Raw genomic sequence first — 288,358 nt, 5'->3', positions numbered from 1 at the left:
AGCTTCTCCTCCTAGATTCCAACAGCTACTACTCCTCCATTCCAAAAGCTTCTACCCCTCCTAACTCTCTCCTGTCCTTTATACTAGTATAACTTGCTGAGTCATAGGCCATATTCTCCAAGCTTTGAAAACCAAGATGTTATCAATCTGAGACCATCTGAAGTAGCCAGTTTCATTGATCAAAGGTTCAGAATCAACAACTCAATTCCCTAGACAATGCTGATGGTATCACAGGATTAACAAGACTCAACAGATTCCTGGCCATACAATGTATATGGACAGAGCTCAAACAAACCTATACAAATGGAATTGTAGTAAAAGCAGGTAGCATTGTTCTGTATAAGTAAGACCAATATACATATGTTAGACCTCTATCTTATACAAAGAACTAACAAGTCACATACACATTTCACAGTTACAGCAAAGCTTCCTACACCAAACAGGTTTGAAGTCCACATGAATGTTCATAGCTATTTGTATGTAAAATACAGAATGGAGAATAAAAGAAAATACAAAATGGAGGATGAAGGACAAAATGGAGGGCTACAAATAGCCAATTATATTTGCACCACACTGGCGGTGGGCGGGGAAGCGGTTTCATGCTATCTTCCGCTGTGCTACAGCGAAAGATAGCGTGACTGACGGCTTCCATTGACTGCAATGGAAGCCGGACGCGCGTACAGCCGCGGCAAATAGAGCATGCCGCAGGTGAGGTTGGGTGATTTCACAGTGCGGAATTCCGCAATGGATTTCCGCACCATAAGCATTGTGCTATTAGGTTCAATAGAACCTAATAGCTGCAGGTAACGCAGCGGAAATCCGTCCGTGGGAAGGAGCCCTTAGTTTAATCCTGTATTACATGGTGGCTGGCACTGTACCAGTAAACAGGAGCCTGTTCTGTCCCCACAGCACTATAAACTAGGTTATGGTCGCGTTAGGAGATGTTGCAGAGAGACGGGTGAGGTATTTTTTATACTTGCCCACTCCCTGGTTCCTGTGGTGCCCACCACTGAAGATCGTGCACGCCACTGATAATCCGGCCATAGACTTTTATGGGAGAGCGCACATGGCAGTGTGAAAAGAGCTAGATATTGAGTGCCATGCATAGTCTTCAGCCACGGCCACAACAGGAACCAGTGAGACGGTGAATATAAAACAATAACTCACCCGGCTCCCTGTCGCATCCCCTAATGCCACCATAACTTGGTTTATGGTGCTGTGGGGACGTGACAGCTTCCCTTTAAAAACTTGCTGGTTGTACCTCCGAAGTGTCTCTATATTATGCAGCATGTGTCGGTATGTATCCCGACCGCTTCTTTAAATCTATGCAGTCCCTGATTTCTTCCTTTATATGGGGAAATTCCCGTCCCAAATTACGACTCTCTACGCTCCAGAGACCGAAGCAAGACACAGGTGCTGCCCTGCCAGATCTGTTCCTCTACTATGTGGCCAGCCAGCTAATACATCTGAGGAGCTGGTTGAGTGATAAGCCCCTACCCAATTTGGAGGCTCACTTGGCATATTATCTAAAAATCCCTAGATTGTGGCCCCTGATGGAATCTCCTTCTGCTCTAACAGGCAGAATGTTATCAATTCATAGGTTGGCCTCACAGGTCTGTGGCAGGCCAAGTCAATTAGCAGTTTCACAGACATAGTGGCTGACACTCCCATATGGCGTAACCCCGGACCTCTTGAATTGCTCCGACTGGAGGCTGCCTAGGTTTGGGAGGAATATGGTATCTGGACCTTGGCAGACCTCTATCCACAGAACACTCTGTCCTCATTTGAACAGTTACAGAACAAATATGACCTACCTCGAACCCACTTCTATAGATTCCTCCAGGTCAGACACACTTTGCAAGCACAGTTCCCACCGCCCAGACATGCTATTTCCCATTATCCCATAACAGGTATCCTTTGCTCCCAGGGCTCCCAAGGCCTCATTTCGGCACTGTACTCCCACCTCATCTCATTACGAGTTCTTCAGGATATACCCTCTGCCCTTTTAAAATGGAGGACACGGATACCGACACTAACCAAAGATACATTCCAGGAGCTCTTGGAATTTCCTCTATATGTATCTCCAGCAGCCAATAATAAAATGATCCAGCTGTATATAGTCTATCCTCACTCCAGCTAGGTTATAGAAAATGGGCAGAACACAGTCTATGAATTGCATTAGGTGTCCTTGTGAGTATTCAGATTTTTAGCACATGATGTGGGAGTGCCCTGTTGTTTAAAGTTTTTTGGGGGAGGTCTCCTCTCTGAACTTGTGGGGGTCCCTCTCCCCCCGAGCCCAGAGATTTGTCTTTTTGGAATATTGGATGAAGGTCACAGTGAGGGGTCACCATCACCGCTGGGGCCGCAGTGAGGGGTCACCATCACCGCTGGGGCCGCAGTGAGGGGTCACCATCACCCACCGCTGGGGCCGCAGTGAGGGGGCACCATCACCGCTGGGGCCGCAGTGAGGGGGCACCATCACCGCTGGGGCCGCAGTGAGGGGGCACCATCACCGCTGGGGCCGCAGTGAGGGGGCACCATCACCGCTGGGGCCGCAGTACGGGGGCACCATCACCGCTGGGGCCGCAGTACGGGGGCACCATCACCGCTGGGGCCGCAGTGAGGGGTCACCATCACCGCTGGGGCCGCAGTGAGGGGGCACCATCACCGCTGGGGCCGCAGTGAGGGGGCACCATCACCGCTGGGGCCGCAGTGAGGGGGCACCATCACCGCTGGGGCCGCAGTGAGGGGGCACCATCACCGCTGGGGCCGCAGTGAGGGGGCACCATCACCGCTGGGGCCGCAGTACGGGGGCACCATCACCGCTGGGGCCGCAGTACGGGGGCACCATCACCGCTGGGGCCGCAGTACGGGGGCACCATCACCGCTGGGGCCGCAGTACGGGGGCACCATCACCGCTGGGGCCGCAGTACGGGGGCACCATCACCGCTGGGGCCGCAGTACGGGGGCACCATCACCGCTGGGGCCGCAGTACGGGGGCACCATCACCGCTGGGGCCGCAGTAAGGGGTCACTATTACCGCTGGGGCCGCAGTAAGGGGTCACTATTACCGCTGGGGCCGCAGTAAGGGGTCACTATTACCGCTGGGGCCGCAGTAAGGGGTCACTATTACCGCTGGGGCCGCAGTAAGGGGTCACTATTACCGCTGGGGCCGCAGTAAGGGGTCACTATTACCGCTGGGGCCGCAGTAAGGGGTCACTATTACCGCTGGGGCCGCAGTAAGGGGTCACTATTACCGCTGGGGCCGCAGTAAGGGGTCACTATTACCGCTGGGGCCGCAGTAAGGGGTCACTATTACCGCTGGGGCCGCAGTAAGGGGTCACTATTACCGCTGGGGCCGCAGTAAGGGGTCACTATTACCGCTGGGGCCGCAGTAAGGGGTCACTATTACCGCTGGGGCCGCAGTAAGGGGTCACTATTACCGCTGGGGCCGCAGTAAGGGGTCACTATTACCGCTGGGGCCGCAGTAAGGGGTCACTATTACCGCTGGGGCCGCAGTAAGGGGTCACTATTACCGCTGGGGCCGCAGTAAGGGGTCACTATTACCGCTGGGGCCGCAGTAAGGGGTCACTATCACCGCTGGGGCCGCAGTGAGGGGTCACTATTACCGCTGGGGCCGCAGTGAGGGGTCACCATTACCGCTAGGGCCGCAGTGAGGGGTCACCATTACCGCTAGGGCCGCAGTGAGGGGTCACCATTACCGCTAGGGCCGCAGTGAGGGGTCACCATTACCGCTAGGGCCGCAGTGAGGGGTCACCATTACCGCTAGGGCCGCAGTGAGGGGTCACCATTACCGCTAGGGCCGCAGTGAGGGGTCACTTACCGCAACGGCCGCTGTGAGAGGTCACTATTAACGCAGGGGCCGCTGTGAGGGGTCAATATTAACACAGGGGCCGCTGTGAGGGTTCACTATTACTGCTGCGGGTAGGTTTACATGTGGCAGAAAAGCTGCAGTATGTCCTCAGCGGAAATTTCTGTGGCAAATTCCGCAGTATTTCCACATCCAAAAAGCAGTCAAAATCTGCACCCTGTCTATTTTGAAACAGCCCTGTCCTTTTTTTTAGAACGACGGTGGTCAAATCTTACGTCGTGATAAGCCCTGCCTCCTGACGTGTTGGCACTTTGCAATAAATAAGTGTGTTTTGGATTGCAGCTTGAGGACTCGGTCTCTAAAAGGTTCTCCATCAGTGCCCTAGTCTATACATGCAGAGTACTCCAGGTAGGTGCCAGTATTTTAGTCAAACTACTAATGACCACTTGTCTGTATGTATGTGTGTGCATGTTTCTCATGCTCCGCCCCTGTTGATGTCATTGCTCCGCCACCTGGTGACGCCATCAAAGTTCCTACAACATATATAAAACACATATTATGATCGACAGAAGAACAACACAGGGCTCTTGGAAGGGGAGGACAAAAATAACATACTGAGAATACAACTAAGCCATTATTATCTCAGAAGACACAACTCAGCAGTTCTGACAGAAGACAGCAAACTACCACCACCACAGAGATCCAGTGAGCTAAAGGACCTATGGTGATGTCACTGCTGTGGGAGGGGCCAAGCTGTGTGTGTGATGTGTGGGGTGTAGTAGAGCTGTGTGTGCATGTATTATGTAGCAGAGCTGTATGGCGCATTGTGCCACCAAAAACACTGGTACTATAATTTCCTACACAACGCAGCAGTCCTGACAGAACACACTGACCTACCACCACCACAGAGATCTGGTCGGCTAAAGGACCTGTGGTAATGTCCCTGCTGTGGGAGGAGCCAAGCTGTGTTTGTCTTTGCTACTGTGTGTGTAATTTGTTACCAGAAACACTGCTACTATAATGTCCTAATAATTACTAGTCTATTCATATAAGTGTCATGGCTTCAGTTTTTGCAATGCAGAGGAAAAGTCTGCATGTAGTCCTGGCAGCAAAATAGAAGTTAGACTGACTCCTTTTTTGTTTATTTTAAAGGGGTTTTCCAAAACTCGAAAATAGATTACGTATTCTCAGGACAGGTCACCTGATTGGTGGAGGGTCAGAAATTGATCAGCTGTTTGTAGAGCACACAGTGCTCAAGTGAGTAAAGCAGCCTCTTCTCAGACCTGTGATGCCACGTTTATTCATCAAGTGCATGGGACTGAGCTACTATACCAGGCACAGCTGGTAGAAAATGTATGGCACTGTGCCTAGTATGTAATGAAAAGCCACGGTGCTCACCCAAGCAATATATTCTTTTCAAACAGCTGATCGACAGCAGCCCATCAATCAGATACTGATGACTTATTCTAAGGATAGATCATCAATATTGGAGTCTTGAAACACCTCTTTAATATTATACTGTAGTGGCCCAGTACAACGGGGCCCCTCCTCACACGTGTGTATGCTTAGTGTTGTATTTGTCAGTGTCTTCTGTGTCCTGTGAGTGGAGTGTTTTGCATTTCTGCATCACTGAATGGGTTAAGTGTCTGTTGAGTGAGCTGACTGTCTGGAAATGTATTGTTTGATGTTGCAAGTTGGTGGTCACCTGACCATGCATTATATATGTGTGTGCGAGGGAGTTCTGAGGGCTGTTCTGCATCTTCAGGAGGTCCACACGGGCACCTTTAGCTCTGTGTGGTTCAGAATGGAGGGGGCCGAGAGAATAGCTTAGTGACTGTTGGGGACTACTACTCCCAGAAGTTCTGCAGAGTGTTCCCTTCGACCGCGAGCGTGAACCGGTAGAGACTGAGAGAGAGAAGGAAGAGTTGTACCGGGCCAGGATCTACAGATAACACTGACTGTGGCTTCTCCTGCATCCCCGTAAGTTCTCCCTGTCACACCACTTGTCAATATGCTGCTGAATTGTTATTGAAGACCAAGAATTCTGTTATGAAAGTTCAAGTAAAACGACCAGTTGCCCATCCATTTCCGGAGGCTGTGTCTTAAACAGTACCCGTGTGTGTGTCTGGATTCACTCCGCCAATTAAGAATTCCCCCCACGGAAGCTGCATGAGAGAGGATTTACTCCCACCAGCTAGGTATCCCCTGCTGCACAAGAAATGGTGGCGTCATGAGTGACACAAAGGACTCAGATAACTTGCCCCCAGCCCTTGGACATGTCACCGGTTACCCACCGGGTGTGAGATGGTAAAGCCACTGTGACAGGGCCCAAACTCTACCCCACCGTCTCTTAGATCATGGCCCGCTCTTCGGAAGCTGCAATACAGACTTCAGGAGACACATTTTAAAGGGAATCTGTTGCCATCTTTACAGCCCTCTCTGAGAGCAGCATAAGATAGTGACAGGCATTCTAATTACAGTGATACATCCACTGCGTGTGTATCTGTGCAGTAGTTTGGGGAAGCTGGACAGATACTTTTAAAGAAGCACAGGAAGATGATGTACTTGGTTTGCATCAACATACAATATATGTGGCATTCCGTTTAGCAGTGCCTCATTCTACACCACTTTTCCCAGTTACCATTCTGTCTCTGGAGTCGATTCATTAGGTGTGATTTGATAAATTGGTGATGCTGTGTATGCTTATATATCATGCTTACCGTTAGAAAATTCCTTCATGTTTATAATCACACATAGGCCCTTTTCTGGATAGTCCATTTTATATTTCAAGTTCTCATCACTGTGAAAAAAAATATTAAAAAACATTAGACATGCACAATCCCCAAGGAGAGAATGGTGACCAGATTAGGAGGCGCTATACAATCTCAAAATGCCAATAAAATAGAGTGATTGTAACAACCTGAACTCGGGGCTCCTTTACAGTCCCCATAGTAGCTATGTTTGCTGCCCTTATGTGCATACTTAATATCAAGAAATAATGTGGTCAGGATTAGTTTTTTTTTACAGGATCTAATAATGTAGCATGTTATGTCATTGTTCTGTAAATATCACTGAATCCCAAATACTGATTGAAAAATGGCTTGCAAAATGTGAACCTTTCATATCTGAATGGGGCACACTGTACCCCACTGGAAGGTCACAGACATTTTTTGGAGCACACAGTAATCATTATTTTCTCACACAGAGCCACAATACTCTTTGCGTTCAATGTCACTTTAAGTGAAACAGAAGCGTTATAGTTAGTCTTTGGAAGAGATGTAGAAAACTTAGTGGGGGTAACTCTCATACTGGGTGGACAGGGTTTCTTAAACGACAGAACAGCTGTAATCACCTTGAAAATTCTCATTTCCAAGATGGCTGCCTGCTTTTGGCTGAGCCTTATGTGTCGACATTGCTACAAAGGTGGCTAACCTGTATCGCAGCATGCCTCACATATTTAGTGTTTTGTGAGGTTGCACCACCCTCTTGTAAGTCAATCTCAGTCACCTCTACAGGTATTTGTTATAGCTAGTTCACTACCTAATGTGACCAGATGTCCTTATTTAGGGAGGACAGTCCTGCTTTGGGACCCTGTGTCCCGCTTTCCCCAGGGTTCCAAGCTGGACAGCCATTTGTCCTGCTTTCGGAACGTCTGTCCTGTTTTCGGAACGCAGGGTCACCATTGAAGTGATGGTCAGATGATGCTGGTCAGGTGAGGCCACTACTGGCTGCTGGGTATCGGAAGCCAGGGAGCGCTGATGGCAGGAAGCCTTCGGAGAAGGTGAGGAGGAGCACTGCATAGTATGAAATCAGCTGCAGATACAGGCCTGATTTCCAGTCAAAATCCGCATTTTTACAGTTTTTTTTTTAATGTAGAAATGCTGCAGAATTAGCTCCCTGTCTTTTTTGAAAAGGCCCTGTACTTCTTATAACGACGGAGATAAAACCATACATTGTGATAAGTCCCGGCCACACCACTCTGTCCCACTTTGACCCTGGGAAAATCTGGTCACCTTATTTTACCCATATACAGAACCAACTAGACCAACCCAATTGCAGGTTGGACAGAGAGCAGTCCTTTTAACTCAGTTTAAGTCCACAGTTTCTGGTTGGGATACCAACTCCTTAAAAATAACATTTTAACTTGTTCAACAGTAGAACTTGTCAATAAATTGCTTTATTCAACATTCTTTGTATTTCAAGCAACTTGCACTGTCTCTTAGGCCGGTGGCACACGAATGGGTCGGTGTTACATCTGTTTGATGCCACTAAAGTGCCGCTCCTCACAACGGACGCAGGATTGTGTCCTTATAAAACTGCAAACAATGACACAGCATTGCACAGAGCAATTGCACCTCTCAGGGCTTATCAGGGAAAGTGGGGAACCCCTGCCTAAAGGCGGGGTAACCGTCCTGTTAAGGTCGGCCCCACTGTCTTCATCTTGGACCTAGCTATCCCTGATTAGGAGCCTGGAGAGATGTAGTAGACACACACAGGACATGACACTGTTCACACACGCTGAATACAGAACAGTACTAGACATAGGGCACATGTCTGGCCACCTGCACAGACATACAACACAAGTATGTTGGTGTGAACAGTGACAACAGGTAGTGCATACAACATGAACCCCACCCAGAGCTCACATGCATACCAATGGTAAACCATAGCTAGTCCAAGTGTACTCACACCAGGGGAATAAGGAGTCAGATGCCGTGCTGACATAGGGAACAGTGTCAGGCATCACCCATCTTACACACAAATAGGACATCGGACATCTGGATGTTGCACCTGCCATGGGGTTGGGAATAACCTGCAGTCCGCCAGCACCTGTGTGGTCACCGTACCACACAATGCACGCACCCCAGAACGCAAGGAGGGGAGGGACAACAGGTGCCCAGACCATCTGCAGGGAAGGAGAAAGGAACACTGCAGACAAGCGTGCAAACACCAGCTCTGAGTTTGCTCAACACAGGGTACAACAGTAAAGCACTAAAATGACCAGCAATCTCTCCCAAGAGTTTGCTGGTATTTATCTGCTGCAGACCAGGGAAATTGGCTGGTGAAGAAACACCACACCCAGCCAGATCAATTAACCCCTACCTGTGAAGGTGTGCACACGGAAACCTGTAGAGCCACAGGTCCCAGAATGCACAACCTTAAGAATCAGATAACGCATGTGGGAGCCCACAGCAGAATCAGACTCTGACCCTGGCCAACGACCCTAGTACCTGTTGAATTCTGTATTGCGGATGACTGTGAACGCTCGCCGTCGGTCATGCACCGTACAATTTTTTTTAAAAATCTGTGTTTCTCCCACGCCGCAGTAGGCGATGACACAGATATCCACGACCTATCCGCAATTTCAATTGCCGATGGGCCGGGGGTCGGACATCTTCTGTTGAATTCAATGGAAGCCGTCCGTGCCTGCACGAAAATAGAACCTTCTATTTTCTTCTACTCGCGGAAATCGCAATTCATTTCTGCAAGTGTGTAGGAATAAGAGATTTTACATAGCATCTTCTGAACAGCATTTGGTGCGGACACCGACCGCAGATTCTGCAATGCAAATATGTTTGTGTGCCACCGGCCTTAATTGCAGAAGGAGGAATTCTACAGGCACTGATACTGTATCATTGATCAGTGGGGTGGTATGTGTATCGTCGCACATACGCAATGTATTGCATATGGACAATGTTGCATACGTTGCCCGTAGAAAAGTATAGGGCTCACGCTGCGTGTATGAAATAGACACCTCTTTGATCTCCGTTTCTGAGGATGACACATTTCTATCTAGCTAAAAAAAACTGAGAAGGGTGGAAACCACGTGAAATGGGGACTAAAATGGTCTCTGTCCCTCACATTAAAATCTTTGGTTCTGTCCCAGATGAAGGTTATCAGGGCTGTGGTTATATAGTGCTGACATTTACTGTATTTTACAAAGCATGTTGTATGATTTAATCACTCACTACAACTGAGGACCTTGATAAATACATGGGCTGACTACAAATAAGAAATTTAGCTGCCTGTCCAGTATTAGAAACCCAACAAATATTCAGACTTTTTTTTCTGAAGAAAATATATGTGCTGTTAAAAGTAATCACACGAAAGGCCCAGAAATATATTCCCCATAGTAAAATCACTATAATTCAGTAATTGTTGTTAGCTGTTTAGTCGTTCACAACCCTCGGTGACCCTAAGGGTGCATTCACACGAACGTATATCGGCTCGGTTTTTACGCCGAGCCGATATACGTCGTCCTCATCTGCGGGGGAGGGGGGGGTGGAAGAGCCAGGAGCAGGAACTGAGCTCCCGCCCCCTCTCTGCCTCCTCTCCACCCCCTCTCCGCCCCTCTGCACTATTTGCAATGAAAGGAGGCAGGACGGGGGGCGGCTAAGTTCTGAGAATTAGCCCCGCCCCCATCCCGCCTCTCCCCATTGCAAGTAGTGCAGAGGGGTGGAGAGGAGGCAGAGAGGAGGCAGGAGCTTAGTTCCTGCTCCTGGCTCTTCCATCCTCCCCCCCGTGCAGATGAGGATGACGTATATCGGCTCGGCGTGAAAACCAAGCCGATATACGTTCATGTGAATGCACCCTAAAGGCGAGCTCATTCCATGTTTTTTGGTTTTGCACGGCTTCTTTCAGTTGTCTAATATCCATGTCAGTATCAGCTTTAACAATATCAAGCTTCAGTAATTGCTTTACCTTTAATTAATATATACAGAAAGTATAATAACCCTTTTCAATCTAATTTTGGATTCAGGGTTTCCTAGGGGGCTTTCTCTTTCTGCCATTATACAATGGCGCCGTCTACTGGCTAGAGCCAGTACTGCAGTATGCGAAATGCCGGAGAGGCCCCCCGACAACAAAGCAGCCGGCAATATATAGTAAGAATACCCTGCCGGACGTCTTCCGACATCAGAGCTGCACAGGATTCAATCAGAATGTAGGAAGACATCAGACAGTAGATTGGAAAAGGTTAAAGGGGTTTTCCGATGACCTAAAATTGCTGGTCAACCACTCTGTATTTCCTGGTTGCTGCTAACCAGGACATGGGACTGCTGCAGCCAATCACTAGCTATAGAAGGTCACTATTTGTGATCAGTGATTGGCTGTAACAGTCACAGGGCCTGGACAGAGTGTATGTGAAATATTAGGTAGTAGGAACCCCCCTTTAAGGGTGCCTGCACACGAACGGAATTTCCAGCGCGTTATTTTAGGCACATTATCTGCCCCAGACTGCAGCCAATATACTCCTATGAGGATCCGCAGTTGTCCCCAGACGGACAGATTTGTATCGCGTTTTTTCACGCGCGTGAAAAAAATCTGTGACCTGTTCTAATTTGGGTCGGATTCTGCGCGTGAAGCCTCCAATACAAGTGAATGGGTGCGTTTTTTCACGCAGTACATCTGCAGTGCAGCTGCGGATGGAGTCACTGGTTGCTATGACTACAGGAAGTAGGCATGGTAGGAGGTGTCCCAACACACAGCACAGAGCTTCACAGGCAAATTTGTAGAGGGAGATAGGTAGTATTTCTTGCCAATGCAGGATGTAAGAATGCAAAATCTGTAGTAATGAATTCCTCTTGTGAATTTTTTTGCAGTGACTGAAATAAAGTCACGCTGGAGAAGCGCCTGAAAAAAGTTACATGGATCAACCATGCCCACAAAGACATCTGCTCACCGGGTGAAAGCATGTTGCCAGAATAATTTAACGGTGCTCGCACAAGCAAGAGGGACAAAACGGAGTCTGGGTGTTGGTTTTTAAGCTGTTTTCCAAGGAATGGGCAGTTCTCTAGGGGTCGGGTTTACAATAAGGGGTGTCTGCTGGTTTTTCTGCGCGTTTTTTTCCGCAACACATCCGCGTATATCCACGCGTGATTTTTCACGCATCCGCACCTATCCGCAAGCACATTTAGGTACCATACGCGCGTGAAAATCCGCTAGCGGAATCCGCAACGCTTGTGTGCACGCGGCCTCAGATAGGAAATACTCAAATATCAGAATGCAGCACTGTATTTCAGTCTAAACATGTATCCCTACTTAAACTACAGTATATCAAGATACGCCCAAAGCCATGGCCATACATTGTGCTGCACTTATAGAAAGGCAATGTGAGTATCTCCTAGACCAGAGTTTCTGAACCTTTTCAGCCTTCAGGGCACCCTTGGGAATTTTTTTTTTTACTGTGGGACACTCCTACCAATAAGGGGGTGTGACTAGAGCAGCAGGGCTCATCATGATCAATGATTTTACCTCCATTATTCCGGGCACCCGGTGACCTCTAGTGAGCGCAGTGCCACTGGCCACTTTTGCATCACCTGAGCAGCAGCGCTGCTCTCACTAGAGGCTACCAGGTGCCTGGTGAAGGAGGCGCTAAGAGCATAATGACTTCAGGGGTCAGAGGGAGAGTGCCATTTTCAGAAATCAGCTGCGGAAGCACAGCTAGTTTCCAGTAAAAATCCGCACTGATTGTGTATATTTTGACTGTGTCTTTTACAGAAATGCAGCGGATCTTGCCTCAGAATATGCCGCTATGGAAAACCCACAGCACTCCTGCTATGTAGATGTGGTTGTGTTTAGAATTAGCCTATTACATTTAAACTCATTTTAAGTAGTAGTCAGTAATGTAGTATTTTAGGCTGAATGAAGACAATGTCCATCTAGTTCAGGCTGTCCAGAGGAAGGCAAAAATAAAACCCCAAGCAGCCATTTAGCTCATTTGGAGGAAAAAGAACTCCTCCCGACTACATAATGGCAGCCAGAGTAATCCCTGGATCAACATTTGAGTATTCCGCTGCCATTATTTACAGGGATTCTAATTTTACCCCAAATAAAAATTCAGCTCTTCTAGTAGGAGTTTCCTAACATATTCGTAGTGTCATTTTTCAGCAAAAGCCATTTTCAGCAAAAGCCTGTAAAGGGATCCGATTGTTGAATTGAGAAGGGGACCAGAAAATTTCCAAGTCATTACATATACTATGGGACACAGTGAAGACGGTCATCAAGAAGTGGATTTAAATTTGGCACAACAATGACATTACCAAGAACTGGACGTCCCTCAAAAATTGATGAAAAGACTATGAGAAAATTGATCTGGGAGGCTGCCAAGAGGCCTACAGCAACATTAAAGGAGCTGCAGGAAGTACTGGTTGTGTAGTGCATGTGACAACCATGTAAAATGATCTTTGTCAGAGTTTTTAACATGATAATAACATGGCATTTTAATTGTGCAGACTTTTTATATCCACTGTACATCCAAGATTGTTTTGCGTGCACGGTTTTCAGTGGGTGTGGCCTAGAGCACGATGTAAGCAGGGGAGACACACTAGGAGAGCTCCCACCTATTATGCACCTTGGTACAGTGGTTTTCTTCCTGAGGCGGTGTTTCTAACTCCGCTATGCTGGCTGTCTTACTGGTCCCTGGACCTTTGGTTTTGCTGCACCATGTAGGGAGTGGAGAAGCGGAGGAGCAGCAATATCAAATGCTGGTCTGTTGTGAGACCTGTCATTGAACCGAGTTAAGATGACAAGGAGGAATGAAGCCAGGGGTGCATGTGCGCTTCATGATGGCACTCCGATATCTGCAAATGCTACTGTGAATACTTTGCGCCGTAAGGCTGCTCATACAACATTGGAGGTAAAATAGAATATTGAGCAGGAAGATCCCGCGGAATGCACAAAACGTTTTGACCATTTTAATTGCTTTATAGAAAAATGGTGCAATGCGGTGACCAGGTTGGTGGAATTTGCTCGTTCAACTCCTCCTGCAACCCCAGTAAGAAATGTTCATGAAACATCTACAGCTGTATTTGCCTCCTCCGATGGGACTTTTAATACGTTATCTCACTCTGTAATGGACAACGGTAAGCATGGCCGGTTTTATATACTTCATCTGCTTTTGCAAATACTATTATGCAGGCCATTTCAGCACAAGCTAGTTGTGTGGATAAGCAAAATGATATACAAAACGAACCTACTCTATGCTGTTTTTCTAGCTGTGTCTAAAAACAATACTGTTCTGGCTTCCCTCTCTGCTCAGGTTGATAGCCTGAAAGATGATGTTGGATTTATAAGACATAATTTCATAAAGTTACTGAGAGATTGTTTAAGCAGAGAAATGTATTAATGCCTTACGAACGCTTCCCCCCCCCCCTTCCCCATTTTCGTTCTTTTCTCCCCCCTTTTAAAAAATGTATGCATTGACATAGCTGTACGATGGCTTACTTTTTTGCGGGACAAGTTGTATTTTTCAATGGTACCATTAAATGTACCATATAATGTACTGAAAAACGTAACAAAAATTCCAAGTGGAGTAAAAGGAAAAAAAAAAAAAAAGACATTCCACCAACTTTCAGTGTGTCTTGCTTCTATGGCACACAAACTGCAAAAAAAAAAGATAACTTTATTCTACGGGAAGTAAGATTACTACGATACCAAACTTGTTTAGTTTTTTTTTACTACTTTTATTTTTTTTAAAGACATTAAATTTTTTAAAATTATTTTCTGCCATCTTCTGCGCACAAAAACCTAAATTTTTCCATTGACGTTGTTGGGCAATGGCTCATTTTTTGCAAGACGTCAGGTAGTTTGCAGTGGTACCATTTTGAAATACATACTTTTTGATCGCTTTTTATTGCATTTTTTCTGGGAGAAAGGGTGACCAAAAAAGTGCATTTCACGCGTGCTTTATTTTTTTTTTTTCGGGTGATGTTCACCGTGCGGTGTAAATAATGCACTACTTTGATAGATCAGAGTTTTTCAGACGTGGCGATACCAAATATGTATTTTTGTTTTATGAATTTAGATTTTTTTTATTATAAATATGGCAAAAGAGGGGTGATTAAACTTTAATTACCTTTTTTTTACTATTAGTAAAACTTTATTGATCTTATCTTTACTCTTTTTTTGGCAGTCCTAGGGGACTACGGCCGCCTGCAGACGAGCGGGTCGGATCCGGCAGCGAGAAATCTCGCCGCGCGATCCGACCCCAGAGCCTGCAGGGACGAGCGCGTACTCACCCGCGCCTGGCGGCCCCGGCTCTTTGGTGTGCCGGCTGCCGCGCAGCCGGCGCATGCGCAGACCGGAGCCGGCGGCCAGGTGAGTGCGTGCTCCGCACAAAATTAGAACATGCCGCGGTTTGTTTGCCGCGCGAGATTTCGCGCGGCCAAACCGCGGCCGTCTGCATAGGAGTGCGTATTGTAATGCACTCCTATGCAGACTTTCAGCGGCGGAAATCCCGCGGGAAATCCCGCGGCGGGATTTCCGCTCGTCTGCAGGCGGCCTACAGCATGCGATGCTTTGATCTCTACTGCAGTATGATGTAATGCCATAGCATTACATCATACTGTAATCTGACAGGCAGTCTATCAAGCCACCCCACAGGACGGCTTGATTGGCAGTCTGCAAAGACAGCCCTGGGGCCTTTCAGAAGGACCCCGGCAGCTGTGACACCCGCACAGCTCCCTGCAACCTCACCATGGAGAGGAAGGGGGTGCAATTAAAGGGTTAATAACTCTGATCAACCGCGTGGCTAATTGCAGCTATTGCCCGCGGGTGTCAGCTGTAATGAGCTGATACCCGCGCTTTATGAAGAGAGGTCACCCCGCGATCTTTTTTCATGCATATGCCGACGCTGCATGACGTAAATGTACGTCCTGGAGTCTTAAGGGGTTAAAGCACTGGAAGAAAAAAATGTTGCTATGCAGGATACAATTAGTAAATGCAAGCGGTTTATCCATATTTCGCAATATAAAACAGTTGATCTGGAAAAGAGACTACCAAAAACTGTCTGATCACTCTACACTATTTGTCGCTCATTATGAACGAATTTTTTCAAATCGAGTTTGGAGGTTAAATCCCTTTTGGTTGAACCTGTTTGATTGTAATGCTAGAACGGAGGAGGCTCTATTGGAATTATTTCTGATTAATATTGGCTTTTTCTCAGTGTCTATAGTAAGTGATGCTATGAAGGCATTATATGTGGTCATTATATACAGAAGATTAGCCTACATAAGTCTAAATCTCAGGATGTCCTTAGGGCCCTTCAGCGATGAGCTTTAGATGCAGAGCAAGCGCATACATACTCTCCCACTAATCAGGTGGAAATTAATTGGAAAGAGGCACAGTCTCAACTTGTGGATCTTCAGAGAGGTTTTGCAAAAAAAATAGTCTTTTTAATGAAGCAAAGGTCTTTGAGGAAGGGGAAGCATGGAATCATTTTTTTAGCTTCTATAACACTGATAAACAAAGATTTTCCAACTGACAGTAAAACAGGTTATTCATATTAAATCAAGGGCGCTGAATCCGACTCTGAAGTCAAAATTTGCCTAGCACATCTGGGATCTTAAAGGGTTTTTTTTTTTTTTTCAATAGCCCCCCCGTTCGGCGCGAGACAAACCCGATGCAGGGGTTTAAAAAAAAAAAGGGATAGTACTTACCCGAATCCCCGCGCTCCGGTGACTTCTTACTTACCTTGCGAAGATGGCCGCCGGGATCTTCACCCTCGGTGGACCGCAGGTCTTCTGTGCGGTCCATTGCCGATTCCAGCCTCCTGATTGGCTGGAATCGGCACACGTGACGGGGCGGAGCTACGAGGAGCAGCTCTCTGGCACAAGCGGCCCCATTCAGAAGGGAGAAGACCGGACTGCGCAAGCGCGTCTAATCGGGCGATTAGACGCTGAAAATTAGACGGCACCATGGAGACGAGGACGCTAGTAACGGAACAGGTAAGTGAATAACTTCTGTATGGCTCATAATTAATGCACAATGTACATTACAAAGTGCATTAATATGGCCATACAGAAGTGTATACCCCAACTTTGTTTCGCGGGACAACCCCTTTAAGTTATATGCCAACTACAGTTTGGCGACAGCTTGGTAGATTAGCCCACGTACAGATGCATGACAACATTATAATTGCTGCGCCATTGGGCCGTGGCCAAGCGGATGGCAGGATAAGCCGCACTTTCGGCGAGCTCCCGCGTCTCCTACCTTCCCTGCAGCCCTGAGGCACTGGCGAGCGGCAGAAAAGGAGTACCGCACAGTCCATGGGGAAGAGAAGACCCACCCGATCGCAGTCCTGCACTCCGGTCAGCAGAAGCGGCGGAATGGAGCGATATCTCGGCGGAGCAGGGGAGCCGGCTGTGAGGAGCAAGATGGCGCCGGCACCAGCAGAAGCACGGGAGGCAGATCATCTCCTGCACTCAGCAGCAGCTTGGCACTCAAGAGAAGGCGCCCTGCAGATGCCAGATAAGGGAAGACAAGCCGATGACAGAGCAGCAAGAGCAGCCAGCAGCACAGATCTCTCCCCACAAGGACGGCTGGAGCAGAGAGGAGGCAAACAGACCGAGGGTGCAGTGAGTACTCTGGGCAGCAGCCCCTGCACGCAGCACAGCACACCCTCCCCTACAGCACAGGCATACATGGCTGATAGGAGTGATAGCCCCTCATGGACATCCTCACATAGGCCCAATACCATGGCCAGTCTATCCCCTAGAGAGAACAGAGGCTCTCCACACGTCACAGGAGATGAGGAGTGGAAACGCCATATAATGGAGATTCCGACAAAGAGTGAGCTGACCGAACTATTCCACAAATTTGAGTCCTCCAACAAACAAGTATTAGATGGCATTCGCTCAGACATACAGCACTTAGGCCACAGAATAACGCAAATAGAAGACACCCAGGAGGGCACGGCAGCCATCTTAGAAACCCACAGGCAAGCTATACAAGCCCAAGCCGATCAGATTACAGGTCTCATTATGCATATTGACGACCTAGAAAATCGGAACCGCCGAAATAATATACGAATACGAGGTCTGCCGGAGGAAGTTGAGGGCCAGCAGCTAGAGGAGTGGGCACAGACCTTCTTCCAACAATTACTGAAACGGCCAACAGAGAGCCCAGTAGAGATAGACCGAATCCATAGAACCCTAGGGCCCAGGGCCATGGACCCCAACAGGCCAAGAGACATCATATGTAGAGTACACTTCTACAAAGATAAAGATGAGATCATCAGGAAAGCCAGAGAAAGAGGAGACTTGCAACACAGCGGAAAACCCGTCATACTCCTCCAAGACTTGGCGCGCCACACCTTGCGAATGAGAGGAGCCCTCAGACCCCCCCTAGCAGCCCTGAAAGCTCAGGGGACACCATATAGATGGGGATTCCCCTTCTCCCCCTCCGCCACAAAAGACGGGAAAACAGCTGTCTTCCGCAACTTAGGTGACCTCCCGAATTTTTTAGGAACTTTACAACTATCAATGGTCGCCCTCCCGGACTGGCCCATGGTCCCAACGGCCCTGGCACCTACAACACGAGAACAGTGGCAGACCATGCAACCAAAAGCACAAAGAGACAAACGAACCCGCACAGACAGGAACACCTGAATCTACGGGGACAAACCTAAAGAGGACGCACGGCCCTTCTTTTGGCCTCTCATAGCTCCAGTCCAGAACACTGACCCTACCGTCCGCACCTCGGTTGCCCCGCTAACAATAACAGAGATAAAATGAGCACACACCTCTGAAGCAGGGCTCCAGGGAAAAACGGAGCGAGAGGTCGCACACTGAAGCGGAAAAGACACGCGACTCTATGGACTGACTATATGTTAAAGAGACCAGAACCACAAGACGTTCTCCAAGTTAATAGTTATTAACCATGGTTACAAACAGTTCATCTCCTACCTTTTTTTCTTACTTACAAATGCTATGCCTCATCAATCTTAACCTCAAGTTCCTTCCCCACATTCAGACTCCTAAACACAGAACATCATCTTACACTCCCTGGTGCCTCGGGGAATATCCTCAAAGGCCTCAAATAGGGGTCGGCAGCAACTAACACATGTTGGTCCCATGGGTGGGGGACGCGGGGGTTCGGAAAACCTCCTTCCGATACCTCCTTGCTCCCCACACACAGGGTGGCCAATCGCACTATTGCGAACGCTGGCAAGCCCAAGCCAGCAATTCACCCAGCAAGCATGCGCGACTACTCAGCGCAGCGCAAGGCTTCAAAAACTGAGCCTTACTTATTTTTCTCTTTCCTCCACCTCTTCACATGCTCTTTCCTTGCTAATCCAACACTCCCCCCCCCCCCCCACCCACTCTATACTCACCTACCCACTCCCGACCTCAGCTGAGACACCTCATATTCCAACCAGATGGCTGATCTCACCTTTAGCACTTACAATGCCAGGGGGTTAAATAAACCGGCCAAAAGGGGGCAGATCTTGGACCACTTCCACCGCCAGGAGACAATGATAGTCTTCATACAGGAAACACACTTCCAGGAATCTAAGATACCGAAGTGTAAGCATCGTCACTATACAACGTGGCATCATAGCCCACACCCGACGAAAAAAGCAGGAGGCACTTCCATAGCAATCCATAAATATCTACCGCATTAACTGCTGGCCTCCGAAATAGACAAAAATGAGAGACATCTATTCTTAAAAATCCAAGTAAATGCTGAAATCATTACATTGGCTAATGCCTATTTTCCCAATCTAGGTCAGAAAAGTTTTGGAATCCGAACGCTGAAGGCTCTGGCGACCTTCGCGAACTGGTCCAATATCATCATGGGAGGCGACTTTAACCTTTGCATGGATCCGGTCCGTGACTCCTCGGTGGGTAAATCGGGGGTCTCCCCCACAACAACGCACAGACTCAAAACAGAATTAGCCAGCCTTAGATTGGTAGATCTATGGAGGACACTTCACCCTAGAGAGAGGGATTATAGCTTTCACTCACTAGCTCACAACAGTTACCATAGATTAGATTATCTCTACATATCACATGGCTTACTAGACAGAAAACCCTGCTCATCCATGGGCACCTTTGTGTGGTCGGACCATGCTCCAGTCTGGGGATCCCTAGGGATAGGACAGAGGAACAAATCGAGCCCCGAATGGCGCCTAAACGACAACTTATTAGATGACGCAGTATGCTTACAAGAAATACAGCTAGCAATAGACTCCTTCATAGCCAACCACGCCACAGACACAACCCCAGCCCCCGTGAAATGGGAAGCCCTCAAGTGCGTATTACGGGGAATATTCATATCACACGGATCCCGAATTAAAAAATTAAGGTCCACTAAATTAGAGACCCTTTTGACCCACTTAAACATACTAGAATCGACTAACAAAGCGGCACCCGCTGCAGACACCGCAGCGGAGATATCGGCGACTCGAACAAATATTCTCAATATATTGGAGCAAACCTCTCTCTGTCAACGTGACAGAATCAGAGGAAAGTTTTATGAATACGGGGACAAGTGCGGAAAGGGGCTGGCTAGAGCATTAAACCCCAGATCACCACAAACCTACGTCTTCACTATAGACAAGCCGGGAGAGGGACTGGTCCACGACAATGCTAGGATCCTTGAAAGCTTCCACGCATATTATCAGAAATTATATAATCTGGATAAAGAACAGAACATCACTGAAGTGGACCATAGGAAGGAGAGAGACGCATATATAGCAACCCATGCCCCTAAGAGTATACCCCACGAAGACATGATGGCATTAGAGACTGACTTTACAACACAAGACCTGGAGGAGGCAGCCGGGTCGCTGAAAATCGGTAAAAGCCCAGGCCCAGACGGGTTCACACCCCGCTTTTATAAGACCTGTATGGGTCGCCTGGTCCCCCTGATGTTAGAGGCATTCAATACAGTTTCCAGAGCATCCCCCTTCCCGGCACAGGCGCTGCAGGCGGTCATAACAGTCCTCCCAAAGCCTGGGAAAGATCCGACTAATTGTGGGAGTTACAGGCCAATATCGCTCCTAAATGTGGACACTAAATTATTTGCCAAAATGTTAGCGAGCCGCCTGCAGTGCCACATACCAGCCCTGATACACGGGGACCAGGTGGGGTTCGTCCCTGGAAGGGAGGCAGGGGACAGTACAGTCCGCACATTGGCACTCATATCAAGGGCCGCAAAGGAAGGTATCCCACTCTGCCTTCTCGCGGTCGACGCCGAAAAGGCTTTTGATAGAGTGGATTGGGGATTCCTGGAGGCAACGCTAAAACAGATAGGGCTGGGCTCAAGGTTCCTAGAATGGATAATGGCACTCTATAATAATCCGTCAGCAAAAATACGAGTAAACGGGAGGATGTCTAACCAGGTCCAGATTAGAAATGGCACAAGGCAGGGCTGTCCCCTATCTACCTTTCTTTATATCATAGTGATGGAGACCCTGGCCAATGCTCTCAGAACCAACTCCGACATCAGGGGAATGCAGGTGGCCACAAGCGATCAGAAGGTCGCCCTTTATGCCGACGACCTGCTGCTCTACATATCAAATCCAAGGATAGACCTGCCCAATATCTTGGAAGAGTTTCGGAGATTCGGCCGCCTCTCCAATTTCAAAGTAAACTTAAATAAATCAGAAATCTTAAATATTAACATACCCAACAACGAGGAAGGGGACCTGGAGAATGCCTTCCCATTCAAATGGAAAAAAAATGGGATCAAATACCTAGGCATAACAATCACACCGGACATAAAAGACCTATTCCAAACAAACTATAAACCACTCTTAGCTAAGACCGAAAAAGACCTAGAGGGATGGCGGACGGTGTCCCTCTCCTGGTTTGGTAGGATCAGTTCCATAAAAATGAATGTCCTTCCTAGGTTGCTATACGTCCTCCAAACCATCCCCATCAGACTCCCAGGGGCCTACTTAAATAAAATTAGGAAAATAATAATGAAATTTATCTGGGGCGACAAAAGACCGAGACGTAACTGGAGGGCCCTGACTGGCCCTAGGGAGGATGGGGGAATGGGGATACCCAATATCTCGCTCTACCACAAGGCTTCACTGACCAGAAGAGTACTGGAACTAGTATGGAGTAGATCTCAGAAACGCTGGGCGTCAGCAGAACAAGACTCAGCCCCCCATAGGGGATATGGCCTAATATGGATTCCAGGAAATGGGAAACATAAAAACACGGGACTTTCCCCATTCATAGAAGAGTTACTGACAGCATGGGTGGGACCTGCGACCAAGGGTAGGGTGTCAGAACTATATCAATTCTTGCTAGCAGAGAACAGTCAAGGAAATAGTGCTGTGCTGGAAAGAGAGTGGGAAAAGGAGCTCGGGTGCTCCCCCCCCGAGGAGTCATGGAGGAGAGCTTACATTCTAACACACAAAGCCACCATCTCGAGTAAATTACAGGAACTAAACTATAAGATCCTGACAAGGTGGTACAGAACCCCCACGGGGCTTGCCAGAGCCTTCCCACAATATCCAGATGTCTGCTCGAGATGCTTAAAAGAGAAGGGTACGTTCATTCATATTTGGTGGTCGTGCCCGATGATCTGCCCCCTTTGGCAAGAGGTGGGCGAGCTCTACTCATGGGCGAGTAAACAAAATATAAAACTGACCCCAGAAATAGCACTGCTGTCGATGTTCCCTGGTCCTTTGACACAAACCAAAAAATCACTACTACGATTTTTTGTCATAGCTGTTCGCCAAATAATTCCCAGGAAATGGAAATCCCCATCGCCCCCCACAAGGGTGATGTGGATCGAAGCACTAGATTATATCCAACATATGGAAGAAATATGTGCAAAAGATGAGAGAAGGCACAGCAACTACCTGACAACCTGGTCCACGTGGATCATGCTCCGTAACACACCAGAGTTGGCATCCTGGGTTACAAGTGGCATCATTCCCCAAAGACAAACTCAATCAGCCAGTCAAAATTAAGTCTTAAAACACTTGATGGTTACTTCAATGGTTAATAGGTTGGACTCCTCCCCCCCACACTCCTACCACCTCCCCCCTTCTTATCCTTCCCTCTCTTTTTTTCCCCTTTTTCCTATCCCCCCCTTTTTCTTCCCCAACTTTAAAGAAGAACTGCTGTGTTTTGTTGTTTTTTTGTTTTTTTTTTTGGGGGGGGGGGGTTGTTTTTCATGGATAGTTAAAACCAAGAAAACAATACCAAGATAAGTTTGTTCATTTATTTGGCTTAAGATCTTGGCATACAAAGTTGATATAAAATAGTAACGTGATACCATCTGGCAATATTTGATGACATTTAATGTTAAATGCATAATTTTCTATATAAATAAAAACACATTTTGAACCATAATTGCTGCGCCATTACCTGCATCCTGCCTTCCAGCCCCTCGTGTGCAACACATCCTGGCAGCAGCGGGTTCCAGCAGTATCTGGGCACATCTGAGCATGTTGGTAAGCTGATGTCAGTAGTTGCTAGGCTTCTAGTTGACAACACTGTTTTCTTATATAGCTAGTATGTCTGTTTTAGCCTAAACCTGTTTTACTCGGTTTAGTAAATCATACATGAAATACCCCAAGTAGCAGACAATTTTTTTTTTCTGTGATGAGTGTAATTAACCCTAACGACCACCGATACTCCTTTTGACAGCCTGTAGCGGCGGTCTATGTATTAACAGAGATCGTGGGGCGATCTCTCTTCATACATCCAGGGTGCTGGTTAGCGGCAACATCACCAACGATGGAGCGATCAAAGCATCGCAAATGGTTGTCCCTTGTCTGGGCTTAAAAAAAAAAAAAAGTAAAAATAAGAACAATAACGTTTTACTAATTATTAAAAAAAAGTAATAAAAGTAAAAAAAACAAAAAAAAAACAACCCCCTTTGCCATATTTGTAATAAAATAATCTAAATAATAAAACAAAAATATACATTTGGTATTGCTGCATCCATAAAAGTCCAGTCTATCAAAGTAACGCATAAATTTAGCCCACACGATGAAAATAGTCAGGAAAAAAATGAAGAACGCCAGAAATGCGTTTGGTCACCCTATTTCCAAGAAGAAAAGCAATACAAAGCGCTCAAAAAGCCCTCACACAACTAGGTCGACGGTAAAATAAAAAAGTTATTGCATGTAGAAGATGGTGGCAAAAAGTAACTTTAAAAAATGTACATTTTTTTTTTTAAGTACTACTTTCAAAAATAACAAAAGCAAAAAAAAACCTAAACGTTTAGGGGCCCAGTAATCCTACTGACTTGAAGAATAAAGTTATGTCATTTTTGTTGCAGTTTCTGCACCATAGAAAAAAAGATGCACCGAAAGATGGTGGAATTTCATTTTTTCCCCATTCCTCTCCACTTCTCTCACCCTGTTGCCAAGAAAAAAATCTAATAAAAAGCAATCAAAAAAGTCCTATGTATTTTAGAATGCTAACAACGAAAACTACAGGACGTACTGCACAACTATATCAACAGGAAAATAAAAAAGCTATTGTGCGCAGAAGATGGAGGCAGAAAATAATTTAAAAAAATTAAATATCTTAAAAAAAGATATATTAGTACAGCAAATTTAAAAAAAACTATACAAGTTTGGCATCGTAGTAATCGTACTGACCCATAGAATAAAGATATCATGTCATTTAGAAACAAGACGCACTGAAAGATGGCAGAATGTCATTTTTTTCCATTTCTCTCCACTTAGAATTTTTTAAAAGTTTTTCAGTACATTATTTTTTGTTTTTCCATTATTTAGTTTATAATTTGGATAATCTTATTGGGAGATATGAGAAATATCAGTTATACGATTAATTATCGGCAATGTGTTTAACTCAAGTCTCGAATGCAGATTTTTCCCAGACTGAATTATTCCATTGTAATGCTGTTGTTTGTTATTTGAAAAGGTTTATTAAAATGATTGAACATAAAAAAAGGGGAGGAAAAAACAAAAATGGAAAAAAGCTTGGTCACTAAGTCAGAGAAATCATCATCTTATGTTGCAGCATTGAGAAGACCTTTTAATTCTATGGTTATAAAAGGAGAATGAAATTTGCATGCTTCCAAGTTAAGTGTGAATTGTGAAGATCTTTATAAGTATTTGGCTCGTGTGCAATTGTCAACTCTCTAATCATCAAAGAGCAATATTGGAGGCTATTTTGGCACTTAATGAGTAGGGATGAGCGAGTATACTCGCTAAGGCACTACTCGCTCGAGTAATGTGCCTTAGCCAAGTATCTCCCCGCTCGTCCCGAAAGATTCGGGTGCCGCTGTGGGGGAGAGCAGGGAGAAACGGAGGGGAGATCTCTCTCTCCCTCTCTCCCGCCCGCTCTGCCCCGCTCCCCGCCGCAACTCACCTGTCAGCTGCGGCGGCCCTCGAATCTTTATGGACGAGCGGGGAGATACTCGGCTAAGGCACATTACTCGAGCGAGTAGTGCCTTAGCGAGTATACTCGCTCATCTCTATTAATGAGTTAAGGAGTGCAGTAGAAGCATTTTCAAATGAATACTCGAGTTCCATGGTCTCCCAAATTAATATTTTAAGCACTACCAGGATATGCTTCTGCCACATTTATTGATGGTATTTAACCCCTTAAGGACGGCCCCTTTTTAATTTTTGTTTTTTCCTTCTCACGCATACCTCTTATTCATCCATCAACAGAGCTGTCTCAGAGCTTGTTTTTTTGCAGGGGAAGTTGTCTTTCAATGGTACCATATAACGTTATGAAAAAAACTTTAAAAAAATTGTAATTGGATACCATCCACATACATAATGGAACAAGGCAGGGGTGTCCGTTGTCACCCTTCCTCTATATTTTAACGATGGAACCACTTGCCAACGCTATTAGGGAAAATGGGTCCATCAGAGGGGTCAAGATGGGACACACGGATCATAAACTATCCTTGTTCGCAGACGACCTCCTGGTCTACTTATCATGCCCAAATGTCGGAATCCCGGTTCTCCTGCAGGAGTTTAGCAGGTTCAGTAGAATAAGCAATTTCAAAATAAATCTGCAGAAGACTGAGATATTAAATGTAACCATACCTCAAGCTGAGGATGAGAGGGCATTTCCCATTTAAATGACAGAACAGGGCCATAAAATACCTGGGCATCCAGCTCCCGGCCGACCCCTCCTACACATTTGACCTAAATTATAAGCCATTCCTATCGAACTTAAAAAAAGACCTAGACAAGTGGAACCCCCTATTTCTATCATGGAGCGGCCGCATCAATACGGTCAAGATGGTATCGCTCCCAAGGTTTCTTTACCTCTGCCAGGCCTTTCCCATCAGACTAAACAGACACTATCTGATGCGTATAAGATCTCTAATTACCAAATTTGTCTGGCGAGGGCGTAGACCCAGATTAAAATATAGCACACTAGTCAGAGCCAAAGACCGAGGAGGTCTCAGCCTCCGGGACTTTTCCCTATACTACAAGGCTAATATAGCCAAATGCGTCCTTAACCTCCTGAAACACAGCGGGTCCAAACTGTGGGTCAAGATGGAAACTGACTTGGAGCCGGAGGTAGTGCAGGGGATTTTCTGGATCCCGGGGGGCCTGCTCAAAGATTGCTTCCGAGTGTCTCCCCTATTGAGGCAGCTGGCGGAGGCCTGGTCGAGTTTCGCTGGACGAAATGAGTTGGTCTCAATCCCGGGGCCCCTCACCCCAATCCTGGCCAATCCCCAATTTAAGGCCCTATAGCAAAACAAAACCTTCATACTAACGCCTGCAATAAGAACATCACGGGTGAGAGATGTACTAAATCAGTCGGAAATCAAACCCCTGGTGGAGTTTTTTACGGGGACACGGGTACTGCCGGGAGCTTGGATGATATACTTACAGCTGAGGGGCTCGCTGATCTCCCTGACACCCGGGTCGAGCTGGACTAAAGCCCTTACCCCCTTTGAGGAAGTATGCATGTCACCAAAATCCCCGGGACATCTAATTTCCCTACTATACAGGATAATGCTGGACCGTGAGATGGGGGACGAACCCCCGGAGTTCACACGAACCTGGGAGAGCGAGCTAGGTAAAGGTTTCTCGGTGGACCTGTGGCAAAGGTCTTTCATTCTAACCCACAAGGGTACAGTTCACTCCAGGCTGCAAGAGCTGAGCTATAAGGTCATGTCACACTGGTATACAACCCCGGAAAAGATGCACAAAATGTTCCCTCAATCTTCCACCCTGTGTTGGAGATGTTCCGGTGGAAGGGGTAACATGCTCCACATTTGGTGGGAATGCCCTCCGGTGGCGACACTATGGAGGGACGTGGAGGCGCTGTACAACACTCTGTGTGGGACAGGAGTAGTCCTTACACCCGAGATGGCACTGCTGTCTATGTTCCCGGGGCCTGTTACCCAGGTGAGAAAAGGTCTTTTACGATTCTTTATACTAGCAGTGAGATACACTATCCCAAAATTCTGGCGAGCCTCCTTGGGACCCACTAAGATCCATTGGGTGGAAGCTATTAACATGCTTGCAAAATTCGAAGAGATGAGGGCAGAGGAGGAGGCTACAGTGGTGGGGTTTTATGCAACGTGGCGGCCATGGTTAGATTTTAGATCATCCCCCAGAATGGGGGAGTTGATCTCGCAGACCACAAGAGCGTCGTAGGATCGCAATCCCCCGGAATTGCTCAGTGAGATAACTGAGGAGCGATACACCCTCCCCCTCCCCCCCCTCTCCAACGCAGAGGGGAGGAGGCATTGCTAAAAGGAAACCCGAACCTCCCCCCCCCCCCTGGGAAACACACCACACGCTGATGGGCTCAAGCAAAAAAAGGAAAAATAAACAGAATAGCTCTGAGATGTCATAACCTTGAACTCAAGGCACCCCCCCTCCCCCACACCCAACCCCCTCCTACTACCCGCTTAACGTTCCCTGTTTCCCCCCTCTCTTTTTTTCTTTGGGTTTGTTATACACCTCCTCCTAGACACCTACCCTGGGGTGGGCTAGGAAGGAGTTCCCCCCTTTATGAAAAATAGTAGTCAGAGAGAAACCTTCAGCAGGCTCCATAAAGGAAAAGAGCTGGAGCCAGATTAATGGATGCATCATAAGACGGTCATATGTTTTGTATGTTCTATAGAATGAAAAGCATTCAAGAATGTATTCTGTCATCACTCTCTGTCACAATAAAATCCGTTTGAACTAAAAAAAATTGTAATTGGAGTGAAATGGGAAAAAAAAGTGCAATTCTGCAATCTTTGGAAGGTATTGTTTCTATGGTGTACACACTGCAGCAAAAGTCACATGATAATGTTATTCTATTAGTATGATTACTCTAATACCTAATAAATTAAAAAATACATAAATTACTTATTTTTTTCTGCTGTACTACTTTTAAAAAATAAAATATATCTGGAAAAAAACAAAAATTATTTTCTGCCACATTTTCTTACAGCCATAACTTTTTAATTTTTTTCGGCAACATACAGTATTTGTGTGAGGGTTCTCTTTTTTGCAGGGTGTCCTATAGTTTCTATTGGTACTATGTTGGAGTACATATGACTTTAACGCTTTTTATTATATTTTTTCTTGGAGACCGTGTAGACAAAAAAGCGCAATTCTGACGTTTTGCTTTTTTTTTTTCTGACGACGTTCACTGTGAGGTAAATAATGCATTATTTTGATAAATCAGACTTTTATATCTGCAGCAATACCAAATAGGTATTGGGTAGGTTTATTTACATTTTTATATGGGAAAAGTTTTTTTTTTACTTTATTACCTTTTTAAAAAATAATAAAACTTTTTACAACTATGCAGCAATGCAATTTAATCGCTCAAGTATTTATTAAGGAATGCAACAATCACATTGCAACATTTTTTTGTTTCAATGATTTTTTATTATGCTTTTTCGATAAACAGTAAACAGTGTTACATTATATTGATCTGCAGTTACCATTCTATCTGGACGTATCCACGCTTATTCTCTTATATCATATATCGTGGTTTTTTTTTTTTTCCTGCAGAATACATTTATTTTGTAAAACAAAGAACTAAAAAATAATAAATTGAGAAAAAAATACAACTTTATGATGCATTAATAATGAAAGGCACATATCTGACTAGGGGGGTAGTAGGTAGGGGGGGTGTTGGGGTAGGGGGGCACGGGGAGGGTGAAGGTCTTGCTTGAGAGCTTTTTGGGCTTCCGGGAATCCTTAAAGGTCTATAGTACCTGTATTCAATCAGTTTTCAAAGGGTTTAGATGCTCTCATGGCGATCCACGGGCTCCAAAGATCATAGGACCTTTTGCGGGCTTTTTCCTCCTCTGCTCCCTCCATTTCGTATCTCATAAGAGTATTGAGATTTTCTGTCCATATAACCTTTGTGGGTGGAGCCGTGGAACGCCATAGACCCGGGACAGTCATCCTAACCGCCAGGATGGCCAATCTCAGGAGTTCGGCTTTGATCTTTGCCATGGACCCCGGAAGCATTAATAGTAGGGCCATTTTTGCTGTAAAGGACACCGTCGATCTGGTCATGTTATTGTAGAGGAGTTCTACACTTTTCCATAGTTCTGCAACATTTTTTTGTAATGAAAGAATACATTTTAACAATTTTGGAAAATGATTTCCAAATTTTGGAGGAAGGAGATTTACCGGGCATGCCACTAAACGGGTTAAAGTTGTTTTACATGGGTATTAGAATAAACTCATGCTGTACAAAATGTCACGTGGACGGTGCATATGGTCTGGGATTGTGTAAAACTGCATGAATTTTGGAATCGGGTACTAAAGACAATTAATAAATGTATCTTGTCAATATTAGTCTTAATCACAGATTTTGTATAGTGGGTACTGTTGATGGGCTTGATAGGATACTCCTTTGAGAATTCAGAGAGCATTGTATCACGCGCAAAAGTAAATTACTGCCCATTGGATGCAGCCTGCCCCCCAACAGTAAGGGCTTTTGTCACAAAAATAAGAGAGGCTATATCTTTGGAAAGGAGAATATATCATAAAAAGATGCTATTTTAAGTAAGTTTGAGAAAGTTTGGGGAAGATGGGCTGATATGTATAATAATAGTTAGTTCACATTGAGTGCTAGTTGCATTGAGGTATTGTAGAATAGCTCATGGGATTTGGAGGGGTTAGAGAGAGAGGTGAGAAGAGTTAGTTTTTTTTCCCTGTATGTGCCTAAATATTTTTTTTTTGTTAGGGACAGGGCTGGGGTTATGATTTGCTTAAATATGGTTATGATTGATTAAATTGTTTGGGGTAATGCTTAGAGATGAGCGAGTGTACTCTGTAAGGACAGATACTCGAGTGAGTATCGTCCTTACAGAGTACCTGCCTGCTCACCCGCAAAGATTCGGGTGCCGGTCGGGGGGGGACACAGTTTGAGTATGGGTATATAGCAACTGCTGGTTGGAGATAGACACAAAGTGAAAAACTAGTTGGCTCCTCCCATTTGCTATATACCACCTGCAGGCACTTCGCTTATCAGTTTTGTACACAAGCAGGAGTGCCCTCATAGGGTCTAAAGTAAACAAACTTAGGAAGGCGCCAGTGTGACAAAGAGTAACCCCAATCGGGGGAAAAACCAAGTCACAATGAAAAAGGACGCTTACTGGGTGGGTGCTGTGTCCCCCAATGAATGAAACAAGAAAGATTTTATGGGGAGTACAAAAAGAAAAAACAAACTTTCTCGTTCTGGTCACTGGGGAACACAGCTTGATTGAAGGCCATCCCAGAGCAGTCCCCTGCGGAGATAGAACTGTCTAAGACCTCTGAGAATGGTTCCTATCCGTTTGCAAAAATCGCCCGGCTGAGGGTAATGTCTGCAGACTCAAATGTCCAAACTCAGTAATATTTTTTTAAAAAGTGTGTAGCGATGACCATGTTGCAGCTTTACAAACCATGGCAGCAGAGGCCCCATTCCGCATTGCCCACGAGGCACTCAATGCCCAAGTGGAGTGTGACGTGATGTCAAAGGGCCGAGTTTCCCCTTAACCTGATATGTCTCTACTACCGCAGAGCATATGCAACAAGATATGGCCCCCTTGAATGCGGCAAGACCACCTTTCGGGCCATCCAGCACCACAAATAGAGACCCAGAGCGCCTCAGGGCAGCCGTCCTTGACAGATATATCCGCAGAGCCCGCACTAAATTTAACTTATGCAAGGCCTGCTCTGCTAGATGAACCACATCAGGAAAAAGCAACGGTAAAACAATATCCTGATTGAGGTGGAAGTCTGGGACCACCTTTGGCAAAAAAGATGAGTTTGTGGGTACCACCACCTTGTCCTGGTGAAACAACGTAAATGGAGGCTCTGTGGAGAGAGCTGCGCGTTCAGAAACCCAACGTAAAGAGGTGACTGCCACCAACAGGGTTACCTTGTGGGTCAGACGCATAGATATCAACTCTAAAGGTTCAAATGGATGTGATTGTAATACATCCAACACAAGATTAAGGTCCCACGGTGGAATGGGAGACCGAATGATTGAGGCAGTGTGTGCGACACCCTGTAAAAAGGTATGTACATTCGCTACGGATGCCAATGGATGTTGAAAAATGATGGGGTCGGACACTTGTCCCTTCAATGAGCTAAGGCTCAAGCCAAGGTCCACACCCTCCTATAAAAATGACAGGAGGGGAGACAAAGAAAAAATCAAAGGGGTGCAGGTTACGATAATAGACTCGGGAGAAAGAGCGTTTCTTAGCCTTTATCACTGTGTGGATTATTGGCTTGGAAAAACCATGGACTCAACCGTCAGGCTGTCAAATAAAGATGAGGTACATTGGGATGGAACAGGGGACCCTGTGAGAGTAGGTAGACTTGAGGTAGAAGGCACCAAGGTGTGTCATCCAGAAGCTCAATGAGATTTGAGTACCATGTGAGCTACCAGAATGACTGGGCGAACCTCCAGCTTGATCTTTTTAAGCAGACACGGAATTAGGGGAAAGGGCAGAAAGATGTAATGGAACCGAAAGTCTCTCCATGAAATTATGAAGGAATCTACATCCTGGGCATCTAGAGACCGAGTCATTAAGGCCGGAAGCTTGTGGTTGAACCTGGACACCATTAGGTCAACATCCGAGCTGTCCAACCTTCGACACATTCCCTGGAATATTTCCTCTTGGAACTCCCATTTCCCTGGGTCAAGAGTCTTCTGGCTGAGGAAGTCAGCCACTCAATTGTTGACCCCAGCAAATTGAACTGCCAAGAGCGCAAAAAAGTGAACCTTGGACCAAATGAGGATCTTCTGCCATGACCCCTGCACTGCATGTTCCTTCTTGATGGTTTACGTAAGCCTCCACTGTAGCATTGTCCAACTGGATCTGCACAGTCTGCCCTTCCAACTGAGGAGCAAAGTAATGGAGGGAACAAAGAATAGCTCGCAATTCCAAAATGTTTATGGGTAGCGAGGACTCCTGAGCGGTCCACGTTCCCTGAGCTGACCAACTTTGCCATGTCCCCCCCAACCCGAGAGGCTGGCATCAGTTGTCAGCACCTGCCACCGAAGACCCATGAGGGGTCGACCCAGCCGGGTCTGGGAGGTCCTCAATCACCATCAAAGAGAGCTTTGAACCCGAATAGGATCCGCCAGTTCAGGGAAGCTATGGTCCTGTTCAATTTGGACAGAATGAACCATTGTAACAGCCGTACATGAAATTAGCTGAAGGGCACTGCCTCAAATGCAGCGACTTTCAGTCCAAGCACGCTCATACAATGCCATAAAATTACGGAACTGGTTGTCAGTGACCTAAAGAAGATGCAACTTCATTGGCGAAAGACAAACTTGGGCCTGGCCGGGTGCCGGGTTCAGAGTTTGTGTGCACAATGGAAGAGATCACACAGAGGCAGACTGTCAGTGTAGAAAGTCTTCCTGGACTCTGTTTATTAGTAGGCGTATAGCATCTTATATAGCATTATGAGTTACTTGCCCTTTACGGGCATGCCGGAAGCAATACGGAATTGGAAATCAAAGCATGGGATTGGGCAGTCCAATTATGGTTTTTTCCATCCCGTCCTGCGTGAGCTTCTGTCGTCATGGATGTCCGACATCACGTGGTTTCAGATAAAAAACGGCGACATCTTAGATGTTCGATGGAGGGGGCAGGGGCGGGAATGAGCAATGCGTAGTCAAATGACGCCTGAGGGTTATGTGCGGGTAACAATGTGCCCCTGAGGTTATGAGCGTGTATTTCTATCAAGCTGCATATTCTGATAACTGGCTGGCACATTCCGTTCTGCTGGCTCAGATGGTGAAATAGACATTTTACCTTAAATATATATATCCTCCACACTTTTAAAAAGCGTATGCTGCAGAGGAGGGAGAGGGTAGAGGGGGCGAACTACTCACCACTCGCTTCACTTAATCACAGAGGGCAGAGGGAGCTGCCCGCAGGGACCAACACCGGGAAGAAAACCGGAGGGGCTGCATCCAGGGGTGAGAATACAGAAAAGTAGGTGAGGGGCTTTAACAACGCCGCGCATGCTCACCCTCCTTCATCCGGATTTCCTCCTTCCAGCAGGGTTCCACTGCCCCTTCTTCATGCCCCAAAGGAAGAGGAGGGGAGGCAACCTGGGGAACCTTAAGGCTTCTTAGGCAGAGTAGTCAATGGTCAGGAAATGCTGCCCGTTTTTCCCTCCTATGTTGGGTTAGATCATAGAGTAATCCAGCTCAGTCAATCCTTTACTTGAGTGGCCCTAGGAGGACCACATCTACTTGTCCATCTCCTACAGACACTAAGCTAAAAACTGATTAGCTAAGTGCCTGCAGGGGGTATATAGCAAATGGGAGGAGCCAACTTGTTTTTCACTTAGTGTCCATCTCCAACCAGCAGCTGCTATATACCCATGGTCAAGCTATGTCCCCCAATGACATGAACGAAAAAATATAATTTTAATAAAAATTATCAGATTAAAAAAAATATTAAAAACATCCAATGTATATTGAAAAATGACAGATTTGAATCGGGCAGAAAGCATCAGTTTTAAATGATCCTATCGTCCAGTTTGCCTGGAAGTCTACTGCCAGCTGGTTATTTGTTAGGCAATTGTACGCAAAATGTAAAACTGCTAAAGCCTGGTTCAAAAGCAACGATTCTTGCTCAAAAGTTGCTCAAAAGACATCTGTGTGCATTTACAGGGCAAGGTGATCGCTCAAAATTCACTCAAACGGCAGTTTGACAGTTTTGAGCTCGTCTTACTGTAAGCGCTGCGGAATATGTTGGCGCTATACAAATAAAGTTTATTATTGTTACTGTATACTCCACTCCTGCTGTCTTCATGGAGCACACAGCTGGTATATAGCTGTGCGCTCCGTGCAGGGTATGCAGAACACAGCTGGAGCGCTGTGTTCTTCATACTCAAGCTGGGTTCACAGAGCGCTCCGTGCGGAGTATGCAAAAGACAGCTGAACCACTGTCTTCTTCATCTGAGCGGGATACCAGCTAAAATAATAGTATCAGCCGTATTCTGCTGTGAACTCAGCGTGCAGCACTGAGAAGGCTCATCGTTCTCTTTCAGCTTGCTAAAAGAGAACTCTGATCGACTCGTTTATGAAAACTGCACAGTGTCAGTGCAGTTAGACCCAACGATTCTCACTCAAAAGACGGCTTTGAGCAATTTTTGAGCAAGAATCGGTGTGTCTAAATGGGCCTTAAGAAAAAAAACACAACAAATGGATGACCAGACATATCATGGAAGTCTCAAATGCAGAATCCATAAGCAAAACTTGTCAAGGCAGTTGGTAGGAATTAAATCCTTCTTGTTTACAGAATCAAAACTGTTCATGCTGAATTAAAGATTCTACTTTGGTGAATATGAAAAAAAAAGGATCGTTCATTCTAATAAATTCTCATATAATTAACACAAAGTATACAGCCTGGATGTGGCGAAAGAAACATTTACCTCTCAGCTTGAGGAGATGAGCTTCCGGCAGGGAAAAATTCCTTCACTCCAACGGTGTCCATTTTTTCACTGTAATGAAAAATAGTGGCAAGTAATTATCTGTTTTATAGTAAATCGTTTCAGTCTTGCATGCTTTCACTTTAGCGTTAGGCCAGTTTAAGCAATTGTGCGTGCCTCAGCGCAATGTATTTGTGCCCTGAACAAGCCTTTTTTGTGCATGTATTGGCATATTTTACTGTAGTTTTTCTGCCCATAAAACATATTCATCTGCATGTGGCAAACAAGCACACCAATTGAAATGGCTAATTAGTTCCAGATGTGTTTTTTTTCCCCAGTGTTTCACGCATCTCCTTGCCTTTTGTGCGCACATTTGTGCACCCCCATTGACTTCTATGGGGTACTTAATGCAGAAATATGCAGAAAGATAAAGTAGGTTCTATTTTTTTTTTCGCAAACAAATGCCTGAACAAAATATGAACATTAATGGATTCCGTTTAGAGATGAGCGAACGCGTTCGTCCGAGCTTGATATTCGTGCGAATATTAGGGTGTTCGGGATGTTCGTTATTCGTAACGAACACCATGCGGTGTTCTGGTTACTTTCACTTCCTTCCCTGAGACGTTAGCGCGCTTTTCTGGCCAATTGAAAGACAGGGAAGGCATTACAACTTCCCCCTGCAACGTTTAAGCCCTATACCACCCCCCTGCTGTGAGTGGCTGGCGAGATCAGGTGTTCGCCTAATATAAAAGTCGGCCCCTCCCGCGGCTCGCCTCAGATGCCTGGTGAGTTAGATGAGGGACAGTGCTGTTTATACCGGAGCTGCTGTAGGGAAAGAATTGGTAGTTAGTGTAGGCTTCAAGACCCCCCAAAGGTCCTTATTAGGGCCACTGATAGCTGTGTGTTGGCTGCTGTTAGCAGTGGCATTTTTTTTTTCTCAAAATCGCCTCTGCAGACCGTTGCACCTGGCATTAGGGACAGAAGTGCTGCATAGGCAGGGAGAGTGTTAGGAGTGAGTGTAGCCTTCAAGAACCTCAACGGTCCTTTCTAGGGCCATATTTATCCGTGTGCAGTACTGTCCAGGCTGCTGTTAGCTGTGCTGCATTTTTTTTGGGCTTCTCAAAATCGCCTCTGCAGAGCATTCCACCCTCCATTGATACTGCAGGGAAAGAATTGTATAGGCAGGGCCACAACACAGTTATTATTCATAGAATATACGCAGTGCTGCCTTTTGGTGGAAAAACAAGTGAAAACAAATCTATTTGTCCAGCCTCTGTCCGTCCTTACGGGCGGTGGACATGTGTGAGCTGCGTGAAAAACATTGCTAAATCATACGCACCCAGCTACGCTTTACTGCTGGCTTCGCCATTTGCTTTCCTTAATTGGGAAAAAAAATACCTGCTCTGCCAGAGTTATAATAACTCTGCTACCCTCACGTTCTGTGACACATTAGCAGGGACACAGCACAGTTATTAAACTTCTCATGTTCATTGAATATACGCAGTGCTGCCTTTTGGTGGAAAAACAAGTGAAAACAAATCTATTTGTCCAGCCTCTGTCCGTCCTTACGGGCGGTGGACACGTGTGAGCTGCGTGAAAAACATTGCTAAATCATACGCACCCAGCTACGCTTTACTGCTGGCTTCGCCATTTGCTTTCCTTAATTGGGAAAAAAAATACCTGCTCTGCCAGAGTTATAATAACTCTGCTACCCTCACGTTCTGTGACACATTAGCAGGGACACAGCACAGTTATTAAACTTCTCATGTTCATTGAATATACGCAGTGCTGCCTTTTGGTGGAAAAACAAGTGAAAACAAATCTATTTGTCCAGCCTCTGTCCGTCCTTACGGGCGGTGGACACGTGTGAGCTGCGTGAAAAACATTGCTAAATCATACGCACCCAGCTACGCTTTACTGCTGGCTTCGCCATTTGCTTTCCTTAATTGGGAAAAAAAATACCTGCTCTGCCAGAGTTATAATAACTCTGCTACCCTCACGTTCTGTGACACATTAGCAGGGACACAGCACAGTTATTAAACTTCTCATGTTCATTGAATATACGCAGTGCTGCCTTTTGGTGGAAAAACAAGTGGAAACAAATCTATTTGTCCAGCCTCTGTCCGTCCTTACGGGCGGTGGACACGTGTGAGCTGCGTGAAAAACATTGCTAAATCATACGCACCCAGCTACGCTTTACTGCTGGCTTCGCCATTTGCTTTCCTTAATTGGGAAAAAAAATACCTGCTCTGCCAGAGTTATAATAACTCTGCTACCCTCACGTTCTGTGACACATTAGCAGGGACACAGCACAGTTATTAAACTTAGATTATTCATTCACTAGAGGCAGTGGGGCCTTTCGTTTTCCAAAAAGGGAAAAAATTATATTTGGCCTGCAGTCTTGCGCCAATTTATTTCCTGCCTGTGAAATCAAATCACTGGTAATACAGCATGCTGAGGGGTAGGGGTAGGCCTAGAGGACGTGGACGTGGCCGAGGACGCGGAGGGCCAAGTCAGGGTGTGGGCACAGGCCGAGCTCCTGATCCCGGTGTGTCGCAGCCGACTGCTGCGCGATTAGGAGAGAGGCACGTTTCTGGCGTCCCCACATTCATCGCCCAATTAATGGGTCCACGCGGGAGACGGTTATTAGAAAATGAGCAGTGTGAGCAGGTCCTGTCCTGGATGGCAGAAAGTGCTTCGAGCAACCTATCATCAACACGCAGTTCTGCGCCGTCCACTGCTGCAAATCCGAATCCTCTGTCTGCTGCTCCTCCTTCCTCCCAGCCTCCTCACTCCACTACAATGACACCTGCTCAGGAGCGGGAACACTCCCAGGAACTGTTCTCGGGCCCCTGCTTAGATTGGGCAGCAGCGGTTCCTCTCCCACCAGAGGAGTTTATCGTCACTGATGCCCAACCATTCGAAAGTTCCCGGGGTCCGAGGGAAGAGGCTGGGGACTTCCGCCAACTGTCTCAACAACTTTCTGTGGGTGAGGAGGACGATGACGATCAGACACAGTTGTCTTGCAGTGAGGTAGTAGTAAGGGCAGTAAGTCCAAGGGAGCAGCGCACAGAGGATTCGGAGGAAGAGCAGCAGGATGATGAGGTGACTGACCCCACCTGGTGTGCAACGCTTACTCAGGAGGACAGGTCTTCAGAGGGGGAGTCAAGGGCATCAGCAGGGCAGGTTGCAAGAGGCAGTGCGGTGGCCAGGGCCAGGGGTAGAGGCAGGGCCAGACCGAATAATCCACCAAGTGTTTCCCAAAGCGCCCCCTCGCGCCATGCCACCCTGCAGAGGCCGAGGTGCTCTAAGGTCTGGCAGTTTTTCACAGAGACGCCTGACGACCGACGAACAGTGGTGTGCAACCTTTGTTGCGCAAAGCTCAGCCGGGGAGCCAACACCAACAGCCTCACCACCACCACCATGCGCAGACATATGATGGCCAAGCACCCCACAAGGTGGGACGAAGGCCGTTCACCGCCTCCAGTTTGCACCCCTGCCTCTCCCCCTGTGCCCCAACCTGCCACTGAGATGCAACCCCCCTCTCAGGACACAGGCACTACCGCCTCATGGCCTGCACCCACACCCTCATCTCCGCTGTCCTCGGCCCCATCCAGCAGTGTAGTTCAGCGCACCGTTCAGCCGTCGCTTGCGCAAGTGTTCGAGCGCAAGCGCAAGTACGCCGCCACGCACCCGCACGCTCAAACGTTAACCGTCCGCATAGCAAAATTCATCAGCCTTGAGATGCTGCCGTATAGGGTTGTGGAAACTGAGTCCTTCAAAAGTATCATGGAGGCGGTGGCCCCGCGCTACTCAGTTCCCAGTCGCCACTACTTTTCCCGATGTGCCGTCCCAGCCCTGCACGACCACGTCTCCCGCAACATTGTGCGCGCCCTCACCAACGCGGTTACTGCCACGGTCCACTTAACTACGGACACGTGGACAAGCACAGGCGGGCAGGGCCACTACATCTCCCTGACGGCACATTGGGTGAATTTAGTGGAGGCTGGGACAGAGTCAGAGCCTGGGACCGCTCACGTCCTACCCACCCCCAGAATTGCGGGCCCCAGCTCGGTGCTGGTATCTGCGGAGGTGTATGCTTCCTCCACTAAAGCACCCTCCTCCTCCTCCTCCTCCTCCTCTGTCTCGCAATCAAGATGTGTTAGCAGCAGCATGTCGCCAGCAGTCGGTGTCGCGCGGTGTGGCAGCACAGCGGTGGGCAAGCGTCAGCAGGCCGTGCTGAAACTACTCAGCTTAGGCGATAAGAGGCACACGGCCCACGAACTGCTGCAGGGTCTGACAGAGCAGACCGACCGCTGGCTTGCGCCGCTGAGCCTCCAACCGGGCATGGTCGTGTGTGACAACGGGCGTAACCTGGTGGCGGCTCTGCAGCTTGGCAGCCTCACGCACGTGCCATGCCTGGCCCACGTCTTTAATTTGGTGGTTCAGCGCTTTCTGAAAAGCTACCCACGCTTGTCAGACCTGCTCGTAAAGGCGCGCCGGCTCTGCGCACATTTCCGCAAGTCCCACACGGACGCTGCCACCCTGTGCACCCTGCAACATCACTTTAAGCTGCCAGTGCACCGACTGCTGTGCGACGTGCCCACACGGTGGAACTCTACGCTCCACATGTTGGCCAGGCTCTATGAACAACGTAGAGCTATAGTCGAATACCAACTCCAACATGGGCGGCGCAGTGGGAGTCAGCCTCCTCAATTCCTTTCAGAAGAGTGGGCCTGGTTGGCAGACATCTGCCATGTCCTTGGTAATTTTGAGGAGTCTACCCAGGTGGTGAGCGGCGATGCTACAATCATTAGCGTCACCATTCCTCTGCTATGCATCTTGAGAAATTCCCTGCAAACCATAAAGGCAGCTGCTTTGCGCTCGGAAACGGGGGCGGGGGAAGACAGTATGCCGCTGGATAGTCAGGGCACCCTCCTGTCTATTTCTCAGCGCGTACAGGAGGAGGAGGAGGAGCATGAGGAGGATGAGGAGGAGGGGGAAGAGACAGCTTGGGCCGCTGCTGACGGTACACCGGCTGATTGCCTGTCATCCTTTCAGCGTGTATGGCCTGAGGAGGAGGAGGAGGAGGATCCTGAAAGTGATCTTCCTAGTGAAGACAGCCATGTGTTGCGTACAGGTACCCTGGCACACATGGCTGACTTCATGTTAGGATGCCTTTCTCGTGACCCTCGCGTTGCACGCATTCTGGCCACTACGGATTACTGGGTGTACACACTGCTCGATCCACGGTATAAGGAGAACCTGCCCACTCTGATTCCCGAAGAGGAAAGGGGTTCGAGAGTGTTGCTATACCACAGGACCCTTGCGGACAAGCTGATGGTAAAATTCCCAGCCGACAGCGCTAGTGGCAGAAGGCGCAGTACCGAGGGCAAGGTAGCAGGGGATGTGCGTAGATCGAGCAGCATGTACATCCCAGGCAGTGCAACAGTCTTTAAGGGCCTGGCCAGCTTTATGGCTCCCCACCAAGACTGTGTCACCGCTCCCCAGTCACGGCTGAGTCGGCGGGAGCACTGTAAAAGGATGGTGAGGGAGTACGTAGCGGATCGCACGACCATCCTTGGTGACGCCTCTGCCCCCTACAACTACTGGGTGTCGAAGCTGGACATGTGGCCTGAACTAGCGCTGTATGCCCTGGAGGTGCTTGCTTGTCCTGCGGCTAGCGTGTTGTCGGAGAGGGTGTTTAGTGCGGCTGGGGGAATCATCACAGATAAGCGTAGCCGCTTGTCAACCGACAGTGCCGACAGGCTAACACTCATCAAGATGAACAAAGGCTGGATTTCCCCAGACTTCTGTTCTCCACCAGCGGACAGCAGCGATACGTAAGCAATACGTAGGCTGCACCCGCGGATGGAAGCTACGTTCTCTCTCACCATCCAAAACGGGGACATTTTTGCTTCATCAATCTGTGTCTAATATTCCTCCTCCTCCTCCTCCTGCTCCTCCTCCTGAAACCTCACGTAATCACGCTGAACGGGCAATTTTTCTTAGGGCCACAAGGCTCACTCAAATAATTTTTCAGAACAATTTTTATAAGTTTCAATGCGCTTAAAAGCATTGGAACTTTAACTTGAACCAATTTTTCGTTACACTGGGCTGCCTCCAGGCCTAGTTACCACTTAAGCCACATTAACCAAAGCGATTAATGGGTTTCACCTGCCCTCTTGGCTGGCCATGGCCAATTTTTGGGATGTACATTAGTACTGTTGATACAGCAATTTTTGTGGGCCCTCGCCTACAGTGTAATCAAATTAATTTTTAGCCCACCTGCATTACAGCTGACGTTACCTCAGCTGTGTTGGGCAATGCAATGGGATATTTTTATGTACCGCCGGTGGGTTCCAGGGAGCCACCCATGCTGTAGGTGAACACTGAGTTTTTAATACATCTGTACACTTCTAAAGAACCCGTCTGACTGGGGCATGCAGTGTGGGCCGAAGCCCACCTGTATTACGCACGACATTACTACCTCAGCTGTGTTGGGCAATGCAATGGGATATTTCTATGTACCGCCGGTGGCTTCCTGGCACCCACCCAGGCAGTGGGTCCACAGGGAGTTTAACCTACATGTGTCCACTTGTAAAGAACCCCAGTCTGACTGGGGCATGCAGTGTGGGCCGAAGCCCACCTGCATTAAGCACGACATTACTACCTCAGCTGTGTTGGGCAATGCAATGGGATATTTTTGTGTACCGCCGGTGGGTTCCAGGGAGCCACCCATGCTGTAGGTGCACACTGAGTTTTTAATACATCTGTACACTTCTAAAGAACCCGTCTGACTGGGGCATGCAGTGTGGGCCGAAGCCCACCTGTATTACGCACGACATTACTACCTCAGCTGTGTTGGGCAATGCAATGGGATATTTCTATGTACCGCCGGTGGCTTCCTGGCACCCACCCAGGCAGTGGGTCCACAGGGAGTTTAACCTACATGTGTCCACTTGTAAAGAACCCCAGTCTGACTGGGGCATGCAGTGTGGGCCGAAGCCCACCTGCATTAACCCTTTCCAGTCCACTGTGTGACCTGTGAAGACATTAGGGTTTAAGGCTGTACAGCTCCGTTGTTGGTAGACGTCCGTCGGGGTTCTCTTACTGTATATTGCCAGCCTCTCTGCTGTCGGAGCCTATCCTACGTGTCAGCTCATGCAGTACTGGCTTTAGCCAGCATATAGCGCCGTTGTATAACAGCAGAAAAAGAGTAAGCCCCCTAGGAAAACCATATACAAATTGGATTGGAAAGGGTTAAGCACAACATTACTACCTCAGCTGTGTTGGGCAATGCAATGGGATATTTCTATGTACCGCCGGTGGCTTCCTGGCACCCACCCATGCTGTAGGTGCACACGGAGTTTTTACTACATCTGTACACTTATAAAGAACCCCAGTCAGACTGGGGCATGCAGTGTGGGCCGAAGCCCACCTGCATTAAGCACGACATTACTACCTCAGCTGTGTTGGGCAATGCAATGGGATATTTCTGTGTACCGCCGGTGGGTTCCAGGGAGCCACCCATGCTGTGGGTCGACAGGGACTTCACAATAGGGAGTTGTACCTGCCTGTGTCTATGAATTAAAAAGCCCGGTCTGACTGGGGCATGCAGACACCTTGACAGAATGAATAGTGTGTGGCACATAGGTTCCCCATTGCTATGCCCACGTGTGCAGCTCCTGATGGCGGTGGCACAGGATTCTATTTCTCATTGCTTCTGTACAGCATTGTGGGCTATCGCTCCGCCACTTTTAAAGAGGGTCGCTGCCTAGCCGTGCCAACCTCTGCAGTGTGTGCCTGCGGTCCCTCGTCATGGCAGACGCAATTCTAAATAGACATGAGCGTGGTGTGGCATGAGGGCAGCTGAAGGCTGCCCAGGGACACTTTGATGTGCGCTGTGGGGGGGGAGGGGCAGCGGTTGGGCAGCATGTAACCCAGGAGAAGTGTCAGTGGAGTGTCATGCAGGCAGTGATTGTGCTTTGTTGGAGGTAGTGTGGTGCTTAGCAAAGGTATGCCATGCTAATGAGGGCTTTTCAGAAGTAAAAGTTGTTGGGAGGGGGGGGGGGGGCCCACTCTTGCCGGTATTGTGGCTTAATAGTGGGACCTGTGAACTTGAGATGCAGCCCAACACGTAGCCCCTCGCCTGCCCTATCCGTCACTGTGTCATTCCCATCACTTTCCTGAATTGCCCAGATTTTCACACATGAAAACCTTAGCGAGCATCGGCGAAATACAAAAATGTTCTGGTCGCCCATTGACTTCAATGGGGTTCGTTGTTCGAAACGAACCCTCGAGCATCACGGGAAGTTCGTTCCGAATAACGAACACCCGAACATTTTGGTGTTCGCTCATCTCTAATTCTGTTCTCTAAGCATTGTACACTAAAATACGTAGTGTGAAGCTGGCCTTAATATTTATTTTATCTTTACCTCATCAGATTTATGTGAAAAAAAGTATCTGGGGTTTGACATTTAAGTCCAGAGGTTGCATGTCTACCAAGGAGTCACAGTTGCTCCAATATCTTGGCAGTGTGCCCTAGGCCCGGACTATCTTTCCTGCTTGGCATAAAAGCTATGGAAAATACGCCAGTGTGATCTGATGAATTGGAATCCACTGCATCAGATGGGAACGTATATCAGCCGGACGTGAAAACGGCGACCGATATACACTCGTGTTAATAAGCACTCAGCCATACCTTAATTGATCTCACTGTGGCAGCCAACAATAAATAAGACCCAGAGGAGTTTGAATTCAGATGAACTCATGGGTTAGAGATATGGTTGTTTTAGATACCATCAAGCCATTCAATGCTGTAAAAATTCCATGTTGATATTAAAAATAAGATTTTGTGAAGAGTCTAAGACATGTAGTGACTGTATAGGATTTCGGTAGCAGAAATAAATTTAAATAAGGAATTATCTAATTAATTCAAGATCAAACATGAAGCTAGGTGAGCGAGTCTCCTCTCACTACTCTTCTTGGCTGACAGTGAAACCTTTGGAGGCCATTATTAGATAAGATAGCGATATCCGGGGTTCAGATATGCTCCAGTGGAAGAGAAGATCTCATACATCGATGACATACTTGGGTGATATGTTTCTGTTGATAATGTCATTGAAGTATGTAGACAGAATGGAGATTATGCAGGATAATTTAATTGTAGACTTAGACAAGAAAAAAGACAGTGCTCCTCTAAGGTACTACCGTGTTTCCCCGAAAGTAGGTCCTACCCCAGTTTTCGAGGGAGGCTTGAAATATAAGGCCTTCCTTGAAAATAAGACCTAGCTAACCTGCCCCCCCCCCCAAAAAAAATCAATACTCACCTGGTCCGCGGCGTCCGGATTCTGTCCAGTGGTGCTGCGGAAAACTGCAGAATCCTCCTAGTCTGCCATCTCAGCTTCTTTTGATGATGGGGCTTTGAATACCCCGCCTCCAGCAAAGCAAGCGCTGTGATTGACCAATCAAACGCCAGCAGCCAATCACTGCCGGCACACGATGAGCCAATCACAGCGATTCAGTGATGTCATTCACTGATGGGCTGTGATTGGCTCATCGAGCGTCGGCTATGATTGCGGCTGGCACTCGATTAGCCAGTCATAGCGTTCGCTTTGCTGAAGGCGGGGTATTCAAAAGCCCTATCACAAGAAGAAGCTAAAATGGCAGACAGTCGAAAATTCTGCAGTTTGCCGCAGCGCCGCTGGAGACCATCGGGACACTGCAGACCAGGTGAGTGTGCCCCCCCCCCCCCTCCCGAAAATAAGACACTGTGCCTCTTTTGGGCAAAAATTAATATAATTATACAGTGTCTTGTTTTTGGGGAAACACGGTATCATCTAGGATGAGGACAGGTTTGCCAGTCCATTACAGGTACCACTCAGCTCTGAACGTTTAAGCAAAAAGCTGTCAGATCCTTGCTAGCTGCTTTCCACTTGTTCCCCTGAGACTCAATATGGGGAATGAAAACCACGTTTTAAGAGGAAATAAATGCCTAAAAGGCTCGGTCCAGATCTTCACGCTACTCCCTGGAGCTCCACCGGGCATCCTACAGTCCTTGTTCGTCCACAGGAAATCACTTCCTGGTTGCTGGATTCATGAATCCCTCCTCCTGGAAGCGATGGCAGTGATTGGTTTATCTAGCGCTGCTCAGCTAATCAATGCTGCACTAGATGAACCAATCAAAGCCATCGCTTCCTGGAAGCGGAATTCATAAATTCAGCAACCAGAAAGTGATTTTCCGTGAGTGGCTGAGGACTGCAGGACGCCTGGCGGAGCTCGAGAGAGCAGTGGGAGGCCCCGGACTGATCCTTTTAGGAAAGTATTCTATTTTTTCTGGAGTGTAGCGAGGGCTTATTTTAGAATGTTAAAGTCGCATTGCACGAAAACCACAATTTCGTGTGTTGCCATACGACAAAAACAAAGACTCCATAGGGAAAAATTGGCTACAAAAAGCTGCGAATCGCGGCAATATAGAGCATGCCACAATTTTTTTTTCCTTGCAAGATAGCATTAGAGAAAACAGCGCTTATGTAAAGGAACCCATTGGAAAGCATTAGCTTCACATACATGGGTTCTTACGCTATCGCGTCCCGGCAAAAATCACTCGATTTTCTCGCCCGTGTGAAAGTGGCTTTAATACCATCCAATAGTGGAAATATGGAAATATGCAATCAGACAGGAGCAGATCTGGTTCTTGGCTGTCAGACACAGCCAAGAACCCAACACAGAAGAGTGAAGCAGTTTTTAACCAATTCTGCCTTCTCCTTTCCAGCCTACCTAGCCCTTAATGATCGCTATGCACTAAAAAGTTAGAGCGGAAGTGTTTATTGCGCTATGAGACCCGGCAATCACATGACCACAAGGTGCCCTCGGTCACAGCAGAGCTGCAGGGTCCTGACAGGCCCTGATCAGCTGTGTTAGTGACGGATGTAAATGGAGCTTTAATGGATACCCCAGCCAGAGTGGAGAAGTATGAAATAAATAAAAGACCATGTAAATGACCCCCAGAGGTCTTATATGACATCATGGGGAACAGAGATAGTAAGAAAAAAAAATAGTTACAAAGATAAGTTTAAAAAAATTTACATTATAAAATAAAAATATATGCATGAAGAAAAGAAAATGACCGACTGCCGATGTCAACCAAAACCATCAGCCTGTAATCCAAGACAATTATATATTAAAAAATCCAAACCAAAATGAGGAAGACATTCTTGTACTTTGTTTTAGCAAATATACTAATTTTAAAAACAAAACTATAAAAAAATATTTAAAAAACCCCTAAAAAAACAAAAAAAAACAACCACATTTATTAGCTTCTTACCCCTAATAAAAACTTTAAAAAAAAAAATCTGTGAAAAAAAAGATTAAAAAAAAAATAGCCCTACATGTCACAAAAAAAAAAAACGCAACACAAATAATTTGGGTAACTAAATTGAAAAAAGCCAGTAAAAATACCACATGGGTAAAATCACTAACAATGTCATCCTTAACCCCTTAATGACGTGGCCCCTTTTTCTTTTTCCATTTTCGTTTTTTCCTCCCCCCTTCAAAAAAATCGTAACTCCATTATTTTTCCATCGACGTCGCTGTATGAGGGCTTGTTTTTTGCGAGACAAGTTGTATTTTTCAATGGTGCTATTTAAAGTGCCATATAATGTACTGAAAAACTTTTTAAAAAATTCTAAGTGGAGTAAAATGAAAAAAAAACACGACATTTCGCCATCTTTTAGTGCGTCTTGTTTCTATGGCGCACAAACGGCAACAAAAGCGACATGATAACTTTATTCTATGTGTCGGTAAGATTACTACGATACCAAACTTGCATAGGTTTTTTCTTACTATACTACTCTTTTTTTTTTTCAAAGACATTTAATTTTTTTCAATTATTTTCTGCGGTCATTTTGTGCGGGCAATAACTTTTTTATTTTTCCGTCAACGTAGTTGAGCAAGGGCTCATTTTTTGTGGGATGTCCTGTAGTTTCCGTTAGTATCAATTTGGAGTACATACGACTTTTTGATCGCTTTTAATTGCGTTTTTTTCTGGGAGACAGGGTAACTAAAAAAAGTGCATTTCTGGCGTTCTTTATTTTTTTTTCGGACGTTCACCGTGCGGGAAAAATAACGTGCTACTTTGATAGATCGGACTTTTGAGCTGTTCTGTCACATGTAGTATTTCACTACCATTGTGCTGTTCACATCTTTCTCAGGAAGTGGTGCTTATTTTATGTGCGCACAGACTCTGGCTGGATTCGCATCCGACAAAAACCCGAGTGTCTATACAATGAGATTCTAACAGCCTTATACAGTGCGCGTAGGCTTATTAAAAGCTAACACTCATTGGTTCATCTTCTCTCTTATACTTGCTATGTACATACAGATATATAGATAAGAACAGTCAGACCAGGGGGGGGGGGGGGCAGAGTGGAGCGAAATTGCAATCGCTATCTGCTCATTTGAGCGGATATGCAAATGTTCTATTCTTTGAATAAATACAGAATACCAAGGATTGTCCATGCGAGTGACGATCACGGATTCCACAATTCAAACCCGGTCATTTGAGACCAGGACTAACAATTTAACCTTCTTTACCATTTCTGATACAAGCATATTGAACTTCTGGAAAGACAACTAGTACTGCTTCCCTTCCGTTTTATGGGAAGTAAGCACACATTAATTTTGTGGTTGTAGCAGGTTTGGCTTTACTGTTCATTATTTTTCTTTTTTTTTTTAATACAAATATGCAAAGGAAGAGACATCAAAAGTATTTTGTAAATTTTAGTAATCAGAACTTTTGAACTCTTTCCGTCCTTTATAGTTACATATACCCTTTTGTTTATTCCCACCCCTTTCCCCCCAAAAAAACCAGAACCCAAGATTCCCAACCTGGGAAATTGTACTAAAACATAAAAACAAAAAAAGTTTTACGCATGAGAGGAGTGTCATCACAACAAACATTCAGTATCCTTGTGCATGGTGCAGAATGGGAAAGGAAATTTCCCCCTGGCCAACAAGTTTGCCCCAATACCGCATCAGGCATATTTGACTGTCAACTAGAGATGAGCGAGCATACTCGCTAAGGACAAATACTCGAGTGAGTATTGTCCTTTTCAAGTACTTGCCCGCTCATGAGAAAAGATTCGGGTGCCGGCGGGGGTGAGCGGTGTGTTGCAGGAGTGAGTAGGAGGGAGTGGGGGGAAGAGAGAGAGAGATATCTCCCGTCCGCCGCCCCCTGAATCTTTTCTCACGAGCAGGCAAGTACTCGAAAAGGTCAATACTCGCTCGAGTATTTGTCCTTAGCGAGTATGAGCACTCATCTCTACTGTCAACTCATCACCCCATATCTTAGCAAATTTAGTGGGGCAGCCACAGGTTATATATGTTCATATAGAGGGAAGAACCCATTTACTTCACGCTGCCAAGCAGCCCTAGTAGTTTTTTTTGGGTGCTTCCAGTAAAGCAATATAACTTTTTTAGCATAAAAGAACAGCAATTATATAGCGTGCGTTATTGTGTCAACCGGAATGTCTTCACAAGGCTAAAAAGAGTTTTTCTTGTTTTTTATTCATTTTAAAAATGTTTTACTATGACTGCAGCTGAATCTAATCATATTACGGAAACGTCTATAGATATTTTTATTATATCCCTCCTGATCCAACCAAAAGCGCAAGCCGAACAATAAACGTGGATGAACAGACTCAATTTACTACCATGATCTTGTAGAGTCAATTATCTTAATTTCACATGTTAGATTTTGATGTAGGTTTTTGAAAAGTTTAATAAAAACATACAATACAAAAGTAACAAAAAAAAAACAGGATTAAATTATCAACAATTGAATATAACACTGATTAAAAGGAAATAGTTTAACCCCTTAGTGACGAAGCCTGTTTGCGCCTTAGTGACGGAGCCAAATTTTGAAAATCTGACGTGTCACTTAACATAGCATAACTGCGTAAAGGCTTTACATATCCAAGTGATTCTGACATTGTGAAAAAATAGACTGATAGAATTTATGAATATTTATTAAAAGTTCCAATACTGGGAAAATTTTGAAAAAATTGTCATTTTTTCACATTTTCAACTGTAATTACACAAATATGTGCAAACATACTGTACAAACTTTTGCTACGGTATATATTTCCATCAGTTTACTTTATTCCGGACGCACATTTGAAAAACTTTCGTTTTTTTTTTAACCATTTAGGAGAAGTACAAATTTAACATTACTTTTCAGTATTTTGAGAAACTTTGTTTTCCTGCACCAAGCCAAGATTGCAAAGGCTCCAAGGTGTCAGAATGATAGTTACCACCATAAATGACACCATTTTAAAAACTACACCCCTTAATGTATCCACAGAGGGGTGTCATGAGTATTTTGACTGCACAGTTTTTTTTCAGGAGTTAATGCAATTTAGAAGAGAAAAAATAAATTTTGCAAATATGTCATTTTAAAGACATATTTTTTTCTATAGTGCACATGAGAATAAGGATTGACACCCCAAAATGGATACCCGTTTGTCCTGTTTTTAGAAACATACCCATTGTGGCTCTATGTCTCGATGCACAACGGGGCCTAAAATGAAAGGAGTAGTCTGTGGCTTTCAGAGCAGAAATTTTCCTTGAAGGCCTTTTAGGCCCCATAGCACACTTGTAGAGCTCTTGAGCGGCCAAAACCATTGAGGACCCCCACAAATGACCCCATTTTGAAAACTAGACCCCTTAACAAATTTATCTAGGGGTGGACTGCATATTCTGAGCCCACGTTTTTTGAATGAATTCAAGCAGAGCAGAAGGAAAAAAAATCAGTTATAATTTCTTTGACAATTGTGTCCTTGTAATAGAAAGGTTTTTTTGTGCAGCGAACATATGAATGAAGACTTGCACCTCAAAATGGATACCCCTGTTTGTCCCGCGTTCAGAAACATACCCATTGTAGCCCCAATCTGCTAACTGGAGACATGGTGAAGCCTGTAATGGAGAGAACATCCATTGGTTTTCAGGGCACAACTGAATAAATTCCAGGCCTCATTGCTCACTTGTAGAATCATTAAACTGCCAAAAGCAAAGAGAACCTCCACAAATGACCCCATTTTGAAAACTAGACCCCTTAACGAATTCATCTAGGGGTGTACTGTGTATTTCGCCAAGCATGTCATTTTAATATTTTTTTGTGCAGCGAACGTATGAATGACGACTTGCACCTCAAAATGGATACCCCCGTTTGTTCCGTGTTCAGAAACATAGCCTAAGTGGCCCTAGTCTTATGTCTGGATACACAACGGGGCCCAAAATAAAAGGAGTAGTCTGTGGTTTTGAGAACAGAAATTTTACTTGATGGCTTTTTAGGCCCGATAGCACACTGGTAGCACCCTTGAGCGGCCAAAACCATAGAGGGACCCCACAAATGACCCCATTTTAAAAACTAGACCCCTTAACAAATTCATCTAGGTGTGTACTGAGTTTTGTGACCTCATTTTTTTGCAAAAATTATTATAAAGCAAGTGAAAAAAAAAAACAATTTCATTTTTTTTCATAAATTTGTCATTTTCATGACAGTTTTCTTTGTTTTTTTTTGCATAATTAGATTTTTATTAACAGTTTTTCATACAACATAAACATAATTGAAGGGCATGGAAAAAGGGGAAAAAGAAAAAAAGGGTGGGGGATTGGGGAAGAAAATTATATATAACAAACCAAACAAAACATCGGAGGTACAGTTCCATTTTCCATATACATCATTATCTTACACATGTTGCTTACAAGTCAAACGTTAGTGTGTGGAGAGTAGTGACCGGGGTTGTGTATTTGAGGGGGGATAGGCGACTATGTGTGTATGACTAGCTAGGAGATGGATGAATGGATGAGGAAGGGGTGTCTTGTTGCACCTAGGTTCGGATTACCTTGTCTGTCTGAAGGGCTCTTGCCACGCATCACCCCACCTCCAGGGTTTCGATCACAGAGGGTTGGATGTTGTGTAGTTCAACCAAGCCGCCCAAAAAGAAAAACTAGGGGGTTTGGTAGCAAATCTGCACATGTAAGCCTCCTCTTAATGGAAGGTGCGGTTCACTGAGTTTCTCACTTCCAGAATAGAGGGGGTCTCTTTTGATCTCCAACGTCTGGCGATTGTGAGACGTGACGCGAGGATGATGTGCGAGGTAAGAGCCGAGTGGAAGGGGAACAGATTGTTAGTGTTCAGGAAACAAAGGGCCAATACCTGGTCTGGGGATACAAACTGGTGTGTGACCGAATAAATAAAGTCAAATACAGTGTTCCAGAAAGACCATATGCCTGGGCACGAACACCACATGTGGAAGTAGGTGCCTTTCGCACCACAATCTCTCCAACATGTTTTCGAAACCTCTTTGTTCATTCTAGATAGTCTTGCTGGGGTCAGGTACCAGCGGAGGAAGATCTTTTGGGATGTTTCCCAGTGGGCGATACCGTGTGATATTTTTTTTAGTCCAAGCAAGTGCACGGGACCATTCCTCCAGGCAGAAATGTTGTTTAAGATCAGTTTCCCAAAGCGACATATGGACTGACTTGGATTGTGTTATCTGCAAAAATGAGTTCTCGTAGAAGGTCGATATGCCTCTGGGGGTACCCGCAGGGAGAGAGAAAAAAATGAAAGCCGCCTTGGGATACAATGGTTTATGGATGTCAAAGGACTGTAGTGCGTATCTTATTCTAAGATATGAAAAGCCCAATTTGCTGGGGAGGTTAAATATTTTACTTGTGTGTGGGGAAATCCATTATGGCTCCTTCGTCGCAGAGGTCTCCTATTTTCCTGACCCCACAAGACTCCCATCTTCCGTATTCGAAATCTGGGAGAATGGAGGAGAGGAATCTCAGGGGAAGGGCCGTAGCCGAGACCTTTTCAGAGGCCGAAGAGGTCAGTTGGTTCCAAATCTGGGCTGATACCTGGAGACTTGGGAGCGCGCATGTGACGGCAAAGGCGGTGGTCTGACTCCCAGCAGGGAGATCAAGGGAGCGCCCAAGCTTGCAGTTTCTATAGCCGCCCATTTTTTGTGGGATGGTGTAGTCCACCACTGTTTAATTTGGTCTAGTATGACTGCATCGAAATAACGTCTGATGTCAGGAGCTCTCATACCACCTAGTTCGAATGGCTTCGCTAAGGTGGAGAATTTGATTCTAGCATGTGATTCTCCCCAGATAAATCGGTTAATAAGGGCTTGGAGTTTAGACAAGTATTGTATGGTGATTGGGATTGTTACTGTTCTGAAGACATACACAATTCGCAGGAGGATCATCATTTTAACAGCTGCAATTCTACCCACCCAGGATATGAAGGGTTTACGGAAATTATTTAGTTACGTGGGATCCGATTAAGGAGTGGCAGGTAGTTTTTGGAGAAGGTGAGAGAGCTTGGGTACGTTATATTAATGCCTAGATATGGGATAGATTGTTCACACCAAGTGTAGGGGAAGGAGTTTGAAATAGCTTGTGTTGTTTTGGCATCCAGTCCAAGATTTAGCATTTGGGATTCTGTGTTATTTATCTTACAGTAGGAAACCTCTCCAAATTGGGTTAAAGTGGTTTGGGCGTGCGCCAGTGAAGTGGTAGGCTTGGTAATTGCTAGTATGACGTTGTCCGCATATAGCCTTATCTTATGTTCCTGCGCTGCTATTTTGATCCCCTGGATATCTTGGTTGCTCCTGATACGTTCCGCAAGCGGTTCCATCACCAGGGCAAATATTGAAGGCGAGAAAGGGGCACCCCTGTCTTGTGCCATTAGAAATGGCAAACGCGGGGGACAGACATCCCGAGGAGAGAACCCTCGCAGAGGGCGTAGAGTAAAGGGACATGATTGCTGTTTTGATGGGCCCTGAGAAACCGAACCCCTCCAGGATGGCTTCCAGGAACGCCCAATGTATTCGATCAAATGCTTTCTCAGCCAGAAGCATTGCAGGTATAACGTTCCTCTCCGCCACCCTGACGAGGTTCAAGAACCGCCGGGTACCGTCGGGGGCCTGTCTCTGAGGGACAAATCCTACCTGATCCGTTGCTACCAAGGACGGGAGGACCGAGAACAGTCTTACACTTAGGAGTTTTGCGTAGATTTTGACGTCAGTCTTCAACAGGGAGATGGGCCAAACGTTAGCCGGGTTCTGTTTTCCTTTCCTGGTTTGGGGATTGTAACAATCAGAGCCTCCAACATTTTGGATGGAAAGGAGCCACAATTCATCACCCCGTTGAACGCAGACGCCAGATGTGGGGCCAATAAGGGGGCAAACTTTTTATAGTAGCCGTTTGAGAAGCCGCCCGAGCCTGGTGTCTTGTGAGGTTTTAATAGTTTGATCGTCTCTGTAACTTCCTGTGGAGTAATTGGTGTGGAGAGCTCCGCTACTTGTTCGGGGGTTAGTCGGGGGAGAATCGTATTTTGTAAGAAATTTCGTATTTCTTTGTTTTGGGGGTGATGTATAATTGGGTTGTCTTTCAAATTGTATAAAAAAAAAAAAAAGAGTAGTATGTGGCGAATGCCTCTGCTATCTTTTGAGGGTGAAGAATTTTCCAACCTTGGGAGTCTAAAAGAAATCTGATTCTTTCTTTAGCTTTAAGCTCTTTAAGTTGTTTTGCTAGGAGTGTACCTGTTCTATTATCATGTGCATAAAACTGCATTTTAAGTTTCTGAAACGTGATATCATGTCTGGTGACTAGCAGGTTTTGGAATTTTGCCCGGAGTTTGAAGAGATCCGCTGTTTTCTGTGGGGATGGGTCGCTTTTATTTAGCGAGTCTAGGGATTTAATTTGATCCATTGGGCGGCTAAATTCCTCCTCACTTTTTCTTTTTGCTCTCGCTCCAAACTTTATAAACATGCCTCTCATAAAAGCTTTGTGTGTATTTCACACAGTGGATATGTTTGGAACCGAGCCTACATTGTTCTCAAAAAATCTCTCTAGCTCTTCCTTAAGTGGTTGTTCATATTCAGGATGATTAAGGATATGTTCGTTTAGTCTCCATGGGGAAGATGGGGAGAGCGTAAATTTCTCCTGGAGGAGTAAAGATATGGGGGCGTGGTCGGACCATGTGATAGTTCCGATCTCGGATCGTAGAACCCCAGCCAGACTCCTCCGCGACATCAGGAACACATCGATTCTGGAGTAGGAGGAATGTGGCAAGGAAAGGAATGTATAGTCCCTTTCCGATCCGTGTAGGCACCTCCAGACATCGTATAGTTCCTCTGTGTGTAGGATTGGAACGATAGGGATGGGCCTCTGTTTTTCGCTGAAGAATCCAGCGAGGGGTCCAGCGCTGAGTTAAAGTCTCCTCCAATTACTAAGTTTCCCTCTTGGATTTTAGTCACTTCTTCCAAAACGTGTCTAAGGAATTTAGTAGGTGGAGGTAGAGCTTCACAAGAAAAGATGTTCAATGAGCTCCTCCTGGAACTGGAGGAAGCTCAGCGTGCCCCCAGATGACTTATAAATAACGTGTGCGTTATAGGTAGCGATCTGTATTAGGTAGATCGCTACCTTCTTATACCAGGCTTGCGTCTTTCGTTTTACGAGATATGGCTGTAGAGCCTGGTCGGACAAATCGACCCCCCCATAAATTTGTTATAGTCCGTCACACAGATCGGTTTTATTTTCTGCGTTGCAGCCCCCCACTCTCTTACTGCAACGCAAGCGTCTGTGTGCATGGTGGACAACATATACACGTCTTTTTTGTTACACCACTTTATGACAAGCACGGGGTCGTTTGCCAGTGCGTAAGACGCTCCTTTGTCTATGCATCTGGACGCCAGGGATTGTGGGAATCCCACCCTATTTTTGCGCACCGTTCCACAGGCACCTGTGTCTGCGTCATGTAATGCCTTATAAAGGGGGATGCTCGTATAATAATTGTCTGTATAAATGTGGTACCCTTTATTTAAAAATGGGCCCACAAGCTCACACACGATTTTCCCACTTATGCCGATATTTTGATGGCAGTTGGAGGGATTTAGGTGGTGGTCTCTGCCCTCATAAATAAAAAAATCAGATGTATATCCGGTCGCACTCTCACAAATTTTATAAAGCTTAATGCCATATCTAGCGCGTTTGGAGGGAATAAATTGTCGAAAGGATAAAAGGCCTTTAAAACTCATGAGAGTTTTTGTCTGGGGTATAAATGTTTTTAAAAGATTCTTTGAATAAAATAATAAGGGGCCTCAACTTGCACAAGCGATCGTACTCGGGGTCATTTCTGGGGGGAATTTGCGTGTTATCAGCGAGGTGGAAAAAAAATCACATAGCGTTTTCAAACTGCTGACGGGGCATTACAGACGCAAACACAGGTGTCGCATGAACAGCGCTAGCGGACCAATAGGACAGTATAGAGGATTTTTTAACAAGTCCCATTAAAAGGACAATTCCCAGGAATTTTTGTACTCCTGGGATATTAATGGGGGTCCACGTCCTGGAATATACTGACGTGGGGTGCGCGGTAATGTACTGTCCAGCATAGGTGTTCGTCTGCCGGACAATAAGCTCCAGGATGGCATCAGTTATAAATAAATTTAAAAAATTAAATAGGGTGAAATTGGCGACGTCTGCATTGATGCCAGGCGTGGTGGTAAATGCGGGGATGCGGGGCAAAAATATATCTGTGAAATTCCACGCAGTGGCAGGCGCTGCAATACTTGGCCCTGCTGCCCCAACAACTTCCTCAACCTCCATAGCGCTAGAGGCTAAGTCGTCGCTATTAAAAAAACCCTCCTCTTCCGACTCACTGGTAGCATCTCTACCAGAACTTGAAGCGAAGAGCAGCGCGTACGCTTGCTCAGCGCTGTAGCGCCTACGATCCATTTTAAATTTTTTTTTAAATGGATGTAGAAAAAAAAAAAAAAAAAAAAAATGTAACCCCCGAAAAAAAACGGGGGTGGGTATACCGGGGTGCTTAGGGTATGAGAGGCGGCGAAGACAGGGTGATGAAATAGACAAAATTTTTAAAAAAATTTAATTTCCCCCCCAAAATTAAAAAAAAAAATGGACGTGGGTATAGCAGGGTAATAAGGGTACGAGGGGCGGTGATTATGGGATGACGGCAGGGTTTTTTTCTGTTTTTTTCACTCTCCATATCGGACATGGTTTTTCGCTGCCATCTCTCTCCTGTCACAAATCTCTCAGTGACAGGAGAGAGATACGCTGGACTAACCTTGTCCGATATTTACTAAACAAATGACATGGATGACTGTGATAGGTGTATCACAGCCACCCATGTCAGCAGGGACCAATCACTTTGGTCCCTGCAGGTTACTAAGCCAAAGGCAACCTTGGCTTAGACTCTACTGCGCATGCGCCGCCATTTTGGATATATTCCCAATAGCATTTTACAAACTAACAGCTCGAGCAAAAAATGATTATCCCTGTGCGGCTACAAAATATACTTCAATTTTCATATGCAGAACTACCAGAGACGGTTAAACATAACCAGTTGATACTCGCAGCTTCGAAGACATGGGACAGACTGTGCCGTGATAGCCATGCATCACTGCACATATCGCCACATCTATCATTTATTAGTAACCCTAATTTTCAGGACGGTAACCCTCACAAAATTTGGCGGGCCCAAGGCATTGATTTGATAGATAAACTGCTATATAAAAAGGAGAAACGCATACCCTAACTTACCGGTTCCGCCGTTTTCATATTTACAAACCAGGCATTATATTTTGGGACTTCTGCCACAGTTCTGGGAGCTGGACTGGGCACAGACAGGTGGCACATGGATTTCCATGTCAATGGGCATGCGAGGAATGATTTCTAGGTTATACAGAGCAATACGGAATATGCGAGAGCAGGAGGACATCGACCCAGGGGTTGGAAAGTGGTCTTTGAATGACCCAAATCTTACACCCATACTGATTATGGAGTCCATGTCATCGGCCCACAAATATCTACCCTCGGCTAGATTCCTGGAAATGAGGTTACAGGTTGTTGACAGGTCTTATTTAACCCCTGTAAGAGGATACTGCATGGGAATATATCCCACTTCAAACAGTTTTAAATGTAAGGCACCAAATGCTAACCTATACCACTGTTTATGGACTTGCCCTCTAATTCAGGCTTTCTGGTCCCGAGTCAGTGATTACACCAATAAACACCTGACTAATTCTTGTCCACAGGAGCCCTTATGGGCGATCTTTGGGTACCTTGACCCAAATACATATCGTTGTTTAAGAGGAGTTCGCAAGCTCTTGCACTTTGTGGCGGCGGCGGGACTAAAGGCTATTCTACAGGTGTGGATACAGCTGATGGGCCCTCCATTCAAATTATTTCTAGATAAATTAGCATTTTTATTCCAAATGGATGGGGCGGAAACATCGCTTTTCAAGGAATAAATGGTGCAGTCTTTTTTCGAGACCTGGGGGAGCTTTGTCCTGCAGCTGCCGCAGAGAATAAGAGAAAAACTGAGAAATTGTTTCTACTACACTTGTTGGTTCCAGGAACAAGTAGCATTGGGGGATCTTCCTGTCTAGGATGTATTATTAGTCGTGCCATTGCCATGGGGGGCCTCTACGCTTTCTAATAAGTCTCCAGCATATAGGTGGAAAGTCTGTTTTAGTCATATAGACGCAATGACAACAGTATCTGGAAACAGACGAACCCTGTCAGTATATTAACCCCTTGAGTGGCATGCCCGGAAATTTTCCGGGACGAGCTTCACTGCTCATAGCGACATAGCCCGGAAGATTTCCGGGCTATGTATCACTATGGGAGCTGCAGAGCACAATGCCACAAGCTGTGACATTGTGCTCTGCCTGCACAGACCCAGAGAGAACAAAGCAAGGGCTTTGAAAAACCAGCAGAAGATATTGCCGATATGCCGGCAATCTCCTGCTTTGTTTACAGGTTGCCATAGAGACCATCGGCTTGTCAGAAGCAAGCCGATGGTCTCTGTGGCAGGGAGAGCTGGGTGCTTGGCTGTGAGAGGACAGCTAGGTACCTGCTCTTACAGCAGAGATCAGAGAAAACCTCCGATCTCTGCTGTGTTAACCCTTTACATGCAGCAGTCTATGTGACTGCAGTATGTAAAGGGCTGTCACTGCAGCATGTAAAGGGCTGTCACCATCGGACCCCCGGAATGTGATCAGGGGGTCCTGATGGGTCCCCATGGAAGTGCCCTAAAGGGACAAAATAAATAAATAAATAAAAATTAAAAAAAAAAAAAAAAAAGGTAAAAAATTGTAAAAAAAAACCAAAAACACTTGTCTCCCTTTACTTTGTAAAAAATCAAAAATAAAATCACACATGTGGTATCCCTGCATCGTAATGACCCAGAGAAGGAAGTTAATACATTATTTAACCCCTTAAAGACATGGCCCCTTTTTTTCTTTTTTCCCCCATTTCTTTTTTTCCTCCCCCCTGTTTAAAAAAAATCACAACTTGTCCTGCAAAAAACAAGCCCTAATATGGACATGTCAATGGAAAAGTGAAAAAGTTATGGCTCTTGAGACACAACTGCAAAATTAGTTGAAATTCAATGATTAGACCATTTTAAAAAACTTGCCCTGGTGGGCACGACACGGTGGTAGGAAACCCGCCACTCAAGGGGTTAAACAAGGAAAGTTAAAAAAAATAAAGGAGTTGCTATATGACTCTAGATTTTTGTTTTTGTGTGTTTTTTCCTCCCCTTATCTTTTTTTTTCTTTTTGCTACTGTTATCTGGTTATAAGTTATATAACAAGAAAATTATAAGTTGAGATGATATTCATATGTCTATTTGCTAACAGACAGTCACAGATCGTTGTGTTATAATATATATCTCAGTTCAGATTTTGGACAGTGAAAACAATATCAAGGTCTGCGATATTACTGTATTGTTGGATATGTATCTCAATTTGATTAATAAAAACATATTATAAAAATGATCTTACTACCCTGTTTACTATACATTATAGCAAACAGCCTGAACTGGTTATCAGTAGAGATGAGTGAGCATACTCGCTAAGGACAATTGCTCGATCGAGCATTGTCCTTAGTGAGTATCTTCCCGCTTGGGAGAAAAAGTTTGGCTGCCGGCGCGGGTAACAGGCGAGTTGCGGCAGTCAGCAGGGGGGAGCGGGTGGAGAGAGGGAGAGAGAGATCTCCCCTCCGTTCCTCCCCGCTCTCCCCCGCCGCCGGCAACCGAATCTTTGCTCCCGAGCGGGCAGGTACTCGCTAAGGGCAATGCTCGATCGAGCAATTGCCCTTAGAGAGTATGCTCGCTCATCACTAGTTATCAGAAAAAAAAAAACTTTAAAAATTAATAAAGATTGTATACAGATCTTGTGAGCAGGCAAACAACCCCAGAGGAAAATCATTTCTTTTCATTACTCTATAAATTAAGAATAGCAGTTCCTAATATAGAACTGTACTATATGGCTTCTCAGATAGTATTGTGGTGTTGTAATCTGGATCAGGCAGACATATTACAATACTGTATGTATGGGAGTTTTAAAATGTAAAATTACTAATCCGGGAGGAGGCCCTGCCTACTCGTTGGACCGACCGCTCTGACAAGTGCGAGCCCGCACGCGTGCCTGGGCCACTGACAAGTCCCTATCAGGGAGCCCTAGCACAAACGAAAGTCAAAACAGAAAACCAAACAAAGCATAAAAGAACTTAGCTAGGAGCTACAGCCAAGGCGTGTTCCTCTATCGCTGTCCACGGGTAACTGAAGGATTGACCAGCACAGGAGATCATGCTGGCACTGTTTAGGTAGGAGCCAAGCTACTCAGCACCAGGTGCTGACATTACTCCTGCAACTACCACACCCCTCAGCTCCAGGAGAAGCAAGGGCACACCCAAAACCTGGTCTGGTCTGCAAGCAAAGCGCAGGCCTCAAAACGGCTGCAACAAATAGTTTACAAATCAAAGAATATTTGCAGTCTTAAAAAAATTAAAAAAAAATTGACCAGCACATTGCTAATCAAACACTCATTGTTAAAGGCAACTTCCAACAAATTGGGTGCACTAAGTTTCAGGTAATTATTGATTCTGTCAATTCTCTCTCTGACTTTTCAGATAGACATGTGATTTTGGAGCAGCACAACTTAGTTATGTCTATCTGCTTTAAAGCAAGAAGATAACCCACTCTTGAAGACTTTCTTGCACTCCCAATAATCACAGCAACACGTCCTTTTTTTTAATATCAATCTACTATATTTTTAACTCCATTGACTTACCTTATGTAGGAGGATGTATGGTAGCTGACCTTTTTCCAGTAAATCCCTGTATCATTTAATATAAAATCCTTACAGCACCCTTTTTGTTTGTTTTTCCAAAGAAGGCTGGCCTAAGGTGGTTGACAGATACTGTGATGAAAGAAAGCTGTGTTATTTCTGCCAACAAAGCAGTATAATACCTGGCTAATAGTCTTATATCCGTTTGAAAGCACAAAAGACACTTAACCCCTTAGGCCTCACATCCACTAGCTAAATGGAATTGCAGATTCCGCAGCGGATTTTGCCCATAGGGAATCATTGGCCATCCGCGGTCCATTAAATTGATTTTTGCACCCGCGGCATTTTAAAAGAATTGCGTTTTTCACACGTGGGAGAAAAAATGCGGCACGCTCCATTTTCCACGGATTCCGCGCGTATCGGCAACATTGCTATCACATTGATAGCAATGTGTGCGGATATCTGCTTGCAAAAAAAACAAACATTTAAAACAAATCCGAGGCAGATTCTGCGCGGATTGTATTTTTTGAGTGGACATGAGGCCTTAGTGACCAGCCCATAGTGTTTTGACATCCTGGCCTGCTGGGCTTTATTCTCTGAGGACGTAAAAACATGCATCCTCTAGGGATTAAAGCCCTGCAAGCTCTGGACATGACAGCTCCATGCTGTCAGTTACTGTAGGTAACAGACATCCTGGAGCTGTCATCCCAAACTGCGGGAATACCCCACCCCTCCCCCCCAGGGTCACGCGATCGCCAGTATCCACCGGACACCAGAAATCACATTAAATCAATAGGAAGGAAATAAAAATTAAAGTTTAAGCTCCCCTTACAGATTGGATCCATAAGGGGAGCTGAGGATACTCACCCCTGTCTTCTTCGATGTCCCCAGCGTTCTGATGCTGCAGGACCCAACGCAAACATCTGCGAGCCAAATGGCATTATGTCACGTTCAGAGGACCGGGAGGCCCGGGAAATTTAAAAACTCCCTGCTCCCGGCTAGTATAAGTAGCCGAGAGCAGGGAGCGGTCACCGGGAGCCGCTGCATGCGGTTCCCGGTCACATGATCACTGCTATTCAATGGATAACAGCAATCTTGTAAAAGTTAAAAAAAGGGAGCGATCAATTGCAATTCATAAGTTGCTGGTTAATTGGTGCCTCCCAAACCAATGACAAATTCAGCCGGATTGTTCACTCCTCCTGTCTCTGTAAGATTTTGCAGAGGATATAATCGTAGTAGGGGGGAGGGGAGGAGGGACATCGACTTCCCTGTTGATCAAACAGTGGATTGCTCAACCCTAAGAGAACGTCTCCCCGCTGCCCTGATCAGGTCTTTTAATAAGACCCTTCACCTACTCCAGCTAGTCAACATATCTTGCAACCACAAGCCACCATTCCTGACACTACACCCTAAGACCTCCATTAGCAATATGCTATGGTCTGACCATGTACCAATTTTCCTCTCACTAGAAGTCCCAGTGGTCCCTTTGGAAGCATGGACGCGGAGGCTTAACGACAACCTCCTTAAAGACTTTGTGTGCTGTGAAGACATCAAATGATCTCAGTCTTCCTACTACACCATACATAGGCCCTGACACCTCCTCAAATACAAAGGGAAGCCCTAAAATATGTAATAAGGAGGGTCCTCAGCAAACATGGGATATGGTTGAAGAGGGAAAACTCCTACATCATCTTAATATTACTTAAGAAAATTAACGAAACCACATACAAAAGCAATGGATCCCAATCAGTCCTGATTGAAATACTTAATGCCAGAAAGGTACTGCTAATCATATTAGATCAAAAAATACCTACGGCATTACATAGCACTAGGAGAGGCCACACGTTCATATCTTTAATAAATCGAGAAGTCTTGGTGGAAAACATACAACGCCATTAAAATAGCAGACACCTTCCAAGCTTATTACAAGGAGCTCTAGCAATTTAACGATCAATTACAACATGGCACCAGATGCTCTGCGTGCATGTTTCCAATCTTTCATGCAAGAAGCCACCCCCACACACCCCAATTCCTAGGGAAACTTGTGTTCTCTTGGAAAGAGGTATATCTAAAAAAGAGATAGAGGAAGTCATTAAAGGGTCACCAGCGGGTAAGTCTCCTGTCCCTGACGGATTTATGTCTTGGTTTTTCAAACTATTTTGGGAGCTGCTTTCTCCCTTCCTAACATCTTTCTTTAATCAAGTGTCCCTTACTTCTCCATTCCCGTGTCAGTTATTAATGGCCCATATTGGAATTATCCCCAAGCCAGGAAAGGACACACTAATATGTGGAAATTATCGTCTTACCTCAATAATTAATGTTGAAGTCAAACTCTTTTCCAAAATTATGTCAAACAGGTTAGGTCCTCTTCTGCCTTCGATCATCCACAATGATCAAGCGGGTTTCATCCCGAGCAGAGAGGCCAAAGATAACACAAATATAACCCTTCGGGCTTATTCACACGAGCATATATCGGTCGTCGTTTTCACGGCTGGCCGATATACGCTACCATCTGATGCATTGTATCACAATGCATCAGATCACACAGACGTTTTTCCATGGCATAAGTGCCCAGTCAAAATGGAGCTGGGCGCTTTTGCACTGGGAAGGAAAAATAGTCCTGGAATTATCTTTCTGCCCGGAATATATGTTGGCCGCTGCATAGACTCCTATGGGAACCAATGACAGCGGCCAGAGAAGGAAGGTGAGAGGGAGTTACTGCTAAACTCCTTCACCTTCGGCTGTTTGCAATGGGAGGAGGAGGCCAAGCTCTGCCCCCTCCCATTGCTGGCAGCAGACAAGGGGTGGGAGCTTAGCTCCGCCCCTTCCCATTACAAACAGCCAGAGGGGAGGAGAGAAGAGGTGAGCTGGCGAGGGGCAGGGAAGGGGGAGAAAGCTTAGCAGGACTAAGCCGTTTCTCCCTGCCCAACAGCATTGCGGCCTTGGTGTAGATGCGCCGGGCCTGGTCCATCTGAACGGGCCCACAAACATTAGATTTGTGCACCTGTTCACACGCTTTTCCGGTGCCGGCAGGCTCACATAAAAGCTTCTACGGCCATATAAAAGATGCCTTCCCTGAGAGTTTCAACCGTAGAGCATCAAAAGCTTCAATCCTAAAGAAACAGCTCTGCTTACTCTCCATTGATGCCGAAAAGGCATTTGATCGGGGGCACTGGGGTTTCCTATGCTCTGCCCTTGAACAAATTGGCTTAGGTCCCAGTTTTCTGGGTAAAGTGATGGCCCTATATTCTGACCTCATGGCCCAGAGGCCTCTTATCTGAACCATTTTCCATTAAAAATGGAACTCGACAAGGCTGTTCACTTTCCAAGACGCTATATGCAATTGTAATGGAACACCTAGCTATAGTTTTTCAAAATAACCCAGACATACGTGGCATCACCATTTTGGTCGGGAACAATACAAAAAGTGCTCTATGCTGACGATCTCCTTATGTATATTTCACAGCCTCTAACTTCTTTTCCGGTCATTCTGAAAGCATTTGCATGCTTTGTCCATCTCAGCAATTTTAAAGTCAACATGAACAAGACCGAAACTTTGAACATATCTCTCCCAGCAGAGGAGGTCGAAGAGCTAGCCAGTCACTTCCCCCTCAAGTGGAGATCCTCCTTCTTGAAGTACTTAGGTGTCCACATCTCGGCGGATTTGTCTCAGTTGTTTCAATTAAATTACACCCCATTGTTGCAGAAAATAACCTGAGAACTGAACACTTACTCCAGAAAGCACTTATCCTGGTTTGGGCGAAGCAATGTTCTTAAGATGGACATAGCACCCAGATTCCTCTACCTCTTCCAGAAGCTCCCTATTAAAGTTCTGGCCTAGTTTTTCAAGCAAACACAAGCAGTTTTCTGCAGATTCGTATGGGGACTTGGGGGAGGGAGTATAGGCTGAGCTACCACGCTATCTCGCCATAAGTAATGTGGAGGGGTGGGACTCTAAACCCCGGGCTCTAAGCTCTACTACTTCACAGCTATACTCCCTAGACTGGTGGAGGTAGAGAAGGCCATGATCAGACCTAATATTCAGGCCCTGCCTTGGCTGTCTCATGAGGACAGACCCCCCTCTACATGTCTGGGATGTGTTTGTTTATCGTTTGAACGTTCATGAGTGGATCCCTCTGAGGGTAGATTACTAAACTGTGTAGCGACAGAAATGCTAGAGACTCTAGGGCGGGACATATTATGTCCGGCGTCTGAGGAGACTTCTATAATAGCAACACGCTCCAGAAAAAGTGTGGAAGGGGTGGAGAGTCAAGTTATCATTGATTAATCAAGCAATCTTTTTGCGTGCTCAAAACGTCCTACCTGTCCTTTATATAAAGTTAGTGTGCTTGTCTGTTGTGTAGAGCTAATCCTGCTGAGTTGTTATATAGAAATAGTCTGTTTGTCTATCATATAGAATTAGTATCAGTCCTGCTCAACTGTAAGAAGGGATTGTCGGCAGTGAGAACGCATTGGCTGGGTTATAGCCAAGATTAATACACCGTACACAGCGGCGCGCTGTGGGTTTGGACTTTATAAGTTAGATTGCATTATTGGATCCCTTCTAGTAAGGCAGACTGCTAAACTGTGTTGCTGTTGAATTGTTAAATGTTAAAAGTATAGGCTTGTGCCCGTAAGTGAAAGTATAATTGTTTAGGGACAGAAAAAAAAAGGCTGCTAACTACATTTAAAAAGAGGAAGTGTGTAAGATTGAATAGAAGCTAAGCAAATTCATGTGCTGTAACAAATAACTACTGTTGGATGTTAAAACTACTACGGATGTCTTGTTATGTAATCTAATCTTTGTTATACGTCCGTCATATAAATGTAAAAAGTTATATGCCACTCACATCCTGAGGGGACTCTTAAGAATACAAACTGTAACAAACTGCGTAGCCCACCATGCCCACAAGAAAATACATCTATGTTTGCCAAGTCCCCAACTGGTGCTGATATTGCCAAGTCCCCAATTCAATTGTAACCACATAGGTGGTCACCGCTGTGAAAAGTTACAACATAATGTCAGTAAGAGGAAGAGAAGGTCGGCTGGAATGGCGTCAGTATCAACACATGCCAAGGACACCAGCGTTCAATATAACAGTTGAGTTGTATAACAGTTCACTAAATAGGGAGAATTGCAGTACATTACCAATCAGATGGAGATGCCCGTCATCTAAGACTGCATCTGCCCGGTCGCCGGAAGTCTGGGACAAAAACGGTTGTAAAAGTAAAAATTACTCACGTTCTCCCTTGTAATCCTGTCTCTGGGCTGTCACGGGAGGGAGAGATTTAAAAAGAGGAAGTTACTGGCTCTGTAGTCCCAGCACCAGTAAAGTACATTCGCAGACAATATAAAATAAATAAATAAACTACAGGGAGTAAGAGGTAGATCTAGGTTAAGCAGAAAAACCGAGGTTGCTGCAGAGAAGCCAAAGAATGGGAAACAAGCAGGTAACGATAAGGCCAGGTATCCACAGGAGGAACGGGGCAGATTGACCCATAATTTGTAAAATGTAAATTGTGTGATGCATAAGACTTTATCTTTATTTGGTTGTGATGTGTATCCGAGGACTGCCAACGTTGAATGAGAAAATATGGAAGTAAGTGATTAGCCTAATTCAGGGGGTGGAGCTAGATGATGCAAGAACACGTCTCTTATCCAAGGAGGGGGTAATAATCATAGATAGCCAGAAGAAAAAGTTTTGTTTTTTTCTCCCGTCCCAAACTCAGCTTTCCACGGTTCCTGACAAATTATGGGCCACCTACAAGACAGACGTAGGGAAATTGAATGTACCCACCATGATAATATATACGAGACCCAGATACACACCCCTGGGTCAAACAAAAAAAAGGGAAAGGGGTGAAGGGTCAGCCACACATGTTAGGTGCTGTGTGTTGATGCTTTGGAAAAACTGCCGACCGGCCACAATTTCACTGTTAATTTCCCTTGTAGAAGGCCTGGAGGCCTCCCAAGACTAACCAAGTTCTGCAAGAAAGGTTGTTCTCCTGGCCAGGCCATACCTGTACCTACACCCGTTGCCAAATTCCGCACCTTTCTGGGCCTTGTTTCATACTGCCGCCCATACGACAGTATTGACACAAAAGCACAGAGGACAACCACGGCCACTGGGATACTACTCCATGAGGTTGGATCCAGTGACTCGAGGAGCTCCCTCATCTGCTTGTGCGGTGGCAGCAGTACAGGCAATGGTTGACAAATCTTCTAAGTTGGTATTGGACTACCCCCTAGTGGTCCACACCCCAAATGACATCCAGAACATACTCATGCAAGTGCAACCCAAGCACTTATCTCTAGCCTATTAGATCCGGCTACAATGTGCTCTTTCCATGCCTCCCCCAATATTTCTTCCCAATGTTGTAATACCTTGAACCCGGCTACTCATGATTATGGCCCAATATGGAAGGCCAGACAGCTTGTTATCTCAGTAGGACAGCCAATAAAGAATGGTGCAGCAGTGCAGAGTCTCATGGAAACCCTACTACTACTACCTGGCAATGGAGAATTCACACCGATTTCTACAATGGAGAAGCGAGAGATGACACCCTCGCCAACAGCACAGCAAAGGCAGCGGCCCTCAAGCCGTAGAAGAAAGAAGAATAGATACTGACAGCATGAGTCAGTGGCAAAGACTTTGGACTTTGATAAAGACTTTGGACTTTGATAAAGACTTTGGACTTTGATATGTCAAGGACTTTACAGTTACAAGTCAACGAGGAAGGAAAGCAAATGGGCTAACAGACGGGAGCAACAGAACAGGACGGCGTATGGCGAACAATCAACAGAACTTGCCTACAGAGGTCCCTGTCCCCCATGATGGCCCAACTGGTACACAGAATCAAAAGCAGCAATGACGTCGACACTGAACAAGAATGGGTGACACCTAGGTTCTCTGTAGCTGCTGCATCATTTGTCCAGTTAACATGAATTTTGCCATATGCGAGTCAGGACAGAAGTAAGGTGGCCATATAACACTTGCCTGGACCACTCTACCCATTTCAGAGATTGCCAATTTGACCACATTCAGCTCACACCTGTTGGGGAGTATGAATATGTGCTTGTTGTTGCTCGAGTCTTTTTCAGGTTGGAGGCCCACCCTGATACTAAGGTAAATGAGCAGATAACCACACAGAAGCTCATGAATGAGGTAATCTGCAGATACAGGGTACCGGAAGTGAATGAGGTAAACGAAGGTACACACTTCATAGGTAAAATAATGTGACATCATGTCTGGAAAGTAATTGGACAGGGGAGTGTGCCTTAATAAAGCCCTTATGCTCCTCCACATCCTGTCAGACAGCATTGAAGATAATGAGGTTACCCCCATAGTTACTCTATCCTGATCCAACTCTGCTGTGTTCTGTAGTTATCCTGTCATGTTGGTCTACCCTTGTTTTCTGCATAGGTACGACGGCTCCTTCCAGTCTTGTCACTAGGTAGTGTAGGGTCAGGGTAGGCCGCCTGGACGTGTTCACCATCAGGACTATCTCCAGGAGGGACATTGGTGTGGGTGAAGATCAGGGAGTCCCACGCCGTGCGTACCTGTGCATACTACTAGTATTGTAACAGCACACTAGAGTGAGAAGAGAGGCTCCTGGTGATAGTTTTGACCTACACGTGTACGTTGACGTCATAAGACAGCCAAGGGAGGTACCTGACGAGTTTTTAAAAATTTTCCTGATCATTATGGTAAATAAAATGTTGACCAGATTAATTATGTTTATTATAATTAGAAGCGATTTATAAGTTATACTAGAGATGCCTTATAGGGACTAGTCGACCAATAGGACCTACCTCGACTATGACTTTTCAAAATAGAATGGCACTAGGTACGATTTTAGCCAAAAAAGGGAGTGTCTGTAAGATGATAGGGTTGACTTGTACCTACATTCCAGACAACACGTGACCCGCAGGTAAAGACGCAGTTGCCATTAAGAAGCTGACCGCACTAACTAAAAAGAGCTAACCTTAGTCTGTTTCCTCAGTTAGGCACATACCTAACAGCAGAATAGGAAAAATAAGTTTTAAAACATTGTGTATTTAGAACACTGTGATAGGTTTTCGCTAAGATTTTGCTTTATTTTATCTGCAGTGCACTCTGCTCATGCCACGCAACATGCCGGTGTTACAACGCCCCTGGTCCTGTTACCTTGCCGCGTCTGGAAAAGGGAAGTGGAAATAATCACCTTGTAGTTTTTTCCTTCCAGACTGATAGATACGATCATGCACTTACTAATGAGACAGGGGTTCAGTCATATTGATCAGTAATTAGATAGTTCTGATTTTGCACTCTTGTCGATGAATCAAGGTAGCGTCTACACAAGTTATGCAGTGTTTACATGAAATAGTAAAAGCCGCACCTCTCCTAACCTAATGTCTCGAGATCCCAGGTGATAGCCTAGACCTCCACATGTACCAAAGACCCGATTGCCATGAACCCACAACCTTTGAATTAGAACCCACACCTAGGTATCAGAGGGGCATTTGCAGCCTAGGCGACAGTTGTGAAAGACCGCCACTCTACTGAGTTTTCAAAACGTTCTACACAAGAGTTTATCCTGATAAGGAAGTTATTAATTATATTTGTCACCTTTATAGTCATCCTAATTTCTGTTTGTTGTTGCATACAGTGTATTCCGACCCTGATGACTACCTGGTCCACCTGTCTCACTATGATGTCTAACAAAAAGCCCACTGTCAGCGCAAACGTCGTCATCGTGGATCCAGAATATGATGCTGTCGAACCATCCTATACCCCCATGGCAGTGGTAGCCCCAGTCGTCTACAACACAATGCGAGTCTAGGGACAGCGGTGGGGGATTGGGGTGGGACGGAGTAGGGTGAGTTTAGTGAAACAGATAGTTCCATAATCAGGATCCCAATCAGTCCTGATTGAAATACTTAATGCCAGAGAGGTACTGCTAAGAATATTAGATCAAAAAATACCTCCGGCATTACATAGCACTAGGAGAGGCCACACGTTCATATCTTTCATAAATCGAGAAGTCTTGGTGGAAAACATACAACGCCATTAAAATAGCGGACACCTTCCAAGCTTATTACAAGGAGCTCTAGCAATTTAACGATCAATTACAACATGGCACCAGATGCTCTGCGTGCATGTTTCCAATCTTTCATGCAAGAAGCCACCCCCACACACCCCAATTCCTAGGGAAACTTGTGTTCTCTTGGAAAGAGGTATAGCTAAGAAAGAGATAGAGAAAGTCATTAAAGGGTCACCAGCGGGTAAGTCTCCTGTCCCTGACGGATTTATGTCTTGGTTTTTCAAATTATTTTGGGAGCTGCTTTCTCCCTTCCTAACATCTTTCTTTAATCAATTGTCCCTTACTTCTCCATTCCCGTGTCAGTTATTAATGGCCCATATTGGAATTATCCCCAAGCCAGGAAAGGACACACTAATATGTGGAAATTATCGTCTTACCTCAATAATTAATGTTGAAGTCAAACTCTTTTCCAAAATTATGTCAAACAGGTTAGGTCCTCTTCTGCCTTCGATCATCCACAATGATCAAGCGGGTTCCATCCCGAGCAGAGAGGCCAAAGAGAACACAAATATAACCCTTCGGGCTTATTCACACGAGCATATATCGGTCGTCGTTTTCACGGCTGGCCGATATACGCTACCATCTGATGCATTGTATCACAATGCATCAGATCACACAGACATTTTTCCATGGCATAAGTGCCCAGTCAAAATGGAGCTGGGCGCTTTTGCACTGGGAAGGAAAAATAGTCCTGGAATTATCTTTCTGCCCGGAATATATGTTGGCCGCTGCATAGACTCCTATGGGAACCAATGACAGCGGCCAGAGAAGGAAGGTGAGAGGGAGTTACTGCTAAACTCCTTCACCTTCGGCTGTTTGCAATGGGAGGAGGAGGCCAAGCTGTGCCCCCTCCCATTGCTGGCGGCGGACAAGGGGTGGGAGCTTAGCTCCGCCCCTTCCCATTACAAACAGCCAGAGGGGAGGAGAGAAGAGGTAAGCTGGCGAGGGGCAGGGAAGGGGGAGAAAGCTTAGCAGGACTAAGCCGTTTCTCCCTGCCCAACAGCATTGCGGCCTTGGTGTATATGCGCCGGGCCTGGTCCATCTGAACGGGCCCACAAACATTAGATTTGTGCACCTGTTCACACGCTTTTCCGGTGCCGGCAGGCTCACATAAAAGCTTCTACGGCCAAATAAAAGATGCCTTCCCTGAGAGTTTCAACCGTAGAGCGTCAAAAGCTTCAATCCTAAAGAAACAGCTCTGCTTACTCTCCATTGATGCCGAAAAGGCATTTGATCGGGGGCACTGGGGTTTCCTATGCTCTGCCCTTGAACAAATTGGCTTAGGTCCCAGTTTTCTGGGTAAAGTGATGGCCCTATATTCTGACCTCATGGCCCAGAGGCCTCTTATCTGAACCATTTTCCATTAAAAATGGAACTCGACAAGGCTGTTCACTTTCCAAGATGCTATATGCAATTGTAATGGAACACCTAGCTATAGTTTTTCAAAATAACCCAGACATACGTGGCATCACCATTTTGGTCGGGAACAATACAAAAAGTGCTCTATGCTGACGATCTCCTTATGTATATTTCACAGCCTCTAACTTCTTTTCCGGTCATTCTGAAAGCATTTGCACGCTTTGTCCATCTCAGCAATTTTAAAGTCAACATGAACAAGACCGAAACTTTGAACATATCTCTCCCGGCAGAGGAGGTCGAAGAGCTAGCCAGTCACTTCCCCTTCAAGTGGAGATCCTTCTTCTTGAAGTACTTAGGTGTCCACATCTCGGCGGATTTGTCTCAGTTGTTTCAATTAAATTACACCCCATTGTTGCAGAAAATAACCTGAGAACTGAACACCTACTCCAGAAAACACTTATCCTGGTTTGGGCGAAGCAATGTTCTTAAGATGGACATAGCACCCAGATTCCTCTACCTCTTCCAGAAGCTCCCTATTAAAGTTCTGGCCTAGTTTTTCAAGCAAACACAAGCAGTTTTCTGCAGATTCGTATGGGGACTTGGGGGAGGGAGTATAGGCTGAGCTACCACGCTATCTCGCCATAAGTAACGTGGAGGGGTGGGACTCTAAGCCCCGGGCTCTAAGCTCTACTACTTCGCAGCTATACTCCCTAGACTGGTGGAGGTAGAGAAGGCCATGATCAGACCTAATATTCAGGCCCTGCCTTGGCTGTCTCATGAGGACAGACCCCCCTCTACATGTCTGGGATGTGTTTGTGTCAAATAAGTCTCTCAATACACAAAGGAGCTTTGGCTGCTCTATTTCATAATCCTGCATTCCCTCCCAGACAACAAACAAATATATTCCTGTGCTAGAAAGCATCAGATAATGTAAGGATGATAGAGATGGCTCCAAATGGGGTTCTGCACTCACTGCCAACACTTCAGGCTAGTTACCCAGACAAGAAACTTTCATGGTTCGAAGCCAGGCAGCTATCAGCCTTTCTCAAATCCCAAAGGGTACACTTTCAGCTGAGAAGACGCCTCTACGGCAGTTGAAAATTTGTTTTTACAGGAATCCCTCCCCCATGGCATTTTGAGTATACACAGTATCTTACTGTGTAATACCACTTCAGAAGCCCCCTCTTTTGTCCTCGGTTGGGAAAGAGAGTTGGCCGTTCTGATACCAGGACCTAATTGGGACAGGGCATATTTGTTCTCACACAAACTGCCCGTGGCCTGTGCTGCCCAGGAAGAGAATTATAAGATTCTTTCTAGAGGGTATAGGTTTTCAGTTCTATCCACCATATATATCCATCAGTCTGAGACCAGTGCTGGCGATGTAACGCTGCGGTGAGGATGATGCTTCACATTTAGTGGGAATGCTGAAGCCCTTCTGGAATGATACATTTTCCATGTATGAAAAGGTAACACATGCAGTGGTCATTCAATCACCACAGCTGGCACTGCTCTCCAAAACTTTTGGGAGTTTGTCAGTGATAAAAAAGGGCCTCTTGTGTCACTTTCTTACAGCAACGAGACACATGATTCTTAGGCACTAGCGGAGTACTCACCCCCATACAATAGTTGAATTTGTCCAGGAATTGTGTTACCTAAGACCCAATTTTTTTGTGTCAGATGTTTGTTATGCTGACTGAAAGTCAGCAATAATGAAAAGTGAATGAATAGTAAAATGATTTTTTTGCATTTACAAAGGGACAATTATCGCTCATTTTGGTACGTTTGAATGAATTTGGAGCGATAATCTCTAGATTATCTAGTCTCTAAATTCATGTAGGTTCAGAGGCCTGGTGCCCCCCTCCCTATTTCAGCAATGCTATAACATCTGAAAAATCTGGGGCAGGGATAGTGGGGCACCACGATCGACTATAAGAATCCAAAATATCACCAATGATATCTGAAATCTCAAAAACAATTACCGAATAATGTTTGATATATTCAAATAGTGACACTATTGCGGGTTTTAATTCTTTTCATCCTACCAACGTGTTTTGCCTTACAAATCACAAGGGATCATCAGGGATCTGTGAGGGCACGTGTATATATTGCTATATGTTTTCTTTTTATATCTTTATACCTGCGTGCAAATTTTATGCAATGTTTTGTGACAAAAAAACTTAAATATTCAAATACGTAATATAATATGCATTCTTAAAAAATCATATCAGATATGACAAAGAGCTTTTGCAAGGCGAAGAAGACTGTCTTGGGAAAGTACAAAAAGGAACAAGTTACAACGGCGATTAGCTTGGCAGTTTAAGGAACTTGCAACATCTTCTCTGAAGAAAAAAAAAAGAGAAGTGTCTGCTGCAACTAGGGAACATGTGATTGATACAGCTGCCTGTCTAATTAATTTTTGCTATGGACAGTATTATGGACATATATGATGATGCTATATATCTGGATCAATGAGATGCTATATGCTTGGTGTTGCAACAGGAGGGGATAAAACCCTGTGTAAGCCAGTAAAGTCATTCGCCATTACTCCCGTAAAGGGAAGCATACCAGACCTGTGTGTGGTGTTTTTCCTTACCGTCGACCACGGGATCTTAGGGTGGGATTTGATTGATGCTGTACTGATTTATTACCCCATCAGATCAAAGATTATAGAGTTCACCAAAGAGAAATGTTAATAATTAAACAGTATCCAGGATCAATTATATCATTCCTACAAAAGTTATATACACAATGTTACAAACCGCATATATCAAAGCTCCATCACTCCATATTAATAAGATATCGTTCTTTACGTATCTACTCACTATACATATACAAGATCTGAGATAACTGTACATAAGCTGCACGAGAAATCTCCCTCGTGATATATCACCCTACCAAAATTACAAAATGAAATGCCTCCTAATATATTACATGGCATGTACAGGTGGAATGCCTCACTACTGATCTCTAGTGTGGCATAGACAACAGATAAATAGCGCTCAAACAACTATGGATACAGGTTTACTATAGGGATGTGCAGGTGAAATGCCTCACTGCTGATCTCAAGTAAGCCATAAACAGCAGGAAGATAGTGCTTAAGCAGTCATGGATATAAGTTCACAACATTTAACAAGAGACCACATGTATTCAAAAGCTCATGATAACCTCAAAGCATCTGAATAATGCAGTGAAACAGATATGACAAAGTGTGGCCAAACATGGATAACTCACATCCTTTTTTAGTTAAATCCACTGAGAAGATATCAGGAGCCCAAAACGGCAGCGCTTCTCCACTGATCACACAGTATTACTTCCTTATTGCAGCTCCTAGTAATCTACATGTAAAACCCACTAAGCCCTCTGCTATCTTCCCCTCCCAGCGTTATTTGCCACACCTTTAGGCCTCCTTCCCACGAACGGATTTACGCCGCGTAAATCCGCGGCAAAAATCTGTTGCGTTGCCCCCTGCTATTAGGTTCTATTGAACCTAATAGCACAATGCCCACGATGCGTAATTCCACCGTGGAATTACGCACCGTGAAATCTCCCGTTCTCACCCGCAGCATGTTCTATTTGCCGCGGGTGTACGCGCTGACGGCTTCCATTGCAGTCAATGGAAGCCATCCGTTCACGCTATCTCCCGCTGCAACCAGCGGAAGATAGCGTGAAAAAACGCTTCCCCGCCTACCGCTGCGCGTCATATGACGCGGCCGGCGCGTCACGTGACACGGCCGGCCGCGTGACGCGGTGGGCGTGTCACATGACGCGACGGCGGTGGGCGGGGAAGCGTCTTCACGCTATCTTCCGCTGGTAAGTATGGGGTCTCTGAGGGGCGCCGTGACGGGCTTCACCGCGGAATATTACGCGGCGGAGCCCGTCACGCTCGTGGGAAGGAGGCCTTAGAGTGCAAAGTAAATACAAATATTTGTCTAGCACACCTGATGAAATTAGTAAATGAAACCCTTCCTGACCTACAGGAAGTTAATCATCTTCCTTAAGGAGAGCACCTAGGTGGTGTGTGAGGAGACTTATAAGGCCATGCAAGCACCTCTGGGAAATATATGTAAATAAGGAGGATGGAATAATACCTCTAAATTGGACGACAGGATTCGTGCAAATCAATGTCAGACCCTTTATACAGGTCTATGCAACAATGATTGGGAATTGAAAATATTTTCCAGGGGAGCATATATGGCTTTATAAGTCTCCTCACTCACCTCCTAGGTGCTCTCCTTAAGGAGAGATTATACCCTTCATGAGCCACATCATAAACCTCTCACCAGCCAAGTCAGAAACCAACTGCACATTGATACGGGGCAAAAACCCTGAAACAGCTGTCTGTGTATGGATTCTGGCTCGGTTTTCAATTCCCAATCATTGTTCAAAAGACTGACATTAATTTGCAGGAATGTTGCCATCCAATAGGTAGTGCTGCAGAGGTATTGTTCAATCTTCCTCATTTGCATATAACTTCCTGTAGATATGCATGAATTTAAAAGTGGTGGATACAAATGTCAAACATTATTGCATGCGTGTGGGTTAAATAAAGATAATGGAGAAGACTAAAGGCCCATTTATCTATTTGAATAAAAAGTATTAAAGGGGTTGTCCCGCGAAACAAAGTGGGGGTATACACTTCTGTATGGCCATATTAATGCACTTTGTAATGTACATTGTGCATTAATTATGAGCCATACAGAAGTTATTCACTTACCTGTTCCGTTGCTGGCGTCCCCGTCTCCATGGTGCCGTCTAATTTTCAGCGTCTAATCACCCGATTAGACGCGCTTACGCAGTCCGGTCTTCTTCTTTTCTGAATGGGGCCGCTCGTGCCGGAGAGCGGCTCCTTGTAGCTCCGCCCCGTCACGTGTGCCGATTCCAGCCAATCAGGAGGCTGGAATCGGCAATGGACCGCACAGAAGACCTGCGGTCCACCGAGGGTGAAGATCCCGGCGGCCATCTTCGCAAGGTAAGTAAGAAGTCACCGGAGCGCGGGGATTCAGGTAAGCACTATCCGTTTGTTTTTTTTTAACCCCTGCATCGGGTTTGTCTTGCGCCGAACGGGGGGCTATTGAAAAAAAAAAACCTGTTTCGGCACGGGACAACCCCTTTAAGGGCCATTAACGCTTTATCATCTTCATTTACATGTAAAAGGGCCTCCAGGAGCTGTTTGCAGACTCCAGCATGTGATTAATCACACGCCCAGCTGTGCACACAGCTGCATTGTTCTGCTCAAGGCTGACAGCTGATAAATTTATTTGTTTTACCTCTCAACAGCTGAACAATGGATTTATTCTGCCGTCTTTTGATGGCACTGCATTAGAAGCCCAGCATGAGTCTTCCATGCCAGGAAGAGCGGGTGCTCAGCCATCGGTTGACAAGCTGGCACCTGCTCTAATAGCCTCCGGGTCTGCCAGCTAAGGTGGCCTATCAGGTTCAACCGGTGGCTGAGCTTCATAGGCTTTTTAAATACACTACTATACTGAAGTATAGTAGTGTATTAAAGGAATGATAACATATGAAGATAATCAAGTCCCTTAGGAGGGCAAAAATAAAAAGTAAAAAAAAAAAAAGTATTAACAGAAAACAATAAAAATATGTCAACCACACCTTTTCCCCATTTACAAGAATTTACAGAGGCAGTATTAGTCCAACTAACTAATCTCGAGAAATTTACTACATGGACCCCTCAAACTAATAATCATAAAATATAACTTATTACAAATAGCTAAAAAAGGAAGAACAAACACACATATACTGGATAGATAGAAGAAATTAAAGAACTAGACTGAATCAATGCCACTCTAATTAGCAGATAAAGACCAAGCACGCTGAATGAAAAAGGTCTATCCAGCTGTTGCATAACATTGGTCTTTAAGGTAACTCGTTAGTCTGAAATGTGTCGCGATTTGTTACGCAGGTGTCATTCTGGTGAGAAAACCATGACATGTGCGAACACTAAGCATATTACGTAACGACATTATTGTAGTGATGTACACACTGTTAATGATGCATATTTTGAGTTTTCTTTTGTAGATGGTATCAGGGTGAGGATTGATGACTCAGAACCAGATATGCAGAGGTCACACAACAAGATGTCCTAAACGCAGAAGCTCTGCCTCCGCATGTCTCAGGGCAAGAAGCGGAACTGGAGGCCCTCACTGAGGCGTGTGGAGTGGTAGAAGGTAAGACGGCAACTCTTTACACTGACTCCTGGAATGTATTTGGCATAGCTCATGATTATGGCCCAATATGGAAGGCCAGACAGCTTGTTATCTCAGTAGGACAGCCAATTAAGAATGGTGCAGCGGTGCAGAGTCTCATGGAAACCCTACTACTACTACATGGCAATGGAGAATTCACACCGATTTCTACAATGGAGAAGCGAGAGATGACACCCTCGCCAACAGCACAGCAAAGGCAGCGGCCCTCAAGCCGTAGAAGAAAGAAGAATAGATACTGACAGCATGAGTCAGTGGCAAAGACTTTGGACTTTGATAAAGACTTTGGACTTTGATAAAGACTTTGGACTTTGATATGTCAAGGACTTTACAGTTACAAGTCAACGAGGAAGGAAAGCAAATGGGCTAACAGACGGGAGCAACAGAACAGGACGGCGTATGGCGAACAATCAACAGAACTTGCCTACAGAGGTCCCTGTCCCCCATGATGGCCCAACTGGTACACAGAATCAAAAGCAGCAATGACGTCGACACTGAACAAGAATGGGTGACACCTAGGTTCTCTGTAGCTGCTGCATCATTTGTCCAGTTAACATGAATTTTGCCATATGCGAGTCAGGACAGAAGTAAGGTGGCCATATAACACTTGCCTGGACCACTCTACCCATTTCAGAGATTGCCAATTTGACCACATTCAGCTCACACCTGTTGGGGAGTATGAATATGTGCTTGTTGTTGCTCGAGTCTTTTTCAGGTTGGAGGCCCACCCTGATACTAAGGTAAATGAGCAGATAACCACACAGAAGCTCATGAATGAGGTAATCTGCAGATACAGGGTACCGGAAGTGAATGAGGTAAACGAAGGTACACACTTCATAGGTAAAATAATGTGACATCATGTCTGGAAAGTAATTGGACAGGGGAGTGTGCCTTAATAAAGCCCTTATGCTCCTCCACATCCTGTCAGACAGCATTGAAGATAATGAGGTTACCCCCATAGTTACTCTATCCTGATCCAACTCTGCTGTGTTCTGTAGTTATCCTGTCATGTTGGTCTACCCTTGTTTTCTGCATAGGTACGACGGCTCCTTCCAGTCTTGTCACTAGGTAGTGTAGGGTCAGGGTAGGCCGCCTGGACGTGTTCACCATCAGGACTATCTCCAGGAGGGACATTGGTGTGGGTGAAGATCAGGGAGTCCCACGCCGTGCGTACCTGTGCATACTACTAGTATTGTAACAGCACACTAGAGTGAGAAGAGAGGCTCCTGGTGATAGTTTTGACCTACACGTGTACGTTGACGTCATAAGACAGCCAAGGGAGGTACCTGACGAGTTTTTAAAAATTTTCCTGATCATTATGGTAAATAAAATGTTGACCAGATTAATTATGTTTATTATAATTAGAAGCGATTTATAAGTTATACTAGAGATGCCTTATAGGGACTAGTCGACCAATAGGACCTACCTCGACTATGACTTTTCAAAATAGAATGGCACTAGGTACGATTTTAGCCAAAAAAGGGAGTGTCTGTAAGATGATAGGGTTGACTTGTACCTACATTCCAGACAACACGTGACCCGCAGGTAAAGACGCAGTTGCCATTAAGAAGCTGACCGCACTAACTAAAAAGAGCTAACCTTAGTCTGTTTCCTCAGTTAGGCACATACCTAACAGCAGAATAGGAAAAATAAGTTTTAAAACATTGTGTATTTAGAACACTGTGATAGGTTTTCGCTAAGATTTTGCTTTATTTTATCTGCAGTGCACTCTGCTCATGCCACGCAACATGCCGGTGTTACAACGCCCCTGGTCCTGTTACCTTGCCGCGTCTGGAAAAGGGAAGTGGAAATAATCACCTTGTAGTTTTTTCCTTCCAGACTGATAGATACGATCATGCACTTACTAATGAGACAGGGGTTCAGTCATATTGATCAGTAATTAGATAGTTCTGATTTTGCACTCTTGTCGATGAATCAAGGTAGCGTCTACACAAGTTATGCAGTGTTTACATGAAATAGTAAAAGCCGCACCTCTCCTAACCTAATGTCTCGAGATCCCAGGTGATAGCCTAGACCTCCACATGTACCAAAGACCCGATTGCCATGAACCCACAACCTTTGAATTAGAACCCACACCTAGGTATCAGAGGGGCATTTGCAGCCTAGGCGACAGTTGTGAAAGACCGCCACTCTACTGAGTTTTCAAAACGTTCTACACAAGAGTTTATCCTGATAAGGAAGTTATTAATTATATTTGTCACCTTTATAGTCATCCTAATTTCTGTTTGTTGTTGCATACAGTGTATTCCGACCCTGATGACTACCTGGTCCACCTGTCTCACTATGATGTCTAACAAAAAGCCCACTGTCAGCGCAAACGTCGTCATCATGGATCCAGAATATGATGCTGTCGAACCATCCTATACCCCCATGGCAGTGGTAGCCCCAGTCGTCTACAACACAATGCGAGTCTAGGGACAGCGGTGGAGGATTGGGGTGGGACGGAGTAGGGTGAGTTTAGTGAAACAGATAGTTCCATAATCAGGATCCCAATCAGTCCTGATTGAAATACTTAATGCCAGAGAGGTACTGCTAAGAATATTAGATCAAAAAATACCTCCGGCATTACATAGCACTAGGAGAGGCCACACGTTCATATCTTTCATAAATCGAGAAGTCTTGGTGGAAAACATACAACGCCATTAAAATAGCGGACACCTTCCAAGCTTATTACAAGGAGCTCTAGCAATTTAACGATCAATTACAACATGGCACCAGATGCTCTGCGTGCATGTTTCCAATCTTTCATGCAAGAAGCCACCCCCACACACCCCAATTCCTAGGGAAACTTGTGTTCTCTTGGAAAGAGGTATAGCTAAGAAAGAGATAGAGAAAGTCATTAAAGGGTCACCAGCGGGTAAGTCTCCTGTCCCTGACGGATTTATGTCTTGGTTTTTCAAATTATTTTGGGAGCTGCTTTCTCCCTTCCTAACATCTTTCTTTAATCAATTGTCCCTTACTTCTCCATTCCCGTGTCAGTTATTAATGGCCCATATTGGAATTATCCCCAAGCCAGGAAAGGACACACTAATATGTGGAAATTATCGTCTTACCTCAATAATTAATGTTGAAGTCAAACTCTTTTCCAAAATTATGTCAAACAGGTTAGGTCCTCTTCTGCCTTCGATCATCCACAATGATCAAGCGGGTTCCATCCCGAGCAGAGAGGCCAAAGAGAACACAAATATAACCCTTCGGGCTTATTCACACGAGCATATATCGGTCGTCGTTTTCACGGCTGGCCGATATACGCTACCATCTGATGCATTGTATCACAATGCATCAGATCACACAGACATTTTTCCATGGCATAAGTGCCCAGTCAAAATGGAGCTGGGCGCTTTTGCACTGGGAAGGAAAAATAGTCCTGGAATTATCTTTCTGCCCGGAATATATGTTGGCCGCTGCATAGACTCCTATGGGAACCAATGACAGCGGCCAGAGAAGGAAGGTGAGAGGGAGTTACTGCTAAACTCCTTCACCTTCGGCTGTTTGCAATGGGAGGAGGAGGCCAAGCTGTGCCCCCTCCCATTGCTGGCGGCGGACAAGGGGTGGGAGCTTAGCTCCGCCCCTTCCCATTACAAACAGCCAGAGGGGAGGAGAGAAGAGGTAAGCTGGCGAGGGGCAGGGAAGGGGGAGAAAGCTTAGCAGGACTAAGCCGTTTCTCCCTGCCCAACAGCATTGCGGCCTTGGTGTATATGCGCCGGGCCTGGTCCATCTGAACGGGCCCACAAACATTAGATTTGTGCACCTGTTCACACGCTTTTCCGGTGCCGGCAGGCTCACATAAAAGCTTCTACGGCCAAATAAAAGATGCCTTCCCTGAGAGTTTCAACCGTAGAGCGTCAAAAGCTTCAATCCTAAAGAAACAGCTCTGCTTACTCTCCATTGATGCCGAAAAGGCATTTGATCGGGGGCACTGGGGTTTCCCATGCTCTGCCCTTGAACAAATTGGCTTAGGTCCCAGTTTTCTGGGTAAAGTGATGGCCCTATATTCTGACCTCATGGCCCAGAGGCCTCTTATCTGAACCATTTTCCATTAAAAATGGAACTCGACAAGGCTGTTCACTTTCCAAGATGCTATATGCAATTGTAATGGAACACCTAGCTATAGTTTTTCAAAATAACCCAGACATACGTGGCATCACCATTTTGGTCGGGAACAATACAAAAAGTGCTCTATGCTGACGATCTCCTTATGTATATTTCACAGCCTCTAACTTCTTTTCCGGTCATTCTGAAAGCATTTGCACGCTTTGTCCATCTCAGCAATTTTAAAGTCAACATGAACAAGACCGAAACTTTGAACATATCTCTCCCGGCAGAGGAGGTCGAAGAGCTAGCCAGTCACTTCCCCTTCAAGTGGAGATCCTTCTTCTTGAAGTACTTAGGTGTCCACATCTCGGCGGATTTGTCTCAGTTGTTTCAATTAAATTACACCCCATTGTTGCAGAAAATAACCTGAGAACTGAACACCTACTCCAGAAAACACTTATCCTGGTTTGGGCGAAGCAATGTTCTTAAGATGGACATAGCACCCAGATTCCTCTACCTCTTCCAGAAGCTCCCTATTAAAGTTCTGGCCTAGTTTTTCAAGCAAACACAAGCAGTTTTCTGCAGATTCGTATGGGGACTTGGGGGAGGGAGTATAGGCTGAGCTACCACGCTATCTCGCCATAAGTAACGTGGAGGGGTGGGACTCTAAGCCCCGGGCTCTAAGCTCTACTACTTCGCAGCTATACTCCCTAGACTGGTGGAGGTAGAGAAGGCCATGATCAGACCTAATATTCAGGCCCTGCCTTGGCTGTCTCATGAGGACAGACCCCCCTCTACATGTCTGGGATGTGTTTGTGTCAAATAAGTCTCTCAATACACAAAGGAGCTTTGGCTGCTCTATTTCATAATCCTGCATTCCCTCCCAGACAACAAACAAATATATTCCTGTGCTAGAAAGCATCAGATAATGTAAGGATGATAGAGATGGCTCCAAATGGGGTTCTGCACTCACTGCCAACACTTCAGGCTAGTTACCCAGACAAGAAACTTTCATGGTTCGAAGCCAGGCAGCTATCAGCCTTTCTCAAATCCCAAAGGGTACACTTTCAGCTGAGAAGACGCCTCTACGGCAGTTGAAAATTTGTTTTTACAGGAATCCCTCCCCCATGGCATTTTGAGTATACACAGTATCTTACTGTGTAATACCACTTCAGAAGCCCCCTCTTTTGTCCTCGGTTGGGAAAGAGAGTTGGCCGTTCTGATACCAGGACCTAATTGGGACAGGGCATATTTGTTCTCACACAAACTGCCCGTGGCCTGTGCTGCCCAGGAAGAGAATTATAAGATTCTTTCTAGAGGGTATAGGTTTTCAGTTCTATCCACCATATATATCCATCAGTCTGAGACCAGTGCTGGCGATGTAACGCTGCGGTGAGGATGATGCTTCACATTTAGTGGGAATGCTGAAGCCCTTCTGGAATGATACATTTTCCATGTATGAAAAGGTAACACATGCAGTGGTCATTCAATCACCACAGCTGGCACTGCTCTCCAAAACTTTTGGGAGTTTGTCAGTGATAAAAAAGGGCCTCTTGTGTCACTTTCTTACAGCAACGAGACACATGATTCTTAGGCACTAGCGGAGTACTCACCCCCATACAATAGTTGAATTTGTCCAGGAATTGTGTTACCTAAGACCCAATTTTTTTGTGTCAGATGTTTGTTATGCTGACTGAAAGTCAGCAATAATGAAAAGTGAATGAATAGTAAAATGATTTTTTTGCATTTACAAAGGGACAATTATCGCTCATTTTGGTACGTTTGAATGAATTTGGAGCGATAATCTCTAGATTATCTAGTCTCTAAATTCATGTAGGTTCAGAGGCCTGGTGCCCCCCTCCCTATTTCAGCAATGCTATAACATCTGAAAAATCTGGGGCAGGGATAGTGGGGCACCACGATCGACTATAAGAATCCAAAATATCACCAATGATATCTGAAATCTCAAAAACAATTACCGAATAATGTTTGATATATTCAAATAGTGACACTATTGCGGGTTTTAATTCTTTTCATCCTACCAACGTGTTTTGCCTTACAAATCACAAGGGATCATCAGGGATCTGTGAGGGCACGTGTATATATTGCTATATGTTTTCTTTTTATATCTTTATACCTGCGTGCAAATTTTATGCAATGTTTTGTGACAAAAAAACTTAAATATTCAAATACGTAATATAATATGCATTCTTAAAAAATCATATCAGATATGACAAAGAGCTTTTGCAAGGCGAAGAAGACTGTCTTGGGAAAGTACAAAAAGGAACAAGTTACAACGGCGATTAGCTTGGCAGTTTAAGGAACTTGCAACATCTTCTCTGAAGAAAAAAAAAAGAGAAGTGTCTGCTGCAACTAGGGAACATGTGATTGATACAGCTGCCTGTCTAATTAATTTTTGCTATGGACAGTATTATGGACATATATGATGATGCTATATATCTGGATCAATGAGATGCTATATGCTTGGTGTTGCAACAGGAGGGGATAAAACCCTGTGTAAGCCAGTAAAGTCATTCGCCATTACTCCCGTAAAGGGAAGCATACCAGACCTGTGTGTGGTGTTTTTCCTTACCGTCGACCACGGGATCTTAGGGTGGGATTTGATTGATGCTGTACTGATTTATTACCCCATCAGATCAAAGATTATAGAGTTCACCAAAGAGAAATGTTAATAATTAAACAGTATCCAGGATCAATTATATCATTCCTACAAAAGTTATATACACAATGTTACAAACCGCATATATCAAAGCTCCATCACTCCATATTAATAAGATATCGTTCTTTACGTATCTACTCACTATACATATACAAGATCTGAGATAACTGTACATAAGCTGCACGAGAAATCTCCCTCGTGATATATCACCCTACCAAAATTACAAAATGAAATGCCTCCTAATATATTACATGGCATGTACAGGTGGAATGCCTCACTACTGATCTCTAGTGTGGCATAGACAACAGATAAATAGTGCTCAAACAACTATGGATACAGGTTTACTATAGGGATGTGCAGGTGAAATGCCTCACTGCTGATCTCAAGTAAGCCATAAACAGCAGGAAGATAGTGCTTAAGCAGTCATGGATATAAGTTCACAACATTTAACAAGAGACCACATGTATTCAAAAGCTCATGATAACCTCAAAGCATCTGAATAATGCAGTGAAACAGATATGACAAAGTGTGGCCAAACATGGATAACTCACATCCTTTTTTAGTTAAATCCACTGAGAAGATATCAGGAGCCCAAAACGGCAGCGCTTCTCCACTGATCACACAGTATTACTTCCTTATTGCAGCTCCTAGTAATCTACATGTAAAACCCACTAAGCCCTCTGCTATCTTCCCCTCCCAGCGTTATTTGCCACACCTTTAGGCCTCCTTCCCACGAACGGATTTACGCCGCGTAAATCCGCGGCAAAAATCTGTTGCGTTGCCCCCTGCTATTAGGTTCTATTGAACCTAATAGCACAATGCCCACGATGCGTAATTCCACCGTGGAATTACGCACCGTGAAATCTCCCGTTCTCACCCGCAGCATGTTCTATTTGCTGCGGGTGTACGCGCTGACGGCTTCCATTGCAGTCAATGGAAGCCGTCCGTTTACGCTATCTCCCGCTGCAACCAGCGGAAGATAGCGTGAAAAAACGCTTCCCCCGCCTACCGCTGCGCGTCATATGACGCGGCCGGCGCGTCACGTGACACGGCCGGCCGCGTGACGCGGTGGGCGTGTCACATGACGCGACGGCGGTGGGCGGGGAAGCGTCTTCACGCTATCTTCCGCTGGTAAGTATGGGGTCTCTGAGGGGCGCCGTGACGGGCTTCACCGCGGAATATTACGCGGCGGAGCCCGTCACGCTCGTGGGAAGGAGGCCTTAGAGTGCAAAGTAAATACAAATATTTGTCTAGCACACCTGATGAAATTAGTAAATGAAACCCTTCCTGACCTACAGGAAGTTAATCATCTTCCTTAAGGAGAGCACCTAGGTGGTGTGTGAGGAGACTTATAAGGCCATGCAAGCACCTCTGGGAAATATATGTAAATAAGGAGGATGGAATAATACCTCTAAATTGGACGACAGGATTCGTGCAAATCAATGTCAGACCCTTTATACAGGTCTATGCAACAATGATTGGGAATTGAAAATATTTTCCAGGGGAGCATATATGGCTTTATAAGTCTCCTCACTCACCTCCTAGGTGCTCTCCTTAAGGAGAGATTATACCCTTCATGAGCCACATCATAAACCTCTCACCAGCCAAGTCAGAAACCAACTGCACATTGATACGGGGCAAAAACCCTGAAACAGCTGTCTGTGTATGGATTCTGGCTCGGTTTTCAATTCCCAATCATTGTTCAAAAGACTGACATTAATTTGCAGGAATGTTGCCATCCAATAGGTAGTGCTGCAGAGGTATTGTTCAATCTTCCTCATTTGCATATAACTTCCTGTAGATATGCATGAATTTAAAAGTGGTGGATACAAATGTCAAACATTATTGCATGCGTGTGGGTTAAATAAAGATAATGGAGAAGACTAAAGGCCCATTTATCTATTTGAATAAAAAGTATTAAAGGGGTTGTCCCGCGAAACAAAGTGGGGGTATACACTTCTGTATGGCCATATTAATGCACTTTGTAATGTACATTGTGCATTAATTATGAGCCATACAGAAGTTATTCACTTACCTGTTCCGTTGCTGGCGTCCCCGTCTCCATGGTGCCGTCTAATTTTCAGCGTCTAATCACCCGATTAGACGCGCTTACGCAGTCCGGTCTTCTTCTTTTCTGAATGGGGCCGCTCGTGCCGGAGAGCGGCTCCTTGTAGCTCCGCCCCGTCACGTGTGCCGATTCCAGCCAATCAGGAGGCTGGAATCGGCAATGGACCGCACAGAAGACCTGCGGTCCACCGAGGGTGAAGATCCCGGCGGCCATCTTCGCAAGGTAAGTAAGAAGTCACCGGAGCGCGGGGATTCAGGTAAGCACTATCCGTTTGTTTTTTTTTAACCCCTGCATCGGGTTTGTCTTGCGCCGAACGGGGGGCTATTGAAAAAAAAAAACCTGTTTCGGCACGGGACAACCCCTTTAAGGGCCATTAACGCTTTATCATCTTCATTTACATGTAAAAGGGCCTCCAGGAGCTGTTTGCAGACTCCAGCATGTGATTAATCACACGCCCAGCTGTGCACACAGCTGCATTGTTCTGCTCAAGGCTGACAGCTGATAAATTTATTTGTTTTACCTCTCAACAGCTGAACAATGGATTTATTCTGCCGTCTTTTGATGGCACTGCATTAGAAGCCCAGCATGAGTCTTCCATGCCAGGAAGAGCGGGTGCTCAGCCATCGGTTGACAAGCTGGCACCTGCTCTAATAGCCTCCGGGTCTGCCAGCTAAGGTGGCCTATCAGGTTCAACCGGTGGCTGAGCTTCATAGGCTTTTTAAATACACTACTATACTGAAGTATAGTAGTGTATTAAAGGAATGATAACATATGAAGATAATCAAGTCCCTTAGGAGGGCAAAAATAAAAAGTAAAAAAAAAAAAAGTATTAACAGAAAACAATAAAAATATGTCAACCACACCTTTTCCCCATTTACAAGAATTTACAGAGGCAGTATTAGTCCAACTAACTAATCTCGAGAAATTTACTACATGGACCCCTCAAACTAATAATCATAAAATATAACTTATTACAAATAGCTAAAAAAGGAAGAACAAACACACATATACTGGATAGATAGAAGAAATTAAAGAACTAGACTGAATCAATGCCACTCTAATTAGCAGATAAAGACCAAGCACGCTGAATGAAAAAGGTCTATCCAGCTGTTGCATAACATTGGTCTTTAAGGTAACTCGTTAGTCTGAAATGTGTCGCGATTTGTTACGCAGGTGTCATTCTGGTGAGAAAACCATGACATGTGCGAACACTAAGCATATTACGTAACGACATTATTGTAGTGATGTACACACTGTTAATGATGCATATTTTGAGTTTTCTTTTGTAGATGGTATCAGGGTGAGGATTGATGACTCAGAACCAGATATGCAGAGGTCACACAACAAGATGTCCTAAACGCAGAAGCTCTGCCTCCGCATGTCTCAGGGCAAGAAGCGGAACTGGAGGCCCTCACTGAGGCGTGTGGAGTGGTAGAAGGTAAGACGGCAACTCTTTACACTGACTCCTGGAATGTATTTGGCATAGCTCATGATTATGGCCCAATATGGAAGGCCAGACAGCTTGTTATCTCAGTAGGACAGCCAATTAAGAATGGTGCAGCGGTGCAGAGTCTCATGGAAACCCTACTACTACTACATGGCAATGGAGAATTCACACCGATTTCTACAATGGAGAAGCGAGAGATGACACCCTCGCCAACAGCACAGCAAAGGCAGCGGCCCTCAAGCCGTAGAAGAAAGAAGAATAGATACTGACAGCATGAGTCAGTGGCAAAGACTTTGGACTTTGATAAAGACTTTGGACTTTGATAAAGACTTTGGACTTTGATATGTCAAGGACTTTACAGTTACAAGTCAACGAGGAAGGAAAGCAAATGGGCTAACAGACGGGAGCAACAGAACAGGACGGCGTATGGCGAACAATCAACAGAACTTGCCTACAGAGGTCCCTGTCCCCCATGATGGCCCAACTGGTACACAGAATCAAAAGCAGCAATGACGTCGACACTGAACAAGAATGGGTGACACCTAGGTTCTCTGTAGCTGCTGCATCATTTGTCCAGTTAACATGAATTTTGCCATATGCGAGTCAGGACAGAAGTAAGGTGGCCATATAACACTTGCCTGGACCACTCTACCCATTTCAGAGATTGCCAATTTGACCACATTCAGCTCACACCTGTTGGGGAGTATGAATATGTGCTTGTTGTTGCTCAAGTCTTTTTCAGGTTGGAGGCCCACCCTGATACTAAGGTAAATGAGCAGATAACCACACAGAAGCTCATGAATGAGGTAATCTGCAGATACAGGGTACCGGAAGTGAATGAGGTAAACGAAGGTACACACTTCATAGGTAAAATAATGTGACATCATGTCTGGAAAGTAATTGGACAGGGGAGTGTGCCTTAATAAAGCCCTTATGCTCCTCCACATCCTGTCAGACAGCATTGAAGATAATGAGGTTACCCCCATAGTTACTCTATCCTGATCCAACTCTGCTGTGTTCTGTAGTTATCCTGTCATGTTGGTCTACCCTTGTTTTCTGCATAGGTACGACGGCTCCTTCCAGTCTTGTCACTAGGTAGTGTAGGGTCAGGGTAGGCCGCCTGGACGTGTTCACCATCAGGACTATCTCCAGGAGGGACATTGGTGTGGGTGAAGATCAGGGAGTCCCACGCCGTGCGTACCTGTGCATACTACTAGTATTGTAACAGCACACTAGAGTGAGAAGAGAGGCTCCTGGTGATAGTTTTGACCTACACGTGTACGTTGACGTCATAAGACAGCCAAGGGAGGTACCTGACGAGTTTTTAAAAATTTTCCTGATCATTATGGTAAATAAAATGTTGACCAGATTAATTATGTTTATTATAATTAGAAGCGATTTATAAGTTATACTAGAGATGCCTTATAGGGACTAGTCGACCAATAGGACCTACCTCGACTATGACTTTTCAAAATAGAATGGCACTAGGTACGATTTTAGCCAAAAAAGGGAGTGTCTGTAAGATGATAGGGTTGACTTGTACCTACATTCCAGACAACACGTGACCCGCAGGTAAAGACGCAGTTGCCATTAAGAAGCTGACCGCACTAACTAAAAAGAGCTAACCTTAGTCTGTTTCCTCAGTTAGGCACATACCTAACAGCAGAATAGGAAAAATAAGTTTTAAAACATTGTGTATTTAGAACACTGTGATAGGTTTTCGCTAAGATTTTGCTTTATTTTATCTGCAGTGCACTCTGCTCATGCCACGCAACATGCCGGTGTTACAACGCCCCTGGTCCTGTTACCTTGCCGCGTCTGGAAAAGGGAAGTGGAAATAATCACCTTGTAGTTTTTTCCTTCCAGACTGATAGATACGATCATGCACTTACTAATGAGACAGGGGTTCAGTCATATTGATCAGTAATTAGATAGTTCTGATTTTGCACTCTTGTCGATGAATCAAGGTAGCGTCTACACAAGTTATGCAGTGTTTACATGAAATAGTAAAAGCCGCACCTCTCCTAACCTAATGTCTCGAGATCCCAGGTGATAGCCTAGACCTCCACATGTACCAAAGACCCGATTGCCATGAACCCACAACCTTTGAATTAGAACCCACACCTAGGTATCAGAGGGGCATTTGCAGCCTAGGCGACAGTTGTGAAAGACCGCCACTCTACTGAGTTTTCAAAACGTTCTACACAAGAGTTTATCCTGATAAGGAAGTTATTAATTATATTTGTCACCTTTATAGTCATCCTAATTTCTGTTTGTTGTTGCATACAGTGTATTCCGACCCTGATGACTACCTGGTCCACCTGTCTCACTATGATGTCTAACAAAAAGCCCACTGTCAGCGCAAACGTCGTCATCATGGATCCAGAATATGATGCTGTCGAACCATCCTATACCCCCATGGCAGTGGTAGCCCCAGTCGTCTACAACACAATGCGAGTCTAGGGACAGCGGTGGAGGATTGGGGTGGGACGGAGTAGGGTGAGTTTAGTGAAACAGATAGTTCCATAATCAGGATCCCAATCAGTCCTGATTGAAATACTTAATGCCAGAGAGGTACTGCTAAGAATATTAGATCAAAAAATACCTCCGGCATTACATAGCACTAGGAGAGGCCACACGTTCATATCTTTCATAAATCGAGAAGTCTTGGTGGAAAACATACAACGCCATTAAAATAGCGGACACCTTCCAAGCTTATTACAAGGAGCTCTAGCAATTTAACGATCAATTACAACATGGCACCAGATGCTCTGCGTGCATGTTTCCAATCTTTCATGCAAGAAGCCACCCCCACACACCCCAATTCCTAGGGAAACTTGTGTTCTCTTGGAAAGAGGTATAGCTAAGAAAGAGATAGAGAAAGTCATTAAAGGGTCACCAGCGGGTAAGTCTCCTGTCCCTGACGGATTTATGTCTTGGTTTTTCAAATTATTTTGGGAGCTGCTTTCTCCCTTCCTAACATCTTTCTTTAATCAATTGTCCCTTACTTCTCCATTCCCGTGTCAGTTATTAATGGCCCATATTGGAATTATCCCCAAGCCAGGAAAGGACACACTAATATGTGGAAATTATCGTCTTACCTCAATAATTAATGTTGAAGTCAAACTCTTTTCCAAAATTATGTCAAACAGGTTAGGTCCTCTTCTGCCTTCGATCATCCACAATGATCAAGCGGGTTCCATCCCGAGCAGAGAGGCCAAAGAGAACACAAATATAACCCTTCGGGCTTATTCACACGAGCATATATCGGTCGTCGTTTTCACGGCTGGCCGATATACGCTACCATCTGATGCATTGTATCACAATGCATCAGATCACACAGACATTTTTCCATGGCATAAGTGCCCAGTCAAAATGGAGCTGGGCGCTTTTGCACTGGGAAGGAAAAATAGTCCTGGAATTATCTTTCTGCCCGGAATATATGTTGGCCGCTGCATAGACTCCTATGGGAACCAATGACAGCGGCCAGAGAAGGAAGGTGAGAGGGAGTTACTGCTAAACTCCTTCACCTTCGGCTGTTTGCAATGGGAGGAGGAGGCCAAGCTGTGCCCCCTCCCATTGCTGGCGGCGGACAAGGGGTGGGAGCTTAGCTCCGCCCCTTCCCATTACAAACAGCCAGAGGGGAGGAGAGAAGAGGTAAGCTGGCGAGGGGCAGGGAAGGGGGAGAAAGCTTAGCAGGACTAAGCCGTTTCTCCCTGCCCAACAGCATTGCGGCCTTGGTGTATATGCGCCGGGCCTGGTCCATCTGAACGGGCCCACAAACATTAGATTTGTGCACCTGTTCACACGCTTTTCCGGTGCCGGCAGGCTCACATAAAAGCTTCTACGGCCAAATAAAAGATGCCTTCCCTGAGAGTTTCAACCGTAGAGCGTCAAAAGCTTCAATCCTAAAGAAACAGCTCTGCTTACTCTCCATTGATGCCGAAAAGGCATTTGATCGGGGGCACTGGGGTTTCCTATGCTCTGCCCTTGAACAAATTGGCTTAGGTCCCAGTTTTCTGGGTAAAGTGATGGCCCTATATTCTGACCTCATGGCCCAGAGGCCTCTTATCTGAACCATTTTCCATTAAAAATGGAACTCGACAAGGCTGTTCACTTTCCAAGATGCTATATGCAATTGTAATGGAACACCTAGCTATAGTTTTTCAAAATAACCCAGACATACGTGGCATCACCATTTTGGTCGGGAACAATACAAAAAGTGCTCTATGCTGACGATCTCCTTATGTATATTTCACAGCCTCTAACTTCTTTTCCGGTCATTCTGAAAGCATTTGCACGCTTTGTCCATCTCAGCAATTTTAAAGTCAACATGAACAAGACCGAAACTTTGAACATATCTCTCCCGGCAGAGGAGGTCGAAGAGCTAGCCAGTCACTTCCCCTTCAAGTGGAGATCCTTCTTCTTGAAGTACTTAGGTGTCCACATCTCGGCGGATTTGTCTCAGTTGTTTCAATTAAATTACACCCCATTGTTGCAGAAAATAACCTGAGAACTGAACACCTACTCCAGAAAACACTTATCCTGGTTTGGGCGAAGCAATGTTCTTAAGATGGACATAGCACCCAGATTCCTCTACCTCTTCCAGAAGCTCCCTATTAAAGTTCTGGCCTAGTTTTTCAAGCAAACACAAGCAGTTTTCTGCAGATTCGTATGGGGACTTGGGGGAGGGAGTATAGGCTGAGCTACCACGCTATCTCGCCATAAGTAACGTGGAGGGGTGGGACTCTAAGCCCCGGGCTCTAAGCTCTACTACTTCGCAGCTATACTCCCTAGACTGGTGGAGGTAGAGAAGGCCATGATCAGACCTAATATTCAGGCCCTGCCTTGGCTGTCTCATGAGGACAGACCCCCCTCTACATGTCTGGGATGTGTTTGTGTCAAATAAGTCTCTCAATACACAAAGGAGCTTTGGCTGCTCTATTTCATAATCCTGCATTCCCTCCCAGACAACAAACAAATATATTCCTGTGCTAGAAAGCATCAGATAATGTAAGGATGATAGAGATGGCTCCAAATGGGGTTCTGCACTCACTGCCAACACTTCAGGCTAGTTACCCAGACAAGAAACTTTCATGGTTCGAAGCCAGGCAGCTATCAGCCTTTCTCAAATCCCAAAGGGTACACTTTCAGCTGAGAAGACGCCTCTACGGCAGTTGAAAATTTGTTTTTACAGGAATCCCTCCCCCATGGCATTTTGAGTATACACAGTATCTTACTGTGTAATACCACTTCAGAAGCCCCCTCTTTTGTCCTCGGTTGGGAAAGAGAGTTGGCCGTTCTGATACCAGGACCTAATTGGGACAGGGCATATTTGTTCTCACACAAACTGCCCGTGGCCTGTGCTGCCCAGGAAGAGAATTATAAGATTCTTTCTAGAGGGTATAGGTTTTCAGTTCTATCCACCATATATATCCATCAGTCTGAGACCAGTGCTGGCGATGTAACGCTGCGGTGAGGATGATGCTTCACATTTAGTGGGAATGCTGAAGCCCTTCTGGAATGATACATTTTCCATGTATGAAAAGGTAACACATGCAGTGGTCATTCAATCACCACAGCTGGCACTGCTCTCCAAAACTTTTGGGAGTTTGTCAGTGATAAAAAAGGGCCTCTTGTGTCACTTTCTTACAGCAACGAGACACATGATTCTTAGGCACTAGCGGAGTACTCACCCCCATACAATAGTTGAATTTGTCCAGGAATTGTGTTACCTAAGACCCAATTTTTTTGTGTCAGATGTTTGTTATGCTGACTGAAAGTCAGCAATAATGAAAAGTGAATGAATAGTAAAATGATTTTTTTGCATTTACAAAGGGACAATTATCGCTCATTTTGGTACGTTTGAATGAATTTGGAGCGATAATCTCTAGATTATCTAGTCTCTAAATTCATGTAGGTTCAGAGGCCTGGTGCCCCCCTCCCTATTTCAGCAATGCTATAACATCTGAAAAATCTGGGGCAGGGATAGTGGGGCACCACGATCGACTATAAGAATCCAAAATATCACCAATGATATCTGAAATCTCAAAAACAATTTCCGAATAATGTTTGATATATTCAAATAGTGACACTATTGCGGGTTTTAATTCTTTTCATCCTACCAACGTGTTTTGCCTTACAAATCACAAGGGATCATCAGGGATCTGTGAGGGCACGTGTATATATTGCTATATGTTTTCTTTTTATATCTTTATACCTGCGTGCAAATTTTATGCAATGTTTTGTGACAAAAAAACTTAAATATTCAAATACGTAATATAATATGCATTCTTAAAAAATCATATCAGATATGACAAAGAGCTTTTGCAAGGCGAAGAAGACTGTCTTGGGAAAGTACAAAAAGGAACAAGTTACAACGGCGATTAGCTTGGCAGTTTAAGGAACTTGCAACATCTTCTCTGAAGAAAAAAAAAAGAGAAGTGTCTGCTGCAACTAGGGAACATGTGATTGATACAGCTGCCTGTCTAATTAATTTTTGCTATGGACAGTATTATGGACATATATGATGATGCTATATATCTGGATCAATGAGATGCTATATGCTTGGTGTTGCAACAGGAGGGGATAAAACCCTGTGTAAGCCAGTAAAGTCATTCGCCATTACTCCCGTAAAGGGAAGCATACCAGACCTGTGTGTGGTGTTTTTCCTTACCGTCGACCACGGGATCTTAGGGTGGGATTTGATTGATGCTGTACTGATTTATTACCCCATCAGATCAAAGATTATAGAGTTCACCAAAGAGAAATGTTAATAATTAAACAGTATCCAGGATCAATTATATCATTCCTACAAAAGTTATATACACAATGTTACAAACCGCATATATCAAAGCTCCATCACTCCATATTAATAAGATATCGTTCTTTACGTATCTACTCACTATACATATACAAGATCTGAGATAACTGTACATAAGCTGCACGAGAAATCTCCCTCGTGATATGTCACCCTACCAAAATTACAAAATGAAATGCCTCCTAATATATTACATGGCATGTACAGGTGGAATGCCTCACTACTGATCTCTAGTGTGGCATAGACAACAGATAAATAGTGCTCAAACAACTATGGATACAGGTTTACTATAGGGATGTGCAGGTGAAATGCCTCACTGCTGATCTCAAGTAAGCCATAAACAGCAGGAAGATAGTGCTTAAGCAGTCATGGATATAAGTTCACAACATTTAACAAGAGACCACATGTATTCAAAAGCTCATGATAACCTCAAAGCATCTGAATAATGCAGTGAAACAGATATGACAAAGTGTGGCCAAACATGGATAACTCACATCCTTTTTTAGTTAAATCCACTGAGAAGATATCAGGAGCCCAAAACGGCAGCGCTTCTCCACTGATCACACAGTATTACTTCCTTATTGCAGCTCCTAGTAATCTACATGTAAAACCCACTAAGCCCTCTGCTATCTTCCCCTCCCAGCGTTATTTGCCACACCTTTAGGCCTCCTTCCCACGAATGGATTTACGCCGCGTAAATCCGCGGCAAAAATCTGTTGCGTTGCCCCCTGCTATTAGGTTCTATTGAACCTAATAGCACAATGCCCACGATGCGTAATTCCACCGTGGAATTACGCACCGTGAAATCTCCCGTTCTCACCCGCAGCATGTTCTATTTGCTGCGGGTGTACGCGCTGACGGCTTCCATTGCAGTCAATGGAAGCCGTCCGTTCACGCTATCTCCCGCTGCAACCAGCGGAAGATAGCGTGAAAAAACGCTTCCCCGCCTACCGCTGCGCGTCATATGACGCGGCCGGCGCGTCACGTGACACGGCCGGCCGCGTCGTGTGACGCGGTGGGCGTGTCACATGACGCGACGGCGGTGGGCGGGGAAGCGTCTTCACGCTATCTTCCGCTGGTAAGTATGGGGTCTCTGAGGGGCGCCGTGACGGGCTTCACCGCGGAATATTACGCGGCGGAGCCCGTCACGCTCGTGGGAAGGAGGCCTTAGAGTGCAAAGTAAATACAAATATTTGTCTAGCACACCTGATGAAATTAGTAAATGAAACCCTTCCTGACCTACAGGAAGTTAATCATCTTCCTTAAGGAGAGCACCTAGGTGGTGTGTGAGGAGACTTATAAGGCCATGCAAGCACCTCTGGGAAATATATGTAAATAAGGAGGATGGAATAATACCTCTAAATTGGACGACAGGATTCGTGCAAATCAATGTCAGACCCTTTATACAGGTCTATGCAACAATGATTGGGAATTGAAAATATTTTCCAGGGGAGCATATATGGCTTTATAAGTCTCCTCACTCACCTCCTAGGTGCTCTCCTTAAGGAGAGATTATACCCTTCATGAGCCACATCATAAACCTCTCACCAGCCAAGTCAGAAACCAACTGCACATTGATACGGGGCAAAAACCCTGAAACAGCTGTCTGTGTATGGATTCTGGCTCGGTTTTCAATTCCCAATCATTGTTCAAAAGACTGACATTAATTTGCAGGAATGTTGCCATCCAATAGGTAGTGCTGCAGAGGTATTGTTCAATCTTCCTCATTTGCATATAACTTCCTGTAGATATGCATGAATTTAAAAGTGGTGGATACAAATGTCAAACATTATTGCATGCGTGTGGGTTAAATAAAGATAATGGAGAAGACTAAAGGCCCATTTATCTATTTGAATAAAAAGTATTAAAGGGGTTGTCCCGCGAAACAAAGTGGGGGTATACACTTCTGTATGGCCATATTAATGCACTTTGTAATGTACATTGTGCATTAATTATGAGCCATACAGAAGTTATTCACTTACCTGTTCCGTTGCTGGCGTCCCCGTCTCCATGGTGCCGTCTAATTTTCAGCGTCTAATCACCCGATTAGACGCGCTTACGCAGTCCGGTCTTCTTCTTTTCTGAATGGGGCCGCTCGTGCCGGAGAGCGGCTCCTTGTAGCTCCGCCCCGTCACGTGTGCCGATTCCAGCCAATCAGGAGGCTGGAATCGGCAATGGACCGCACAGAAGACCTGCGGTCCACCGAGGGTGAAGATCCCGGCGGCCATCTTCGCAAGGTAAGTAAGAAGTCACCGGAGCGCGGGGATTCAGGTAAGCACTATCCGTTTGTTTTTTTTTAACCCCTGCATCGGGTTTGTCTTGCGCCGAACGGGGGGCTATTGAAAAAAAAAAACCTGTTTCGGCACGGGACAACCCCTTTAAGGGCCATTAACGCTTTATCATCTTCATTTACATGTAAAAGGGCCTCCAGGAGCTGTTTGCAGACTCCAGCATGTGATTAATCACACGCCCAGCTGTGCACACAGCTGCATTGTTCTGCTCAAGGCTGACAGCTGATAAATTTATTTGTTTTACCTCTCAACAGCTGAACAATGGATTTATTCTGCCGTCTTTTGATGGCACTGCATTAGAAGCCCAGCATGAGTCTTCCATGCCAGGAAGAGCGGGTGCTCAGCCATCGGTTGACAAGCTGGCACCTGCTCTAATAGCCTCCGGGTCTGCCAGCTAAGGTGGCCTATCAGGTTCAACCGGTGGCTGAGCTTCATAGGCTTTTTAAATACACTACTATACTGAAGTATAGTAGTGTATTAAAGGAATGATAACATATGAAGATAATCAAGTCCCTTAGGAGGGCAAAAATAAAAAGTAAAAAAAAAAAAAGTATTAACAGAAAACAATAAAAATATGTCAACCACACCTTTTCCCCATTTACAAGAATTTACAGAGGCAGTATTAGTCCAACTAACTAATCTCGAGAAATTTACTACATGGACCCCTCAAACTAATAATCATAAAATATAACTTATTACAAATAGCTAAAAAAGGAAGAACAAACACACATATACTGGATAGATAGAAGAAATTAAAGAACTAGACTGAATCAATGCCACTCTAATTAGCAGATAAAGACCAAGCACGCTGAATGAAAAAGGTCTATCCAGCTGTTGCATAACATTGGTCTTTAAGGTAACTCGTTAGTCTGAAATGTGTCGCGATTTGTTACGCAGGTGTCATTCTGGTGAGAAAACCATGACATGTGCGAACACTAAGCATATTACGTAACGACATTATTGTAGTGATGTACACACTGTTAATGATGCATATTTTGAGTTTTCTTTTGTAGATGGTATCAGGGTGAGGATTGATGACTCAGAACCAGATATGCAGAGGTCACACAACAAGATGTCCTAAACGCAGAAGCTCTGCCTCCGCATGTCTCAGGGCAAGAAGCGGAACTGGAGGCCCTCACTGAGGCGTGTGGAGTGGTAGAAGGTAAGACGGCAACTCTTTACACTGACTCCTGGAATGTATTTGGCATAGCTCATGATTATGGCCCAATATGGAAGGCCAGACAGCTTGTTATCTCAGTAGGACAGCCAATTAAGAATGGTGCAGCGGTGCAGAGTCTCATGGAAACCCTACTACTACTACATGGCAATGGAGAATTCACACCGATTTCTACAATGGAGAAGCGAGAGATGACACCCTCGCCAACAGCACAGCAAAGGCAGCGGCCCTCAAGCCGTAGAAGAAAGAAGAATAGATACTGACAGCATGAGTCAGTGGCAAAGACTTTGGACTTTGATAAAGACTTTGGACTTTGATAAAGACTTTGGACTTTGATATGTCAAGGACTTTACAGTTACAAGTCAACGAGGAAGGAAAGCAAATGGGCTAACAGACGGGAGCAACAGAACAGGACGGCGTATGGCGAACAATCAACAGAACTTGCCTACAGAGGTCCCTGTCCCCCATGATGGCCCAACTGGTACACAGAATCAAAAGCAGCAATGACGTCGACACTGAACAAGAATGGGTGACACCTAGGTTCTCTGTAGCTGCTGCATCATTTGTCCAGTTAACATGAATTTTGCCATATGCGAGTCAGGACAGAAGTAAGGTGGCCATATAACACTTGCCTGGACCACTCTACCCATTTCAGAGATTGCCAATTTGACCACATTCAGCTCACACCTGTTGGGGAGTATGAATATGTGCTTGTTGTTGCTCAAGTCTTTTTCAGGTTGGAGGCCCACCCTGATACTAAGGTAAATGAGCAGATAACCACACAGAAGCTCATGAATGAGGTAATCTGCAGATACAGGGTACCGGAAGTGAATGAGGTAAACGAAGGTACACACTTCATAGGTAAAATAATGTGACATCATGTCTGGAAAGTAATTGGACAGGGGAGTGTGCCTTAATAAAGCCCTTATGCTCCTCCACATCCTGTCAGACAGCATTGAAGATAATGAGGTTACCCCCATAGTTACTCTATCCTGATCCAACTCTGCTGTGTTCTGTAGTTATCCTGTCATGTTGGTCTACCCTTGTTTTCTGCATAGGTACGACGGCTCCTTCCAGTCTTGTCACTAGGTAGTGTAGGGTCAGGGTAGGCCGCCTGGACGTGTTCACCATCAGGACTATCTCCAGGAGGGACATTGGTGTGGGTGAAGATCAGGGAGTCCCACGCCGTGCGTACCTGTGCATACTACTAGTATTGTAACAGCACACTAGAGTGAGAAGAGAGGCTCCTGGTGATAGTTTTGACCTACACGTGTACGTTGACGTCATAAGACAGCCAAGGGAGGTACCTGACGAGTTTTTAAAAATTTTCCTGATCATTATGGTAAATAAAATGTTGACCAGATTAATTATGTTTATTATAATTAGAAGCGATTTATAAGTTATACTAGAGATGCCTTATAGGGACTAGTCGACCAATAGGACCTACCTCGACTATGACTTTTCAAAATAGAATGGCACTAGGTACGATTTTAGCCAAAAAAGGGAGTGTCTGTAAGATGATAGGGTTGACTTGTACCTACATTCCAGACAACACGTGACCCGCAGGTAAAGACGCAGTTGCCATTAAGAAGCTGACCGCACTAACTAAAAAGAGCTAACCTTAGTCTGTTTCCTCAGTTAGGCACATACCTAACAGCAGAATAGGAAAAATAAGTTTTAAAACATTGTGTATTTAGAACACTGTGATAGGTTTTCGCTAAGATTTTGCTTTATTTTATCTGCAGTGCACTCTGCTCATGCCACGCAACATGCCGGTGTTACAACGCCCCTGGTCCTGTTACCTTGCCGCGTCTGGAAAAGGGAAGTGGAAATAATCACCTTGTAGTTTTTTCCTTCCAGACTGATAGATACGATCATGCACTTACTAATGAGACAGGGGTTCAGTCATATTGATCAGTAATTAGATAGTTCTGATTTTGCACTCTTGTCGATGAATCAAGGTAGCGTCTACACAAGTTATGCAGTGTTTACATGAAATAGTAAAAGCCGCACCTCTCCTAACCTAATGTCTCGAGATCCCAGGTGATAGCCTAGACCTCCACATGTACCAAAGACCCGATTGCCATGAACCCACAACCTTTGAATTAGAACCCACACCTAGGTATCAGAGGGGCATTTGCAGCCTAGGCGACAGTTGTGAAAGACCGCCACTCTACTGAGTTTTCAAAACGTTCTACACAAGAGTTTATCCTGATAAGGAAGTTATTAATTATATTTGTCACCTTTATAGTCATCCTAATTTCTGTTTGTTGTTGCATACAGTGTATTCCGACCCTGATGACTACCTGGTCCACCTGTCTCACTATGATGTCTAACAAAAAGCCCACTGTCAGCGCAAACGTCGTCATCATGGATCCAGAATATGATGCTGTCGAACCATCCTATACCCCCATGGCAGTGGTAGCCCCAGTCGTCTACAACACAATGCGAGTCTAGGGACAGCGGTGGGGGATTGGGGTGGGACGGAGTAGGGTGAGTTTAGTGAAACAGATAGTTCCATAATCAGGATCCCAATCAGTCCTGATTGAAATACTTAATGCCAGAGAGGTACTGCTAAGAATATTAGATCAAAAAATACCTCCGGCATTACATAGCACTAGGAGAGGCCACACGTTCATATCTTTCATAAATCGAGAAGTCTTGGTGGAAAACATACAACGCCATTAAAATAGCGGACACCTTCCAAGCTTATTACAAGGAGCTCTAGCAATTTAACGATCAATTACAACATGGCACCAGATGCTCTGCGTGCATGTTTCCAATCTTTCATGCAAGAAGCCACCCCCACACACCCCAATTCCTAGGGAAACTTGTGTTCTCTTGGAAAGAGGTATAGCTAAGAAAGAGATAGAGGAAGTCATTAAAGGGTCACCAGCGGGTAAGTCTCCTGTCCCTGACGGATTTATGTCTTGGTTTTTCAAATTATTTTGGGAGCTGCTTTCTCCCTTCCTAACATCTTTCTTTAATCAATTGTCCCTTACTTCTCCATTCCCGTGTCAGTTATTAATGGCCCATATTGGAATTATCCCCAAGCCAGGAAAGGACACACTAATATGTGGAAATTATCGTCTTACCTCAATAATTAATGTTGAAGTCAAACTCTTTTCCAAAATTATGTCAAACAGGTTAGGTCCTCTTCTGCCTTCGATCATCCACAATGATCAAGCGGGTTTCATCCCGAGCAGAGAGGCCAAAGATAACACAAATATAACCCTTCGGGCTTATTCACATGAGCATATATCGGTCGTCGTTTTCACGGCTGGCCGATATACGCTACCATCTGATGCATTGTATCACAATGCATCAGATCACACAGACATTTTTCCATGGCATAAGTGCCCAGTCAAAATGGAGCTGGGCGCTTTTGCACTGGGAAGGAAAAATAGTCCTGGAATTATCTTTCTGCCCGGAATATATGTTGGCCGCTGCATAGACTCCTATGGGAACCAATGACAGCGGCCAGAGAAGGAAGGTGAGAGGGAGTTACTGCTAAACTCCTTCACCTTCGGCTGTTTGCAATGGGAGGAGGAGGCCAAGCTCTGCCCCCTCCCATTGCTGGCGGCGGACAAGGGGTGGGAGCTTAGCTCCACCCCTTCCCATTACAAACAGCCAGAGGGGAGGAGAGAAGAGGTAAGCTGGCGAGGGGCAGGGAAGGGGGAGAAAGCTTAGCAGGACTAAGCCGTTTCTCCCTGCCCAACAGCATTGCGGCCTTGGTGTATATGCGCCGGGCCTGGTCCATCTGAACGGGCCCACAAACATTAGATTTGTGCACCTGTTCACACGCTTTTCCGGTGCCGGCAGGCTCACATAAAAGCTTCTACGGCCAAATAAAAGATGCCTTCCCTGAGAGTTTCAACCGTAGAGCGTCAAAAGCTTCAATCCTAAAGAAACAGCTCTGCTTACTCTCCATTGATGCCGAAAAGGCATTTGTTTGGGGGCACTGGGGTTTCCTATGCTCTGCCCTTGAACAAATTGGCTTAGGTCCCAGTTTTCTGGGTAAAGTGATGGCCCTATATTCTGACCTCATGGCCCAGAGGCCTCTTATCTGAACCATTTTCCATTAAAAATGGAACTCGACAAGGCTGTTCACTTTCCAAGACGCTATATGCAATTGTAATGGAACACCTAGCTATAGTTTTTCAAAATAACCCAGACATACGTGGCATCACCATTTTGGTCGGGAACAATACAAAAAGTGCTCTATGCTGACGATCTCCTTATGTATATTTCACAGCCTCTAACTTCTTTTCCGGTCATTCTGAAAGCATTTGCACGCTTTGTCCATCTCAGCAATTTTAAAGTCAACATGAACAAGACCGAAACTTTGAACATATCTCTCCCGGCAGAGGAGGTCGAAGAGCTAGCCAGTCACTTCCCCTTCAAGTGGAGATCCTTCTTCTTGAAGTACTTAGGTGTCCACATCTCGGCGGATTTGTCTCAGTTGTTTCAATTAAATTACACCCCATTGTTGCAGAAAATAACCTGAGAACTGAACACCTACTCCAGAAAACACTTATCCTGGTTTGGGCGAAGCAATGTTCTTAAGATGGACATAGCACCCAGATTCCTCTACCTCTTCCAGAAGCTCCCTATTAAAGTTCTGGCCTAGTTTTTCAAGCAAACACAAGCAGTTTTCTGCAGATTCGTATGGGGACTTGGGGGAGGGAGTATAGGCTGAGCTACCACGCTATCTCGCCATAAGTAACGTGGAGGGGTGGGACTCTAAGCCCCGGGCTCTAAGCTCTACTACTTCGCAGCTATACTCCCTAGACTGGTGGAGGTAGAGAAGGCCATGATCAGACCTAATATTCAGGCCCTGCCTTGGCTGTCTCATGAGGACAGACCCCCCTCTACATGTCTGGGATGTGTTTGTGTCAAATAAGTCTCTCAATACACAAAGGAGCTTTGGCTGCTCTATTTCATAATCCTGCATTCCCTCCCAGACAACAAACAAATATATTCCTGTGCTAGAAAGCATCAGATAATGTAAGGATGATAGAGATGGCTCCAAATGGGGTTCTGCACTCACTGCCAACACTTCAGGCTAGTTACCCAGACAAGAAACTTTCATGGTTCGAAGCCAGGCAGCTATCAGCCTTTCTCAAATCCCAAAGGGTACACTTTCAGCTGAGAAGACGCCTCTACGGCAGTTGAAAATTTGTTTTTACAGGAATCCCTCCCCCATGGCATTTTGAGTATACACAGTATCTTACTGTGTAATACCACTTCAGAAGCCCCCTCTTTTGTCCTCGGTTGGGAAAGAGAGTTGGCCGTTCTGATACCAGGACCTAATTGGGACAGGGCATATTTGTTCTCACACAAACTGCCCGTGGCCTGTGCTGCCCAGGAAGAGAATTATAAGATTCTTTCTAGAGGGTATAGGTTTTCAGTTCTATCCACCATATATATCCATCAGTCTGAGACCAGTGCTGGCGATGTAACGCTGCGGTGAGGATGATGCTTCACATTTAGTGGGAATGCTGAAGCCCTTCTGGAATGATACATTTTCCATGTATGAAAAGGTAACACATGCAGTGGTCATTCAATAACCACAGCTGGCACTGCTCTCCAAAACTTTTGGGAGTTTGTCAGTGATAAAAAAGGGCCTCTTGTGTCACTTTCTTACAGCAACGAGACACATGATTCTTAGGCACTAGCGGAGTACTCACCCCCATACAATAGTTGAATTTGTCCAGGAATTGTGTTACCTAAGACCCAATTTTTTTGTGTCAGATGTTTGTTATGCTGACTGAAAGTCAGCAATAATGAAAAGTGAATGAATAGTAAAATGATTTTTTTGCATTTACAAAAGGACAATTATCGCTCATTTTGGTACGTTTGAATGAATTTGGAGCGATAATCTCTAGATTATCTAGTCTCTAAATTCATGTAGGTTCAGAGGCCTGGTGCCCCCCTCCCTATTTCAGCAATGCTATAACATCTGAAAAATCTGGGGCAGGGATAGTGGGGCACCACGATCGACTATAAGAATCCAAAATATCACCAATGATATCTGAAATCTCAAAAACAATTACCGAATAATGTTTGATATATTCAAATAGTGACACTATTGCGGGTTTTAATTCTTTTCATCCTACCAACGTGTTTTGCCTTACAAATCACAAGGGATCATCAGGGATCTGTGAGGGCACGTGTATATATTGCTATATGTTTTCTTTTTATATCTTTATACCTGCGTGCAAATTTTATGCAATGTTTTGTGACAAAAAAACTTAAATATTCAAATACGTAATATAATATGCATTCTTAAAAAATCATATCAGATATGACAAAGAGCTTTTGCAAGGCGAAGAAGACTGTCTTGGGAAAGTACAAAAAGGAACAAGTTACAACGGCGATTAGCTTGGCAGTTTAAGGAACTTGCAACATCTTCTCTGAAGAAAAAAAAAAGAGAAGTGTCTGCTGCAACTAGGGAACATGTGATTGATACAGCTGCCTGTCTAATTAATTTTTGCTATGGACAGTATTATGGACATATATGATGATGCTATATATCTGGATCAATGAGATGCTATATGCTTGGTGTTGCAACAGGAGGGGATAAAACCCTGTGTAAACCAGTAAAGTCATTCGCCATTACTCCCGTAAAGGGAAGCATACCAGACCTGTGTGTGGTGTTTTTCCTTACCGTCGACCACGGGATCTTAGGGTGGGATTTGATTGATGCTGTACTGATTTATTACCCCATCAGATCAAAGATTATAGAGTTCACCAAAGAGAAATGTTAATAATTAAACAGTATCCAGGATCAATTATATCATTCCTACAAAAGTTATATACACAATGCTACAAACCGCATATATCAAAGCTCCATCACTCCATATTAATAAGATATCATTCTTTACGTATCTACTCACTATACATATACAAGATCTGAGATAACTGTACATAAGCTGCACGAGAAATCTCCCTCGTGATATATCACCCTACCAAAATTACAAAATGAAATGCCTCCTAATATATTACATGGCATGTACAGGTGGAATGCCTCACTACTGATCTCTAGTGTGGCATAGACAACAGATAAATAGTGCTCAAACAACTATGGATACAGGTTTACTATAGGGATGTGCAGGTGAAATGCCTCACTGCTGATCTCAAGTAAGCCATAAACAGCAGGAAGATAGTGCTTAAGCAGTCATGGATATAAGTTCACAACATTTAACAAGAGACCACATGTATTCAAAAGCTCATGATAACCTCAAAGCATCTGAATAATGCAGTGAAACAGATATGACAAAGTGTGGCCAAACATGGATACCTCACATCCTTTTTTAGTTAAATCCACTGAGAAGATATCAGGAGCCCAAAACGGCAGCGCTTCTCCACTGATCACACAGTATTACTTCCTTATTGCAGCTCCTAGTAATCTACATGTAAAACCCACTAAGCCCTCTGCTATCTTCCCCTCCCAGCGTTGTTTGCCACACCTTTAGAGTACAAAGTAAATACAAATATTTGTCTAGCACACCTGATGAAATTAGTAAATGAAACCCTTCCTGACCTACAGGAAGTTAATCATCTTCCTTAAGGAGAGCACCTAGGTGGTGTGTGAGGAGACTTATAAGGCCATGCAGGCACCTCTGGGAAATATATGTAAATAAGGAGGATGGAATAATACCTCTAAATTGGACGACAGGATTCCTGCAAATCAATGTCAGACCCTTTATACAGGTCTATGCAACAATGATTGGGAATTGAAAATATTTTCCAGGGGAGCATATATGGCTTTATAAGTCTCCTCACTCACCTTCTAGGTGCTCTCCTTAAGGAGAGATTATACCCTTCATGAGCCACATCATAAACCTCTCACCAGCCAAGTCAGAAACCAACTGCACATTGATACGGGGCAAAAACCCTGAAACAGCTGTCTGTGTATGGATTCTGGCTCGGTTTTCAATTCCCAATCATTGTTCAAAAGACTGACATTAATTTGCAGGAATGTTGCCATCCAATAGGTAGTGCTGCAGAGGTATTGTTCAATCTTTATCATTTGCATATAACGTCCTGTAGATATGCATGAATTTAAAAGTGGTGGATACAAATATCAAACATTATTGCATGCATGTGGGTTAAATAAAGATAATGGAGAAGACTAAAGGCCAATTTATCTATTTGAATAAAAAGTATTAAGGGCCATTAACGCTTTATCATCTTCATTTACATGTAAAAGGGCCTCCAGGAGCTGTTTGCAGACTCCAGCATGTGATTAATCACACGCCCAGCTGTGCACACAGCTGCATTGTTCTGCTCAAGGCTGACAGCTGATAAATTTATTTGTTTTACCTCTCAACAGCTGAACAATGGATTTATTCTGCCGTCTTTTGATGGCACTGCATTAGAAGCCCAGCATGAGTCTTCCATGCCAGGAAGAGCGGGTGCTCAGCCATCGGTTGACAAGCTGGCACCTGCTCTAATAGCCTCCGGGTCTGCCAGCTAAGGTGGCCTATCAGGTTCAACCGGTGGCTGAGCTTCATAGGCTTTTTTAATACACTACTATACTGAAGTATAGTAGTGTATTAAAGGAATGATAACATATGAAGATAATCAAGTCCCTTAGGAGGGCAAAAATAAAAAGTAAAAAAAAAAAAAGTATTAACAGAAAACAATAAAAATATGTCAACCACACCTTTTCCCCATTTACAAGAATTTACAGAGGCAGTATTAGTCCAACTAACTAATCTCGAGAAATTTACTACATGGACCCCTCAAACTAATAATCATAAAATATAACTTTTATTACAAATAGCTAAAAAAGGAAGAACAAACACACATATACTGGATAGATAGAAGAAATTAAAGAACTAGACTGAATCAATGCCACTAATTAGCAGATAAAGACCAAGCACACTGAATGAAAAAGGTCTATCCAGCTGTTGCTTAACATTGGTCTTTAAGGTAACTCGTTAGTCTGAAATGTGTCGCGATTTGTTACGCAGGTGTCATTCTGGTGAGAGAACCATGACATGTGCGAACACTAAGCATATTACGTAACCAAACGCGTTTCCTCCACTCCGTGGGTTCTTCAGGGGTTCAGATATATTAATTCCCAGAAATAAGCTGGGTAGTGGCTTAATTAGAATAAGTCGTTCGTTATATAGCCTCAGAGTATCCAAAATGGCCTTAACAATATAAGGACATAGGATACAAGGGATCAGATATAGATCTGTTTTCGTCAGACGATTGCGACCTAGCTTGCAGCTTATGATCGCAGTCGAAGAGATATATATCCAAATGAGACTGTTATTTCAGAAATTCCACACCAGCAATAGTTGGATTAGTGTGGAATTAAAACAGCTCTATTCTCCCAGATAGAGATTAACAGGAATGATATATTCCTGTTACAAAATTACGCCGTTAGATAAGATCCCTGCAGTGCTATCTAGAGCCCTCCATAGTTCAAACAAATAGTTAGGATAAATGGCTAAATGGAAGTATGCTACCTGTAAAGATGCCTAAATGAACAGGTCTTTAAGTTAGAGCTTTAAGATAACTGAAAGAAAATAAATGAAAAAAACGGCGGCATGTCAGTCCTGGTGGGCGAATAAGTGAAACGGCGGTCACATTATCAGAGAAGATCTTAACATGTCTCTTCTTTAGGGTATCCTGAGCTCTGTGAAGCGCCTCCCAGATGGCCCTAAGCTCTCTGAAATCTGAGGTCTGGTCACGCAATGTCGGACCCCATTTGCCCTGGAGCAAACGCTGCCCCACTTGCACTCCCCAGCCAGACTGGCTTGCGTCGGTGACTACGGAGATGAAGGGCTCTGCCACCCATGGGGACTCTGCCTCTAGGTTGCCAGTTGACCGCCACCAGCGGAGGGACCTTGTGACCGATAATGACACGGGCATTCTGCTGTCCAGAGAGGTTGTTGCCCCGTCCCAGTTGCCCAGGGTGGCTCTCTGTAGCGTCTTTGAGTGTGCCTGGGCCCAAGGAATAATGCCGATACAGGAGGTCATGAGGCCCAGGAGCCTCATTGCGTCCCTAATCGTTATTTGTTTCTTCTGGCCTCATTTCTGTGCTGCCAGCCTAAGGTTTTCCTGCCTGGGTGGAGGCAAAGACAAGGTCTGAGACACTGAGTCTATCTGTACCCCCAGGAAGGTCTTTCACGTCTCGGGGAGAAGACTAGATTTAGGGAAGTTAACTATCCACCCCAGTCTCTGAAATAGCGAGATGACTCGGCTGGTATCCTCTTTGAGGATCTTCGGCGAGGATGCAATTACCAGGAAATCGTCCAGATATGGGACAATGTTTATGCCTGCCACATGGAGATGCGCCACCATCTCTGCCACTATTTTAGAGAATATCCTGGGTGCCATTGAAATTCCGAAGGGTAGGCACTGGAATTGAAAATGGTGTACACGGCTGCCCATGCTGATGGCAAACCGCAGGTACTTGTGATGTTCCAGCAGGACTGGGACGTGGTAGTACGCGTCCTTTAGATCGACGGTACTCATAAAGTCCCCTCTTTTGATCAGAGTTACTGCAGACCTGACGGTTTCCATCTTAAACCTTTTGTAGGTAATAAACCTGTTCAAGCCCTTCAGATTAAGGATCATCCGAAAACTGCCGTTCGGTTTTTTGATCAGAAATAGGGGCGAGTAGAACCCCAAGCCCTGTTCTACTGCGGGGACCCGGACTACCGCCCCCATCTGTAGCAGCTTAGAAATTTCATTTTTAAAGATATCCTGCAGGGCGGGGGATTGCGTGGGGGTGACTCTGAAATTACTGGGGGGCCGGGTGAAGAATTCTATTCTGTACCCCTGGGCTATGAGCTGCAGGACCCACGGGATGTCTGTAATCCCCTGCCATTCCCGGGAAAAGTTCAATAGTCTGCCCCCCACCTGGTACTTGCCTACAGGGGAAGGGGTTGTTTTTGTCTTACCCCTGCCTCCTTTGGGGTAAGACCAACGCCCCGTCTTTCCTTTGCCTCGGTATGGCTTGAAGGATGGCTGACGTTTGTGGGGAAATCCCGTTCTTGCTTGTTCCGGGAAACTGTGGGTCTTGTCGGTAGCTCTTTTTAGGATCTCCTCCAAGTCTGCGCCAAAGATGTGCTGGCCATGAAACGGGATGTTACACAGCCTTCCTTTGGAAGCCGTATCTGCTTTCCATGTTTTCAGCCAGACCGCCCGCCTGGCCATGTTAGACAATGCGGTGCTTCTGGCCGCCAGCCTCATAGATTCGGCAGACGCGTCTGCCAGGAAGCCTGTTGCTGATCTAAGTAGAGGCATGCATTCCAGTAACGCATCTCTAGGAGCCTTCTGTTTAATCTGGTCGTTGAGTTCCCCCAACCAGAGGAACATCGACCTCGCCACAGAAGTCACTGCGATATTGGACTCCAGCGTATAGGCCGTTGTTTGCCAGGCCCGTTTCATCAAGGTGTCAACCCTGTTGTCCATCGGGTCTTTAAGATGAGAGGAGTCCTCGAATGGCAGGGCTGTCTTTTTGGCCATTCTGGCCACCTGTGCGTCCACCTTGGGGACCTCCTCGTAGATGCTCACGTCTTTCTCCGCAAAGCGGAGTCTCTCTTTATATTCGCGGGACAAATAGAGGTGTTTGTCCGCGCAAGCCCACTCATCTGTGATTACTTTCTTCAGGGTATCATTAACCGGAAACACTATGTGGTTCCTTGGTCTGAGCCCGCGGAACATGTCGTCCTGTACGGACCTTGGCTCGACCACATCCTCGACCTTCATCGTATCCCTGACTGCTTTGATCAGGTCATCCAGGTCCCCAGATGAGAAATAGTACTTTTTACTCTCATCCCTGGCGTCAGGGGGACGGTCAAAGAGTTCGCCATCTGACAAGTCGCCCAGGGATTGCTCAGACTCTGAGCTCGTTAGCGGTATGTGGCTCGCCCTTTTAGCGGCCCTTCTTTCCCGCTGAGCTGGGGGGAGACTGGAAATCGATGCCCGGACCTCTCTAACCAGGGATCTAATATCTTCCCTGAATGCACCTGTTCATCCGTAAGAATCTTGGAGGTACAATCAGGGCATAGCGCTTTTTTATACGCCTCGTCCAGTTTTTTAAGACACAGGGCGCATTTCCTGTGTTTTTTCTTAAGGTCCTGTTTAGACCGGGTGGATTCCCTGTCCTGGAAAACCCCCAACACAATGCTAAATCCCTGAGCATAACATCCCTGCAACAAGTTACACTTACAGTTTGCAGGGCTTCCATCTCTGGTTCCTTTGTAGTCATGATGCAGAAAACGCAGACAGAACCAGATTAGACAAATAAATCCTTCTCTGAAGGTGTGCTGTCAGTGGAAGCTTGCCGGGGGGGGGGGGGGGTCGCCATTTTTAAATCTCCCGCTGTTCTGAGTCAGCTGACGCCGTCTGACGTCACGCCGCGTCATTGGCTTCGCCCCCCGACGCCACGCGCGGCCGCGCCGGCATGCCTGGAGGAGAGAGGCATGTGAGCCTATGGCCCGCCGCTCTCCCCGGCTGAAAACAACTGTGCCGAGCTGTGGAAGAGGAAGGAGGGGACTCAAGGACCTCTGGTCTGCCGCTCCGACTGCTGCGGTGGTGAACCCCGGGCAGTCAGAACTGTGGCCAGCCGTGCTCCCGGACCGTGCTGACACCCCGAAGGGAGATGAGAAGGGAAGCAGCCCTGTGGACCGTCAATCCCTACAGGCAGCCCTGTGGATCATTCCCCCAGCTGTCATCCTGCAGCTCCCTGGAGGGAGCTCCTCTTGCATGTCCCTGTAGGGACAGGAAGCACTGGTGAATGGGAGGCGGGAGGAGCCTTTTGAAATCTCTTGCTTCCTGTCCCTACCAGGGCAAGGTGCAACCTCCATGTCTGCCGTCAGGATGACGCCGGGGAAAAGTTATGGCTCCTGAAAGGCAACAATGAAAAAAACCTGAAGAATTAGTTGGTCAACAGGGCGCAAACCGACTTCATCACTAAGGGGGGGGGGGCAGGAGGCGCCGATAATGCAGTTTGTGGTGGGATGTAGGGGGGCGGCGACGATGCAGTTTGTGGTGGGATGTGGGGGGGCGGCGACGATGCAGTTTGTGGTGGGATGTGGGGGGGCGGCGACGATGCAGTTTGTGGTGGGATGGGGGGGCGGCGACGATGCAGTTTGTGGTGGGATGGGGGGGCGGCGACGATGCAGTTTGTGGTGGGATGGAGGGGCGGCGACGATGCAGTTTGTGGTGGGATGGAGAGGCGCCGACGATGCAGTTTGTGGTGGGATGGAGAGGCGCCGACGATGCAGTTTGTGGTGGGATGGAGAGGCGCCGACGATGCAGTTTGTGGTGGGATGTGGGAGGGCGCTGCCGCCGATGCAGTTTGTGGTGGGATGGGGGGGCGGCGACGATGCAGTTTGTGGTGGGATGGAGAGGCGCCGATAATGCATTTTGTGGTGGGATGTGGGGGGGCGCCGCCGCCGCCGATGCAGTTTGTGGTGGGATATGGGGGGGCGCCGCCGACGATGCAGTTTGTGGTGGGATGTAGGGGGCGCCGCCGCCGATGCAGTTTGTGGTGGGATGGGGGGGCGCCGCCGATGCAGTTTGTGGTTGCATGGGGGGGGGGGGCGCCGACAATGCAGTTTGTGGTGGGATGGGGGGGCGGCGACGATGCAGTTTGTGGTGGGATGGGGGGGCGCCGACTATGCAGTTTGTGGTGGGATGGGGGGGCGCCGACTATGCAGTTTGTGGTGGGATGGAGAGGCGCCGATAATGCATTTTGTGGTGGGATGTGGGGGGGTGCCGCCGCCGATGCAGTTTGTGGTGGGATATGGGGGGGCGCCGCCGCCGATGCAGTTTGTGGTGGGATATGGGGGGGCGCCGATGCAGTTTGTGGTGGGATGGGGGGGGGGGGCGCCGCCGATGCAGTTTGTGGTGGCATGGGGGGGGGGCGCCGCCAATGCAGTTTGTGGTGGGATGTGGGGGGGGGGCGCCGCCGCTTATGCAGTTTGTGGTGGGATGGGGGGGGCGCCGACTATGCAGTTTGTGGTGGGATGGGGGGGGGGGGGAGACGACGATGCAGTTTGTGGTGGGATGGGGGGGCGGTGACGATGCAGTTTGTGGTGGGATGGGGGGGCGGCGACGATGCAGTTTGTGGTGGGATGGGGGGGGGCGGCGACGATGCAGTTTGTGGTGGGATGGAGAGGCGCCAATAATGCATTTTGTGGTGGGATGTGGGGGGGCGCCGCCGCCGATGCAGTTTGTGGTGGGATGGGGGGGCGGCGAAGATGCAGTTTGTGGTGGGATGGGGGGGCGGCGAAGATGCAGTTTGTGGTGGGATGGGGGGGCGCCGACTATGCAGTTTGTGGGGGGGGGGGGGGGAGAGCCGACGATGCAGTTTGTGGTGGGATGGGGGGGGCGGCGACGATGCAGTTTGTGGTGGGATGGGGGGGCCGCGACTATGCAGTTTGTGGTGGGATGGAGAGGTGCCGCCGACGATGCAGTTTGTGGTGGGATATGGGGGGGGCGCCGCCGCCGATGCAGTTTGTGGTGGGATATGGGGGGGCGCCGATGCAGTTTGTGGTGGGATATGGGGGGGCGCCGCCGACGATGCAGTTTGTGGTGGGATGTGGGGGGGCGACGATGCAGTTTGTGGTGGGATGGAGGGGCGCCGACGATGCAGTTTGTGGTGGGATGGAGGGGCGCCGACGATGCAGTTTGTGGTGGGATGGAGGGGCGCCGACGATGCAGTTTGTGGTGGGATGGAGGGGCGCCGACGATGCAGTTTGTGGTGGGATGGAGGGGCGCCGACGATGCAGTTTGTGGTGGGATGGAGGGGCGCCGACGATGCAGTTTGTGGTGGGATGGAGGGGCGCCGACGATGCAGTTTGTGGTGGGATGGAGGGGCGCCGACGATGCAGTTTGTGGTGGGATGGAGGGGCGCCGACGATGCAGTTTGTGGTGGGATGGAGGGGCGCCGACGATGCAGTTTGTGGTGGGATGGAGGGGCGCCGACGATGCAGTTTGTGGTGGGATGGAGGGGCGCCGACGATGCAGTTTGTGGTGGGATGGAGGGGCGCCGACGATGCAGTTTGTGGTGGGATGGAGGGGCGCCGACGATGCAGTTTGTGGTGGGATGGAGGGGCGCCGACGATGCAGTTTGTGGTGGGATGGGGGGGGCGCCGACGATGCAGTTTGTGGTGGGATGGGGGGGGCGCCGACGATGCAGTTTGTGGTGGGATGGGGGGGGCGCCGACGATGCAGTTTGTGGTGGGATGGAGGGGCGCCGACGATGCAGTTTGTGGTGGGATGGGGGGGGGCGCCGACGATGCAGTTTGTGGTGGGATGGAGGGGCGCCGACGATGCATTTTGTGGTGGGATGGGGGGTGCGCCGACGATGCAGTTTGTGGTGGGATGGAGGGGCGCCGACGATGCAGTTTGTGGTGGGATGGAGGGGCGCCGACGATGCAGTTTGTGGTGGGATGGAGGGGCGCCGACGATGCAGTTTGTGGTGGGATGGAGGGGCGCCGACGATGCAGTTTGTGGTGGGATGGGGGGGGGGCGCCGACGATGCAGTTTGTGGTGGGATGGGGGGGGGGGCGCCGACGATGCAGTTTGTGGTGGGATGGAGGGGCGCCGACGATGCAGTTTGTGGTGGGATGGAGGGGCGCCGACGATGCAGTTTGTGGTGGGATGGGGGGGGCGCCGACGATGCAGTTTGTGGTGGGATGGGGGGGCGCCGACGATGCAGTTTATGGTGGGATGGAGAGGCGGCGACGCTGCAGTTTGTGGTGGGATGGAGAGGCGGCGACGCTGCAGTTTGTGGTGGGATGGAGAGGCGGCGACGCTGCAGTTTGTGGTGGGATGGAGAGGCGGCGACGCTGCAGTTTGTGGTGGGATGGAGAGGCGTCGACGATGCAGTTTGTGGTGGGATGGAGAGGCGTCGACGATGCAGTTTGTGGTGGGATGGAGAGGCGTCGACGATGCAGTTTGTGGTGGGATAGAGAGGCGTCGACGATGCAGTTTGTGGTGGGATAGAGAGGCGTCGACGATGCAGTTTGTGGTGGGATAGAGAGGCGTCGACGATGCAGTTTGTGGTGGGATAGAGAGGCGTCGACGATGCAGTTTGTGGTGGGATAGAGAGGCGTCGACGATGCAGTTTGTGGTGGGATAGAGAGGCGTCGACGATGCAGTTTGTGGTGGGATAGAGAGGCGGCGACGATGCAGTTTGTGGTGGGATAGAGAGGCGGCGACGATGCAGTTTGTGGTGGGATAGAGAGGCGGCGACGATGCAGTTTGTGGTGGGATAGAGAGGCGGCGACGATGCAGTTTGTGGTGGGATATTGAGGTGGCGACGATGCAGTTTGTGGTGGGATAGAGAGGCGGCGACGATGCAGTTTGTGGTGGGATATTGAGGTGGCGACGATGCAGTTTGTGGTGGGATAGAGAGGCGGTGACGATGCAGTTTGTGGTGGGATAGAGAGGCGTCGACGATGCAGTTTGTGGTGGGATGGGGGTGGGGCGGCGACGATGCAGTTTTTGGTGGGATATATTTAAAGCCCTTCCCCAAAAATCACTGCACGCAGCCGATTGCTTTCAATGGGGCCACCGGCAGCAGCGGCGGCCCCATTAAAAGTAATATTGCACGAACCTCACTCGAGTATAAACCCACCCTAGGTTTATACTTGAGTCAACAAGTTTTTCCAGTTTTTGTGGGTAAAACTTGTTGCCTTGGCTTATACTCGGGTCGGCTTATACTCGAGTATATACGGTAATATAGAATTTGACAAGAGAGGAACAGGATGCATTAAAGCGTTATAAAAACTTAAAGGACATGGTATTTAAACCCATAAAAAAAAAAAAAAAAAGTGGGGGTGTACATTGTTAACTGGCCAATTGATAAATTAGAAGACCAGGCTTTTTAAATTGCTTAAATGATAAAGTGTTACAAAATAATTACATTGTAATACCTTGTTGTCTTTTCAAAATGACTTTCATTTAAAACAAAGTATTGGAGCAGGGAATAATATCCAGGTAATCTCTAGAAGCCTCAGGACTCATGGCCAAGCGCATAAATTAACAGCGTATTATTCGCACGTAATACGCTGTATATCGCAGCAATTCAAATACATTGATTTTCACATGTACCACTCCAGCAAGTGAGTGCTGTGATTGGATCACTGAGCCAGCAGCAAACGCAATCCAATCACAGCACTTGCTTGCTGGAGGCGGGGTATTCAACGCCCCGCTTACCAGGAAGAGAATGCTGTCAGCACGGAGGAGTCTATGACTCCTTGAACTACCTAATCCTCACACAGATGTATTTGTTCCAGAGGTGAAGCATTTGAACAGCAATCAAGTATTAAGGGATTGTTTACAAAGGGGATACAGTAACAGAAAAATGAAGAAAGGGTTTAATCGAGAAAAGAATAGTCATAGAAATCGGTTATTGTGTTCCAATACCGACACTGGTCAATCTGATATAGTGATTCAACTGATTCATTTAATTACTAGTTGCAATGTACAATGAAAAGGATATGGTGTCAATTTTCATAAAATATTGTAATCTCTTACTTCTGGATCCAGTATTGAAGCAATGTGTGTAAGTATCACAAGATAACAGCCAAATGATCTATGGTGTCAATTTTCATAAAATATTGTAATCTCTTACTTCTGGATCCAGTATTGAAGCAATGTGTGTAAGTATCACAAGATAACAGCCAGATGATCAAAAAATCTCCCTGACATTTTGGTTCACAGCCACTATGTGGCCCCTTCAAAATATTTGTGTGATACCAAAAGATCCAACATGGAGCGGTTTTCTTTGTAGGGACTATAAAGCATGTTTGAACATTGATAGAGTTTGACTTTTATGATAGTGTAGTTCTCAAGACATTGAAGATTACTTAATACATCTCATGTGAAACAAATGCAGTTATTTATTACGCATATTATCTGTAGAGAAAGACATACATATCGGTATGACTACAAGAGCTTTTAAGATGGTTTGTGAGCATGTGAGACGTGGAGAAAGATAAAAATTGTCATAACATGACCTCACTAAAAAACATCCTTCAGCACTTCAAATTACATCATCATCAGTGTGATGCCAGTCTGAGATTTATAGGAATAGCTAAAATTTATTTGAGTATCCAAAGAGGTAACATAGGTAAGAAATTGCCACAATTCAAATGTAAATTGATTTGTTTGAAAACTTTGGCTCCTCAGGGGTTAAACGATCTTTTGACATTTAGCTCATTTCTGTGATTGCTTTTAATAGGGATTTTATGTTTTTATTGATCTAATTTTTCTTTTTTCAGTGTCTTGTAGGAAAAAATATGTATATGGAGGATTGGATGCACTTTCAGTGGATATTGGAGTATATTCGGAACTTATTGCTTCATCGGTGGATGTTTTAGGTTTTCTTTGTGGATAATGAACTTTTGTGTTATACCCAGTATTGCAATTACTTTATTTTTAATCATGGTACTGATATCTGTATTCTATTATAGGGCTATGCCTTTCTTACATAAGCCTTATTAATTGCTTAGGGATTTGTTATACATGGTGTTCACAGCATCTACACTTTATTGGATTTTTCTACTGTTAAACAATAATATGCACAATTACAGAAAAGTTACTTATTTGGTGCTTTTCAATACATAATCTCATTTTACTTACCTTATAGTATCCTTTTTAGTGCACCAATACCCTTTCTGGCTTTTTCTTAGCACTTTACCTCCAATCATGGTATCAAAATCTGTTTCCACATTACACATTTTTCCCATCTGGGTTGTATGCACGGTTTATGGGTGTAGATTTAGGTTTTACTTATGCTTTAGTTTGGTATAAATTCGTGAGGAGCTTTTTCTTGTTTGCAGAAGAATGAGGGTAATTCACATACTCCAGCAGCGGGATATTTACTCTGGGTTGTGGTTTATACAGCCATTGGCTCCATTTCTAATATATACACATATATAGATATCTATATAAAAAGTTTGCTGCCATTTTTTGAACATCCACCCTTGCAAATATGGCATTTGTGTTTTTGAGCATGCAAGTTTATAAGATAGGTGCCATAATATATTTAATGTAGCGTTATAAGCGCTGTATGTGGCTTTAGTGCTCAGTTTTATTCCAATTGCGAATATGATTGTTGGTTGCAACAGTGATTCATTCTCACAGGTTAGTATCTATCACCATTTTATTTCTCAATATTATATATGAAGTTTCTTCATTATTGATTTATTGTGGGTTTTGACCCATTCTAAACATGGCACCCACTGTGTGGTGCCTGAGCTGTTACCGTGCATAATATAGCACCAGCATGTCTTGCAGGCACGTGCTGTATGTGGCATCAGCATACAATGCATTCAGAAAGTCTTCAGACCCTTTCAGTTTGTATTTTACATTTTGTGTTATGGCTGTTTGCAAATTAAATAGGAATGTCAAGTTTTCCCCCCTCATTCTGCACTCAATACCAAATAATGACAAAGTGAAAAACATAAACTGAGAATTTTTATTAAAATATTTTGCATTGACATTCAGTCCTTTGCTATGACACTTGAAATTTAGCTCTTAATCATCTTTGAGAGGTTTCTACACCCGTGGCAAAATCTGTAAATTGGACATAGTTTAAAAAAAAAAAAAAAAGACATACCCCTTTCTTTATTAGGTCTCACAGCTCACAATGCATATCAGAGCCAAAACCAAGCAATGGAGGACATTAGTCATTCTGTTTGAGCTCCAAAAGATCCTGTGTGCAGATAGTATATTCTATAAGTAAATTTCTCCTATGACATCGGTAACTTATGTTCGTCTCACTACATCTCTTATAAAGTGTAAACCAAAGGGAGTAGTATATGCAAAATAACTGGATGAGAATTGTTCTAGGGAGGAGATGCATGGTATAACTTCTTATGATTTTGAAAAGACCGTTCAGGTCTTGGAGAGCATGGTCTCCTGGACACTTATTCATTGGCTTTTAGAGGGATGATGAAGAACAGAGCATGATCCACATCCACAATTCTAAGCTGCAGAAGTTGAGATCTTGGAGATTGCTGAGAAATTTGCAAGTAAAGAAATTGCTTCTTCTATCAGATGTCCGCTTTCTTCTTGGCAGGTTGCAACATGAGGTCACAATCTTTCTACTAACATCCGAGCCAAGAGTGGTTGTGGTGGCTGCTCCAGATGGAGGAGGCTTTGCTGGTAAATGGTGCAGTCTTTCAATTGAAAATGCTGAGAAGAATCACCCTCCTGGGAACAGATCTTGAATCTTGTTTTCAAGAAAAGCGCTGGCACATGTACCTTTGGCCTCTTCAGGTGCGCCAATGATCCTGACTTTTGCAGCGCAGTCTATACTCAATGTTATTACATTTCTGCTGTCAGAAATCCACACTCTTTTCTAGTTCTGTTAGTTGGTCAGGCATTGTAAGACTTTGGTCCTCTAGAGTGTAAATTGTATCCTCCGCATGATACACCCTTCCACGCAAAGTTTAAAGGTCCTTATTGACTTTCACCTGGTTAATCTTGCCTATATATGTAGTTGTAGAATAGGATGTTGCCATCATCAATCCTGCTATCAGTTGGCTTAAAGTTGGCTTTTTTTTTTTCAGCCTGATAACTGAGGTGTTGCAGGACCTTCTGCATTATTGTATCATGTGTTGCAGAGGTTTTAGTTCTTGTACTGCGGTTGCTTGGGGCAAATTCTTTCAATTTTTCTACTACGAATGAGGCGCTTTGACAGCTAATAATGCCTCGTTGGTGGATCCTCTCAAAACTGTCTGGAGGAGGAATTTTGGTGGTTTGTGAAAGCCAGAATGGAAAGCCACAGGCTCATAACAAAAAGTTAAGCTAGATTCTAATAATGATACTGGTGGTTACCACCCCCTAATAGTATCAAAATAGGAATATAAAATCAGAACGGTACAACTTGCAGATGGCCGTTCACACCAAATAAAAACAAAATAGCTGTTTGTTTTTTTTAGTTCATCCCACCTTGCAAAAATTGAAAGAGTGATCAAAAAGTCGACTGTGCCCCAAAATGGTACTAATTAGAGATGAGCGAACGTACTCGTAATGAGTACTTACGCACCCGAGTACCGCCATTTTCGAGTACTTCAGTACTCGGGCGTAAAGATTCGGGGGGCGCCGGGGAGAGGCGTGGCGGTGCGGGAGGGAGCAGCGGGGAACAGGGGGGAGCCCTCTCTCTCTCCCTCCTGCCCCCACTGCTACCCCCCGTGCCGCCACGGCGCCCCCCGAATCCTTACGCGCGAGTACCGCTGTACTCGAAAATGGCGGTGCTCGGGTGCGTAAGTACTCGTAACGAGTACGTTCGCTCATCTCTAGTACTAATCAAAAACTATACCTCATCACATAAAAAACAAGGTCTCACACAGTTCCACAGAAGTAAAAAGGGAATTTTTGGTATAACTTACCATAAAATCTCTTTCTCGTCACGTTCATTGGGGGACACAGCAAGACCATGGGATATAGCTGCCACTAGGAGGTGACACTAAGCAGAAAGTGTTAGCTCCTCCCACTAGCTATATTCCCCCTGCAGGCACCATGCTAAATCAGTTTTATATGCAAGCAATAGCAGTAGCCAGTGGGAGCACAATAACATTCAGACATAAATGCTCTGTTATAATATAACGCCATATGCGACCATAGAACAGAAAGTTCCAGCAAAATGCTACCTCAAAAAAAGGGGTGGGTGCTGTGTCCCCCAATGAACGTGATGAGAAAGAGATTTTCCGGTAAGTTATACCAAAAATTCCCATTTCTCGTCCGTATCATTGGGGGACACAGCCAGACCATGGAACGTCCCAGAGCAGTCCCGAAACAAAAAGGGGTGGGTTACTTACAACCGGTCACGAGCAGTCAGGGGACAGCCGCCTGTAGGATCTTCCGACCTAGAGAGGCGTCCGCTGATGCGAAGGTATGAACCCTATAAAACTTAGAAAAAGTATGCAATGAGGCCCAGGTCGCCGCCTTGCATACTTGCAGGGCTTAAGCCCCATGATGAACCGCCCATGAGGCCCCCACCGCCCACGTCGAGTGCGCCGTTACCCGGAACGGGGGCGACCGTCCCTTGGCGTGGTAAGCCTCTGCCACCAGCATCCAGATCCACCTGGAGATGGTCACCTTAGAAGCCGCAGATCCCTTACGCTGCCCTTTCGGAATCACAAACAACGACTCTGTCCGCCGGAAGTCCTTGGTCCTTGCAAAATAAATCTGCAGGGCCTGCACCAGGTCCCTCAGGTGTACCGGAGCTGGGCAGAAGGACGGGAGGATGATGTCTTCGTTAAGGTGGAAGGATGACACCACCTTCGATAGAAACTGTGGTACTGGCCTTAGTACCACCTTGTCCTGGTGCAAAACCAGAAAGGGGGGCTCGACTGACAAGGCAGCCAGTTCCGACACCCCGCGTATCAAGGTAACCGCCACAAGGAAGACCACCTTCCAACACAAAAGCAGCAGCGGTACCTCCCTAAGTGGTTCGAAAGGATGAGATTGTAATGCATCCAAAACCAGGTTGAGGTCCCATGCGGGCGTTGGTGACCGGAACGGAGGGGCAGCATGGGACACCCCCTGAAGAAGCGTACGGACTGCCAACCTCGTGGCTATTGGCCTTTGAAAGAGGACTGAGAGGGCCGACACCTGGCCTTTTAAATGAGCTTAGCTTTAGCCCCAATTCCAACCCCGCCTGCAGGAGAGACAGGATATTAGCCAGTGAGAACCGCATTGGGTGGAAGTGGCGCTCCTCGCACCAGACAAAGAAGAGTCTCCAAACGCGATGGTAAATCCTTGATGACGATGGTTTCCTTGCCTGTATCATCGTCCGAATAACCTCTTCCGTAAAACCCTGTTTCCTCAGTATCGTGGTCTCAACAGCCAAGCCGTTAAACGAAGAGACCCTAAACTCGGGTGGAAGAGAGGCCCTTGTGGCAGCAGGTCTTCTTGTTCTGGCAGGCGCCATGGTACGTCGGCCAAAGGGTCTATAAAGTTCGTGTACCATGCTCGCCTTGGCCAGTCCGGTGTTATTAGAATTACTGGGCGCCTCTCCTTCCCGATCTTCCTGAGTACCCTCGGAATGAGAGGGAAAGGTGGGAACACGTATGGAAGGCAGGAGCCTGACCACGGGATCACTAGTGCGTCTACCGCCAACACCTGAGGGTCCCGGGCTCCTGGCCACAAACGGTTGCATCCTGTGGTTCAACTTGGACGCCATCATGTCCACATCTAGACGACCCCATGACAAATCGCCTGGAACACATCCGGGTGCAGCTCCCACTCTCCCGGATCCACCGTCTCCCGACTGAGAAAATCTGCCACCCAATTTTCTACCCTGGTATATATACCGCTGAGATTGTTAGCAGGTGCGATTCGGCCCAACTGAGTATGCTGGACACCTCGACCATCGCCCTTGCAGTGCCCCCTTGATGGTTGATGTAAGCGACCGCTGTCGCATTGTCCGTTTGAATTCACATGTCCTTGCCTCCCTCTGAGGAGAGTACCGCTGCAGTGATAGCCAAACCACCTGCAATTCCAGGATGTTGATCAGGAGTACGGCCTCGCACGGGGACCACACCCTCTGGGGGGATAGATTTCCCAGAGTACCTCCCCAGCCGTGAAGGCTGGCGTCCGTGGTCAGCCCCGTCCACTGGCCTAGGAGCAGTGAGCAACCCCCCTGAACTCTGTTGGGGGCCAACCACCACTGCAGAGAGGATCGAGCCCGAGGTGACACCGTAATCCGTTGGTCCAATGAAAGTGCCGATCTGTCCCAACGTGACAGGATGAAATGTTGGAAAGTCCGCGAGTGGAACTGCGCGAATGGAATTGCTTCGAAAGAAGCCACCATCAGACCTAACACCCTCATGCAATGCCCGATGGACACCGGCTTCCTCTAAAGCAAGGATCGCACGCTCCTGACCAACAACTCCCCCTTCGACTGGGGCATGCGTAGCTGATGTTTCCCTGTGTCAAATACCAGCCTTAGGAACTCTAGCTTCTGTGTTGGGACTAGGCATGATCTGCTGCGGTTGACGATCCATCCGAATTCTTCCAGAGTCTGCAGCATTATGTGAAGACTCTCCAGGTTGCTGTCCCGACACGGTGCCTTTATCAAAATATCGTCTAGGTAGGGGATGGCGACCATCCCTCTGGTGTGAAGCAATGCCATTACCGTCGCAAGCACCTTTGTGAATACCCTTGGTGCTGTTGATAACCCGATAGGCAGGGCCGTAAACTGGTAATGGCTTCCCTGGACCTCGAAGTGCAGGAAACGCTGATGGGATTGGCGAATCAGAATGTGTAGATATGCGTCCCTGATGTCCACCGACGAGAGAAACTCCCCCGGCTCCATAGAAGCAATAACCGATCTGAGGGATTCCATGCGGAAGTGCTTTGATCTGATGTAGTGGTTCAGCCGCCTCAAATCGAGGACCGGTCTGACCGTGCCATGCTTTTTGGGGACCACAAAAAGATTTGAATAAAAACCCCGTCCACACTGAGAGGATGAAACGGGCACCACCACACCCTGGGCAAGCAAGTGATCGATCGCCAGGTGAAACTGCCGCTCTTTCCGGCGCCTTAGGCGCTCTGGACCTGAAAAACCGATCCTGTGCAAAGAAAGCGAATTCTATGGCGTAGACAGAGGAAATGATCTCCAGCACCCAGGAGCCATACGTCTTTGAACAGGGAAAGTCTGCCCCCCAACCTGTTGAGAACGGCGGGGGCTGACCCTCATGCTGATAATTTTGCCCCCGCGACCTGTGGCACCCGGGAGCGAGACGGCCAGGCCGGCCTGGTCTTGAAGGAAGGGCCCTTTTCTGTTCCAGCGAGTTCTTCCTAGCCTGCGACCATTGCCCTGCTGCGGCCCGTGAGCTGAACCGGTGAAAGGACTGAAACTTTGCCAAGTCCAGATATGCCACACAGACAAATTTTCCAGCCTGAATAACGTTGTCCGTGACATCTAGCAATTCGTTGGCCGGAGCGCCCGCAAGAATGTCCCTGTGTAGCTGCTTCACCCACGCCGATGCAAAGGTGGGACGCAACGCAGTGCCAACCGCCTGAAACGTAGACTTTGCCAGTGAGTCCAGCTTTCTATCCTGTGGATCCGCCAGCGATGCGACGTCAGCCATGGGAAGAGCAGTGTTTTAGACAACCGCAACACAGGCGGATCCACTACAGGAGGTACTGACCACCTTTTAACAAGATCATCCGGGAAGGGATACGCAACGTCCCAAGAGTTACCCGATACCTTAAAGTGCTTATCTGGAACTTCCCACTCTCTTTCCAGGACCTCTTCGAAGTCCCGATGGGGGGGGAAAAATTGGCGCGTGCACTGTGCCGTTTAAATGACACAGCCGCCGGCGGAACCGCCACGGGTTCCTCCGATACTTGAAGCGTGTCCTTTACTGCCACGACCAAGCTGTCCATCAATACGGCCAGCTTAGACACCTGTTCCTCGTCCAAATCCGAAGGAGATGACAACTGAGAGCGTTCCCCTTCTGACCCGCTACTATCCTTAGGTGGAGAGTGCGGCCGCTGCATCTGAGGCGTAGACTGGGAAGCCGACGAGCAGTAAGAACGCGGGGGGGCTGCATGTGACCGGGAGGATCTCCCGGAGTGACGAGGCCAATGGGAGGATTCCCTGGAACGATGGGACCTATGGGTGGACTCCCTGGAGTTGTGAGACCTATGAAAGGACTCCCTCGAGCGGCGGGACCTAGAGGATTCCCTGGAGCGACGAGACCTACGAAACTATTCTTCGTGGCTGCGGAATCTCCGTCTCTTACGTGACCTCCCCTGTGACCGCTCCGGAGAAGTCTCTGTGTCCGAATGTAGTCTGCGCAATATTGCCGCAGACGTGCTAGCTAACCCATAGACCGCCGAAGCAAGAGACCTCGCCCACTCAGGCTCGGCCGCCTGCTCTACAGGGGCGGCGGGGGGCACAGACTTCCTGGAGCCTGCCGAGCCGGGGTACAATTGGCACAGCGGGGTTCCGCCTGACCGCACGGGAGCTTCACATTACATAGGGCGCAAGCATAAAACTTCGCCCTTCCTGTAGCCTGACCGGAACCCTCTGGCCTGCGTTCAGACATGGCGTTATGTAAAGAGTAACGCGCACACCGTACTGCTGCAAGTGGATAACTGCAGGGGGGATATAACACAGGGAAAAGATGCCTCAGCAGAGCTTACCCTATCCCACAGCTGTCACGTCCCAGCTGGAGCTCCTGGGTCACAGGGGAAGCCTCTCTTAGGTACAGCAAACTTGTGAGACACGCTGCCAGCACTCCTGCACACCTTGCAAGCAGGAAGGAGAGTCCGGGAGAACCGGCCCCTTCCTCTGCCGTGGGCCGTCCTTTTGAGCTTCCCGTGCCGTTCGAGTGGGCGTGGCTTCACTCCGGCCCCAGGCAGCCCCACCAGGAAGCCGCGCACAGCTGACTGCGCCTGGAGACGCCGCCACGCCCAGGTAAGGACGTTTACTACCGGCGCCGCGGCCGACCCCCACAGACACTGTACTATCCCGGCGCCTGCCATGGGGCTCCCGCAGCCGCCGCTGCTCCGCAGCCCCGAACTGTGCAGCGCTCCAGCCCGCTAGCGGCTAAGCTTGGACTGCGGTGCCGCTGTGCTCCTCGTCCCATCTCTTCCAACTGCCGGTCCTCTCGCCGCCCGGCCTCCCCCAGCAAGCAAACGACCGCTCGCCGTGCTGCAGCTCCTCTGTGCCTGATGGCTGCTGCTACTGGCGCTCTCCTAGGGAAAAGGTGGGACGCCATGCACCAACACTGGGGCAGGGGCTCAGGGCAGGGCAAAAAAAGGGGCTACCTCTTTCCCTATGATCCGGACAGCTGTTTCCACAGACCAGGGGAGGGAATCCTCGCTCCGACCTCTCCCTCTCTCTGCAGTCCAGCAGTGTTCTACCTGCGCTCGCATTCACCAGGAGGGGAACCCTATCGCTGGCGGTCAATGATTCCTTGCACAAGGGCAGGATCCTGCCACCTTTTCTTCCTTGGGTTGGGCGCAGTAGCGTGGCGGAGACACCACCCTTTGCGCCCTACCCCGGGAGGACAGGAAAAGCCAGGGAAAAGCCCAAGACTCCCCGTGTTCCCGCAACGCAGTCTTCTTCCAGACCTAAACTGACACGTCTGCCTCCTGAGGACACCAAGCTAAAAACTGATTAGTGTGGTGCCTGCAGGGGGGATATAGCTAGTGGGAGAAGCTAACACTTTCTGCTTAGTGTCGCCTCCTAGTGGCAGTAGCTATATCCCATGGTCTGGCTGTGTCCCCCAATGTTACGGACGAGAAGATAAAATCGGCATGGGTCTTTGAATGTAGCAATGCAAAAAACAAAATTATTTTCTTAGAAAAAAAAAAAAGCAAGATCTTACTGCCTTATAGATCGGACATTGATATCTACCTACCGAGTTCCCACACTGGCCCAGGCTAGGCATATTCCATGTGCTTGGTCTGATCACAATCTAGTCCTCTCTCACTTCTTCACTGAAAAAGCCATGCGACCCCCAAAGAGATGGAGATTAATAGAAACCCTCCTGAAGTGCCCAACAACTTTTGCACAATTTTCACAGCAGCTAACCCTATATCTAACCATAAATGTTAATTCCGACTCACAGCCAATATGGGTATGGTTGGCCTATAAGACCCTACATGATGGGGCAAATTGCTCGCATTGCGGCAAAGAAAAAAAAAACAAAAACGCATGCCTTGAAAGAACTGGAGAGGATGCTGTCTCTTCTTGAAGCAGCCAATCAATAGAAACCAAGTATTTCATTAGCTAAAGACATGAGAGATGTAAAATTAACATTAAATCTCCCTTACACCTCGGCCGCGTGCTTAATTAGGAATAAACTAAACATAGCGAGATTACACAAGGAGGAAGGAGTATAAAATAAGCTTATTCGCTGATGATATTTTCCTCACAATAACAAGACCCCTCACTACTCTCCCAATTTAAAGTCCGAGATGGACAAATTCGAGGCAGTTTTCGGCACAATAGTAAACATAGATAAAACAGAAGCTATGTATACTCCCCCAAACCTGCAAAAGCTAATCTAGCTAAACTTCGGTTTTCATGGCCCCCCACACTATATTACTTAGGTATTGAAATCACCCCCACTCTGAACTCCCTCTACAAATGGAACTACACACCTTTGTTTAGCACCCTTAAACTAGAAATGAAAAAATGGAATCAGCGCTCCCTCTCTTAGATAGGACACATAAACTCTATTAAAATGAATGTTCTCCCATAACTTCTCTATCTATTTAGGTGCTTCCCAATTAGCATCCCTCCACTAGAAATGAAAGCTATGCAACATGCCATCTCACATTTTATATGGAACAAGAGACCTCTGATTAAAAAAATATATGTTTTACCCCAGAAGTATAGGGGGGCTATTCGTACCTATTTTCCAAAAATACTACGCAGCAGCACAGAGGCCCCAGATCCCTCCCATTTTTGCAGGCCTGGGAACTCCCCTTTGGGCAGAGATTGAGGCCTCCCTGGTGTGCCCTGTGGATCTGAGGGCTATCTTTTGCGATAAAAAAAAGGCAAACCTCTCTGTAGTTCAGCACCTCGACTCTCACTTTCCACGCCCTTACAATATGGAAATTCCTTAAGCTCAGATCACCCTCCACTGTAACCTGTCATCCTCAACCAAGCTTACCCATAAGTCATAAACTTATGACTATACAGCAAGTCACAGAAAAATACTCGGTCCCAGGCCATCGGTGGCTGGAGGCTTGCCAAATACATAGCTTCCTGCAATCTATGATCTCCCAACCGCACTACCAAATATCCAATACGCAGTTTGAGAGACTGTGTCAGATCACCCCTTCAGTCGGGGACGATTTCTCTCCTCTATAATAATCTGAATCTACCTTCACTTGATGATAGACTCCCGTTCTCATGAGGCGCTGGGAGGAAGACCTGAACATATCACTTTCAACTGCGAGATGGCACCATTGCTGTGCATTCATCGCCAGGGGCAGCCATCAGGTGACTTTGGCCAAATCATCTTATAAGATATTGAAACTTTAAAAAGAAAAAAGTTTTATTGTGCAAAAGTAGAAAAACAAGTATATAAATTTGGCATGAACGTACTAGTTACAAACAGATTAGGTTAAAAATGCATTTTAAGGACTTCAAAATGGTGTCAAAAAATACAATACACTTGGCAAAACATGTCTCATGTAATTTGGTCGAAGGGAAAATAAAATTACGGCATTTAAAATGCAGAGATTTAAAAAAAAAATTTTTTTTTTAAAGTCATGGCATCATTAAGTACCAAATTAGGCCTTGTAATTATGGTGTTAAACATGGAAAGGAAACACAGTTGTGGATAAAGGAGTCAATATGTGTTCAGCCTCTCTCTTTCCAAAGTTTTCTAGACAGTAGCAAAGTTTTACACCGGTAGGAAGGTGGAAAAAAAACATGCAGAAGATGTGATTCTTCTCTGTCGTTAGGATGGTGGGTCTTGGAAAAGACCTAGTTGTTCGGGTGCAGCCAACCCAATGATAGTCGCACTGACGCGCGGCCCCCCTGAATCTTCAGGGACGAGCCAGCAGGTACTCGAAAAAGGCAATGCTCTCTTGAGTATATCGCCTTACCGAGTATGCTCGCTCATCTCTAGTTTTTATCATCTTGCATTTTATGACTTTTAAATACGTGTTTACTTATACTTTTGTATGAATATAGAATAAAAAAAGGTCCTATTTGCAAGTACCAGGTTTCCCAGAAAACAAGACACTGTCTTTTATAAATTTTTGCCCCAAAAAAGGCACAGTGTCTTATTTCGGGGGGGGGGGGGGGAAATTGTCTTAATACTACCCTAATAGGCGCCATTAAGAGTCCCCAAAATCAGGGTAGGGCTTATTATCAGGGTAAGTCTTATTTTTGGGTAAAAACAGTAGTAATGGGTTTGCACCATACATGTCTTTCCCATTATTTTTTCACTCAGAAATGACACCCAAGAGATATCAGCGTGTGAGCCAAACAGTAGAGCAAAATAAAAACTAAAGGCGGAAATGAATATATAAAAAACAAGTGTTGTCAGGCAGGTAGCAGAAATGCAGATAATATGTTGTCTTTTCTTATTTTAATGAAGAAACATTGCGGTGTGATGTATGTTGATATATATTATACTGGGTGTTAGCGGATACTACATTTTTAATTGTTTTACATGTTTATTCTACTGATTTGTTTGCAGATTAAGTTTGTAAACTAGCAATTTATTAGCTTTATTGAATAGCAAAACATTACATAACCTTGTATAAATTCTAACACTAAAAAAGCAGTATAGAGTACTGTATATATACATGAGTCTTTAAAACTAACAATGTTCTGTAATGATAGATTGTATTACAACTTGATGCTGTGATGTAAGGACATAGACATTCTATTTGTGCAACCAGATTCCGTGGATTATAGGATCCTGAACACAAAAGTAATGTACGTAGTTCAATGTTACATCTACTCATCTACCATAGACCTACAACTATAAAAATTGCTATATTAGCTCTCCAATAGCAGCAGCCTACCAATCTACCTACCTTGTATAGCAGATATTACAGGATACAGTTTAAATGTGTCTATCTTAGGCCTTGGCCAGACGGGTGTTTTTTTGCGCGATTTGCGCATGCGTCCAGCGATTTTTTAAAACCATTGCTTTGCAATGGTATCGGACACATGAGCGCTTTTTATGCGCTCGTCCGATAAATTATAGAACAGAAATCGCAGCTCGCACCTATCTGCGATTCCTGTTCTTTTCTCTATATGCGCTCAATGGGGCTGGCGGCAGCAGCGCCGACCCCATTGAGAACATATAGAAGACAAATCATTCTTCTCTGCCACAGCTGTAACAGCTGTGACGGAGAAGAACGATGTTTGCCCATTGAATTCAATGGAGCCGGCAATACAGCCGGCTCCATTGAAAGCAATGGGCTGCCGGACAGCGCTGGATGAATTGTCGGGAAGGGCTTAAATATATAAGCCCTTCCCTGCAATTCATCCAGAAAAGTGTTAAAATAAAATAAAAATATATACTTACCTTGTCCCGGCAGCCGGAGTTCAGCCCGGCCGGCCTGCTGTGGGTGTGAAGGGGGTGTGAGTCAGACCTGCCCCCTGATTGGCTCTAATGAAACGCGGCTAGGATCAGATTTTCGGGTGATTTTCGGGCACCGGTCACGCGATTTGCGGATGCGCATCAGTCATGCGATCCGCAAATCGCGCAAAAAAACGCCCGTCTGACTAAGGCCTTAGAGGGATGAAAAGAACAGGTATGAAAAAAGGCAGTCCTTGTCAAAAAGACCAAAGTCTGCAACATACAAAGAAGCAAAGATCACTCTCTAATCATTTCCTTTCTTCGGGTCAATAAAAGACTGCAGTTTTCTGTTCACGATATGAAAATGCTGCTCAGCATTCAGAACACTTTCAACTTGCAGGCATAACGCAGGTAGACTGGATATCCCGTACTGCAAAGTAATTTAACAAAATACATTACAAGTTAGCATTTTAGAAATACAACTATTGGATAGAAATTCAAGGTGACATTCCTACTCAAAGTCTGAGAAACATTGTAGTACATCATATAATAAGCCCCATAATAGTTAACAGTGAAGAACTTTACTATTCAAATTACATAGGGTACGGGAGATGGCAAGTTCTCCTTCAATGGAAGTCTTCAAACAGAGGCTGGACAGACTACTGGGATGATTTAGTGAATCGTGAATTGAGCAGGGGGTTGGACCAGATGACCCTTCCAACTCTAATGTTCACATTATCCGTCTAAACTTGCATTTCGCCTATGCCATGCTCTTATGTGTCAATAAAAACCTAAGGAGGTATTTCAAAAATGTAATAAAAATAAAATAATGTATTTAAGGGTCAGATAAAGGTGCAAAATAGAGAAAAAAAAAGAAACTTCTCTTTCCAATGGTCCTCCTGGTACAAGTAAATGCTCATCCAATCATAAGCAGCAGTAATCACATGCCATTCATACACAGATGCCTGCTGAGGCTACTGATTGGCTGAGCGGCCACATGAGTGATGAACAGCTTTGACCATTGCAGTTACTTCCAGAATCGAACTGGAGCAACAATGCAGGACCAAGGTGTCACTAGAAAGTGGAGTATGGTGACATGTTTTTGTTTTATTTTTTTTAAATTTTACATTTATCTGCCCTCTGTCACTTTGTTTTCTAAATCTCAGAAAACATCCCATGATCTTTTTAGCTCTATGGGTCATACAAGTATTAGTTGGGAGTCCAACTTTTGAGACCTTCATTGATACTTCCCACAGAAATGAATGAGATCATGAAGATGGACACGGTGTACGCCCTGCTTTTTTACATGACTATTGTAGATAACAATACAAACCAGAATTTTACAAACTATTGAAAAAATATTTACAGTTTCCTTAAGGTGGGGATTTTTAGTCTTGAGCCTCATGTAATCCTCCTGTAGTTGTGCAATGTTGTCAAGGATAGTTCTTGCACTCTTCAGCGATTCCTGCTTTTGCTCCAGTTCAGAACATTCCTTCTGCAATTTATTCAATTTAGGCTGATTCCTAGAAGAGAAAGAAAGCCTGAAGTATACATCAGATAGCACTACTACTTAATTGGATTAAAAAAAATTAAAGACTCCTTTACTTGAAAACAAAACCCCCAATGTTATTGAAAACGCATTTTCTCAAAACCTCTGATTTTCATTGTGATCCTCTACATACAATTAGGGTGTTAATAATGGTGCACCATGTGCTAGTATTTTGCTCCACATGGCATATGACAAGACTCACATCCATCCAGTCATTCTGCCACAGGGTTAAAGTGACACTTAGCCTAACCCGGTGTTCTTTTGCAACACTTATCTATTTATTCATAAATGATTTGCGCTCCATGTAACGTTGAAGCCCCCCAAGCACTTTATCGTGTGTGTTGGAAAAAACAATAGTGTACATGCTTGATAAATATGGAATTTGGCTCAAGCTACATCTATTTCATTATAGTTATGTCACAAAACTGGTAAATACATTGCTATATCTCCTCCATTTTTCTATAGTATTGGGAAAATTAGCTGGCTGTGCGAAGTGAGGTATCCCACATGCATAAGACTTCTCCCAGTTGTTAGACGCCTGCAGTACAAGTGGAAACTCCATCAAAGTGAAGGTCTAATCCACATTGTAAAAAGATTTAAAAAAAAAAAAAAAAGATTTATACAAAATTAGATAGCACCAAAACCACAGTATAATTATTGGTCTAATTGCTTCAGTGTATTGCTTGCTCACTACTTTGTATGTACTAAGCAGTCCAGTTACACACATTGTATTAATTGTACTGGTACCTTACATGAAATAAATCAGAGAAAAAAAAATATCATCATTAACCCTTTCCAATCCAATTTGTATCCTGGTTTTCCTAGGGGGCTTACTCTTTTTCTGCCGTTATACAACGGCGCTATCTGCTGGCTAAAGCCAGTACTTAATTAGGTGACATGTTGGATAGGCTCCAACAGCAGAGGCGCTGGCAATATACAGTAAGAGAACCCCGACGGATGTCTTCCAACATCAGAGCTGTATAGCCTTAAATCATGTCTTACGATGTCAGACAGTGGACTGGAAAGGGTTAATAGAACATGTGTTTCAGTTGCTCTTTGATGGCCAGAGCAGGGTAGTATTTGTTCCATTCTAACTGGAAAAAATGGAAGGCTGTTGCAGCCATTATAAGTTGGTATACATCATGTTCTGCTTTTACAGTCACTTCACCAGTGTATAGAGAGCTGTCAATACAGCAAATAAACTAAACTACTTACGCTATGATTTCATCTTTCACTTCAAGTAAGCGTTTTCTTTTTCTTCCAATTTCTAACTGCATCTATGAGATAATAGGTTTGATTTTATACATATAAATAATTCAATTCTCTAAACTGCCCCATGGGTTAGAAACAAGTGTTTATAATATATAGGCAACACATACTAAAAAAATTGGATAAAGCGCAGAAGGTGCACAGATGATGTCATTTGCTGGGAACATAGCAGATGCAAGAAAAAGACCCCATGGTCTATCCATTAGCAAACAAAAAACTTTTCTGCGCTCTACGAATTGATCATTCTTACAAGTGGTGATGGTCCAAAAAGTGAACAGGAGTTACACTTACTCGAGAGGAGGGGAGTATGAAGACAAGAAGCCCCCTCCTTGAAGTGATGACTCCTTTCAGTCCAAGCAAACGTCACGTTCCAAGCGTTTGGATAAGATGATGTCACTTTATTCTAATATAGTAAAACAGGCAACGCGTTTCTGTGCTCACAGGCACCTTTCTCAAGCCATGTTTAGATAGTATAACAAACATACATATATAGCATTACAAAAGTACCTTACATTCACGGTCATCTGTGTTTGCCGGTGGCCGCGGCCATATTGGGGGCGTGTTTGAGTTTGCAAAACGTCATGGTCTATCCTGTCTACGTTTATACGATGCCTTTTTTATCTTAGGATAGATATATGCTTATCCCATGGCATTCTTACATTCACTTTTGTTCTACACTTCTGACCCTGTATGAGCTCCGAACAACATCTAATTTAACTTTGTTACAGCATATAATATATACAGTATTTACCTTTGCATTTCTCCTTTTTAGATTTTTCAGCTTTTGTAGGTCCGATATCTGGAAACACGTTATTTTTATTAAAATATTTTCAAATATATACAAATAATAGAAAATCATAAAACTAGGGATTAACAATGACTAATGGTGCATATAAATTCAGGTAGCAGCACACCGACTCCATGGTAAGAAACTGCCGTCTATGACATTATGTGTGTGCTTGAAAAGGCTCAGCGGTGAGCAGAAAGACTGCAGTTTACATGTAAATAAACAAAAGAATTTTTAACATGAGATCTGTGTGCTGTTGCCTGGATTTATACATATTTGGATTGGTGATGGGGAACTGATTCTTCCATATGGTAACATACATATTAGCCGAGAGGACTATGAGTGAGCTGCGCCTAGTACTTATTATTCTGTACACTCTGAGGATGAGGACTCTGAGAGGAGACACAAATTAGATATTAGAAAAAAACTTTCTTACAGTGAGGGTGATCAATGAGTGGAACTGTTTACCAAGGGAGGTGGTGAGTACTCCGTCAATGGAAGTGTTCAAACAGAGGCTGGACAAATATCTGCCTGGGATGATTTAGTGAATCCTGCACTGAGCAGGGGGTTGGACACGATGACCCTGGAGGTCCCTTCCAAATCTACCATTCTATGATTCATAGTAACTACATGCAGATTACCGGTACCTGCTGGGCAGCACCTGAACTTGCTATTGTTTTAAGTGCCAAGTCCAGTTACAGCCCTAGCAATGAGTAGTGATCTGTGGATCATCTGCAACCTCTATGTTAGCTTAAAGACTTATTCAGATGAACGCATTTGCGCAGAGCATTGCGTGTGAAAAATGTGTACGCTTAATATGCAGTGAATAGAAACCATTGATTTCAAAAGGTTTGTGCTCGTGAGCGTACTTTACGTACACATTTCATTAGCGCAAAAAATATAAAAAAGCAAGCTCTATTTTCCCACGCATTTACGCACAAAAAAAAAATTTGCACATATTGAATTAACTCAATTGTCAATTGCAATCACTGGGAGCATGCATGCGTAATTTGTTTACGTGAGCAAAAACACAGCGCACATTGCGCAAATAGGTGTATGCCTGTGTAAATCCGGCCTAAATGTGCATGTCCTAGTTATATCAGCACCCAATAGAAATGCCCATTGGGCCTCACAGTATTGCAATGCTACATGGCCAAGCTGCAGGTAACTAAATAGCCCAAGGGGTTACATTAAACATGTACAGCAAAACCTCTGCTAGCACTGACATCTACTAAGGCTGATTTCAAGTAAGGCAGGTTTTTAGCCAAAATTGTGTCTCTAGTAATATTGCTTGCCTGTAATAACCCCGGTGTGTGCCGGCCCATGTGACTTTGCTGCTAAACCTACATAATCTTCTGCTCGGCGGAGTCTCCTCCTCCAGCTGCTGCTAATGCAACCCACCCTTCTCCATCATAGGCGACAGGTAATACACTAGTACAGTACAGTACTGTACAACTACACTCCAATGTAACAGCACAGAGAACACAGTGATAATGTTGAGGACAGATGCTGTAGTAGCTTACCTGCAGTCCTATGTAACACCACAGAGAACACAGTGATAACACTGAAGACAGATGATGTAGTAGGTTACCTGCAGTCCTATGTAACATCACAGACAACACACAGTAACATGTTTAATAACATGTTAAGTGTTCATTTATTATTACAGATAGTCCCTGTATTGCGCTTGATAGGCGCTCTACATAGGCAGCCCTGAGGCCTTTCAGAAGGCCCCAGGCTGCCTAGCAACCGCACAGTGTCCCGCGATCTTATTGCGGGACACTGTACGGGCCCCCTGAACACCGGGTGCCAACTGTTTCTTACAGCCGACACCCGCAGTTCCGATGAGCCGCGCCGCTCGTCGGAACTGTTAACACTTTAAATACCGTTGTCAGCCTGCACCCGACGTTGTATGGAGCGGGATCCACCCGCGATCCCGCTCCATACAAACATTTGTTTGGACTTGCGAACAGGTTCCTGGAACGGAACCTGTTCGCAAGTAGGGGACCAACTGTATTATTATTGGTATTAAAGACTATATTTATTCTCTATTAAAATGGTTTTGGTGTGTTTTTTGGAATGTCTAGAACGAATTTATTGGATTTACATTGATTCCTATGGAAATTACCTCGAGTAGCAACGGTTTCAGGTAAAGCTGATGGATTACCAACGTTAGTAGAGGTTTTACTGTACATCCATTAATCAATACAAATTAATCATACAACGTTAATACACCTACAAATTAAAATCCCTTTGAGAAGTGGTTTGGAATATTTACTAAACATCAGCTCTGCAAGTCGCTAAAAAAGTAGACACAACAAAAAAAACATTTACATTTCATTACTCAATGAACTCCACTGTATTGCTCCAAGAACTGGCAGTACAGGGAGGTGTGGATAGCAGCGCTCAGCGTTTAACTCCCTTTATGCCGAGCTTCTCTATACCCACATTAGATTTACACCACAAGCTCACTGTTAATCTCACGCCATCTATTGCTCTGGACAAATTACTTCTAAAACAATTTTATTGTGCACCGTGGATCCTGTGCCTGACAGAGTCCACTGATACTTCCCTGGTAATACAGATGGATGAGGTATTTTATACTTCATTCACATGTGCCGGAAACAAAATCTGCATTTAAAGTCATGAATTCCAGTCGGTTTCTGTGATTCAGATGGTTTTGCTACCTCTTCAGCATTGACAAGGGAATCCAAATACTTACTGTTGTAGATAACTGTTCTTTAAAACTATTAAAAAATACATCAACTGCTCTTTTGCAGACATCTGTGTCAACATTTTCCCTACAGAGAAACAGAAAATTATTTTGGGATCATCAAAAAGCAAAGGCATAAATGTAATGCAGTCTAATGAAACCTCTCCAAAAGGTCACCTCTTTCTACAGACCCTCTGCACTTTACCGGGCTGGATGCTGCAGTAATGCTGCGTTTATATGAAATGATTAAAAAAAAAAAAAAATTGTTAAAATGAGTGAAAGTGAATCGATCGGTTAAACGCGAGCCAATGACCGAACGATGAACGAGAATCCTGCACTTTTTGTTCGTCGCTCAGTTTTAGCAGGATTAAAAGTAATCATTGTTTGGAAAAGGAAAATTTCCTCCGTGCTCATCAGGTACGGGTATAGATTCCAGTAGTATGAAGATTGGCAATGCATACTTTATACAGAGCAACGCATTTCGGCATGAGGATAAACCGACTTCGGCAAGCTCTTGAAAGAGCTTGACAGACGTTTTATCCTCACACCGAAACGCGTTGCTTTGTATAATAAAGTATGCATTGCCAATCTTCATACTACTGGAATCTATACCCGTACCTGATGAGCACGGAGGAAATTTTTCCTTTTCCAAACAACTCCCACAGCACGCAGCCTCATTTTGGCAGACTTCGGTGACTCCTCCACACATCTCTCCGGTTTCCATCGAATTGCGGTCCATGGGATCCATTTATTACAAGCCTACTCGAACTCCGGGTGCAGGTGGACCCCTAATTTAGGTGGTTCCACCTAGCACCAGGTGAGTACCCTTCTGTGTTTTTCTGTATCCTGATTGCATGTAGTTATAGATACGAGTATTCACTATTCTGGAAGCGCTGCTCTCATCATTTAAAATAATCATTGGATTGTTCACACAGCAATGTGGAACGACTGAATGAGTAGTGAAAGATTCTCAATGGTGGTCTTACTGTCTAAACAGGCTGCACAAGTGCGAACGAGTTAGCGGGGACGTCACTTGCTCGTCCAAACGAGAATAGGCTCGTCTAAAAGGGCATAAGCATTTATCCTATGCACACAGGACTTCTGTGATAACACTACTCTCGCTTTCCAACCAAGATCTACCACTTAGGCCTCATGTCCACGGGGTTAAAATCCACAGCTTTTTTCCCGCACGTGGATCTGCGTCCCATAGGGATGCATTGGACACCCTTAGGTAGTTAAATACCTGCGGATGTCATTTTTCCCTTCAGGCGCGGATCAACGTGTGGGAAAAAATACGGACATGCTCCATTTTAGTGCGGGTCTCCCGCAGGCTTCTATTGAAGCCTATGGAAGCCGTCGGATGCACGGAACACCTGTACCATAATTTTAACCCACCTGTCCTGGACGCTGTAGGTCTCCCTTCCTTCCAGGCTGGATCTTCTTTCTGTGGCCCGGCGGATGTGCCCGGCACATGCGCGTGGCACGCTGCCGGCGTGCCGAGAACATCCGCCGGGCCCAAGAAAGAAGATCCGGCTGGGAAGGAAGGAAGAAAGAACCGCAGTATCCGGAGAGGTGAGTTTATTTTTATTTTTTGGCCTCATGTCCGCAGGGCAGGAGGGACCCGCTATGGATTCTCCATGAAGAATCTGCGGCGGGCCTGATTTTCCCTGAGGCCTTACTAATCACTTCCTTGCTCTGACCCCATTTGAGCCAATCAAAAGTTTAAGCCTTGGCATACAATATGTTGTGTCTTGAGGTGCTGCTGCTATGATATGAATTGGGCATTAGGGCATGTGATACATTATGATTTTAAATGCTTACCAGCTAGAATACAAAGAGCATGGAGGTTGGTATAACAACGTCCCACAATACCAAGATTAAAGCTCTACTTGCAATACCTTTGTGGCAGCACTCATTTTAAGACTAGAAGCAGCAAGAAAAGTTTTGCTTCCTGGTTCTGTGTAAGGCTAACTTCACACGGGCGAGCGCGATATGGGGCCATGATTCACAGCCCCATATCACGCTTCCCACCATTTGAATGCCCCGTGGATACATGGAGTGTTTATGTCAAAAGAGCCTCGCATCACTTCGGGGATGTAGCGATCCTCTGCCACGGCTGACAGTATCACAGAGTTTCTCCCATTGTTTTCAATGGGAGACCTCGTATCGTGTGCACCTAGTGCGTGGTGCAATGCTGCTGCCAGCCCCATTGAAAAAAAAATGGTTGCTGCTATGCGAGAGAACACCCAAAGATAGACTATGCCACAATTTGCTTCCTGCATAGCGGTGCCATGCAGGAAAACATTGCTCAGGTGTATGACCCCATTCAAATGAACGGGGGTTCATATTTGTGCGTCTCGCAACGCACAAATCTTGCACGATTTTCTCGCCTGTGTGAAAGCAGCCTAAGGGTATGTGCACATGGTAGAATGCATTCCAGTTTTTTCAGCATGGATTAGGACTCTAAAAAATGTGGCTAAACCCTGGATTTTGCTGTTGAGTCACACATGGATTTAGCTCTATGAATGGGCAAAATGTGAGTGCAGAATTTCCACCATTTCAACGGTGATTCAATGTGGATCCAGATGGAAGCACAGTGAAAACTCTGTATGTAGATTTTGGTCATTCACATGGTTAAATCCACATGTGAATCTACAGAAAGATACGTGGCAGAAATATGAGGCTTAGCTGATGATTTACACAGCAGTTTTTAAAGGGTAAAATCCACACAGAAATTCTGCACTGAATTCAGCCGTGTGCACATACCCTAAGACACAGAGAAGTGGAAAGAAACATCAGAAAGAAAAAAAACACAGCTTCTTACTGTCATCTCTCCCCTGCACATCCTTCCATGACCTCAGGGGATGCAGGAACTGTTCTTTAGGTCATCAGCCCTCCTAACAATGAGAGATGATATTTGCTCTCTGATTCTCATATGTGTGTAGTTTTTTTTTGGTCCTACTAAAGGTGTAAGAAGGTGAGTAGTTGCCGATCTAATCCTCTCTCTGCTCCGGGCCATTTGTTGGCTCTGTGGACTGGCTCTTTTCCAGCATCTGCATCACAAGACGTTTCTGGTCTCTTCAGCTGTGATAATTTTGAGATATGTCCATGTAGATACAGATGTAAATGTAACGTATGACCTCTGGATATCTTGTTCTTTTATTTTTAGGAGGTGTTGCATGTCTGAGGTTCTGTTTGGCTCTGACATTTAGCCAAAAACATGAATTTTTATACATTGTTTTACTAAATGTTAGATTATCATGCAAAATTGTATCATGACTACCCCTCTTCACACCCCACAGCTTAGTTCTCCATTGGTATCCAGTGGTTACGACCTGTATGCTCCACTGTTATGCTTTGTGCCTTTGAATTTTGTAATGACAACACCGCATGTACAGTGGTGAATGCGCACTCATCAGTTGACAATTGTTGTATAATCCATTCACAACTAATGCCAATATGGCACTGTAGGAGATGTCGTTTTTTTACTCCTCGGCGGACACTTTAAATAAATGTGGAAACCTGAAATTCGCTGGAAACCAGCAGTGGCATAGATCGGCAAAAAGAGGTCCATAATCATTTTGATGATTTAGATGAACTTTTGGAATAATGGCAATAAGTGGAAAAGTTAGAGAAATTTTGGACAGTCTCTGGAATACCCCTATATCTGCAATTTTGGATTGTTATCTCAAAGAAGTTTCACCATATACAAAACATACCTGTACAACTCCGTATGTTTTTCACATTCCAAGAGGACAACATCTAGTTCATTTACATTTCTTACAGACTTGGGCACGTTTTCTGGACTCCCAATATCTGCTGGGTTTGTTTCCATCCTATCTAGAATCAAATATGATAACCAGACAAATTTTAAATTTACAGATAGAGTGAGGACTACTTGCTTAATAAAAATGACAGTCCATGCATCTTTGCTCTAATATTTCGATACCTCCACCTACACCCCTCCAATCCATTCACAACTCTGCTGCCCAGCTAATCCACTTCTCTCCCTCACATAACCCCAATCCCTTCATTGGGAGACAGAAAAAAAGTGAAAAACAAACCAAAACAAGCAGGTGAAGCGTCCCCAGAGAGGAATAGATCAGACAGGTACACTGGTATAGAACATGCTGCGATTTTTATAGTGCCATTTGTGCGAACAGCAGCATGGGAGCCAATGACAGATTAGTACAGCGTATTCCGCACAGAGAATACACTAACGCCGTAGTCGTGTAAAGGAGCCCTTACTGTTGTATAACTATATGTACGACAGCCATTACATGAAATTGTTTTGACTAAAAATGACTGATTAGTCAGCTGTCTACTAGGGAACTATATTAGCTAGGACTCTATTTATAGAATTTCTAATTATTTTTTATTTGAATTTTTGTTTATTTTAAATTTACTTATTTTACTAGATTTTGCTATTTTGCCCTTGTTCTACTTTGTATATGTCCTTTCACTGTTGCCACTAGAACATTCCCAGGTGTGTGAAGAGGTCTGCAAACCTCCAAACGTGTTTGTTTCCTTGTTTACTTTACTGGTTGTAATTCAACCAGTAAAGTGTATTTAAATAAAGAAACGCCCATAGTTTAGAGGTCTACGGCCGAATGCCCATAGACTGATTATCACTGCGGAATTTGCGGTCAGACGCCCGCCACAAATTCCGGAGCAATGTCCGTCCACAGACATGCTATGTTAAACGATTCTCCCCTGCCCACAAGCACAAGTCAACTGCAATTTTCCGCTTTCAGGGGGAAAAAAAAAACAAACAAAAAAAACAAAAAAACAAACCACAGCATATTTTATTTTATGCGGAAAAAAACTAAACAAAAAAGCCCAGATGGCTTCCATTGCTGTCAATGGAAGCCATCCGTCCCGCGATACTTCCACTGTGAGCACTGCAGAAGTATTGTGGGCATTCGTGTCACAGCCCAGCGAGTCATGCACTGCACTGCGCATGCATGCCCACCCAGACGCTTGTGGCAGATCCGGACAGAAGTGTATAGGGTCTCTGGAGAGGGGGGGGGGGGGGGGGGCACAGTGTCTGATTCAGCTGCGATATTTCGCAGTCAGAATCCAACCTGGCCGTGGGCATGAGATCTTAGGATCTCTTTACATACCTTAGGACTAATGTACGATTACTTTTATAGCAGAAGAAAGATTGTGACTACATACCTTTTCTTGATTTCTTTTTACTAGAGACATTCTTTTCTTTCCTTGGAGTCCTTGTCTTTTTGGCAGACACCTGGTGGAACATTAAGATAATCATTACTGTCAGGATAAACACCCAGCGAAACAGATCGCTGCACTGTACTCAGATCATATGGCCTCCTGCAGACATCTAAAATATTATTCTCCATTTACACGGGACGACTCTTACAATCAAATTCTACAATCATGATCTTAAACAATGGAGATTATACATGTATAAAGCGCCTTGATGTGTGGAGGTCACACATGAAGGCGCTTTATACATGTATAATATGCTTGACCTCTTAAACAATGGAGGTTACACATGAAGGCGCTTTATACATGTATAATATGCTTTTTGTAAACACTACCGAATGTTAATGTAAAAATGAACCTTTCTATAGATAGATACATATCTATATCTGACCTATCTATCTATATCTGACATATCAGTGGGTGCCCAGGTACTTAGATAACCACTTAAAGGAGTATTATAGGCATTTAACCAGTTGTAGTACTGATGACCTATCCTTAGGACAGGTCATCAATACTTGATTGTCTGGGGTTCACCGCTCTTAACCCCGGCAATCAATTTATCTCCGTCCTCGCACTCACTGCAGCAGACCGGATTGGGTTAGGAGTCAGAAGTGCAATAGAAAGTATAGCTCCGGTTGATTTCAATGGCAGTTAAACCTATTACATCTGCATCTCTGTTCCCAAAGTTGAAAGTGTAATTGAAGGCTTTGCTCCCTTTGAAATCAATGAGAGCTTTACCTTCGGTTGCGCTTCTGACTCAGACTCCAATGCGGACAAAAAGCTGTCAACACTCAGTGGGCTGCAGTGAGCGCGGGGGCCAAGATCAGCTGATTGCCAGGGGGCCCGAGTAGCAGCCTGACACAGACCAACTACTGATGCGCTTGCGTATAATAAGCAGTACATTGCAGCAATTCAAATACACTTATTTTCACATGTCCCACTCACGCTAGCGTGTCCGCACTGTGTATAATATACATGTAAAAAAGAATGCAGCATGTTCTATCTTAGTGTGTATTACGCACGTACAGACCTATTGTTCACTATGCATGCGTATAAAATGCTGTACATACACAACACATTGTGTATGTATGAAGATTATACGAACCTTCACTAAGCAACAGAGAGAGATTTAAAATAAATAAATTAAACCAGGAAGACTGCACATAACAGCAAGTGTGAAACACGCCGTCATGTGCGATCCAAAATTGCTGCCATACGCGCACTCACACAGTGGTAAAACGCTGCATAATACGTGTTACATATACAGCCATGTAAATGAGCCCCAAGTTGAGAGATGCGGACTGGAGTTCAGATAGCTCTAGCTTATTTGTTCTAGCAGCTTGTGGGGGTCTCAGTAGGGCAACTCTTTCACCCACACTGCTTTCTGACAAGTTTCTGTCATTGGAAGACAGAATTTTAATACTCAGTGGGAGATAAATCTAAAGGAGAACTATAGTCCTGTTACATACATAGGAGTTTATCAATTTAGGTAATAACTAAATGTGTCGGATTGGCAGCAAAATATTTAAAGCCACCAAAAAAATAAAAAATAAATAAAGCATATAACTGTCTGAAATTGTTACCCACTTGTGTTGAAGATGGAGCACCATCAGCCAGATTCCTGGGAGGCTCATGCATCTTAGAAGACCCTGGTTTTGGTACATCTTGCGATTTCTTTTCTGGAGTCTAAAAACAGAAAACATTTTAATACAAGATTTTTGTACCACAAAATCTTTCTTGTCACATTCATTGGGGAACACAACTGAAAACCGTAGGTATAGCTACTGCCACTAGGAGGCGGACACTAAGGGGGAAAAAAAAGTGTTAGCTCCTCCTATTAGCGCAGTAAATATTGTATACTGTATCTATTTTGTATCCATCTTCTGTCTCTGTCATATCATTGTCATTTTCCTTTAACAAGAATTTGGCAGATCTGCAATAACAGTTCAAAAAGGACCTTGTGGGTTTGGTACATTCTGTACAAAGAGATCGAGAAAGCAGACTCCTGGCTCCGGGGTCGGAGCGACCTATTCTCATGTTCTTAAATATCATGTAGTTAAACATTTCTGTTCATTAGTTTTATGAACGAATGATATTATAATTTATTATAATTAACTTATTACAAGTGAGGCATGTTCTGGCCTCATAGCAAATGTTTTTTTCTATATATACTACTGCTTGTTAATGTAATAAAACAGATGACTTTCAATCACATAATTTGGAAACCTAAAAGCATACCATATAGAAAATAGATTTGCACTAATACATTGCATCTGTATGGCGTTTATATGCACCTTCGCTAAGTGACAGAGACAGAGATTTAAATAAAAAATGAAACCAGGAAGACTGCACATGACAGTGTGCGTGGAATACACTGTCATGTGCAGTCCAAAATCGCACGCGCACGCACACAGCGTGTTATGCATACAGCCATGTGAATGAGCCCCAAGTTGAGAGATGCGGACTGGAGTTCAAATAGCTCTAGCTTATTTGTTCTAGCAGCTTGTGGGGGTCTCAGTAGAGCAACTCTTCCACCCACACTACCTTCTGACAAGTTTCTGTCATTGGAAGATGGAATTTTAATACTCAATGGGACATAAATCTAAAAGAACTATAGTTTTGTTAAAAATACAGAAGTTTCTCCATTTAGGTAATAACTAAATGTTTCGGATTGGCAGCAAAATATTTAAAGCCACCAAAAAAATAAAAATAAATAAATATAACTGTCCGAAATGGTTACCCACCACATTTGCATTTGGAGCTTGTGTTGAGGGTGGAGCACCATCAGCCAGATTCCTGGGAGGTCCATGCATCTTAGAAGACCCTCGTTTTGGTACATCTTGGGATTTCTTTTGTGGAGTCTAAAAACATAGAACATCTTAACAACAAGATTCTTGTACTTCTCATAAAATCTTTTTCGTCATATTCATTGGGGAACACAACTGAAGATCATGGGTATAGCTACTGCCACTAGGAGGCGGACACTAAAAGGTAAAAAAAAATAAGAGCTCCTCCTACCAGCTGAAGCTCCCTTGCAGGCACCAAGCTAACCAGCTTGTATGCAAACAGGAGGAGCAACAAGTAGGATAGCAAAGATAAAACAGTCAATGTGGACATTAAAACATTTAAGACCGCAACACAGAAGGGAACCATGTCAACTCTGGAGAGAAAGTTGCACCAAGGAGAAAGCTGTTGTAAGGTCCTTAGAATTGAACTGGGTGGGTGTTGTATACCCTGAATGTGATGAGAAAAAGGTCACGATAGGTACAAATATTTTGTTTTCATCCATGTCACTGGGAGACAAGGCTGTAGACGTTTTAGAGCATTTTCCCGGGGATGAGAAATCGTATAAAGGCTTACTGCCATTTGTAGAACTCTTCGGCCCACAGAGAAATCCGTAGATGCAAAAGCATGCGCTTGATAGAATATCACATAAGTGTGTAAAGAGGCCCACGTGGTGGCCTTACATACTTAAGGAGCAGAAGCACCATTGTAAACTGCCCAAGGGCACTCACTGCCTGATTATATTGTGTCATAACACAGAAGGGAGGCTCCCTGTCCTCGGCATGGTAAGCTTCCGCTGACTTGATGCAACACAATATGAAATCTTTGGAAGCCTCTAGGCCGAGTCTCTCAAAAAGAGTCAAAGCGCCTGAAAGCGGATGCCTGAAAGAGAAAGATCTGTAGTACTCGAACAAGCTTCAACTTGTGGAGAGCGTGTTACCTCAGATGCCAAACAGAGGGGCAGAACATTAAGTAAGACGTCTTCATTGATGTGGGAGGAGAGGCAGATACCACCTTAGGCAGGAAAGCAGGCACAGCATGTAGGACAACATTGTCCCGATGGAAGACAGAACAGAGGTTTGGCTGACAAGGCTGCTAGCTCAGAAACCTGAAAGGATGAGTTGGGATGTCATGCAGGGGCTCGAAAGGGATTGAAGTTCCAAGGAGGGACAGGAGAACGGTATGAGGTTGGGAGGGGGTGGCATGAGCAAGGCCCTACAGATAGGTACGAATGGCTGACTTGAAAGCCAGGAAGCGTTAGAAAAGTATGGACAATGCCAACACCGGACAAACTGGTTAGCTTGGTGCCTGCAGCTGGTAGGAGGAGCTAACACTTTTTTCCCCCTTAGTGTCCACCTCCAAGTGGCAATAGCTAAACACATAGTCTTCAGGTGTCCCACCGCCCAATAGTGTTTTCTAATTATTGAGCCTCAGCATTGGTTACTCCTTTAAAATGCGGATTAAAGCTCTGTGTATACAGTTTGAGCCTTTTGCGCAAGGTATGTGTCTGGAACATTTCCTGGCATACAGATCCAACGTATGCTACCATATAGGGATCCGGTGGCACATGTCATCCATGGACTCCAATTATAAAAGTTTTATTTGTGGCTACCCTCTGTATAGAGAAATGTAGTAAGTTGCATTTCTTTACAATTGAAAAACATAGATAAAAGTAACACATACCACCCCAACAGAGGAGAAAAGAACATGGTTTTTGCCTCTGCCAGAGGAATAGGGCCCTATGGATTCATATCATGTATTGCTAGGACCTTTTCCCAGTGTATATGCCGAACATAGGGCTTAGACGATGTGCATGCAGCCCACGACATTTAGTTTTGGAGCAGCCCAAAAATAAAAAAATTGGGCAAAAGGCACCAATAATACAATGGTTTTACTGTGAGTAAGGGTTTTTTAAGAGCATTACAAAAAACATAATGAGAAATACTTATACGGAAATCTGCACTCATGCAATGACTTGTAAAAATTGTAAATCAGTTTTTATGTGGTTTTCAAAGCTACTTTTTTCTAACTGAAATGGAAAGGAAAATGAAGTGAAAGGTCCATACAAATCTTAGGCATCTGGTCCCGCAGTTTGAAAGACAAAATTTACAGCAATATATTTTTCTTCACTTTTACATCTCATCTTATAAGCTGTCAGACCCAGATTTTTGAAACTGCTGAACTGGATGGTAACTCCAAGCAAACTTGCAGCAATGCCATAAACTGATTGACATTATAGTAGACTTGAGCACAACTATTAAAAGTTAACTTACATTTCATAAAACAAGAAACTAAAACAAGTAAAGCAAATTTAACAGGGTTTACATACTCTCTTGGTTTGAGCAGTGTCAGGTCTACGAGCACTATGCTCTATATCGCCTACAGGGTTGCTCTTTGATTCCTTGCGGCTTGGGGTCCTACCAGAAAAAAAATCAAATTAAAAAAAATGTGAACAGCATAAATCAAATGTATAAAATACACAGAGAATAGAAACACCTTTTTGTACAGTATAACTAAGGTCAGGTTCATTTCCAGCGCTGTGATAATTCACAAGGAATCCTACTTTCACCAAAGTTTGTCAAAGAAATGCTCCTGGAACTGCTTCTAGGACTTTGAATGCTAAATTTTAACTCCATAGAAGTCAATGGAGGAGAAATAGCAGCACAAAATGGCAGCTAGAACATGCTGTATAAAATTACCATAACTGTATCTGTATGATGTACAACATAAAATATTGGAGATCTTTAGAACAGATTATTTCTATAATAGCCAGAATTTTCTATGAGACCCCCACAAATCCCTAGAACAAGAGGTAGAGGACTCAGATGAGCTCTGCACCCCTTTAGCACCGCTTAGCTATATTTTTCTGAACAGCAGTGTAGAAGTTCTTAGAAGTCTATGGCTGATACACCATGACCAAAACAGACTAAGTGGCCAGCACACATTTTAGTAGTTCACATGAAGACAAGAACAGAACAAATCTGTGTAGTTGATCACAGCATTGACTAGCAGCTGAGATGGCCACTATGCTGAATTTCTTCTTTGCCATTATCTATGGGATTAGTGTCAAGTGAACTATTCTGTTCTATGACTATTACGCAGGACACCTACCTTTTCTCTCGAATTACAGGTCGAATGGGAGACATTAGTTTTGCTGATATTTGTTTAGGATTTTCCCTGGTCGGCAGATGCTCATCGCTATCAGCATCAGTATAAACCGCAGTACTGTGCAAAGGAGGATCTACAAAACAAAACATTAATCCCTATTCAATAGTATGTGCATATGTCATCAACTGTTACCATGCTGCAAAAAAGGGACATTCTGGACATTTTGTGTTAAAAAAAAATGCATCAAAAGGTTTCTGCAACCTCTGAAAAACAAACAAATATGGACAGTACTGGCAGCAGTCTGGTTGGGTCGTATCCTAAGGGCTCTTACATTAGCCTCTACTGTAACAAATCCCCATACACTATCTCGGCATGTGTGCGCACATAATACCCACCAAGATGCAGGTTGTGTTCTTTTTTGTATGTGTGTGAGAGGCATTGTTGAAAGTCATGTTAACTTCGTTACTGCGTATTACGCACCCAAAACCCATGCGTGGAATACGTGGTAAAACACGCCTGCGTGAGAGCGCCCTAAGGAACTAGCATGCAAAGAAATATCTCTGAAACAACTAGCAAGTTACATAGAAAGTGAACTTATGTAAAAGAGTGCTAGGACAAACAATTTTGGGATGAACATTAAGTTTCATTGCATTGATGCGAGACCAGTTGGATCGTGTTGATACCAGACTGAATTCATTTACAGATGGAACAAAGTTTAACTTGACATATGAAAGGATTTGTCAGAGTTTATAAATAAATAAATAAATAAATGGCTGGGTAAGCGATGACAGGCAAGTATTGCCTCCATTGTGGTTTTATCCCACGCCTGGTAGTTTACATTTTATTTTACTGACAACCCTCTTTGACAAGTTAAACTGTAGTACAGAACTTTTTCTTGCTCTTTCAATTGCTTTTTAATGGCCTTCGATGAGTAAAGGCCCATTTACACGGGACGAATGTCAGGCAAACGATGCCCGACACTTGTCCGGGTGTGTCCTCGCTGTCACACGGGAGCTAGTATCGCTGGTTTGTTCACAGAGCGGCTAGCAAGGAGGCTGCAGGAGATTTTTCCGCTAGTGCTTCCCCCGCCTCTCTTCTTTGACTTAACATAGCGAGCGTTCAGTACTGAACAGCTGCCATTTACACTGAGCAATCAGCTCATTATCCATTGTTTATGCTGAATAAATGATGGACGATGAGCTAATCGCTCAGTGTAAATAGCAGCCGTTCAGTACTGAACGGTCGCTATGTTAAGTCAATGGAGAGGGGCAGGGGAACGCAAGGAGAAAAATCTTCTCTAGCGTCCCCGCTGTGAGCCAGCAATACGAGCTCCCATGCAGCAGCACAGGAGCTAGTATGTGCGGGGACGAGTGTTGGGTATAGCTTGCCCGACACTCGTCCCGTCTAAATGGGTCTTTAAGATAACTTGTTGCAACAAGTCATTACTGTTGGATTAAACTTTGCTACATCTGTAACTGGTGTCCAAACATTTGCCAATACTACAAGTACCATGTCCAAGGGCATACATTATTAGAAGCAATGCCCAAGTACATAATTGCTCACAGTATAGCTGGCTCCTAAGTTTCATAAAATTGGATCCTACAGTCTCATCTAAAGTACATTGCAGTCACAATGCACATTACAAGGAATTCACTATTTTCCAGTCTTATCCATCGTCTGCATTGTGGTCACTTACTGAAAGAGTCTTCCTCCAAATCTTCTGGAAGAGGATCTCCTGGCTGCTTTAAGATACTGGAAACGTCAGCTTGTGCCATGATTTGTTTCAGCAAAGGAGACCTGACTTTCCTACTCATTAACTCCTTCACCTTAGCATCAACAAGCGTGTTTCTATCGACCTACAAGGAGGTAGGGATAAGAGCACACTTAACCATAGATTAACATGAAAAGCCAGAATCTGCACTCCCTATAAACAATATGGTGAGATGAAATCATGAAAGTTCACGTTCTTCATAAACCATACTTCTCGTTCAAATATTGACACTGGCTAACCCTTCATCAGATTTCTTTTTTCCTCTTACCTGTATGATGAATACAGAGAAACGCCTCACAACGTCCTAAAGGCAGATGCCATACTGAAATAACAATGCGCGTGTGTCGGTGTCCTTCCAGCACCGTGTGATCTTCTAGCACCCGATGGCCATAACAGGGTTTACCACGCATACTCCAGCCAGTGCCACAATGCACCGACACTAAGAGCATTTAGGGTTCCATGGCAAGAAGTGACAGCACACATAGTAACAAGACAGCAATGCTGCGTTAGCACATTATGGAGATTTTAGAGCCTTCTCTATCACAGTAGTTGAATATATTGAGTCCACATAAAACAATAGGTTTTAGATTTTTCACAGAAAAGATGTTTTGACTATATAGCAGCTCTCCGTCTCTATGAAACTGCCGAGTAGGACTGACTTTTTATTATGGCATTTTTTGCCACTTTTATTGTTTATATGGATTTTATTATAGAAACTATATGTGTATTCTTATAGGATTCATTTTTACATTATTGTTTTTTTATAAATTATATTGGCATTAAATCGGTATGTATGTGAGGTTTTAAACGCAAACCCACATTTGAACAGCTATTTTCATTCGATTATATTTACCATTTTCATTGTGATTTCATTATACTGTTTTTAAACGGTTTTGTCTTTTAGCTGAGCTCTTGCCATTTAATTTTTAGCAACATGTGGTTAATAGCATGACTAGAGTCGTCCACAGGTATACGATGTTATATATTCCTGTATATAGGTTTCAATATGATGGTTTAGCCACTTTTAATATTTGAAAGAGGAGTATGGTTTATGGAGTGAGGTGTGACCTTCATGATATTTTTTATATAAGCAATAATTGAAGTAGTAAGCACTTCGAAAAGAGTCTAATTTGACACAAAGTTTGAAATGATATATACATTTGTAGTGAAAAACGTTGTGGTATGTCTGCAACAGACATTCTGCATCGCAACCACGAGGGAAAACTTGTCAAAATCCGTGCTATAGATGCAGATTTTGGTGTGGATCCGCAGCAGATTTCACCATTTGAATTAGTCATGATCAGTTACAGATCCACAACAAAAACCAGGTCAAAATCCGCACCTACGGCACGGATCTTGGCAGGTTTTCTGTCGTCGTTGTGATGCGGAATGTCTGTTGTGAAAATACCACAACATTTTTCGCTACGCGGGAAGATACCCTTATAGGGCTTTTAGTGGTTCCAGTTAAAGGGGTTGTCCCGCGGCAGCAAGTGGGTCTATACACTTCTGTATGGCCATATTAATGCACTTTGTAATGTACATTGTGCATTAATTATGAGCCATACAGAAGTTATAAGAAGTTTTTCACTTACCTGCTCCGTTGCTAGCGTCCTCGTTTCCATGGAGCCGACTAACTTTCGCCGTCTAATGGCCAAATTAGCCGTGCTTGCGCAGTCCGGGTCTTCTTCTTTTCTGAATGGGGCTCCGTGTAGCTCCGCCCCGTCATGTGCCGATTCCAGCCAATCAGGAGGCTGGAATCGGCAATGGACCGCACAGAAGCCCTGCGGTCCACCGAGGGAGAGGATCCCGGCGGCCATCTCCGGTGTTCTTTTTTAACCCCTGCATCGGGGTTGTCTCGCGCCGAACGGGGGGGTTGAAAAAAAAAAAAAACCCGTTTCGGCGCGGGACAACCCCTTTAATACCCCTTCCCAGATTTACAATAGTTAAAAAGCCAAGATGACATCTGAATGGCAGCCATAGTAGGACATGACTTCACCCTGCAGCATTTAGCTGGAGGTACCGGGAAGGGGATCAGCAATAAACACTAGACTGATGAAGTGGCTGATCTGTAAAATGGGTTCTCTCTGTTGAGATAGCGCCTTTAAAAAAGAAATGAAGTTAAAATGTTTAATAAAAGATGCAGTTTACAGAATAAAAGCCCCTTTTTACGCAACGATTATCGCTTAAAATTCGTCCAAAAAGCCGTAAATTAGCGATAACTGTTACATGTAAAAGGCATCGTGCACTTTTCGTTTAAAAGATGGATTTTAGCTCTGCATAAAATCCACCGTTCAGCCGCTGAAAGACTGAGCAAATAAATTCCATTTAAATGCATGTCAGTGAACTGAGTATGACTCCATGTTCAATCCTATGTGTAGCCATTTTGTAAGCCTGGAGCCATCTTCTGTGTTTCTTTTCACTGTATTCATTTGTCCCCTTTCTCCAGGATTTATGACATTAAAAGGTTATTTATTAAGCCGTGAGTGAATCACTAAGGTTTTTGCTCCAGAAGACAGTTATATAGCATTTAGACTGGTCGGCAGGTCAAACTGACATGTTCTCAAACACAATTTATTGTTTTTGATGATTGTACTTTCGTATTTTGAGAAGTTAATCATGTGTGACTCTTCTGCGCTTGCGTGGTTTTTGCCTTTAATTTTAGATGTTAAATTCGTTATCTTGTATATTTTGTTCATGTTCTTTGACCAATGGTAACAAATGAATTATAATAGATTTCAATTATTGTAAATGAACCTGTGATCCTATAAAAACTGTTGCCTGTCACTTAATAAACAGATTACTTTTAATCACATCCCATGCTGTGTGATTTAATGTTAGTCTCCTGAGCTCAGATTACCTCTAACAGTTGAATTTGGACCCAAATAGCAAATATTAGTTTGCACTAAAATGCATTTTGCACATCTTTCAAAAGACTGCAGGATACACAATATACTTGTTGTGTTTTGCTTTGTATACATAATCAGTACACTGTGTCCTCTGCCACAAAGAGAACAAATGTTTACACAGCTAGGCTTGTGTTTAAACACTTGCCCAGCCCAGCAAACAATTCCGGGAGAAAAAAAGAAAATGATTAAAAAGGTCATTTTACGTGCAAATGAAAATGATTAAAGTGTTAATGGCCATTAAAGCCATTAACACTTTATGCAAATACATCGCTAAATCTTTCGGCCTTTTGAAAGACTAAAGGCCCATTTACTCAGGACGAATGTCGGGCAAACGATGCCCGACAGTGGTTCTTGTGTTGCCTCGCTCCTGCACGGAAGCTAGCAGAGCTTCTCACTCATGGAGCGCCCAGCAAGGGGCGGGGCAGTGCAGGAGATTTCTCAGTCGTTTGCCCAACATTCGTCCCGTGTAAATGAACCATAAGAGAATGTGTAAAAGGACTTTAAAAGAATGCACATATGTGAAACAAGGCATCAATAATATAAACACTACATGTTTCAATAACCCTTAAAAATAAGAGAACCACTGGAAAACTTACTTTGCTGGTAGGTCCTTGGTTTCTCACGTTTTGACTTTTAGGGCTTTTTGTCCTTTAAAGTAATCAAAGTCAAACTGTGTCAAAAAGGTTCATTCTGCATAGAAAACTAACAAAATGGGCCCAGGCAACATGGAATAAGATCAAACAGCAGAACTGGGTCTCAAGAGGTCCCACGCAAGTCACTAATTGCTCCAAGGTACCTCACCCATTTCACTTGTTGAACATAGCTTTGAACACTAAAGCCACTCTCACACAGGCATTTTAAAAAAATGCTGCGTTTTTAAAAGCGTAATTTTACAGTGTTTTAGAATGTTTTTTACGCACCCCATTGTTGCAATGGGTGATGTAGTGGGTTAAAAACGCGCTGAACACGAAAATAGAACAGTGTTAGTTTTAGCTTGCATTGGAAAGTCTTCGCTAAAACCCACGCCTGAAAAGCCCCACTGAAATGAATGAGGCTCAGTGCAGCATTTTTAGAGGGAGTCATCCAGTTGACCCGATTTTTGACAAAGTACTTAGAACATATAAAGATTTAACACCCATTCTCTTAGTCGCCTGTCCCTTTGCTCAGAAAATCAGCTAACCGATTATCCACAACTGGTATGCGGACCGCCAAAAGCGCTGGAAGGTGATCCTCAGCCCATGTCAGGATCTTCACTGCTTCTTCCATAACTGCCGAGCTGCGGGTTCCGCCCTAATGATTTATGTACGCGACTTCATGAATAGCTAAGCACTAGCTGTTATTGGCCGAGCGCTCAGCCAATCGCTAAGCACTAGCTGTTATTGGCCGAGCGCTCAGCCAATCGCTAAGCACTAGCTGTTATTGGCCGAGCGCTCAGCCAATCGCTAAGCACTAGCTGTTATTGGCCGAGCGCTCAGCCAATCAGCACAGTCCTTTCAGGAGGCAGGGATTTTTAAATCCCCGCCTGTTGAAAGTGTTGGACAGCAGTATTGGGGAGCCAGCCGGAGGACACGTCTGAGCGGCGGAGAGGCGAGTACTTTTTTTTTCTCCTTTTTAACCACTTAATGATGATTTTCAGGGAAGGGCTTATATTTCAAGCCCTTCCCCGAAAAGCTTACTGCAGGGTTTGCCAAAAACCACTGCTTTCAATGGGACCGGCAGCAGCGCCGATCCCATTGAAAGTAATGGGATAGCATGCTGCACTTCTGCCACAGCTGTGACAGCTGTGGCAGAAGACCGCAGTATTCTCCATATCTTTTCAATGGGGCTAGCGCTGCTGCCGCTGGCCCCATACGTCCATCTAGTTCAGCCTATTATCCTGCAAGAGGAAGTCAAAGTCCCCATGAGGCAGAAGCCAATTTTCCTTAAGTTAGAGAGAAAAAAAATTCTTTCCCAACTTCAATCTGGCAATCAGAATAATCTGCGGATCAACAACCTTGTCTGGAGTAATTAAGTGACCACAACTTGTAATATTGTTACACTCAAAAATAAATGTCCAGGCCTCTCAAACTCTTTTAGTGCGTTTGCCATCACCACAACCTCAAATGGAGAGTTCCAGAGTCTCACTGCTTTTACAGTAAATAACCCCCCTCTATGTTGGTGTAGAAACTTTCTTTCCTCTAGATGTAGAGGATGCCCCCTTGTTACAGTCACAGTCCTCGGTATAAATAGATGATGGGAGAGATCTCTGTATTGTTTCTGATATATTTATACATAGTTATTAGGTCGCCCCTCAGCCATCTCTTTTCAAAACTAAATAACTCCAATTTTGATACCCTCTCTGGGTATTGTAGTCCACCCATTCCATTACTTTACTTACTCATCTTTGAACCCACTCAAGCTCTGATAGGTCCTCATCGAGCACCAGTGCCCAAAACTGTCCACAATATTCAATGTGTGGTCTGACCAGTGACTTGTAAAGAGGATGAACAATGTTCTGATCATATGCTTCTAGACCTCTTTTGATGCACCCCATGATCCTATTTGTTATACCATAACAGTTATTCTTCTTAGAAAGGCACAAAGTTTAAAAAAAAATGCTTCAGATGTTATTCCATGGGGAATCCAAGTATTTAATAAGACAGACAACGATGGTTTCATTAAACACAGACACTTTACCTTCCAGTAAACTTACAATTGCTTTAGATTTTTTGATTTGTTGTTCTTTGGGGCCATTTTTTTCAGTCCTCCCATCTAGAAGGGAGAGATACACAGAATAATGTAATTACTTGTAGTTATTCATATGTTTTAACGGCATTTGAAAAAAAACTGATTTTTTGTTAAGCTCTGTAAAATCCGTTTCTTGGATGTTCATTGGGGGACACAGCCAAGACATCAGGTATAGCTCCTGCCACTAGAAGACAGACACCAAGCAAAAAAAAGACTTGACTCCTGCTATCAGCTATACCCCCCCCCCCCCTACACCTGTAGTCACTCCTGTTGCTTGCATGAAATTTTGAACAACAGCGGGATTTGCAAAGTATGACCCAATGGTTGGCTCTGATCACCAAGTTTCCTCCGAGAATCCAACATTGTAACTGTATATGCAGGAGTCAATTGTGCACATGGGCAGCTAAGCAAATGTAAGTGCTGAGAACTACAGTGAGCTAGCTGGCAAGAAGTTGCCTAGGGCAGGTCGTACCCGGGGGACCTGTAGCACCCAAGATTAGAGACGCGAGAAATTGGAGGCGGGATCATTAGCTAGTAGCAGAAATCCCACACTCAGAAGGGTGTTGAGACCAAAATCCAACGCGTTGTCGCAGTGACCAGAATCAATCCAAATGATTAATGGCCGAGAGAAAAAATAAAACTATCGGAAGTCCCCATAACGTGGCTCAGCCCAAGAAAATGGCCCTAAGGGAAATGACTTCTTCCCCCTGCAGGTAATCCCGTGGATGGGCCCACCTGCCACTAGAGCTGCAAGGGATCCAGTCGCATAGAGAAGGAACCCAGGAATAGAGAAAAGAAGGGTTAGGAATACGGAGGCCACCATACTTACCTTGCCTGTAGGGGAAGGGCCACATGTCGTAGCATCAACTCCAGCTTGATCCTCTACTACATCTCGCCTCACTTTGGTGGGCGAGCCCAAGGATCTAAGCAAGAGGATCTTCACTGGCGGTTCACAAAACAGTTTGTGCCTTTCTGTGCCACCTTGCCTCAAAAAGTAGGGAAATAGCAAGAGTTAGTGGCAACCCTGGTGTCCCTCCTCAGTAGGGTGGTAGGGGGGATTCCATCACCATGTGCACCCACAAAGTCCAAAGAACTCCAGCATCTTGAAGACCAGCAGCAGAAAGGTCTGCCTCCTACGGACACCAACCTAAAACGGATTTAGCCTAGTGGCTACAGGAGGGGCATAGCTGACAGGAGGAGTCAATTCTTCCTTTACTTAGTGTCCCCCTCCTAGCGGCAGGAGCTATAGCCAAGGTCTTAGCTGTGTCCCCCAATGACACGGCCGAGAAAAATAAATTAAAAGAAAAAGCAGACAAAAAGTACAATAGTCCTGTGACTGCCCGAATGGAAGGAAAAAACCCCAAAAAAACACAGTCCCATGACAACTAATAAGGCCAACAACTCTCTCCTCTGCTAGAGGCTAAAAGCAGCATATGGGAATACAAACAGCTGAGCTTGCAAGAGAGCGTGCACGCTACAGCACAGAAGGATTTGGGAGCCTGCAAGGAGCTAGATAGATGCTGATGGCGCCATGTGCTGCACCCCTTTACCAAAGTGAGAACTGAACTCCTATCATCGCTATGTTGTGGACTGGTCACAACTAGGACTGTAAACTTTAGTACGGGCATAGTAAGGAGGTTGTGGAACCAACGTGTCCACCGTAGACGTGATAACCATCTGATTGGTGGGGGTCCCAAATGGCGCACCATTCATTTGTATGGAACCGTTAGGGCTCGTTCACACGGGTGAAGACACTTTAGTTGCATAAAAACACTGTATTTACACTTATGCCCATGTATTTCGCCTACTCTTGCGCAAAAAACACTGTGTACTTGCGTACGTAAAATGACCCATGTACTTGCTGTGCAAATATGCAGTGAATACTCGGTGTCCTGCATATCCACGCTGGCACATTCACTTAATACGCACCAGAAGAGGTTATGCTGTGGATTTTTTCCCCGTTATCAAACCTTGCGTGAAACAAATACGCCCATGTGAACGGACCCATTGAAATCAATGCTTTCTATTTACTGTGTATTACATGATGCGTGTGAACGAGCCCTTAGAGATAGCAAAGTACTTGAACTACTCTAACAGTCCCATTGAAATGACCACTCCTCTCATGATAATGGGGTCCCAGTAGTCAGACCCCCACTACTCCATTGTCTTGTGGAACAACCCTTTTAAAATGGGCTATCTGGTACTTCTACTATTGATCACCAAGTCTCAGGATAGGTAATCAATAGTTGATTGCTGCTTGGGATCCCCATCAATCACCTGAGCCCACCATCAGTACAGACAGCGCTGTCCATACTGCAGTGGCCCAGTTTGGTACTGCAGGCACGGCTCGCATGGAATTTACTCGGGGTTGTGCCTGTAGTACCAAACTGATGCACCGACAGCGCCATCTGCTTCCAGTGCTGCCCACACTGACGGCGGCCTGGTGATCAGCAGGGATCAGGAGCGGCAGCCCTCCACTGATCAAATATAGAACGTTCCTGGGAAAGGTTATCAACAGTAAAAGTCCTGGAGAACCCCTCTAAGTTACTGCTGGTGTCCACCATTTCAGTTGGGCCCTACAAGTGGGTCAAAGGGCCACACATTAAAAACAGCCCCTCATACAAGTGCAGCCCTGCTTTCAGCTTGCCCTAACGTGCACATTTAGTACTCATGCCTTCCTTGGGATGTTTGCTTTCATGAGTGTCAGTATGATGGAATGTGTAGTTCCTCTCCACATTAACTGCTATGTGTGTTAGGTCTTCTCACACAATGTCACCATTTTCTGGCATGGGGTGACTGACGAGATGCAATGTGCACAGGTAGAGAACACTTCACTGCTATTCAGAGCCTGACCGGCTCATAAGTGACACAAGCGCGCCCTCTAGTGCTAGACCGAGGTTTAACAGGTAGAACGACAGAAATACAAGGCGGCTGTAGTAGCTATTTTGTTAGCTAGTGGACGCTTAAGAAGACCCTCCGGGACCTGCGGCACAGCACCGGTCCGGTAGACATCCTGGCTCTTCTGAAGCTCCACCTCACAACACATTACAAACAACTTACACCCGTTCCCGCGCGTTATCCCCAGCAGTCAGCGTCTACTATTGGCTTCTGGTCCCGATTACATCATCATACGGCGTCCTGGCGCCAAATAGAAGGAGAGGCTTGGAACGCAAACAGAGGCCTTATTTCCGGCGTTCTATGATGACGCTTAGCCGTAGTACTTCCGGTTCCATGGCTTTGCGCCGTAGTAGTTCTTGTAGTAGACGAGCACTACATTAAACGTGCTTTGGACGTGTATTCTGTAGAGCAGCCTGCTGCAAGAAATTACTGTATAAACTGATTATTTACACTAATGATCTTCCAGGCGCTCAGACACACATGAGAAGTCACATGATGTGGTCTTGCATTGGTTTTGGAATATTTGCAGTATTTCCCATTCCATATATATATATATATATATATATATATATATATATATATATATATATATATGTACCAAAAGGGACTAGAATTTGGTCCGCAAGAGATAAAACCCATATAGTTCGCACAGAGTGGCAGCATCAGTGGTGTTTTCAATAAAAATCAGCTTTTATTGCTCCATGCTCATAAAATATACAGGCAACATTTTGATTATATTAGTCTTTTTTAAACCCATATAGTTACATCAGTGGAAAACTAAAAAAAAGTTGCAGCCCTCATAATGGTGGTGGGCGCCATTCAGATGAGTCCACTACTTGTTATTGTCACCTCTCTAACATCCATATGACTAATGGGGGTGGGAACAAGGTGACAGAGGTAATATAAGAGACTTGATTCGTACATGGACAAAAGCATCAATATTACAGGGGATAAAAAAACTTTTTTTCCCTATTCATACAATGCCCCTATTTAGCGTTCCCCAAACTACGTGTAGTTACTGCGAGCATTCTGCAACGGAAAACCCCAGTGGCCAAATTACCTAAATGGTTCACTGTTGGCCACAATTTTCGTAGCAAATCTGCTACATTTTAACCCTTGTATTTCAAGGTTTGAATTCCGCAGCATAACTAGACATCCCCAGCCCGTCTTCACACATGGTTAGTGCTGCGGAAATTCTGCGCATTTACAGTACGAGCCATGCAGGGATTTCAGAAATCTCCTTCCCATAGTGCAGAAATCTTCCACAATGAATTGCAGCACTCTTGAAAAACGCTGCAGATTCTAAATCCACAACATCCGCAGCAGATCCACAACTAAAAACACGGCTACTGCGAATTTACTACAGAAAGCAGACATGGGCCATGTGCACGCACCCTTAGGCCTCCCCCACACAGGCGTTCGGCAAAGCGCCGCAATTTCAATCACAGTGCTTTGCTGCAATTTTACTTTAGCTTTCGTTCGCAGCTCCCTGCGGCCGACAGCTGGGTTTAGTATACTCCATCATTGATGAGGTGCGCAAAACCTCAAAAAATAGGACAGTCTCTGCTTGAAAATAGCGCCGCTGGAAAGCGCCGAATTGAGCGGCTGTCTGAGAGGCTCCATTAAAACCAATGGAAGCGTTAGATCGCGATTAGCGTGGCACTGAAAACGCTGCGTTAATTGCATAAAAGGGCATCTGTGTGAGGGAGGCCTTAGGGTCTGCATGTGGCCCCGGAGTTGTGTCATGGCATATAGTATAAAGTGCGTTAGTGAGAGGGGGGCTAAACAACAATAATAGTCGCACTTCATTTATTTTTGGGCTCAAAGTCTTTGTACAAAATACTGCCACATCAGTACAAAAGCTACGACACGGCAGACGCACATCTAGTGTAAGATGTATTATGCAGTGTGCAGAATTTTGATAAATCTGGTAAGGCTTTATAGAAATAGCCATATCGCATACCCATAACAGGGTGCATATAGCCTGCTGCCCATACTGTAAGGCCGGGATTACACGACCATAAGCGGAATCCACTGCGGACACCCGGCAGATTACAGCTGTGAGCCGGGTCGTTACCCTACGCATGACCGCGCACTCACGCAGGCAGTCCTGCGCAGTATACCTTTTCTTTTGTTTAGATTTCCATCGACTAGCGATAACGTGGATACCTGCCGTGCCGCCCATACACAATTACGTATGGGCAGCGAGTATATCTGCGACCATAGAGAACAATGAGCTCTATGTAACGGATATCCACAGTAAAATAGAACATGCTGCATTTTATTGTCCACTTGCGGATTACGCAATTCTGAAAAGCTAATGTAATCGGAACTGCTGAAGTCAATGCATTCGATTGATCCACATATTAACGCAGGTCATATGCTTGCGGAATCCGCAATACAAATCCGATCGTGCGAGACCGGCCTAACTCTGATTTTACTCAAGCAGTTGGAACAAAAAAAAAGTGCGTAAGCCGTATTATTTTAAAGTGCAGTTTATTTCAGTGTGCCGGAGACATGAAAACGGGTGTAAATACATGACATGTAAAACAGAGCAACAAATATCTACTGAATGAATAAGAAACTGATACAGAGAACTCTGCCGCCAGGGAAGGAGATGCTCATATTGTGATGGCAGTAAGGTTATGGTAGGCTTTGCTGAAGCTTTCCAAGCTGATGGCGAGTCGGATGTGTTGGGTAGCGAGGTTTAGTGTATAGGTGACGCACAAAAATAAATCCTGGAGATGATTTTGTGAAAGCCACCTTGAGGACAGCAGAGAAGGTCTTGCGAGAAGCGGAGAATAAATGTCGGCAGGAATCAGGATATTAGCTGGGAGACGTATAGAGGGGAGGGTGGGCTGTGGATGGCCTTCTAGGTCATTGATATGTTGAATTGGATTCTCTGGATGATGCGAACCAGTTGTTAGAGAGGAGAAGCTGGGGGGTAATGGGGAGAGAGGTGGGATAGCCGAGCTAAGGATGTATTAGAGGGGTACAAGAGCATAGAATGGGAGGCCACAAAGAAGAAGCATGTTGCAGTACTCCAGCTGGGAGAGGAGTGCATGCACTAGCATTTTTTGCCTTGGGGCAAGGAAAGAGCATAAGCACAGTGAAGAACGAGCGTATCCAAGCAACTTTTAGAGCTGGCGGTAGCAGGATGCGTCTAGCGCTTGTATGTGTAGTATGACAGTGAAATCGTAAGACTGGGAAAATTATGGATCCATTGATTGGTATTGATAAACCTGTTGCGCAAGGACGGTTTCACACAGGCGAGAAAGAGCAAACAATTTTTGTGCGATGCAAGAGGGAGTGAAAACGCGGAATTATGAAACCATTGATTTTCTATGGTTTCATTCTCATTTGCGATGTTTTCACTCCTAGGGATGTTGTGTGTATAAAAAAAGCAGCATCTTTTCTTTTTGCGATATCGCCCCTTGTTTTTAACAGCTGGCCCTATTGAAAGAAAATTGGAGAACTCTGGGGAAGGGGAATCCCTTCATCCCTGTGGGGATGAAGGTATTCCCCGTAGTGATCCGAGGCTGTTTTCACAGGAAACTGCCTCACATCCACAGGGCTTTCACATGGTGAAAAGTGCAATATTGGGCCGTGAATCACAGCCCGATATCGCCCTCGCCAGTGTGAAGCTGGCCTAACATGGAGAAAACTGAACTCATTAGTTTTTGCCCATGTTGAGTTTTAGATATCACAAGGATAAGGGGTCCTAGAACAGCGCTCTGAAGGATATGGGGAGGGGCTGGGAGTGGGACACTAAAGTTTTGGTCAGTTAGGTACGATTAGATCCAGCATAGGGCTAAGTTTATAATGCTAAGGGAGGAGAGTTTGTAACAGGGAGGGAGTGATCAATTGTGTTGAAAGCAGAGCACAAGTCTAGGAGGAGTAATATTGCATTGCATGTTGTATTCTCCACCAGACATCTACAGCTCCATTCCCCATCTTCATGAGGCCTAAAGGTCTCAATTTTCTTTTGTAAGGTGTCTTTCTTATGAGACTCTTGTTTATGTCCCAGCACATATCTGGGTTTTTTCAACGAGTAATATTTATTACCTATCGATAGGCTAAGTGCTACATGGTGGAGTGGTAGGGGTTAAACTGCTGTCACTCTTACTGATTGTTAGACTAGTAGAAAAATGGATCTCACCTTGTTACCTTTTTGTCCATGCCCGTTGATATTTTAAATATTCAGGAATATACTCACGTTCTCTACCATTCGGTCTGGATGGTTACACTTGGCTTCTATGAATACGATTAGTGGGAATGTGGACGCAGACAGAGTATATTTATCCTGCTTTATTGAAAGATGTGCTTGCAAGACAGAGAACGCGTATCGATTCTAAATATACTTTGTCTGCATCCACATTTCCACTAATCCTATTCTTAGAACAGTAGAGTCATCCAGTAGGATGGTGTTGGCAAGGGTAAGCTGTATGTAGAGGTGGTTGAACATCCATGCTTCAACTCCATAGCACTCTATGGGCTCTTTCCCACGGACATAAGCGTTTTTACGTGTGCACGCCGGCGCCGTAAAAACGTGTTAACGGGTGCACAAATCTAACGTTTGTGCGCCCATTCAGACGGCATGGGCTTAGCGTATACACGCCAAGGCCGCAATGCTGTTGCCTCCCCTTCGCTCCCCACCTCCTATCTCCTTCCCTCCGGTTGTTTGCAATGAAAGTGGGCAGAGCCAAGCACCTATTCCTCCCAGCTCCTTGTCCACAGCCAGAAATGGGAGGGGGCCTAGCTCCGCCCCCTCCCACCCACTTTCATTGCAAACAGCCAGAGGGTTGGAGAGAGGAGGAAGTTTAGCAGTCATGCTGCTAAACTACCCCCCTTTTCCGCCTGCTGTCATTGGCTCCCATAGAAGCCTATGCAGCGGCCGACGTATTCCGGGCACAAAGTTAGTTCCAGTACTATCTTTCCTGCCCATCGTAAAAAACAAGGCACTATATTTGCCGCCGGGCGCTTTTACGCCTGTGTGATCTGATGCATTGGAATCAAATACATCAGATGGCAGCATATATCGTCCGGCTGTGAAAATGGCAGCCGATATTCACTGCTGTGAATAAGCACTAAGGCTCAATTCACACAGGGCAGTTCGGTGGCAAATTAAACTGCGCCAAAAAGTGCATCAGTAAAACCTTGTGTGTTTTTGCCAGAGTTCAAGTAAAATGTGACAAACACAGTTTTAAAAATGCACTTTTTGGTGCGGTTTTAATTGCAACCAAACTGCCTTGTGTGAATGAGGCCTTAGGGCTATTACAAACTGGCGATCAGACTTCCCTGTGATGCGATAGTGAGTGAAAACACATAATGAAACCAATGATTTTCAATGGTTTCACTCTCATTAGCGAGGTTTTCACTCTAACCTCACATCGTAAAGAATGTGCGATATTGCCTGTTTTCAATGGGGCCAGCAGCAGCACTAGCCCCGTTGAAATCAATAGGATAACATCGCAAAGCAGGCTAGGAATCCCCCCCCCCACCCGAGAAAGGAGAGGGGGCAGAGCTGCAGGGGATCTCTGACTTATCGCCCCATATTTGGATAGGGGCGGGGGTTATCATAGTGATCCCTCTCTCGCCAACGGGGGGGAGGCTAGCAGGTTCTGCCCATTAGCCCCGCCCCTATCAAGCCCCACCCCTGCACTCAGGGAACCCCACCACTCCCCATCTCTTAGCGATCTTCTCATATTCGTGCCATTTTATCGCCAGTGTGAAGGTGCTCCAACATTCCTAACCTTGAAGTTATTACATTAATAAATTCCACATGTAGGTGTGAGAGCCATCACTTGTAGAGACTTCTCATACTACAAATTCCAGCTCATTTGGTCTAGGTGGCTTGAAAATCCCATTGTTACTTAACTTAGTGACTCAGAGTACCAAACCTACTTTGACTATATTGATTCACAATGTACCTGCCAGTTTGTTAATTCACTTGTTCAGCCAGTTTATACAGATACATCGATGGCTCGTTCAACTGACAAATTGTTCAGTCATTCTCATTCACTGAATTAGTGAAAAACCACTTATCGATCAGTTTAAATAGGAATGTTCAATCAATGAGCCAATGATGATTTTTAGTCCTGCATAAAATGGACAAATGAAGTGAACGATTTATCTTTCGGTCATTGGCTGCGTTTAGACCGAACAATTATTGCTCACTTTCGCTCGTTTATACAATATTCTGTGAAAAAAGGGCCTTTAACATTTAACATGATTGTTTAATATGGTTTGTGTTCCCTAGCATTGTTACATATAGTGTAGAATGCATACAAGCATATTACTATTTCTTTGTTCTCTTTAACAGTGTATTTGAAATCTGTGCTGACAGCAAAAGGTTTCAAGTCTACAAATACACATTATATAAGCTAAGAATCAATGAAAAGAAATCGCAATTCATTCTGCAGAGAAAATAATGAAAGTGTGCAATACTTCATATAATCATTTATTTTGGTTCCTTCATTTTTGGAAGGGACTTAAAAGGGAACTGGGACAAACATTTTGGTTCTTACCAAGTTGAAAACAATTACGCAAACACTTAAATTCAGCTTTAACAGGTCACATATTTGGATAAAAATTCACTCTATTTCAATATGCAGCTATAAATGATCGCAGCCTAGAATACAGTGCATCATCATAAATCACAGGTCTTTACATAGTGCAAACCATTGTTGTGCTTGTTATTATACAACTCCCTTGTGCCTTGCATTTCTAAAAACAGGACTCCTAAAAAGCCTTTAAAAGTGTGGTTCGGACAATATCCCTTTTACCCTCCCTCCCAAAAACGTGACATTCCCTTAATGAAGTAAAATTAAATCACCTCCACAGATCAACAATAATTGCACTTTTAAGTTTCCATAGGACGGGTGGCCAAGACAGACTAGTGTATCCCAGGCCTCTAGCAGCTTCTTGACAACATTGACAGATACTCCTTCAGAATGAGGGAGTAATTCCTTTAATGAGGTGTCTTACCAAGTTTTATTTACATTTAGAAAAACGTGGCAAAAATGTTACAGGTTACCACTTTAAAATACTCCTAATTTAACTTTTATACATCCCATAACACATTAGATTGATAAATCTGTGCATTGTTTTAGATACAAGATGTTAAAAAATTATCTGTTTTGGCAAGCAAAAAGTTGGAGTTCTGAAACTGAATTGTAAAAGAAGTCTTTTGTACATAAACCAGAGCATCACGGAGAAAAATCCAATTGATTTTAGACAAAGGTTCCAGGTGGTGACATTCGTAATAAGGATGTTCAAATTCTTCACCCTTATAAGGCCTAGTTTCAAGATATTAGATCACAGTACAAAAGACAACAATACAGGTGACCCGTAAGGCATTGTGGAGAGGTCTTCTTTGTTATTCCTATGACCAGTCATTGTTTGCTTGGTGGCTGTGTATAGAAGACTATGAAGGTGGGATTATACTTTATTAGCATAAAGTTCTTCAATTTGGGCTTGGAAATATTTTCTTAGCTCAGGTCTCTTTGCTTTCAAGGTGGGAGTCAGCAGGCCATTTTGGATTGAAAACAATTCTGGGTGCAGAACGATGTCTTTTACCTGCAAGAAAAGACAAGCCCAAAACATAAGACACTTAAAAAAAAAACTAGTTAAAGAGAAAGAGGGACATGCCAAAAATTTTGATCAGTGGGGTTTGATCAGTGGGGTTACATGCAGTGCCCAACCGTTAGAAAAGCCAAATACGCAGTACGGGCTGCTGTCGGCGTGATGAAGCAAGCAGCCCGTTGAGCACTAAGTGTTAATTTAGCTTCTTTACCACTGCATGTAATCAATGGTTACCAATCAGATGCTCCAGGGGCAGGGAGGCACGTGTGGCTGTGCCTCCTGCTCTGGTCTGCCAAAAGAGGTTTTGGGCCATCCAGCGGATGGAAGGTACTTTGTGACATCCTCTATTCTGTAGAGGAAAGACATCATGCCTCTATGAAATGCTGAACTCTGTATTGCACAGGAAGATGTGAGAAGCTATGGGGCAAGGGACATCCGCAGGAGCCAGACCTTGACAGAAAAGGCCATACTGGCATCTTTAGGTGGCAGCATGGACAGGTTAAGTTTTATTTGGGAGAAGTGGGGGTACCATTTTAATTCACTTCTAAGAGGCACAATGTATTATACTTTATTTCAAGGGGCCATTTGAGTAATGCCATTTTCAGGTGAGAATGTAGTGATATTGTTTGAAAGGAGCCAAATGTGTCTCGGCTGTAAACACTGTAGAAGCAAAAATAAGCTGAAAGTCATCATGATGGTCTGCACCAGATGGAGAAGAAGAAAAAAAAAAAAAAAGGAGTCCAGAGGACATTACCTGTGATTTAATCAACGTCATTGTGTCTCTGCCTGTAGTGCATCAGTAATGCGTTGACTTGTAAGGTCTGTAGCATTCCACTTTGCTGTTATTTTTTTTTTTTGCATGATAAAAATGCCTGTGTGCATTAACTCGACTTGGCAATTGGTATACTTGATTATTAGAGTGGAAATAATTTTCAGAAGCGTACTACATCACAATCCTTTTTCGGGCTTTAAAAAGATGATCTGCGCTCCCTCAGGGATTTCCTGCAAGTTTGTTTGCCTTGCTGAAATCATGACGTGCCGTAACAGCAACTGGCTGCTGCAGTTAAACACTTATTACCATTACTACAGCAAATGTCAACATAGAATATCTGACAAAGAGGGGCTCTTTATCCCTTCAATTCTAAGGGTTAAGAAGCTGCAGCATTCCCTCCAGTTTTTTGCTGCATAGTGACATTTGATTGTGCATAGTTAGAGGCGTTTGGGTCCACCCACTTTGTAATTTTTTTCCACAGCAATTCTGGGTTCCCAATCCGCCCCTGGGTATTCCAATCTCAGCCAAACACCAAGATGAGTCACCCATTTACTGCGGCTGGGATTACAAAAACAGGTGAACTTCCTGTGGTACGCTGTGTATGTAATCTCCATAAAAATACAGAAAAATAGAACAGCTAGATCAACTGTTTCCACAAAACCTGACCACCAACCATGACTGTGGCAGTCAGCTAGAACAGGGGGATCTCCGTTTTGGCACATGTCCGGAGTTGGGACTCGCATCATCTAACATTTATGAAAAATCCTGTGGATATGCCATAGATGACTGACATAAGAATACTCTTTAATACCCACCTGTCCTTTAATCATATTCTGCCTCATATTGCAATCTAAACTGTCAAGTAGGTACAACAAAAAAAAGGATGGGGGGGGGGGGGGGGGAGTTTCCTGTTCTCACTGCAAAATTTCTGTATGACTTTAGGGAAATTGGCTGTGTTCGTTTTTCCTCCACTGATTTGTCTGAAACAAGAGACAAGGAATTCTTCACCTTGCCCCTTGGCAAGCTCTACCCTTTGCCCGTCTGTCCGACAGAGATAGACTGGTCCAGATTTTACAGCAGTGTTCTTTAGATGCCTTCTTCAAGACCATTTGTCAAGATGGAGGTTTTGCACAAAAATTAGAGCAGTTTTTAATTCTTCTGATTTCATCATGTGTTTCTAACTCAACCGCTAGCCACAGACGTGACTAATGTTCCAACAGTTAAAGGAAGTTAAGTCTTACCCAATTAGATTAGATGACAAATTACCGCTGCTTGTCATTTTGAGCCCAAAAACACAGATTTCAAAATCAGAGGATACAAAAAACTACTCAGACAATGAAATTGATGAAAGGTACCAATTCACTTACTTGTTCAAACGTCTTCAACCCCGCTTCTTTCCCTAGTCTCAGCAAATCTTCCAGAACTGCATTTTTAAAGTCCTGTAAACAAATTAAAAAGCACATAAACTCAAATACAGAAGTACATGTTTGAGCATGGTTAAAGTGTTTATTTTTTTTATAAAAAAGGACTCGAGTTTTTTTATTCAACTACACAAAAGGAACTGAATAAAAATCTGAGTATTAATTAAAAGCTCCCCTTCTAGTTGTATAAGACCTTATTCACATGCGCTAAAAACAAACAAACAAACAAAAAACCGCACGACTTTGTAACATTACAAAAACACATATATATGTAGCCCATTGTTTCCAATGGGTTCTTTCAGGCTACAAAACCTCTTACATGTGAATGAACCCATTAGAAACCATGGGCTTCACATACAGGTGTTTTTTGTAGCACTACAAAATTGCCCAATTTTGTAGCCTGTGTGATTAAGGCCTAAAGGATTCACACTATACTAAAATGTCAACTTAAGAAAATCTTTTTAGTTTTTTCTTTGAAGGATCCACCTGAAAGCAGCTCATCACAAGTTGTCCCATTGTGAACAGCTGCAAAAGCTCAAGTTGTTTGCAGCTTCCACTACAGTAGAACTAATGCATTGCAAGGTGCGATGTGTAATGTGTGAACAGGCTGGGTCCTGTAAAGAGATGCACTCTGAAGTCACTCTCCATTCAGGCAAGTAGAAGGCGGCTCTAAACTTAGATTGCTTTAATAGGGCATTTGAATACAAGGCTGCGTTCATACGCTGATGATTTGCTGTGGATTTGTTGCAGATTTTGGTGTGGATCTACAGCAGATTTCACCCTTCCAAATAAAGGAGTGAAATCTGCTGCAGATCTGTACCAAATCCAACAGCAAATCAGCGACCTGTGAAGACACCCGTAGAATGCATTGGTTTAAAAAAAAAAAGTCGTCATCAGTTAGTGCCCTTATGATACTAGCCAAAGCTAGTTTATGATGGCTCCTTTGGCTGCCCAGCTATACCGCTGAGAAATGTCAATTATGAACAAAACACCCAGTATTTATTAACCAGCCCAATTAATCGGGCTAATATTATATATCTTTTAGGGCTCCTTCCCACTGGTGAGAAAATCGTGTGAGGTTTGTGCGTTGTGAGACACACAAATCTCGCACAAATATGAAACCCATTCTATTGAACTGGTTCATTCACATAGATGATGCTTTACCAGCATAGCACTGTGTTGCGATGCAGAAAACAAATCACAGCATTTTCTTTCTTTTAGCGATATTTCCCATTGCTTTTAATGGGGCCGGCGGCAGCAGCGCTGGCCCTATTGAAATCAATGGGAGATGATTGCTACACAGCCTGCAGGGCTGAAGACTTTCACAAACACAGCAATAGTAATTATGCTTGTTTAGGGTTTAAAAAAAAATTATTCCCACAAAGAAAAACAGAATATTTTTTTATTTTTATATTCTTAGATTTCATCAACTTTTTTTTAAGTCTCACTAGGTAAACTTTAAACTTGCAATCTCTTCAGTATTGCAGTATATATTACTTTTAATTGTTCTCCATTAAGCACTGCCACAGCCAAGACTTAAAGGGGTTGTCCCGCGCCGAAACGGGTTTTTTTTTTTTTCAACCCCCCCCCCGTTCGGCGCGAGACAACCCCGATGCAGGGAGGTAAAGAAAGCTCACCGGAGCGCTTACCTTAATCCCCGCGCTCCGGTGACTTCTCTACTCACCGCTGAAGATGGCCTCTTCCTCCGTGGACCGCAGCTCTTCTGTGCGGTCCACTGCCGATTCCAGCCTCCTGATTGGCTGGAATCGGCACGTGACGGGGCGGAGCTACACGGAGCCCCATAGAAGACTGCAGAAGACCCGGACTGCGCAAGCGCGGCTAATTTGGCCATCGGAGGCCAAAAATTAGTCGGCTCCATGGAGACGAGGACGCCAGCAACGGAGCAGGTAAGTAAAAAACTTTTTATAACTTCTGTATGGCTCATAATTAATGCACAATGTACATTACAAAGTGCATTATTATGGCCATACAGAAGTGTATAGACCCACTTGCTGCCTCGGGACATCTCCTTTAATGGAAATTCATACATGACAGCCGAAACAGCAGCCTCACATCAAGTGCTGAGCTGGCTTGGTTCCTGGGTCTACTCTATAACATACTTACATTACGTGGTCAGAAAGTGGTTGTGTGAGTTGAGAAAAAAAAAAAAAAGAAGTCTGTTCCTGAGTACCACGCTTGTCCAGGGCAGTGGCTGGTATCGCAGTTCACCTCCAATCAAGGGAACAGGCATGAGCTGCAATACCAGACACTAAAAGTAGTCTTTTTTTATAATCCCTTACAACCCCCTTTAAAATGGAGGATTAACACTTACTGTATTCTTACATAGCTCCTCACAGGTACCAGCAAATTTCCTCTTTTTTGCCCAGTTGAGTACATTATCAGGATCTGGAACCACAATGCCCACAAGGAAGGCCTGAAGATAAAACAAGAATTAAAATGTAGAAAGTTTCCACCCTACAATCCATTATGCTGGTCCCATGGCCTAGGTTACCTGTAAACTCTCTCCATGTACAAACACCTGCACCACTGCTTCACTCCTTGTGTAGATATTCTCAATTTTTTCTGGTGCAATGTATTCACCCTGTGCCAATTTAAATATATGTTTCTTCCGGTCTATGATCTTTAAAGTACCATTCTAGGAAAGAGAACATGAAGGAAATATTTTTTTTAGCGTTATGTTTAGGCTGAGAAGAGAAATCATAAGGCTAATGTAAGTTTAAGCGGCTATTTAAAGAAAAAAAATATATATATTTTCATAAGCTGTGACAGAAGCTTTTTGGCCCACTTGTGCTCATTAGGGTTCTTTCACATTTGCACTGGGGATTCCGCTTTCCTACTCCATTCGGGAAGGAAGAACGGGAATCCCTGCAGCCGAACAGTTCCATCTCCGGATGGAACTGAACAGCACCGGGCGGACCCCCATTGACTATGATGGGCTCTGCCAACTTTCTGCCCGGCTGCCAGATTTTAAGACTAAGGCCTCCTGTCCAGGGCAGTTTATTCGCCGGCAGTAAACCACCATGGAATCACACCGGCCGCCGCTTCCCATAGCATTGCTATGGAAAGCACCGACACCTGTCCACGAGCGGAGAATCGTTGTGATTCTCCACTCACGGCGGACAATTCGCAGCATGCTGCGAATTGCACCGATTCTCCATGGTCAGCCTATCTATTAGATAGGGCTAACGGGCGAAGATTCGTCGGCGGCTCCCGCGGGATACCGCATCGGCCGGGGACAACCGGCCTAAAGAAAAAGCGCTGCATGCAGCGCCTTTTTTCCCCCAGGTATTTGCAGCCATATTTGCAAGAGAACCTCCAGCCAGAGGTTCCAATGCAGATGTGAAGCCAGCCTTATACTATGGTAGGAAATAACCATGTTATAGGAGCAAGCATACTGGGATGCTGAAGTAGCCAATTCTGTTTACTTATCAACCTGCAGGTGTTAGACGAGATCAACATGTACAGTTTTTGCCGATGGTCATGTTTCATGCAGTCCAAAACTAAAAATATACATAAGTGTAGTACATAGGTCTTAGGACTTAAGCAAAAAACAAGATTTTCTCATCCGTCAATGGGGGACACAGCAAAAAAAGGTGAGGTTTAAGAAATATCTGCAATGGCTGCCATCCTCTAGAAACAACGCCTTGAAGTCTACTTTGTGTGGTATTACAGCTCAGAATCATTCGCTTCACTAGAGCCAAGATGCAATACCAGACAACCTATATACAGATGTGGCATAGTTTGGTAAAAAGCAGCCAGATTTAATAATTCTGGACAAGCCCTTTAATCACAGCTTTTGATATGCAGGTATTTCACAGGGGTTGTGTCAAGTGGATTGTTGCATATAAGAAAGATGCCCTGCTAAACAAGTGATAATTGTTGGCCTACCTGTAGAACTACAGCCCCATCACAGCAGTTAGATAGCCATGAGAAGCCACAATTGCAGGGCAAGTGTGTGAATTACATGGGGTGCATTCAAATTAATATGCAACGAAGTCTCCACCATGCTATTTCTCCAGAAACTGTATCTTCCTTAACAGGGGTTGTTCAGAAATTCAAGAAAATGGCTGCCATCCGTATAGCCCATAAGAAACTCATGGTAGAGCGAGGCGAATGCATCTCTAGACCAAAGGTGGAAAGGAAGAGGATGCAGGGCACCAGGCCCGGGGCCCAACACCACACAGTTCATTTCTGTTAGGCTGAATGTTAAGCCTGACCAAAATGAATTGTGGAATTAGGCTCAGCACCCCCTACCCTACAAGCTTTCTCCTCAAGTTTAACGTTTAATTCACCCAGTTCTAGAAAGGGCTTCTCATAGGCTGCAAAGGTGATGGCAATTTTGTCGAATTTCTGGACAGTCCATGGAAAGGGCAACAACTAGAGATGAGCGAACGTACTCGTAATGAGTACTTACGCACCCGAGTACCGCCATTTTCGAGTACTTCAGTACTCGGGCGTAAAGATTCGGGGGGCGCCGGGGGGTGGGGAGAGGCGCGGCGGTGCGGGGGGGGGGAGCAGCGGGGAACAGGGGGGAGCCCTCTCTCTCTCCCTCTCCCCTCCACTCCCCACTGCTACCCCCCGTGCCGCCACGGCACCCCCCAAATCTTTACGCGCGAGTACTGCTGTACTCGAAAATGGCGGTGCTCGGGTGCGTAAGTACTCGTAACGAGTACGTTCGCTCATCTCTAGTAACAACTCTTTAAATTTTTTTTTTTTTTTTTACTTTTGACATGTGCCGGTGACATGTCAGAAGTTTTGATAGATGGGAGTCCAGCTGCCAAGACCCCCCTCCCTCCAATGATCACTAGAACAAATGGGCAGGGGCACTCAATTAAGCACTAGGCCCATTTGGCTGTTTGTCACTGCTCGGAGATTTAAATGGAGACTATGAAGTCTGTACACCACTCAGCTTAGTGCTTCTGTTTTATCTATCGGTGGGGGTCTCCGCAACGGTACCACCACTGATTAGAACATCAGACATACCACAGTGACATGTCAAAAGTTTTGAAGTTAAAAAAAATAAAAATAATATAAGTGTGATTGTTCTCCGTAACCAAGAATACCTTTTTATGGCTAACAAAAATACATGATGTTATTGTGAGCTTTAGAGCGTCTCAGGATTCTCTCTCAGGCATAATGGAACAAATCTAAATATGTATTTATATTAAAACATATACACATGATCACATGGGAGAGCACAGACATGGTGAACTTAATTTGCACTTCGATAAATACCAGAGACCGGATAAAAGGGCACAGATGTTTTGTGATCAATAGCACTTAGATTAATACCAGGAAGCGATGACCATAATGGTAAATAATTAGTCCAGTAACAAGGAATGTTAAAGATTTATAGTCTCCAAATTGATGTTAGGGGGTCAACAAGGCAAGCGTGTTACCTCTACTCTGGGTTTTTCATATCTTATAATCTCCACACTTTGCTCTACTGGCGAACACGGTATTAAACTTTTTTCATTATACATTTAAGCTCCAATGCAAGTAAAATGCAAGTTTATGCGTGCTGTAGATATATAGGATAGGTATGCATTTTACTTACAGGCAACCATTTCCCTACATCCCCAGTATGCAGCCAGCCGTCCTTATCCAAAGCTTCAGCAGTTTTTTCATCGTCCTTTAAGTACCCTTGAAAGACATTTGACCCTTTCACACAAACCTAGTAAAATACATATTAAGGTTACAAATTAAAGTCAAACACTTATTGCTGAAACTTTTAAGACCCTCTTCATCAAAATGATTTTACAGGACTTACCTCACCCTCTCCCTTTGCTGCAAAATAGTTCATGTCTTCCACATCCACCAACTTTACATAATTGCAGGGCATAGGTGCGCCAACGTGACCTGGCATGGTAATGCACATTGCTCAGTGAAACTAATCCACGATATCCCAAATTCCAAAAATACCATATTTTGAAGTACCATCGTAAACAGAGCGCTATTCACATCAAATACACACTAATATATCAGCCACCTGCAGTGCATATAACCTTTGTATATTCTTTTGGTGAAAGAGGGTGTTACAGGGAAATAAAGATCTCCATCTAAATACAGACCATTGCCATGCAGACCGTCATGTGCCAATCTGATTTTGTTTTACTTCCCTAGCAAGCAAGAGCAACATTGTAATATCTGCAATTCCCTGATCTGCTGGCAGTTTTCTAATAAATCAGCCTGTGTATTTTCAAACTGCAAGAACACTAGTTGCAGCATTAGGATCAAAATAGTTTCTTCAATAGGGACTCCTTTTCTAAGGAACTTTTACTGCTTCTCTGAAAATACTGATTCTCTTTGCAATGATCCAGCTTGTAGAGAGTCTTTCTCCAAGTTACAATTTTGAGTTCCCCTGCATACATTGTATTCAAATGGAATAGAATTTTTGGGTTTTGCTGTGATTTCTTGAACGGCGGAGTCTCACTCTCAATAGGGTAGTCCATGGGGAAACCCTTTGACCCTCAGAAGTCCTTAACAGGATATATAGAGAAGTTTATAATGAAGTTTGCTTAACTGGACAACCCACTTAAAGTGCAACTGTGCTTTCTAAAAACTTTTGACATCATAGGGACATTACAAAAGTTTTGCTCGCTGGAGGCTTTTGATTTTTCAAACCTTATAAACCTTTGTGAAACTGAAAGCTACTCATACAAATCTCACTGGTATGTGATAGGCGTAATAAGCCACACATGCGGTGAACATCTACATCATACATTTACATACAGTCAGGATTTAATATTCACAGTATGTCAATTTCCAAAGCATGTGATGAGTGAGGTTTGTTCAAGTCTTCTCCACTTTGTCACTACTGTAATGCACTGCGTTTTTTTTTCGTCCACAAATCTAGATGGAAAAATTCAGGGTATCCACCCATGTTAACATGCCCTTGTATAAACCCCAATGTCTACAGTGAAAATGGAGCCATTTAAAACCTATTAAGCACTAAAGTGGCAATATCTGATTGGCAAATGATACACTGACAACAGAAGATGACAGAGGGTGGATAAGATGTCCAATTCAAATACTGATCACATGGGAGATCCTTTCTAACAGTTATACAAGCCTTATACTAATCTCCCACAGCCTCGGTTAGGATTCGTGGCTACCAATCAAATAATATCACAATAGAGAGGGAAACTAGGCAGGGCTGCCCCCTTTCTCCTATCGTTTTCGTGCTAGTGATCGAACCTCTGGCCATCCTACTCAGGTCTAACGCTAGTGTTAAGGAGTTTCGTATTGGAGAAAGAACATAAATGCACACTATTTCCTGATATGTTACTGTTCATATCCTTACCCTTGGTCTCCCTTCCCAACATCTATAACATTTTAGATAAATTTGGAGCAGTCTCTGGTCTCAGAGTCAACAAACGCTAAATCCCTAGCGCCAAATTTAAAGATTCCTACCCAAATGCTAAAACTTTTAAAATTAAACTTTGATTTCAGATGGGTAGACAAGTACCTTCCATATGGGATTTACCTTACCGATTCCTTTGAAACACTATCAAGCCAATTATCCCCCATTGATAAAACAATTAGAACAAAACCTCGTGTCGTGGTCCACACAAAATTTCTCCTGGTTAGGTAGGATCCACTCAATTAAAATCACCTGGCTTCCCAAGAGATTATATTTATTCCGTGCCTACCGATCCCGGTCCCCTCTGCAATGTTGAAACACCTTCAAACCAAGATGCTCTCTTTTAATTTGGATGAATAAAACTAGACGCGTCCAACAAGCCTCTTTATATGCTCCTCGAACGGAGTGTGGCTTAGGAGGTCCCAGTCTCCAAAAATACTTTCATGCGGCCTGCTTGGTACAACCTGTTTTATTCTCCCGAATCCATAGACCCTCTTGGGTTGATATTGAATCACTGGCGGTGATCCCCATGCCGGTTGAACAAACCCTTGGTGTGAGGTGAAGAAAAGGCCTGCAGTTATGTGCCAAGCCCTCTCCACCTCACCTGAGATGTGGGATAGATAGCCAAAAGAAGTGAATTAATAACAAAACACCTCCCGGTGTCGAATCTTTTCAGTAATCCCGCATTCCCTGCGAGTTAGCATATCAAGAACTTTAAGTGGTGGATTGCAAAAGGCATTATGCGGATCGCAGACATAATAGACAGACTAGGATTCCGCCCGTTAAGAGTTCTTCTGCGCAGTATACTCAATCCCAGACGCGGATATATTTTGCCTGCAGCAGATTAAACGTTTTGTGTTGTCTCGGACAGAGGATAGGCGCACATTAGCTACTATGTCCATTTTGGAAAGCATCTGCAACACAACCTCAGGTGGTGCGGGAACCATTTCCAAGCTGTATTCCAATTTTGCGACTCTGCGGCGTAAACTCTTTAACATGACTAAATGGAAGAGGAATTAGGGGAGGAATTGTCGGCCTCTGACTGGCATAAAATAGCTAAGACAACAGCAAAACTATCAACGTATCCATCACGGAGGCAGGATATAAACTCCTTACGCGGTGGTACCTAACCCCGCAGAGGCTTTCTAACATGTTCCCAGGGACATTTGGTCTATGCTTCCAAGGTTGCGGAGGGCAGGGCACGTACTTACATATTTGGTAGAATTGCCCTAGATTAAGACTATGCTGGATACCAGTTTATAACTTGATATTCTGCATCACAAATGTAAATTTATGTAAATCCCTGTGGAAGGCAGATACCTGATATACCCAAACATATGTCCCGATAGATCTCCCTGTGTTTTTTATCCGCTCGAGTGTCTATTACACGCTCCTGGAGGAAGGCCTCGGTTAGCATTGACCTCGTTAAGGTTAGATTGTCGTGGATAAAGACTAACAAGAGATTGGCCTCCCTTTTGATGGACCAGGAGGAACTCTTTGATCGCACATGGGCATCCTGGTACCAATATTCCCTTACTATGTGGATCTGGAACCCCACGGCCCTAGCCCAGAATACCCCCTGCGATCTGAGTCAGCCTATTAGTGCCTCCTCTACCCCCCCCCCTATTTAACGGGAAGCTGCTCAAGTGAAACCATAAGATTGGAAGAACTCTATACACAACGCAGATATGAAGGTGCCCAACCCTTAACCATACCCCCTCCCCACATATAAACCTTCTATCTTATCCTCAATAACCCTCTCCCTTTTTATTCTCATTCACCCCCCCCCCCCCCCTTTTTTTGTTAATGTTTCAGCAGTTATAATTCTGGATAATTTCTAATGATTATATTTTTGACTTGGATAAAAGGGAGTAGTTTGTTTTTTATATTTTGACAAGGTACGCATGGCCTATCAAGATTATAAGTTTCATTGATGTATCCTATATCCGATGTTTAGGTTTTATTTATTTTATTACTCTATTGAAAATTTAATTAAGTTTATGAGAAACAAATACTGATCACATTTAATCAACTTATAAACACAATAGCGTAACATTTCCTACCTGCTGTCCAGTCACCAGGTATGGTCAATGAGCATCCAGCTGTGCATTCAGTCTGCCCATACCCTTCATAGAACTGACAAAGAAAGAAGAACAGAGATTTGTCATGTAAAAGGTACAAGTATGGAACAGAATACAAGCTGTAATCAAATAAAATCAGGAAGATTATGCCAATATATTGTCCAAAATTGATATGAGACAGTAAGATGATCACGTTAAAGTGTTTATATTTTATGTTAACAGAGCTCAAGATATGCAGCAATCCATAAAGAAAAATGTATACATACACTAATCTAAAAATATAAATAATTCTGTTACTTGTCCTTAATATCCAGGTGTATTAAAGGTCAAAGCATTATACGAATAGAGCCCCCCAGGCTGTGGTCACACGGGGCGTAAATCTCGCAAAATAACCGCAGCGGGATCGCATGGAAATTCCGCAAGATTTCCATGGCAGAAAGGCAGCTTTAAAGCCTGCATTCCGCTGCGGCCATCTCTCCCCATGGAGAGGATAGATGGCTGCAGCGAAAAGGGCGATATAATTAACATGATGCAGCTTTGAATTCCACACGGCATGTCTTTTAGCGTGGCTTGTCCACAGCACGTGGATAAGATTTTTGCAAATGCCGTCCACTTTGCTTCTTAGGCTTTGGTTTAAGATTGCCAGTGGAATTTTCGTACGGAAATTCTGTGGCAAAGCCGCGCCGTCCACTGGACCCAGCCTAAAAAAAAAACCTTAAAAGTTTTAACTGTAGATCTTAGCACTTAATGGGATTCAAAATTAGAAGGAAAAAAAAAAAAAGTCTTGATTCCTGTCTACAAGGGCCAATACTCCTGCAGAACGATTACAACACCAAGTGGAATGTACTCCATAACCAATTGCTGCAGTTCTGCAAGCCAATGGAGATCCAAAACTCTACTACATGGGTGTCTCTAATAAAATTGGCCATTCAAAGTATATACACAACAGCTTAAAGAACATTTGAGAATTTATCAGCTACAATTACATACAGTAACAAAACTTATTGCAAAACATATACCTACCTGACAGCCAAGAGCCGCCCTTAAGAAGGTAAGTACAGTAGGAGAAACTGGAGCTGCACCAGTGATCATTAGTCGTACTTTTCCCCCAAGGCTGTCCTGTAATTAAAATGAATTTAAACATGGTTATAAATTCAATTACAAAATGAAGCCAACAACCCTCAACACATAATGCGGTTTATTTAAAAAGCCAAAGAGGTCTTCATGCGATCTATGAGTGCATGGATTAGAGATCCAATAATGAAGGTATAAAGGAGACTCCTCTATATACACTAAGTAATCCCATAAATAGTAATTCATAGATTGCTCAACACCCATAAGTAGTAATTCATAGATTGCTCAACATCTGAGGTAGACTCTCACATTTATCAAGAGCCAAACACAACAGCAAAAAATGAAAACAAGCAGTAGGCTTCAATAATCCCACAGTTCAAGAGCCAGAAAAAGGTAAGCCCACACAGAGAAATATGTGTAATATCGTATAACCACTAATATGCACAATCCAAGGACAAAACTCACTTTTCTGCCAGTCAATTTCCTTTGTCCTTGTGCAAATCCAGCCATTATAGTCTATGTATTTGACCACTAGTGGCATTTACCGGGTAGTTTTGTATTGTTTTACTGTACAGCTGGAAGATCTTTAGACCAGAACCACTTTCTGTGTAGTTACTGAATCCTTCTAAAGCTGGGTTATTACCCTACTGATACTGAGGATAGATTACTACTTCTTGAACTTTATTTTATGCAAGTAGTTAAATGGGTGGTCCCAATTCTAGCAGTTTTCAGAAAGCTCTATACATTGTGCAGTGGCCTGCAGTACTAATCCAGGCCGAGTCCCTGAGCATGCCATCACAGAACATTCCCTCCCAGGCCTCAAGGTCCATCGAGAGAACTTACAGAACAGGCACCTTAACATCTGGCATTATGTCTCTACCTGAACTTTTTGAAATATGAGTTTGTCCCAAAGACTATCCTTTCGGATAATTCCACTACGAAGTTCTGCCTCTTTTCTTTTGGAAGCAAATTCCAACAACCAGCGCTTTATAGTAGTGTTTGCTTGTCCGAAGATCTGGAGATATATATTGAAGAAAAATGTAATAAATATTTAAATCCAAGTGGAGCACATAATAAAAACATAAGATGTTATATACAGATATTAAAATAGTTACCCGGTCAAACATCCTGTTCAACAAACGGGGAACAACTGGGAAAATAGTGGGTTGCAAAACTTTCAAGTCATCCATTAACAATCGAATGTCTCCTTGGAAGAAGCCTATTCTTGCTCCATGGCAAAGAACTACACACTGAAAACAAAAGATTTTAGAGTAGTTTTATGGTTCTACAAAAATTCCTCATCACATGCAGTTCTCCAAGTATAATGAAGCTATTATTTATACACCAAAGTGTAATTAAATAGGTGTACATAAATAATGTATTTACAATACTTTAACACTCATATATACATTTTTTTTTCAAAACATATGCACACATAATATATATAAATATACAAATATATACAAATAAATAAATACACACATATACACATATATATATATATATATATATCTCACACACACACACACACACACACACACAGTTTAGTCCCGTTCGTCTGAAAGCGGGTGAGCAGCAATACCAGGCACAGCCTATGGACAAGAGTGGTGCAATTTCTGTGATTCGCAGTGTGTGCTGTCTAAGTCAACAACATGCTAAACTCAAGTCAGCACACAGACCCATAATGGTCAACTGAGCTTTGCACGCATGAAAAGTTTTCTGAAAAGTAAAATTTATCAGTCAATGCAATTCTGATCAGTTTTTAGGAATGAAAATAGGACATGCAATGTGTGGAGCGCTGAACATTGGACAAGATGCCTATGTGATTTCGGCCTTAACAGAAGTACATCACCTATATAAATGTTACTCATGTGAGGTCCAGAACTAGAAAGACCTCCAGTGAGGCATTCAAGCATTATCGGACCACCACCTGTACCGCGTTCAGCGCGAGTTTACCCTTTAAGGGAGCATCTAGACAGCTGTGCTAGTGGCCATACCACTACTGTTTATGTCAGCCGTAAGTCAAAATGAAGTAGTACAGGATACATACAGGAATATGTAAATCAACTCTTTAATGAGGTTATATGGTTTAAAGTTTGACTTGTGCTGTAAAAACGTTGCAGGACAACTTTACACAACATAAGAAATGGAAGTTTTGAGCATCTGACTAGTATATAATTTATGAGGAAGAACACCTGCCATACCAGTAATAAAATGTGGGAGGGAAAGCAGAGAATTTCCCCTACAGTAATGAGATGTGCATATATCTACATGTGAGCTAGACACATCCCTATTGTTGCAAAATACTCACTATTCCCATCATGGTATTTTTTGGTTTGTAAACGGGAAAGGAAGTCCATTATTCAATAAGTATCAGGTCAAGTGTCTTGGTGTGGAGCTGCCTACATAATCTACGTGTTCTGATGACTATAATTGCATCCTTACGGAAGTGCCTGTGTTTGGGTGCGAGCTGAAACACGTTAGGTAATATTTCCTGGTACAATTAGTATTGCATGGAAAAGGATTTTCCCCAACTTTAAAACTTCCTATAATCAAAGAAATGAGAATGTAGAATAGTAACTAATGGTTAACAGTTTTAGGAGGTGTAATCACATTGGTTGTCACATTCAAATTAGATTTGCAGAAAGCAATGGTAAAATAGTTTTTTTTTTGCCTGCAATATCATCCTGGGCCACTGCAGAATGCATGGAGCTGTATGCTTCAAACTCTGTATAGTCACAGAGCATCCTGGTAAACAGCTGATTAGTCCCAGAGGGAGGACCACTGATGTTCTATCATGAGGATAGGTCATCAATTGTTCAGTTCTGGAAAACCCCTCTAAAAAAGGAGCCTTTTACTACTGCAGGCAGACAAAAAAAATTACCGTATATACTGGCGTATAAGACGACTTTTGAACCCCGAAAAATCTGCTCTGAAGTCGGGGGTCGTCTTATACGCCGGTAATACAAAAAAAAAAAAAGAAAGTGTCAAAAAAAAGAAATTACTCACCTCCCCCGGCGTTCTGTGACGCTGCTGCAGGCTGTCGCTCCCTCCTGGTCCCCGGCAGAGCATTGCTTTCTGGACGCAGGGCTTGAAATCCCTGCCTCCAGAAAGCTAATACTGTGATTAGCTAACACACGCCGTCAGCCAATCACAGCCATTCAATGACATCATTGAATGGCTGTGATTGGCTGAAGGCACGTGTGTTTTCTGGAGGCGGGGATTTCAAGCCCTGCGTCCAGAAAGCAATGCTCTGCCGGGGACCAGGAGGGAGCGACTTCCTGCAGCAGCGCCGCAGAACGCTGGGGGAGGTGAGTAATGATTTTTTTTTTTTTGCTCCGCTGTATTCCCGGCGTATAAGGTGACAGTTGGGGGGTCGTCTTATACACCCCGTCGCCTTATACGCCGGTATATACGGTATGTTAAATGACACGTGAGAAGGTTTGATAAATGGTTGAAAATTGGAGGGTGGAGAGTAGCACCAGCGGTGTGATGACGTTATCACGAAACACACGTGACTCGCTGTTGTGGAACGCATCGTGCGTTTCGTACGATTAGAATCATAGAGAGCGGCGGATTACGTCATCACGCCGTCACGTGACAGGGGGCTATGGAATGCTACGTGCGTTCCAGATGGTCTTTGATGACGACACAAGGTTGTGCATGTCATGAATTAGTGCCAGAGTGGCGCTCAACACATGCCGGAATAAAGAGGGCCATCCTTCTACAAACGAACACATGGTATAAATAGGAATTTTTGCTTGATAAAGGCATATGTTACGCCAAAACATGTTGTATACCAGAGTATTTGAACATCTATTCTTGCGATTTTAAAAAAGAAGCTTGGGCCTCTATGGAATTTTATAAATAAATATTCAATTTTGGAGTGGACTAGTAAATAGTCCTTACCCCGGAAAATGAGGTAGCTCCATTAGAAGCGCAGAAAAGGGTTTTTTTCTTTTCCTTCTACACATACAGCTGTGGTACATCTATGCTGATTTCCAGACGTGACCTGCTCAGCAGACTCCTGGATACAGTGATCAACCCCATGTCATGTGATCCCTGACTCCACCCATACAGGTGGTCACATGATTGTGAGGTCATCACAGGCCCTGGTAGCTGCTGTCCGCTTATCCATCATACAGTACTTTCTACCAAACGGCAGAATGGCTTCTCCCACAGTAATGACGTCACCGCAGGTCCTTCAGCCTACCAGATCTCTGTGGTGGTGGTAGGTCAGTGTCTCCTGTCAGGACTGCCGAATTGTGTCTGAGATAATAACGGCTTAGTTGTATCCTCCGTGTGTTACTTTTGTCCTCCCCTTCTAAGAGCCCCGTGTTCTTCTGTCGGTCAGGTTCTGTGTTTTATATATGTTGTAGGACCTGCAATGACGTCACCAGGGGTGGGACATGAAAAGCACCCACACAAACACACACTCACAGTCAAGTGGTCGTTAGTGGTTTAGAAAAATTCAGATATACAATATACAAGTATTACGAATACTACAAGTGGATATTTATGAAAGTGCATAATGTTCTTTAGAAAGTTTTCTTTTTTTTAGTAAAAAATATACGTGCTGTATTCCAGCTAACTAGTATGTTTCTTGGATAAGAGCACATTTCATGAATCTCCACAGATTAATACTTACATATACAATGGCATCTACTGGCTACGTACCTCCTACGTCTAGTCTAAAGGAAAATCCAGCAAAGATATCAAGAGATCTTACCTGCACCAGTCTTTCAAACATATGTGCCAATGGCAAATAGGAAACGTGAATATCACTGGCGTTGAGTGTAAGCAAGCTCTGGAAAATACGATAGAAAGTGCTGAGCACATAAACATACTGCTTTATGCCTACCTCCACAACTCTCTCAAACATATGTGCCAGCGGCAAGAAAGAGATGAGAACATCTTGAGTAGAAGGAAACGCCAATTCCTGGACACCAGAAGGAAGAGGAAGCACAGCACAAAGATTTTTTTTCAATTAAGCAAATTAAATCACACGGATTAGACTCTGCTTACATCTGTGCTAAGGGTTTCTGTTGCGTAGGAGCTGAACAAGGAAAATCATGGAAGTACGGCATCCAGTACATCACTGACATGAATAGCGCCCAATGGACCCCACGGACTATAGAGTGGGGGGGGGGGGCGGACGGACGACACACCACACTACCAGGTTATAGTCATGCCGCCTAGCATTTTACTTGACAAATTAGTACAGCATGCATTGTTTTGTCAGGTATTTAAGACTGGATCTTCAACCCAACACGGATATGAACAGAGTCTTTCCAAGATAATCTGTATACACCAATCCCATACAAAGAGGAAATTAAAAATAAAAAGTAATCCCATCATTTTGCCATGCTAACTAAAGGAAAAATGGGAAGGAAGAATCAGGACACTCTGCCATATTCCTTTGTTGACCCATTCACTTTATAAAAGGAATGTCAGGGAATCTATAAAAAAGGTAGCAGGCTGGTGCTATTCCAACCACTACACATCCCCCAGAATGCTAAATAACTGTAAGAACCACGCCATCATACAACCTGTGCCACACCAGCCATCTTGTAATCCAGCTATAGAGCAGGTGGCAGCGATTGGTCTAATGTAGAGACCAAGCATGGCCCCTTATCTTGGGAGTTTAGAACGCTAACCATTAGGTGCAATATGTAACCTATATCTCCCCCACCAAAGATCATCTAGTACCTTGTGTAACAATAAAACCATTACAAATGAATGACCAAATGTAATGTAGACAAAACTTATGCTTTTTTCCCACTTAAGTTTTATAAAGGATCTGGTCAGGTACTATTGGGTCATCAGCTTCCTAAACTAGTATCTGACAAACCTCAGCATTACTGGATCAGTGCATTCTAACCCTAGTAATACTCAGAGAATCCCGTTTGATTGTTGTAGATCTTGAGATGCTGTCTCACGTCCGATTGTCAACAATTGTTATATTTGCAGAGACAACCATGCTGGTAAAAGCATGACTCAGTCATTCTTGTCATTACATAGAGATGTATAGAGCAGTGAGAAAGACAACCATTATTTATGATCATGTAGGATTCTACTCCGTTGGACCATTCATAAGTTTAAATACACCCCTGTGGGATTCAGCACCTGGTATTTAAGGCATAACTTGTCGAACAGCTACTGAAATGGGAATGCACTTGAAGTTTACTTAGGGCCCTCCCACACTGAGCAAATCCTTCAGATTCTTGCTGGGTCATATATAACACCTGTAATAAGACCAGTGGTAAATAGTTGTGAAACAAAAGAGACGCACTACACACAGCGCAGCCAAGCATAACAATGAAACTAAAACAAGACTATCTTTATTAGGCTAGTTTAGTATAACCATTAAGGTATGCAGCCATAATAAAAACCAGACTACAGGTAAGCATACATTGGTATTGCACTTTATTATGGTTATTGGCATGAGAGTTCTTTCTACGGATTCCTGTGGGTCTTTTGGTAGCCATTTATCTGTTATTTGCACTTTGTCAAATATATGCTTACCTTTAGGCTCCATTCACATGGGGAAGTACGGTTGCTATAAAAACCGCACTAAAAAGTACACTGGTGAAGCTATGTGTGTTTTTACTAGGTTTGTAGTAAAATGTGGCGTATGGCAGCGAGTACACAACCGCGTATCTCATGCATGTAGTCATGTGCAGTGCAACTTTTTTTAAATTCCCTGCTCTGCTTCATAGCGCAGTTGTGTGCATATCGTCGCTCATACACAACGTATTGCATATGGACAGTGTTGTATATGCTGCCCATAGAAAAGCATCGAGCCCACGCTACGTGATATGTAGAGAAATCGAGCATTCTGTGATTTTTGTGTGGGGGGGGGGGGGGGGGGCATATCTACACAGTGTTTACATGCTAATGTGAATGGTTCAATAAAATTTTTTTTTTTTTTAAAGTACGTTAATAAAGATGGTCTTGGTATTTTATAATGTTTGGCTGTGCTGCGATTCTTGTTTAGGTCTTGATGGATCACGCAAAACTGAAAGATAATCTCAGTGTAATCACTGCCGGGCGACTGAACGATAAATAGTTTGTTTACTTATCGATGGTAGTTTGTGCAGAGATAAAAATCAAGCAAACAATGATCTGCCTATGGAAGCAGACGGTTAATCATAGACAACGGCCTTTTTACTGTCAATGGGGGCAGGTGGCCAAAGCCCTCTCTCCGACCCGCTGCACCCATCCACTAAGTGTTCATCACTCCTGTGTGAACTCACAGGAGCAATAAATCGCTAGCACCAGTCTTGGACGCTGAAGCACCTGACAGTTGTCCCGAGTAAAACGGACCCTTAATTAAAATACATGCAAGATCAGAGTCCACATTAGCAAAGCAATAGTAAATACACCCACATACATGCTCATGCCAAATAACATGCTGAACAGAAAGCCCTGGAAGAATTACCTCTGTTACTTTAAGAAAAGCAGCCATGTTGCTCACAATATTCTTGTGAGTAAGCATTGCACCCTTTGGGTTTCCTATTAGGGAGGATTAGAAAAAGAAAAAACAAAACAAAAAAAACCACAAAACAATATATTAATTTTATAGAAATTATTCAAACATGTTTAACCCTTCTATAACATGGTGGGGTTAAAAAAAACAAACACTACATTTGAGTGTAACTTTTGAAGCAATGTGACTCCATGTGCTTTTACCTAATTTTAGAGAAGAGCAAATAAGGTGCATATTAGAGAATGAAAGTGAAGGTGAACAGCCAATAATTACTTCCTCACTGTGCCAAGTGATAAGGCCGATTCATATAATTTCAAGTTGTTATACAAGATAGAAGACTGATAGTTTTTTGTGTGTAAGCTTTCAAAGTTTTTTTTTTTTCTCGAAAGATGTATTGTTGATTTGATGTAACCAATGTATAAGCTGTATGAATAATTAATTTTAATATATTAGACCCCAAGCCCAATGCCTTAATAAAACTTCACAAAGTGTTGTGTCCTACTTTTGAGATTGTTTATTATGATCACCTAAAATGTTGTATTCTGTTTTATTGAAAAACCCACAAAAACATTACCGTATATACCGGCGTATAAGACGACTTTTGAACCCCGAAAAATCTGCTCTGAAGTCGGGGGGTCGTCTTATACGCCAGTAATACAAAAAAAAGAAAGTGTAAAAAAAAAAAAATCATTACTCACCTCCCCCGGCGTTCTGCGGCGCTGCTGCAGGCGGTCGCTCCCTCCTGGTCCCCGGCAGAGCATTGCTTTCTGGACGCAGGGCTTGAAATCCCCGCCTCCAGAAAGCTACTGTGATTAGCTAACACACGCTATCAGCCAATCACAGCCATTCAATGACATCATTGAATGACTGTGATTGGCTGAAGGCACGTGTGTTTTAGCCAATCACAGCCATTCAATGATGTCATTGAATGGCTGTGATTGGCTGATGGTCCTGCATCCAGAAAGCAATGCTCTGCCAGGGACCAGGAGGGAGCGACAGCCTGCAGCAGCGTCGCAGAACGCCGGGGGAAGGTGAGTAATGATTTTTATTTTTTTTTGCTCCACTGTATTCCCGGCGTATAAGGTGACAGTTGGGGGGGGGGGTCGTCTTATACGCCCCGTCGCCTTATACGCCGGAATATACGGTACTTTGATTAGGGTTAGAATTGACATTCACCAGATTGGAGTCTTCCTTGACCCCGGAAAGAGAATTGTGACGGCAGAAACGGCTAAGTGCTCTAAGGGTTAAGTGTAATAGACTAACAATTTCACAAGCTGCATGCATCATATGCTGTAGAAACAAGTAAATATAATGCATTATTCATGTGTATCAAATAGTAACCATTTAAAGCACATCTTCATCCAATTAATACAAGATATACTGTATATGCTTGTAACCCTTTCCATTCTTAAAACGCATAGTTTGTACTCCAGAGCAGCTCTTCCTAACAAGTGACAAACTGCAGTTCTGTAATAATGGGGGCAGAGTTGTAACCATACCCAGCCACTATGGAGGCTACAGAGAACTGTATGCTTGCCGGTATACAATTACATACATATGCTTTCCTGCTCTTCCCTCCCCCTCTTTTCTGCCAAAACTTCACTTGTGTGGCATGTAAATCTATTTCAATTAGTAAAGAATGTGGAAGAACATCAAAATTACAACCTCCATCCACCCATGCAGCTAGGAATGCAGACACCCGCTTTCATGGTTTCATACCCATGGATGCCAGTGTCTTCAATAAGGGAGTGTTCACTGTGCCTTTTTTATATGCATGTATTACACATATATGTTTATATACTTTTAAGAGTATAAAAATGTAAAAGACACAAAAGTGTAAAAACTATTGCAAAGTGCAGCTCTCGTTTGCATTACACGTTATCAGTAAATGCATACGTTTGCATATGTTCTTACACAAGACAAAACAGAATATATATGTTTTATGAAGAGAAGAATCTCGCAGTTTGTTTATCTTCCTCTGTTTTCTAGAGAGACAAATGTATTGTATAATACAATATGTTAGTCTATAGGGCCGAGAAAAAAAAAAAAAGTACTTTTACGGTATACAGTAACAGTCAACTATGCTACAGTGCACTACAAAGAATAAAAAGGTGAAGGGCAAACCTATGAAACAGATGAGCGTATACCGTACATTTTTCCAGGTTTTTCCTAGAAAACTATGTATACACTAAAGTTGAAGTTTTAATACTTTTTACAGCATAAAAACATATGTTTAATACAGACCAAAAAAACACAGTGAACGCTCTCGAACAAAGATGTATTTATTACTACGCTAAGGTGTGCAGTTGGAGAGATCATCAGCAATACACCAGCTCTATTGAGCCCATTATATAGCCATCATCTCTCTAATTATACATGCACATATACATAGATTGTTTAAAAAAATAAAAATAAAAAAAACCATCAAGCACCCAGGAGTTGTGGGAATCGAATTAAACTGTGTGTGTGTAAAGTTAAGATTTTTTTTCCTGCTCTTCTTCACTTTTTAAGACTGGCATAAAGATTGAACGCCTGCTGTACTGGCAATCATGGTGTGGGTCAAGTTAGTATGTAGAGTTTTATTAGTAGGTTTGCATTTTAAAATTTGTATTTTTTTATTTTAATAAAAATAAGAGGGTATTATAAACTTTAATAAATTGACAAAGACATGAGGATTAAACACTGAAATATTACTGCTGAATCTCCCTTTATGCTCTCTTTGTATTGTAATTAGAGATGAGCGAGTAGTGCTTTAGTCGAGTATCTGCCGGCTCGTGTCTAAAGATTCGGGTGCCGGCGGAGGGGGGAGGAAGGAACGGAGGGGACATCCCTCTCTCCCCCTGCTCACAGCCGCAACTCACCTGTCACCCGCTCCGGCAGCCGAATCTTTAGAGACGAGCGGGCAGATACTCGACTACAGCACTACTCGCTCGAGTAGTTAGCCTTAGCGAGTACGCTCGCTCATCTCTAATTGTAATGCATAAAATGCTCAATAAAAACATTTAATAAAAAATTGTGATAATGTTGATAGAAGCAATTACAATATCAGAGCAAAAAGATAAATTTACATTGGAATGCAGTTTAAAAGCCTGCAGTGAGGCAAATTGCAGAAGTCCAAGCATTTGGGAAGCGTATTTACACTGCATAAGGGCTCATTCACATGGTGTGAGCGGATTTCAGTCCATGAATACACAGAGTATTCACAGACTAAATAACGCTTATCCTCTGCATATTTTGGCCCTTCTTTGTGTACATAAAAAAGCAGCATATTTACGCTTGCAAAACAAAAAAAATAGCAGAAGGGCACATTGATTTGATGCGCAAACACATAGTGTATGCACATGTTTCACTGCAAATTTGCACTAGCGCATTTACTTTTATGGCCCATTTCGGTGCATCATGCGCATCAAGATAGGACATGTAGCGTATTTCTTTCACGGGTACAAGAATCACATGAAAAAGACACAGATATGAATGCCGCGATTCTCCACGGTGAGCCCATCTCTCAGATAGGCTCACCGCAGAGACCTGTCGTTTTTCCCTCCTGCTCCTCCGCCCGTGGACAGAGGGCATTAGTCCAAAAGAATGCAATTACATAGTAATTATTCCTTTTCTTTATCACACAAATAGGAGAAAAAGGGAAAAAAAAGGGGAATCCGAAAAACACCACACAAAACACTTATGGTATGTTTAAAAGCATCATCATAGAATTTTCAGTATATCAGAAGGAAGAGTCACCTGTTGTCCCGCTTGTAAAGCAAATGACTGCCAGGTCTTCTGGCTTCGGAGGCTAAAAAGAATGGAGATGTATCAAAAATAATGTTCAAAAAGAAATATATAAAATTCTGCCCGCTCAATGTGTGTTAAAACAATATACATCTGTAAAAATCCACCACTGCTTTGGGCTCAACATTCCTGTAGTCCCTGTTGGTCTTTGGTACCATCGCTGCTGCCAATTACTGGCCGCAATGCTGGTATGAATGGCATAGGACTGCTGCTGTAATATATACAGAGGCTGGTGGAGAACACTGGAGCATTGGCGCTGGGGGATTTAGCAGGTGAATATGGGTGGGTTTATTATTTTAAGACTTTCAGCAGACAAAATTGTCAAGCTGAACACATATAATACCCTTCATACAATAATCATTTGTATATCATATTGTTTATTGGAGGGCAATAAATGCATCCTTTTATACTATTAAAGGGACTGTACATCAATTTCGAATTAGCCCCTATCCACAAGATAGGGAATAACCTGTTGATCAGTGGGGTCTTACCGCCGAGACAAGTGCACCAGCGCTCATTTCACTTTTAGGGTGAATTCACACGAACGTATATCGGCTCCGTTTTCACGGGGGGAGGCTGGAAGAGCCAGGAGCAGGAACTGAGCTCCCGCCCCCTCTCCGTTCCTCTGCACTATTTGCAATGGGGAGAGGCGGGGCAGGGCTAATTCTTGGCACTTAGCCCCGCCCCCGTTTCGCCTCCTCTCATTGCAAATAGTGCAGAGGGGCAGAGAGGGGGGCAGGAGCTCAGTTCCTGCTTCTGGCTCTTCCATCCCCCCCCCCCCTGCACACGAGAACAACGTATATCGGCTCGGCATTAAAAAAGAGCCGATGAACGCACCCTTAATAGGACTGCCCGAACTGGTATCTCTTCCAGCCCCATTGAAATTAATGGAGCGCTGACCATGCATGCACAGCCAGCACTTCCTTCATGCTGACATCACTGCACAGAGAGAAGTGTTCCCCGCAGTGAACGGAAAATGGCATACGGGAGTCCTGTTCTGGGGAACGGAGGTTGTCTGAACAGTGAGACCCCTTACCAATCAACACGTTATCTCCTATACGGTGGGTAGCAAATAACTTAAAATTCTGGTAAATCCCTTTAAATTAATTGATCTCCCGATTGCATGCATATCTACAAATAAAATAGTTAAACCACTTATCTCACCTTTGGTTTCTCATGATGAGTCCTTCCTTCTTCCTGGTATTGGAAGACAAATAGACATTAAATTATTAAACTATGTCCTATCAAAAGGAAGCATCTTCCCTTCTGCATTGGAGGTTCCAGTGCAAATCTGGTATAAAACTTTACAGTATGTTTTATTAGGTTGCCCAGTGAAATGTTGGGAGTCATGACGGAAACATGGTGGAAATTAAAAAGGTAATCTAATAATCCAAAAGATTTTCTAATATGTTGCAAAGTGTACTTGTACTGAACACAAGACACTACAAAAGAGGAAAATGAAGCTCAGCACCAAAGGGGCACAAATATCGAAAGACTGAACTATGCCCGTTGCCTAGACCAGTGGTCCCCAACCTTTTTGGCACCAGGAACCGGCAAGCAAGACCATTTTTACAAGGCCCCGCTGGGTGGGGGTGGGACATGGGCGGGGCTTTGGTTATATGGGGCGGGGTTATGAAGGGGTTAGAGTTTAGTGCATACTTAATTATGACATTTAGAATGTCCTGGCAGTACACACATAGGGCAGTATAATATATCCCCCCCCCCCCCCCCCGCCGGCCAGCACACACATAGGGCAGCATAATATATTCCCCCCCCCCAGCACACACATAGGGCAGCATATAATATATTCTCCCCCCCCCCCCCCCCAGCACACACATAGGGCAGCATGTAATTTATCTCCACCCCCCCAGCACACACATAGGGCAACATATAATTTATCTCAAACCCCCCCCCCCCCCGCCCCCGGAACACACATAGGGCAGCATATAATTTATCTCAACCCCCCCCCCGGCACACACGTAGGGCAGCATATAATTTATCTCCACCCCCCCAGCACACACACAGGGCAGCATATAATTCATCTCCACCCCCCACCCCCCCACCACACACACAGGGCAGCATATAATTTATCTCCCGCCCAGCACACACATAGGGCAGCATATAATTTATCTCCCCCCCCCCCCCCCCAGCACACACATAGGCAGGCAGCATATAATTTATCTCCCCCCCCCCAGCACACACATAGGCAGGCAGCATATAATTTATCTTCCCCCCCCAGCACACACATAGGGCAGCCTATAATTTATTCCCCCCCCCCCCCCCCCCAGCACACACATAGGGCAGCCTATAATTTACTCCCCCAACCTCCCCCTCCTCCCCGGCAGGATTACCTTGAAAACTGACCTGCTGCTTGCACAGAGGCGGCTCTTCCTCCTACTCGTGGGACGCTCTGTTTGGTGCTGCAGTCCTCAGCGCTTCAAGAAGGCGCCTTGTGATTGGTTGCTGCGCGCTGCTTCCACACCAGCAAGGACTATTGTATTTCAGCCGCACTTCAGTTTGAGGTGTGGGGGTGTGTACCCAACAACCAATGAGGTTGCTGGAATCGCTCACCGCTACTGAAGTGCGGCTGAAATACAATATATGCGGCCCCTTCAGCAGCGCTCTGTGCTCAAACTATAGCAAGGGGCCGCTTCCACACATAGCAGGTTAGTGTGAGCGCAGAGCGCTGCTGAAGGGGCAGCGGGATTGTTCCTTTTAGAACAAAAGTTCCTGGCGGTGCCGCGGACCGGCAGTAAGCACCTAACGGCCCGGCCCCGGTCCGCGGACCGGTGGTTGGGGACCCCTGGTCTAGACATCTCCCTACTGCCTTAATTACATTACTCGAATACTGTAGATCTGCTTAGTGTAAGTCAAGTCTCTGTAAGTGTTCACATTATAGAATCCAAATTGAAATGTCAATTACCTAAAATAACAATAAGTTTGCAAACTGGAAAATACTTGCTCCCTTTCCCACACAGGCACCACTTGGCAGGTGAACATCATGCTTCACTCAGCTAAGCTTCTTAGGCTTTATCCCAGATAACTAGAAACTAAACACCTTTTACTTAGCATACAATTTTGGCAAAATTTGAACTTACAAAAGGGAATTAACCTTTTGACAGATCTCATTACACTGGACACCTGAAGTGTTCAAGTGCCACGGTAAGCTCCACCATACACATTAACGCTTGGATATAGCAAACGGTCAAGTGTTTTCAATAGGCAGAGGGAGGTAAACTGCTGCCAGACATTTGTGGCAGTAGCTTATCTCTAGGGGGAAACAAAGATCAGGCATTGAAATTCAATGTTCTCAAACTCCCCATTTCCTGACATATGTTGATAGCACAGTTGGAAGACCACCCATGTTACAATGTATGGTCCCGCCAAAACTGAAGTGTCTGTATGTCTTTTACCTAATGCATCTGGTGGCTTTTTGTATGAAAACTAACACTCCAGCCTCCCAAGATCCCCTTTGAAGAGACAAAATCACTCAGTGGCACAAAGACAAAGGTTCTCAGGTGTGTAGTCTAATGGACAAGATGTGCAAGTTGTAACTCCACTTTAATAGTTTCCCAAAACATGACAAGTCAGCTCATCATAAGCATCAGGTGGTAGAGGCGCAATCATGTTATACAAACATTTCCATCCATGATTATTAGGGTAATTTAGTCAATACTGACCTCTAAGTCTTTCAAGCTGATAATTTCAATACCACACTTCTTGCCTCTCTCAACAAGATCTTCATCAAATGGATCCATAAGCACAATTGTATGGAGGCCGGGGATTTCCCCCTTTTCCACATTGCCGAGTAGTAATTTAGCTTTTTCAGTGTTGTCACAGAATACCAGAGAAATCTCCGCTAGAAAGGAGTAAAATATGAGACAAGTTCACCATTGTGTTACACATCCCAGTACTATTTGTTTTAAAGAACCCAGCCAAAAAAAATGCAGAGAGGCAGGATTTAACGTTTCTCCAGAAACCACATCTATGAGGTAGTTCAAGTAGTATTTAGTCAAAAAGGGGAAGGAGACATAATAAGCGCTAGAACACATTACAATCGAAACTTCTAACACTTGCTGCAAATAATCGCAATTGGAGCTAGCTCCAATCGTAGATCTTTAGCAGCTTACATTCTCTGCCAATCTTGATCCAGCATGTTAGCAGTCAGCCAGGACAGGTCCTCCCCTCCAACTCACCATTGGCCCCTTGTGATGTGATCACAGGGTGATGGTGGATGCCACAAAATCAACCCAAAAAATAAAACCCAACTGGTATAGTTGCATTCGAAAAAGCCTGAAGTATCATTTATCTTGGCAAATCAGCTCAGTGAAGTGTCAAAAACGCATTTCTGGCATAATAACCCCATCCCGCAATTAAAATGGATTAAAAAGTTGTAGGAACTGAAAAACCATAGCAATAAAAACTACCATAGCAATAAACAAAAAAACACTATAACCATAGTATTCCCATAATCATACTGTTCCATACAATTAAATTAACATGTAGTTTTTACCACACCATGAATGTCCCACAAGCCGTGACCACTCTTTGCCAAAAAGTGCCACAAAAGTCCCCCCCCCCCATGTCACCCCACTTAATTTTGAAAAGTCCTACAATACATTATATGGCACATTGAAAAAAATACAAATTGACCTGCAAAAAAACCAAGCCCTTATAGTCTATGTCAAGGGTATTAGAAAAAATATATAAAAATAATGGCTCTTGAACAGAGGCGCTGAAAATACAAAAACCTGAACAATGTCTGGCAATTAAAAGGTTAATATGCTTGTTGATAATTGGAGTCTCAAGTATAATATGTCATTCATAGTCAAACCTGATAAGCCAGAAAATCAAGTACCTTTGTTTACAATATAGGTAATCGCTTCAGCTCCGAGGGTATCGTAGAGAGGCACAGCCACCATGGAGTAGGTGTAGCAAGCCAGTTCTGCGATTATCCACTGTGAACAGAGTATTCATCACTTTATTATGCACAATACTGGCATGATACGACTTGACATAACTTTTAGAACAACTTTTATTAGTGTGCAAGTTGCATCTCTTAAATCACACTGGCTTACGCTACAGAGCAGTTAACCGGTAGCATATCTTATTCATGGCTATGGCCTTGCTTTATATTCACGGTTTAGAACTCTACAAAAAAAAAATAATAATATCGCCTTAAACTCGTATATTTTTTTTTCATTTTTATGGAAAGTGTAAACAGCAAATACATAAGAAAATAGGAGGAATACACCATAAAAATCAAATATACCATGTACCAACATTTAATAAAAGCACAGCCATAAGTTTGTATTTGTTATACAACAGTGGCGTTTATTCAGCCAACTGGTTAATTACATTGTAATTGGGGTAAAGCTTATTACTACATTTGCAAACAAACATCCCAAGAGGGCAAACACAATGGAAAACGGTTTACCTCAGGCCGGTTTTGTGCAAAAATACCGATGAATTGTTCAGAACTTGGTTTAAAGCCCCTGTGCAGCAAGGCAGAGCCCAAATACTCCGCCTTATCCGATGTCTTTAGAAGAGAAAAAGTAAAAGCATAATGCATACATACGATATAAAGAAAAAAGAAGAATACACGTATATGTCAGATGGTTGACAATCTACCAATTCTATAAACTATAAATTCGATGGCTCTCTGCATCCCATCAGACAGAAGAAACCAGTGACGCAGTAACTGTTCTGCAGCCAAAGTTATAATCGAGCCAATCTGCAGCCTAATGCAACATTATCATTAAGTTAATAGCATAGAAACAACAGAGTTTTATATGTTCCTTATGCAGGAAACAAATTGTTACAAGACAACCTCTGTAAAATGCCACTGATGCAATCCACCTTGGATTTGGCATTCTGGTTGGTTGAGCCATCCAATAGAATACATCTACAATAAAAAGTGTTCTCCATATGGACGATCACTACCGCTGCTGTGCATTGCTGCATTTTCTAACGAATTACCTCTTGAAAGGATATCCACTGATATGGCTGATTAGGCTTCCTGTGTCCCAAACAAGGTCCATTATCTAGAAAAATGTATTGATAAGGTTACACCGCAAAGCAGCTTCATAAAAAAGGTACAGTTAACCCTTTATGCAATTTATATTCCAATAGTTCAGATGCTCTGATCAGAGGGTATACAGATCACCAATTATTCAATACAAACGTTGGGGGACGTGAATAGTTTTTACGTACCTACGTTATGTGAGACAGCGGTTATATAGACAGTAATCATTGTAAAGGTTCATCGATAAGATCTAAGGTCACTCTCACAAGGCTTTTCTTAATAGTTTAGCAAGCGTTTTTAACGCCCACTAAAAACACTGCAATAGACCTCCATTCATTTCAATGGGGCTTCTCAGACTAGCATTTTAGCGCAGCATTTAGAATGTACACTTAAACAAAACGCTGTATGTTCTATTTTCAGGAGTTGCAGCGTGTTTTTGAGAGTGGCCCAAGACCAGTTTAAAAGGGGAAGTGACAATTATTAGGTTAAAAATTAGTTCTGCCCTTTAGTAAACACAAGCTTAAGAGGGTTCTTTTACCTACTGCGTCCCCCTAAAATGTGTACCTCCAAGCGTCAAAAGACAGCCCTAGGAGCCTCTATTAGGAGCTTCAATCACAGATTCCACATGCATGCAGGGCTATTCTTAACATTAAAAGGACAATGGAACCCATCAAAAGTCAATAGGGTCTATTGGTCATTGTTGAAGTCGGAGTTTACATGGAACGATAAGGCTGGGTTCACACTTGGCGTATTCCCGTCGGAAATCTCGCTGTTTGGCCGCAGCAAAAACCGTGAGATTTCCGCCGGGAGAACCGTCGCGGTTTAAGCCGCGGCGTCTTTGAAGCGGCCCGGCCACTTGCTTTTCCATTGCGGCTGGCTCTCCCATAGAGGAGAGAGCGGCCGTGACATAAACAAACAAAAAAACGAAAGTAAATAAACATGCTGCTTCTTTTGAAACCGCGGCTGCAGCGGCCGCAGCCGCAGTTTCAACCGGACTTACCGCAGTGGATTAGCCGTCCCGTGTGGACGAGGTTTCTGAGAAACCTCGTCCACATGGCTGGCTAATCCCGAGATTAGCGTCCGCGGGCGGTTTTGCCGTGGGCGAATCTGCTGCGGCAGAACCGCGGCAAATCCGCCCTGTGTGAACCTAGGCTAAGGCGTTCAGTTTTCTACATGCAGAAACTAAGTGACTTCTAGTTCGTTGTTCAGTCATTATATGAATTTACACTGAATGATCTTTCTGTGTTAAAGCACTTTTAGTTTACTCAACTGTTCAAGAGCTAAAGGCTATTACTACATTTGGAAATGTAGTATAAAAGGATCAATATACAGAGTTCGGTTTGAGAGCCCCAAGCATGGACACTACAAAAACTAATGTGCATCCGTAGCCATAGTGCCTGTGCTTTTCGCTATTGCCCTTCTGTAACTTGGTAGTCATAATGCTTTCCTTGTTTCCTGAGATGTAGTTGCCTTGTATCATGTAGGTGGGACCATTTTATAGCAGCTTTTGGCTACATATACATTATGGACAGTCATTTTTTTTGTTATTTTATGTTGACCGTTCACATCAATTAACTTGTTGCATTAATTCTGTAGGTTATTACGGTCTTGAGTTTACCCAGTAGGTCTTCATTCATTTTATTTTTGTAATGTATTAGTATTAATCTGTGTCCCCCACCAATCACATCTAGAGCAAATTGGAAGTGGTGCAGGGAAACCATTGTGTTCAAAAATAAAAAATAAAAAAAACTCGAACAGAGCAGATGGGCTAACAGGAGAGAGCATGGATGACCATTGACTATAATGGCTGTCCAGATAGCCACTTAGCAAAAGCCAAGTGGAACCCAAATAAGAAAGTTTTAGAGATCAGCAGGAGCTATCTATATCTATGATGAGAACTCCTTTAAAGGGGTTGTCCCGAGAAAGCAAGTGGGGGTATACACTTTTGTATGGCCATATTAATGCACTTTGTAATATACATCGTGCATTAAATATGAGCCATACAGAAGTTATTCACTCACTTGTCTCCGTCCTCGCGCTGTCTCTGCGTCCCCGTCGCCATGGTGCCGTCTAATTTCTTCCTCAGCAGTCTGTTTTAGACGCGCTTGCGCAGTCTGTACTCTCCCCGCTGTGAACGAGCTGCTCCAGTGTGCCCGCACGATACAGCTCGTCTGTGTGGTCAAGAGAAGGGAGAAACAGCTGTTTGCTGTATTCTCCGGCAGACTCCACCTCCCGCTGTGATGCGTTCTGCCGACCAGCCAATGGGGTGGCTGGATCGGCGTTTCATTTATTACAAGTGCACGCCTCCACCGATGACGTCAGTCAGCTGCTCACGTGACCGGCGTCTCGGGAGCGCGCATGAAAGCCTCCTGGAAGCGTGGTGCACCGTGGAACGCACCCTGGGACATCACAGGCGCCATCTTAGATGAAGAACTTTATAAGTTATTATTTCTTCTAAACAGTAAGTAGGAAGCGGTTTATAACCGCTTTAAAGGGCTGCTTTATGCCGGGGGTGGGGGGGGGGGGGGGTGACAGGGGGAATGGGCTAATTAAAAATTTTGAGGTTTTGGCTCGGGACAACCCCTTTAATACAAGTCCGTATTGGAAACACAAAACCATGAATGGCTATTGAAATGTAAATAAATAAATAAAAATTTAAAAAGGCACTGAAGTTAGCAAGTCTTATACCGTGTTCTTTAACGAAGCGTGATGTGTGCAAAATGGTTTAAGGGTAAAAACGGATAAAAGCATTCAGCAGCAAAGAGGGGCTTACTTGATGCTCTCAATCCTCTCTGGAACACATCATATATCGTTCGGACATCATCATAGTAGTACATGATGACTTCATCATTATCCATCAGAGCAGATCTACGAGCATTCTCATGACCCTGGGCAAAGGGGAAAAAAAAAAAAAAGTGGATTAACGAAATCTAAAAGTAAATGACAACTTTAAATACGAACACTGTTCAGAACATTTTACAGAACTAAGTACAAGAAACATCAAGTAGATCATAACATTATGAATCTAAGTTCACAAACCACATTAGTCTGAAACTACATGAACAACACTGTCCGGAAACAGTCCCACAGAGTTTTGTGCCAACCTCTCCACTAGAGTAAAATGCCAGCTGTGCAGTTTACAAGCCACATTCCTGGATTGCCCCGTTCTAGACGTTTACTGGATGCACAGTTTATAACTCAACCCAATATATGGTTGTCTGCTTGTATACACCTTCCATAACAAGGTCCAAGAAAAAACTGCGAATTTGGTATGGATTCCCCAGTCTCAAGGTGAAAGTTGCTCATTGGGGGCCCACTACCAAGCCTGCAGCATTCTTGCAGATCTCAAGCATCCTGTTCACCCAATGGAAACCAAAATCAATCATTTATTTGCTGCTTCTCTTTTATTTTACTTTCCAACTTCATGGAAAAATTTCCCAGAAGCTTTCATCTTTGCAAATACTGAAGCCCGTTTGCCTAACACTAAAGATTATACTCCAAAAGGCTATTAAAAGTTGCTCAGAAAGTTCATTACTGCACTGTATGCAGTGAGAACGTTGGAGTGATCCATTTGTGACAAAGTATCAAGTGTCTCGCTGTACATATCCAAAAACACACATCTATGGTACCATGTTATCAATATAAACAAAGCGCTGCAAATGTCATGCTTTCATCATTTCATGCGCTTGTATGCCTAAGAATATACACAAAAGAAACTGTTTGTATAAGGACCAGTTTCAGGTCAGGCAAAGCAATAAAAGTACTATTAAGTAAACTCACAAAGAACTACAGAGACATCCATATTGTACACCGCAGGATGTGCATCCGTTTAACTGCAGTTTTGCTTGCACCTTACCCCTTTTACAAGGCAGAAGGGAAAACAACCCTGTTATGCAATAGCTTGATCCTAGTCTCATCTAGACCAAGTAGCTCTTCTACAGCCACGTGACCGTCAGGAGTAGTCAATGAAGTGGCACTTTAGCCCATTTGATTTTAAGCAAAAGATAACATGGACAGCAGTCAAGATTTGTCACCTAAAGAATTTCAACTTTTTTGGTTGCCCAAGACAACTCGGAAACAGCTGCATAAAATATTGAAGCACACATGTGAAAAATACTACAACAATGCCGGTTAACCTTTCCCAAGGCCACATTTTAGTCCTGTTCCTCAGTTATTTCCCCTGCAACAGGTTGTGTTCTTAAACAGTCAGATATTGAATTGACAGACTGTAGGGCGCATGGTGTCAGTCTTCTTGATTTGGGCTAAAGAGAGCCTATCTGCTCTCCTGGAATATCTTTTGTCAGAACTCTACCTTGCAGCTTTACTCTGTTACTCTACCGGGAAATGTAAGAGTAAGTTGACAACTGTTATTCCGCTTGTCAATACCGATTGGACAGTGTCAGTGTCTAGGAACATGCACCATGATTATCAAGGTGAATTGGGACACCCAGTTGTCAATTTAGGTTAGTTTCACACCTGCCATAGGGCTCAGTTCAGGTTTTCTGTGTCTCCACTTACCTGCGTTGGAACAGACGGAAACCCTGAACTGAGCCCTGTTTTAGAGGATGTAAAACTTAAATGAAGTAATCAGTTTTTTTCCCTATTGATTTCAATGGGTTAAAAAAACTAAACAAACAAAAAAACCCGAAGGCCGCCTGCAGACGAGCGGGTCGGATCCGGCAGCGAGAAATCTCGCCGCGCGATCCGACCCCAGAGCCTGCAGGGACGAGCGCGTACTCACCCGCGCCTGGCGGCCCCGGCTCTTTGATGTGCCGGCTGCCGCGCAGCCGGCGCATGCGCAGACCGGAGCCGGCGGCCAGGTGAGTGCGTGCCCCGCAGGAAATTAGAACATGCCGCGGTTTGTTTGCCGCGCGAGATTTCGCGCGGCCAAACCGCGGCCGTCTGCATAGGAGTGCGTATTGTAATGCACTCCTATGCAGACTTTCAGCGGCGGAAATCCCGCGGCGGGATTTCCGCTCGTCTGCAGGCGGCCGAAGGGCTTCAGTTTTTTTTGACTGCGTCCTAGTTCCAGTCCCAAAAAAAAAACCTGAAGCAAATAGAACTGAAGTGAACGGAAAGCCTTCAGTTTTTTGGAAACTATTAAAATCAATAGCGAAATAAAAATTAATCAGTTCATTTCAGTTTTACACCCTCCAAAAACTGATCAGAGACCAAAACCCTGAACAAAGTCCTAATGTAGCTGTGAAAGCAGCCTTTGGTTTCACATATGAGTTGGGGATTCAACTCTCCTGCTCCATTCAGGGAGCAGAAAGGGGGAATCCCTGCAGCCAAGCTGTTCCGTCTCTGGACGGAACCGAACAGTGCCAGATGGACCACATTGACTATAATAGGGTCCACCCACTTTAAACCCAGCTCGCAGGCTTTTTTGTGTGGTATTTTCAACCACATTGTGATGGAACCTCCAGACAGAGGTCTGACGCGGACATGAAACCAACCTAAGGTGGTTTCATATCTGCGGCGATTTTCAGACACATCTATGGCGAAACCTTTGGCTTTTTCTTCAGTCCAAAGGCAGGGCGTAAAGCAGGCGGACTCCATTATAGTCGATGGGGTCCGCCCCGCACTGTTCGATACCACACTTCGTAGACCTTAGAGGGGACTTACACTATTTGGCTGACATTTAGGTTCCTCCTTCCTACTTTTCTTGCACCCTAAGTCTCACTTTTAATCAGCTAGATTAGTGCATCTCTAGGTTGATAACACTACTACCATTTTATATAATTGCATGAGTGCTATTGTATTAGCTCTATTGCAATTTATTCCGGTTATTGATAATACTGGAAATGAACTTTATTCTAATACCCACATCTATCTGGGATGGGGGGGGGGCATATTACCTGCAGTTATTTTGTGCTACCCTTCCAATACGCCATTTTGGACACGGTTTTCGGCCATCCATAATTTTTTTAACTAGGTAATTCACACTCTTTAATTGCCCAATGCTCATCACAAGCAGCTCTGGCCAATGAAAGCAGTGATATTGCACATTAGTAGTCTTGACACTACCAATGTACTTTGGGAATTAGTCTGAAGATTGCATTGGCCATTTCGGATGACTGAAAACCAGACTTGGAAGGTTTAAGGTTGTATCTGGCAAAGATGTCAGCCATTTGTAATGATAATCTGCAGCGTTGTGATTGAAGCACTGGACTACAGAACACAATTAAGGCCACATTCAGACACCCGTATGAGAGTTGTGCCCAAAAATCCTGTGCTGTCAGATACACAGGAGAGTGGACACTATGTCCTATTCTCGCCTTTGATAAGGGCCAAAATAGGACATGAGGCGACTTTTCTTTTCACACGGTTTGAAAACCATGTGGTCGTATAAGACTGCAGGGTTTTCAACTTGAACATTTAAAAATGAATAGCTGACTATTAACAGAAAATGCCCATGCGATTTAGCCGGCATCACGCGACCATTATCAAACAATCAAATAAGTGAGTTTTTAAACTATAAATCTGAAAACCACATGGACTTTTGGAAGGCAGTCATGCTGGAAAACTGATAGGTCAGTTTTTTTTCTACCCATATTACTCTGCAGGTGCTCAACCGGATTAAGTTCTGGGACTGGAGCAATTTTGCATCATCGCTTGCTGAAGAGTTATGGTGTTCGGAACAATTTATAAAAAATGAAAAACTAGTTATTTAACGAATAAATATAGATAAATATTGTGCTGCCAGAACAAATGTATATCCAAATCACGTTGCCAAACTGGATGCTTCAAGTTTTCTCTTTAATCATTGCCAATAGAAGTTTTGTCTTGGAAGTCAACCCTCGTGAAGGCTGGAATGGGAGCCGTAAAGGTTGTCACTTGACTTTCCAAGGACCAGATACCTGAACTTGACCTTGAACTTCACAAACGAGAACTAAAAGGGCCCATAATATATTTACAAGGTTTTCTTATTTTACTTGGAAACTTTCCTTATTAAGAGTACATCTGCCTTAAGAGTAATTACCCGTCAGCTCCAGACCCTCATCACATGCAAGGAGTGAATGATTTACAAAAACAAGGGATTTATAATAGGAGCTGTGTGTGGATTATATTAGTCTCTTATTAACCAGCGCACAAACTCTGTACTTTGGCAAGTATAAGAAATATGAACCCTGCTACATTCCAACTTCCATGAACTAAAGAGATTAAAGCATCAAGTTTAGAGTAGAAAATCCAAATTTGCTTAATAGGATTTTAAAGTAATTTACACCAGTCACCATCTACAGCACACGGATATAAAATTCACACAGGGACTCCAGTCTATCAGGTTTGCTAGGAAGTGTTCAGAGTATAAGCCTCAGGCGCATATTTCATATTCACCCAGTAGGAGTTACACAATGGTCAGGTGTTTCTCTGGGTTGGAAAAAAATAAAAGTTAATAAAATATCCCCTCCCTCCCTGCACTAGAATCATTCATACAACTAGAAGTGTTCTTCATTCTTCTAGAACAATCATGTGCACCAACTACTATCTAAAGGTTTCACCCTCAATGATTTGTTGCTGCTGATACCATGTTATGCTCCATCAAGCATGGCATATGTTAACATACGGTTTAAGGAACACACTCCTGCACCAGCAATTCTACCACCAATCTCGGAATGAGCAATGGGGTGCAGCTTTTTTTTTTCTTCTTCGTATTTTTCTAGGAATTAATACATTGGCACCACGGAGCTTAAAGCAGACCCCTCACTAGGTCCCCTGTGGAGGTCAAAGACTACTTTTAGCCGTTTAGTCGTTCACGACCCTCAGCAGCCCTAAAGGCTCCCTCCCTACAGGTTTTTCAGTTTTGCACCGATTCTTTCCGTTTCAGATATGAATGCCAGTATCGACGTTGGCAGTATCAAACCAATGTGTTCTTTAGCCGCCAAGTCTTCTTTTGCTGCTGATCTGTCCAAGCATTATAGGTTTTTCTAGGGACTCTGTTTGCATTACATGGCCAAAATACGTGAGCCTGAGCTGGGCCATCTTGCCCTCTAGTGATATATCAGGTCTTGAAGTCAAAGGGAGCTTATTAATATTCCTCTTTGCAGGCAAATCCCAAGACACTTACTCGTTTTACTTGAACTTCATTAAATGGCAGGAAACACCCAAGCTTCTTGTGTAGAGTCCTATACACTGATTCCTCAGGAAACAAATATAAGGATCTGTATACAAAGCATGTGTGCCTACTGTTTGAGGTATACACTCACAAATGTATATATCTGACAGATACTATACAGTTACTCACAGGGTTCTATGTTTAAGAAAAAAAATATATAATGTATAATATATACAATATATACTCAAGTATAAGCCTAGTTTTTCAGCACAATTTTTTATGCTGAAAAAGCCCCCCTCGGCTTATACTCGAGTGAGGAAGAAAAAAAAAAAAAAAAAAAAAGAAGAATTAGAAAACCCGCAATACTCACCTCCCAGCTGGCATCTGTGTCCCCGACGCGATGGTCTTCTCAAGCAGCTTGACGCACCGCCGAGAATTCTCCCCGCTGACATCTCCCTGCTCGGCTTTGAATTCTACCGCCGTTAGCGCTGTGTAAGTGCTGTAACTGGATCAAGCGCTAGCCAATCACAGCCGGCGTTCGATCATTCACAGCCACTAAGTGGATGACATCACTGAATGGCTGTGACTGGTTTATCGACCGCCGGCTGGGATTGGCTGGCGCTCGATCCAATTACAGCACTTACTTACACAGAGCTGACGGCGGTAGAATTCAAAGCCGAGCAGGGAGATGACACCGGGGAGAATTCTCAAGCAGCTTGCCGCACTGCCGAGAAGACCATCGCGTCGGGGACACAGACGCCGGCTGGGAGGAGAGTATTTCGTTGTTTTTTTTACTTAGTATATACTCGAGTATAGCTAGGCTTATACTCGAGTCAATAAGTTTTACCAGTTTTTTGTGGTAAAACGTATTGGCTTGGCTTATACTCGGGTCTGCTAATACTCAAGTATATACGGTATATTATATTTCACACACAGCAAGGTATACTTTTTTTGCGATGGCCTCCATATAATATAGTACAGTGGTCTACTGCTCTTCTCCAAACTGACTGAAGGCAGTGTGACTTCTGACACAACCAGGTACTCCTGAATGGCTAGAATGAAGTATGGCTTCTAATCATTGGGAAGTGGAGTTGAGAAAATTCTCAGTGCTATGATCTCTAAATTCTAAGAATTGTACTCCCAGGGGGTTTGACTTGCAATGATCAGTAACTGTTGCTAAAAGGAAGGACAAAGAATAGATCTGAATTACAAGACCAAAGCACACAAGTCAGGACTCTGGAGCAAACTTTTTGCTCCATTGCAAGAAATCCCTAATGTAAAAATTCTTTAACAAAAGTCCAACACACCATACGTGCACCCGAATGAATTTGCATCAGGCGAACATATAACAGTTTCTGTGCAAAGCAGAAAGGCACATGGAGAAATTGCATTTCATTCTATGCAGAGCATCATTTGAGAGGCTTGGAAACGAACAATAAAAGAAAAAAAAAAATCCTTTTTTGCATTTTTAAACAGAATTTGCTATTTTGTAGAGTCCACTGCATCTGTAGCAACAATAACCTAGGTCCAGTCAGCTGACTGCAGTTTTGTTATTATACATGAGCGCTCAGGGCCATGACTCATGCACAATTAATATGTTAATTCCCTGGATCTCATTTTTCAAAACGGTCTAAAAGAAAGACCATCTTTGTTGCTCTTGAAAGTTATCAAATTCCAGTAAAAGACAACTTTGATCATCCTTTCCCCCGAGCCCTTCCTTTGCTTTTATTGATTTTTATTGCTACTGGGTTACAAAGTTACCCCTGATGCAGTGAACGGGAGGAGTTAAAAAAAAAAAAAACACAAAAAAAAAAAAAATCAATAGATCAGTATCCCAATAGTGTGTTGTATGAATGGAAGTTCCAAGTTCAAATCTAACCAGAGCAATATCTGCATGGAGTTTAAAAGATCTTAAGGGTTTGGATGATAGAAGATTGGTCCTAGTGTGTGGGACTAATGTGATGTGCGGTTTATGTTGGGGATATACAAACAGGAAATACATATTAAAATTACCAGCAGCAATGACGTAGGAATTAAAGTGAATTTATGGCCTTTGCACCTACTGTCCATTATGGTACTGACGAATAGAGAAGAGATAATGTGCAGGCAGTTTCCAGCATACTAGAAATACCACCTTAGGCAACAATAGGTTTTTGTTTGCAGAACTGGATGGAACAGTACGGGACGGGCAAATGTCTCAATGGAAATCCACAGCTGTTTCATAAGAGACGTCGTCAAAAAGGTCATTTAGAGAAGTAAATGTTTTTCGGCAACAAAACCTCAATACATTGTATTACTATAAACATAGCTGCTTCGACAAAGTGATATGAAAAGGTCATGCTTTATTTTTATGGTTGGCATGTTAAACTGCAGCACGGTTGAAGATCAGGTGTCAAACTGGTTCGATCGCAAACTAGAATGCCTGCAGCTCAGAACAGTACACCATACATACAGTACTAGCACTTAATATAGGTTGACTAGAGGATAATGAAACCGGAAGTATTTTCTGTCTAGCTTGTGTAGTGGACACCCACCAATGCATCGTCAGGTGCACCGATTTGGGAGGGTGGGGGTTAAGATTTCCTTATGTCCCGTTTTTCCGTTTCTGTAAATTCGACATTGTGTGGGTGTGGATTAAAGCAAATCCAGGGTTAAACTAACAAGAAACAGAAAAGCTAGGCCTGCCTAGTACACAGATGTTTATAGCAGAAGGTTTAGATCAGTGGTCAAACCTGGCGCTCTTCAGCCGAAATTACAACTAACATCAACAGGTGACTTAAGAGAAAAGGCATCGATTATAAAGCTGCAGCACAATCATTATTAGTGATCTTAGAAGTGGAGATGGTATTAACAACTAGTAGCCATTCTTTAACATAACTAGTCCTAAAAGCTTATAAAAGAGCAGGGATTATACAATAACTGTAGGTAGAGATCAAAAGAAGTAGAGCGTTGAGAACAGAACAGGTGCTGCAGGTAGAGGAGACTACAATGAAGAGAGACTTTACCTTGACTTCTACAGACTGCATGGCCAGGTCGCAGGGAGGTTTCAGAGCTTTAGGTCTTGTGGCGTACCAATAAGTTGTCAGAGCTGCAAAGGCACCAAAGCCCATCAATGTGTTTGTAGGAAGAGTACGAACATACTGACGAACATCCCCGAGCTCTGGGATCCGGATACTCCTGAATATCTCGTGGGCCTGCATTGTTACTGGTGCTCGCTAAACCTGTGGGCGGAGAAGAGACAGGAGGGGTTATGTATTAGGTAGCAGGAGAACCAAGAACACACTAGGATCAAATCTTCTACTTATGCATAAAAGCGTTCATGGTTGCTGCAATCCAACATACAAGTCTGCAGGCATGTGTACTGTCTGCTCATGCTACACACAAACTCACATAAGACATTTACATGTTAACATTCTGCACCAACACTTTCAGTGCAGCCAGATTATAAAACATGAAATGTATTTATTAGGGCTCACACGAGTTTACGTACACTGCATACTATGTACGTGTAATACACAGTATTAATATCCCATAGGCCGTCATAGTGCCACTCACACAAATAAGTAAAAACTTGGCACGTCCTATCGTGGTGTATATTACGTGCGCGCACACCAAGATAGGGTATGAGGACTGAATGTACGCAGCATGTACATGCATACTTCCACGAGAGAACAATGTGCTTAAAGGGGTTGTCGCACGCCGAAACGGGTTTTTTATTCAATAGGCCCCCCGTTCGGCGCGAGACAAACCCAAGGGATGGGTTAAAAAAAAAAAAAAAATTATTACTTACCCGAATCCCCGCGCTGCGGCGACTTCTTTCTTCCTTTACCAAGATGGCCGCCGGGATCTTCACCCACGATGCACCTCGGGTCTTCTCCCATGGTGCACCGTGAGCTCTGTGCGGTCCATTGCCGATTCCAGCCTCCTGATTGGCTGGAATCGGCACACGTGACGGGGCGGAGCTACGAGGACCAGCTCTCCGGCACGAGCGGCCCCATTCACCAGGGAGAAGACCGGACTGCGCAAGCGCATCTAAAAACGCCAGAAGACAGCGAATTTAGACGGATCCATGGCGACGGGGACGCTAGCAACGGAGCAGGTAAGTGAATAACTTCTGTATGGCTCATATTTAATGCACGATGTATATTACAAAGTGCATTAATATGGCCATACAGAAGTGCTGAACCCCACTTGCTTTCACGAGACAACCCCTTTAATACATGAGTGAGGCCTTGGGTCTTACACAAGCCGTTTCAACGGCTGTATCTTGCAGGCGGGGAGCAAGCAGCCGTATGCAATGATGGATTTGCTGAAGATTTTTTCCGTGCAGGAAATCCGCAGCATTTACAGTAGCAGCAAAGTGGAGATTTTGAAAATTTCATCCACGCACTGCGGAAAAAAACTTGTGCGGAATTTAAGTCCACAGTATGTTCATTTTATCACAGTTAACACTGCAGAATCCACTTTTTTTCAATAAGGGAGTAAATTCCGCACTTAAATCTGGGTAGAAAACAGATTCAAACTCAGCTCTAAGTGTCGCGGGTTTTGACGTAGACTTCCAGCTGTGGATGTGCTGCAGAATGTTCAGTGTAGGCATTTTGCATCAAATCAGTCCGGTGTGAACATGGCCTTAAAGGGAGCCTGCAATGTCCCCATAGCACCATAAACTAAGTGGCCTTCCCCTCTCCCTGTCATGTCCCCATAGCACCATAAACCAGTGGTGTCCCCCTCTCAAGATCAACACTGAAAACCCGATGCTGTTCACAGGGCCGTGCCGATGCTGCCCCATAGACTTGTATGGAAGAGTATGCGCACAGCACCAAGTCAGATTTGCAGTGGCGGCGTGACACCCATCTACTGTTGTATGTGTGCAGTGGTGTCATGAACAACTCAACAGGACTAAACAGCTACAGAGTTGAAATGCGTGGTCTTCAGCGACTAATCTAGGTTTCGCTTAGGCACAGACGACGGCCTTGTTAGTGTCTGGAGACCTAGTGGTGAGCACCTCAATCTTGCCTTTATTGTGGAGCAGCACAATGCCCCACTGCTAGTGTGATGGTCTGGGGGCCATCGGATACGATAGTCAGTCACCCTTAGTAATGTACGGCAGAAGGACGCTAGGGGACTGAGGCCTCATGAAACCTGGGGGTGGAAAGAGTTAATAACTTTAATGGAAGTTAGATGGTTATGGGTTAGAATTGGGGATGGGATGGGGGGGGGCGGTTCTAACCTGTTTTTATTAAGTCACTCTAGGGTCAGCTATAATATGAGGACTCTGCTATGGAAGCTGGGAAGCCTGGCGACAGAGAATGATTGGGCGAGAGGATGGCAGTGACCTATCGGGAGAGAAGGTCTCTGTGAGGCAAAGGCCTAGCAACAGGCTGTGATTGGTGGAGGTTTTGAGCGGGAAGGAGAGGAGGTATCATAAGGAAGTGCTGCAAAGTCCTGTCAGTTTCCTCACAGCATTCAAGGCTGCCCCGCCCAGTGTTTTGTGATGTTAATGCTTTGTCCTGGCAATTTAAATAGGGGATGTCGCCCGCCTCCTGCGGGTGGACAGAAAGGTTTATTAAAAGGACTTTGGTGCTGTAGACTGCAGTATGCAGGACTAAGTCTACAGGTTATATTATATTTGATGAGTAGGCTTGAGGTGGACGGACTGAGTCTACGTGTTATATCTGTTAGGATATTTAATATATGATATTTGATTTTATTATATCTGGTAGACTTCAGTTGGACGGACTGAGTCTACGTGTTATATATTTTATGAGATTAATTATATTTTAAACCCAGTGTAAATTAATGCCGGGGCCTTTTAATCCAGGTTCAGACTACATGTATGTTACTTTTTACGGTTAAGATAAGAGATATTTGTAGCCTACGATTCCATGATATGAGGGACCATGACAGCTCAGAGATATGTTCAGGACATCCGGCAGCCTCATGTGTTCCTCTCATGGCGGCTTCCAAGAGGCGTATTCCATCAGGATAATGCTCGGCCGCACACACAAGGGGGTCACAGGAATGTCTCCACAACATGGTCACACTTATGTGGCCTACCAGTTACCAGATTTATCACCAATAGAACATGTATAGGACCATCTGGGACAACAACTTTGACAGTCTACAAGTTTGCACGAGCTAGAGGCTCAGTTACAGCAAATGTGGAGCGGTATGCCGCAGGATACCATATGGAACCTATATGCCCGCCGTATCATATCTTATATTCAAGCTAGAGGCAGTCCAACAGGGCACTAGAGCCTCCATGCCCGCCCAAGTCACATGTTGCATACAAGCTAGAGGTGGTACAACAGGGTACTAGAGCCTCCCTTTAAGGTGGTCCGTTTTCAGCAATAAGTTATCCTTTTGCTCAGATATTGAACTCACGTAGGCCACTCACACAGAGTCGTCAAAACGCCTCTGACAGCGGTTTTTAAACACACCCCATCATGTCATGAGCCTTGTGTGGCGCAAAGTGCTAAGGCTCTCGCTCATGACCTTAAGGTTGCAAGTTCAATCCCAGAATGGTTCAGGTAGCCAGCTCAAGATCGACTTAAGACTTCCATTCTTCTGTGGTTGATTATAGGAGTACACAGCTTGCCAGGAGGGTAAAGTTGACTGGGGAAGGCAGTCCGCAAAAAGAGTCTGCCAAGAAAACGCCACAATGTGACATCACAGTTGTGAGTTGGTCACGACTTTGTGCTTGCACCAGGGAACACAGCAAAATAGAGCAGACAGCGGTATTAGAAAATACTGCGTATAAAGTGCCGGTCTGCGAGGCCCTATTGAAATCAATGGCAGCGTTTCATGGTTTGGCATGGTTTCATCCTGAGAAGGAACCATTCATCCACGAGGATTCCCCTTTCCCAGAACCCTGAGCGCAGATGTTAAAGCACCCTAATTCGGTGTATTAAAATTTGAATAAAAATATTTGATTAAAAAAAAAAAAATCATATAAAAGCTGAAAATGATGCGAGTAGAATGTCAGGGTACGTTTACATGTGGCAGAAATTTCTCCACCAAATCTGCATCTGAAAAGCAGTTTCCTACATCTGAATGGCGATGAACCTGCAGACTGCAGCACGTGCCGAAGTTTTACAAAACATCAGTTTCAGATGTATGGAATAGAAGTTTCAGGGTGGGGCTACCATACACTATAAAAGAATTGTACAAGATACAACTACAAATTAGTGATGGGCACAATACAGTCCACTTTAAACACCAGTTAGATCACTCCTGGAACCAATGTGGTTAGCATTAGGACACCAAGTGAAGAAGTGAAAACATATAGTCATGTCACATATGTATACGACATGATTATACTGCCCCCTCCTGGAGAATAGCAGGATTAAATACAAAGCCTCGTTAATGCCAGTATTCAAAACAAAAATGACAAGATACAATTGTTACCTGGATGGTAAAAAAAAATTATTTAAATCAAATGAACAACTTTTGTTTCCTACCCGTAGCATAAAAAAAGATTCAAATGTCAAAATTCAAGTACAGCGACTAGCACAATAAAAAAAAAAACCTACACTGGTAGTGGGTCAGATAAAATCGCATACAGTATTGTGGTTTTAAAGTTAGCGCAAACACTAAAACAAATCCATGTTTTTAGCAGAGACAAAGCCAAATCTATGTATCTGCCCCCCCCTGACTTCATGTCACAGGTATAAATATGAATTTTATCGAAGCGAGAACACAACGCAAAAGATTATAAAGCATCAAGAAAAATAAGTGGATTAGCAATTAAAAAAAAACAAACATGATATAATCTTCCCAATACAAAGACAAATAAACACAAAGTAACTTCATTCATCACAGACAATAAAGAACTCACTGCTGTGTGCTCCGCTCAGTACAACCTGCTACAGGGGAGGTAAACTTGTCATCTGTTGTCCCAGCTGCAAGCAAGGACTCTCCGGACAGAAGTCACATGTGAGGACCTGCGACTTAATGCCTAGTAGGCAAAAGGTAACAGAGGAGGGTGAGAGCCAATGACGGCGTAATCTGCAGAGAGTCACCCCACATGCAGAGGGTGGCATCCCGGACACAATGGCACGATATTGGTCATAAGTACAAAAGGACAACTGGCAGAGACAGACATTCATTCACAACCCTAGCTTTCGGCTGACAGAATGGTAACCCTTTCCTATCACAGTAGAGGTCAGCTGTTTTGCAAGAAAGCAAGTTCACCAGGAGGGGCAGGAGATTTAAAATCTTAACTCCTTCAAACGAATGAAAACCCACAAAGTCACGTTTTGTATCAAACTTTGATTTGTAGCCATTCGAAGTGTGACGGAGGCTGGCTATACACGGGTATAATAACAGGCTTTTTTTTTTTTCTTTTTAAACGTGAAACAGCGTGCTACATTGTTAGAGAGGAGACGGAATTCTTAGCCAATGAGATGAATGGGAAGTGTACTGCAGTTATGTAGCAGTATGATCATTACTACATTCCTCACGCCATACAAGATTATCTTCCCTGTACACATGAAGGTCATCGAGAGAGTACACAACCTGCGCTGTCCAAACGGCTCTCACACATTCTCCATATTACAGGAACAAAAAAGGTTTCTTTAAAAACGTAAAATGAAGCTTACAAGAGCATTACAGTAACTTACCTAGAATAGAATTGCCTAAGGGTCTCTTTACACAAGAAGATTCTTGTTTGAATGAGTAAGTGACATCTGCTAACTCATTTGCTCTCGTGCGGCTTGTTTAGACAGGTAGATACATTGTTGGCTCTTTCAAATGAGAATCGTTCAGTCCCTGTACAGTCAAACACATGGTCTGAACAAGCATTTTAAAACCGAGTAATAAGTGTACGAGCCAACAATGGATTTTATGCCTGCATAAAAATCAACGGAAAAGCGACCGATTCTCATTCAGTCATTGGCTTGAGTTTAGACCAGATGGTCATCATTCACTTTTGTTCATTTGAACGATAATCTTGCTGTCTAAAAGCACCCTTCGTTCTTCTGATGGGAACTCTACTACTAGTCTCTTGATCTGCTCAGTCAGAAGGTCGCCCGTGACCTTGTTTAACATAGATGTGCTTCACATCACACTTAGGAGTGCAGTCTTCCCGCTCCGTATGGGCATCAGGAAAGCAGCACCCCCCGGCTGAACAAATCAGCAAAGGGGTGCCGTATTCCTCTTGCCCAAACTTGTTGCTGCCCGCCCATATTTTATTTCTGATTGGGCTTCTGGCTCTTAACAGTATACGGTGCCATTTTGTCCTGCTTTCAACAGAATCTCTAACGCGGTTGTGGATGAGCCCAGAGAGAAACATTGAATGCTACGCTTTTATTGTGATTCGCGGGTGACCAAATGTCGCTGTGTAGGCCAAGATACCTATTAGTGAAAAGTCATCTGAACCCAATAAATACGAAGAGACCAGAAGAATGTTACTTGTATATGGGGGCTTCTCGCTCCCCGTCAACAGACTATCTCTGGGAAAGGAGGATCAGCCATTTTGAATTCCAACATCCAGCCCTTTTGTTGTCCTTGGAAAAGAATTGCCACCAGAGGCGTCTGGCTGCGGCTCTGTCCATGGAAAATACAAACCGAACATTATGGGGAAACTAAACGGAACAGCTGTGGGTCAAACAAGTGGTTAGCAACAGTTATTTGAAGTCCCTTCACCAAAGTGTATTTGCGGAATGAACAATGCTTTTTTGCCTGTGCATTGGCATATATTACTGTACTTTTTCTGCCCACAAGGCATGTTCATTTGCGTGTGGAAGAGACATACCAATTGAAATTGCTAATTAGTCTAATGAGTTCCAGATAGGCTCTTGTTCTTTTTTCTTGCGCAATTACACACATCTCCTTGCATATTTTTCAAAACCGAAAAGAAAAATCTCTGCGCTCGTTTTTGTTGGGGAGTGGAAGTAACCACCGGTATTTCACATGGTATGCATTTATTCAATATATTAACAAGAATCAAAAAATGCAACGCGTTTCGCACGTCTGCCTTTAAACCCCATTGAATTTGGAAGATGACGTCACCGCAAAGACCCGGCGGCCCGTTGAGATCCCACATGTAAGTGTTTATGATTCTGTATAATGTGATGTCAGGACTATATGCTTGAACAAGACATAACATATAGCATCGAAACGCATTGCATTTTTTTGATTCTTATTAATATACTGAATAAATGTATACAATTTAAAATGCCAGTCCCAACAAAAACGAGTAATCTCACTAACGCATAGCAGACTGGGACGCCAAGGTGCTGGTGGGGTGACCCCAGCTGGGACTCCACTGAGCACCGGATAAGTCCCTTTATATTATTCCCGATGATCTAAATGCAAATAGCATTGGAGAATTCATTGTGAGGAGCTGTCCAAATTTACTATTTTTTCTTTGCGTATTTTGGGTGCATTTGCACGTCCCCGTTGACTTCTATGGGGATTCTGATAGCACATATGTGCAGGAAAATAGAACATACTGCATATTATTTTGTGTGATCAAAATGTACAGGAAAAATACGTACATGTGAACAAACCCATTGAAATCAATAGGTTCTATTCTCTGCGTGTTACGTGCACCAATACGCCAGTGTGAAGGGGGCCTTAAAGTGTACACCTTAAAGGAGTTGTCCAGGACATTTACTATTGATAACCTATACTGAGGATAGGTCATCAATAGTTGATCGGAGGAGGGCCGCTACTTGTGATCCCAGCCGACCCAGCTGTTCGCTGGGCCTGATGTGCTGAGCTAGCCCTCTCTACAGTGCAGTGGTCCAGGTAGGTACTACAGGCATAGCTCTCACCGAAAACTGCTATGCCTGCTGTACCCACCTAGGCTGCGGAACTCGGAAGTTAGCCGCTTCCAGCGCTGCAGCGGACCTGGCAAACAGCTGATCAGCAGGAATCAACTACTCAGGATACATCATGAATATTACGGTAGGAGTCCCAGACAATCCTTTAAGGACTCATCAAGGAGGTAGAGCCCTCTGCACTGTCCTACAGCCATTCTTACACTCCATGTATGCAGCTGTTGGAACATTCCAAATGTTTAAAGGACTAACAAGACCACTTCCATATGAAATCAGAGACTTACAGGAGTGCAGTAGAGGACTCACAGGCCCACATATTATAGTCCCATGCAAAATGGAGTTATAACACAGCCACATGTATCTACCCTGAATCTACTTGAAGACTTTATGACACAGCTTCCCAATTTTGGCTGTAGAGCTACTTGCAGCCCAGAGTAATACTGTGAGCAGCATGTAATGGAGCGCTCGCCTGTCAGCTGCAGCTGTCACTTCACAACTAAAAGTCACTACGGAGAGTTTCCACGCAGCGCCGGCCACAGGCATCACACCAAGCCGTACGGCAGCTGCATGCATCTCAATAAGTCAGCATTTTACTGATCAACTTATCTAGAAACAGTAAGGAGTACTCTGTCCAATATGCGTACAGCGTGCAGTGATGCCTGCTTCTATTTTACGTGGACTCCGCATTCGCTTACCACTGAAATACAAATGGCAGTACTTGGGATCTGTGCAATTTGCAATTTTGGTGTGTGACAACTGCATAGTTTTCACTTCGTATGCATGTGTGCTTTTACTGCATTTTTGGTACATATGTGGTTTTTTTTTCTCCACGTGTTGCATCCGTAGTCACTGCATTTTTCACACATGCAAAAAAAACAACAACAAAAAACCGCAAGGCGGCTCAACTGATCATTTTTTTTACCTACCATCTCCTATCAACATGCGTAAAAATTTACTAAATACACATTTAAGACCCAAAGTCCACATGCACGCACAGATTTAACTGCAGAATCCCGCAGCAGAATCCAGCCGTGCCTACGGACATTGGGAGGGAAAAAAAAGGTTTCTTACCTCTCTGGCTCCCGCACAGATCTTTCTTCAGCACGATGGATGCGTACGGACGCATGCGGAGTACTTTTTTTTTTTTTAATGTCCTGCTTTCCTGCGGATCCACGGCACAGCCAAAACGACAGCTGCGGGTGTGCGGCGGATATGACAGTTTCCATTGACTTTAATAGAAGCTGTTCAACAGAATTCATGGCCAAGATGGAGCACGCTGCGATTTTCTCCCGCAGTGTGCTATCCGCATACTGGGAGAAATATGCCATCCGCATGCTTTTAAATAGTTTGCGGCTGCTAATGCATCCCTATGGGCGGCTTTGATTTGCGGATCTCCCACAAGTCAAAGTCGTAAGTGGACATTGGGCCTAACTGCGCATTTTCTATGTTTTATACAATCCCATAGACTTTAAAAGGACAATTTTGGTTTGTGACAACGACCAAAATTAGTCAAACTGCCATTTTCTTTTATTTTTAACGAGCACAAAAAATGCACACAAAACCCCAATACAAATCAATGCGTTCATGCAGTCCATACTAAGAGTCCTTTTAAACTAGCCAATTTTAATTTTAACGAACTGACGTCACCACTAACTCGTGCAGCCCGTTTAGACATGAAATGCATAGCTGGCTCGCTCAGACGAGAATCATTCTGTCGCTGCATAAGCGAATGAGAAGGACTGAGCGACTGCCATTTATACCGAACAATACGCAAACGAGCCAGCGATCAATTTCTGCAGGCGTAAACATCTACGACGAACGAGAAGTGAACAATTCTCAGTTACGTTTAGACTGAAAGATTATTGTTCGCTTTCAATTCTTTGAACTTTTTTTTTTTTTGAACGATAAGCATTCTATCTAAACGCAGCATAAATCAGTAAAAAATACAGACGGAGTACAAGCCAGATGAACGTCCCCTAAGGCACAGTAATTACCTGCCGTCATCTAGAACACGGTCAGTTTGACATTATCAATCTAACGAACATCTACGCCTTGTATCTCTTTAATTCTTATTGGAGCTCCAGACGTTTGTTTTTTGATTAACCGTGACGGATATCTTCGCACTAGAACACATGGAACCATATTTTTAATAAAACGCGAAAACAATTTATAAGCACTTCTGTGCCTGCAGCTTGCAGGGGCTCCAAGAATAGCTGGAAAGCTGCGAGGTGCTTTAGTGACAATTTACTAGTCACTGGACATTCAATTGATGAACGCACCAAAGCGCTGCTGGCAGCAGACAATGGTACCACGTTGATGGATGACCCCACACAGTGCCGTCACAGGAAGCCTACGGCCCTATAGTGTAGGGGTAATAGAATTCACAGAGCACAGCATGAACAACTCCCATCTCCTGATCTAGCTGCACTCGCCCCACTGGGGAAGAACAAGGGAATATATTGTCAGCTGCGCACACTTCATGAAATAAGCCATTTGTTCCAGCTATGTGGAGAGATGACACTAAATGAATAAGTGGCGAGTGGCCTTTTTACATCTACCCCTCCTACACGTGCTCACACATGCCCAACGATCAAGTTATGTACAGACTGGATTCACAAAAGCAAGAGTATAAAAAGTCACCCACTTGCTGCACGGCACATTTTTTCACTGCAAAAAAAAAAAGGAAGAATGCCCAAGTGACCGAACGTTTTAAAGATGACAAAGCAAACCAGAAGAGTTGCAAGACAAGTAGTCATACTAAGAAGTCATGTAGATGTGCACACAGGCTGCACCACAAAGGGCTGCGACACAAGTCCATAGTACCACTGGAAGGTACCTCAATGCAGAATACCTCTTGCTGGACCAGAATAGCGTATTTTATTCACCTCAGATTGTCATGGAATCCAAGGGAAAGAAAATCTTGTTCATCTCCATTGGAAGAGTCTGTGGAAAATCCACGTTATTTCCATGGTAAAAAAAAACAAAAAAAACCACCATCGGTGCAGATTTTGGAGCGGATTAAAGCAGATTTCGCACCTTCTGTTGAAAGGCTGAAATTAGCTGTGAATCCACACCAATGGTGACACGGATTTGGTGCAGATTAAGGTTCACACAGCAGAAGTCCCTTAGGAATAATTTGCATAAGTTCCACCTCTCATAATGATGCCAAAATTTGTGGCTTTCTGCATTGGTTTTTGCTACAGAGCTGTGCGTATATTTAGCCAGGTCAATGGGCAAAAATGACCATATGAAATTCCAAAGCAGAAAAATCGCATTTCCACATCAAGAAGTGGCACGTCACTTCTGGCACGTTTCCGCGTTGGAATTCCACAAGCAAATTTTGCTTTTTGACACACCAAACACTATGTCAGAAAGCAGATTTTGACATTGTTGAGGCAGAATTTGCTGTGCAAAATTCTGCAGTGTTTGTGCCATGTGAACATACCTGCTGCATTTTTTGAGTTACCCTTTTCTCTTGGGCAGAGAACCAGCCTTAGGGTGGATTCAGACGACCGTATATCGGCTCGGTTTTCACGCCAAACCAATATACGGTGTCCTCATCTGCGGAAGGGGGGGGGGGGGGGGGGGGGAGGGTAGGATGGAAGAGCCAGGAACTGAGCTCCCCCCCCTCTCTGCCTTCTCTCCGCCCCTCTACACTATTTGCAATTAAAGGAGGCAAGACGGGGGAGGAACTAAATTCTGAGAATTAGCCCCGCCCCCATCCTGCTTCTCCTCATTGCAAATATTGCAGAGGGGCGGAGAGAAGGCAGAGAGGGGGCAGGAGCTCAGAGCACTGCTCCTGGCTCTTCCAGCCTCCCCCCCTGCAGAGAGAGACGACGTATATCGGCTGGGCGTGAAAACCCAGCCGATATACATTCGTCTGAATCCAGCATTAATCAGGTTTGCATTCAACGTTTTTGCCTTTAATGTGTTTGCTTTCTACCTCGTTCTGTTTTGAGGGTCTATGAAATCAACATGTAGGCATTTGTGGTAGAATAGTATAAAATCTTTTACTTTTTTGAGCCAAGACAAACACTTTTCAGACAACTGAGGGGTCACCCTACCTGTTGATCCAATTCCTGAAGACAATTCTCTATCCTGGTGCCGCTGAAAGTGGGCTTCTTGATGCTGTTATACAAGTCAGATGATGTTACCTTCCCGTGATGTGATGCAAGTTGTAACCTTTATATATAATTATGTGATTTCATTTGCAATCCTTATACTTGGTAAATATAATAAACTTACAAAAGGACACTTTTTTCACCACTATGCTCGATTAATACTTAAATTTGAATATACTATTATTGTTAAACCTCCCGTACTCTTTAAAGCCTTATCCAAACTCAAGTCTTGCTTATCTTCCTGGCATCAGTTCTTATGGTGCAAGCTGGGTCTGTTGGCAGTCACCCCTCCCCCACCCTAGGTTGAGTGGCTGATCAATCAGCAGGCACCTGAACATTTGTGCTCCTCTACATAGCATTCTGGCTTGCTGCATGCTACCAGGTTAAACGGCGACTGAGCCTTTCCTGCAGTGTATCTCTTGTATCTGGCCTCTTTTTCTGTGAATTATGTCTGAGCATTTTGTAGTGTATTGTGAGAGCGTGTAGGTCCTGGCATATGCGCGGTGGCCTTGCCGTGGTGCGCCAGCTTACGCGTTTTGGGCCTAAAATACTAACACCCGCATTTATCAGTGTGTGTTGTTTTTTTATGCATGCGGTTTGCTATAGATGCTGGAGGAGCCCTGCCTGACATGCCAGTGTGGCACACTTAATGCAGGACAATCCACTGCTTAGTCAGTGCGGGTTGTACTCCTGTTTGTGTGGCGCACATATCTATGGCGGTCTTCCTGGTATCAGTTCTTATGGTGCAAACTGGGTCTGTTGGCAGTCATCGCTCCCTCACCCTAGGTTGAGTGGCTGATCAATCAGCAGGCACCTGAACATTTTTGCTCCTCTATATAGCAATCCGGCTTGCTGCATGCTACCAGGTTAAACGGCAATTGAGCCTTTCCTGCAGTGTATCTCTTGTATCTGGCCTCTTTTTCTGTGAGTTATGTCTGAGCATTTTCTCACCTCTTATTTTTGCTTATTGTAGCAAAAACAGATCCACATGCACAATTTGTCCTGTCAATAGGCAAAATCCACGTGTGGAATTCAGAAGCAGAATTGCATTTCCACATCACATGTCCAGCGAGCAGTCCCGAATTTACAGGACAAAATAGCACTGCTTGTGGAGCCATTTCATCCTGCTTTAAGCAAAAATCAGCGACAGAGGTTCCAAATGGAACTTCCGATGCTGATGTGAACAAACCTTTTGCAGCAGATTTTTCTTCCACAGCTTGTGAATAAGATTTTTCTCAAATTTTACGCACTGCGCCTGTACTGCACTACGCTGCATATTGAATGTGAATGTACCCTAAGGGCTTCTACCCACTAGTGTTTTTTTTTTTTAAACACTGCGATATTGCTGTGTTTTTTTCAACGGGACTTTAGAATGTTAAAATCGCGTTGCAAAAAAATGGCAAGTTTGTGCTTTTGTGATTTTTGTGCAACGCAATTTTAACATTAGAAAGTCCTTAAAACTTGTAATGGACTAACCAAGTGGATACACAGGAAACCCGCTGTATACTACTTTTGCCTTCCTTCAGAATTTTATGACCGTTTAGCACATCCTTAGAAGAAGTATAAGGCCATATTCATACGCAACTTCTGTCTTGAGACAGACAGGACTCACACGGAACACACATTTATTTGTATGGGTTAATTCCCATGAGCAATCTTTCACTCAGACTGATGGTCTGCATGTCCTAATTTTGTGCGAGTCTTGCTCAAGTATAAGTGCTCGTTCACACGACCGTGATGTCACCATGTTTTATGCACACGATGCACGATCACGTGTTACGTGGTGAATGGGGTCAATGAAAGTATATGGATTCTAAGTAGCGCATAACCATCATGTGCAGATATGCGCATGAAAAAGATCACAGTATGCCATATTTCACTGCAGATGACGCATCAATAGCCCTATTCTTTTTTATGGGTAGCGCATGAAACACTATCCATATGCAACGCCGCTATGAGAGAGCGGGGAATTTAAAAGAAAAACGAAACATGTCACACTGCATATGGCAGAGTGCATGAGATACGCTGTCATGCGCAGTGTACGATCGATGCCATACGCAACAACAGTCAGCTCCACAGGCCGGTAAAATGATGCGTGATCCACGCAGCATTTTACGCATATGACTGTGTGAATGAGGCCACTCACACATGCGTTCAGAAAATGCTACTTGAAATTGCAGCATTTTACTGCCATTTCGAGCAGTGTTTTTGAATACATTGTACGGCGTTTTGACAGCGCTTTTTAACACACCCCGTCACTGTGATTGGTGATGGGGTGCATAAAAAAAAGAAAAAGATAGAAAAATAGAATGGGCAGCACTTGAGGACCAGTGATGGACCACAAGGCAGCTTACTAAAATCCAGAATAGGACGTCTAACCAAGAATTGCTGTAAATCCCAGACCAGCAAAACTTTACTTACTACACAGTTAAAGCATATTCAGTGCTGTCATTTCAGTGTTTTGGTTTGAGGAGAGCTGAGAGGCGGAGGGCAGAGCTTCCCATAAGACAGTGAAGTGAGTGCCAGGTCTTTATATATCCTGCCAGTGCCCTCCGTGACCTCTGAAGCTGCCAGTCATTTCTTTACATCTATCTACTTCCTGATCCTATCAGGACAGGCTATGGGCTACAGAGCTATGGATGACTTGCTGAGGATTCCGGTAGCTGGCCTCCTTATGAACTATCAAGCTCTAATAGATCCTCTTCTATTCTTCTCACCCACAAAACACAGCCCAAAAATAACAAATCAGTCAAGAGGACTCCCAGACCAGAAACATTAGTTCTCCAAAAATAAAAGTTAAAGAAAAGCATGATTTGGCATAGTTCTTTAACCCCTTAAACCTCCATGACATACAGACAGTTAAAGGGGTTGTCCCGCGCCGAAACGGGTTTGTTTTTTTTTCAACCCCCCCCCCCCCCCCGTTCGGCACAAGACAACCCCGATGCAGGGGTTAAAAAAGAACACCGCACAGCGCTTACCTGAATCCCTGCACTCCGGTGACTTCTTACTTACCTGCTGAAGATGGCCGCCGGGATCTTCTCCCTCGGTGGACCGCAGGGCTTCTGTGCGGTCCATTGCCGATTCCAGCCTCCTGATTGGCTGGAATCGGCACGTGACGGGGCGGAGCTACACGGAGCCGGCATCCTGCACGAGCGGCCCCATTGAGAAAAGAAGAAGACCCGGACTGCGCAAGCGCGTCTAATTTGGCCATTAGACGCCGAAAATTAGACGGGCTCCATGGAAACGAGGACGCTAGCAACGGAACAGGTAAGTGAAAAACTTCTTATAACTTCTGTATGGCTCATAATTAATGCACAATGTACATTACAAAGTGCATTAATATGGCCATACAGAAGTGTATAGACCCACTTGCTGCCGCGGGACAACCCCTTTAAGTCATTGAGGTTCAGGGTTTGTATGGAGGGATCTGTAGCTGTTCTCGCTTTATATAATGCAGGTGTCCGCCCTTTCTTACAGCTTGGATCAGCACACCCACTGATCGTGGCTGTTAACCCTTTAAATACCACATTCAATTCTGACAGTGGCAGTTAAATGCCCCAGAGTTTGAGGTTCCGGATGGCACCCTATGATGAAATTGCAGGATGCCGTACAGTTGCCATGGCAGCTGGCGGGTCTTCTGAAAGTCCCCAGGGCTGCTGTTGCAGATTGCAGTATAATGCAATACTATGGTATTGCATCATACTGCAGGAGCAATCAAGCCATCCCTAGTTCTTGTGCCCTATGGGGACTGAAAAAAAAAAAACTTTAAAAAAAAAACAGTTTAAAAAGTTTTTTATTAAAAAAAAGGTAATAAAGTTTTAACCCACCTTCAGCCAAATTTTTATTTAAAAAAAAAAATTTGCAAATAGTGGAGAGGGGGCAGGAGCTCAGTGACCTGCTCCCGGCTCTTCCAGCCTCCTCCCCCTGCAGAGAGGGACACCGTATCTTGCCGGGCGTGAGTACTGCCGATATACAGTCGTCTGAATAAGCCCTTAAAAGTCGTAAAAAGGGACTTGTTATTTGTAGAGCGCCAACTTATTCCACAGAGCTTTCAGGTAATTTATTAACCCCCAGCAAGCTGGGTGCTCATTTTACCAATCTCGGAAGGATGAAAGGCTGAGTCAACCTTGAGCCAGCTACCTCAACCATGCGGTGATTGAACCCCGTAACCTTCAGGTCGTGAGCGAGAGCTTAGGACTGCATTTTGCTGCCTCAACACACTGCGCCACATGAGTGTGTACACCATAGAAACAAGACCCTCCAAAGATGGCAGAATTGCACTTTTTATCCCCATTTCACTAAAGTTAATTTTTCAAAAAAGTATTTCAGTACATTATAAGGTACATTGCCTAGTACTATTGAAAAATACAATTCACCCACTAAAACTTCAGACAGCTATGTTGATGGATTAATAAATTATGATTTTTTTTAAACGGGGGGGGGGGGGGGGAACAAAATGGGGAAAAAAGTCTGTGTCCTTAAGGGGTTAAATATGTTTTCTATGACGCAAGAGGCCATTTCTGATGATCCATGTGATGTCCAATGCTAGTTATGGTGTTCTAGCTTTGGAAAAGCTGCAAATCCACAGGCTGGAGATCACTGAAGATCTTTTTATTCTGCATTTTTAACTATACATTCACAGGGCAAGCACATCTGCAGCCAGCATGATAAATGATGTGTCACCATAGTATAAACTTGCTTAAAATGCAGACACAACATCTCAAAGTAATTCGTTTATGTGTAGAAAGGGATCTCCAGGGCTGGACAGGTGGTTAAAGGCTTTATAATGCCAGTTAAGCTATAAGAGCCTCATCCATCCTACTGAGAGCAGAGCAGGGAGATAATCGCTTGTTGTCTTGGATATACTCATTAATTAGTAGCTCTGCCAGGCAAGTACTTGAGATGTTATTTGCAAAAAGCGTATTCTGATGAAACTATTGGTTCTACTTCACACACGCTATTCTTTCATTTGCATGCCAAGCATTTTTTTTACATGAGCTTGTGTTTGTGTATTTTATGTAACATTTAGGCATTTTTTTTAACCTTTCTCGATAAATCATGTACTGATTCATCATCAGCAAGAGGAAGTTCCTGCAAAATGATGTACATGTTCATCATGATGACTGCATGAGTGCGTTTACAGAATTGGGGTGTGCTAATGGATTATCACAATCGGGGGTCTTAATAATTATCCGCAGGTATCTTAGTACTCCGTCAATACTAAAGTAATGCAGTAGATGCTATATGTGAACAAATGATAGTTCCCTAGTAGGAACTAAAAACAATGAAAAAAAGTTAAAATGTTTATTAAAAAAAAAAAAAAAGACCCTTCACAAAACTCCTTTTTAAAAATGCAAATAATTTGTGTCTTTACATTTATAAATACCAAAGAGCAAAGTTATTAAATCTGCATGATGAACCCAGTTAAAACTGGTTGTCAAGTTGTAAACTACCGATCACCCATCTGCAGGATAAGTCATCAATACTAGATTGGTGGGGTTTACCGCCTGGGACCCCTGCAGATCAGAGCTAATTTCTGCAGGAAGCAGACAGCTCAGTTCTTACTGTAGTGGCTATGCTTGCTATTGCAGGCTTCGAAATGAATGAAAACTTTGCCTGCAATACCAAGTTTGGCTGCTACAGTGGGAACAAATCTTCCTGCAGATGACATCAGCTCAGTACACGAGCATAACAGCCCAGCAAACAGCTGATCAGCAAGGGTCCCTAACAGCAGATGCCTGTTGATGTACCAAGTACCTATCCTAAAGAGGGGCCATCAATATTTTACAACTGGACAACCCTTCCAATAAAGTGATCAAAGAAAACAAACGTTGCATGTACCTCAAAATGGTGCCAATAAAAAAAACAAAAAAAAAAACCCAAATCATGGTATTTGTATAGCGCCAACTTATTCCGCAGCGCTTTCAGGTAATTATTACTTATTACCCCCCACCAAGCTGGGTTCTCATTTTACTGACCTCGGAAGGATGGAAGGCTGAGTCAACCTTGAGCCGGCTACCTGATTCATGCGGGGATCTTGCAACCTTCAGGTCGTAGGCAAGAGCTTACACTCTGCACCACACGAGGCTCAATAAAAACAGTTCGTCCCACAAAAAGGAAAAAAAATTTGATCCATAACTATGACAAGGAGGCATTCTCTACATCTAGGTCAGTGATGTACAATCTTCTCTGATCCAGGGCTTGCAAGTGTTAAATTGAATCAATCCTAAGGGCCACAATAAAACCTATCACCATCATAGACATTTATGACATATTAAAAGTATCTGCCAAGAATGTGTGATAGGTGGGAGGAACACACGTGAGAAAAGACACATACTTATGCAAGTCTCATTGTAGCTTTTGCGAGTTGCAGAAACAATCAGCAGTTTCATTAGCATCATAAAAGTACAACATCGATAGCCACACTCAACACTGCCACCTCGCCAACCTATTTACTCTTTGTAGTGGCACACGTGGCTTAGGATACTCCCATTCTGCCAATATACAGTGAACCCAGAGAGGGCCACGTGGTGCACCATTAGTACAGTACTTACCGGCTTCCACACTGTGTGCCTCTTCTCCAACATGAAAAATACCCAGCACAAATGGTTGGGCACTCTTGGTTGAGGGTCATAGAAATGTGTATACAAATATGTACAACATGGAAACGCCCATTAAGTACTGTAGAAATTATGCCAGCTCAGCAGTTACAGGACAAATTAGGTACAAATCAGATTGGACTTCATACAAATGTTTATAGTACAAGTTTCTCCCTGATCACAGGGTAATACTATATTCTTACACAACATCGCTCTCACCAGGAAATATTATGGGACATTTTGGTGCAGATTTTTTTCATCCAAAAGTACGAGTGTGACCAAGATAACAATAGAATATTTTAGGTATATTCTTATAGTTCCATAGACTTCTGTGGGGATTATTGTACTTCTGTATGTCACCGATTTAGTACAAGGCAAACAGATGGAACTTGTGTGGGAATATCACTGTGTGAATAAGCCCTTCTTGAACGTTAAAGTGGTTTTCTGGGCATTCGATTAATGGTATTAGTGTATCTTGACGCCACCAGAAGCTAGGGGTTTGACAGGGGTTCGGATTAGCTCAAGAGGTGAAGGTCCTAGTACCCTGGATTTGTGGCAGAAGCAGTCAGGGCTCAGTGAAATAAGCTACCTTCAGTCGTGTGGTGTCCCCCCCCCCCCCCCCCCCTCTGCTCCCCGCTTGCGATGCTCACGGCCTACAGCGCTGCATTTAATGGCTCATGTCCCCGTCTGAGCTCCGTAGTGGGCCGTTCGCGCTGCTCAACTCACCACCGTCTGCTCTGGCTTCGGCGGTCCACTTAAAGGCGTTCCTCAGCTCCCCTCTGCCTCCACTTGTCCGCGCTGTGCAGGTCTCTTGCGGTGGCTCAGCGCCTCCGCTCCCCAGTCCTGTGCAGTGTGCCGCTCTCTGTCACCCGCTGCGCTGCACGCTTGACGCTACGCCGCTGGGTTCTGGACTCTTAGGTGGGGCCAGCTACAGCCTCTGCCGTTGGTATGTCTGCGGTGCTGCTCCCCACCCCCGCTGTGCCTCCCTGCTCCTGTGGCCCTGCAGTAGGAGGCCTCAGACAAGGCCTCCACCGCACCACAAACAGCACCAAACGAAGCCGTGCAGTACCAGAGACCAACGAGGCGTCCGGTTAGTGAGTAACACTGCTGCGGGGTACGGCACAGCACGGTCACAAACAGCCAATGCAGAGGTAGGGGTGTGACAGGGCCATCCTTCTATGTAAGCCCTGTCACACACCTACCTTCCAGTGGCGTCAAGATACTATACCGCGATTGACGACCTCTCTTCAGGATAATCAATCAATGGGAGTAACGTCTTCTACTACATTTCTGGAACAGCAGGCTTGAGTGTCATCTGATCAGAAGGGATCTCAAGCAGCAGACCCTGGACATTCAAGTATTGTTGACCTATCCTGAGGATAGGTCATCAATAGAGATGAGCGAGCATACTCGCTAACGCAAACTACTCGAGCGAGTAGTGCCTTATTTGAGTACCTGCCGGCTCGTCTCTAAAGATTCAGGTGCCGGCGGGGAGATCTCTCTCTCACTCCTCCCCCCCCCCCCCCCCCCCCCCTCCCCCGCTCACTCCCACAACTCACCGCTCACCCGCGCCGGCAGCCAAATCTTTAGAGGCGAGCGGGCAGGTACTCAAATAAGGCCCTACTCGCTCGAGTAGTTTGCCTTAGCGAGTATGCTCGCTCATCTCTAGTCATCAATAGTAAATGCCAGGAATCCCCTTTAACATGGGGGAGACGAACTGTAGAACAACCCTAGAACAGGATTTATTTGTTGGTTGCCTTTATGCTAGTTGTCCCAGCAGGGGTTCTATACAGACTGCAGGTAAAATATTAACAAGCGGCAGCGAGGAACCACATCTCCACAGACACGGATAACTGCCACCCTGATAAAGATGAGCGGAGCTGGAGGATAGGCATTGCGTGTCTATTTAGGTAAATCAATCATATTCTCACATAAGACTGCGTCCACACGGGGCCGATTTCCAGCGAGCAGATTAGCCACAGAAAGCCTGCCTCCAAACTCACACCATTTCCTGCGGAACTTACCACCTCATTGAGAGGAGGTGAATTCCGCAGTGAATATGGCGATAAAATTCAAATGCTGCAAAATTGAATTCTGCACCGCAACTTGATTCCACAAAGGTTTAGCACGGGTTATTTCCAGACTGTGGAGGACATTTTCAAAATCTCATCCACTTTGCTTCTACTGTAAATTCGGCGGCAATTTTGCCCAAGTGAACCCCACCCACCTAAGGGTGCTTTCGAACGGAACGATTATCATTTTTAAAAAAATTGTGCAAGCAAAAGTGAATAATCGTTCAGGCTAAACTCGAGCTAAAAAACGAACAACGAATGATAAACTTTTGTTTTTCAGTCGTCGTTCATTTTATACACACATAAAAATCTTGTTGGCTTGTTCTGTTTGAACAGCGCTGGCTTAGTCCTTCTCATTTCGCTTATACAGTTAACGTGAAATGCTAAATGTTTCTGAACGATTTCTCGTTTAAACGAACCGACATGCTAGCGGTAACACCATTTGCTCGTTCAAATGATAAATGGGCTCGTCTAAAGGACCCTAGGAATTACTGAGTTGCATCTTAGAGCTCGTTAAAGCAAGCCTATTTGTGCAATGTATTATGTGTACAAATGTTGCATGTGTTAAATAGACAGTGAATAGAACCCCTTGATTTCAATAGGTTCATTCCCATTGACATTTTTTTCACCTTATGTGCGATCGCGTAAATAATAAGCGATCTGACCTATCCCGTATGCATTAACATACTGCAATAGCCCATTCAAATCAATGGGCTTGCATAAAATAAGCACAACTGATGCAGAAAACCTGCATATTAACTGTGCATACACGCATAAAATCAATGTAACTTTGTATTTTTTTTTAGTGCGCACAAACACTTATAATATCTGTGCCTGCAACTACACACAGAAGTGGGTAAATGCGCATTTCGATCGCGCAAGCACATGGCGCATTTGCACAGCCGAAATGCACTCACGCCCATTTGAGCCTGGCCTTCTTAACCGCCGCACTTTCGAGAAACCTGGGATTGGCTGTGGGTTTACCATCAAAACATTTAACAGGAACGATACTATTTATGAACAGTCAAAGGTAAATATGGAAGCGATGGGGAAAAAAAAAATAGGACAATCCATTAGATCATAATACACGCAGATTAGCATCCAGCAGTCTGCAGAACGTTGCAAAGTGTATTTAATAGTCATCATTATGACAAGCATCTCTGATCCAGCCACATGGTTACTATAAACAGCAGTTGATCCAAGACAAGCAAACACCCTGACTGGTGCGGCGGTACCTGCGCAGCTAGATGGCACTACTGCTGTGTAGTAGACTGCGGAGTATATAAAACATACATTATACGCTCTTCTACCAAGCCAATTGCAGAACAATGTCCCCAAGGTCTGATCCGATAAATGGGGTAAGTGGAGGTGAGAGGAGAAGGGAGAGAGCTTTGAGAATGCAGAAGCTCAGAGGGCTGATGACTTGTACAATGCTGCAACAGGAAGCCACTGCTATCTGCAGAGATGAAAGTGAAGTCCACACTGCAGTCTGCATCAATATAGGACACAGGCGCTGAAGGGGTTAAATCACCAAGAGGAAATAGCAACTCTCCAACAGTGTGATGACAAAAGCCACACGATGGTTACAGCAGCACTGCAGATTATACTCAGATCTTGCAGCATTTTACTCTATGCATGCAGATAATAGCCGGATCCCAGATGCCTAGGACTGGCCACATGTGATCGTGCACATATATGGGCACATTGTAGCATTCCCCCCATCAGCCTGCTATTAGAGCCCCCTCTAGCACTACATTCTAATGTCCTACAGCCAGTTCCCCCAGCCCCAGGCATTTATTACTCACCTCCCCAAGCCTGCTAGACAACGTGCAGCCGCCGCGCCGGGCTGTGCTATTTATATAGCTGTGCACAGATCAGGCCGCGCTGTGTACAGCAGCTAGTATGCGCCGCCCAGGCTGCACTCCCCGGCTCCATAGATCTGCATATACACATCCTCCCCCAGGGCGGCTGCACGCTCTGCCCCTTCCCTGCTGCAAATGGCATTATTAGGAGATCATCCAGCACAGTGCAGCAGCAGTTGGAGGACGTTCAGGCTTACGTGGGACACGAGGTTTGGGCTGTTCATCTACAGTCATTAATTAAAGGGATTCTCCACCTAGATCGATCCCCTTTGTAGAGGAAGCTGAACATGGAGATGAGCTATTATATTATACACAGGGATGAGAGGAGTAACCGACCATGCTGGAGTTAGCTTCTGATTCAGCACTCAGGCTCTCACACACTTGCGTTTTTTTAACACGAGTGTCAATGGGACTTTCTAATGTTAAAAACACATCACAAGTTTGTGCTTTGCCATTTTTGTGCGATACGTTTTTAACATTAGAAAGTCAGTTGACACTCGTGTTAAAAAAACGCGAGTGGATAGGAGCCACGTTTTGTCCTTGTGCATTTATGAGATTTTATTAAATTATTAGCTGATTACCCGGCATTAGTCGTGTATTTCATTTTTAGACACAAAAATAATTTGTGTGTGTGTGTGTGTATATATATATATATATGTGTGTACTGATTTAATATATTAGTATATGGGGAGGACAAGGTCGTCTGTGTAATATCTTACTGCATGAGGAGGAGGTCATCTGTGTAATATTAGTATTTCAGGAGGAGGAAGTTGTGCAAGATATTTTCTGAGGAGTAATACTGGCGTAATTAAAAATCAAAACTCACCGACTTCCCCTGTAATTTTTGTTGCCAATAGCAACCAATCACAGCTAGGATGAAAGCGGCGCTGTGATTGGTTGCTATGGGCAACACAGATTTCCTTTTGGCCAGCTTTCATAAGAGTGGGTGCTGGGCTCATCTCTGTGTGGTACATACCGGTAGTAGCTTAGTGCTGGTGGGAAGCGGTGTTGTTGTTGGAGCAGAGGAGGAGGTTGTCTGTGTAAGATATTATCTGAGGAGCAGGAAATCTGTGTAATATATTAGTATTTGAGGAGGTCGGCTGTGTAATAGATTAGTGTATAATGAGGAGGAGGTCGCCTGTGTTAGATAAGACTGTAAAATAAAAACCATCTGCTCAAGTGCAATTCCGGCATTCTCACACTCACACACACACCAAATTTGTCCCCATGTGATGAGTTTTATATATATATATATATATATATATATATATATATATATATATATATATATATATATACACCAAGTTTGGTTGAAATTGCTCCAGATGTTCATGAGTTATGGTGGCACATACACATCCTACCCACGCACATTAACCCCCTCCTGCCCAGGGGTAGTGGGGCTGTGTTACCCCTACCAAATTTGTCCCCATGAGATAGGTCATCAATAGTATTTCCAAAGAAAACCCTTTTAATTAAAATTTTGAGGAACATTTTGTTTTCCGGCACCAAACCAAGATTGCAAAGGCTCGTAGGTGTCAGAATGATAGATACCCTCACAAATGACCCCATTTTAAAAACTACACCCCTTAATGCATTCACTGAGGGGGGTCAGGAGTATTTTGACCCCACAGTTACTTTTCAGGAGTTAATGCAATTTAGAGGAGAAAAAAATAAAAGTTCATATACAGGATTTGCAAATATGTCATTTTAAAGACAGTTTTTTATATAGTGCATATGAAAATGAGCATTTGCACCCCAAAATGGATACCCCTGTTTGTTGTGTGTTCAGAAACATACCCATTGTGACCCTAATATTATGTCTGCAAGCACAAAGAGGCCCAAAACAAAAAGAGCACCCAGTGGCTTTCAGAACAGAAATTTAGCTTGAAGGTGTTTTAGGCCCAATTGAACACTTGTAGAGCCCTTGTGCTGCCAAAATGACAGAGAACCTCTTCAAATGACCCCATTTTGAAAACTAGACCCCTTAATAAATTCATCTAGGGGTGTGCTGCGTATTTTGACCCCAAAGCAGTAGGAAAAAAACAGTTTTCATTTTTTGGAGGTTGTGCCATTTTAAAAACACTTTTCTTTGTACAGCACACTTATGAATGAAGACTTGCACCCCAAAATGGATATCCCTGTCTGCTGAAACATACCCATTGTAGCCCCAATCTACTTACTGGACACATGGCTAGGCCTGTAATGGAGGGACCACCCTTTGTCTTTCATGGCACAACTGAATAAATTCCTGGCCCCATTGCTCACTTGTAGAGCCATCAAACTGCCAAAACGGTAGAACGCCCTCAATAGGTTACCTCATTTTGAAATCTAGACCCCTTAGCCCATTTATCTAGGTGTGTACTGAGCATTCTGAGCCCACAGTTTTTTGCAAAAATTATTATAAAGCAGGTGAAAAATAAATAAAAGTTTCACAAATGTCACTTTCATGACAGCTTGCTTTTTTTAAGCTGGAAAAACTGGAGAGGCGCACCCCAAATTTGATAGCACTAGTTTTTCTGTGTTCATCAATACCCCCATTGTAGCCCCAATCTGCTTACAAGACACACGGCTAGGCCTATAAAAAAGGGAAAACCCAATGGCTTTCAGGGCACAACTGAATAAATTCCAGGCCCCATAGCAAACTTGTGCAGAAAACAAAATTGACTCCATGAAAAGAACCCCCCTCCCTTTTTGGAATTCCCTAAATCTTAGATAAAAGTAATAATGTAAACTGTGTGGTATGTCTCAAAACAGGAGTAATTATAGAGGCCTGGTTGGGATGGGCACAAGGGGCAATAACACTGGGTATCCCACCTCCTCCCATGCTTGCTGGAAACTTGACACACATGTACATAAGCCAGGGAAGGTCCATGGAGGATGACAGCATCCGGGAACAAATCCGGGTGGTTCCGTTAAAAAGTTTCATCTCCCTTCACCAATCAAATTGGTGAGGGGAGATGAAACTTTAAAGTTATTTTCCAGGGAAAATAGGAAAATATTCCGATCAGCTGTTTGTGCGCCCGCTGATAATGCTGCAATTACACAGGGGTCGGAGCGGAAGTCTCTGCTCCGGCCTCTGTATAGTGAAATCAACGTGAGCCATGCCTGCAATTACAAGTGCCGGCCACTACACAGAGGTCAGAGCAGAGACTTCCGCTCCGATCCCTGTGTAATTGCAGAGCAGTCAGTGGGCGCACATCAGCTGGTCATATCGATGAATTAGCTGCCACCTGGGTCGTCCTGACCAGACTGTTAGGAGGTAATAGGACCAGTGGATGTGTGAGGGCACGCATACAAGGCGACCAGGCTCAGGACCCCCTCCACAGACAACGAGTTGAGAGGATCGTGTGATCATCCGACAAGCACAAGCAGCTCTGTTTTGTTATCCACCATCTAGAGGCAGGTGGCACCAGTGTTACGGGCCTCTTTGTCTGTCTGAACCATTATCAGGCACTTGGCTGAAGGACATTTGGTCTCAGGGCACCCATTACATGCACACCCTTTGACACCCACCATTGCCCCCATTTCCAGTGGTGTCATGAACGACGAAACTGGACTGGGAGGAGTGGAATCAGGTTGTCTTCAGTGACTAATCCAGGTTTAGTTTGGATACGAACGACGGCCATGTTCATAAAATATAAAAAGGTGCGTTGCAGCATAAATGGTGCACTAAAATCCAAATTTCTTTATTCTTCCATAACAGTTAACAACAGCAACGTTTCGACCCTATCTGGTCTTTTTCAAGATTAAGAGACATAGGCAATACATCACTAATATATAGTAAAATACACTTAACTCATCAATCACATCACAGTTCCACCTATTTAGACACCTTCCCACAACAGGTGAGATCAATCTGCATTACATAGTTGTAATCCAGGTGTATCCAGGATCCCGGCGCTGCCATCCAACCTGGCTGCCCCCTCTGGCGTTCTCATAATCTCGCGGGACCTCGTATCAATAACAAACGTTCATTCTACGGTTGTCCAAACAACCAGAAACACTTTCTCCACCATCACATCAGGCCTGTACTATATCTGCGCTGCATAGACCACTAGAAGAACAGTTTACAACAACACAATCAATGGATGTATTACCTCTGGCACTGTCACTTCTCCACTGCACGTGCGTTAGCCCCATTCATGACATCATAGTAGGACTCCGCATCAGCAGTTTACATCCACTGTAACCAGAAACGCTGTCCTCGCCGCGACATTGGGCTCACACTTTATCAGCGCTGTATAGTCCTCTAAAAGAACAGTTTGCATCACTACAAATAACGGATGTTTTATCCTATAGGCGATTCAAATGTCTAATCCATTATCACCCATTATATTTCCAATATATAAACAATCTAAGGCAGGGCGGATTTGCCGCGGTTCTGCCGCAGCAGATCCGCCCGCGGCTGCTAATCTCGGGATTAGCCAGCCATGTGGACGAGGTTTCCCCGAAACCTCGTCCACACGGGACGGCTAATCCGCTGCGGTAAATCCGGTTGAAACCGCGGCTGCGGCCGGACCGCTTCAAAGCCGCCACGGCTTAAACCGCGGCGGTTCTCCCGGCGGAAATCTCGCGGTTTTTGCTGCGGCCAAACCGCGAGATTTCCGACGAAAATCCGCCCCGTGTGAACCCAGCCTAAGGGACTATGCCATATGGAAAGCTGTTTTATAGTCAACCTATTTATTGTCCCAAATGGGGTCTTAATTAATAAACATCCAGAAAAGGTAATACTATATGGAATCATCATAATGAACCTCCATTCCCACCCATCACTCCTAAGCTTTCTTAAAAAATGTACCCCCAAAAAAATCATTCACGCCACAGTTCCAAAAATCAAATAGCAAAGGACTCTCTTATGAGGTAGAAAACCATTTATTATCTATATTTCTATTTAAACATCAATTTTCGTAAATTATATAGCTTACACAAATACATGGCTAAGCCCCCATACTGAGGTATCTCAAAGCAACAACAGCAGATCAATATCCAACACAGTTTATGACCCCTAAGTGTAAGGAGAATTTATGTGTTTATCAAAGAGAAGACAATCCCAGATCTCGTGCAGAAGTCTGGACCCAGGAGAAATACAAATCACACCAGCCTTGTTGCGGTATCAGATGATTTCTCATTTATTCTAAGGTGTATGTGGTTTATATACCATAAATGACATCACAGGAAAAGTATATACCTCTAAGATTAATAAGAATACAGGATAGGGTATTACTAAAATGATTAACATAAGTTACACCTTCTAAGGTGTAACTATAACATACAATGAAACTGTTATAAATTCAGTGAAAAGGAATGCAAGGGGGTCTGGGAGACTCTTATCTTCTGTCTGCCTCTCCAGTACCATGCACGGGTATAGAAAGGTTTTGTTTAACCCCTTCACTACTTATACTAGCATCATGCTATATATTTCTAGTCTACAATCCAATAAAAGAATAATTAACTGATACATTGATTTACAATTTTCTTAACACTAAGAAAGGGGGATTCATTAGGTTGACTGTAAACCAATGCACAACTTAAAAGAGAAGTGTGTATTCTGTTTATATAGCAAAGCAGCCAACACTAAGTCATGGGGGGGCCAGGTCGGGGTGCATAGACATCCTAGATTCCCCATGGACCTGAAAAGTAAACAAACAGAAAATATATTTAAAAATGTGAAATGAAAAATATGTAACCTGAACTACATGTCCCTACCATAAAAACAATATATACACTTTTTGCACAGGAATACAAAGGATATTCAGTCAGATGTACGCTAACATTATACTCCAAAATTCAGTCCTTTCAGAGCCAAGATGTCCAATGTATAGAGCCACATGTGTTGCCTCTCATGGCAGGGCTTCCAAGAGGCATTTTCTAGCAGAACAATGCTCGGCCGCCCACAGCCCAAGGGTGTCACAGGAATGCCTCCACAACGCTGCCACACTTCTCTGACGGGCTCAGTTGTCGGATTTATCACTAATAAACTACGTATGGGACCATCTGGGATGCCAACTTCGACAGCTTGATCTGGAAGCTCGGTTACAGTAAATGTGGAGTGATATGCTGCAAGATACCATAAGGAACCTGTATGCCTCCATGCCCGCCAGTATCACATCTTATATTCAAAATCAAAATCATTCAAAAAGAGCGAAAGTGAACGGTCATCTTCGGTCTAAACATGAGCCAACGACTGAATGATGAATGAGAATCGTCTGCTTCTTGCTTGTCATTCATATCATGTAGGCATAAAAATTATCGTTGACTCGTTCACTTCTCGATCAGTTTAAACACTCAGCAGTCAGTGTTTTACATAGCGAATGTGAAACACTAAACCATACTGAACGATTCTCGTTGAACGTGTCAACAACGAATCTACCTATCTAAACAGGCTGCATGAGAGCGAATGAGGTAGTGGTGACATTACTGACTCATTTGCTTGTGCAAACTAAAAGCACCCTAAGGGCTCTTTCACACGAGCGCATTTTTACGGCTGACCGATATAAGCGACTATCTGAGGCATTGGTTTCCAATGCATTTATTCACACGGGCGCTAGTAAAAACATTGCACCATGAAAAATGGAACATACGTGATGTAAATATGCACCAGCGATTATACGGTGGGCAAACAGATTATTCTTGAACTATCTTTTGACCGAGATACGATGGTGGCTCCTATAGACTCCTATGGGAACAGGGGAAAAAAAAGGGAGGGGGGCCCTTTTTCTGCATCCAACGCTGCGAAAAGCTTACAGTTGCCTCTAAGTAGGCGTTTGAAGGCATTCTGACATTTGAAGGCATGCCGAGCGAGGGCTTTCCAGGGGGCAACGTATTTTTTTGCTAAAAATTTCACTCACTATCATGTGAATGGACGAAATAATGTTAATTATCTCTGGCTGGGATCGCCGAAAAATCGTCCATTCATGCGAATTTATGGTACTGACGAGAGAACATAAAAACGCATACACTCATGTGAAAAAACCTTAAGGCTGGGGTTTTGGAGCGGCTTCGCCGTCAGCATTCCGCTGTGGCTGTCTCTCCCTGTAGGGAGGCCGCCACGGAAATGGGGAAAGAATTGACATGCCACGGATTTGAATTCTGCGTCGCATGTCAATTGTAGCACGGTTTGGCTGCAACGGATCGGCCGCAGCATGTGGACGAGATTTTTGCAACTCTCGTCTGCTTTGCTGGCTAATCCCTGATTGAGAAATGGGGGTGGAATCTCCGTCCGTACGGACATTCCATGGCAATTCTGCCCTGTGTGACCCCAGCCTAAGGATGCTGTATTCTAAAGTGTGCTGACTAATAAGTGTGTGACTTCAAATTATTGACTTTAAATTCAGGCACATTGGAAGAGTCACTTGTATTTACTGCTTATCGATTTAAATTTTTGCATATATTACTTTTATCTAATTTATCTCTATGATCCGCATTTAGAATGTGCTCCATGATTGACAATGCCGTCCAGTATACATCTTCTGCTGTATAAGAAGTCCTTGAACAGCCGTTCGAGAGCACATACTGCTATATGAGATGTGAGTGTGTTGCGCATTTGGAAGTCCAAATCTTGAATCTAAATGCACAGCTTGCAACACTGAGATCCATTGACAACATGAAAGGAGTTTGCTGCTCACTGAGCGGACACTCACCGGGGTAGATGTGGGGGTGGATGGTAGTTTGGGAGAGCAGGATTATCAGGCAGCTAGCTGGGTGACAGGCAGAAAGAGGGGTAGAGGGAAGAGATCCAGGTAGGCTAGTCCTGAACTAGTACACCCCAACAAGTTTGCAAAGTTGGCAGATGAGAGGAATTCCATTACAGGGTTAGCACTGCTGCAGCACGACAAGGGAATATTGGCTCTGGCAAGAAGGGGAGGGCAGCGGAGATAGAGGGAAAGATAATATATATAGTGACTATAGTAATGGACTAAGTAATGGGATTAAGTAAAGAAAATGGGGGTGGAGTGGTAGGAGGTGTTATTACATTTAGAACTGGCAGAAGAGTTATTAGGGATCCAATTAATATGAAAAATAAACAAAACCTCTAAACTGTATGGTGACTAATGCTAGAAGTCTGACCAATAAGGTTGACGAACTGAAAGTAATAATATCGTATGTGAGGAAAATTATGACATAGTGGGAATTTCTGAGACCTAGCTGAAAGAAAGCCGTTAAATTACAGGGTTACAGTCTGTCCTGAAGGAATCGTAAAAAACGAAAGGAGGAGGGGTACGTCTTTATGTAAAATCCTGTTTAAAGCCCACACTGTGGGAAGATATATGTGAGGGAGATGAAGCAGCAAATCACAATAAGGTAATTATTATGGGAGACTCTAACTATCCAGATATAAACTAGAAAGCTGAAACCTACGGATCCCATAAGGGAAACGAGTTTCTGTCAATAGTTAAAGATACTTACTCTTCCCAACTTAGACAGGATCCAACTTCAGGGACAGCCATTTTGGACTTAATATTAAACAAGAGACCTGACAGAATAGCAGGGCTGCAGGTCGGGGGGCACTTGGGAAATAGTGATCATAATATAATACATTTCCACATGACTTTCAATAGGGAGTTTTATAGGGGAGCTGCAAAAATGCTAAACTTGAAGGAGTTTTCCAGTGAAATACTATCATCAGGATAGGTCATTAATAGTTGATCGGCTGGGGTCCGTTGCTCGGGACCCCGACCAATCAGCTGAGTGGGTGCATGCTGTCAGCGCCGCAATAACACAGAGGTCAGCATTTGTAACTGTAGGCGTGACTCTCATTTAAATCAATGGGAGCCGTGCTTGCAATTACAAGCGCCGACTACCATAAGGAGGTTGGTGCGAAGGCTTCTGCGCCGGCCTCTGTGTATTTGGAACGGAATATAAAGATGGTTCCATTCCAAGTCTGCATGGAAAACTGTAGTGTGAATTAATCTTAAATCAGCTGCACTAAGGTAACACAAAAATACAAGTACTAGAAAAAGAGACACGTTACCTAAACATTTTGGGGAATCCTATTTAGCGCCTGGTAGTTAAAGCGGTGTTTCTGACATGTTTTAACATTGGTGGCAAAGGGGAAGTTGAGGTTTGTGTAAAATAAAGTACACACATACTCACCACTGTGCGCTACTTGCCTACTATCACTTCGGTCATCTGTTTACATCGGCAGCTGCCAATAGATGCTGGACAGGGACTCGCAGTAACATTTTGTAAACCTGCCTCAGGTCTTCTACATTAGAAGCTCACGTGACAAGTTTACAGGATATCACCAGGCCTTCTGAGTGGATAACATCATCTGTTAGATGCCGAAACGACAGTCCGGCTCTGCAGTGAGTATATTTCTTTTACATAGTTTTGGGCATGGGAATCCCAAATCTATATAAAATAAATAACTCGAAAACCACTTTAAAATTTACGACATGTATTGACCAATCCTTTCTCCAAGAAAAAGATAAAAAGATATTACCTCCAAATACCCTCTCCTGCCTTGCTGAAAGAGCTTTCCCTCTTTGGGAGACTTTCCGAGAATGTTGTTAATAATGGCTTATTCTATAGCAGCCTTACTTTCCGTGTAATTCCAGTTCATTATCATTTATTTTTCTTTAATTATTGGTCAGCTGTTTTAGTTCTTTCTAGGGGCCTTCCAGATGGGTAGAATTTGGCCACAGCACGCAGAAAAATTTGCACCAAATTCTGCGTACCTCCATGTGGATTTTGATGCAGAATTCCAAAATGGCTTAATTCTGCTTGCAGTTCTGCATAAAAATCCGTACTTAGACGTGTGTTTTGGTGCAGATTTCCGCAGCCATAGATTCAGCTCCATTTTGTGGCCAAATTCCAGCCAATTGAAAAGACCCTTTGGAATGGTATACTTACCTGAAAAAGAGTCCCGTTTAGACTGGAACCACTTTGTATATGCATATCTAATAAATCCCTTAAAAGTGTAAAGGCCCTTTTACACTGGACGAATATCAGGCAAACACTGCCCGACACTCGTCCCCGCATGTTCTCGCTCCTTTGCTACTGCACAGGAGCGAGTATCACTGGCTTGCTCACAGAACGAAGAGCACGGGGCCGGGGTGGCTGGAGAAGATTTCACTCTTCGCTCTTCCCTGCCCCTCTCCATTCACTTAAAGGGGTTGTCCCGCGGCAGCAAGTGGGTCTATACACTTCTGTATGGCCATAATAATGCACTTTGTAATGTACATTGTGCATTAATTATGAGCCATACAGAAGTTATAAAAAGTTTTTTACTTACCTGCTCCGTTGCTAGCGTCCTCGTTCCCATGGAGCCGACTAATTTTCGCCCTCCGATGGCCAAATTAGCCGCGCTTGCGCAGTCCGGGTCTTCTGCTCTCTTCAATGGAGCCGCTCGTGCAGAATGCCGGCTCCGTGTAGCTCCGCCCCGTCACGTGCCGATTCCAGCCAATCAGGAGGCTGGAATCGGCAATGGACCGCACAGAAGAGCTGCGGTCCACGGAGGAAGAGGATCCCGGCGGCCATCTTCACCGGTAAGTATAGAAGTCACCGGAGCGCGGGGATTCAGGTAAGCGCTCCGGTAAGCTTTCTTTAGGTCCCTGCATCGGGGTTGTCTCGCGCCAACCGGGGGGGAAGGGGTTGAAAAAAAAAAAAAGCCGTTTCGGCGCGGGACAACCCCTTTAACACAGCAGGCGTTCAGTACTGGACGGCTGCTGTTTACACTGAAGGATCATCATCCAGGATTTTAAGCTCCATAAAAGCTGTATTTGTATTTACCTAGCTGCAAAGCAGAAGAGGGTGCTCCAGCTGTGCCTGCACTATTCTCTTTAGTGCAGTTGCAGACACAGCTGTTCCCACTGAACACTTTATTAGTATCAGTGCATCAGGTCGGGGCATACAATATTGCACACCCGATGCACTGAGAACCATGGCAGTGTATCAGATCTGGCGGAAAGCAAGCGCTATGAATGGGAGAAGCTGAGGTGAAAAGCGGAGGCAGAAGAGAAATAACAGCACTGGTGACATTATTATGTTTGTATGACGCAATTAAATGTATAAAGCAAGCTTCATAAAGTATTCGATGGGAATAGCTGTGTTTGCAGCTGCACTAGTGAGAATAGTGCAGGCACAGCTGGAGCACCCTCTTCGCCATGCAGCTAGGTGAATATGGATTTCCCTAGCAACGACTTGCAGCTGCATAGCAGAAGAGGGTTTTTTTTAGAAAAAATGTGCAGAATAGGCTAATAAAACCTATTGAAAATATGAATTGCCTATTCTGTACATTTAAAAAAAACATTACATGACAGTTACATTTTAAACATATTGTGATGGGTCCTCTATGATCTGCACCTGTGGAATCTGAATCAGCCCTTCCCGTAAGTTGGTATGCATGTCAGACCTGGAGGTCTTGAGCAGGCTTCCCGCTGCCAAAAGGAACCCAAAGGGAATCACGAGAACCAATGCTGATGGGTGACAGAGGATGCCCTCCTCCTGTTAACCACTTACATGCTGTGCTTATTATTGATTACAGTATGTAAGTGGTTAAAGGGGTTGTCCCGCGAAACAAAGTTGGGGTATACACTTCTGTATGGCCATATTAATGCACTTTGTAATGTACATTGTGCATTAAATATGAGCCATACAGAAGTTATTCACTTACCTGTTCCATTGCTAGCGTCCCCGTCTCCATGGTGCCGTCTAATTTTCAGCATCTAATCGCCCGATTAGACGCGCTTGCGCAGTCCGGTCTTCTCCGTGTTGAATGGGGCTGCTCGTGCTGGAGAGCGCTCCTCGTAGCTCCGCCCCGTCATGTGTGCCAATTCCAGCCAATCAGGAGGCTGGAATCGGCAATGGACCGCACAGAAGACCTGCGGACCACCGAGGGTGAAGATCCCGGCGGCCATCTTCGCAAGGTAAGTAAGAAGTCACCGGAGCGCGGGGATTCGGGTAAGTACTATCCGTTTTTTTTTTTCAACACATGCATCGGGTTTGTCTCGCGCTGAACGGGGGGGCTATTGAAAAAAAAAAACCCCGTTTCGGCGCGGGACAACCCCTTTAAACGGCTGGGAACATAGGTTTATCTGCTCCCTGCTATTGGAACAGGAGCCTGGCTGTGAGTAGATATGCGATTTCTGTGCTGGCCTAGACCACCGTTCTTTTTACGCCAACCCAGCCTAAGGCCCCTTAGTGACCGAAGTAAAAAGACATATGGGTGGTCACTAAGGCATTAGTAAAGATCAAAGTTTCTGTTTGCATTCTTTTTGCTTTTCGGTACATTCAGTAGGTTTTTATTTTCAAATCTGCTTCAGTAAGAAGACAACTGTAAATGTATTGGCTGTGCTTTGAACAATGCCTCCACTTTTTCTTTCAACTTGCTTTATTGCTGCGGATCATTTAACCCATGTGATACATGTATTCTCTGTTATACAATCATTGTAAGTGTGAAAAGGCTAATTACAGTTATACCATTTCTCAGATGATCAACAGTCATTACAAGTCCAATTGATGATAAAGACAATTAAGGCATTGGTGATTTGCCAATATTAAATGTATAATCCAATTTTTATTACGCTTATAAAACAGATTGCTATTAATCCAACCACCCAGAGAGGGGCTGGTAAAAGCACACACAGTTCCCTGTCATTAATGATAGGATGTTCTCACAAAACATTTCCTTTGTACAAACTAAAATATGCATGATGTGTTTGGGCTAGTTCCATGCAATTCAGTATAATTCGAGCAGTAGTGTAAATAAAGCACTGAGGGCCCCCTAACAAAACCTACAACCTCCAAAGAGACCAAGGCATGCTACTACACTCACCTTCCCATGCCTTACAGAAAAAGGGTATTGCTCATGGGGCATATAGAAACAAACCTACGGTACATATACATATCACCTTACTTTCGAGCAGTATTGAGATGATTGTTCCACACAAAGTCAACCTTCAAGACAATGTTGCATTATGACATCAGGAATCAGACCATGATCAAATTGATTTTGCCAAGTTGGAAATATCTTATCCACACAATACCAGCATGTCCAAAACATTGTAGCTGAAAAACACTGAATGGCTACATTAGACTAGCTGTCCACGGGCATTGCGCTTTAATGCCACGGATTTCCACTGCAGAAGCCGCCGCGGGAAAACACTAAAGTCACCGTGTCTGCCAGTCAGATAAGTATGTAGTGCCATAGACTTATGATGCATACTAATACATAGTGTGCATCTGGTAGTCAGAGAAACAGAGCGGCCATCTTTGTTTGTCCAGGGCTGGAGGGTCCCTATAATATTAAAATATATCTTTACAAGGGTTAAAGCTCCATATTTCTGTAAATTATATGCAAGTTGTACACAAATCTCACAGCGGATACTCTAAAGCTAGGGTTGAAAAGCAATTTTGGCACAACTGTCATGGTGTAGCAACTTGTGAGTTCCAACGTGACCATATTCAGTTTCATTACTTGCAACTGACATGTGTGCGCTCAAAGTGCCATGTAGGCCTATGCTTAAAGCTGTCAGGCAGCCCATGCAGGAGGTTGGTAATTTAAATAGGCAATGAGAATTTGGACCAGCATGTGGTTTCCATGGGTGTTGCACCTTTTACTATTTATGAACTATCATGGTTTTTTTTTGCCTTCCTCTGGATCAATATTGGAGATAATAGACTGCACCAGATGGACATAGTGTGATAGATCACACTATATTACTATCCTCAGGATAGGTCATCAACAGCAGATAGGCGGTGGTCCACCATTCAGGATACCTGTTGATCAGCTGATTGTCTGACCTGTTTTTAGTGCAGCAGGGACAGATGTCCACATAAGTGGTCAGGGTTAGAAGTGTAATAGACTACTTCACTCCCATCGATTTCCAATGATGATTTTCCAACCACTGCACTGTCAGTGGTCTGGATGATCAGCTCATCGGTGGGAATCCCGTGTTTCTCTGCCCGATATCACACTCACTCGTGTATAGGTAGCCTTAAAAGGAACATTAGAGCATATGGATCTCCACTTTATTACTCAGAACAGTGAACCACAACAGTGAAAATAATAATGTTTTAATGTTTTATCAGAAAAATGCCTCTTTGTCCGCTTATCAGACTCCCTCTTATCCACCTCCTTATTGTTCCCTGATTTAAAATTAACTAATAAAATCCAACTAACAGAGAGGTTACGGCATTTTAGCTCCACTGAAAGATTAGGTTATAGTAACCCACATAAGTTTATGGAGAGGGAGGAAGAAGCAGTTTCAAAGTGAGAGAAAGGCAGAGAGCCACAGAAATGCCTTTGCTAAAGGCTCTAGTAAGTTTTTGTTTATGTATCAAGCCCCAGTGCTGGATTCATAGCTGCACTGCTCAATACTGCTGTTTATTGTCCTTCAGGCTGCTGCTTCTGAGGGTATGCTACAGAGAATTAGGTGAGCAGGATCTCCTCTTCTGTCTGTGTGCCTTGTATGAGAGAGTACATTGTGAATAGTCTCCTGCTTCTGATTCCTGCCCCCTCCTTAGATTTCTATAGGCTACTGTAATCTGATCTGTCAGTGATGCTGAAAAGCCATGTCGTCTCTAGAGATGGATTTTATGAGTACATTTTGAAAGAATGTACAGTTAAGGAGGCAGTGGGAATTGGGGGAAGAAGGGAGCCTGATAAGTGGAGAGAGGCAATTTTCTCTAATAAGATATATTACATGTATTCCCTTTTACTATTGATTTATGGAAATTTGCTTCTAATTGGAGGTACATATGTAGACCCACAAAAAGCTCTTAACTACAATTGTGAAGCAACCAATTTAAGTACAAATATTTACTTTAAGTAATTTAAGCAACTAGACGCTATTTACTCGGACAAAGTCTTGAATATCTTAGGCCTTAAAGGTATCCAGTTTCAGTCACCCCAATTGTAACTGACTTGAGCAAGAATAGAACACATTTGCTCAGGTATGTTTATAAGGGAGCAGGACATAATGAACAGGGAGACGTCACCCAGTTGCTTAATAGTGCTACTGACATTTAAGTTCGGATTACACAACTAATGGACCAGGTCCTGCTAAACGTTTGGCTCCAGTGGTAGGGCACATTTTGTCCTTGCTAATTTTGTTTCAAACTGGTACTATGCATTTCCAAGCAACACATACTGTATAGGCACATTTCAAGGAAAAAATTATGCAGAGGATTTTGTGCGGATTCTGCCCCTACAGCCACAGCCGAAATCTGTGGCTATTCTGCTATGTATTTTGTCATGGATTCGCCCATGGATTTAGCCCTGTCAAATGAGCAAAATTGACATGTGGAATTTCCAGTGCATTTCCACTTATTTTCATGTGAAGTGAAATATCGTGTTTATCATTAACAAGGCTCCAACCACGTGTGCCTAGCCAACGATTTCTGCTGTGGTTTTCACAGGCATTATCATACTAACATAATATGTAAGGACAAAAAAAGACATATGTCCATCCAGTTCAGTCCACTAACCCCCAATGTTGATCAAGAGGAAGTTAAAAAAAACTATGAGATAGAAGCCAATTTTCCCCCTTTGACTTCAATCTGGAAATCAGAATATTCCCAGGATCAGCAATCCTTTTGAAGTTATTCATATCTGATTCCGTTGTCTGAAAATACCTTTATGTTTACCTTACAGTAGTTACTAGAGATGGGCCCTTTACCTTTTCTCTTAGTTTGGGATTTCCTGTGTGGTGTGAGATGATCAGCTTTAGCAAAAAAAAAAGTGCACTTCTCTATCAGATTTGTGTAAATAACACTAAAGTAGGACTTGATTATTATCTAAAATTGGAGTGAATATTAATTCACCCCTTAACGACCTAAAATACAGCTGTGGGATGTAGTCCTCACAGAATCACGTACAAGTACATCATTGTGATCATGTTGGCACAGAAGCTATGGTGGTATGATCACCACGGGAGCCTGACTATGACTCTATGCAAAGTTTCACTATAACAGCAAATTGGAGGTAACTCCAATCATGGCTGTTTAACCCCTTGAATGCAGCGCTCCATAGCAATGGCAGCATCTAAGCAGTTAGTGGGAGGGGACTCCCTCTGTCACTCCACTGGCCTTCCCATGACGTGATTGCATGGTGCCAGTGGGGTGCTTTGACAGCCAGAGGCTTAACAATGACACTCTGGTCTTCCATCTTAGTACTCCTATTAGGCCCTGCCTGATAAGAATCATCCAAGTACAGAAAGTGTTTAGTAAAGGCACAAGGGTGGGACAGAACAAAATAAAATTAGTTTTGGGGGTAATATTCATTCTGCATGAAAAGAACATATTAATACTTGAGCACCTGATAGCCATGCAAAACTAATTTGTGAAATGAAAAAAGTTTGGTACTGTGTTAGCCAGTAGAGCAAAATGTGATTGTCCTCCGTAAGAGAAACCAAGTAATCTTGTAGATAGGATACCTTTTAATGGCTAACAAAACTACATGATGTTACAGCAAGCTTTCAAACCTACTCTTCCTCAGGTTTCTCTTACTGAGAACAATCACATTAAACTCATTTATGTCACATAAGATATTTAAAATTGGGGGGTGTGTTTTATGGGAGAGGGATGCTCTTTTTTGAGTGAAGGAACTGAAAGTTAATTTTTTATAAACTTTTTCTGTAGTGTTTTTTTTTTTCTTTCTTTTTTTTTAAATTTTACTATATTTACTTACTGCAGTACAGGAGCACAGGTTAGCATAAAGCACATTATCTATTTGTTCCCTGCTGTCCCTAATTATAGATCACTGATAAGTAGTAACCTAAAGTCACTGAAAAGAACTTAAAAATTAACCTTTATTAATTCTATTTAAAATATTAAGGCGTGTATACTATTTCATTAATTACTCTACAATTATACATCAATCCCGAGCTTAAGTTCTATCATTAAGGATTATAATAACGTATATCTAGAAATTTAGGCTTTCCTTCATGAATTTTCAACAAAGGGATAGAAGTATCAAGCTAGATAACTAATACTCATATTCCACAAGGTAATTATTTATTTACAGCGTAGCAAATTGTTACCACGCATAGGAACAACACTTGTGTTATATGGTTGCTTACAAAAAACCCACGTCATTGTTCCTCTTACACATACTCATATTCCACAAGGTAATTATTTAATAACAGCGTAGCAAATTGTCACCACGCATAAGACAGACACCGGTGTTATATAGTTGCTTGCAAAAACACAGCGTAAGGCCTCATGTACACGGGGAAAATCAGGCCCGCTACGGATTCTACATGTAGAATCTGCAGCGGGTCCCTCCTGCCCCGCGGACATGAGCGCTGAAAATAAGAATAAATAAGAATAAACTCACCTCCCACCCGCTCCGTTTCTTCTCTTCGCCGCGGCGTCATCTTCTCTGCGTCGCGGCCGGATCTTCTTTCTTCGGCTCGGCGGATGCACAGGATGACGTCGGTGACGTACCCCGCGCATGCGCCGTCCCGAAGAAAAAAGATCCGGCCGCGACTGAGAGAAGATGGTGCCGCGGCGAAGAGAAGAAACGGAGCGTGTGAGTAAAATCTGATTTTTGTCTCCCGCGGATCCGGACGGCTTCCATAGGCTTCAATAGAAGCCCGCGGGAGCCGTCCCCGCGGGAGACCCGCACGAAAATGGAGCATGGTCCGGATTTTTTCATGATCCATTTTTTTAAAAATCACTTTTATTGACCATCCGCGGGTATTTATCTACCCACGGGTGGTCAATGCATCCCTATGGGGTGCGGATCCGCGGGCAGGAGAAGAGTTAAAATCCGCTGCGGATTTTAATTCTTATTTTGCCCGTGGACATGAGCCCTAAGTGTTCCTCTTACACGTGCATAGAAGGGATACAGCTTTATGATACCAAACACTGTACATATATCTGTCTTCTGATGACGGACAAATTCATTCTAGCCAATCCATGCAAGTGATAGTTGCTGAACAAGAGTCAACAAAAACACTTTGTCCTCATGTGCAAGATGAAAACAGTCCCTCTGTATGGTTCAATGCCTGGTTGTAATTTCGGATATTCAAAGTCAATAACTTTGATAAAAAAAACAACTACTAAATACCCTGTTTCCCTGAAAATAAGACATAGCATGATTTTCCAAAATTTTTGAAGATGCAAAATGATTTTTCAGGCTTTTTTAGGATGCTTGAAATAAAAGCCCTACTCCTAAATTAAGCCCTGCTAACAGTTAATTTAAAAAGTCAATTTGAATAGTGTCCAGGCAGCTATACATGTAAAAAAGTTAAACCTTTTTGAACAAAAATTCATATAAGACACTGTCTTATTTTCGGGGAAACACGGTAGTATGTGCATGTGGGGATATTTTTTTATTATGATTTAATTGGTATTCCTTTATTTATAAAGCCAGAATGTATAGGTGATTCACTGATGTGTCACACTTTCAGAGGTCTTAGTGATGATTAGTACGCTAAGACCACTAATGGACCGCATTCTATTACAAAGCACTTATACTGCTGGTCTTATGTAAACCAATTGTGACCAGCTATTTTTATCCAACTAATACTTCTTTATTTATGGAGTCACAGTGTATAAGTGATTCGTGGATGCATCAAACTATGAGGTCATAATAATGGTGAATGCTGCAAGACCACTGATCAACAGGATCTCGGTACAAAATGCTTCTACTGATGATCTTACAAAAGCCAATTTTGACCAGCTGTCTATACTATATAGCCCCCCCCCACACTGAGCTTAAAGCAACACCGGTCTTTAGCATAGGGGCTAAATGATTGTAAAACCCCTTCTAAGAATATTAATTTCAATAGTTATCTCACAGCATTAGTCCAAAGCTAGAAAGGGAAAAAGGGGGTCAGCACTAACCATGGGAAATATATCCCAATAGAAATGTATAGGTGCACGTTAAACCATGGCTGCAACACACAGTAGAAGCAGAATCCAAGATTGGCAACAGCACGCAAAATAAATTTACTATCAGAGGTATACATACCTATAATCTAACCACATTAAATAATGCAAGGTTCTTAGTATGTAATTTGATCAAACTACATACTAAGAACCTTGCATTATTTAATGTGGTTAGATTATAGGTATATATACCTCTGATAGTAAATTTATTTTGCGTGCTGTTGCCAATCTTGGATTCTGCTTCTACTGTGTGTTGCAGCCATGGTTTAACGTGCACCTATACATTTCTATTGGGATATATTTCCCATGGTTAGTGCTGACCCCCTTTTTCCCTTTCTGTACATATATTGTGAAGTTTTGGCTGCCTTCACTGGGTCGTGCACACCTGCCGCCCATTCACCTCCTGTCCCTCCTATTGAAACATCTATAAGGTATCCTACCCTCCCTGGTTTTATTTGTAGGCTTAGTCCCAAGAGAGGAGCATTCTGAGAGATAGGAACTCAGCTTTCCCAGGTTGAGATAAACCACCTGGTATTAGTGTTAGGACCCATCTGAGAGCTTGGTCACCTGGACGTTGGTGGATGGGCCAATGTAGTTTGATCAAATTACATACTAAGAACCTTGCATTATTTAATGTGGTTAGATTATAGGTATATATACCTCTGATAGTAAATTTATTTTGCGTGCTGTTGCCAATCTTGGATTCTGCTTCTACTTAGTCCAAAGCTAGTCATGGTATATCTCCTAAGATAGAGCTGTCTGATAGTGCAGCGTCCGAGGAGTGGGCCCCAGACTAGGAGACAGCGGGGTAGAGTTTGGGCCTCGTCACAGGGCACTACCATCTCCCACCCTGAGGGTAACCAGGGACATGCCCAAGGGGCCAAGGACAGGCTATTAAAAGGGGTAACCCAACTGCGCTTTTCCTTAGCCTCTTGTCACGTGTGACGCCACCGTTCAGTTTGCTGCTATGAATTCCAGAAGATATAATAAAGAGTCCACACGCACAGAGTTGACTTTTAAAGGCTGAATCGGGAATGGTTAGTAAAGCCGTTTACTTGAAGAAGAAACTTGAACAAACTTGGAAACAGTCAATAACAATTTACATCCAGTGATAAGACACTGGTGCAGGAGGACTCGTGGTGTGAGAGGGAGGAATTACAGGAGGACATAGGAGTTCGACAGGGTTAGTTTTTTGTGAGTCTTTGTTCCCAGCCACTCTTCTTCTCTCTCCAACTCTCTACCAGTACACACCCACGGACTAGGTTCTGCACTCAGCACTACACGATGGTCTCTTGCAGCTTCTCTCTTGCTCCTTAATAAAGAGTCCTGGGTAGAAGACACCCAGGACACACACATGCCATTCTCTCCGCCTCCTCCATCTTTCCTATACACAGACTAAGGTGTCTGTGTGCAGACAGGCTCCTGCCTTGAGTATCTTAAGTAGAAGACTGCTCGAAAGACAAACAGGGAAGACCCACTCATGCACCTTGCAAACACACATATAAAACAAGATCACATGACATACAAAAGATACATTTCCAGACATAACCCAGACAGTAAGCCATTCAGTGCTGCAGCTATGCAATACACATCATATTCACTCACATAGAAGACACTGACAATACATAGGCACAAGATATACATAGATCATTCAGAAACGTCTAGAAAGTTGTGTACATTAACTTCTGTACACTACAATAGATCTATAGTCTCCCTGGATTAAATTCTGGCTTTTTGCTGTTCTATTCTATCAAAACTCTCTAATTCATACTAGCTGCTGATAAATCTATTTCTAGCTGCTCAGTATCCTGTCTACCGACACGTTTCCGCAGCCTGATGTGCAAAGGCTGATTCATCAGGATAGATGTAAACTAGCCTAAAAAAGATGCAGCCATAACGGCCATGATATATGGTATAGAGATCAGTAGTAACCTAATGGTACGAGCCCATTAGATCACTTAGTGATTATCTGTATACACAGATATGCAGAAAAGATACAGATCACATCTTTTCTGCATATCTTGAAGCCCCTTCTGCACAGGGAATCCCTGTAGCATCATTATTGATGTTGCAATGTTTCCTAGCAACAGTATAAGTGCTGTGTTCATGGGTTTTTAGTGACAAGAAACTGATTTCAGCTCCTTGTCACAGTACAGACTGCAGCAAAAATGACATAACATCACTCTGTAGGTCAGTATGATTATTACAATACCACACATTTTATATTTTGGAGAACATACGACTTCTTGGTCTATTATTATTACATTTGTTTCTTGGAGATGGGGTGGCAAAAAAAAATACAATTGTGGTGATGTGTATTTTTTTCTGACAACATATACCATACCATACGTGACACAATGTGTTACTTTTATCGGTCGTACTTTTATGGATGCAACAATACCAGATATGTTTTCGGTTTTTATTTACTTATTTTTTTTAAATATGGGGAAAGATTTTTTTTTTACTTTTACTTCCTTTTATTTTTTCTAATAAGTAATAAAAGTTTATTTTACTCATTCTTACATATTTTTTGTCCCCGCGGGGAACTTAAACGTGAAATAGCAGAGGAAGAGAGGAGGTCAGCGCTTGAGGTTTTTTTTTCATCAGAATCTTTTTTTTTTTCTACTTTTGCACAATAAGGCAAGCAGCATTGTAGAATATGCCCTTCTGAGGAATATTCAGCCCCGAAAACCTCACTGCAAACTCTGGATTTTGATGCGGAATTCAGAGACAGCATATTCCGCAACGCCTTCGCAGAATATTCCGTCCCGTGTGAAAGGTCCCTAAAACCCTTTTCATGGAAAACTATTTATTTGCTGCATGGACAGACCCTTTCAATCACTGCACTGAAAGACCCTATAACTAGTTTTCCATGAATGGAGCTCTGTAAGCGCTTGTTTTTTTGCGTGATGATGAGCTATAGCTTTTACTAGTTCCATTTTGGGATACATACAGTATGACTTTTTTTGATCACTTTCATGAGTCACAGATGGGGCAATACCAAACGTATTTTTTGTTCATTTTGAGTTGCAAAAAAAGGGTAAAAAGGGGTTTTTCTCTAACTTGGATTTTTCTTTTAAGTATTTTTATTTTCTTATTACCTTTATCTAGGTCTATGTAGGGAACTTGAACCTGTGATGCTTAGATAATATACTGCAGTATCTTTATATTGCAGTGTATTACCTTTTATCTTTATCATCACAAGCTATGGAAGACCCAGAGAACATTGCCAGGATTCTGTTTGCCATGGCAACCCAATGACTCTCTATGATTGGATGGTGGAAGTCTGACAACATCACAGAGGGTGCTCCATCTTAACTGCTTACATGCCACAAACAACATTGACGGTGGCATGTAAGGGGATTATCTGTGGGTATATGAGTTTCCTCTGATTCCTGCCATTGTTTCGAGATCCCGGCCATCACTTACAGCCAACTGCTCCTGAGCTCACCTTTTACAGACCGACATGTGTAACATTTCAAGCGAACTGCTTCCCTCCCAGATTGGGAAAGGGTTAAAGAAACTATTCAACTAAATAATCTCACTATTGCTTACTGGACACAACTTGTGAAAACATTTTTTCTTGCATTAATAAAGGGTGTGACATAAGGCACAAAGTGTTTTGTGCCTATAAGCTACTGGCATGTTAATTCCGTACTGCATGAACATGTTACATTTATTAGCTTTCTACTATACAGAATTCCATCTGATATTGTCACATGTTCAAGTCACTTTTTGTCTATAAAGAGTCTACTATATTATGCATAGCAACAACTGGAAAGCTGGTATATTATGTCTTAGCTTGGGATCAATACATGGTACCATAATTTAGCTCTTCGCCTTCACATCACTACAATGAAACTGCTGTATATAATGTATCCATTATCTTGCCGTATGTCTGCTGAATTGCCTTTGCTATTCTTCTATTATGTCTTATCAGTCCATTTTCCACATTTGCTGAAAAGGCCATCGGAATAGAGAGCATTGACAGACGTCAATGTGCAAACAGCTATTGAGAGGCGGTGGATAGAGTCTCTGTGGTACAAGCATAATTCCTTCTGAGAAAAAATATTTTCAAGACCGTGAGCTGAGGTTGTCTTTGATGATACAATGAGTTAATTTCTGAGGCAATTAAATATGAAAGCTGGAAAAAAATTAGATTTTTGCCAGGATTGGTCTATTAAAACAGGGTCTTTGAGTTTCCTTATTTGAATTTCTCTGTGCATGCAATGCATTTTAGGGCTTGTACCCCTTCAGAAAAATCCAAGATAGTGTATAGACACACGAACATTCCAAAACACTAACAACAGCGCAAACGTTGGCTGAAACTAGAATAGACAGACATCTCTCCTCTCACACTGACTGCTGACCATGGTCCAGTCCCCCATTACACAGGCTGCTATCTATGATCCCATCTCACTTACGGATTGCTACAGAGGGCTCCCCCTCCCTCACAGACTTCTCCCTATCTTTCATGCAGTCTGCTCCCCACTCCACACACACAGGCTGCTCTTCATGCCCTTCTCTCACAGTACTTTTCAGTCCATAACAGAAAGCTGAATACTCTGATTGTACGAAAAAGATTGAGATGTTAAGATAGTAAATGTAGCAGCGGGATTCAATGGATATTGTGGAAGATATTTTGTTTGCTTATATTGTTTTCATGATTGTACATTTAGTGCAAAGATTTATATGTACCCAATATAAATAACAATAAAAAATAATGAAACACAGAAAGCTGAATACTGATTGTCCAGCTTCCTATCTCTTCTCTGCACTGATCATAGAGACAAGCATTTCATAATTCTCATAAACTACAATGGAGAGAGCTCCATGTGTAGACAGCCATCTCTTATACTCCTCTGTGGAGTGCCAAGCTGGGGTCAGGAGACCCTATTCTCTAATATACCCAGAGATGACTATATGTACACCATTAGTAATTATCTGTTCCTGCTTCTGAGCTGTGTATCACTTCACTTTGCCTTGACATGACAACTACGTGTGAACAGTTATATACAGACAAGCATTTGTATATACAAATGGTTGAGGGCTGCACAGAATGGCATCACGGTCTACATGTAGCCCCCGAGCCACAGGTTGTGCATTCCTGATCTACAGGGTAATTCTCTTGTTAGGAAACCCAAACATTTCTCAATAACGTTTCGATATTTATATGGTTCTCTATGAAAATTCATATATATATATCAGCCTTGCATGGTGTAAAACAAGGTCTGCAGGTATGCCGAAAATGGCCCTCTCCAACACCCAAGCACTTTTGTATGAGAGTCTGCATATTGGTGAAGTCATCTGCTAGTGTGACATCGGGAATAGCAGTAACCCTTTGCTGTATCTCATCTTTAGGCCCATTGTCCATGGGCAAATTTGAATTGCGGAATCCGCGTGGTGCACCCGCATGGACGATCCGCAATTCAAAACGCTCATGGGGAGACATGGGCGTCTGCAGCTTAAATAAAGCATGCAGATTCGTTTTGCAGATCTTCTGGTCCTGAAAACAAATTGCAGCATGCTCCAATTTGCTGCGGTTCCTGCATGGACGGCTTCCATTGAAGTCAATGGAAGCCATCCGATTCGCAACCCGTCCACAATTCAATCACGGACAGGCCGCTGTTTCTGCGGGAAAGCAGGAGATTTAAAAAGAAAAACTCTACTGCGTATGTGCGGCAGCGCGCCAGCCGGCGCTTCAGCACACATCCGCTGTGAAGACCAGGACAGTTAAGCACTGTCCTCGGCCACAGCCAGGGTCGGATTCCGCAGCGGGCTCCCGCAAGCGGAGTCCGACTCGCCCGTGGACATGAGGCCTTAAGAGCATCAATTGTTATTGCTTATTACTGTATACATGCCCCTTCAGTAAACTCCAGAAGACTAAATCAAGTGGCATCAGGTCTGGTGAGATTGGTGGCCACAGTTTTTTGAAAATTAATCGGTCACTAACATAACTTTCAATTGTTTAATTTAACCCGTTTGTCAGTATCCACAAATGTTAAACACATGCTGTTCCAATGAGTACACGTTTGTGGCAAATGCTTCTTTGGTGGTTGGATCTCAACATCACAGGTACAGATCACTTCATTGAGAGGTGTGATAGTTCGATAGAAATAGCGGGAGATTAAGAAACTGTATAGAACAAAAACGGTCTTTGTTACAGATAGCAGCCAATCACAGCTCAGCTGTCATTCCTCATAGTGCTCTTGAAAACTGAAAGCTGCGCTGTAATTGGTTGCTGTGAGCAACAAAGACCATTTTTCTTTTAGACAGTTATCATAATTTTCCTCCATGTTAATCAATTTTCATAAGGAACCATACAAAATTAAAAAGTTATATAGGACCGTTTGGGTTTCCTAGTGAGAGAATCACGTTGTATATTCTATAGCGAGAACATGTGCAGCAATTTCTGAGGTCCTGATAATAATTACTTCACCTGTGCACTGTTAAGGAAATCCTGAAAACACGACCTATGAAAACACTGTCCAATCGGGGCTGACATCGTCAGAGTGTGATCACACATCATGGAGAAAATTAACTTATTGCATTGCAATGAATTAATTCAGTGGTGAAAACCATTTCCACATCAAATAGAACATGGGTGCACAACCTTTTCTGGTCTGAGGGTCACATTGCCATACTGAATTACTGCCAAGGGCCGCAAGAATATTCCTATTTATGGTATATGCTAAGTATGTGCCATAATAAATCGAAGTAAGTTCCACTTCCAGGACCCCCACCTATTAGGAGAATGAGGGTTACTCCCCCCCCCCCAACTCCATGGGACAATGCACGTGGTTCTCTCCATTGTAGATGATGGATGTTGCGGTAACGGCCTGGCATTTCAGAAGTCCTATAAACTACAATGGAAAGAGCTATATGCATATACAATGCCTGTAACTCATATATAGATTTCTGGAGTGCCAAGCGGGTCAAGAGACTTTATTCTCCTAATATATGGGGGACCCAGACACGCCTACCGCAGGTCACCCTTAGTACTTGTCTGCTCCTGTTGCTCTTCTATGTGCCACTCCTCTTCACCCTGACATGGAAACGCTGCGGTAATCACAGTAAAATACGGATGTGTGAGAGTGGCCTTAGGGACCTTTCATACTACTAACTGTGCATTTTGATGCAGAATTGCCAAAGGACTCTGCCATTTTCAATCCATTACCAAAATCTGCTCGTTAGCAATGCAGATTTTGGGACTGAATATTCAGCAGGAGGGTATATTCTTCAATGCTGTTGCAGAATATCCCATCCTGTGTGAAAGGTCCCTTAGGCCACAGACGATTCTTTTTTTCTCCAGAGTTTAGCGCTGCACTATCATAATTGTTCCACAGTCTAAATGCATTAAATTAGTTTGATATGTAAGAAATTTCAAGTAATGAGGTCATTGATGCATTAGGAAGTTTAACAATGCACACGTAGCACCAAAGTCTGGCACTCATCCACACTGTCCATTTTATGTGGTGCACAACAAAATCGTGAGGCAGGCTTCACATGAGCGTAAGTGTATTTATGCGCATTTTTGCTGAATGAGAGCTGCGTATTTGTGCACCGTACTTTTTGTGTGCAAGTCATGCTCAATTGCGGGCACAAAGAACTATGCACCCATGCTCTCAGCCATTGAAATAGACAAATCCATTAATGAGTGCCAGAGCATGCTTTTTTTCGCGCGACACAATTGGGCACGCAAAATACACACTTGTTTTAGTCTCTGATATGTCGAAATGCTTTAATAGTAAATCTTTTTAGAGTTTAAAATCTTCACTGCACGTCAATTTCCACATGGATCTTTTGCGGATTTTTTACGCAGTGTAGGGATGAGATTTGCTTTAATCTCATCCACTTTGCTGCTACTGTAAATGCTGCGGATGTGCAGTACAGAAATTCAGCATTGACTATCTGCAGTGGACCCACTTCAGGTGAACCATACACATACAAGCAAATATTACATGATTTTGCACGACTGCAAAATAATACAGAATTATTTGATAATCCGGTAACTGTCAGGTTGAATTTTACTATATATTTTTTACAATCATAGATTAATGCATATTTAGCATCTAGGAGCCCAGTAAGGACTGCTTTTAAAGTCAGTGTAGAGAGGTATCCATTTATTGCATGAACTAAACTGTGTACGAGTGATACAAATTCTTATTCACGTCATATGCAATCCTGTATTTCTTACAGGATATGCATAGTCCTTGTCAGAATCGGCGCAGCACCTAACTACCAAACCGTATTCACTTTTGCAAATAAACAGCAATGAACTAAAAACTTAGCAGATCCACAGTATTTGTTCATTTGTTGTGAAACACTTTGGTGTTGAGAAACCAGGTTCATGTGTTCAGACAACGGACATATTACATTTCTCTGTTCAGTATACTATCTACTAAGTACTGATATTATTACACCTGACAATAAGAAATATTCCCTGCTTCAACAAGCAGGGAGAATAGCCTTAATGTCACCACAAGCTTTACATCCGATTATATTTCCATGTACAATAGTTAACAGAATTATATGCATTCTTCCTGACTTAGCATACAACTAATACCAACTATTGCATCCAAACACTGCACTAATACTGTGTGACAATAAAGTGTTGTTGCTGTAATCAGTCCAGATCTCATCCAGCATTTCAAACTGCAAAGAAAATATAGAACATCCAACCAGCACATAGACTGTAATCTCTGAATTTCTTTCCCTCCAACTGGGGACTCATTCTTTAGCAGTTCTTACCTGGTTGCTTTACTAGATAATCATGTAGCCCTGCTACCAGACGTAACTATGCTCCACTATTTAGCATCTTCATCTATTACAGATGTTTTTCCTTGTCCTGTTTGTCTGCAGTGATTGGCTGAGCCGCGGTGCTCGAGAACCAATCAGAGCCAGCTCTTCCTGGAGGCAGGGATTTTGAAACCCCTGACCATGAAGCGCTGGCTTAAGACTTGAAACAAGTGCCAGGGACTTGTGGAGGAGAAGTGTGGCGGAGTAGACAGGGCCTGTTAGGTGATATATATGTTTTTTTGTGGTTATTTTATATGTAGCTAGGGGTTATTTTAGGGACAGACAGAAGGATTTCCTACTGTAAGGCTGGGTTCACACAGGGCAGATTAGCCAGCCATGTGGACGAGATTTCTCAGAAATCTCGTCCACACGGGACGGCTAATCCGCTGCGGTAAGTCCGGCTGAAACTGCGGCTGCCGCGGTTTCAAAAGATGCAGCATGTCTGTTTATTATTTACTTTCGTCGCGGCCGCGCTCTCCTCTATGGGAGCGCCGGCCGCAACGGAAAAGCAAGCGGCCGGGCCGCTTCAAAGCCGCCGCGGCTTTTTTCGTGGCGGTTCTCCCGGCGGAAATCTTGCGGTTTTTGCTGCGGCCAAACCGCGAGATTTACGACGGGAATACGCCCCGTGTGAACCCAGCCTAAAAGTTGCACTGCACAAAAACTGCACTTTCATGCGATGTCACACAAGGCAAGACTCTATAGGGAAACATGAGCTACAAAACATAGCGAATCGCGGCAATATTCAGCATGCCATGATTTTTTTTACTCACAATGTGGCAGCCTACAAAACATCGCTAATGTGAAGGAACCCATTGGAAAACGGGCTTCACATAAATGCGATTTATAGAATGTATTGTCACCCGTGTGAAAGCGGGCTAAAGAGTGCATTCCGACATAACGGGTACCAGCTTGTGACTTCAATTCCACCCAGCTGCTACCACCAATAGGAGCACAAAATTGCTTATAAGGTTGGTAAGATTGTCTTCCCATTGGCGGCTGCAGCTGTGTGGATTTACAGTCGCAACCTGGTACTGGTTACGTGGGAATGCACTCTAAGGCTTTGTTCACATCCTGTTGTTTGGCTACACCAAAGATCTATGTCACAACTATTCCCTGACTTATACCTCTGACAAAAGGCTACTAGTCTTAGGGTATTTTCACATGGGACAACTGTCAGATGCTTAAGCATCCAACAGCTGTCCCAACGATCATTGGTTTTGTTCTGTCACGGTGGAGCAATGGTCACTCACTGAACGGAGGCAGAATACGCCAGGGATCTATTCCTGCCTCTCACCTTTATTCTGACTAAACAGGCAGATGAATGACTGCCTGTTTACATGAGCTGACAGTCAAGTGACTCCGACAGGTGAACAGTTGCTTTATAGGTTGCTTTTACTTGGTCTATTGGGTCCCATGATTACACAAGAAAACAGTCACCCATAATCATTCTTTTTAGCGATTATCCTGGCGACTATCTGCTGGTGTAAAAGTACCCATACAGTAACATAGGTCAATCATTGACTCCCATTCTGAAAAACTGTATACTATAAAGTATACTTTTTCCTGTGCCCCGCTGCATAGAAAAACTGAAGTAGACTATGCTTACCTTTCTCATCAGGAGTAACATAAATTACTAAATATAAGAAAACAAAAAACAGACATCAGCCCTTATGGTAGGCTGATGTCTAAGAGTATAGTCTATGGGCTATACTATATGGGTTATACTCTGGGACATCAACGTACCAACAGTGCTGATGTCTGTTTTTTGTTTAATTGTATTTACTAATTTATTTTGCTCCTGATGAGGCAGATAGTTTTAGTAATGCTGAAAGTGCAGCGTCCGAGGAGTGGGCCCACAGCCTAGGAGACAGCTGGGTGGAGTTTTGTCCCTGTCACGGGGCTCTACCATCTCCCACCCTGCGGGTAGCACGGGACCCGTCCACGTCACAGCTGGGGAGAACTTGCACAGGGGTAACCCAATACGTTGTTTACCTTTAACAGTCCTTTGTCACGGATGTCGCCACCCTTCCTTCCTCTGCAGTAAATCTGGATGATGAAATAAATGGTCCACACACACACAGGGAACTTTTAAAGAGCATAGCTGGGAATGGTCAGCAGAGCTCAGTTACTTGGAAAACTATTCACAGTCCAACCAAAGGCATCAATTCATGCCAGCAGAAAAATGGTGCAAAATCACAAAGTGCTGTGACAGGGAGGAAATTACAGCATAGCAGAAGAAGCTACAGTCCTAGTTATCTGCAGGGTTCTGGTCCCGATACAAACTCCATTACACTTGCCAGCTCTCTACTGGTCAGCACTCACATTTGGTATGCAAGCACTCCATGCTGCATGGCACTTCCACTTTCTCTCTCCTTTCCTCAGTGTTTTTGGATACCACTGGCATCTCCTGGGTAAAGCTGGCCCAGGAAAGGCTGGGGATACCTTTCAGCCTCTTGCATTCCAAACCACACAGAATTGATGGTGTTTGTGTGGCTCACTTGCAGCTCCACAAACGCTCCTCTCTCGTGCACGCTCAGAACAGAAGACCCTTGCACACCTCTTGCAATCACATATATGAAGCACGATCACATGACAAACAAGATACATTTCTCAGACATCTCACATACCAGACAGTTAACCCATTCAGTGCTGCAGCTACGCAATACACATCATGTTCTCAACATAAAAGACACTGAACACACATAGGCTTGAGACAAATGCATGCATACATTATTGAGGGGCCCGGTTAACTCCAGGCCACTACAAAAGATGTAGAGCAGCAATAATGAGAGCAAGAATAGAGAACTATAAGTAACTGAGTATCGAGTAGTTATAATGGAACTATGCATTTGAGAGATGATAGAGTGGCTGCTTTGTACTAATTACTACATAGGGAACTGATAATCCAGCAAAGTCTGTTGCTATGTATTGGGGATACAGAAGGTACCCTAGCCAATGGGTAATGTATTGAGGCTAAGAGCAGATGGGAATTGTATATAGCTTTCCTTCTGGTCACATTATTTCCTGTCAATTATTTATAATATAGGAAGTGAATTTTCCTCCACTCTTCTAATTTAGAGTTGTTTGTCCTTTCAGTTCTACCCATCATCACACAACTGGTCCATTGATATTTTTGTTATGATTTATACTTATCAGCTCAGATATTTTTATTGAAATATTTATTAAAAGTAAAGTTTTAGGAATTCCCACAGTGATTGAAGGCTACTCTGATACTTTATAATACCAAGTGTTGTCGAGTGAGATGTCTTCTGGTTGATCACTGTCTACTGCTTTGAGTCCATTAGAAGTAAAGTATGTTTTGACTCCAGTGAGATAATCTGTCATGCAATCTGTTACTAAATGGCACTTCTGCCTACAGCAATCACTGAGAATGCGACTGCCGAGCGCACTGGAAATAAATTGAAACATTTACTAAAAAAAACATGAATAATATTTATTTAAAGAAGAGCATATTTTGGTACATTCATTATGAGAAAAGCCACTCTCTTACATCCATATCCATAAACCACATTCCCATCTTCCCATGGTATGCTACACATCATGCTATGGGATCACTCTGAAATTAACTCTATCAGGCATAATTAACACTTTAAAAATAAAGTTCTAACAGTTGCTATCAACTATGAGGGTAGTACATGTGGTCCTGCAGGGTTAACACCATAGAGGGCTTCCTATATCAAAGCTGGTTTAGAGAAAAAGATGGGAGGACATCAACAAAATTTATATCTCAGCTTTGTGGATCCCTGTATGTGCGATATTGGAGGAATGGGATGGAGGAGTTATGCATGAATATTTACAGTAGGTCTTGAGTGGAATTAGCCTGTAGATACAATTGTCAATGAAGTTTGAGTCCTAGAGTCATTACATACAAACTATCAGGAATGCTCTTTTTTCATTGTAGCATGTAACATTTAGTTACATTCTGTAGCCAACAAAAAATGTCCAGATGTTATGTCTAAACAGTTATGCAGAAGTCAGCAAAGCATTCCTCTCCAGTTAATATTTTCTATTTTCATGTTTTCTTGGAGAGGTTAAAAGTATAAGAAGCCAGCATCCATAGTAATGCTGGGTAGAGGAGAGCAGTTATTAAAACAATCAGAAATGCTTTAACTTTTTTTAAAAATATCTTTTTAATGATTGAAATTTTTACAAAACAAGACAAACTTGGGTGGTAACAACCCAAGTGCAGAACATAGACTCAGTAAACATGTCACAAAAATGTAGACTCGGTAAACATGTCACAATGTTTAAACAAACGTGTGTGCTTATGAAAATAGAATTAATAGGTATTGAAAGTAAGGTGTCCACCATTTCTTTATATAATGTAAAGAAAAAAGAAAGCGAAGGGGGTAGGGAAGACAATGGTTAAACAAATTAGAGCAATATTATTCCATGTAACCCGCGGGTACGGCACCAATAATATACCTTCATTATTGAAGCAATTTAAACAGTATGGATAATTCTGAGGAGTTTTTTTGCTAGGTATTCTATTCACAGTGCCCAGGAAGACAAAGTGGATGTTTTAGTAATTTATCTACAGGAATATAATTCCTCCATATATGTAAGATTAATGGAATTGATAACTTCACTCAAAGAAGGTGCACCTGAAGATTTCCATTTTTAGGCAATTGGCAAACAGGAAGCAAAAAAAATGTGGGAGATAAGAACCGAAAAAAAGTTGGAGATTTATTTATAGATAAAAAGCAAAGAGCCAGCACCGAGTCCGGGGCCACAAAGTGGGTTGTTACAGAATAATCAAAATCGAAAATCATGTTCCAAAAAGAACAGACAACAAGGCAAGACCACTACATATGGCAAGAGTTACCCTTAAATCCGCATACCCTCCATCATGTTTCGGGAATAGAGGTGTTCATCTTGGCAAGTCTGGCAGGGTTTCGGTACCAACATATGAATATTTTCTGCAAGTACTCCCAATGTGTTATTGCATGTGAGACCTTTTTAGTCCAAGGAAAGAGCCTCCTTCCAGTCCTCTAGTTGAAAATTGTAGATTAAAATCTTGCTCCCATAGTTGCATGTGTTAAGACTTACTTTGAGAAGCTAAGGCAAAAGAGTCATCATAGAAAATAGTGGACAAAGAAAAGAAAGTATAGGCAGACTTAGGGAAAACGGGCTTATGTATGTCTAGAGAACAAAGAGCATGTTGCAGTCTTAGAAAAAGCAAAAAGCAGACCATTAGTAATCTGAAATAGCTTACATAATGTAGAAAAATCTAACATGGAACTATTCTTATATAGATCGCCATTTTTTTATGCCCAAAGTCTCCCAAGGTCCAAATTCAAAGTCCACAAGGATGGAAGATATAAAGGTAAAGGAAGGGCCGACATTGAAACTAGAGATTCCAATAAAGAAACATAATGTTGCCAAACAGAAGCAGAGATTTGAAAGGTACAGGAAGGTAAAGAGGGGAGTTTGATCCCCTGGAGAGAAATCAAGGGAGCCCTTAAAAGAGCTAATTCAATCGTAACCCACTTTAGATGGGAATGTAGAAGGAGTCCGCCAGTGTGTGATTTGATCCAAAATTGTTGCAGAAGATAGTGTTTAAGATCAGGGGCTTTCATACCACCTATTTCGTAAGGTTTAGCTAAAGTAAAAAAAATTGATTCTAGCATAAGAGCTGCCTCTAATAAATTTGTTAAGAATGGTTTGTAGCATGGTGAAGAAGAAATTTGGTATTGGGATTGCTACAGTTCTAAAGGTATATCTAAATATGGTATAGAATGATCATTCCATACATATGGAAAGAAATTAGTTATATATAACTTGGTTTTGTCATCAATCCCAACACTTAATAATTGAGATTTTTTATTATTTACTTTATTATATGAGATTTTCCAGAAGTTAGAGAATACAGATTGGGCCTATTTTAAAGAGGAGATGGGGTCCATTAATGCCAAAATAACATAATCAGCATAGAGCACTATTTTGTGTTCCTGATATCTTAATTTAATGCCTTGCATATCTTCATCTTTTAAGACGACTAAAATTATGACAACTGCAAAAAATGGCCAAATTCAAATCAAAATCATGCGAGACTTCATCTTCCTTGGCTCAAAAAATTGACCAGGCTGGAGAATCTATGCCAGAGATATAACATAGGATAGCATTGGGGGGAAGCGTGATGCTAAACATGGCCAAAATCTGGAAAAGTAGGGGTATATTACATAACAACTGAATGCAGGATAGTGCAAACCATTGTTTTCCCCAGAGCCATGTATGGATGTAAAAGCTGGACTGCGAAAAAAGCTGATAGGAGGATTGATGTGTTTGAGCTGTGGTGCTGGAGAAAGCTGCTGCGTATGACCTGGACGGCGAGAGTAACAAACAGAGAAGTCCTGAATCGTATAAGACCAGGTATATCACTGGAGGGCAAGATGACCGGGCTCAGGCTCTCATATTTTGGCCATGTAATGCGAGCAGAGTCGGTAGAAAAATCTATAATGCTTGGACAGATCAGCGGCAAAAGTAGACCTGGCCACCAAAGGACACAATGGCTTGATGCTGTCAAAGCTGATGCTGGCATGGATATCACACAACTGAAATAAGTAGTGCAAAACTGAAAAACGTGGAGGGAGGGAGCCTTTAGGGTCGCCGAGGGTCGTGAATGACTAAATGGCTAACAACAACAACATATCTTTATTAGTTCTAGTCTGTTCAGCTAGGGGCTCCATAAGTAAAGCAAAAATAAGGGACAAAAAAAGGGCAGCCCTGCTGAGTGCCATCGGAAATTGTAAAGAGGGGGGAAATGCACCAAGATGTAAAGACCTGTGCAGATGGTGCCGAATATAATGCCAGGATCGCAGATTTAATGGGACCTGAGAAACAAAAGTTTTCCAAAGTAAAATCCAGGTATCTCCAGTGGATCTCGTCAAACACCTTCTCTGCGTCTAAGGCTAGGAATAAAGAGGTTACATGGCTAAGCTCAGTGGCTCTGATGAAATTTAAGGACCTGCGAGTTCCTTCGGGGGCCTGTCTCTGTGGATTAAATCTTATTTGATCTGCAGCAAGCAGTGTTGGGAGAATAGAAAAAAGTCGGATTGCTGAGAATTTTAGCATAAATTTTAACATCAATGTTTAATAAGGATTAGGACAGAAATTAGCTGAAGTTGCTTATTTGGGGAGTTTAGGCGAGCTGACGATAAGGGCTTCCAGCATTTCTGAAGTGAAGGTACCATTACTCATTGACGAATTAAACACTGATACAAAATAGGAAGCCAGAAGGAAAAAATATTTTTTATAGTAGCCATTGGAAATTCTGTCTGGGCCTAGGGATTTGAAGGGTTTTAACAGCATCGGAACTTCCAATATAGAGATTGTCATGGAAAGTGAGGCTAATTGATCAGGTGATAGGCAAGGAAGATTAATGCTCTGGAGAAAGCTTGAGATTTCCTCCAATTGAGGTCGATGCGTATTTAAGTTATAAAGTGAAGAGCAATATGAGGCAAATGTACTAGCAATTTCTTGGGTATGAGTGTTTTTATGTCCACCAGAGCCCAAGATAAATCTAATCCTTTCTTTAGAGTTAATATTTTTGAGTTGTTTAGCCTATAATGCCCTCAGTACGGTTATCATGTGCAAAAATTGCATGTTCATTTTTTGAAAAGTTATGTCATGTTTTACAGGCATAAGGCTCTGGTGTTTGGTACATGATTTAAATATCTCTTTGGTTCTACAAAGAGCAGAAATGACTGGAATAAATTGTCTCCAGAGTTGCAAGAAGAAAGATCAGGAAACATTAGTAGAGTAATGTAAGGGGCCGGTAAAGATTTTCTTTGCTTCTCTTAGTTCAGAAGTCTCTCCTTAGTCTGGTGAAAATTGATTTGAACCAGGATATCCTGTGGAGCAGCTTCTGAAACAGTGTGGCATTAGGAATCCTATGTGCTCTACCGATAATGAATTCCAGTGTAAATAAAGCTGGAAGCAATGTTTGCAAAAGTTGGAGTAGGTAGTGATGAGGATCAGCAGGTGACACAGATTCCAGGATCCCTTGAAATTTGATATTATTTTTCAGTAACCTATTCTCAAGATCTATGACTTTTTCATGTAGACAGAAGACCTTTTTCCAAGGCATTGTGAGCATCCACCAACTCGTTATGTGCAGAGGAAAATTGGCCCATTTTTTGTTAGACATGAGCTGTATGTGTGGCAAGATGATCAATATTAGATTGTAGTTGACAAGAAATCTTTTGGATGACTCAAGAAATGTCTTTCTGAAGAGATAGGAGCAGCTCTTTCAATGGGTTAGTGGTTAAGGGATTGTCTGTACCTGGTTATGATTGTAGAATATAGGGGAGGTTCTCTTTGTTTAAGTCTTCAGCAGTAATATTATGTGATCCTTTTATAAAGAAAGGTTCCTTAGAGCTAGAGGAAGCTTGTGGGGAACATGGGGCACCTATTTTAGTAAAGAGTTATTTTGGAAGTGGGGTTATTCTCTGTAGTTTCAGATGAAGAGGAGCCAGTAGAGGATTGCCGTGTGGAAGAATAACATTCTTGAGATGTTGTAACTATATGATCTGGTTCCAGACTATGGTCATGAAGATCTTTTCTCCATTGATGCCTTGGAGGCCAGGAGGAAAAAAAAATCTGCAAGCTTTCTAGGAGCTATAGATGTGGTATGCTTATGGCCCATTTTAACTGATAATAACAGGTTCTGTGAAGAATAGCAGTGATTCTGTTGTTGAGAGTAGAAAGGTAGTAATCTCCAGCAAATTCTTCTTGTGGTCCGCAAATAAATGAAATCAAGAATGTCCGCTAAACCTAGTGTGAAAAATGACAAAAATTGACTTGAATGGTCATGTTCTGAGCTGCTTTGGAGCCATAAATGATCAAGAATGCGGATATCAGTCAACTATGGCTTTGTGCGAACTATAAAAAAAAAAAGGCCATGATAAACGCGGACATCCACTTCTATATTGTAGTAGGAAGTCTATATGAATAGTATTCACTTATTGCCCATATTATGTAAAGCAGTAGTGTTTAGGGTACATCGAAAGTTCAAATATGGACAAATGATCAATAATGAACAGTGAATAATAAATAATATGGCTCCCAATATGCAGGAAGGAGGGTGAGGAGTGAAAGTAGTAGAAATATACTTAGTTATGAACAGGACAAGTCCCTCAGTCCCTCCATGACCTCAAACTCCACTCACCTGGAGTGCCAAGCTCCAAACCATTGCGGATCACATTTTTTAATATTTGTTATAGGGCCCAGAATTTCAGGCGCTGTGGCTGCAGTTCGCCCTAGTCCACACTCACCTAGTTATTAGCAGGCACCCCCCAGAAGACCTTGGTGCCATGACTCTCACTTCAAGTTCTGCACTTCACACTAGGAAGATGCCAGAGCAGATGATATCCGCAGGTGCCTGACTGGAAGGCGCACCTCTGGCTCTTACACAGATCCCAGTGGTGTCTCTAGTTCGAGGCAGCTCCACCGCTCAAATGCTTCTACTTTTATACTTACTGTACATTAGAAAAATTTCTTAAATGTTGGGACCATACAGCTATGGAGCTGTGCTTGCTAGGGCAGATTTATCAATGAAACAACATTTCTCTGTACATTAATACTTTAAAAGGAACATTTTATTTTATGGGCCGTGGAACTCAGCCTGATCCCCCACCCCCACCCCTAACGGAGGGAAGGATCTATTTTCGGGGAAACATGGTATTAAGGCCATATTTCTTGCCAGCAGGCAGCCCTTCACCTCATAGGTGAACCACGCTGGCACTGGCAATTACCTGACAGTTTTCTGACAGCAACACAACTGTTTACCTATTTGCATTAGTTTTGATACCCAATCCCAATGTATTTAGAAAGCTGCTGATACAACATAGGGATTATAGTAAACGGTTCTATTGTATTTTGTCACCACTGGAAGTAGTGGTGGAGACAAGATTGACAGGCTGGTGATGCCCCCTGTTCCTGATTGGCTGCAGAGCTGGCTCCCGTGCAGGTCCTGGCAGCCCACTAACCTTCCCCCGGTCTCTCAGTCACTGTCACTCAGTGCTGCGCTGGTTCTCGGCTCTGATTTCACCTCCCTGCTGCTGCTCTCACTCTCCTTGACTCCCCGCTGTCCGTGTCTTCTCCGGCTCTGATGTAACCTCCCCGCTGCTGCAGTCACTGTACTTTGCTCCCTGCTGTCCATCTCCCTTTTCCTAGTAACCTCCCTGCTGCTGCTGTCATTGTCCCTGGCTCCCTGCTGTTCATCTCCCTTTTCCCAGGCCTCAGCTCACCTCCCCGCTGCTTTGCTTGCTGCCCGCTCTTCCACTCTCCATCTCCATGCCGGCTGCTTTCACTTGTCGGGCGATCTGCCTTCTCCTCTCTCTGCTCCGCTGCTGTTCAGTTCCCAGCGCCGAACTTACGTCGGCGCTGACAAATGATTTTTTCCTGTAGCGCTGCTAGGAGGCTGCTGGCTGGACACTCAGTGATGGATAGCGGCAGAACAGGTAGCCGACACATTGCAAGTCCTAGCAGTGTGGGGACTGAACTTTGGCTTGCATGGAGGGTTAGGGTGAGGGTTATTTTAAGTGTCAAGGTTACATTATTAGCTGTAAATGCTTCCATTTTGGACCATTTACAGCTAATAATGTAAGCCTAACACTTAAAGGGGTTGTCCCGCGCCGAAACAGGTTTTTTTTTCTTCCAACCCCCCCCCCCGTTCGGCGCGAGACAACCCCGATGCAGGGGTTAAAAAAGAATACCGGAGAGTGCTTACCTGAATCCCCGCGCTCCGGTGACTACTTACTTACCTGCTGAAGATGGCCGCCGGGATCCTCTCCCTCGGTGGACCGCAGGGCTTCTGTGCGGTCCATTGCCGATTCCAGCCTCCTGATTGGCTGGAATCGGCACGTGACGGGGCGGAGTTACACGGAGCTACACGGAGCCCCATTGAGAAAAGAAGAAGACCCGGACTGCGCAAGCGCGGCTAATTTGGCCATTAGACGGCGAAAATTAGTCGGCTCCATGGAAACGAGGACGCTAGCAACGGAGCAGGTAAGTAAAAAACTTTTTATAACTTCTGTATGGCTCATAATTAATGCACAATGTACATTACAAAGTGCATTAATATGGCCATACAGAAGTGTATAGACCCACTTGCTGCCGCGGGACAACCCCTTTAAACAAACTCTCACCCTAACCCTCCATCCAAGACAACTAACTCCCCACGCTGCTAGGACCTTCCTGCAGGCAGACAATTAGGACCTTTGGGGCATACACAAGCCCTAAACTGTCACTCTAGGTCTCCACCTATTATTCTAGTGGTGACAAGGTACAATAATACCATAGTAAACATCCCTACATTCGCTCCCAATGATATTCTGCTGTTATTTTATTAACAGACACATTACATTCCTGTCATTTCCTGATAGATGTGTAACAGAAGTCCATTTAGAAATTACTGTAAGAAACACATCTGTTTACATATTACGTTGAAAGCTTATTTTTCCTAGCAGCACAGAGATGTGAACATTAATGATTCACATTTCATTGTAGCACTGAATAACAAATTAAACACATTGGTATGACATGACTTGTTGCCAGTGTTTGATATAAACTGAAATTTCAAGTATTGGTTTGTAAAATAAAATGGACAAGGTCTTTAAAAATAAGTAAATAATATTTTGTCAGAAACTTCTGATTAAGATTTAAAGGATAGTAATATATTATGATTCAAAAAAGAGACAGTATTGAGGGTTAAATACTTGGGCGAATGCCCTAATACCCTCACCGCTACATAGTGTATTAGCACATGAACTGGGGTTTTGTTTTTTTGACTATTCAAACTCTGTGCTATAGTAATAGTGAAAACGAAACCATTGAAATCAATAATTTTGTTTCGTCCTGTTATGCGGCTGTGATTTTCACGGCTGCATAACGGGACAAAAACACGCCCAAGTGTTTAAGCCCTGCTTCAGAGGAAAACTCCTATGAGACTAATTCATGTAAAGAGTCACTGGTAACTTAGGCAGACACCACAGGTTAAATGGTCCTTAACTTTTCCAACAGCTTGTGCTTATGTAATAGCCAGGTGATAGCTAGCAAAACTGCTATTTATTTACCTAAAATGATGTTTTATGCTGAAAAATCACCCTAAAGTGCTGTTTCGCTTTTCCATAACTCGCTGACCATTGCTTGCTTTAAATTGATTGACACAAGAAGTGCAGAGGAGACAGCAGAACAGGGATGAGGGAGGGGATGAGTAATCAAGCTAACTGAAATAGAGCAGAGGGGATGGGCAGGAGAGACTCACTCAGAGGCTGTCTGCAAACTTATGGTCATTTTTTACTGTATTTTTGGGTGGTTTCACATTTGTGTTGGAGCCTCCAGAGGTTTCATTGCAGAACCGGCACAAAATAACAGAAAAAAAGCCGGGCAGCTGAGTGGAGAACGAACGGACCCCATTATAGTCAATGGTATCCGTTCAGTGCCAAGAAGATTCAGCCCAGGGATTCCCCTTTCCTGCTCCCTGTACAGAGCAGGAAAATGTAATCCCCGATGCAGATGTGAAACCACCCTTAGGGCTTCTTCCAATGTCCGTATTTGCACGTTATTGCAGTGCACAGAGAATAGAACCCATTGATGTCAATAGATTTGTTCTCATGAACATATTTTGCGCGCGCATTTCATGGGGGTGCAAAAAAATAGGTGCTGCTCTATTTTCCAGCGTATTTGCACAACCAAGTCTATGGGAGGTACGCAAATGCACACTCAATATGCGTACAAAGGCTCGATATGCTGTGAAAGAAAGAACACATCTGAACCTCATTAGCCTTTTAATCCACAGAAGGAGTGTGTCGTGCACGTGTGTGAACTAGCCCTGCATGTACAAAAACTACAGTACTATTCGCAGACACGCACTCAAATCTAAATCAAACCTCGCTCACTGCGCAAATATGTTGTGCCAAGGTGTGCACAATTAAACATACATTCGTGTAAAGCCACCCTTAGCTACAGAAATCATATCTCCTCTGCACTACATGATGATTTTTTATCTGTATATGTAAAAAGAAGGATCTCCAATTCTACAGTCTATAAAGCATAGCACATCAGCAGGCTCCCCCTGCCAGTCCTGAGAAAAATGAAAATCAGGTGTATACTCTGTAGAGGGAAAAATGGGGAAACATACAGAATACAAGTTATATAATGGCCAGAAATAGTGTTATTTCTCATGTACATATACGGCAATCACACCAAATTATGATACCAAAAGAAATCTTGGGAAACAAGTTATTTCTTTTTCACTTTTCAGTGAAGATGAAGCTTCATACATCTTTTATTTTTCAGCTCAGTAGTTCACAAATATTTCTGTATATGAGGTGGAATTATTGCATTTTAGTAACTCCTACTCTGACACGGAGCCTATATTTAAGAGACAGCAATGTAATTTGAAGTATTTCGAAACAAACCAAGTATTGCAGAACATTAGACCTTCTAGCACTCTGAACTTCAGACTGATTGTGAATGCAAGTACAACACAGCCACAACAAGATATGAAGTAAGATAACCAGAGAAATTGCTCAATTGCTTAGTAGGTAAAAGGTTCCAATTCAGAATTAGTCTGTTTGACATAGTGAGATCAAAGGGTGTGGTGAAGTGAGCTGAGTGATATTGTTTACCTAGATTCAGGGGTACAGCAAGTAATCATGGGGCCCTATACAAACTATGAAATTGGCTTCAGTTAGTATCAGACTGGGGTTCCTTGGGCTCTCCAGGGGGATTTATTCTGAGGGAACACCCTTGCTGTAAACAAGAAACAGTTAATTTCTGGATCATTAATGTGTAACTGAATTATCAATGCTCCCTGAATACAAATGCAGCGGGCAGGAGTTAGCAGAAATAGCTCGAGTGGGTGCTTTAACTCGGGCTGGGTCATGGTGGTGGCTACTCTGCGTAGAACAGTGGCTCGTGCAGAAGGTGGATTACACAAGAGTTGTTAGCTGAAAGAATGGTGTAAATTCTGTGTGATGCCGGTGCTTCTAAGGCCTTGGTCAGACGGGCGTTTTTTCCGCGCAATTTGCGCATGCGCATGCGATTTGCGCATATATAGAACCAATGGTTCACTATGGTATCGGTCACATGTCCGCTTTTTATGCGCATATGCGAAAAATTATAGGACACGACGATTCGCAGATCGCGCCTATCTGCGTTCTGCGTTTTATGTGTGCACCAAAATCATTTTTTTCGACGGTCAGATGAAGTTTCATGCGCATTTTGATGCGCACGGCGATTTTTCTCCGGTCAGACGGGCGTTTTGCTGCGACGATTAACACGGCTAGGTGCAGATTTTTCCCGCGATTTTTCGCCGCCGGTCACGCGATTTGCGCATGCGACATGCGATGCGCAAATCGCGCGAAAAAACGCCCGTCTGACTAAGTCCTAAGGGTGATGGTGCTGTTGAAATAAGGAGACCAGTCCACATAGGTTGCAGTAAAACCGGAGGCACACAGTTTACTTAGTATCATGGATTTAGAACATAGTTCAATCAAGTAATAAACTTCTCCAACTCCTTCCCAAATGTATCCATCAACATGCATTGACCCCTCAAACTTTTCTGGGGATGAGCCTGTCCGGCTACATTAAAAGTTTGCTGCTTTGGGAGGTTATTTGAGAAGGAATGGAGGGAATGGTGCAGGCTCTCCTGAGACTTACTGACTACTAACTGTGGAGGGACAAGTGTAACTCACAGTTTTGCCAACTACTATCCATCCAGCTTCCGTGGGGTCTGCCCTGGCTCAGGATCCTTCTGGCAGGAATGAAAGACCCCATACCCGCTCCGGACGCTGTCTGGTAACAGCGCTATGCTTCTGCACTCTCTGGCCCTCTCCTTGCTTCATCTCACTTTCTGCTCTCTCCTCTGACTCAAAGCTTTCTCTCCCTTCTCCCAACTCGCTTCTTCCTCCGCACCCTGGCTCCTTTCGCAGGCTTCTCTCGGCTCCTTCCCCTCCATCAATCAGATAATTAGCTGGCAGCAGCCAATAAAAAGGGGCGCTGTTGCTAGGCAGATCATACTCGGGGGAATATGTTGTTCTTTCCCTGGAGGGGTGTCTCCTAGGTCACCCAAAGGGCTCATAGAGAGATCCCTGGGACCTGTTAATACCTTACTCACCCTGCAGGACCCTCTGTGTCACTACACAAAGTGTGCACATTGCACACACAGAAATATACATTACAAATGTATACATACTACTCACACATAAACACATTGCACACACATATGCACAGTATGCACACATACAGATTAAACGTATATACATTACACACATATACATTGCACACATTACATACAAATACTGTTTACACATTACAAACATGCATATACACACATACATACACACACGCAGTGGATATAAAAAGTATATACACTCCTGTTAAAATGCCATTTTTTTGCCGCATTAAAAAATCTAACCAAGATGAATCATTTCAGATTTGGGGCTTCGAGAGATGAGGGAGTAACATAATACACTCACTCCTGCGCTTTTTTTTTTTCTGTGCATCAAACAAATATATTTAGCGCTTGTGCCTGCACAAATATAAAGCGTATTTGCGCAGGCACTGCTCGTTCACACAGGTAGAAGAATCACCCAGTCTTGATTTAAAAGGCTAATTTGCCTAACGAGGTGCCGGAGATCGCGGGCAGATTGCGTGTTTGTGCATCTCCCTTGGATCTCTATGGAATTGACAATAGTCAGGAATTGTCAATAGTGACATAGTGATGTAACTTTTGCACTCGCAATGCAAATTGACACGCATGCCTAATCCTTCCTTCCTGTGGAATAGAATGGCTACTTAAAGCCTAATAAAGGCCAGCTATCTTTTTTCCCCTGCATTGTATTCCGGGGTCACAACCTTCCCCTTGGTTTTGTTAACCTGCCATAGACTTCTATGTCAGCTTTCTGACATAGAAGGGCAAATCCTATCTTTCCTCGTGGGTAGGAATCGCATGCAAGACACAAACTCATGAGAACAAACCCATTGAAATCAATCTGTTCGCTTCGTCACATTTTGCGTCCGTCAGTTTCACACATACAAAAACGTGTGCAAGCATGTTTGTCTGTTTAAGCCCTAAGGGCTCCTGCACACTTGCGTTTTTCTTGCGCGTTTTTTCCACGCGATATCGCAGCGTTTTTTTTTTACGCGATTGTGAATGGGACTTTTTAATGTTAAAAACGCACCGTAAGTTTGTGCTTTGCAATTTTTGTACGATGCGTTTTTAACATTAGAAAGTCCCATTGACAATCGCGTGAAAAAAACGCAGCGATATTGCGTGAAAAAAACGCGCAAGAAAAACACAAGTGTGCAGGGGCCCTAAGGTTGGGCTAACATGAATGCATGATTACCGTGTATTACACATGCGCTGTACTCCATCGCGGAGTCAAAAATCTAGAATTTATTTGGTGAAACCAAGGTAATCCATTATTTTTATTCATTCTAACTTGTTTATTTGTTCTATGCTTTCATTTCAACGTACATTTGAGACAAAAAACTGTGTAAATATCAATAAAAACTGGAAAATTTGAGGTGTTTCAAAACTTTTGACCAGTGGTGTATGTATATATCAGGGTATGTGTCCTTCATCAGTGTATAGTAGGAGTCTGGCTTTGTTAGTGAGAGGCATAGCACAGAGGAGCAGGAATGGTCTTTTGAGTCTCCTTATTCACCATCTAGGTGCTCTCCCTAAGGAGAAAAGATAGCGTTTCTGACCCCCGTAGAGTGTGATGCACTTATCTATGGCTGGCATCCTCAGTATCAGTTCATATGTGCAGACTATGTTGTCTTCAGTCACCTCTCCCCTAATCTGGGTCGAGGTGAGTGGCTGCATATTAGGCCTCATGTCCACGGGGAAAATCAGGCCCGCTACAGATTCTCCATGGAGAATCCGTAGCGGGTCCCTCCTGCCCCATGGACATGAGCGCTGAAAAGAAGAATTAATAAGAATTAACTTACCCGCAGCGGAACGGGAAGGTCTTCTCTTCTTCACGGCCAGATCTTCTTTCTTTGGCCGGAGGATGTACTTGGCACGTCGGTGGCGTGCCGCGCGCATGCACCGGGCACATCCGCCGGGCCGAAGGAAGAAGATCCGGCAGTGAGGAAGAGAAGACCTTCCCGGTCCGCAGCGGGTAAGTTATTCTTATTTTAGGTCTCCCGCGGATCCGGACGGCTTCCATAGGCTTCAATAGAAGCCTGCGGGAGCCGTCCCCACGGGGGACCCACACGAAAATGGAGCATGTCACGTTTTTTTTCATGCTCCATTTTTTAAAATTCCCTTTTATTGACGATCCGCGGGTATTTATCTACCCGCGGGTGGTCAATGCCTCCCTACGGGGTGCGGACGGGAGAAGAGTTAAAATCCGCTGCGGATTTTAATTCTTCTTTTGCCCGTGGACATGAGGCCTTAGTCAGCACATGAACATTTAGCTCCCTCATATTTGCAATCTGGTTTTCTGCATGCTATTGGGTATATGGTGATTGAGTCTGCCCTGCAATGTATCAGGTGATGCAAATTTGACTTATTTTTCTGTGGTTCTAGTATTGTATCTATGTAGTAAGTTTGGTTCTGGTACCATATCTATGGCGTAAGCTCAGATCTTATCATATTTATGCTGTAATCTTAGTTATAGTACCATATCTATGCAAAAGATGCAAAGTTTAAATACCTATAACACTTAAGATGGGTCTTCCCCTCCACATGGACTTGGATACCGCTTTAGCTGGGCGTGGCACACAGAAGACAGAAAAAAAGAGGGTCCAGGAGAAAGTAAACCCACTGAAAACATGAAAAATGGTTTAGAACTGAAAACTTCGAAACACGTTGGTCCTACATTGGAAATGGGAGTCTGTTACCCATTCTTCATGGTTTTAATATGCCTCTAATAAATTAATAGGTTTTGCATTTTTCTGGACCTTCTCTTTCCCGTCTTCCAGGCATCAGATCATTTCAAATCATTAGACTGGTGAGGGGCCCCGAATCTTCATACAGACCAGGACCCAAGGCCTCTACCCTCAATTATGACCCTGCTACATATTAACTTATTTTTACTTTCCTGATAATCTTAGCTCAATTGCTCATAAGCTATAAAGTTATAGTATATAAGACTTTTTAACACTGAAGATTAATTTCTTTTATAATAGAATAACTAACAAAACAAAGTTAGCTAATTTGATTTATTAACTAGATTGAGACACAGTATGTCACAATAGTAGGTGTCTTGGAATTCTCTAATTACTTTTGTCGCTGTCTTTTCTTAGCCAAATAGTATAAAACATTACTAAAATTAGGAAATCATTATTTTCATAGCAGTTACTCAGAACAGCCAAGTAGGAGCTCTGGTAAAATGGGCCTGTAACAGCTTTGTTAGCACATGTATTTCAAATATCTTGTGATACTTGTGCCAGGAAATACTTCGTAATGTCAAAAATGCTGATCCAAGTGCAATAATGTCTGAGGCTGAATAACTTATGATTTCATAAAAATTAAACCATAGTCCCAGTGACAATTTTGGCATTTAGCTTGAAGTGTCTTCAATGAATTATAACATTAGCTTGAAAATACAAGTATTTTATGCCACATATAAAATTATCTATTGTTGTAATGTCTAAAAAACACTTGGTTAGTACCCTTTGTAACTCGCCACCTCCTCATCAGGTTGGTAAGTATTGTAGTGGAAAATAAGAATAATTTTAGCCCTAAGGATCCATGCACATGTATGTAAGGTGGCATGCGGAGTCCTTATAGGTATAGTTTGGGCCCATAGGCTTAGAATATACTCCCTTTTCCCATATTTGACCCCTGAAGTTCAATATAATTGACAGATGGACAATGCAATAAGCAGTTCTGATTCACAATATATAAGTCACATTTGGCTCTCCCGAACCTCTGTGTTATAAAGAAATGTAAACTGTTTTTTTCTGTGAAAACCTAAATTATGCCCTCCTCCTCAGTGGTACCATAGATGGATTCCTAATTCACCTATCTGACGTCCTATTTTCCATATCCTGTGTTACTGCTTTCCTCTACCACCTGCAATGCATTCTGTACCTAACAAAATTTTTAATTCAAGGTACCTTCTTCACAGGCTTACACTTTGTAAACTAATTTAATGTTCATGCAGAAGCTCTTTAAAGAGACCCTCTGGTTTCAGGACAATTATGTTGCGGGATTAGAGAAGTTGGAGGCATATTACATGTACTTGTTCTTCTCTGCCAATTCGCCGCATTTGGTCACAGTTTTTGACTGTCCAAGTTGGACGCTGCTATTTACTGTCTAGCTAATAAACAATACTGTGCACTGCTCTCTGATAGGTCAGTACTGATACCATTAGCAGTGCTGGCTAATCAGAGAGGATGTAAAGTGCTCTGGTAGTCTAAAGGCCCTTTTCGACAGGATGATTGTCGGGCAAACGATTTCCACACTCATCCATGCACATACTGGCTCCCGTGCACCTGCACAGGAGCTAGTATCGTTAGCTCTCAGCAGGGAGGCTGCAAGAGATTTCTTTCCTCTCGCTCCCCGGATGCTCTCCATTGACATAACACAGCAGCCATTCAGTACTGAACAGCTGCTATTTACACTGAACGATGAGCCATCAGCTCATCGTCCATCGTTTATGCTGGATGGCCGCTGTGTTATGTCAATGGAAGGGGGCGGGGGAGCGAGAGGAGAGAAATCTCCTGCTGCCTCCCTGCCCCGTGCTGGCCGCTCTGTGAGCGAGCCAGCGATAGTAGCTCCCGTGCAGGAGCACGGGAGCGAGGACACACAGGGACGAGTGTCGGGCATCGTTTGCCCGACATTCGTCCCGTGTCAGCCCAGCCTAACACTACCAATGCACTATGGAGATTAAGTAGTCTGAAGATTGTGTTGCCCATCTTGGATGGCTTAAAATGGGGCCCAAAAGTAGCAAATTGAATGGACAGCAGAGAAGAACAAGTGCAGGTAATATAGTGCAATCACCTCATCCTGTCTCGGTAAAGAATTTTGTCCTGAAACTGGATGGTCTTTTTAATTAATTATCATTATTATGTTTATGGTCATCTTCAATGGGATAGGTTTTGCTTTTCCATAAGTCTTATGTACAGGAAAGCATTTATTCCTGCATTAACCTGCAACAAGAATTATGGATAGAAAACAGACTTTTTACACTCATGATTATGTCAGCTCTAATTAGAGATGGAAATGAATGATAAAATGAAAACTTAAGGCCGGGCTTAGATGACCGGATCTGATTCCGCATGTAGGAGGCCTGCAGCAGATTCCGGCAGTGAGCCCTCCCGCTGACCCTGTGTACAGTACCAACCTATATTGCATATGGCTGCCTAGGCTCACAGGCGACCATGCACAGTACCATTTTTTTTTTTTTGTAGTTTCCGCATCGTCACTTAACGATGACGCGGACACCCGCAGCCCATATGCTAAGGTAATTGTGCACGGGCTGTGGGTCGGATGGCCTCCATTGACATCAATAGAGGCAGTCCATGCAGATTCCGCAGCAAAATAGAGCATGCTGCGATTTTGCTTCCACTCACGGAATACGCAATTCATGTCTGTGAGGCTGAATGAAAAATTGAAAATGCATGCACTTCAATGCCCACTTTTTACTACGGATCGTCCACACAGACGGCGATTGCAGAATTCATAATAGAAATCCTACGGTGCGAGCCCGGCCTAACACCTTTATACAGACCTTCTGCTCTCAGGTATGTTCCTACCTTTTAAAAAAGGTATACTTAATCAAACAAATACTTAATAAAAAATAAACATAGAAGAAACAAAAAGTTTATAAAACTAAATAGAATATATCTCCTGTTGCATATTTGTACAGTATATATTGTGAACAAATGTGTGCACCTCTATTTCACATCTCACTGGGCTTGTCCCTGTAAAACCAGGGAGAATCAGACTTGCAGGACAGGCAGTAGTTGAGCACCATCTACAGGAGTGATTATATCTACTGGCAAGGCATGGACATTATTTATACTGCACATATTAAAAGGCTATTTTTCAATTTCATTAATTAAGAACATACACAAAAAAATTATATTTTTCATTTTAAGTTGTTCGTTTCACAAGAAAACACTGAAGTACATAAGGGTGAGGCATTCTCTAGGCATGAAACATTCATCAAACTGGAATCAAATAACTGAAATCCCCTACAACTGATACTGTGATGTCCATGAACTGTAGAAATGTTTGGCTCTATGTTCAAATATTATCAAACCCTTGTACTTTGAACAGCCTGGATAAATATTAGGATGTAATCACCTACTTTATCTCTCAGCTCCAAAAGTCCATTCATATCCGTTTACATAGGTATGAAATCCCCCATAATACGATAAGTGCTTGAGTTCTGATGGTTGATGGTGAATGCTGCATCAGCATTGTGTGACTGCAAATTGATTACTATGTTTCTCTGAAAGGCTGTAGATTATATTTGTAGTAGACGTACTTGTGTAGACACAAGTTCAGATAGGATCATCTGCACACAGAACATTACACATGCAAGCTAGAAATTCTTGGTTTGTGAAGCATATACTCCAAGTGATATCGAACCTTGAGGACTACTGCAGCTGTTTCAGATTCAGTTGTTATTTTAGTAATGGAAGCAGAAAAAGGCGTTATTATGTGCAGAGAAGAATTTCCTCTATACATTTGTAGGGTAATAGAAGAAAATTTTCTGGGATTGATAATGACGCTATTTAATATGTGAATTAAAGGGTTTATTAGTTATTACATTGCATAAATGACATAGTATTATACATGTTTTAAACATTGCAAGATGCAGTAGTATCAGGGTGGATAGCATACTGCAGAACTTATGAGAAGTTGAAGCCTAGATGTCATGCTAAGGCAGCGTGGGGATGCAAGTGACACATGTCCCATGCATCACTGGGTGAGTCATATATATTGGGGCACCTGTTCCTGGCCTTGGAATGGGGCATAGTAGTGTGGCACTCTGAGGAAGCTTCTCGTGAACAGGTTGTGGAGTGCAGTAGTATACTGTAGGCTGGGCTTCAGCACCAGTGCGGATATAGCTGCAAAGAGCCCAGAAGTCCAGCTGTGCAAGCCAGAGAGTGGGGGTGCTGAATATTCCACTATAATCTATGTTGCCAGACAGACATGTGACCATTACGTACCTATCCCCAGTACGGATGCTAACACTGTCAAGTTTAGCAGTCTTTGTAACATTAATGATTATTGCCTTACTTTATGACTGTGTGTTTAGTTCCCGTATCCAGTAACAGCGGCCCCAAGAATCAGCTGATCGACAGATCCATAGAAGAAATAAAAATGCCCCAGAATATCCCTTTAACAAAGGATATAGTTGTGGGAGAATGTAAGAGGTGGAACTGCAAGTCCCAGCATGGCCCTGCTGTTATGTGATATTAGAAAATACTACATGGAGGTAATATACAAGGTCATATAGATATTAGATTGAGCCTCTTGTGGCGTAGAGTGTTAAGGCAGCAGAAATGCGGTCCTAAGCTCACGCTCACGCTCATGACCTGAAGGTTGCAAGCTCAATCCCTGTGTGGTTCGGGTAGCCGGCTCAAGGTTGACGCAGCCTTCCATCCTTCCGGGGTGGGTAAAATAAGTACCCAGCTTGCTGGGGGGTAAAAAGATGACTGGGGAAGGCAATTGCAAACCACCCCACAAAAACAGCCTGCCAAGATGTGACATTACCCAAGGAGTCAGTCATGACTCGGTGCTTGCACCAGGGGACTTTACCTTATATATTAGATGGAGGAATAATGGGGTACATCTTTGGTGATAGCCACTCACACTGCCTCTTGAGCTATGTCTCATCGGTGTCCCACACAGGTGCAATTAGCTCCCTCATCTGGTAGTCTGCTACCTGCATGGTGAGAGGATGCAGCTATATGCCCTCCTTAGGCCGCCTGCACACGGGCGGAAATCCCGCGGCGGGATTTCCGCCGCTCAAAGCCTGCATAGGAGTGCATTACAATACGCACTCCTATGCAGACAGCCGCGGTTTGGCCGCGTGAAATGTCGCGCGGCAAACAAACCGCGGCATGTCCTATTTTTGTGCGGGGCTCGCAGAGCCTCGCACAGCTACGTCACTCACCCGGCCGCCGGCTCCGGTCTGCGCATGCGCCGGCTGCCTGGCAGCCGACACATGAAAGAGCCAGGGCCGCCGGACGCGGGTGAGTACGTGCTCGTCTCTGCAGGCGCTCAGGTCGGGTCCCGCGGCGAGAATTGTCACCGCCGGATCCGACCCGCTCGTCTGCAGGCGGCCTTAGTGAGTAAGTATATGGCCGTTTTCTGTGATTGTTTTTATGTTTCTATATTTCCCCTTCTGTGATGTATTTGGTGATATAGCTCAGGGAAATCTTAGCTTGGCCCAGGATGCAAGTCCTAGTTGTCCACCAGCTGCTCCCCTGTATAAAAAGAAAGAGCTACAACTTTACTCATGCCAAGCACAGTATGGGTTAAAGGGGTATTCTGGGAATTTTTCGTTTTTCTTTTTATATAACGTGTGGCAGTTGAAAGGGGTTATTATTGTGCTGGAGGCTCTAAAGAGGGCATTATTATTTTGGGCTCAGTGAAGGCTTACTGTTGTGTGGGTAGCACTAAATGGGGCATTGGAGACAGCAGTAAAATGGGGAGATTGTGTCCTAAACAAGTGGTGGCTGAAAGTTGTCTTCATGGCAGTCTGGACGCAGATAGAGAATAAAAAAATGTTGCTTTCAGGGGGTACAGCCTCTATTATAATTCATTTCTGGGCGCACAGTATGTACCGTATTATTAATTTCAAGTTCACAGTGTATAGTAGATTATTATTTCTGGGCGGCACAGTGATTATCACAACAGTTTCTCATTTGCATAGGGTACAAGATGCCATGTTTCCTGCACAAAATTGGTGCACAAATATATTATGCCTGTCTACATTGTGGGATAGTAGAGGATCATTTAATGCTATCAAATGAAACTGTAATGAGATTCTAGCCGTCATTATATGGTATTTCTTTCCTTGTGGATCTAAGGGTATGTGACTTTGGCCTTCTGGCCATGTGTGAATATCAAAATATATAGAAATTATGGCAAACTACATCATGGTTACTAACATGTATTTTAATATGTTAATGTACCAATTTGATTTAATAATGTCTTTGTACAATACCTCTTATGACACTGGATGTGTGTTTGGTTGGGGCGCCCTGTGATGTATATCCTTTCTAACGTGGTACTTTTGGTCTTTTTTCCCTTTATCAGTACAAGGCTCAGTGGATCAGGGTGCTCTTTGACACGGGGCCTTACCTTTGGGAGGCAAAAGTAAGCAGCATTTTTCCGGTAAATGTCCTGGAAGTGGGATTAAGGACATTAGGTTGGTGTAGACGGGTAATCAGAGGTCGCCCCTACATCCTAACGCAAGTAACAGGAATTTTAATAGAGATTCGGCAAGACAAACAATACAGACTATGGTAGCTGGTACCATGCTGAATTGGTCCTGTACCAGGGCTCTGTACTCTGAGGGCAGGCTGCTGTTGAAGACGACTCGAAGGAGGACTAACGTTTCCACATCTGCTTATTGCAGCTCTACTCAGCACAAATAACTTCAGGCAGGTTGGAATACTTCCTCTTCAGTGCACGCCCATGACAGCCTTTAAGAACACACTTACAGCTCCCTTCTGCCTCTCTGACCAAATCCTAGCTGCATCACAGCACTGCAAACTCCACACAAGCTTTTACATCTTTCTTCCATCCAGCCACCTCACATGAGAACACATGAGAGCCTGTTCTCCTTTCTGTCCACCTGGTTGCCGAGACCCTTAAAGAAACAGTCATGATTATATAAACAGTGCAGATAACAGTGTAAAATACAAATGGGTTAATGTGTTCTTGTTTTACAACACGAGTGAGGAACCTTGTTACATAAGCATCGGTTAAAGGATCTGGGAATGTTCAGCTTGAAAATAAGAAGGCTGAGAGGAGACTTAATAGCGGCCTACAAATATATGAAGCGCTGTCACAGTGCAAAGGAATCAGCCCTATTCTCATTTGTACAAGGAAAGGCTAGAAGCAATGGGATGAAACTGAAAGGGAGGAGACACAGATTAGATATTTGCATTATTTAATGTGGTTAGAGTATGAATTAGAGGTATGTATTAGAGAAGAGCGAGCACACTCGTCCAAGCTTAATGCTCGTTCGAGTATTAGGGTACTCGAGATGCTTGTTACTCGAGACAAACACCACGCGGTACTCGTGTCAATTGCATTTCCCTTCCCTGCAGGTTTAGCGCCATTTTCTAGCCAATAGACATGCGGGGAAGGCATTACCACTTCCTGCTGTGACGTGCCAGCCCTCTGCCCGCCAACAGCAGTGAGTGGCTGGGCCGATCAGGTGACCGCCGAGTACTTAAAATGGTCCCGCCCGCGGCTCGCCTCAGACTTATGCTGGCAGAGGTTAAAGATAGTGCTGCTGCTGATATAGGGACAGTGTTAGAGTAGGATCCTGACGTCAAGAACCCCAATGGTCCTTCTTAGGGCTACTCCTCATAGTGTGCATTACTGTTGTGGCTGGCTGGGAGCACTAGTGCACCAATTTATTTTTTTTAAGCATCTCGGGCTGTGCAGGCCATTTCAACGATACTGTTCTGTGTGTGCAGTGCCGTAGGCAGAGTGTAGGGACACAGCTACTTATATATGGAAATTTTACAGTCCTCCTGATCCTCTGTACAAAGACCCCAATGGTCCTTCTTAGGGATACATCTCACCGTGTGCATTATAGTTGTGGCTGGCTGGGAGCAGTAGTGCACCAATTTTGGATTAAGCATCTAGGCCTGTTCCCGCCCCTTCAGTTATAGTGTTCTCAGCCTGCAGTGCATTACACCGAGGTAATTTAACACCAAACTATTTCAGCTCTGCCACTGTGCAGAGCGTCTCACAATACCCTTTCCTTGGGGAGGGGGGGGGGTTGAGATAGTCACAGTTACCAGCACTATCCACTGGCTTTAGAGTCTTCTCCCACTCCATACAGCCTCTCTTATCTACAAGTCTCTGTGAGCGGTAAATTACCCCTAGGTATCAGCGCAAGACAGCGGGTTAATTTTTTCAAGTCACAGCATAGAGCCTCCGCTATCTACAAGTCTCTGTGTGCGGTGAATTAGCCACAGTTGTCAGCGCTGTACAGTGGGGTCATTTATTTAGGCCCTGCTCTATTCTTAATCCGCCATGATGAGGAGCAGGGGTAAGGGTCAAGGACGCGGGCGTCCAAGTGAGGGTGTGGGCACAGGCCGAGTTCCTGGGCGTGGTGAATCACAGCCGGCTGCTGAGGGATTAGGAGAGAGGCAAGTTTCTGGGCTCCCCAGCTTCATGTCACAATTTGCGGGTCTGCGTGGTAGACCTTTATTACAAACAGAGCAGTGCGAGCAAGTCCTGTCGTGGATGGCAGAAAACACGTCCAGCAATGTATCAACCATCCAGTCTTCTATGCAGTCCACTACTCCCGGCCTAGGGACTGCAACTCTGAATCCTCTGGCTGCTCCTCCTTTCTCCCAGCCTCCTCACTCCATGAAAATAACATATTCTGAGCAGGCAGACTCCCAGGAACTGTTCTCGGGTCCCAGCCCTGAGTGGGAAAAAAGGTTCCTCTCTCACCTAAGGAGTTTGTCGTGACTGATGCCCAACCTTTGGAAAGTCCCCGAAGTCCGGGTGATGAGACTGGGGACTTCTGGCAACTGTCTCAAGAGCTTTTTGTGGGTGAGGATGATGAGACACAGTTGTCTGTCAGTGAGGTAGTAGTAAGGGCAGTCCGAGGGAGGAGCGTACAGAGGATTCGGAGGAAGAGCTGCTGGACGATGAGGTGACTGACCCCACCTGGTTTGCTAAGCCTAGTGAGGACAGGGCTTCAGAGGGGGAGGCAAGTGCAAAAGCAGGACAGGTTGGAAGAGGCAGTGGAGTGGCCAGGGGTAGAGACAAGGCCAGAGCAAAGGATCCGCCAACTGTTTCCCAAAGCACCCCCTCGCGGCAAGCATCCATGCAGAGGGCTAGGTGTTCAAAGGTGTGGATGTTTTTTAGTGAGAGCGCTGACGACCGTCGAACAGTGGTGTGCAACCTGTGTTGCACTAAGATCAGCCTGACCACCACCAGCATGCACAGGCATGTGATGGCCAAGCACCCCACAAAGTGGGACGAAGGACATTCCCCGCCTCCAGGTCACACCACTCTCTCTTCCCCTGTGCCACAACCTGCCACAAAGATCCAATCCCCCTTCCAGAATGCAGGCAAGAGCCCCTCCCAGCCTGCACTGACAACCTCACCTCCATGGTCCACCACTCCATCCAGCAATGTCTCTTAGTGCAGTGTTCAGCTGTCGCTAACACAAGCGAGAGCGGAAATACTCCGCCACCCACCTGCATGCACAAGCTTTAAACGAGCACATTGCCAAATTAATGACCCTGGAGATGCTGCCGTACAGGCTTGTGGAAACGGAGGCTTTCAAAAACATGATGGCAGTGGCAGTCCCGTGCTACTCGGTCCCCAGTCGCCACTATTTTTCCCATGCCGTCCCCGCCCTACACCAGCACGTCTCCCGCAACATAAATCATGCCCTCACCAACGCGGTTACTGGGAAGGTCCACTTAACCACGGACCCGTGGACAAGTACTGGCGGGCAGGGCCACTATATCTCCCTGACGGCACATTGGGTGAACTTGGTGAAGGCTGGGACCGAGTCAGAGCCTGGGACCGCTCACGTCCTACCCACACCCAGAAGAGTGGGTCCTACCTCGGTGCTAGTATCTACGGCGTTTTATGCCACCTCCTCCAAACCCTCCCCCTCCTCCGCCAACTCCATCTCTCAATTAAGAAGTGTGAGCACGTCGCCAGCAGTCGGTAGCGCGCGGCAGCACAGCGGTGGGCAAGCATCAGCAAGCCATGCTGAAACTAATCAGCTTGGGTGACAAGAGGCACACGGCCCCCGAGCTGTTGCAGGGTCTGACACAGCAGACCAACCTCTGGCTTTCGCTGCTGAGCCTCCAACCGGTCGTGTATGACAACGGACGTAACCTGGTGGCGACTCTGCAGCTCGGCAGCCTCACAAACGTGCCATGCCTGGCCCACGTCTCCAATCTGGTGGTTCAGCGGTTTCTGACCGCTTGGTCAGACCTGCTTGGCAAGGTGCGCCGCGTCTGTGCACATTTCCACAAGTCCACCACGGATGCTGCCACCCTGAGGACCCTGCAATGTCGGTTTCAGCTGCAAAAGCATCGACAGCTGTGCGACATGCCCACACGCTGGAATTCTACGGTGCATATGTTGTCCAGGCTGTACGAGCAGCGTAGAGCAATAGTGGAATACCAGCTGCAACATGGGCAGCGGAGTGCTAGTCAGCCTTCGCAATTCTTTACTGAGGAGTGGGCATGGATGGCAGATATCTGCCAGGTCCTCGGAAACTTTGAGGAGTCTACCCAGATGGTGAGCGGCGATGCGGCTATCATTAGCATTACCATCCCGCTGCTTTGCCTGCTGAGAAGTTCGCTGCTAAGCATAAAGGCTGATGCTTTGTGGTTGGAACAGGAGACGGGGGATGACAGTATGTGGCTCGATAGCCAGACCACCTCATGTCTATATCTCAACGCGTTTTGGAGGAGAAGGAAGAGGAGGAGGGGGAAGAGACAGCTGGCCACACTGCAGAGGGTACCCATGCTGCTTGCCTCTCATCTGTTCAGCGTGTATGGGCTGAAGAGGAGAATCCTGAAAGTCATCCTCCTAGTGAGGACAGCAATGTGTTGCGTACTGGGACCCTGGCACACATGGCTGACTTCATGTTAGGCTGCCTTTCCCGTGACCCTCGCGTTAGACGCATTCTGGCCACTACGGATTACTGGATGTACACCCTTCTAGACCCACAGTATAAGGAGAACAAAGAGGAAAGGGCTACGAGACTGATGCAATACCACAAGGCCTTGGTGGAAAAAGTGATGCTAAAGTTCCCAGCGCTAGTGGCAGAAGACGCAGTTCTGAGGGCTAGGTAGCAGGGGGGGGGGCGCAGGGATCAGGCAGCATGTCCAACGCAAGCAGGGGAACACTCTCCAAGGCCTTTGCCAACTTTATGGCTCCCCAGCAGGACTGTGTCACCACTCCCCAGTCAAGGCTGAGTCGAAGAGATCACTGTAAAAAGATGGTGAGGGAGTACGTAGCCGATCATTCCACTTTCCTCCGTGATGCCTCTGTTCCATGCAACTATTGGGTGTCAAAGCTGGACACGTGGCACGAACTTGCGCTGTACGCCCTGGGGGTGCTGGACTGCCCTGCCGCTAGCATCTTGTCAGAGAGGGTGTTTAGTGCAGCTGGGAGAATCATCACGGATAAGCGTACCCGCCTATCAACCGCCAGTGCCGACATGCTTACACTCATAAAGATAAACAAAGGCTGGATTTCCCCAGACTTCTCTTCTCCACCGGCAGAAAGCAGCGGAACCTAATAATTCTTTTCGCTGAAACAGGAGAAAAATGCATCCTCTATCACCACAAAAAACGGGGGAATTAGCTTTGTCAATCACTCTCGGATATTATTACTCCTCCTACTCCTCCTCCTAAAACAGCATGTCATCACGCTGTACTGCCAATTTTTCTGCAGCTCTAAAGGCTCTGTTTAAAAGTTTTTTACAATTTTTAAAAGTTTCAAAAGTATTTATACTTTAACAGAAACCAATTTTATTCTCAGGGCTGCCTCCAGGCTCTGTCACAAATGAAGCAACAGCGAGCTGTAGCTTTAAAAAATGTTTATGGGTTTCACCTGCCCTCGTGGTTGAGCAATTTTTCAGGGATACACTTGTACTCTTGGTACACCAATTTTTTAGGCCCTTGCCTATACTGTTATCTAACTAATGTTTCCGGCCTTCACCTGACAAATTTTTTCAGGTGTTCGCCTATACTCTTGGTACACCAATGTTTCAGGGGTTTGCCTACACTCTTGCTACAGAAATGTTACAGGGGTCCGCCTATACACTTGGTACTGAAAGGTTTGAGGGGTTCACCTATACTCTTGCTAAAGAAATGTTACTAGGGTCCGCCTATACTGTGGGCACACAAAGGTTTCCCATTGCGGTGTTCAGCTGCCTGACACATACACAGAATGAAGTGTGTGGGGACACATGGATTTCCCATAGCTATTTAACTCATGGCACCTTGGGTCACACAAGGTGGAGGCTGGGACCGAGCCTGACCCAGGGCCCACTAACATACTTCCCACACAGAGTATTGCGGGTCCTACCTCGGTCAGGGTTTCTCGGCCTTATTATGCCACCTCCTCCTCCTGCTTGGGGTATGGGGATCAGCGCTGGGCAACATGTATTTTCTCGTGTTACCACAGTTATCTGAGACAGTGGTTTGGGCCAAACAAAAGGAGCGTTACTGCATTAATGAGACGTTCACAGCTGCACTAGCATGCAAGTCCGCTTTATGCCCACAATTACTGAGGGTGTGAGCCGAGGCCGAGGTCCTTGGCGCGGTGAAACTGCCTTGTTTGGGTGCTCTGATTTCTTTATGTGTAATACTTTCCTTGGGTTCCAGGGGCTCGGCTATGCTGTGGGTGCACAAAGACTTCCCATTGCGTTGTTTTACCTGTCTGGCAGAAATACACTGACTGACTTGGCTAGGGTACAGACGGCTTTCCCATTGCGGTGTTTTACCTATCTGGCACAAATACACTGAATGACTAGGGCAGAAGTGTGGGCCGAGGTCCTGGGCGGGGCGAAACTCTGCCATGTTTGGGTACTCTCTTTTCTTCCTGTTTAATACTGTCCCTGGGTTCCAGGGGCTCGCCTATACTGTGGGTACACAAAGGCTTCTCCATTGCATTGTTCAGCTACCTGACACACACAAAGAATGAATTGGGCAGAAATGTGGGCCGAGGCGGAGGTCCTTGGTGAAGTGAAACTCTGCCATGTTTTACCTGTCTGGCACAAATACACTGACTAGGGCAGAAATGTGGGCCGAGGCCCTTGGTGGGGTAAAAGTCTGCCATGTTTGGGCACTCTGATTTCCTCATGTGTAATACCATGTTTGAGTTCCTTGGGTTCGCCTATGCTGAGGGTGCACAAAGACTTCCCATCACAGTGTTTTACCTGTCTGGCACAAATACACTGACTGACTAGGGCAGAAATGTCGGCTGAGGTCCTTGGCGGGGTGAAACTCTGCCATGTTTGGGCACAATGATTTCTTCCTGTGTAATACCATCTTTGTCCACCCACAGCATAGGCGAGCCCAAGGAACTCAAAGACTTCCCATTGCAGTGTTGAGCTATCTGATACCTACACAGAATGAATTGTGTGGGGACACATGGATTTCCCATTGCTATGTAACTCATGGCACCTTGGGTCAAACAAGGTGGAAGCTGGGACCAAGTCTGACCCTGGGCCCTCTCACATGCTTCCCACACAGAGTATTGCTGCATTGTGGAGATGTGTAGAAGTGCTGGTACCTGAGTCCCCTTTATGCCCACGTTTGCGGCTTCTGACAACTTTGTGACAGAGGTGGCACGGGATTGAAATGATGATCGTACGTCAATTTATCATCAATTCTCAACAGCATTGTGGGCTATCACCCACACTTTCAAAGAGGGTCACTGCCTAGCCCTGCCAACCCTCTGCAGTGTGTGCCTCCGGTTCCTCCTCATCCATTACGCACTTATAAATAGACATGAGGGGGCTGTGACTATGCAGCGAGCGTGTGGCATGAGGCCAGCTGAAAGCTGCGCAGGGAAATTTTTGGGTGCGCTGTGGACGCGTGGGGGGGGGGGGGGGGGGGGATTGGACAGCAATGCCAGCATGTAACCCAGGAGAAGAGGTAGCGGTGTTACCCGCAGGCAGTGATTGTCTTTGGTTGCAGGTAGTGTGGTGTTTAGCTAAGATATGCCAGCACGTATACCTTGCTAATGAGGGTTTGTCCCAAGTAAATTGTTAGGGGGGTGACCACCAGGCTCTAGCCCCCATTTTGACTTAATAGTGGGACGTGGGAGCATCAGATGCAGCCATGCATGCTCCCCCTGCCCTTCCCTATTCGTTTCTGTGGTGTTTCCATGACTTTCTGATGTTTTCTGGTGTTTCACAAGTCATCACCTATGTGGAGCATCAGTCCCATACAAAAATGCTCGAGTGCCCCATTGACTTCAATGGGGTTCATTACTCGAAACGAGCTCTCGAGCATTACAAAAAGTTCAACTCAAGCAACGAGCACCTGAGCATTTTGGTGCTCGCTCATCTCTAGTATGTATACCTCTGATAGTAAATTTATTTTGCGTGCTGTTGCCATTTTTGGTTTCTGCTTCTACTGTATGTTGCAGCCATGGCTTAACGTGCACCTATATATTTCTATTGGGATATATTTCCATTGGGTAGTGCTGACCTTTTTTATTCTTTTTTGTACAAATATTATGAATTTTTGGCTGCCTTTACTTGATCGTGCACACCTGCGGCCCATTTGCCTTCTGTCCCTCCTACTGGAACATCTAAATGGTGTCCTACATTCCCTGGTTTTATTTGTAGGTTTAGTCCCAAGAGAGGAGCATTCTGAGAGGTAGGAACTCAGCTTTCCCAGGTTCAGATTATACCACCTAGTTTTAGCGTTAGGACTCATCTGTAAGCTTGGTCACCTGGACGTTGGTAGATGGGCCAATGTAATTCGATCGAATTATATACCAAGAACCTTGTATTATTTAATGTGGTTAGAGTATGAATTATAGGTATGTATACCTCTGATAATAAATCTATTTTGCGTGCTGTTGCCATTTTTGGTTTCTGCTTCTACAGATTAAATATTAGACAGTGAAGGTGATCAATGAGCGGAACAGGTTGCCACAGGAGGTGATGAGTTCTCCTTCCATGGAAGTGTTGAAACAGAGGCTGCACAAACATCAGTCTTGGGTTATTAAATGAAACCTGCATCGAGCACGGGGTTGGACTTGATGACCCTGGAGATCCCTTCCAACTTTAAGATTCTATGATTCTATGACTTAAAGCTAAACATGTAAAGTTACAAAGAGGTAAGAGGTTTATTTCATATTATGATCATAAGGGACCTGCAGTTGCCACTGATATATTGCCGATATTGACTCACTGGATGCACTTTCCCTTCTGTGTACAACTACTTTCTATGAACATACTCTATAGCTTGGACTTACCTTATGCCTAAATTGTTCCTAGGAGAGTGAATGGAAGGGTTGTTAAAGGGGTTATAGAGTTATTTTTTTAATTGATGGCCTATCCTTAGAATAAGCTATCCATATTAGATCAATGAGGGTCCACACTCCTGCCACTCATGCCGATCAGGTGTTTGAATGGACTGTGGAGCTAGGCTTGAGCAAGTGCTGCAGCCTTTTCATTGTTTACATTGCTCCATACTACACCGTGCCACACTTTTAGTAGGAACTTTGCTTGGTATTGCCAAGCACCGCCGATACTTAAAAAGCAGTGTATGCAGTTCACAGCAATGTAAACAATGAAGAGGTCATAGTGCTCGCTTGAGCACCCTGGCACCTTCAAACAGCTGGCATACCAAGAGTTGGATCCCCACCGATTTAATCTTGAGGAGAAGCCATCAATTTCAAAAACCTGAATATTACTTTTAAGGTTGAAATCTACCTTTTGTAGATTTATTACATTTTCCAAGGACAACATCTTTTATGTGTCTAGAGACCTCTCAGCCGTCTGTGCACGTATACCTGTCCCACCATCTGAGGGATTTGATGGCTATAAATAATACCGCTGATCACACCATCTATCTTCAGCTATGCTGCATTATATTAACCGTACGGAGAGAACGCTGGAGAACAACAATCATCTCTAGTACTTCTTACACTTCCAAATGACCTGGATCTCACTTTTCAAAGAAAATGAACATACATAATAGGCTTAGTGACTAGTAAATGTTTCATAAACCTGCCATCCAATCCTGCTGCAAATACAGACATTATTGGTAAGATGAGCTGTGAACATAAATGTCTATTTTGGGCCTATATTTTAAAATTTAGTTTTGCAAATGAATCTGTCTTTGCATCTTCCCTAG

The 288,358-nt window shown here is 44.2% G+C and overlaps 3 protein-coding genes across 7 annotated transcripts in view; all 3 read right to left on the bottom strand.

The window, feature by feature from the left end:
- LOC136572667 (caspase-3-like) overlaps window positions 1-73,379 on the bottom strand; it is a 96,138-nt gene extending 22,759 nt beyond the window's left edge. The window contains exons 1-4 of one of the 2 annotated variants that reach the window (XM_066573472.1): window positions 73,274-73,344; window positions 59,603-59,731; window positions 34,434-34,502; window positions 6,553-6,632 (exon numbers count right to left, since the gene is read on the bottom strand). In XM_066573472.1, coding sequence (XP_066429569.1) covers window positions 6,553-6,632; window positions 34,434-34,495 — 142 coding nt within the window. In that variant the 5' untranslated portion in view covers window positions 34,496-34,502; window positions 59,603-59,731; window positions 73,274-73,344. Of the gene's footprint in view, window positions 1-6,552; window positions 6,633-34,433; window positions 34,503-59,602; window positions 59,732-73,273 lie in introns of both variants that reach the window. The other variant, XM_066573471.1, reaches the window with a different exon arrangement.
- Window positions 73,380-127,728: 54,349 nt separating this feature from the next.
- Window positions 127,729-155,790, bottom strand: CENPU (centromere protein U). Of its 2 annotated transcripts, XM_066573467.1 has the most exons (15): window positions 155,716-155,790; window positions 152,621-152,679; window positions 150,525-150,576; window positions 146,948-147,107; window positions 145,255-145,384; window positions 144,473-144,560; window positions 142,104-142,220; window positions 140,947-141,045; window positions 139,309-139,378; window positions 137,850-137,970; window positions 134,140-134,218; window positions 131,382-131,429; window positions 130,577-130,638; window positions 129,179-129,335; window positions 127,730-128,242 (listed from the first exon to the last, which is right to left on the bottom strand). In XM_066573467.1, the coding sequence occupies exons 2-15, from the start codon at window positions 152,677-152,679 to the stop codon at window positions 128,117-128,119; spliced, it is 1,368 nt and encodes a 455-aa protein (XP_066429564.1). In that variant the 5' UTR covers window positions 155,716-155,790; the 3' UTR covers window positions 127,730-128,116. The 2 variants fall into 2 exon arrangements, with proteins under 2 accessions (XP_066429565.1, XP_066429564.1); XM_066573468.1 differs by lacking the exon at window positions 150,525-150,576 and having other exon boundaries at window positions 127,729-128,242.
- Window positions 155,791-161,997: 6,207 nt separating this feature from the next.
- ACSL1 (acyl-CoA synthetase long chain family member 1) lies at window positions 161,998-226,739 on the bottom strand. Of its 3 annotated transcripts, none has more exons than XM_066573466.1 (21): window positions 226,607-226,739; window positions 204,231-204,446; window positions 195,943-196,057; window positions 193,124-193,188; window positions 192,582-192,683; window positions 192,003-192,102; window positions 190,825-191,003; window positions 188,309-188,341; window positions 187,097-187,148; window positions 183,311-183,384; window positions 180,731-180,808; window positions 176,985-177,119; window positions 176,750-176,884; window positions 175,819-175,914; window positions 174,778-174,850; window positions 171,122-171,210; window positions 170,909-171,025; window positions 167,843-167,986; window positions 167,663-167,764; window positions 165,277-165,348; window positions 161,998-163,131 (listed from the first exon to the last, which is right to left on the bottom strand). In XM_066573466.1, the coding sequence occupies exons 2-21, from the start codon at window positions 204,423-204,425 to the stop codon at window positions 162,994-162,996; spliced, it is 2,094 nt and encodes a 697-aa protein (XP_066429563.1). In that variant the 5' UTR covers window positions 204,426-204,446; window positions 226,607-226,739; the 3' UTR covers window positions 161,998-162,993. The 3 variants fall into 3 exon arrangements, with proteins under 3 accessions (XP_066429563.1, XP_066429561.1, XP_066429562.1); XM_066573464.1 differs by lacking the exon at window positions 180,731-180,808 and adding an exon at window positions 180,599-180,676; XM_066573465.1 differs by lacking the exons at window positions 180,731-180,808; window positions 226,607-226,739 and adding exons at window positions 180,599-180,676; window positions 209,063-209,166.
- Between the last annotated feature and the right edge of the window lie 61,619 nt (window positions 226,740-288,358).

This window comes from Eleutherodactylus coqui, chromosome 7 (genome assembly GCF_035609145.1).
Source record: "Eleutherodactylus coqui strain aEleCoq1 chromosome 7, aEleCoq1.hap1, whole genome shotgun sequence".
In the NCBI taxonomy this organism is placed as follows: Eukaryota; Metazoa; Chordata; class Amphibia; order Anura; family Eleutherodactylidae; genus Eleutherodactylus; species Eleutherodactylus coqui.
The sequence above is the reverse complement of the archived record's forward strand: the minus strand, read 5'-3'. Positions and strand labels throughout refer to the sequence as shown.

Excerpts from the sequence above, each read along its gene's own strand:
- CENPU (XM_066573467.1), bottom strand. The coding sequence starts at position 152,679 with ATGGGAGGACTGAAAAAAATGGCCCCAAAGAACAACAAATCAAAAAAT. Across the intron at positions 139,379-140,946 it reads GTGCTCCATCTTCAACACAA|GTGTCTGCCAAAAAGACAAG; the intron begins GTGGGTAACAAT and ends ATGTTCCACCAG. Across the intron at positions 131,430-134,139 it reads AAGAACAGTTATCTACAACA|ATATCGGACCTACAAAAGCT; the intron begins GTAAGTATTTGG and ends ACGTGTTTCCAG.
- ACSL1 (XM_066573466.1), bottom strand. The coding sequence starts at position 204,425 with ATGCAGGCCCACGAGATATTCAGGAGTATCCGGATCCCAGAGCTCGGG. Across the intron at positions 192,684-193,123 it reads AGTGGATATCCTTTCAAGAG|ACATCGGATAAGGCGGAGTA; the intron begins GTAATTCGTTAG and ends TCTCTTCTAAAG. Across the intron at positions 187,149-188,308 it reads CTCATCATGAGAAACCAAAG|CCTCCGAAGCCAGAAGACCT; the intron begins GTGAGATAAGTG and ends CATTCTTTTTAG.